Genomic DNA, 267,865 nt, shown 5'->3' with positions numbered 1-267,865 from the left:
GGCTATAGCTTCTTTAAAATTTTTAGGTTCTGTCTCAATCGAAATAGAAAGGACAAAAGCCTGGTAGGATGGTTTTATATTGGCATATGAAAGGAAAGAAGAAAGAGGATAGGGTGTAGTAATGACCTTTGGTGTAGAATTTGTATGAATGAGAGAACAATGGTAATCGGATAACCAGCCTGGAGCTTTAGCTGGTCGTTTAGGCCTGGCATTGTTCAATGAAACTGTAGTCGTCCCTGTAGTTAGAGCCTCAAGAGAAGTATTTGTGATACTAGGTCTTATTAATGATGATGATGATGATGCATTATGAGATGGATGTATATGATTTTCTTGAGAAACTGCAGGAACTTCTACATGCATATTGGAATCAAGAGTTACTGGTATAGGTAATGGTAAAATAGTATCATTAAAGAAATCATTATGATTTTTCTCAGTTTTAAAAGGAAATTCATTTTCATGAAACACTACATTGCGAGAAACAGATATTACATTTGTATCTAAATGCAAGACCTTATATCCCTTGTAACCAGAAGAATAACCCAAGAACACACACTTGTCAGCCCTTGGACTAAACTTATTCTTATTTTTCTGCAATGTTGAAACATAACAAAGGCATCCAAAAGATCTAAGAAAAAAATAATGTGGTTTTTTATTTGTAAGTTTCTCATAAGGACTCATATTATCAAGTAAAACAGAGGAAATGCGATTTATTAAAAACACAGATGTGAGAATGCAATCAGTCCAATAGACTAGAGGAACATTGGATTGAAAAAGAAGTGCTCTTGCAACATTTAATAAGTGCTGGTGTTTGCGTTCAACAACTGAGTTCTGTTGGGGTGTGTAAGGACATGAAAACTGATGAATCATGCCATGTTGTTTAATGATGTCATGAAAAGCTAATTCAGGGGCATTATCAGTTCTAATTGCTTTAATATTCAAGTTATATTGAGTTCTAACCAGATTAATGAAAGCAGGAAACTGAACAGAAACTTCACTTTTATTTCTCAAAAGATATATCCATGTTACACGAGTGAAATCATCTACAATGGTAAGAAAGTACCTAAACCCCTCAACAGACTCTATAGAAAATGGACCCCAAACATCCAAGTGAATAAGATCAAATGGCATAGAGGACCTATTATTATTTGACTCAAATGATAACCTTTTTTGTTTTGCTAAAGGACATACATCACAATGAGACTCAGAAATGTTATTCTTAGACAAAGAGAGTGTACCAGAAAGAACTTTTAACTTGTCAGAAGATGGGTGTCCTAGGCGTTGATGCCATAGATGTCCATCTACCGCCAAGGATCCAGAGAAATGTAATGATGTTGCAGGCATAAGTGGTGCAGGAGATGATGCATCAAGCTGTAAGATGTAAAGATTATGCAGAAGAACTCCTCTACCAATCATCAAGCCCTGAATAGACTCCTGAATGAAGCAAAAATCCGGATAAAAATGAGCTGACAATTGATTATGTTTTAACAAGCTACTAACATAAATAAGATTGAATTTAAATGAAGGAACATGTAAAACATCATGTAAAACCAATGATTCAGATAAATGCACTCTTCCACAATGCATGATGTCAACCCTAGTGTCATTAGGCAGTGAGACTGTAACACCAGACACTGTCACAGTTTCATTGAAGAATCCCAAATCTGAACAAACGTGACTAGTGGCTCCACTATCAATTATCCAACTACCATGAGGAAGGTGAGAATAAAGAGTAGAAAGACATTGGTGTTGAAAAGTAAGTTTATTGTTTTCATATCTAAGAGAAGTAGATGGAAATGAGACAGTACCAGATGAAGATTGAGGATCCATAGCCCATGTTCAATAATAGATGAAACTGATGAGGAAGGAGCTTGATGCTCTGAATCTTTGACATGAGTAGTAAGTTGCTGTAGTAAAGACTGTATCTGTTCATTGTTTATCTGCTGAAGATCCACATTATTCACTATATGAGTAACAGGTAAACTCTGTGAAATAAGAGGATTAGCAGAAACTGTTGAATTTTGCGGAATGATAGAAGTAGATACAGCTGCAGGTGTATTATACACACTTGGTGTAGTAAAAGGACCAGTCATAACATTTGCTACAGCATGTAGTGGAGGCATGGGACTAGAGAACTGCGCTCTAGGTTGAAAAGGCTGACCAAATGTTGGCCTTGTAGTAGGTGGTTGATAACCAGGGGAAGCTGGATTGCTCTTATAACCAGGAATATAGCCTGGTGGATATCCATGTAGTTTATAACACTTTTGTATCACATGACCACTGAGACCACAATGTGTACACAGAGGACGAGGTGCTCTTGGCCTGTAATGATTCTGCATTGCATAAGCACTGTTTTCAAGAGGACCACCATAAGAGTAGCTATTATAATTCCCCTGATTCTGAACATGATCCATAGTAGACTGAACATTATCTGAAGCTTGAAAAACCACATTCTCACTTTTAGCAATTGGCTTAATGTTCTTCTGACGTTCATCTTGAGTTACCATATTGAAAACCTCCTCAATAGAGGGAATAGGTTTTAGCATAAGGATATGTCTACGTGTAGCATCATAAGAGTCATTAAGACCCATCAAGAACTTTGTCACACGACTCCTAGCTTGCAACTTCTCCCATAAACCAGCTGCATTGCACTCACATTTCCCACAAGTGCACAAAGGCAACTCAACATAGTTACGATATTCTTCCCATAAGGTAACTAACTCTGTATAGTAAGCACTAACATCCATTGAACCCTGTTGAATAGCACTTAATCTCTGTTCTATCTCAAAGATCCTAGGTGCATCATCTTGCTTAAACCTTGACATTAAGCTATTCCAAATTCCTTCCGCAGTCGAGATAAACAACAAGCTTTGACCAATTTTCTTGCTAACAGAATTCATTAACCAAGTCGCTACCATATCGTTGCATCGCGACCAAGATCCATAATCTCTATGACTATCAGAAGGTTTAGTAATCGTACCATCAATGAATCCAAGCTTATTACGCACATTGAGTGCCATTCTCACAGAACGCCTCCATGAATGAAAATCTGCACCGTTATTAAGTCGATCAGAAACCAAAGCTAGACCCGCATGATCAGAGTTATGAAGATAATATGGATTATCGTATTGATCCGTCGATGTACGTGAAGATTCTCCAGTCGCAGCCATTTTTGAGATCAAGAAAGTGTGAAAAAACAAACGAATAACCAAATCCAGGTAAGTGAAAGATGAAATGATTGAAGCGGAATAAGATTCAATGTGAATCGATGAAGAAGATGAGAAAGAAGAAAGATCGATAGATTGATGTTGCGTATCGAATTGATGAGAAAATCAGCAATTTGAGCTGAGAAATGATGATGAATGAAGATATCGATTAACGAAATCGATATTGATAAAGAAGATCTGAAGATGGATGAAGAAAGAATCGAAGAAGATGATGGATGATGAATTTTCCTGGAAAATTTGGTTGTTACAACTTTCCCGAGAAAGTGAATGAGAAAATGAGCTTTCTTTGCTCTGATACCATATTAACACTTTACTATTGTAAAGTAGATTTCTCATTAAACCAAAATGTAATCTTACAACTCATATATATAGTAAGTAGAATTAAGCAAAAGGAAACTTAATTCTATACAATAATACTTATATCTCAATACTGAACTTGGTAATCTCGAGAAGTACGTACTTAAACCTATAATGACAATCTAAATAGTATATTTAATAATAATATGATAACAGTCCATTCTTTTATTCAATTTTAAATCCTAACATAAACCAAACAATCCTCAACGAGTAACTTGATAAAAAAAAAAAAAAAAAATTAGAATGTGCAGTTAAGTTTTAATCCGTATACGTGAAACCTCCCTGTCTACAAAATTATGTTCAATGAATCCAAATGAAAACTGAAAACCTTTAAAAAAGTAAAACGTGTTTCTATACCTAAAATGATTTTTTGGATTGACGACTGAGATGTATACGATGAAAGAAAAGTTTTTAAGTCATCCCTGTGATAAAACTAAAAACGTGTTTCTATAACTAAAATGATTTTTTTTGTTCATGCAATTACAAATAATTAAAGTGGGATCCTTTTACAAATTTTTTTTACTAAAACGTGTATGATGTAGGAAAATCTGTCAATGTCATACTTGGTATCCAATAATCTCTATGCTAATTGGCCAATAATTTTAGTAAGTTTTTAACGTATTTGTGGAACTAAATTTTCTATTTTTGTTTTTAGATGTAAGCATGGAAATAAATTAAAGTAAACTAAAAATGTAAGCGTTTTACAACTCAACAAGTTAAACTAAAGTCACAACGTTGGTAACAAACTCTGCTTTCTACAAAATATCACATCTGTGTTTTTGTCTCATACACATAATAATATCATTAGAGAAGAACGAAAATGCATTTGACTCGTAACACAAAACGTTTGCTAAAAGAAAGCTATAAGATACCCGATTGCTGGCAAGAGAGACTTCTGGTTAAGGAATCTCTCAAGTTAACCAGAAGTCGAGTCAGTGAGTTCCACGCGCGGGCGACTTCTCTCTCAAACCCAGTCAACTGCCAAACCCTATATCTGCTTTCCTCTGCCTCTCCGGCGTGCTTTTCCGGCGTCGGAGAGGGCTTTGCCTTTTGTTTTTTCTTCTGGTCTTTCTCCTCTGTCCGTTGTTTCCGTTCGTGGTGGGTGATGGCTCGCCGTATCCTTACCTTCTCGTCCTCCAGGTGGTGGTAAATCAAAGCTCAGGCTTCGCGTAGTGGCTAGGATAGACGCCGCGGCTTGTTGTTGCTTCGAATTGTGGCTCGAGGAGACCTCGTTTCGATGGCTTTCAGATGGTTGCTTTTAGTGGTCGTCCCTCTGTGCGTGTTAGATCTGAGAGTTTGGTTTGTGGTTGTGGCTTTGTGGAGACAGCGGAGGGGCTCCGGACTTCCTTCACGGTGGTTAGCTCCGGCGAATTTGTATTTTGGATGGTTCCGTGTCATCTGATTTCAGATTCTCGCCTCTTTGGTTTTGGGTTGGTGTCCGCTTCTCACCAGAAATCTCGGTTTGGGGAGTTTGGTGAAGCAGCATGTGGTGATTGGCTCGATTTCTTCTTCCTCGCCATGGAAAGGGCTTGGTCTGGTTCTTTGTCGACGGATCTAGAATTGGCCTTCTCTTTCTCGAGGCGCGGTACGGTGGTTTGGCGAGGCATCAAATCTGAGGTCGTCATGATGTCACCCAATGGCAGCGAGGACTTGAGGACTAGTCTGGGGTCATTGTGTGGCTGATCTTCTTCGGCTTTTAATGCTTTGCGAGGTAATTGCGTTCTCGGTGGTGTAAGGCTTTAGTTGTCGTCAAAGTCTGTTGCTCTTTTGTAGCAGCTTTAGCGGAGTTGCTTGGGGAAGTAGTGGCTGCCGGTGGTGGTCTTGCTTTCATCTCCAATTGCAATTGTCTCCGGTCGATTCTCGTATCGTTTTCTTTGTCTTTTCAAGGATTTTTTTGGGATCCTTATATGTTGTCTACGTGACTTAAGCTCTTGGTTTGGATTGCGTTTAGTTTGTCGTCTCGTTTTCCCTAGGTTATGGAGGAGCTAGTAAGATCATTGGGTCGTTTGGTGCTGTTTCGTATTGTAATATTTTCGCTCTGTGCTAGCCGACTACGAGGTTGTACTTGGTAGAGGGAGCTAGTGCTAAACGTGTACATTGGTTCGTGTGGCTCCATCCTGAGATCGCTCATGGTTTCGCCGTTGACAGCTCAGTCCTTGGGCTTCCAGTGAAAGGCTTCCACTACTTTGGCTTTCGTTTTTGCAATCTTTTCAATATTTCATTACCGTCTTTCGTCTTCTGTAGCTCATTTCGGAGGAACTTCAGAATCGTGTATCACTTCATCTGACACCGTTTGCTTCAAGGCTTACGTTGAGTCGATGGACTGATTGTTTTTGCTTCCATGTTTTTATCTTTTTTTTTTGCCATGGGACCAAATTTTTTAGGTTTAAAATCGATGATTGTAAACCTAAACATTTCATTTTAATGAATATTTACATTCTTAGCAAAAAAAAAAATCTCTCAAGTGTTCATCAACTAGTCTACTTGTAGTTAGAACTTCGACTTCCCGATCGGTTGCAAGAACTATAATGCAAGACTCATCTTACCAAACAATTTTGTTTACCAAAAAAAAAAAACTATATTGCAAGAACTATAATTCTTCCTCATACTCTACAATTGCTTTCTCTTAATGTTCCCAGAACGAACCATCTAAATTCGCACCATCAAGACCATGACTCACGACCTCAGCCTCAAAAACAAACCGGGTGGTCATAAGAGTTTCTTTTTTTTTTTTTTTTGGGCAACATAAGAGTTTCTTTTAAACAAGGTTTTGGAGAACATAAAATGATCGGTATAGCAGAAAACAGAGTGCGGCTAAAGATTCGGATTTGCAATTGCTACGTTGTTTTTAGTTGCGATCAATCTCTATTCTCTACTTTGGTTTATTGTTCTTTTACTGTTTGGCTAACTTTGTGAAGTACTTATAACCCCCGTTCTAAAAATCCCCGCCTAGTTCCGATTACTCCCCGCTTAATCGCTAGGCCCACCCTCTCCCCCTCGATTAATGACTAATCCCCTAAAAAATCAGTAACCCAATTATTCTCCGCCTAATCCGATTATTTTCCGCCTAATCCGATTATTTTCCGCCTAATCTTACATACCCCGATTATTTTTTAGATTGCAAGTATAAAAAAAACATTTTATTTTTGTTATTCAATCATTTGAATTGGGAGTTTGTGATGTTTTACATAACTTGTGTTCAAATTTTAATAAAAATCATAAAAATTTGTTTTTACTGTAATTTTGAAAACAATATTGAATTAATATATTTTAAAAATATTAAAATAACCCTAAAACTAATCCCCGATTAATCCCCGATTTTAATCCGATTTTCCGATTAATCGCTAGGCCCATGCCGAACGCCCGACTAGCGCCTAGCGATTTTTCAAACAAGGCTTATAACCAACAATAACACTTTTAATAGTATGATTAATAATAATAACATTACATCATTGTATTAAATTTTAAACCCTACCAATCTCCAACGAGTAACCTGATAAAAATTAAAGATATTTAAGAGAAGTGGCATGTAAGTTTTTTATGCGTGTATGTGAAACGTCCCTTTCCAAAGTTTTTATCATCTATATTTTGACTTATGATTCAATTGCATTCGAAGAATTAAACTACTAAACCGTGTACAATTGAAGCAAATCTTTAGTTATGCCAAATAATAATGTTGGGAGGCTGGGAGTGTTAGTTTTCATTTCTATTGTACTAAGCTAAATAAATAGACCGAGACACACTTAAGATAACTGTGTTCATAAGGCCCATATTTTGAGGTTTGAACTCGGCCCACATAAATTTTAGCTAGACCTGGCCTTAATTCAGGCTTGTGAAGCATTTATTTTGGTCCCTTGATTGCTAAAAACTTGTAGTTTTGTATTGTACACAAACAAGTTTTTTTTTTGTATTATTATTTTGTGACCTTTTGAAACATTCATTGATAAAAACATTTTATAACTCTCAGTTTTTCTAATAAATCATCTGTGATAAAAGTTAAAATGTTTTCACTTTTTTGTACGGATTTTTTTGGTTAAAAAATAATAATATAAAGTGGCATGGGATCAATCACATATATCCGCAATGATACATATCACATATATTCGCAATTATGAAAACACGGCCCAAAATATAAGACTTACACCATTATCGCCCACTACTAAAAAGTCTTTTGCATGAGTTAAACATTTTTTTATAATAAAATATATTAGAAGAAGAAAACATGATAATGAGATAAAGTTCTAAAAAAAAAAGTGGCAAGCCGATAGACTTGTGTGGTGGTATCCTACAACGAAAAAAAGAGAGTATTAAGGATTTGGAAGAACAGCGAGAGATCAAGTTAATTAGTTAATTAAGCCCATACCTATAAACACAAGATCACAAACTAAGAAACATAACAAACCACATTAATAATGGTGTACTATTTGATAATGATGCATCGACGTGACATCACCTTATTTACATTTCATTTTCATATACGTACGACATTACATACACATAATTGGCATTTTTTGTTTCTTAACATTTTCGGAAGCAACACGTTACTGTACAACATATCAATTACGACATGAACTCTTTCATGATATATTACCAAACAATGAAAAAATAAAGGCATTTTTCATGGTTCTTTAAAAAAAATGAAAATAAACTACTGGTATTTAATTAGGAACATTGATTTGTAAAACTAGAGATGCATAAAAAGAGAAGAAGAAGCTATCATGTTGTGAGGTAAAGAAAGCCTTTGGGTCAAAAACTCATTATAATACTTTGGGACAAACCACGTTTGCGATGGGGACCTTCATCATTTCATGTACAACTTCATACAAATTTTAATGTAATAAGGGACGTTATGATTATATTAGGCAGGTAATAATGTAAGAGACGATCATTTTTTATAGACAGGAGCATTCGAGTTCATTAGGCTTTCAAATTTAATTATATATTTGTTTTAATTGTATATATTGAGCTAGTAGAATTTTAATTTGAAATCTTGGTAATGCATTGTCTTTGAATTGTGTGTACTAACTACTAAGTCTTTTAATAATTTTTAAAAAAAAATCATTGTATTGTAGGGAAAAGAAAACTGTTTGTTTTTTTTTTTGGTTCAGCAAAACTAAGCTGAAATATTTTTTTCCTGCTTATTTTAGTTTGATTAATGCCTTAAAAAAAAACACTTCAGTTTTTTTAACTCTATATACTTGTTTTCCTCTATCTTTAACATCTGATACGGATCAAGCGAGCTTACAGCTTATATATATATTCTATTTGTTTTCATGACGACTTAGAGTTGTACGTTGCGACCGAGATCGATTAAATAGTTGGATCGCATGTGAACAGTTAATAATTAAGATATTTTTGTTCTTGGCAACTAATCACGATATACTCTCTTGTTTTGTTCTTATTGTTTTGTTTTGTCAATTACTCTGTTTTGAGTATTTTTTACAATTGCGGTTTCAACTTTACGTTTGTAACCATAGGTGGTGGGCTAGTGGTTCTAGTCTGGTGGAAGAGTCGCCATGTTGGTCTAGACCAGAAATCGATTCTTCTCAGACGCAGACTTGCTCAGATTTATCCCTTTGGCTACATAGGTATGGACCCATTGTTTACGGCCCATTTGAAAACCTAGGGGGGATTCTACCCGTAGAATATCCTCTCCCCAGAGATTAGTCTTAGGCCCCTCACCTAGGAATTTACTCTGAGTTAACAAAAAAAAAAACTTTACGTTTGTATATTTTAACCAAAATTCATTTTAATGTATAGTAAACCCTTAATAATTGATGTTTTGGTAAATAAATATTAAAGAAAAGTCCGCTATAAAAGAAGTATTATAGAAATGACAATGCTGAATCATTATTTATTAAAAATTATAACAAAGAGTTTAACTGATTATTCATTTCAGCTGTTAAAACTGTTTTATACGCGAAAGTTTTACACATATATATATATATATATATATATATATATATATATATATATATATTCAGCATTGAGGATTTGAGGTGGTGAACAGGCCCGGTCCTAGGATTTGTGTGGCCTAAAGCATAGTATAATTTTTTTAAAAAAAAATTGTTAATTTTGTCTAATCTTTTTCCAGTTTCCTGGATCATGAATATCCACATACTTGTGTTGATTTTGGGTGTCTCTCGAATCTTTATTCTCATGTTGTTCCATGTTCTCATCCATACAAACGTTTCCATGTCGGCCGTCAGTGTGAAACTCTTTTTCAACATCCTCAACATCTTCAAAAGCATGATTTTCATCGCCAACCTCGTTTATCTCATCTTCAACAATAACATCATCAGTTCTGGAATTTTTCGTTACCGTAACATACTTGAGCATGTCATTAGTTTGAGATTTAGTTGATTTTTCTTCCCTTTTTTTTTTTGTCTTTTTTCATAACCATGACATGAGCCTGTTTTCTGGTGCAAACTGGAGGCATCGTCTCCAAAAATAACAAAACATATAATTATAGTCACAACAAAGTTTTCAAATTCAATCCAAACACTTAAGTACAAAACTAAAATATAAAATTAAGTGAGAAAGTCACCGTCACCATCACGACATGATTTTGACTTTTGCAAATTGCAATCCCTAATCTCCAATTACATTCGTTACTTTCAAAAGTCAAAACATAACCTTTGATTTGATAATAATTCAAAACAATTGATGACAATATTAGAAGGATTAAGGACAAGAATTACCCAACAGCAGCAACAGTTTCTTACCTAACAGCGGCAATGATCGGAGACGGTGTTCTTCGTGAAAGATTTCTAAAAAAAATATTATACTAATACTTTTAACTTAGTTATAAAACAAAACAAAAACTGTAAGTCTGTAAAAAAAAAAAAAAAAAAAAAAAAAAACCTGTAGCAGACGGGATTCGAACCTGAAAAGCGACCCTAATATACTAAATACATAACCACCAGCCTAAAGAAATATTTTACAAATGTGGCTCTAAAACTTTTCTTTTATTGTGTGGCCTAAAGCAGAGCCCTAAAGCAGAGGCTTTGCCTGCTTTATGGGTGGACCGGGCCTGGTGGTGAAAAACAAATTTTAAGAAATTCACATAATCTAAATGATGCAGAACAATATTTGGATAATGTTTATCAGAAATCATAATTTACCAATAGTATATCTCAGTCAATTTACTATACATTTTTAGAGTGTATAAGTTTTTCAGAAATTCACTTTGTGCTATACAGTTTTAGACATTTAGTAACATTGATACTAAAAAAAATTTAGTACACGTTTGACGACGATTCAACGATCATAAAGGATCGGATTTAATATTAGAAACAAAATAATCATCACATTCTCTTGTTTTCTTTTCAATATTCTACCGAATTCAACAGATCCGAAAACTTTGTTAGTTTCCTAGCTATATAAAGAATATCTCATACACTTTCATCACTAAGGATTTCTAAAAAGAGAAGAAATCACATGAGTAATATGATTACGTACATATATATTACTGTTGCATCAACGGTGCCTTTTTCGTAAAATTGGGATGGAAAATCCCAAAATATGGAACATGTGAACGGGGACATAATACCCTAGATGTCGTGACCTTTTCCTCTGTTTTATTTGTTTATAAGATTATGTCATTACTAACAGGAATCTTTTGTGAAGAAGAATATGTAACTATTGGTCGACAAGTTGTTTATTTTAAACCTTAAAAAATAAATACTGACATCAAATAATGCATATTTTGGTCTATAAATTATAGACCAAAATATGCATGATGGATGATTATAATTATGCATAAGGATATAATTATAATTATAAGGATATTTTTGACAAAAAAATAAAAATAATTATAAGGATATACATTCGTCACATGATGGATGATTCAACACATGGTCTATCTAGTGTATGCAGCTTGTTAATTTGATTAGGATGTTGATTAATGGATAATTAATGAGTATGCTTCTTGTCTCATAAACTTTCTATATGTTGTAAGAGAAGGCAATCAATATTGGTCGGATGGTGCACTATGTCTTTTTAATTAAGGGCATGTTATTTTGGGTGTCGTGCGATTAGGTAGTGAGCGACTGCAATTTACAAAGGAAATGCGGAAATTAACTCCACCAAATTCCAGAATCTCACGATATGTGTCGCTGAACAAGGCTAATAAAGAGGAGACAACTGTCGCTATTTTTTTCAGCGTCACCGGCGACACCAACTTTCTTTGCTAATTTTCGTCGTTGTATTCTCCACCTCTCATACCGGCGACAATAAAGAAGATAAAGTATAGAAAAAACAATGAATTTGCTGTCGCTTACGTCGATCGAGCGACACACAAAAGAACACGCCCTAAATCATTGTAACTAACTATTTTCCTCATTTAAAACTAAATGTCGTTTATAGGTTTTTTAACATGCAGAAAGACATCTAATTTGAAATCGAAAGAGTATTAATATAGGTTAATTTCGGTAGATGTGCAATTCGAATTGTACATATGAAACAATGAATATGTGAGTGTTTGTGTGGATCTCGAATCCTCGATGCCTACGAGCTTATCCTTTCAAAAGTATGCCCGAATTATATGCTTTGGTATGAAATGGGTGATCAAAATCACACAACAATTAATGATGGAGCACAAACATTCTCTTTGATCTAAAACATCTCATGTTTGACTGTTTGGTTAATATACACACTAATTAAGTTTAGACTGTTTGGTGAATATAATAAATTGGATGCTCATTGATACTCACAACTCGAAGAAAAACCGAGACGTACCAATTTTTCAAGTCCTAACATAAATATTGCACTTGACTAAATTAATATTATATATATACTTATATTGGGTCAACCGTCTTCGTGAGGGTTTTTATGTTAAGGTATATTGAGTCAACCGTATGATAAATTGATGAGAGTAAATAACACAAAAGTGTTTAGGAAGAATTATAATAAACTCTCATAAACTTAAAGATATAAATTACATTCTCTTATATAGAGATGAGATTTCCTATTCTAAGATAAAGATAAATGTAAATAATATATTTAGAGATAATGTTAAACTTCCTAAACTTAAGATATAATAATTTCTAGATCCTTCTCGATCTTCATGATTTCCATAATCTTGGACGATCATCTCGACCGTCGATCTCCGGTTCTCCCAATACCCCCGGCAAGCTCATACGTGGTAACACTTATGAGATTGGACAAGTCTTCAAAATAGCGGCTTTATACCCGGCCGTCGGGTCATCATCGACGTTTATACCCGGTCGTAGGGTCAGAGTCGTGGTCACCATCATGTTCGTAGTTAATGGAGAACCACATGGAAAATACATCATCATCGTAGTTATGTATCTCCATCGGTTTTAAATCACAAGTCTTGGTCGCTCTTCGAACTTCTTGTTCATGAAGAAACTTGTGTAAGATTCAAATTCGTAACCGCCGGATCAGCATCGTATCCGTCGGACTCACCATAGATCATACTAGACGTATCTTCATCTTCCTTGCATGTGATGAAGAACGTAATCAACTTCATAAAGGCCACATAATGACCAGTTTCTTCTCTCACAAGAAAACACAATCACGTGCTTTAAAAATCATCTTCGTCCAAATTGCATTGATTGTCCATCTCACCTTTTGTAGTGGTGGTGATATCAACAAATCAATAACAAAATTTTGGAATCGATCAAGTCTTTTTTTTTTTTTTTTTTTTCTTTTGCGGAAGATAACGAAACTTTAACCCATAGGAGTAGGATCTTGGCTCTGATACCATGATAAATTGATGAGAGTAAAGAACACAAAAGTGTTTAGGAAGAATTATAATAAACTCTCATAAACTTAAAGATATAAATTACATTCTCTTATATAGAGATGAGATTTCCTATTCTAAGATAAAGATAAATGTAAATAATATATTTAAAGATAATGTTAAACTTCCTAAACTTAAGATATAATAATTTCTAGATCCTTCTCGATCTTCATGATTTCCATAATCTTGGACGATCATCTTGACCGTCGATCTCCGGTTCTCCCAATACCGTCTTCATGAAAATTTCTTTTTTTTTATAATTAGTTGTTCACCATCATTACTAAGATTCGGCAACTATAGTTTCCGCATCAACCCCGAAATATATGTATATATTTTGCGAACATGCATCTTGATCTCATCTTGCATGTATTATGTATATATACGAGAGCTCTCGAGTTAGCATGTGCATGTGCATGTGCATGTAATGTATGTATGTATGAATCACGACAGAGTATGTCTGTCGTATAGCATAGAATCTATATTTTCAACGAGTTCAAAATTTCAAAATTTGTCTTATTATACTCCTTATATATTGACATATTGTATTTATATGTGCTCTTATCTGAATCAATTTATTTTATTTTTATAAAAAGAGGAAATCAGGAAAGAGTTGTGGTCCAAAATTAAATTAAATTTCTATTACTAATGTCCGACTTTAATTTTTCTATATCGTTTATACACACTAAATGATATGCACTCTGATATGTAACTATAAAAAGAGGAAATCAGGAAGGAGTTGTGGTCCAAAATTAAATTAAATTTATATTACTAATGTCTGACTTTTTCTATCCATCGTCTATTCACACTAAATGATATGCACTCTGATATGTAACTATAATTTTACATATATCATAGATTTCAAATGGAACTCTAAAATCTGAGAATGAGGATTGAATTAAGAGATAATATCAAATAACCCACAAAAACATGGCGAGTTCACAAATATTTACACTCAATCATTTCTTCAAATTGAATTTTTAACATACTATTAAGAAGTTGTATATTTGAGAAGAAAATGGGTCTGTGGCATATTTTAAAATATGATTAATCTTTATTGCATACATTTATTGAAGTTTTTTTTCAATTAGAACAATTACTCTCTCTTTTTGTTTTAATTTTCTTGGTCAATAAAAAACAAAATCTTATACTTTACATTTTAACGTACATATATAATATTCGTGTCAGTAAATTTACCAACAAACATGCGCAGAGGAGCATAAAGATTACATGAGGCAGTGCCGACAAGGGCCACAAGAATGATTTATGAGTGCGAAAGGCTGTAAAATAACTCATTTGGTTCATATATAACCACCACGACTTAGAACGAGTGGAAATAAAACATGTTATAATAGTTAGATTCTTTTCTTATCATCATTTATTAGTTTTACTCATGGTATTATATTGGTTCGATGAAAGAATTTTTAACGACCAATGTATTATGATTAATAAATTATTTACACGAATTCATCAACCCTCAAAAAGTTATAATGTGGATCTTTTAAAGAGTTTGATCTTTAAGTGCTTTTATTTTGTTGTTGTCATTTACACATTGTGGAGCAATTGAATTCCATCGGCCCGCATCGCCCATGCACGAAAAGAAGAGAAAGCTCGGAAATAAAGCAAAAGGAGCATAAATAAAAGTAGACATCAAGACAGTGTACGACAGTACGAGTGACCACAACAAAGCCACGCGGTTTTGTATTTTAGATTCCCATGATACTATACTAAACAAGTATGGTAAAAAAGAAAGAAAAAAGTATGGTAATGTTGTTATGATTGTGACATTGTCCATCGTACTTGACTTGCAGTTTACAAAGAAAATGCACGATCAATCAATTCCATTATTAGATTACTACAAATGTTGGTCTCGTTGGTAATTTTTCTTATTATTATTGCTTTAATTAATTGAATATTAAAATTTAATAAGATCTATGAATGTGTGCTATATATATGTTATTAATTTATTGACATTGCTTGTAATTAATAAGATATTATTGCTGTAAACCATAAATATCCATGGCCATATTCATCGGACAAGGTGACAAAACTTACATCCGTGTAACTGCTGCTGCAAACTTGCACTTCCAAAAGCTTATCTGTACATGTCATCATCACGTCATGCATACACATTACATATATACACATCTATGTGGAATTGCATATATAATCAGACCACTTGTGGGTATTTAGTTGCATTGTGTATATAAGTGGCGTGACGCCTGTTTGACACTCAGAAAAAGAAAAGTGTTTTGGGGAAAAACTCTATAATTCGTAGTTTAATTGCATTCAAAAATAATAAGAATAATTAAAGTTAACCCCTCGTACTTTGGGAGACATTATACACAATAACACGGGGACCATTACTCATATTTCATGTGACTGATTTTACTTTTATAGTTTAAACTCTAATAGATATTATTGGTTTTAAAATCTTTATTAGAATCGGTACTGTCCAAGTCAAATCAAACTATTGACATGAGTTTCCCGCAAATTTATAAGCCGAAATGCAATAGTCTAAATGGCCACAAACACGCAAAAATTTTGTTCGAAATTGAATCAATTCTGAAACTTATGCGAGTAATTCATAAAACTCAGATCTTTAACCACCCTATCACTACGACGGGTTAATTCTATTATTGGTTTTTATATAACAAAAGTTATCTATTAAGCTTGTGGAAGCTTTTACTAATGGAATAAAAATACGAATTACCACAACACAACAACAAATCAATAAAGCTTTACAACAAAAAAATTTAGTCAAGAACGTGAACTCATGATGTCGAATACCAAAACGACCCCAATCATCTTCCACAGACCACAGTACTACTGATTTGCCACTCTCATGAGCTTTGTCAATTTCCTGCCGCAATCGGACAGAGATCGAGATAATGCTAAAAAGACAAAATTAACTATTTTAATCTTACATCATTTATGAAATAACACGGGTTTTGGGGTTCACTATTAACGAATCTTACTCAGTTTTCCTTCCACTTATTACATCTACAGGTACCATTTATCTTTTGGCTGGGGGCTAAAAACGCGTCTCGTTGCAACCATTTAGTCCATGACACGTAGTGTGATGTCAGACAAAAATTGTTTTGGCTTTTCAAAATCGAACTGGTCCGACCGAACCGTGCTTCCGATTATCGATCAAGAACATGCTTGACAGTGTATAGTGGATGAAATAAATGTAAAAAAATGCATTTTATTTTCAGAGGATATAACTTAAAATTAAGGCCCGACAAAAATAGTTACTCCAATAATGCAAGCTACTCTTTGTTATAGAGTCATGTAAAAACTAGTATGAAACTAACCGTTTAACAAACGTATGGTAAAAATTGTAGATAGAGTCTATCTATATGTATAATAAGTTAACAATGTCCAATTCACTTTAAACAGTGCGAGTACTTATTAGGGAAAAAGAGATTCGAGCCTAGAATTTATGTGGGTAATAGTCTTCTAACTTTCTAGTTACCAAAATTTGAATGTTTTAAAAAACGATCAAAGATTCGTCATCAGACAACCAACAACTTCTTCTACACAAATTACTATAAATGGATTTTACTGCAGTACTTTTATGGTTGTTGGTCATCAGTTACTATACATAGATTCACTCTACTCGTAGTAGTTGTTGGCCATCAATTGTTGTAGCCTTTTTTTTTTGGTCAAAGGTAATTTTGAGAATAGACAGTAAATAATTATAGCTTTTGACTATTGACACAAGTGCACTCAATTTACAACATTAATGCATTTTGCATGCATTCATATCGTCGTCCGTTCATGAGATTTCATAAACTAGTATTAATTCAGCATTTTAACATCTGTCGTCTAAAATTTATACTAGTTTATGAAATCTCATGAACGAACGACGATATGAATGCCATTGATTTTAACATCTGTCGTCTAAAATTTAATCTGTTGTTGCCATTGTTTTTCATTCTCACTTAATAAAAATGTCTGAGAGCGTGACCAAATTGTTAATATGTTACTTAAGATTTGTTAGCTTTTCACTATCTTGAAATCAAGGATACATGATCGTTAAACAGCTAAAATCCGTGTAAGTATACATGGATCAATCTCGTACTAAACATAAATAATTTTCCAAACCAAAATCAAAATAGAATGAAATGGACCAGTTTTGAGTCGTTAGACACAATGGTATATATTTTACTATCAATAATAGTAATTAACTTTGAAATGAAGAATTGCATAAAAGAGTTGATAAACATTTGGCATCTTCTAATGTGATTTCAGTTCCCTATGAAAGCAGAAACAAGATCTGAAGAACAGAGCAGCTAGGTCTTTCACAATGACTCAAAACTGCATTCTTATTTCTTAAATTGGTCATGAGTACATATCACCATATATATACTAAGACAGAGAAAACCCTAGAACAATAAGAATAATCTAGAACATGATGAGGTGTCTTAGCAGTTGTCAGTGACAGCTTACAGGTCAGTCAACAGAGAGAACGTTGAATCTATTGGCTAGCTGGATTTGGTGAGGTGGTGTTGCCGTACTCTTGTCACGAACACTCTGTGTTCTGCTTTTTACTGAAGTAGCCGTTGCAAGCTTCATGGGCTGGGCTTGCACTTCTGTGTTCTTCTCTTGGGCTTCATTTGTAGGCTTAGGCCTGATAACATCAGTACCCCCCCCCCCCCCCCGCAAACTCGAGGTGGGTGGATAATCCACACCAAGTTTGAACCTTAAGTCAAAGAAACTTTGTTGTGGTAACGACTTTGTGAAGATATCCGCTAGTTGGTGGCTTGAGGGAATATGTCTGACCACAAGATTACCAAGAGCCACTTGTTCTCTCGCATAATGGTAATGTGTAGCAAAGTGTTTAGACTTAGGATGCAGACCTGGATTTGCAGTGAGGTGAACTGCTTAAAGATTGTCACAGTAGACCTCTGCAGGCTGCATTTGCTTGAATCCTATCTCTGAGAGAAGTGAAGTTAACCAAGTCAACTCAGCTACAGTGTCAGACAGGGATCTATACTCGGCTTCTGTATATGACCTTGACACTGTTGGTTGACGTTTTGCAGACCAAGAAATAATGTTGGATCCCAAGAACGTGCATAAACCTCCTGTTGATCTCCTAGTCTCCTTACAACCAGCGTGATCACTGTCACAGTATGCACGCAACATTGAATCTGATTCTGATGTAAGGTAAACTCCCATTTGAACTGTTCCCTTTAAGTACCTTAGAATTCTTTTCAAGAGATGAAAGTCTGATAAGGTTGGCTTCTGCATCTTCTGACATACTAGATTGACAGCAAACTGTATGTCTGGTCTCGTTAAAGTCAAATACTGGAGCTTTCCTGCTAAACTCCTAAAATATGTAGGATCTTCAAAAATTTGATTCTGATGAGGACCTCGATCAAGCTGCAGAGGTAGAGGAGTAGGCATTGGTGCACAGTCTGACATACCTGCAGTTTGCAGTAGATCCATTGCATACTTTTCTTGATTCAAGAACAAACCAGTTGGTGTGAATTTCGCTTGAATGCCTAAGAAATAGCAGAGAGGTCCCATATCTTTCATTCTGAACTTCTCATTGAGGGCCTGGAGTAGCTTTGTTACCAAGCCTTGATCATTTCCTGTTAAAACCATATCATCAACATACAAGAGTAACAAGAGAATGCTGCTTCCTTGTTGATAATAAAAGAGAGAGGGATCTCCAGTGCAGCAGATAAACCCAAATTCAATGAGAAAGGAGCTGAATTTGTCAAACCAGGCCCTTGGTGCCTGTTTTAACCCATATATTGCTTTGTGCAGTTTGCAAACATACTCTGGATGTTCCTTGTCTTCAAATCCAGGTGGTTGTCTCATATACACTATCTCAAGTAAATCTCCATGTAAGAAAGCATTTTTCACATCAAGTTGTTTAATATCTCATCTTTCAACCACAGCTAAGTGAAGAACTGCTCTTACGATTGCTGTTCTGACAACTGGGCTGTAAGTCTCCAAGAAATCCACTCCTTCTTCTTGTTCATATCCTTTGGCAACAAGACGAGCTCTTAATTTGTCTAGAGTCCCATCTGCATTAAGCTTTGTTTTAAAGACCCATCTGCATCCAAGTAAATTGATGTCTACAAGAGGTGGTACTAAACTCCAGGTTTTTGTTTCATGACATGTCTCTATCTCATCTCCCATTGCAGCAGTCCAGCCAGGATGAGCAAGAGCTGCAGCTACTGTAGTTGGTTCTTCAGGAATCCCTTTAACAGCAACAAGAACATACCTGGGATTTGGTTTATGAATACCAGACTTTGCTCAAGTCACCATTGAATGATCATTCATGGGTTGTAGTACTGCTTCATCTTCAGAGTTAGAGGATTCTGAAGTAGAACTTGATGATGGACTGTTGTTGTTGTTCTGATTACTGACAGGTGACTCTGGTGGAGTTTCAGCTTGAGTTGGTGTTATAGTAGTAGTCTGAATAGGAGGGCTTATTATTTCAGGCTCAACCGGAGCAGACTGTTTTGGCTGTTGTTGATCTGATTCTGAAACTTGTTGTTGTGAGTACCAAGCCGATAACAGAGGAGTATTTGCAGGCTTAAGGAGACTTCTGTAACAGTCTTTATAGGGAAACCTGCTTTCATCAAAAAGAACATGACAATTTATATACACCTTACCTGTAGGCGGATGCAAGCATCTGTACCCCTTGTGATGTTCACTATAACCCAGAAACACACATACCAAAGACTTTGGATCAAACTTGTTCTTTGCATATGGCCTGAGGTAGGGATAACAAGCACAACCAAACACCCTGAGTGTCGTGTAGACAGGAGATTGACCACTTAATTTCTCAAAGGGACTGAGCAGCTTATCATGAACTGAAGTAGGTAACAAGTTAATGAGAAAATTAGCAGTGTATATTGCCTCAACCCAGAGATTTTGTGGTAGGTTACCTTGAAATAACATTGACATGCCTAATTCAATAACATGTCTATGCTTCCTCTCAGCAAGACCATTTTGCTAGGGTGTGTGTGGGCAAGACAGAAAATGTTTGATGCCATAGTCTACAAGATGCTTGAGAAATTGGTTGTTAACAAACTCTCCTCCACCATCACTCTGAAACACACTGATTTTCTGACCAAACTGATTCTCTGTCATTTGCTGAAAAAGCTTGAAAACTGAGAAAACATCTGACTTGAGTTTTATTGGATAAAGCCAACTGAACCTTGAATAATTATCAATGAATACAACATAGTAACGGAAACCCTGAACTGAAACAACAGGAGCAGGACCCCAAACATCATAATGTATTCGTTCTAAAGGCCTAGTTGACTGAAAACTTGAGCTAGAAAAGGGAAGTTTACATGTTTTCCCCAACTGACACGATTCACACATTGACTGAGTAGTCTTATTAAAAGAGATAGCTTTTATTGAAGAGAGATGCTGGAGAACTTGATGATGTGGATGTCCCAAGCGCCTGTGCCATATTTCATCACTTGTGGTCTGTTGTCTTGACGAGTAGAAAGCCAGGAACTGAGGATTATCCAACTGATAGAGCCCTTTATGTTTTCTGCCCTGACTGAGGATCTGATTTGTCTGTTTGTCCTCAACATAGACAGTATGAGAATCAAATGTGAATGAGCATGGATAATCATCAGTGAGTTTGGAGACAGATAGCAATGACTTAGCAATATCAGGACACACTAGAACATCATTAAGAGGAAGGTTACCTACAGCTGATGGAATGACAGTAGATCCCATATGTGTTATCGGCAGAAAACTACCATTACCAACCATTATCGAGTCCAAACCATCATAAGGCTGAGCAGACTGCAGGTTCTGAGCAGAGTTAGTGACATGATGCGTTGCTCCTGAGTCTGCAGTCCATGGATTATCTGAGTACCCCTGAGAATCAGAAATCTTCATCGCAGCAAGAGCTTGAAAAGCTTCATCAGTTTGGTAGTTCTGATCAAAACGTTTGTAACATTTAAAAGCAGCATGTCCATACTTTCCGCAGATCTGACATGTTGGACGATTGTCAGAGTATGATCCACGAGTATTGCCTTGACCAAACTGCTGAGGAAAGCCACGACCTTGTGTGGAGTAGGAGTTCCTTCCTCCACGAGATCCTCCTCTGTTGTTCTGTCCTCTGCCCCGACCAGAATAACCTCCTTTGTCAGTGTAAAACACTTGATGAGGATTGATTTCTGATGAGACTTGATATGCTTGCAGCTTATCCTCAAAATTTGTCAGCTTGTAAACAACATCTTCAAGACAAGGACCCGGAACCTTGTCCATTGATTCTTCAATGACAGTTGATATAGATTCATACTCTCTACCTAGACCACTTAAGACACCATAGATCTTTTCTTGTTCAGAGATTGGTGAGCCTATAGAGTCTAGTTGATCACAGAGAGTCTTGATTTCTGACACATACTGAGCTAAAGTTCTGTCTCCCTTAACAGTAGTTTGAATCCTTCTTTGTAAATCTAACCTCCTAGTTCCAGAGACACGGTTAAATTTCTTTGCAAGATAGAACCATACCTCTTGTGAGGAGCGAAGACCATAGATACTCTTTAAGACTTCCTCTGACAGTGAACCAAACAACCAAGCCATGATTAGCTGATCCGTACGAACCCATTTGATGAACTCCGGATTGCTTTCTTCATGAACTGTTTCTCCATTTCTTACAACCACCGTCGGAGAAGGTCTTGGAACAGCACCATTAACGTAACCAAGGAGCAGCTGGCTATTGAGAAACTGCTCAAACTGAAGCTTCCATGAGAGATAGTTCTTATCATCGAGTTTCAGAGTAACACATTGAGAAATAGTTAGTGTAGCAGGTGTATAGGGAGTTTGTTGAGCCTCCATGGCTCTGATACCATGAAAGCAGAAACAAGATCTGAAGAACAGAGCAGCTAGGTCTTTCACAATGACTCAAAACTGCATTCTTATTTCTTAAATTGGTCATGAGTACATATCACCATATATATACTAAGACAGGGAAAACCCTAGAACAATAAGAATAATCTAGAACATGATGAGGTGTCTTAGCAGTTGTCAGTGACAGCTCACAGGTCAGTCAACAGAGAGAACGTTGAATCTATTGGCTAGCTGGATTTGGTGAGGTGGTGTTGCCGTACTCTTGTCACGAACACTCTGTGTTCTGCTTTTTACTGAAGTAGCCGTTGCAAGCTTCATGGGCTGGGCTTGCAGTTCTTCTCTTGGGCTTCATTTGTAGGCTTAGGCCTGATAACATCAATACCCTATAGTATAAGCTCTATTAACAAATGGTGTTGAAAGTTGAAACAATTAGAGTAAAAGACAAAAAAAAAAATACAGTCTTTTCTTGAACATTACCCATTTAATTTTTGTTTTCTTGTATACACTAAAGAAAAATCTCCAAAAATAGGTACAGCTTTCATTACTCTTTTGTTTTTTAGACGGTTAAAAGAAGAAAAAAACTTATTAATAACCGTTAAATTAGATATTGGTCAGAAACACAAAACCGGTTTCGAAAACGCGTTACCAAACCGGATATTGCTAAAAAAAGTCCCACTTCAATTTGTTTTTTTCCTGCTTCTTCTAAACAAAAAACTCTACTCTTGTCACTCTCTTTCTGCTGTCCCTTTTTCCACTCCACTCTTTTTCATTTTTAGTCCTAACTTTAATTCTCCTCATTCATTATCCTTTATAATTTCTTCACAATTTTAAATACCAAATCTAAATGTCATCATCTATTTATTTATTCACAAAAGTATACCAACTATACATAAATAACTAGTATAAGTTTTAAAATTAAAAAGTCTATAATTAGATTTAAATTTAATTGTGTAGGGTTTAGTTATGGAAAAAAAAAACATAAATGTGTAAGCTTTTTGGCTTCTATATATATTACCACATATATATAATACACAATCCCCTCTCAAACCCAACCAAGCCCACCAATCTCTTCTTCTCTTTTCTCTCACTTGAAGAAGAAAGAACAAAAATGCTCAAACAGTTTCTTCTTCTCCAATCCTTCTCCTTCTTCCTCTTCAATGTAAGCAACTTCTTCAATCTCTCTATTACTCTTTATCGAATTTGAATTTGATTTTGAGTTGATTCTTATTTAGTGGAGTTTTGAATTTGCGGTTACTATTGTTGTTGTTGAATCAATTTTGATTTTGTTGGCAATGTAGGTTGTTATCGTCGGAGGAAAGTTAATCGGCGGCGGTTTCTCAGCGGAGGAGAATCCATTTACTCCAAAAGCATCTTTGGTTCGTTACTGGAACAAAGAGATCCGTGGAGAATCTCCCAGATCGGAGTTTTTAATCTCTAAAGCTTCACCACTCAACGCCGTAGACTCAGCAACTTTCTCAAAACTCGCCGCCGCGAACTCGCTCCCGACTCGGTTTCCTGATTTCTGCTCCGCCGCGAATCTCTTCTGTTTTCCTGATTTAGGAGCGAGTCTCGAGAAACACGACGACGACGTTAAATTCTCTGTCTATGACCAGAAGAACTTCACTAACTACGGCAATGCTCGTGCCGGAGGAGCAGATTCGTTCAAAAACTACTCAAGAGACGGTAATGTTGTAACCGATTCGTTCCGGAGATACAGTCGTAACGCGGCGGGTCACGACGATAAATTCACCGTCTACGGCGATAACAGTAACGTCGTGGAGGAAGGTTTCAATTCATACGGAACATTCGGAACCGGCGGCGCCGGAGTTTTCACTAACTACCAAAACAACGTCAACAATCCGACGAGTCGATTCACGGCGTATTCAGACGGAGGTAACGGAAGATCTCAATCATTCAAAACCTACACACACGACGCTAACGCCGGTAACGGCCAATCGTTCTCCAGCTACGGCAAAAACGGAAACGGAGCTCCGAACGAATTCGCTTCTTACGGCGTCTCCTCCAACGTTATCGGCTCCGGTTTCTCAAATTACGGCGAGAGTGGAAACGCCGCCAACGATACCTTCACAAGCTACGGAAGCGACGGAAATGTACCGCAGAACAATTTCAAAAACTACGGTGCCTCAGGTAACGCCGCCGTGGACACTTTCGCGAATTACAGAGACAAAGCCAACGTCGGCGACGATTCGTTCTCTTCCTATGCCAAAGATTCGAATTCGGAGAAGGTCAATTTCGTAAATTACGGTCAATCTTTCAATCCCGGTTCAGAAACGTTCACCGGTTATGGCAAAGGAGCTGAAGGAAACAAAATCAGTTTCAAAACCTATACTCCGAATTCAACCTTCAAAGACTACACCAAAAACGGCGTCGCTTTTGCTAAATACAACGCTTCAACCATCACCGCGAACACCGTCGGCGATGGCAAAACCGTAAATAAATGGATAGAACCGGGTAAATTCTTTAGAGAATCGTCGCTTAAAGAAGGTACAGTGATTCCTATGCCTGATATTAAAGATAAAATGCCTAAAAGGTCGTTTTTACCCCGGAGTATAATTACGAAACTACCCTTCTCCACTTCAAAACTCGGAGAGATTAAGAGAATCTTCCACGCCGGTGAGAACTCGACGATGGAGGGTATAATCACCGACGCCGTGACGGAGTGCGAGAGACCACCGAGCGTCGGAGAGACGAAACGGTGCGTAGGATCGGCGGAGGACATGATCGATTTCGCGACGTCGGTGTTAGGTCGTAGCGTGGTGCTCAGAACAACGGAGAACGTAGCCGGGTCAAAGCAAAAGGTAGTGATCGGGAAAGTCAACGGAATCAACGGTGGGAAATTAACGAAAGCTGTGTCGTGTCATCAGAGTTTGTACCCGTATCTATTGTATTACTGCCACTCCGTACCTAAGGTTCGGGTATACGAAGCTGATCTTCTAGAGTTGAATAGTAAGAAGAAGATTAACCACGGGATTGCCATCTGTCACATGGACACGTCATCATGGGGTCCGAGTCATGGAGCTTTCTTAGCTCTCGGGTCAAAACCGGGTCGGATCGAAGTTTGTCACTGGATATTTGAGAACGACATGAACTGGGCTATTGCTGATTAGACCAGACCGGGGTTATGGATTTATCAATATGATTATTATTATTGTCTTATCGCCGAGTTTTATTACATAGAGGAATGTTAATTTTCTACTATTATATATTTGAAGTTTTTTCAGTAACATGTAAAAAAACTTGTTACTGATTTGTGGCGGTACGAATAATTTTTATCATTAAAAATGAAGATTTTAGTGAATGTCTGTTTGGCGTTGACGCAATTTATGATTTCTGGTTGTATTGGTAGATATTTAAATTTTATCTATAAATGAAGAGGATTATGAAATTGAAATGGATATATTTGTTTACATAAAATAAGGTGAAAAAAAAATGTAAACGAAGATGTGGATAGTGATGGTGGTTTCAATTACATGTGCTAAGTTATGTCCACAGACCACAAGATGTTGTAGGAGTGTTAGAAAGATGAGGTGGATTTTATGTGCCACTCAATTTTTTATAAACATTTTATGGGAAAAAATAAGAGATATATAAGAGTCACGAGTTGTGGCTATATCAATGGGACAAATGCGTAATGAGGTTAACACACTTGGCGTTGTGGCTGTTGCGAAACATTTTTATATGAAAAATTTCTGTGTTTGTTTTTATTTTGTTTGGGAGTTTTCGTGAGCCGACATTAACGTATAAACTTTTCATTTCTTTGTCTTGTGAGACTAATTTGTTTGAGTACTTGGATTAGTCAATTGTGAGTCTTCTCTCTTTGGCAACTTCTGATAAGCAAAGTAGTTGTGTATCCTGACAAATTAGTTTGCTTTTCCGGGTGTGAAATGCAAAACGCAACTACTGAATGATTTTTGAATTATAATTGACATTGATTAGTTATTTTTTTCTTTTTCATAACTTAGAAGTTTTGGACTTTGTAACCTATAATTTTTATATAAGAACTAATTTATATACTTATAAATAGTTTATGCGTGAAAGGAATTTCTCTCATCCTCAAAAAAACGTATGAAGCCAAGATGGATGACTTGATGCTACGTAGGAATGTAACCTTGAATCCATCGTTACACTTTGAGCGATGATAATAGCTCCTCTATTTGAAGAAGCCCTTTCAACCTCCAATTTCCAATCTTTTATTTTCTAAACGCTCCAACCAAATAAAAAAGGGAAGTTATAAAGTCTGAAATATATTATATTTGTCTATTTTTTACACATTTTGGCATTTGAAATGACAATATTGGTAATGTTAGATATTCTATTAGAAGTGAATAATAGTATACGCGTTAACAAAAAGTAAAATAAGTACGTGTGTGGGTTGCCATCTTGCATTCTTGCTTATTGTCAATAGCTGGTTATTTCAAATTTGTGTAAACTATATGCCAAAAGTTTACAATTTTCCAAATATAGAACAGCTTGCCTTTAATAACATGAAACCCCGCAAAAACAAAACACACCAAAACTCTTGTTAGTATATATTGTAGAGACTATTCACTATGACACTATTGTCTCTAAAAATAAACATGTGTCATCAATTTGAGGTAGTATGAATCAGAATCATTGAACGTAATTTATCTACCGAACGAAGACAAATCAGCATGTGGGTCAACTCAATTTCCTCCCTTATCATCGCTCAAATAATGGGTTTTCTTAATCATTTTTAAAAACAACCTGCTCATAATTAACTTCAATATGTTGATTTTCTCTCTTTTTTCTTTTCTTTTTTGACTTACTTTGTTTGCTTTCTTTTATGATCTCTTTTGTTTCGGCTTTCTTTTTTGAAGACAAATGTTACCTAACTCATATTTTAAACATATCATATAATTCTTTATTTTAGTAATTAAACCTTATTTCTGGGTCAAACTAGTTATTGTGGGTTCATCTAGTGCATGAAGATGAAACAATCCATCACTTTCAATTACCGACTGAACTATTTGGTATATGCAACATAAAATTATAAAACATTTGTGGGTTCATATAGTGCATGAAAATGAAACAATCCATCACTTTCAATTACCGACTGAACTATTTGGCATGTTATGTTTGTTGCTTTTTCCCCTTAAAATTAGGACGATAGAAGGATTCTATATTTCTTTGATCAAAAAAAAAAAAAGAAGAAGGATTCTATATTTTCTTGTTGGTAAAACTATAGAAAGATTATATTGAATGTATTTACATCTATCACGTGGTTTTCATGACCAACAATAAGTGAATATAATCTTTCATCGTACGAATCAGAAACAAGAAACGAAGTTTTGCTATGGAATCACAAGGAACACAATAACTCTTGTTTGGTTAATGTGATATGTGTTTATAAGTTCACGGTTTTGTCCAAAGATGCTATGACAATGTAACAGAGAGAGTAATGGAGTTTTGACCTCTGTGTGTGATCAGAAAGACCCACCCATCTCTCTCTCTCCCCATTGAAGCTTTACCTATCTGGCTATCTCAACTAACTTGGTCCAAATCCATTATTGGATAGAGGAAATGTTGTTTTATGTCAATAATATTTTGTGAAATATCTATAAAGAGAGAGCCTATAAAGAGCATTAAGTGTTGTGAGACCAAATCAACTTCAATAGAGTTTCTGTGTGTTGTCCTTTGCAGAGTTTTCACTTCATTCAATTTGAATCCCTCTCTACTAAATGTGTTAAATCCGTTTGTGGTTGGTTGAGATAATCAAAGACTAAATGCCAATTCCATGTGAACTTCACTCTGTTTCAGCAACTCATCATTTCACTATTATAGTTTCCCTGCACTCAGTTCTACAAGACAAGAACTCCTTTTGCGAAATCCGATTCAATCTCATTCTTGAGTACTAGAAATAGAACAAGTATACTAAGTTTCAAATGCTCTTTACATCTCCCTTATACTAAAGTTACCTATTTGCAAGATTTGAACACAAACAACATTACAACATTCAGTCCACCTGATTTACCCGGGGCCTCATTTTATGATCTCCCAGCCTTTTAATAGTTTCTTTCTCCACGAACCCATGCTCCCGCAAAAAAAACCTTGAAGTGCCCTAAAACAAGGAAAAATGTCCCTTTTGCCTCCAATACGTAGCACCTTGATGGGCCCTAAATCCAAGGAGAAATGTCCCTTTTGCCTCCAATAAGTAGCAAACCTCTCCTTCCAGTTAACCACATCATCATTGGCTTCTGTCACAAGATATTGGCACTCTTCCAAGCACTTCTGCTTCCACAAGTCATTCTCTGAAGCCAGGTCTCGCAGTTCAGAAGAAACACAGGCCAATGTGGCAATGTCCACACCGGGAAGCGACTCTAGTATCTTGTGTTTTAGCTCTCGAGGTAGACAGATAAAGCAAGGTGGAAGTTCTAAGCCAGTTATCTCGCAAAGATCAACCAACAGAGGCGTAACAATACCATCTTTTATCATTCTCCACCACACAAGTACCTCACGGTGGATGCTCAAAGTATCTTCTTCTTTGTCAGATTTGGAAGTGTCCATAAGCAAATCAACAATGTGCACAGATCTACGTTTATCAATAGACACCATACCAACCAAACTACCCGCACTAAGAGACCCATAAACTACAACTTCGCCTCCTAAGTTCTCAAAATTCAAACTTACTATTCCTTTCACAGAAGCTAGAGTATAGTTAAGCGATACCAAAGTCTCCTCCGAGAAGCTAAAACGCATAGATGAATCAGGATCGAACAGCACAAATCCAGATTTTAACATAACAGCATGAACAGTCATGACCACAATCGTCAATTCACAAGTGTCACCAGATTCCTCCATCAATATCTTTTTCAAGAAGAGAGGCTCGCTTAACCTTTTTACACCGGAGAGATTCATGCCGCCACCGGACTCTACCGCTTCAATACTCATAGAATCGTGAACAATCTCCTGATGATTCGTTTCCGATTTCTGACCAATCGCATAACAATCAGACGAATCGAGAGAGTAATAGCCGCGAGGAGATCACCGTCGTTGTAATCAATCGACAAACGAACAGAGGAAGGTCGTCGATTCATTGATCTTTAGCCGGAGATCATGGAGGCTAGACTCATCGGAAAACTCGAAAGTTAGGGTTTCGTTCGTCTCCAGGTTTTCTCAAGTAAAAGCAACTGATAAAAGAGAAGGCACAGATGATAACCGGTTATTAATTCCCGGTTTAACCAGTTGCTAACCGGTTACCGGCCCAGTTTTTAATATCTATGGGCCGAATGAAGCTTGTACTGGGTCCTAATCGACCCGACCCGACCCGACCCGACCCGAATTTAAAACCCCACCTTGGTGAAATCACAAAAATGTCGTCGAAGTTTTTTGAGAGTTGAGAGAAAAGAGTAAACATGGCGGCCAACGGCGTGAGAAGAGCTCTTCAGGTATCGTCATCTTCCGGGAAGATACTATTCGGTCGTTCATCAACGGCAACTTCTGCTTCGAAGATCGGAAAATCAGCCGGAATTGCTTTTACGAATGGATCATCTTCTTCATCTCGTCCTTCACTTCGCAGACTCACATTCTCCAGGTTAGCTCTCGAATCATAGAACTGAGTGTATACAATCTTACTCGATAGTCTATAGATCTGATTTATATAGTTGATTATGCGGAAACAATGAATCTACCGTTAAGCTTAAGAATTAGGGTTTATCTCTGAAATGTAAAAATTAGGGTTTTGTGTTCAGGGTACCTGTGGAAATGAGTGCAGGGGTTTCACTTATACCATTACATAGTGTTACTGCTTCAGCTTTGCTCACTTCATTGCTATCTCTCAGCAATCAAAACTGGAGTTGCTTATCCGAAGGTATGCCTACTTGTGTTCATAATCTTTCTCTGCCAATGAATTTGAGTTACAAACTCGTTAATCTCGTTTATGATTGTGGGAACGTACGAGTCACCCGCTGATTTATATGTAGAATTGAAGCCGATTCGATTCTGTATTTTCTGTTTCTAGATAAGGAGTAAATGTAGTCTCAATTTGTTAATAGGATTCCTTTAACGATCTGCTTGACATGCTAATACTAGTACTCAGTTTTGTATAGTATATCAAGTGATCAGCTTTATAGAAAACGATCTTTTTCTTCGCATGTTTTATCACGAAAACGTAGCATTGTGAGGACCTATCACTGTCTATCTGTCTTTCCAGACTATCACCTTAAAGAGAGTAGAACCTTATCCAACGGTAGTAAAATGCTGTGTTGATTTAACATGTACTAAACGTTGAACCAGTGGATTAGATAGTTCAGAGTTGTGTTGGTCTATTTGCAGAGTGACTAATCTAAGTTTGGATTTTGATATTTGCAGGGTTTGCTTCAACACTATAACATGGCCTGCAAGTTTTGTTAGATTCCAAGAAAACTTGTTTTATTTCGTCGGTATTTTGCAGTTTTTCCTGAGAGATTCAAGATATCAAAAGTACCGAAAGAAACACAAACCCTTGCTTTCTTCTAAGGGCTAGTTTGTTCTGTTTATCTAATACAATTGTCATCTTCCATCAATGATTCCATTACTTTAACACTTCTGCCTGGAAATAAACTACTCATTTTGCTAAAGTTGTTCGTGCTCCCTTTCCAAAACCAATTAAGATATTTGTTATAGCGACCAAAAAGTGACTGAAACAGCTCCACTTTCTTGTAATTTTGTAGTCCGAATCATATTATGTCTATCGGTTACACCAACTATGCACTGTCAAGTGTCAACCACCAAATACATTATACTAGAGACATAAGCATTAGAATTTGGTTCTTCAAACCCATGTATATCCATAAACTGACCAAAAAGACTCAGCGTTGCTTTTAGTGAAAGTGTAAAACCAAATGATCACGGATATAATAAATCATATATATGAAAGGAGGCTATCTCTCTCCATCCTTCCGCCACGTCAGCATTTTTGGCTCTTCTGAAGATGACACATCAGCTTTTTATTCGTCCAATAAAAACATTTCATTAATACACATCAGCTTCTAATTATAAGTGTCAAATGGAGTAAACAAATAGCCCATGACGGATGGGCCATATGTGTTTTAGAATCTATTAGAGTGGAATATTAATGGGTCGAGCCCATTTCAGTGATGGCTTAATGCTTTTAAACCCAACAAATATTCTAATTCCCCACAAGATTTTAACAAAATAAATCTCTCTCACTCTCTGCTCGATCGTTCAATATGAAAGAAGAAGAATCTCAAGGCAAATTTCTCGACTTCGTAAATTCCATTCTTCATAGTCTCCCTTTTTGTACATCATATTTCTTTAGAACAAACGTTTTCTACCTTCTAACTGCCAGAATGGAGGCCACGTAGAAGTTACACAAAAACATATTCACACTCTCAGCTTACGGGATTACAAACTTTCACTACTATAAACTCTATAAATACTCAAACAGACATTGTTTATACCGGATTATATGTGTTTTAGACAGCATCAATAAATATTTACCAAGGTGCAAGGAACATAAAAACGATACAGAACCACCATCATGTACAACCTACACGGGAATTACAAAATGAAAACATCAGATACAACTCAAGTTGACAATATCGATATACACAACATTGAATAGCTACTCACCTGAATTATCACTGAGATGGTGCTATTTGGAACAACTGTCAAAACACAAATACTCTGTAACGTCCTTTTGAGTATCGTTTTATACTCCCTTTCAACTTTTCCTATCAATATTTAAAGCAAAAGTAATTCAGATCTAAAAACAAGAATCACCTGTACGACATACTCAAGCAACAAAACAAGCCTTCTTCTGAACAACGAAACGCATTTACGATTACCAATCTATCCGGCTTAAGGCTTCCATATGACTTCAAAACAAGCCTTCTCAGCATTTTCGTTCTTCTTCGTTCCTGCTTTAGGTCTGTATTCTGCAGCTAGAAATTTTGTATCCCTTGAAAATATAAATGAGAGAGTTCAATGAATCCCATTCAAAAAGGATAAAAAAACTATGTACCTATAATAGATATTGATAAAGCTGATAAAGTACCTTCTGACCAACTAGCAGAGCCATGAGGACGATGAAGGATATTACGGGAACAAGCAAGAGGTCTCAGCTGACAAGTAAGTCTTTTTTTTGGGTTATATTTCAAATCAGAAAATAGATCTAATCTTAAAAATTGTAACTACATAAGATAGTAGTTTTATTAACTACATAATAACAAATAAAAAATAAACATAAATTAGCAAGAACAATTAATAATTTTTTCTTCACAATTTTCAAAACAAATCCACGCGTAGCGTGGATATTCATCTAGTTAGAATAATTACGACACAGATCTACCAGTAGCAATTTCGACCGTTGCAACGTCCCTAAAACAAAGCCAAATGATTCAAAAAGTTTGCTTTTTTATCTTTCCCTTCTTCTTCTTCTACTACTAACCGTTGGCTAAAAGTGATCAGTCTCTTCATCAACCAATACCCAGTTCTTGAAATTTCTGAATTACTCGTTCTTGATCTTAAAAGCTCGATAAAAATGGCAGCTTTAGCACCTGGAATTCTTCAAAAGCTAATCCAAGGTATGAAAACAGGAATCAAACCAACTAGAGAGCACCGGAGCTCTATGTTACAGGTCACAGATATCGTCCCCATAGGTCTCGACGAGAAGTCTCTGGAGCCGAAACAAGGGTTTCTCATCAAAGTCTCTGATTCCTCTCACTCAATCTATGTCTCACTTCCTTCAGACCAAGACGACGTCGTTCTCAGCAATAAGATGCAGCTTGGTCAGTTTATCTACGTCGATCGGCTCGAACCTGGATCCCCTGTTCCTGTCATTAAAGGCGCAAAACCAATCCCTGGTCGGCACCCACTGCTTGGGACGCCGGAGCCATTGATGGGTCCGAAAGGAAGATCTGATCAAGAGATTGGGTCGAAGCCTAGAAGAGGATCTTGGGGACAAAACGTCGACGTTTCTTCGTCTCCGTTTGTTGTGAAACCAATGCCGTTGGAGTTTGATCATTCCACACCGGTGAAGAGGTCTGTTTCAGCTAGATTCGCAGCGTCTCCGATTAGAAGAGGTGGAGTGAGATGCTCTTTTGGTGGAGGGGTTTTGGGGAAAATGGAAGGAGAGAGTCCGGCGACGGCGATGCTGAGGAAGAGTTGTTTTGTTTCGTCGGCTTCGAAGTTTCCGAGAAGTAGAAGTGTTTGTGACAGAGAGGCTAAAAGGAACAATGCTTCTCTTTTTAGTCCCTTCAAATTCTCTATAGGTATAGTATTATTTTGCTTTTAACATTCTATTGATCATATAGTGAATACAATGATTCATTCAGGACAATGCTTGTTTCTTGATTGCAGAGGCTCAAGAAGATGTTGTTCCCTTGTCTACCTCGAAAACTAAGACGATAAAACCCGAGAAAGATACCAATTTACCAGGAAGGCTCAACACACTAAGCAAGGTGATTCAAACTCGATTTGTGTTCTTGATTGAAGTTTGATGCTTGGAATATTACATCTTTCTTGAAAGTGAAAAGAGTTGCTTAATCTTCTTTTTTGTTACTTTGGTGACAGGAAGCAATTCAGCTTCGGGAGGCAGCTCAGAAGGTTGCCCTTCAGGCATTGCGAGAAGCTACAATCACGGAAACTGTCGTCCGTCATCTCAAGTATATAAACCGAAATTCTTCTTTCGTACGCCTTTTTATTATTCGGATTTGAGTTGAAATGTGATGTGTTGATGTGGTTTTGTTGAAACAGGACGTTCACCAATCTGAATAAATCAGCAAAAGCTGATTGCCCTGGGGTGTGCTTTGAGAAGTTCATGGAGTTTCACCAGCAGATGGCACAAACCATTGGCGAACTCGCTTCCATTGAAGCAGCTGCTTCAGATGCTGAGAACAAGTCACAGAACATAAACACAAGAACCGAAAATCAGAAACCAAGAGAAGAAGAGCCTTCTTCGATCCTGCATGAAATCGCTTATAATTCTATTGATCAGGAGAAAAGGAGATCAAAGAGGCGGATTGTCCTGAAGCAGCAAGAAGGGAAGACATTGAGATCAAATGATGAGAACAAGAACCCAGTTTGTGGCGAAATAGGCAACACGATTAGGTTGGCTAAGGAGATCGAGGAAGAAGCTGCAAACTGGTTCATGGAGTTCGTCGAAATGGCTCTAGAGAAAGGTATGAAGAAATCTAGAGGCCCTGATGATGCAGACGTTAAGAAAGTTCCGCAATCTCTGATTCTCGGGGTTTTGAACTGGATTGAAGTGGAACAGTCTAATAGCAACAACAAGAGACGTACAGTCCATCCAAAAACATCAAAGATCACTCGAAAGCTCAGAATTAAATTGAAGAATCCTTGAACCACCTAAACTTACCTTAATGAGAAACACTGAATCAACGTTGTACCCTTTTACAGCTTATAAGTCTTTTGTGTTTATGGTGTAAAAAAAAAAAAGAATTTTCACATATTACTGAAGTAAAAATGAACGATTCACACAGGACAATTCACAGATTAATGAAGCTGAGTCTGTCGAAAGCTTAAAGAATACAACAAATACAGATAACAAGCTTTGGTAGAATCAAATGACCCAGAACCAAGCAATGACAGACCCAAAGGCCAAACCAACAACCAAGAACATCACAGTGACGATACCTGCAGTCTCTGATTGTTTCAATGGAACCGATTTTGGAGCCAGAATCATCAAGACGCTTGTCAAGTACCCGTTGGTAAGTCCCAATAAGCATGTCAGTATAGTTACAGGAATCTCAGTCCTGAGAAACATGGGACCGTGCAAGCAACCCCAGAAGAGAGGGTAAAACAAGAGCCTAGCAATGCAACCACCAACAGCGATTTTCTCATCCTTCAGCATGAAAACAGCGGTCAGACACTTCCCAACCAAGTCAAACACGTTGTACGCTGCAATGAGTAGCACAGGGTACCAGTCTTTAAGAAGCTCGGAATGAACATCCTCAGTAATGTATCCAGGGAATATTGACAATGTCACCATGTAAATGAGAATGATCCCGAAACCATGAGATTTAACTTTCATCACGATCTTCCAGAGTGTTTTCCTCCATGCTAGTCCGGTTAAAGAACCTTTCTCTTCACTCTTCTCTCTAATTAGTTCTTCATTCTTACGCGCTTCGTGGAACTTGATCACCGGAAGTTTATGCGCCACGTTGTAGAGCACAGCACAGATCACCATAACAACAATTCCCACAGCAAAGTATAGATTCGCACTGTTTCTCAACCCATCAGGATCTTGAGGATACACAGCTTTAGTCAAGATTCTCAACAGTGAAACAAGAACACCTACAAATCCAAAATTCCCAAAAAACCTTCTAAGTTAATCTAAACCAGAGCAACCAAATCATTCCACATTTGTGTTTTTTTTCAAATTCAGAGAGATGAATTATTTACCGGAGCCAGCAGTTCCGGCGACAACAGCTTGCATATACCTCGCAGGCATTTCACCGGCAACACCGATAAGACCTCCCTGCATAAGAGCATCACCGAGACCGGAAAGCGCAACGGCGGCGGAAGTAACATCGAATCCGGCGTATAAACCGACCTGTCCTTTAACATAAACCAGATCCAAAACAGGAACCACAAGCAAGGCGATTACGAAGAGTAAGAGGCCGAGATTGATTCTAAAGCTAGCGAGGCTCTTATGTGCATAGAAGACAACGATAACGGATAGACAAACAAGACCGACGAGCATGTAGATAACGGCGAAGATCCGATCAACGGCGGTGGAAGGGTAGAGGTAAGAGAAGTAATCGACGGCGGTGATGAAAGCGTTCCATGGAAGAAGAAAGCCAACACCAAGGGTGAAGTAGATGATGTAAGCGAAGTGGTAGGAATCATGAGGATCTTTTCTGGTGGATCCTTCGTGAGGATTGAGGAGAAGAGAATTCTCCGATCCTGGTTCCGAGTCAGTTACGATTCCGGCGGATTTATCGGCGGTGGTCATTTGAATTTGGTTAGCTTTTTTCAGTTTTGGGGATTTTTGGGAAATTCGTTGACTAATGGGGACTTAGTGGATAAAACGGTACGTTTTGTCTCTGTGTGGGATTACTAAAAACGGTGTCGTTTTGGTGGCCAATAATTTGGTATTGGTTGGGGATAGACCTTGTTTGAAAAATCGCTAAGCGCTAGTCGGACATTCGGGATGAGCTTAGCGATTAATCGGAAAATCGGATTAAAATCGGGGATTAGTTTTAGGGTTATTTTAATATTTTAAAAATATATTAATCTAATATTGTTTTCAAAATTGTAGTAAATACATAAAAATATATTTTAAGATAAATTTTTATGATTTTTTATTAAAAATTTAGGATTTATTAAAATTTGAACATAAATTATTGTAAAATATCACAAACTTTCAATTCAAATGTTTGAATAACAAAAAAAAAATTTGTTTTATACTTGCAATAAAAAAATAATCGGGATATGTAAGAATAGGCATAAAATAATCGGATTAGGCTGGAATTAATCGGATAAAGCGGAAAGTAATCGGGTGACTGATTTTTTTAAGGGATTAGTCATTAATTGAAGCGGAGAAAGTGGGTCTAGCGATTAAACGGAAATTAATCAGGGTAGGCGGGGATTTTTAGAACATGGGGGATAGACATAGATATGTAGCGTCGACGCATTAGTTGGAGTATTTTATTTATTTGTTTTTTGGCAATGACCATAAAACGTGCATTTTTTAAATATTATTCCATTTGTATATCTGTTTTAGATGATTTTTTTTTGAAGTAAAATCTAAGAAAGTAGTAACATTATATTGGGATCAGCTCAAAAATCATGGAGAACGGTTGAAACCAACTACAAGCATCGTGCTTTGAAGAAGAATTCTGGGAGATGCATCAATGGTGTTCTTTCTTATGGAGCCACCTTATCTTGATGATGATTTGGATATTTACATACAAATGAGTTTTGATGTCAGAACTAAAAAGTTCGATATGATAAGGTTACCATTCGATGATTTTTGGGGTACGCTGATAACTTATAAGGGAAGGTTAGGGTTAGCTTGTCTTGATAGTTATAATCTCATGGGCAACGATGATGGTATTACATTGTGGATTTTGGAGGATGCAGAGCAAAATCAATGGTCGTATAAACACTTTTTTACACCTTTTGCTCGAAATTTGAAAAATATTTACAAAATCTATAGTGTCACTGATGCTGGTGAGTGTATTTATGTACCATGCACGTTTCTTAAATCGTTTGTTATTTTATATTTTGATCCGGGGAGAAATAGCTTGAGACGAGTCGAGTTTAAAGGAATCGCGGATGGGGAATTTAGGTTTAGTAATGGACTTGTCTATACTTTCCCTAATCACATCGAGAGTCTCACGTCTCTGTTACAATCTATTGATTAATTTTTTTTTTCCTCCCTTAGAGTAACACTTAATTTTATTGAACTTTATGGTTAATTTTATATCTTTTTGAGTGCCTTTTATTTTGTGTGAGAGTTACGTTTATCCTTCTACTTGTAATAGACGGGCTTTCTCATAATTTTGGATGATTCTATCTTGTAACCAAAGTTCTTCTGTGATTTTTAAGTAAACAATAGCAAAAAAATAAATGCACAAGCGAACACAATGCATATATCTAATCTGAAGTCCAAGAGATCAATATGACCAGATGTGTGTCGAGAGTTGTTCAAATACAGGACTGGTTTTTTCCATTAACTTGACAAGCAAAAAAATCTTCTCGTTGATATTCAGCAAATGAAGAATCAGAGTGTGTGCATGGCATTGCTTCGAAAAATCCACACAGGGTCTTACTCGCCTTGTCCTTGACGTTCCACATTTGTCTCAAGCCACAACTATTGCTTCAAGAGTTGCTTTCCTCTACTCGGTGATTATTTCGCAAAAAAATGTTTGTAGGGAAGAAATTATCGTATGAGCTCTCTTTCTTTTCCTTGAATCTACATGAAGGTGGTCTGATTTTTTTTGGTGATATTTATTTCTTAATTCATTTTTCGATTGAAATTTTTAAAGAAAATGCTTTTTTTTTTAATTACCAAATCATTGGGGTAAGTTTGGGTTCTAGTTTGATTCTAGATTTAAGTGTAGGAATTAGGATGGTAGGAATGGAAAAGCATGGGAAGTTTTTCAAAAAAAGATAGTGAGTTTTTTTGTTCATTCTCTGTTTTCTTATTTAAATGTAAATCAAGAATTCGATCTCCTTGCTTCTTCACTTTCAAATTGAATAACACCCCCTAAAAGTTTTCCACGCAAATACATTACTTAATTAGTAATCAAAAATAACATAACAACGGATTTAAAGGCAAAAAACCTTTAATTATTACAAAAAAACTAGAAAGAAAAAACATCACATAGGAATTTTAACTTTTAAAATGAAAGACAACGAAATGCAAATGATTAAATTTTTCACTCGGAAAAATATTCTCTTAAGACTTAAGATTATTGGTGATGTTAGGAGCACAAACATCAACGACAGTGGTAGTGATAGTAGCGAGGTGATTAGTTTCGGATTGAGAGTGGCTGCCATCCATGGAAAAAGTGTCCACATCCTCTTCAACTTTATGATCTTGCTTCAAATCAAAACTCTTATTTTGGTTTGAAATCATATTCATATTAAAATCATGGATTTTTTGAGGAATCTAGACAAAATTCAATAAGAGCATGATTCTGGAGTTCAACCATCCTCTGTTGATTCCGAAATTGAACCAAACTCTGTTAATTCATATCCTGAATTTGAGAATGATACTTAGGATTATAAAATCTGATTGGGACAGCAACCACAGCCTCATCTGGAACAACAAGAGGGGGTAAAGAAGAAGAAGGCTCACCATTCTTCTTAAGGCTCTTAATCCTGCTAGTAACAGTATTGGGATAGTTTTCAATAACCGAACTCAAATCTTGAAGATCCTTTACGCCGAGTCGATGCACATCAATCTCCCCTTTAAGACAACCCCACATAATTGGCATGAAGATTGTTTATATAGTAAAAGAAAGGTGCTTTGATCCATTAGGGTTTTTATTTCCATGTTGGACTCATTACTTTCAAATTTTGTTGACTTTCGGATAGCGTATCCGCTCCACTCCTACGTGTACGCATGTGATTGAGTATAAAACGATAGTATTTCATTTTAAAGATAATTTGTAATTTAATACCTTTAGAAGATATGAAGACCAGAAATTTAGGGAATTAGAGGACCCAAGACCAGAAATTAAAGCACTTGAGACAAAATATGAGTTATCTTTTTTATTTAGGACTACATGAATATCCACGCTACGCGTGGGTTTGTTTTAAAAGTTGTTAATAACAAATTATTTTGATTGTTCTTGTTGCTAGTTAATCACCCGCTTTACGCCTCGGTTTTTCCGGTTTCTTTTTATTTTGATTTATTTGATGTTATATTTTGATAAATGTAATTTTTAATTATCTAATCATTTACTCATACAATGAACAACTACTCTTAGTATTAAAATACATTTTCAACCAACATACTCAACAATGCATCACTCACACAATCCGTAAACAATCTTTCCTAAACCAATTTTATAGATGGTAATGTTGGGATTATAGAACCTCCAAAATTTGATGAACTTACGTACTCTTCACCCTCAGTGTCATATATAGATAAAAAAAATAAGAGAAAAACTTACTCAAACCATTAGCTAATCCACTATACTATTATCCACTCATATTTTGAGTTAAGATTAAAAAAATTAGCGGTAAAAAACTTTGGAGTATATATAACTAATAAAATAATTTCATGGAAAAATAACATAAAATAACAAAATAAGTTAGTATTAGTAAAAATCAATATGTAAAAAAAATTAAATAATATATATAATTAAATAATAAATATATTATTAACTTGTGAAATAGATTTTCAAATTCATATGGGTCTTCCCTCATGGGCTATTGTGTTTTCCCCATTTGACATTTATAATTAAAAGCTGATGTGTAAAAAATAAAAGATGACTCATATTAATGAAATGTTTTAATTGGATGGAAAGAAAGCTGATGTGGCATCTCCAGAAGAGCCTAAAATGCTGACGTGGCGACCATACGGAGAGAGATAACCTCCTTTCATATATATGATGTCCCTAAAAAGGAAAAAAATTACACTAAAGTTAATTTATAATAATATTTATGCAGTCTTTATATCTATTGTTATTACTTTCCTAAAAATTTAGTTATTAAAAAAAACAGTACAATATTTTTTTTTTTGTCATCCTAAATTAATTAGAGCTCAAAATAGCCATTTCTAAGGAATGTTGTTTACATAAGTGATATGAAGCGGTTCTGTACGAATTTTTCGTGCCATATTATCCGCTTTAACATTAGCCCTACGAGAAATTAAAGATAAAGAAAAAGGTGAAAACTCCTCCTTGTCGCTCTGAAATTCCTCCAAGTATACTGAAAACGCCGGCTATTCGGTTGGAGAAGACACCATCTTCACCAGGTCTGCACAGTCTGTAAAGAACGCTACCTCTTGATTATCTGCACCAATCATACACTTCATCGCCCAGAGAAGGGTCTCGACTTCGGCATGTAGTGGAGATAGACTTCTACGGAGGTTCGCAGCTCCCATGGTTGGCGGTTCTCCATTTGACGATGTACAGAACCACTCTGTACCGGAGAACTTGTCACTTTCTTTCTATGATCCATCCACAAAACAACGGTATCCGGAATAATTCGATTCAAGTGAAACATCCCTCACTCGAATTCGATTTACCAAATCCACAAAACCATGATTTTCATTATGAAGCTCAATTTGAGCTTATTGCCACAATTGGGCCTCTTTTTCCGCTAATCGTAATACCTCTATCGATTCTATATCTATGTTTTCAAAGATTTTTTTGTTTCTGGCTTTCCAAATATACCAAATAATCCATGGAAACGCTGATGAATCAAATTCCGAAAGTATTCTCCATAATAAGTAATCCATATTCGTAAAATTAGATTCCGTGGGAAAAATTCCCATAGCCGTATGAATTTGTGAAAGTCCGTGGGAAAAATTCCCATAGCCGTATGAATTTGTGAAAGTGCCCAAATCTATCGTGCCAGGTGGCACTGAAAGAGGGTATGATTGATAGTTTCCTCTGGTGCGCCACATCTGGCACAGTCCGTGTCACAATCAATTCCTCTTTTTTGTAAATTTTCTGTAACCGGTACACAACCTGTTAAGATTTGCCACAAGAAATGGCGTATCTTAGGTGGACATTGCACTTTCCAAGAATGTGCTTTTAACGGATTGATATCAAAGCCAACAAAAGTTAAAGTGGTCTCCAATTTTTCTAACCGTGTGCTATGATAGCCCGATTTGACTGTATATTTTCCGGATTTTGTAAAATGCCAACCCAGAGAATCCTCCTTTGTTGGCGCACCCACGTGTATGGCGCTTATTAGCGCGACATCTTCTGGATCAAAGATCGCTTTTAAGAGATCAATATTCCAAAAGTTCGTCCGACTATCTATAAGGTCGTTAATTTTTAAAGATGGGTCAGCAACTGAACCATTACTTTTTGCTGGTCACGGGAATTGAGCTGGAATCCAGAGATCCTCCCAAACCGAGATGGATGTCCCAGATCCGACTCTTTTAATAAGTCCTTTATTAACCAGAGATCTAGCTGAACATATACTCCGCCATCCATATGATGGAAAATATGATTTTATATTTTCCAGAGGATTAAATTTCCTAAAATATCGTCCTTTAAACACCTTGGCGAAGAGAGAATCTGGAACCGTGATCAACCGCCATAATTTTTTTGCTAGTAAAGCTGAATTAAAATCGTTAACATTCCGAAATCCTAATCCCCCTTCTGCTTTGCTATTGCACAATTTATTCCAAGTCATCCAGTGCATTCCTCTGGAATCACCATTTTAGCTCCACCAAAAATTAGCAACTGCGCTAGTAAGCTTAGAAGTGATTGTTTTAGGTAGTCTGAAGCATGACATAACATAAGTTGGTAATGCTGCAACTACTGATTTAATCATCACTTCTTTTCCCCGTTTTGATAAAAAATTTGCCGACCATCCGTTAATCCTTGTTTGTAGCCTCTCTCTGACAAAAGAGAAGATTTTTGTCTTGGCTCCTCCTAAACTCTCCGGCAATCCAAGATAAGAACCCATACCACCGATATTAGTGATACCTAAGGTAGATTTGATTTCATCCTTGATATCATCATCTACCTTATGTCTAAACTGAATCGAGGATTTTAAAAAATTAATCTGCTGCCCCGAGACGGCTTCGTACTTCTTTAAAATTCCCAAAATTACCTCACACTGATCCTTGTTGGCCTTGCAAAAAAATAAGCTATCATCCGCAAATAACAGATGTGAAACCGAAGGGCTTGCATTTGCTACTTTGATATCCGTAATTAATTTTTCCCATTCAGCTTTCCGAATATTCGCAATTAGCACTTCTGTGCAAAGGATGAATAAATAAGGTGAGAGTATGTCTCCTTGTCGTAAACCCCTCTCTGGTACTATTAGTCCTCTAGGTTGTCCATTAAGGAGAACTCTATATTGGACAGTTGTAATACACCACATTATCCATTTAATCCATTTTTCACAGAACCCCAATTTTCTTAAAACCTTCTCTATGAAAATCCATTCCACCCTATCATAAGCCTTACTCATATCCGTTTTAATTGCCATGAATTTTCCTTTACAGGACGGGTTAGTTCTCAAACCATGGAACATCTCTTGTGCGATGAGAATATTATCTGAAATCAATCGTCCTTCTATTAAAGCCGATTGTGTTTCCAAAATCAGTTTTGGTAGCACCGTCTTAAGTCTTTGGCAAAGAATCTTCGATATAATTTTATACCCAACATTGCAAAGACTGATAGGCCGTAATTCCGTCATCCGTGTCGGTCTTTCCGTTTTTGGAATCAAGCAAATATTAGTCGTATTTAACCGTTTATCAAAAATTGCATCCTCTAAAAAAGAGTTGACCAGAAAAAGAAGGTCTGTTTTGATGGTAACTCAAGTCTTTTGAAAAAATAAAGCTGTCATACCATCAGGTCCTGACGCTTTTTCCGGATACATCATAAACAAAACTGTTCTCACCTCACATTCCGTTGCGGATGCCGTTAAAAAATTATTAATCTGTTCTGTAATCAGAGGTTGAACTTCTGCCAAAGATTCCTCAAAAGCCTCAGGCTTAGTTGTAGTAAACAGTTCCTTAAAATATGACACCGCTATATTTTGTATATCCTTATCCTCTGCAGACCAATTCCCATTCTCATCATGTAACCCCGTTATTCGATTCCTTGCCCGCCTTTGTTTTGTTAGTGCATGAAAATACTGTGAATTATTATCCCCTACTTGCATCGAGAAGCTCCTACTTTTCTGATGCCAATACAACTCATCATCTCGATAAGCCTCTTTCAACCGTAATGTTAACTCTGTAATATCCTCCCGTGGTCTCCTATCATCTCTTTGTGCCACGAGTAATTCCGATTTTAGTTTCTCTATTGTTTGCCGCCCATAGAGAGTTAAATTTTTCCTCCACTGTGAAATAGCCCGCCTACAATTAGTCAATTTTTCTACAAACTTTCCCTCTCCTAACTCAGAATCCGAATTCCAACCATTTGAAATTGCCTCGAGTAATCCTTCCTTCCCAATCCATCTTTTATCAAACCTAAAATTTCTTTTCCCACGTGGGACCTTATCCATGAGTGACGCTACCACCGGTGAATGGTCGGAAGCTACCATTGGTAAATATTCAACGAAAGAATTGCAGAATAATTCATGCCAATCTTCGTTTGCTAAAGCTCTATCCAAACGACACCGTATTGGTTTCTTGTCCCGCCAACCTCGCCAAGATAACCAATCTCCGATATATGGGAACTCCAAAAGACCGCAATTTTGAATCATTAAATTAAAAGGAAAAAAACAGTAAAATATATTTCTTTAAATGACTAACAAAAAAAACTTAAATGACAAAAAATGATTTTAAAAGAAATAAATTGGTTGTACTTCATAATTTAGATAACTAGATTTTAATATGCGGTACACCGTGGGATGATTTATTTCTTAAAGTTAGTATATATAAAATTTTGCAAATTGTATCTCCATTATTTTATAGTTTACAATTGTTATTAAATAACGGTATACCACGAATCCAGAGGACAATGTTAATAAACTGAGGTTTTAACCCGTATTAAAGCGGCATGTTAATGATATTTTAAATTTTATAAATATTGATTCAAACCCGCCCGCCGTATAAACTCTTTCCGAAATGTAACACGTTCCGTAATTTGTTAACTTGTCCCGTGATTTGTTTTTTAAAAGTAATAATTTTAAAATTTAAATCTTAATCAAATCTTCTAAATTTAATTATTAAATATGGAATATCCGGTGTATGAGTTGAGTTAAATTTAACCCGACCCAATAAACTTTTTATGACCAAAATTTGTAAACGGGTCGGATATTAATTATATTCAAATGTATTTTGTCGCCTCCGCTAAAAATGTACTTCAAAAATACTAGTATAGATGTAATAGTGTAGTATATGCATGTTATCAAAATTGTCACGACCAAACCATCTAGATGTTTTCGCTTAGACGGCTATACATTAATTGGCTTAGACGCTCAATTAATTTAGTTTTAATTATATTTTTGTAAAGATGATTTAAAGAAAAAATATCATATTTTAATAATAACATTAATTTAATAGATTAAATAATAATACGTATAAATGTTTTTTGTGACTAGCTAATTGCCTAGACGATTTAGTCAACGCCAAATGTTTAGTTAGTGCATAGCGACTTTTACACATTAGTAACAAAATTATATGACCATTACATATATATTATTGATAAAATATATAATATGATTTTTAATCAAAAATGTATTTTTAAATGACTATATTCATAATATTAGAATATGTTTATGGGGATTAGAGTGTAAAAAGATTTTAATAAGTATTATTAGTCAATTTATGTAAGTGTACTTTTAAAAAGGGACTAATCAAATTCATACATCATTTATTTATTAAACAGTCAGATTTGCAATATATTATGGGAACTATGAGTGGTTCTTTCTTATCATAAAGATAAAATGTACATTTAAGTGCTGTTAAAAAAAGTGTGCATTTAAGTAAAATAAAAACTGAAATACTACTACACTTAAAATGTTATTTTAGCCTATAAAATTTGTACAAATAAATAAAAAAAATATATACCATCACAGCTTGATAGTAATATTAGCTAACATAAATACTCTTTTGCCTTGCTTATCTAACAAACAAAAGAGAGGAAAATCGTCACTTTTGTTTGACGATTGATCTCGATAACTTCTGTCTCAATTTCTTAAGCTCTTTTACATTTATCTAGAATTCATATCTTTTGACTAAGGTGATCCATTTATATATATATATATATGTGTGTTATATGTATGTATTGTTCACAATCAAAGATTTGATAATTACTTCAATGTGTTCGTAGATGTAAGATGTGAACCTTTTCTCATTCATTGATTGTTTTTTCCATGATTCATATTTCTCCACCTATATGAAATTATTTCCCTTATATTATGTATTTTTTGTTTGATTAAAAATGTTCAATTTAGGCCACCTTTTGAAAATTTGGGTTTTGGGATTGTTCATCAGTTTTTGTTTAAAAAATCAGGTATCATTTGCTTATTAGTTATTAATATAGTTCAAACTCCTACAACATCAGTAAAAAAAAAAAAATCGACAACATGAGTTGGTACATAGTGTGGCAAAACCTGACGACTCGATCCGACTTGAGCCATGCGGTGTAAGCAAGATTTGGAGTTTCATTGTCAGTGGTGTGACCTGCAACGTTAGGAACAGCGAGGACCGGATCTGGTGGTTTTAGAGCACCATTGACGAATCCAAGCAAGCCATGACCGGTGAGGAACTACTCAAACTGAGATTTCCATAAGATGTAATTCCTTAACGTGAGTTTGACAGTCACACTCATAATGAAGAAGAAATTTCTTTCTTTTAATTATTGATTCTCTCTTAACGATTACATGAGACTGAGACTCTTATTTATACACAAACAAAGTTCTAGTTCTCTTGACACATGTCGTCATCAGGTAAGAGACAAAGAGAGTCAGAAATTATCTTATGAGTTCTCTTTCTTTTCCTTGTATCTACATTAGATGGTTGGAATTTTTTGGCTGAATTTTTGGCCAAATAATTGGGGTTTCTTTAGATGACTTAGGTTCTTGTTTGATTCTAGATTCAAATGCAGGAGCTTTCATAAAGATGGTGAGTTTTTGTTCATCATCTGTTTTCTTATTCAAATGTATATCAAGAATTTGATCTCCTTGTTTGCGTTAAATGTTTTAAGTTCCTCTGCCCCATTGATCTCAAAGTTGAAGAAGATTCCAAGATTGTAAAACCTTCTCATCATTCAGTCCCTTTCTCTATTTCAGCTCAAAGGTTTTTAAAAAAAAATTGGTGGCTAAAGATTTGTTAAAGGATTGTACGAAACTTTTAACAAAATCATCTTTCATTGGTAAAATCCTCCAATCCTCTTTTATTGGATTTGATATGTTTTGATTAAGAATAATCTTTGTTCCATGATATTTGATCATAATATTCTCGGAACTGTAGTTAATTTTTTTTTTTGGATTCAAAGTTACTGAATGGTTCTTACGGAGGCAAATAAGGTGGAGAGTGAAATAACCCAACAACACTCATCATAATCCTCTTAATTACTTGGGTGTTGTATTGGAAATTAACTCTAGATTTTTGAACTTGATGTGATTGGCGAATATTTTCCACGCAAATTCATTACCTAATAGGCTAGTAATGAAAAATAACATAACAGATTTAAAGGAAAAACCTTTAATTATTACAAAAACCAGAAAACAAAAGAAACATCACTTTGAAATTTTTTAAAATGAAAGACAATAGGAAATGCAAATGATTAAATTCTTCAATCAGATAAAAATCCCCTTCCCTTCGGACTAAGGATTATTGGTGGTGTTAGGAGCACAAGCATCAGCATCGGTGGTAGTGATGGTAGCGAGACGATTAGTTTTGGATTGGTGGTGGCTGCCATCTATGGAAGGAATAAAGAAGAAGAAGACTCACCATTCTTTTTAAGGTCCTCAATCCTGCTAGTAATGCTATTGAGATAGTTATCAATAACAAAACTCAAATCTTGACGATCTTTTTCACCGAGTTGATGCACATCAATATTTCCTTCGAGAACACCCCACATAATTTGCCGAGCTTTCAAATCTCGATTCTCATCACGCAATTTTTGCAATTCCATTTGTTCTTTTTCGATTCTCTGACGCAAAAAAGCCTCTTGATCCATCATACTTTTGGTATGGTCATTCCTCGAAACCTCCATAAACTCCTCCGACGATACTTCTTCAACACCTTCTCTTGATGGACAAGCCTCGGGGTTTGAGTTGTACGGACTATAGACTACCGCACATGCTTTGGCTTCGTAGGGAGTCACCGGCTCGGTGAGTTTCTTCATCAACCCTGGCTTCCTCTTATTGAATGATTTTTTCCTCGATGTTCCACCTTTCTTCATGTTAATATCTTTGTTATGTGTGTTTGTTTTGTTGGCATGAGGATTGTTTATATAGTAAAAGAGAGGTGCTTTGACCCATTAGGGTTTTTGTTGAATTTCGGATAGCGTATCTGTTCCATTCCTACGTGGACGCATGTGATTGAGTGTAAAACGATAATCTTTTCATTTTAGTGATAAGTAGTAATCTAATCTATATATTATACCTTTAAGAGATTCAAAGGCCAGAAATTGAGGAAATTAAAGGACACAAAGACCAAAGGCGAATAAGACAATAATATGAGTTATCTTATTATTTAGGTTGTCTTCTTAAAAGGAAAAAAATTACATAAGTTAATTTATAATATTTATCAATCTATATATTTATTGTTATTACTTTCATATTAATATAATTAATACAAAAAGAGTAAATCAGATTTCTTTTAAAAACAAGAAAAAGTTAGGTGACAAAAACAAAAAAGGATTTAACGAAAATAAAAAAAAGTTGGACAAAAAGTCATAATTTAGATAATGAAATGGTATAGTATATGTTACCAAAATCGTTACAACCAAACCATCATTATAATGCCCCGACCGCTATCTCTCTTAATGGACTCCACGTCCTCTTTCGGTATGTGGGCTCACCATCTTTCGACGTTTGGGAAGCTTTAAAGACTTGTTGTCGACCCTACAAATCATCACATGATCTTTTTCTGTGTTTTGTCCTCACTCACCCAGTTCTGACAATCACTTCCCGGAAGGTCACCCATCCTGAAACTGGTACAGCTCAAGCACGATTAACTGTGGAGTTCTCTCAGGATAGTTGACCGAAAAGATAAGTACACTTTGATGACATAGGTGACCAAATCAATTCTTTTAAACCTCTCCGCATGTACCACCATATTTCTGAAACCGGGATGTTATAATTCACCCGCACTTACAGATTGCAACGTCTTCGTTTCGTACCAAGACCATCACCCCCGATGGTGTGAGCCCTCTTGACTCTACACTATTTTGGGTTCGGCTCTGATACCACTTATAACGCCTCGACCGCCACCTCCCTTAATGGGCCCTATGTCATTTCTCGGCCCGTGGGCCCACCTGTGTCTAACGGCCAGTCCGCTATGTCGGGGAGGCTTTAAAAACATGTTTACCGACCTTAAAAATCACCACATGATCTTTCCATGTATTTTGTCCTCACTCACACAGTTCCGACAATCACTTTCCGGAAAGTCACCCATCCTGAAACTACTGCAGCCAAAGCACGGTTAACTATGGAGTTCTCTTAGGACAGTTGACTGAAAAGATAATTGCACTTTGGTGACATAGGTGGTCAAATCAATTCTTTTAAACATCTCCATATTACTGAAACCGGTGTTACAATCATCCATACTCTCCATTTTGGTTCAACGATTGTTTTAGCTTAGATATTTGATCAACTCGCCTATGCATCAATTGGCTTAAACGCCCGATTAATTTAGTTTTAATTATATTTTCATAGAATATCTCTGACTATTTAATTGCCTAGACGATTTAGTCGTCGCCCAATGTTTACTTAGCGTCTAGCTACTTTGAACATTAGTAATCTATACTAGTATCTTTGCAGTCACTTTTGAGTCGGGTGGGTAAAATTGTTCTCGGATACTTTGGATACCCGACCCGTTTATAAATTTTGGTCATAAAAAGTTTGTTGGGTCGGGTTATATTTAACCCAACTCATACACCGGACATTCCATATTTCATAATTTAGATATTTAGAAGATTTGATTAAGATATAAATTATGATTCTCCTATCATCTTTGTTTGATTTATTTTTAACTGTTTTGAATCATCATATAATACATAATGTAAAAAAAAAAGTCAATTTTTTTCTGCATATACTGTGATTCGAAATTTTAAAAACGGACATATATTATCCAATTGACGAAAATATGTGTTCAACGTTCAACATCGATTAAAATATTTATACAATGATTCAGAATCATATCATAAGTAAGATCAACATTAATAAAATAAATGAGTTCTTGGCCGGACGGGTTTGGCGGGACGGGTTTTTGAATCAACAACAATAAAAAGATTAAAATATTATTAATTCGCCGCTTCAATACGGATTAAATCCTTAATTTTTTTAATACCATCAGTATTAAATATATTAAATCAGTCTCATTTAGAAAAGATTGTATAAAACCAAAAATTGTCTTGTGGTATAATGTTACTTAATAACAATTATAAACTATAAAATATAAATATCTTAAAAATGATACAATTTGTAAACTTTTATATATAATAAATAACCGTTAAATTTTAAAAATTTCTACTTTTAGAAAACAAGTCACGGGATGGGTTATATTTCGGAACAAAATTATATGGTGGACGAGTTTGAATCAATATTTATAAAATTTTAAAATATCATTAAAATGCCGCTTTAATACAGATTAAATCTTCAGTTTATTAAAATATAAATGTCTTAGAGAATGATATGATTTGTAAACTTTTATATATAATAAATAATCATTAAATTTTAAAATAAAAATAAATCACGGGACGGGTTAAGAAACTACATAATGGGTTATATTCGGAACGGATTTATATGGTCGACGAATTTGAATCAATATTTATAAATATCATTAACATAACGCTTTAATACGGGTTAAATCCTCAGTTTATTAACAATTATCAAAAATATATATATATATATATATTTCTCCTTTAATTGTTCAAACTAGTAGTTCAATAATTAATTCAGAGATTGAAAATTATAAAACGTTTACAAGAATAATAAAATTATAAATTTATGTATGTAATAATATATATATATATATGTATGTATTCCGAAGGGAATCGGATATCCGCTAATTTGAATTATAGTATTTGATATTTGCTCCGATTTTTACGAATATCTATTTCTAATATTTGATTTGCTTCGAAAAGTTACGGATATCCGGATTTTTCAAATCGAATCGAATCGAATAACGGATCGAAGCGAATCTAACGGATATTTTGCCCAGCCCTATCCTGAAATACTCTTAGTCCACCTATCTTTTTCACTGTCTTTTTTTTTTTCTTTCTTATTATTCTCTGCAACTCAACGTAGAACTTAAAAATTTGAAAGATTTGGCCCAAATTGATATTTCAAAACTGAATGTTAATGAACATAGACATCGACCCACTCGATGTGAGTTTTTTCTCCAACGATTTCTTAAACGTGGAGTTCTCTTCGAGATTCGTCTTCAACAAACAATTCTCGATTGCTTGTCTATGATTTCCCATTTGAGTTTCTTGTTTGTATTTTCTCATATATCTTTGTTTATAGGGTTCTCAGCAAGCATAATAGCCACTTATAAAAACAGATTTAGCTCTCACAACCTCCTAAACTCGTTCACCACCGCCGTATTTGTTGTTTATGTGGTGGCCTTGTCGTATGGATGGTATGAGGCTTTTAATGAAAGTGGTACTGACGAAATTTTGATTTTGTAACTTGGACATATAGATTCCAATCCATTGTTGGACAACTTAAACCTATTACTATTTTATTTAATTAAAGTCTATATTATATAGTTTATTTTCCTCCAAGATTCAAGTGGAAAACTTCCCAAGATTTGAGACTCAATTATGTTTTCTCTTCTCCATCCTCGACCCTCACAATCACACATCCTCTCAATCTAGTTTTCATTTTCTTGAATCCATCACATTCACATCTATTCTTATCATTTCCCTTATTTCATTCTATTTATCAAGTCTATTTATGTTATTGGTGATATAGTATAAAATGATTTTAGTTTCACACACTATTCAGTTCTATAAGAAATACATAGCTGTTTTTCCAAATTCAAATCATGTTATGCATAGAAAATAAATCTAGTTTTTTTTTAAGTTATTGCAAGATTTAGAAAAATTACTTGAACGAAACTAATTCAGCATACAAAATTATTTGGGATATTGTTGATTTTGGCCATGTCATCATTACTCTCTCTCTTCTTTGACTCCTATCTCGCACACACGTCACTTTCTCAGTTTTTTCTCTATTTCCACATGATCTCTTCAGAAATCCAAATTGGTCTTTACACCAGGCTTTTGCGTTACTTTCTTTATTTTAATAGTTATGGTGCTATAAACTTAATTATATTAGTGAAATAGGTTATTCATGCAATTCATCCTAATGAAAAATGTTTATCTTTGACTATTTTCTAAAAAATTTTACATGCAATATAATTCAAATTCTAAAAAAAAATTATAGAAAGATTTTTCTATTTACAGCACAACATTTCTCCTCCATCAACCAAAAAGTGACTTTACATTTCTCGAAATAGGTGCTTCACAAGGTGACACATCTTTTTGGTATACACTGACACAGACATTCCACACGTAGAGCACTTTTTTTTTTTTTCATCCGAAATTAATTAGATTTCAAATAAACCATTCCGTTGTTTACATAAGTGATATGAAACGATTGTAAAAGAACGCTTCTTCATAACGCGTTTATAAAATCTTATTTTGCGTTTGCAATTTATTCGTTTACATTAACAAATAACAACAAAATCAACTTTTCAAATTATTTGAATACCTCTGATATTGATTTTTATAAAAAAAAAAAAAAAAAAAACGTATACACTAAACAGAATCCAAAAGTTTTATTATTAATTGGACCGTTTATGAAACTATGCATGCTCAAAAAAAAAAAAAAAAAGCTGTCATGATTGATTTCAATTATTCAGAGATATCATCATAACAAAATAATGAAAATTTCCTTATTCGCGTAATGAATTTAATAATAAATTTATTATTATTTGAAAATGATTTTATAACAGTCGAAATCGTACGGCAGATATTTGTTGGCCCCTCCTCTTATATCATCATCAACAACTCTCACAAGACAACAAAGCCCACAGAGATAGAGACACACACTAAAACCCTAATCTCTCACTCACTGTCTCTCTTAGCATCCATGTCTTCAACACAAGAAGCTTCCGTTACTGATTTACCCGTGAAGAGACCTAGAGAAGCAGAGGAGGACAATAACGGCGCCGCCATGGAAACAGAGAACGGTGGAGGAGAAATAAAGGAGCCTTCTTGTATGTCCTCTGTTATTCCTGGATGGTTCTCTGAGATCAGTCCTATGTGGCCAGGTTTTGAGAATCTGATTCTCCATTGTTTTCACTTTAACTCTATTCCTCTGTTTTTACCAATTGAGGTCTAATTTTAGGTTATTGTAGGAGAAGCGCATTCTCTGAAAGTAGAGAAGATTCTCTTCCAAGGAAAATCAGATTATCAAGATGTTATTGTTTTCCAGGTAACAAAGACAGTTTCTTGTTGGTTAGTTTAAAGTCTCATAGTCTCCAAGTTTGGTTCACTTGTATAAAGTTTTCAACTTTGTGTATTTCTCTTAGTCTGCAACATATGGAAAGGTTTTGGTTTTGGATGGAGTGATTCAACTCACTGAGAGAGATGAATGTGCGTATCAAGAAATGATCACTCACCTTCCCTTGTGCTCTATCTCTAACCCCAAAAAGGTAAATCCTTTTTGAACAATCTTAATCTCTTTATCAACCAAACTCTTTTTTTTGTGTGTGTGTGTGTGTACACCCTTTGTGATGGAGTGTATTGTTAAGGTAGCTTTGATAATCAAAGTCTCTTGCTTTTAACTCAATGAAAGGTGAGATTTCACATAGTTCATAGAACTTGTTTGAGCTAGAATACATCAAAATGATGATACTTTAAGGTATTATTGGGTGTGTGTTTGAGAGAGGTCTATGATTGAAGTGTTTGCAACTTTCTCCTGCTTTTGGTTTGTGGTTGAGGAGCTTAAAATGCTGCCTGCATTTTATGTTGCTATTGGATGTATATAACTTTAACCAAGTGGGTGGAATTGTTTCTTCTTATTCTACTTCAGGTCTTAGTTATTGGAGGAGGAGATGGAGGAGTCTTACGGGAAGTGGCACGTCATAGTTCTGTTGAGCAGATTGACATTTGTGAAATTGATAAAATGGTGGTTGATGTGAGTTGTCACATTCCTTTCATCTGTTCTGCATCTTGCAAGTACATTGAGATGAACTTTACTTAAGTTTAATATGTTTCCTTCAACTTTATGGGATCTTTCTTCAGGTGGCTAAGCAGTATTTCCCTAATGTAGCAGTTGGATATGAGGATCCTCGTGTCAACCTCATCATTGGCGATGGTACACAGTGCTCTGCTTGCATCTCTCTCTTTTGAGAACAGTTTTTATAAACAATGTTGTTGCCATTTTGCAGGTGTTGCTTTCTTGAAAAATGCTGCTGAAGGAACTTATGATGCAGTTATTGTTGATTCATCGGACCCGATTGGTCCAGCCAAAGAGCTATTTGAGAAACCTTTCTTTGAGTCAGTGAATAGAGCTCTTCGTCCTGGTGGAGTTGTGTGCACACAAGCAGAAAGCTTGTGGCTTCACATGGACATCATCGAAGACATTGTTTCGAATTGCCGTGAGATCTTTAAAGGATCTGTTAACTACGCTTGGACCAGCGTTCCAACTTACCCGAGGTCTTTGAATGGATCTTGAAAACATTTTGCTTTCTTTTTGCGTTGATTTCAAGAATTTGAATTCGTATGCGATTCATTTGCAGCGGAGTCATTGGATTCATGCTTTGTTCAACTGAAGGACCACATGTCGATTTCAAGAAGCCAGTGAATCCAATAGATGCTGATGAAAGCTCTAGCAAATCACATGGACCCTTGAAGTTTTACAACGCTGAGGTACAAAATAGTAACCATTTTACGCTTGTTTTTCAAAATGTATGTGAATCATCGTTAAATCGATTCGATCTTTTTCATTGCAGATTCACTCTGCCGCTTTCTGCTTACCCTCTTTTGCTAAGAAGGTGATTGATTCGAAAGCCAACTAGAAAGAGAAGAGAAATCGTTTACTTATGAAAAATTTCGCGTAGAGATGAATCATGATGATGTTGATGAATAAAAAGTTTCAGTTTTTATAATGTAATGTTTCTTCGTTGCTCAACAATGGTCTGTGACTGCACTGAGATGCAACTAGTAATTACTATCCATCTCTGTTTATTTGCCTTGAACAATTTTCATATAAATCTATAATACATATATGTATATGTTTGAATTTTGAAAATAAAAAAAAATTCTTACAAACATTTTGTGTAAAATATAAATTACAAATTGTAAATTCGTGTTAAAAAATAAACTCTAAATTGCAGAAAAGATTATTGTTAAGACTAATTTTAGTGTTTTGCATTCCAAAAATAGCAAAGAAAAAGAGGCAAAACTTTCTAATTTTTATTTTCTCTTTATCTTTAATTTCTCGTTGTGCAAATGCAAAAGCGGATAATCTGGCACGAAAAATTCGTACGGAACCGTTTCATATCACTTATGTAAACAACATTCCACAAGAATGGCTCTTTTGAGTATTATTTAATTACAGATGACAAAAAAAAAAAAAAAGAGGCAAAACTGTTTTCATGGGCCTTAGAAAAAAAACATTTTGGGCTTACATCATCAACCGTCCAAAACAGTAGGTTATCCAACAGAACTCGAACACGTGTCCACTGGTATTGTCGACGTAGGCGTTTTAACAAGACGTTGACTATCGTTATACACGTGTGTTCACAACTTCACATCGATCATGACATCACAATACCAATTAATCATCAATTATATTTGATTTTCTGTCGCTCTCCATTCCTAAGTGAAAGAGTTGGATTGCCACTTGAACCTTTTTTTTTTTTTTCTAAAAATGTAAATATTTTATAAAATAAAAAACGATTTAGGTTATAAACCTATACAAATGGTTATATGGCAAAAAAAATAAAAACATAGAAGCATAAATCATAAAAAAACAAATTTTAGTCTATCCACTCAATATAAACACAAAGGCTAATGGAGTTAGACGAAGTAATGACGATGTCGTTGTTTTTTACCAAATCCTTTGTTCGAGCTGAGAGTGCGAGAGTAAAGACGAAGAAGCCGAAATTACCAAAACTCCTAGCACTAGAAGCCTTTCACTGGAGGCCCAATAATGAGCCGTCAACGGTAAACTCCGCAAAGCCCTCCATCACATACTTCTCCCATGTCATGTGAGAGCGACTCATTGAACAATTCCATGAGCTATCACAAAAAGAAACCTCACAAACCAAATTATGCGAGCGGTGCAAACTCAATCTACCAAGTTCCTCTAAAAGTCGGCTAGCACAGAGCAAGATTTAACTACTCAAAACTACACCAAACGCCATTAGTCTTACTAGCTCCTCTAGAGCACAAAACTAAAGAAAACATAGCTAAAACGCTCAGCAACGCAAAGGCCTCAACTACACAACAACGTCAACGGCAAGACACAAACAACATCAGGGCTTGAAACCAATTATCAAGACTAGATATACAAGAGATGCAAACTCAAGGAGACGGAAGAAAGCCACCACTGGTAGCCACACCAACTCCAATTCTACATCACCGTAAGATTTGGAAAGCCACTTGAACCTTTAAGCAGCATTTAAAAATATACTTGAACCTTTAAGCAGTATATTTTTAAGTTTAACAAACAAAACCAAAACCTTTAAGCAGCATATTATAAGTAGAGTTCTTAATTAAGGCGAAGAAAAACTAATTATAGTATATGGTTTATTAGGTGAACATTTAATAGTGTTTGTGTACACAAGATGGTTGATTCAGCCCAGCCATGCGCGGATATAAACAATTATTAAGATTTTATTAAATTTAAAATCATGGTATATTTACGATTTAAATTAGGAAAAATTATAGTACTATATTATATTAAGAACTAAATTAGTATATCTTGAAAAATAGTTAATCCGGTCTATGTATGAATTGAGAATTAAAATAATTAAACCAACTTTATGTACACTTTTTAATTCAAGTTGTATATATTTAAACTAAACTGAAATATTTATGCTATAGTATCAAAGACTTTGAAATATAACGTATGTGTTGATTTTATAGCTTTATATTTTGAAGATGGGATTATAGATATGATATTTTATCATATATATTTTACAATATTTAAAACAATGGGTCTATACAATATTTTAATATACAATTTAATAGCGAAACAAATTTTGTTTGCTATTTTTTTTCTATATATTTACCTTTCAAATAAAATAGAGAAGATGTTGTCGGATGTAATTTCCTAATAAGATTTGTCGGCTTCGAGGATTGCAATATTATTATTTAAAGCCTTATTATTAGATGTGGGAGTGGGATCATTTTCGTGGCTCTAATTAAATGCTTCCCACCTCCCACGTCTTCTAAACTGAAAATTCAAAGGGAGTGTTGATAAAATGCTTTAGGGTCTGACTCGTGCTAGCAGGAAAAAACAAAGAAAGTAGGTTAGAAATAATTCTGATTATCGTAGAAAAGTAACCCTTCAAACAACAAATAAAAAAGAACATGTTTATACCGAAAAATTTATATTAATTATTATGTAAAAAAACAAGTTAAAAAATATAGAGTTCCACCAAACAATGACGCCATCGGTGGCTAAGTAAAGTCAATATATATATATATATATAACTAATTAAAGAGCAAAATAATAGTAGACGTTAACGTATTAATCATAGTCGTAATATGCTGTAATGACGCAAACCCGGGGATGCAGCGACAAAAGAACCATTACCTAACAAAAGTAGGAAACTCTCTTATAATTTGAACAATCTTCAAATAGTTTTATCCCATTATATTTGTTTTTTTTTTGTAATATTTTAATCAAGAATCGAAACACATAAATAGTTTATCTTATGATCAATACCATGGACCGGGTCTCAACATAATGAATCACATGCAGTATTATAACTCTTTAAAAATAGATTAGTAACTCTATTTTAACAATTTTTCAACCATATAGGTTATTTAGAAATTCATGTAATGGACAATTTTGGTGTCTTCAGATATTATGACCTATGAGTGAGGAGATAAGAAAGAATCGAATTTTGGGGACTTTAGATATAAATAACTCTATTTAAAGTTTTAAACTATTTTTCAACCATATATATATAGAGTGTGACTGGTTATACATTATAGAAGAAAAATAAAGGATAAACAAATAATTCTTCTGTATTCTACTAAAAATAAACCAATCAAGTAGAAAAGAGAAGATTTACTTTTCTTCTCAGTTCTTCCAAAAAGTGACGTAAAATGAAGAAACTTCTCAATTATAAAATACATGGTATACAAAATTCCTCCAGTTTATACTTTTATTTTCTTCTGTTTTCTTCTGATTATTTTTTTCTTTTTTCTTCTAACATTTTACCGGTCATAGCCATAGTTTACTTACAAATTCATACAAAGGGACACAGGGCCGGTCCATAGGTAAAGCCCATGAAGCAAGGGCTTTAGGCATCAAATAATTATAAGTAGTTTTAAGGGCATCAATTTTTAAAATGTTACTGTGGTCTAGTGGTTAGATTGAAGTCTTTTGTTGTACAGGTCATGGTTTCGAATCCCATACATGTTGAAATTTGTATTTTTTTTTTTATAACAGCTTTTGTTAATGGACCAAAATTTTTTTTGCTTTAGGCACTCAAATAGTTTGGGCCGGTCCTGAAGGGACAATTTTGGTGTCTTCAGATACGACCTATGAGGAGATAAGAAAGAATCGAATCATTGACAATTATTGTTTGTGATTCTGCAGAAATTGGAGAACACTTCACGTTCTTTGCACACGTGTATGTCCAATATCGCACGCCATATTAACCGGGGTTCCAATTGCTTCAGAATGTGTCCAGAGATGAACCACGTGGAAACCGGTTTGTAGAAAACCGGAATCTTCATAAACGCTTCTCGGTTTCTGTCATGATCTTAATAATCATGCACGCGTGGATCAAATATCTCTCTTTACTCACTAATTAATTTTTGATGATACTCCATCTGTTTTAAATTACTTATCGGTTAAAGTTTTTGCATAAGAATTAAAAAAACAATATAATTGTCTACTTTACCTTTGTTCAATATATTTTCCAAAAAATTTTACTTGTCAAAACATTAAAACTGTGAGGATAAAACTGAAATTTTTACAAAACATATACATTAAAAATCTTAAACAACAACTATTATGAGACAAAATTTAAGTGATAAAACAATAACTAAATTAAAATGGAGGGAGTAATATTTTGTATTATTTTTTTTGGCTTTCTTTGCTTTTGAAGAAACTCTCTAGAACTTCAAATTATCCACGAATAATCGAATATGTGGATCTCTGTGTAGACGCATAATTCTGCAACATTTATATGTCGTCAGCTTAATTTTGGCATTTTTCGTTACACGAAAATGGAACAAATGTAAAAGATCAAATAAGAGAGGACCCATAACCTCACATATGTGTCTACCCTTTTGATCACCCTCTCCATATAAAACCTCAAATGGCAATATATTTTCATTTTTTTCTTAAATTGAGTAAACCCATTACCCAAAAAGTGGTTACTAAAGGGAATTATTTTGTTATACATTCCACCACCGAAGCCAAAAAGCAAATAGATATATTATAATTGATAAAAATAGATGGCTGCTAGAATTAGAAAACGCATGGGTGTTTTGGATAATCCTATACTATATGTTTGGTAAATATAATATAACAGTATTCAATAACTTATTGTATTAAGTTGATTTATATAAAACCAACTCGTGCTACGAAACGAAAGTATAAATGCCGTGGAGCAAAATATTAGTAACTTGGTATATTAAATTATTACAAGGGTTGAGTGTTTGGTTAAGGGTTTTACATTTCTCATTTATAGAAATATCATAATATCATAAGATAAAACTAAACAAAAAATTATAGTTGTTGAGATTAAGTAGCTTGAATGTTAACTCAAGGTTTCATGCTCTTTCATTCGCTCTATTGCTTCGTTTTGAATGGAGCAATGAGACGGAAGAAAATAAGTTTAATTGTTAAAACAAGTCGCCAACAATTTTGAACCATTGAACAAAAAAAAAAAAAAAAGATACAAGAGCAAAAGTATATAATAAGATCATTTGAATGTAAAACATGAAAATGCTGCAAAATCTAGGGATCTTATCTTTATCTTATTATTGTTAAAAAAAGTTGGGTTCAAGCTATTAGAATTCGACAAATGTTTTGTAATATCCTTAATTACTTTTCAACATCCATGATTCAAAAATTGATTTGGTTGTTAAATGGTTCTTTTTTTTTCAATGGTTCAATTTTTTTTGCCAAATATATTAAGTTTATTATAGTATCACTTTAAACCACATATATTACACAATTTAATAACATTAAATTCAATCAATATTATGCCAAGTAAATGAATAAAGATGGGATGTAAAAAAAAGAGAGGGTAAAGTTGGGTTTGACTAAATAGAGCCAATAATAATTACTTTCCTTTACCTTTTTCTCTAGCTTTAGAATTTGTCCTTCTTACCAAAAAAAAAAAGCTTTAGAATTTGTCCTCAAATATGAACATAATTTTGAAGTAATTTGATAATCACTTTATAGAAAGCTTGAATTATATGAATCGACATCCCACTTATCAAGCGCCACACTTTTTCATTTCCTTTTTCACTCTCACTTTCACATTTTAACTCTCCTCATAATTACAAAAAATTTTGGTATTAAATAGAAATTACTAAAAATAAAATAAAAATCTTAACATAAGAAGTTTGACTAATCAATATGTTTCAGTAAACTTATATGTAAATTAAATTATGTTTCTGAAGTCTGAATTATTATTATAAATTAAAAACACAAAAAAACGTCTCTTTGTATCTCCTCAAAAGCCGAAACAAAATCTCTTTTTCACACAAGTAAGCAACTTCAAAATCTGGTTAACTCAAAAAAAAAAAAAAAAAAAAAAAAGTCGCTCTCTTTCTTCTTAAAAATCTCACCTTTGTCGACCAAATCCAGAAACCCATACGCAAATATCCTCTACGTGTTGCTCCTTTCACGAGTTTCTCGAATTTTCTCGCATTTACCCATCAAACGGATTCTAAAGTTTCAAACTTTTTCTTCTTCCTCAAACCATTCTCTGTTTCCCAACTCTTCACTTTCAAGTGGTAAATAAAATAAACACAGATTTGAATCATGGGTTTCTCAAATTCCTGAGTTTTCACAAAAACCCACCATGGAAATCGAATCTGGAAGTTATCAAAACATTGCCAAGGTGAGTCATCATCAGATTCGATCATAAAGTTGTTACCTTTATGAAAAATTCTCTTCTCTTTCCTCGTAATCATCGATTTCTGATATTTGATCACAGAAGGAATCGTGGAGAACAGTGTTGACATTAGCGTATCAAAGCTTAGGTGTTGTATATGGAGATTTGAGTATTTCTCCTTTATATGTCTACAAAAGCACATTCGCTGAAGACATTCATCACTCTGAGTCCAATGAAGAGATCTTTGGTGTTTTGTCTTTCATCTTTTGGACAATCACTCTTGTCCCTCTTCTTAAATACGTTTTCATAGTTCTTAGAGCAGATGATAATGGTGAAGGAGGCACTTTTGCTCTTTACTCTCTTCTATGTCGACACGCACGAGTCAACTCGTTACCGAGTTGTCAATTGGCTGATGAGCAGCTTATAGAGTATAAGACTGACTCGATTGGGTCGTCGTCGTCGATGCCTCAATCGGGTTTTGCAGCGAGTTTGAAATCTACCCTTGAGAAACATGGAGTGTTGCAGAAGATTTTGCTTGTTCTTGCTTTGATTGGGACTTGTATGGTGATTGGTGATGGTGTTCTTACGCCTGCGATTTCAGGTTTATGTCAAATAAAATATCGATTCTTTGACTTGTTCTTTGTTTCATGTCAATTACAAGATCATTGATTTGTTCATTTTACTGTTTTGTCTATTACAGTTTTTTCTGCAGTATCTGGTGTTGAGCTTTCAATGTCTAAGGAGCATCACAAGTGTGAGTTTTTTTTTTTCACTATTCTTGATTAGTTTTGTAGGCTGTCTTAATCTAAAGCCTAGGCCTATTTCATTGTGATTGTGGTGGATACTTTGGTTTAGTTCTTGGATGATTTGGTCACACATTGAGTCTAGTTTATTCAAAAGCTTGTTCCTAGAATCATCCTGAAGTCGTCGGTTTCTTTTCTTAACTGTGGAGCCCGTTGTGTTTATTTGATTGCTTGATAGAGTTTTGCACGTAACACGAATTAAATATCGTGGCGCCATCAAGATTTCGGGATTATCTATATCGCTTTCGGTTCCTTAATTTGATGGCCCACGCTATTGAATAGGAGTTTGGATTCTTCTCTGGACATCAAGTGGATAAACTAATTAGTTGATCTTCTTCCCTCATCTACCCAAAATTTTGGATCTTTGTGTAACATTCTACTTTATTATTGAGTTTCACATCGGCAACTGTCGTGTTCAACGAGTCTCACAGTTGTAAAAGTTGACCTTTGCTCAAAATAAGGTTATTGTCATTGTGTCTGAAACTTTTTCTTTGGTTTTTGTTTTGTTTATGCAGACATAGAACTCCCTGCTGCTTGTATAATTCTGATAGGGTTGTTTGCACTCCAGCACTACGGTACACATAGGGTCGGGTTCTTGTTCGCACCGGTGATTCTATTGTGGCTAATGTGCATCAGCGCCATCGGTGTTTACAACATTTTCCATTGGAATCCGCATGTCTATCAAGCACTTTCTCCCTATTACATGTACAAGTTCCTCAAGAAAACTCAAAGTAAAGGCTGGATGTCTCTTGGTGGGATCTTGCTCTGCATTACAGGTTCAACGAATAAAAACAAAATAATGTTTTCTTTACGAGCTGAGAAGAAGAAGAAAACTTTACTCACTTTCTTACTCTTATGCAGGTTCCGAAGCAATGTTTGCGGATCTAGGACATTTTTCTCAACTCTCAATCAAGGTTTTTAGAAATCTTCTCTTCTCTAATTTCCTTCAGTTTTGACTCTTGGAAGTTTATATATGACGATCAAACTCTTGCTGCAGATTGCTTTTACGTCACTTGTTTACCCGTCCTTGATACTCGCCTACATGGGACAAGCAGCTTATCTCTCTCAGCATCATGTTATCGAAAGCGAATACAATATCGGGTTTTATGTATCTGTACCAGAAAAACTAAGATGGCCAGTTCTTGTGATCGCCATACTTGCTGCTGTAGTTGGAAGTCAAGCCATTATAACTGGAACATTCTCTATCATCAAACAATGCTCTGCATTGGGATGCTTCCCCAAAGTGAAGATTGTTCATACGTCATCCAAAATTCACGGTCAGATTTACATCCCTGAGATCAATTGGATCTTGATGATCCTCTGTTTAGCTGTAACCATTGGCTTCAGAGACACCAAGCGGTTGGGTAATGCTTCAGGTATGTAACTCAAAATCATTTTACTTTAGTTTGGTTACTATTTTGTTAAAATGAAAAGAATTCAAATAAGCGAATAACCCGAACCTAAAGCATGATTGGACCCCGCTCTAGCTACCATTGTTAATTAACCGTTTATAATGTTGTTTCTTTAGGTTTGGCGGTTATAACCGTTATGCTTGTGACGACGTGCCTAATGTCACTAGTGATCGTACTCTGCTGGCACAAGAGCGTCCTCTTGGCAATCGCATTTGTTGTATTCTTTGGCACGATCGAAGCTCTCTACTTCTCAGCTTCCCTAATCAAATTTCTCGAAGGAGCATGGGTCCCAATCGCCCTCGCTTTTTGTTTCCTTCTTGCGATGTGCACTTGGCATTACGGAACCCTCAAGCGCTATGAGTACGATGTACAAAACAAAGTCTCGGTCAACTGGCTCCTCAGCCTCAGTCAAACCCTCGGGATCGCACGTGTCCGTGGCCTCGGACTCATCCACACTGAACTCGTCTCTGGCGTCCCTGCAATATTCTCTCATTTTGTCACCAACCTCCCTGCCTTCCACCAGGTTCTCGTCTTTCTCTGTGTCAAATCCGTCCCAGTTCCACACGTCCGACCCGAGGAACGGTTTCTAGTCGGACGCATCGGCCCAAAAGAGTTCCGAATCTACCGTTGCATTGTCAGGTTCGGGTACCGTGATGTCCACAAAGACGATTTCGAGTTTGAAGGCGATCTTGTATGTAGCATTGCAGAGTTTATCCGTACTGAAGCTGCAACCGCGACCGCTGCAGAGACCAACGGAGAGGATGATGATAGAATGTCGGTAGTCGGAACTTGTTCTACATACATGCAAGGAATCGAGGATCATTACGAAAGCGATCTTGACGACCCTAATAAGCCCGGGACGTCAGAGATCCGATCACCAAAACCAAAGAAGAAGAGTAAGAGTAAGATCAAAAAGAGAGTGAGGTTTGTTGTCCCGGAGACTCCAAAGATAGAGAAGGAAACTAGACAGGAGTTGATGGAGCTAACGGAGGCGCGTGAGGGAGGCGTGGCTTATATAATGGGAAACGCGTATATGAAAGCGAAGCAAGGATCAGGATTAGTAAAGAGACTCGCCATTAACATTGGTTACGAGTTTCTTAGGAGGAACACTAGAGGTCCGAGAAACATGCTTACCTCGCCAAATGCTTCTACTTTAGAAGTCGGTATGATTTACCATGTCTAAAGGGGTAGTTTGGTATTTTTGTAAATGCTTTTGTTGTGTTTTAATTTGCCAAGAAAAAGTGAATTAGATATAGATCAAGAAATTTTGTTTTGTCGAGGTTTTTCTAAAGGTTAATAGAGGTCAAATATACAGTTTTTTTTTTTTTTGTTTTTGACAGACTTTTGTACAAATGATATTATATGTAGCAGATTGTGATTACATTGTCCCTTATTGCTGGTATTTCCAAATTTTATTTATTTATATAAAGGGGCTTTTGCAAAAATGCTCATTTTTCAATGCCACTTTCAAAAATGCCCCTTCTTTAAAACCTTATAAAAAATGCTCTTAAAAATATAAAATTTACTCAAATATGTATGTAACATTATTAAAACATACACAAACTACATTTCTATGTATCTAAAATCTTATAAATACCTTATAAATGCATTTTAAATACCTTTAAAAACCTTTAAAATATCTTGTAAAACCTTTGAAAAACCTTAAAAATCCTCTAAAATAACTTGTAAAACCTTTAAAAACACCTTATAAAACCTTATAAATACTTGAATCGAGTCTTCAAGTAGTAGTTACAATCCATAAGTACCTTATAAACCTAATAAAACTTTATAAAAATTTCAGATTTAAAAAGGGGCATTTTTGAAAATGGACATCTAAAATGGGCATTTTTGAAAAAGGGCATTTTTAACAATTTCCCTTATATAAATTACATCGATGCTACTAATACAAACCACTAAGATATATGATGTACTCTCTTCGTTTCACAAAAAATAACATTATACCGGTTTTCACACATATTAGAAATACACTATTAAAATAACCAAAATGTATTATTAAAAGTCTTATACTATTAAAAATTCTTATATATCTTTTACTAATATACTAAATAAATTAATATCTTTTTTACATAACATTAAATAAATAGGGTTAAAATTGGATTTTGAAAATTCTACATTAAAAATACAAAACAACACTATTTATAAAACAAAAACAAAACTTTAAATCGACATTTTCATTGAAATGGATGGAGTATTATATAGTCAACACTATTTAGTCATTGTCTATTTTGTAGTCGTCAAGTCAGTTTCAACGTCGAATTCGAAATATATTAGAAGTAATGGCCGCAAACAAAATTAGACAAAAAGAGTCCAGGAAGTTCTTGGGCCTTGAAAAATAAGTGGGCTAATGGGCTATGAAGACTAAAATTCAAAAGTTAAACCGGTTTAGCTAGTCAGAATTAGTCAGACCAGACCAAATCCGAAGATGAGGATACATTCGTCGAGCTGTCAATGTCGGACTGGTATTATTTGTCTGAAAGCGATCTGACTTTGGATAATATTATTACTCAAAGAACAGCTCAATTTGTTTTAAAAATTAAAACCACGTGCTTCTCTAAATTTTGGTTATCCTTTCTCTATCGTTTAAATTTTTTTTTTTTCTGACTCAAATTCAGTCTTGCTTTTTCTTAATGAAACTATTCCAAGCAACCTCATTGGATGAGTTTTTGTATGATTTCTAATTACTAGTATATTCGTCTTTATGTGTCCCTAGTTATATTCTTTACGTCATGAATTTTCTTGTCGGGTATGAAATATTATAGTAGTAATTTTCAGACATTGTGTATTTGTGTTACTGTGTTAGTAACGTAAATTCATAGGGCTCAATATTGGAAGACAATAAATATAATATTTTTACTTATTACTTGTGGTTGTAACAAAAAACTGTTATGTATAAATATCCTTTCAATTTTGTTAATTTAAAATTTGAACCTGTACTCAAAAAGAAAAAAGGTTAGTTTAAGTATCCAGACTTAATACTTGATACAAATGTAGTCTAGTTGGTATAAGCATGTAATAATATATGTACGTTTGATGTCGTAGTCAATGTAGTTGATACCGTACAATTCGATCTAAGCTATTCCTAGAAAATTGATGTTCTAGTGTTTTGAGTTTGTTTCACAAAGATTAATTTTTTAGGTTTTTCTTTTATTTTTATTAATTGATATTAATAAATCGTAGATTTCAAGACGTAATCATATATTATTGGTTTAAATTTATTAAAAATATTTAATTTAAAAAAATAATTGATAAATAATTTAACAATGATTGTTTCTTAATATATGTGAAAACTCTAGAACATAAATCTTACAAGAACAGAGGGAGTAGTATTTTTGTCGTCCCACCAAAACTATATAAAACATCAATGCTTTGGTGGTTACAAATAACAAAACACAAATTTCAAGAGGGAAAAAAAAACTCTACCTCAATTTCATAGTATTACATTACACACTCAATGACAGCTAATTGTAACAAAAATACAAAACACAAAACAGTGTAATACAAAAGAACTATTTATTTTTGTTTAAAAGAGTTTGAATATGTCAGTTTCATAAAATTGTTAACTATCCAAAAATGAAAATGTACTTGGATGTTACAGCTATGAGACCTTTATTATGATAAAAGAAAAAAAGGGAAGCTTCTAACTTCTAAGGTGGGCTTTGGCTTTGATACAGACGTGCACAGATCCTTTCCCATGTTAGATAATTCTGACGTGTAATTTTTTCATTGGTTTAATATGTTTTGACTTTTACTTACGTAAGTGGAAACGCATTTTGCAAAAAAAAAAAATCATATCCCTCAAAAACACTTATCCATTCACAGAAACATTCTGATCCTCGTTTTTGGTTTAGTACGTGTCTAATTCTCATTGGTTCGTTTATCTACGAGCCCCACGTTTAGCCGACGTTGGTGTCTGTCTGGATAAAGAAAGAATAAATAAAACGTTTATTTTCTTTAAAAATGTTTTCTTAAGGGCTATTAAAAAACACATTCAAATAACAATTAACGAAAACAAGAGAAAATGTTTTTTTTTTTTGTGTGGCGGAAAGTATATATTCTTTTTCTTTCTTTTGGGGAATATTATCAAAGATTCAAGAATGTATTTATTTATGGAAATAAAGAAAGGTATATATATATATATATATATATATATATAGTAAAGAAAGCGTTTTGCTTTCTTTTTCTCTTTTTATTAAAGAAAGGCATCAATATTGGTTGGTACTTGGTTGGTATAAATACGCATGCGCGTGGCTTTTTCGAGTAGAGGAAGAGACTAGATAGAGTCGTGAGATTATTTTATTTATTGAAAAGAAGAAAGAGTCTATCGAATACGTCGGTTCCAATCTCCCAATCCGCATTGGCTGTCGAGACAACGTGGATGTAAAATAAGGCCTTAAAACCACTGAGTCTAAAGTGTAATATCGTAATACAAATGATTAGTGGACGTCCTAACGGCTAAAGCCTTACGGCCAATGGGTTCTTATGACATACTTAAAATCTTTTTTTTCCGTGGTCGAAAAAATTTAACACTAATATGGACTATGGAGTATATAAATGCATGATTCATTCACAAAATTTAACACTAATCTTTTTATGAGTGTATATGACTTTTTATTTTTATTTTCTAATTATATGGACTTGTCTTAATAAATAATGTAAGATACTATTCTTTATATATGGATAGAGTCTCTAGTTGATCGTGTGTAGGTGTTTCGTCTTTGACCAGTGGATAACGATCCGATTATTTAATTTTAAAACGTTGTTTCCACTTTCCACTTTGTAGAGCTTAGACTCTATGTGACTATGAAACGACTTGTCAACAAAGCATTTTGTTGTAGTTGTTTGTTTAATTAGTATCATCACGACTGATATATAAGTTTGTCGTGTATTATTGGTTGTAGGCCTAAGATTTATATTCGTAATCCGCGGATATCCGTATTTGTATTCAATTTTTTATCCGAAAAAATGGATATCCGGTAAAACGGATATGGATATGGATAGTAAAATGATAAATATCCCGGATACGGATACGGATACGAATAATCCAAAATTTTTGATCGGTTAACAAATATTCGGCAAAAAAAAAAAAAAATTATAAGTTAAAAGTCTTATGATTCCATTTTTCAAGTGTTAAAAGCCCAAAAAAACTTGTTAGCCCAACTTTTTTAATTGTTTTTATTTTATTTTCAATGTTAATAAATAAATCATATGACAAAAAATAAAAATAAATTTCTAAGAAAAATTTAGGATGTTGATTAATGTTTTTTTTTTAAGAACATCACTTGAATTTTTTTAACTTTCTGTTACTTTAATAATTTTTTTTATTTTTTTGTAATGTTTTATATATATAATCAATTTCTATCTATTTTATGAATTTTTTAAGCTTTTTATGTATGATATTAATGAATTTAGGATTTTAAAATACTATTTCCGGATATTCGCGGATATCCAGATATTTAGCGAATATTTGGATACCGGATATCCGAAATTTCCGGATCCGGATACGGATACTAAATTGGCGGTTAATGCGGATACGGATACAGATACGGATATCTTAAAAAAACTGGATATCCGCTCTGTTTAAAGGCATAATTGGTGGTGGTATTCATTTTTACGAGTATAATATAATGCTATATATTCTCCATTTGGCCACATGGATATGGGCCCTTGCTTTCGGCCCATTTGCATACCCGGAGAGAGAGTCTATCTGTAGGCTGCACCTCCCCCAGAGGATTAGTCTGAGTCCCTCAATAAGTCTAGGATTCCCCTGAATTAAAATATATATATATATATATAATGCTATATATTCGTGAATATTACTCATTACGAGTTTACGTATCTTTTTCAAAAAAATTTGGATGAAAAGAGGAGTTTACGATTATTACTATTTTCAAATACACAATACTTAATTAATATTTTTCAGATTTAGTTTTCAGTTGTGATCATTATCATTAACATTAGAAAACAACCATAAGAAAATGATTAATGAGAGATGTATGCAATATCAACTAATCATGTTAAAAGGGTTGTACTATGATTAGTGATGCTTATCTGCTTCATTAAGATAATAATTCATTTTCAGGAAAAGAAAAATCATGATTTGAATCATATTTCTTTCGCAAATAGTTTTTATATATCGATGAAATTAAATTGGCAATAATAACCAAATATCTATATATATATAGGATCGTATTTTGAAGGGGTTTACCTAGGCTTTAATGGACGCATGCGTCGTTTCGTCGCATCCGAAAGCATGTTCGAAGTTTTTTTAATGTCTTGTTTGCTGGATTATGAAGTTTTTGGTGCTTGGTTTCGAGAGATCAACTCTTATCATGATAGGATACGACATATGTTATCTTCGGATTGACCGCGATCATCTTTGATAAATCTTGGTCACAAGTGCTTATTGGTCTATTGCTTCTCTTATGATTTATGCCTTTTTTCTCTGTTCTTAGTTTACGGCATTGTCCTCTATCGATTCTGGTTTGAATTTTCTGTTTTGTATTAGTGATGTCTTTAGTTTCTGGAAAATTTCGTCTTCCCCCGACATTAGTTTCAGGGGACTTTTTTTTTGTCCACCAACTTTAGTTTCTCTTATTTGGGAGTTTGTATTTTTTTTGTTTCACAACAAGTTTAATTAATCAAATTTATGAAAAAAAAACCAAATATATACTTTAAAGTTTTAATTATAAATGTTAAAAAGGGGACCTCATTATATCCATAAAAACACCAGACAAATAGGTAAGATACAAGTTGCTAAATTTAATTAAAAAGCCAACAACAAGAAGATTATCTTTAAAATAAAATCCATCCTACAACAAAAAAATAGAAGATAAGAAGAAGAAAGGGCATTAACGTAATTCCCAAGAAACTATCCAAAACATTATCGCGATAAAACCGTACAGAGCAAAAGCTACTAATAATATTATTATTTAAAATAGATCGTTAGAAAAACGTGTATATGTGTGTATATTTGCTATATATCGAATTTTTTTCTCTTCGTTATCGCATTAATCTCTCTCTCTCTCTATCTTTCTCTGAGTGGAGCGAATATCCAAAAGAGAGTTCCGAGTTTCTTTCGTCCTTCTTTCACGAGCTTACTTTTTCTTCTCCATTCGTTCGTTTTAACGATCAAAAACGACGTCGAAAGGTGCGTCTCCGGCGATTTCTTCGTCGATATTTGACGACTTTTTTTTCCTCCACTTGTTTCTTAGATTAAACATTTATGTATTTAGATTTCTTTTTTATGTTAACTGTTTCATTGATCTTGGTGTTAAAAAAAAATAATTTGACGCACAAACGGTAAAAAAAAAAAAGGTTTTGATGTAATCTTGATCCGTTTCGTAATTTTTGGATTGATTTTTTTGGAGTTTCTCGAATCTGAAACAAGAATTTTTTTTTTTTTAAGGTAATTGATTTTTATTTTTTTTGTTGTTGTTATTACCATTTTTTAAGGTTCTGGAACCAGACAGAAGCTGTTAGTTCTGTTTCTTCATGGTGTCAAGATCTTGTGCTAATTTTCTAGACATATCATCTTGGGACCTTTTAGATTTTCCTCAAACTCCAAGAACTCTTCCACGCTTCATGACTGTCCCCGGAATCATCACCGACGTAGACGGAGGAGATATAACCTCCGAAGTAACTTCATCCTCCGGTGGCTCACGTGAGAGGAAGATCATTGTTGCTAATATGTTACCACTTCAATCCAAAAGAGATACAGAAACTGGTAAATGGTGTTTTCATTGGGACGAAGACTCTCTCCAGTTACAACTTAGAGATGGGTTTTCTTCAGAAACAGAGTTTCTCTACGTTGGATCACTTAACGTTGATATCGAAACGAGTGAGCAAGAAGAAGTTTCACAAAGGCTTTTAGAGGAATTTAACTGCGTTGCAACGTTTTTGTCTCAAGAGTTGCAAGAAATGTTCTATCTTGGTTTTTGTAAACATCAGTTATGGCCACTCTTTCATTACATGCTTCCAATGTTTCCTGATCATGGAGATCGTTTCGACCGACGTTTATGGCAAGCTTATGTGTCTGCTAACAAGATATTTTCAGACAGAGTTATGGAAGTTATCAACCCTGAGGATGATTATGTTTGGATTCAAGATTATCATCTCATGGTTCTTCCTACTTTCTTGAGGAAACGTTTTAATAGGATTAAACTCGGGTTTTTCCTTCATAGTCCGTTTCCTTCTTCAGAGATTTACCGCACATTGCCTGTTCGTGACGAGATTCTGAGAGGTTTGTTGAATTGTGATCTTATTGGATTCCATACGTTTGATTACGCGCGGCATTTCTTGTCATGTTGTAGTAGAATGCTTGGTCTTGATTATGAGTCTAAGCGCGGTCATATAGGGCTTGATTACTTTGGTAGGACTGTGTATATCAAAATTCTTCCTGTTGGTGTTCATATGGGTAGATTGGAATCTGTTTTGAATCTTGATTCTACTGCGGCGAAAACTAAAGAGATTCAAGAACAGTTTAAAGGGAAAAAACTGGTTCTTGGTATCGATGATATGGATATATTTAAAGGTATAAGCTTAAAGCTTATAGCAATGGAACATCTCTTCGAGACTTATTGGCATTTGAGAGGGAAAGTTGTTCTTGTTCAGATAGTGAATCCTGCAAGATCCTCTGGTAAAGATGTGGAAGAAGCGAAAAGAGAGACGTATGTGACTGCGAAAAGGATCAATGAGCGTTACGGTACTTCTGATTATAAGCCGATAGTCTTGATCGATCGTCTTGTTCCACGTTCTGAGAAAACCGCGTATTATGCTGCAGCAGATTGTTGCTTGGTGAATGCAGTGAGAGATGGTATGAACTTAGTTCCTTATAAGTATATAGTCTGCAGAGAAGGGACTCGAAACAAGGCCCTTGATGATTCATCACCCCGCACAAGCACGCTTGTTGTGTCTGAGTTTATTGGATGCTCGCCTTCTTTGAGTGGTGCCATTAGGGTGAATCCATGGGATGTGGATGCTGTGGCTGAGGCGGTAAACTCGGCTCTGAAAATGAGTGAGACAGAGAAGCAACTACGGCATGAGAAACATTACCACTATATTAGCACTCATGATGTGGGTTACTGGGCAAAGAGCTTTATGCAGGATCTTGAGAGAGCTTGCCGGGATCATTATAGTAAACGTTGTTGGGGGATTGGATTTGGATTGGGGTTCAGAGTTTTGTCGCTCTCTCCAAGTTTCAGGAAGCTATCCGTGGAAAACATTGTCCCGGTTTATAGAAAAACACAGAGAAGGGCGATATTTCTTGATTATGATGGCACTCTTGTTCCTGAAAGCTCCATTGTTCAAGATCCAAGCGCCGAGGTTGTCTCTGTTCTGAAAGCTCTCTGTGAAGATCCCAATAACACAGTGTTTATTGTTAGTGGAAGAGGAAAAGAGTCTCTGAGCAATTGGCTATCTCCTTGTGAAAATCTTGGAATAGCGGCTGAACATGGATACTTCATAAGGTATGTATATTATAAATGCAGTCTTGTCTTACTGTTCCATGGGGGTTCTCAATAAACTTAAAAAGATACTTTTGTGTTTTGTTTTATGGGTGTTAGGTGGAATAGCAAAGATGAGTGGGAGACTTGTTACTCGCCTTCGGATACAGAGTGGAGGTCATTGGTGGAACCGGTTATGAGATCGTATATGGAGGCAACGGATGGAACGAGTATAGAGTTTAAAGAAAGTGCTTTGGTGTGGCACCATCAAGACGCAGATCCGGACTTTGGATCATGTCAAGCTAAGGAGATGCTTGATCATCTAGAGAGTGTTCTCGCCAATGAGCCTGTCGTTGTAAAGAGAGGTCAACACATCGTTGAAGTCAAACCACAGGTGATTAAAAACCTATCTCTTTCACTTGCATATCCACACAAGTACTTTGCAAAACTTGTGAATTAGGATCACACATGGAAAGTTAGAGGAGATATTATAAAAAAGACATGGCCAATTGGCTTATTGCCAATTGGTTTTGCGTATGGAAGCCATACAAATTTAACATAGAATTTGCTTTGACATTACTCATTGTAATGAATTCAGGGTGTAAGCAAAGGTTTAGCTGCGGAAAAGGTAATCCGAGGAATGGTAGAACGCGGGGAGCCACCGGAAATGGTGATGTGCATAGGAGACGATAGATCAGACGAAGACATGTTTGAGAGCATATTAAGCACAGTGACAAATCCAGAGCTTCTTGTTCAGCCAGAGGTTTTTGCATGCACGGTTGGAAGAAAACCAAGCAAAGCTAAATACTTCTTAGACGATGAAGCCGACGTGCTTAAGCTCCTAAGAGGCCTTGGAGACTCATCATCAAGCTTAAAACCCACATCTTCTCACACACAAGTTTCATTTGAAAGCATCGTTTAAAGTGGGGAAGTGCCAAAAAATAACATAACAACATCAAAATGTAAAAAAACATGATATAGGCTTTTGAAGAATTTGTCTTTCTTCTTGCCTCTATTCACGGTTGTTTTTTGGGGTAAATTAGGAACTTTTGTCTTCTCTTGTACAGAAACTTTTTTCTTCTCTTCTATTTAAATTTATTAAATTCCATTATGGGCTCAACCACATTAGTCATTATCAGGAATTGAGAGGTTCATGTTGTTGTCGTTGAGGGACCAACTAGAGAAAGTTATTGGTGTTTGTAAATTTATGTCATGTCCATTTATTTCCCCAACGATCGATCGCTCTTCTTTCTTTATCATCCGACGGTCGTGGCCTTTTTTTTTTTAATGTTAAAAAAGTTTTTGTTTTCGCCAACTCAATGGATTGTTAAGGTTTAGCTCAACTTGCTTATTTCCAGCCCATGAGGTTCAAGCGTCACCAAACTATCAACTCATAATTATGTTGGAAATTCTTTTTTTTTGTTCCTTAAAAGAGTTTAACCTATATGGTGAAGAATGATTTACTAAAATAAATTTTATTATTTCTGCTTTTGAATAATTTTTATTTTATATATATATAATTCGTATAAAAACAAAAAGAGTTCCCTGTTGATGAATCTTCTTTTCTCTAAGTTAAAGTGTTTTTATCAATTAAAGATTAAAGCGACCATTTTTCACCTTCTTTCTCATTGGTCCTTTTCTTTTGTTGTTTGGCTTTTACACTTTTTCCATTGAAGCTAAAAAAAATATTTCTATTTTTTTCTCTCAACATATTACTATTGTTGACCAAAAAAAACATATCACTATTTTATGTTATGTTTTTCACTGTTTCCAAATTTTTAGTAGAATCAGCATCCGAAGTTGCGAGCACCTAATTATTCTCAGAACAAAAACAATTATTCACAAACGTTTAGTTTCACTTCTTTCTGTTTTCTATGGGTTTATTACGTTAATTATATATATACTATACTTATCCCCTATATATTAATTGAAAAGCATTTTAAATAAAAACATTACCTTCACGTGTGATTTACAAGACTGCCATGCCGACATATCGCAACCAGAAAAACTCTGAGCAAACTTAATAATTGTTCAATATTTACTAGACTAATTACATATAATGCTATTAGTGGTACTTATGCATATTTTTCTTCTATATTTAAGAGATTAACAATTAATAAAGGAAATTAATAAAACCTATATATATTAATTGAGAAGCATTTTAAATAAAAAAACCTTACCTTCACATGTGATTTACAAGACTGCCATGCTGACATGTCGCAACCAGAAAAACTCTGAGCAAACTTAATAATTGTCCAATATTTACTAGACTAATTACATATAATGCTATTAGTGGTACTTATGCATATTTATCCTCTATATTTAAGAGATTAACAATTAATAAAGGAAATTAATTAATAAAACCTATATATATTGACAAAACAAGTAAAAAGTATATAGCATAAATCATGATGAACAATATATAATATAAATTTTTATTATATGTTTTGTACTTATATTTTTTATATGTTTTATAAAAAACATTTAGAATTTTAACATATACGACATTCTATTTTTTGTTATAAATTACAAAACATCTAAATGTATATGTGAGCCCATATGTTTCTTAAATATATTTGGAACATAGTTTTACATAAATTAGTTAGTAACATTTCATTTATTACACATTCACTATGAACAATATTTAATATTAATCTATGTTAAAAATGTATCCGCTTACTCATTATTTTCAATATTATTTCTTTTCAAATTTTTACCTTATCAATTTATTAAAACTTTTACACGGTTCATTCAATTTAATTAGTCATTTACTCATTTTAGTTACAATTTATTTACAACCCAATACCTTATCGTAACAATATAAATTGATTCATAAAATGAGGGTTATGCAATAAATCAATCCTAACTACATAGAATTATCAAGAATAATAAAGGATAATAAAATTTTATTACGTTTAAAAAATAATTATTCATACTCTTTTCAGTTTTTATATTGAACTATTTCCAAAATAAAATCTTAATTAAAATACGAAAAATATTCGAATATATTTCAGAATTATAGGAATGATATTTCAAAAAAAAATTTTGGTCAATATTTTAATTTAAAATCTTATTCCAAATATGGAATATCCTAATTCCTAACTAATAAAATCTCCAAAATATATGAGTTACTAAATCATATTCAAATATTCACACTTATATATCAAGTGATAATATATAATCGGTTTGCAAAATTTTTTTTATTTATTTCATATAACTATTTCTTTCCGCACATAATGTGGGTAAATTATCTAGTACTACATTAATTATCGGGAAAAGGATGCTTCAGAAGACAAGTATGTCCACCGTTGTGCTCACATGAAAAGACCAATACATTTCATTTTCACATTTTTGGTTAGCATTTAGCAAATATCAGCAAATATTTTAAGAGAAATATTAATATAATATTTAAATATTAAAAGCAGAGTCCAAAGTCTTGTAAATCAGCTAGTAAAGGCTTTATTGTCGATAAATAAGATCTAGACAATGTTTGTTTTATGTATGATAAAATGTTTGAAACAAAGTTATTTCAGTAGATAAGATTCAATTGGGGGGAAATAAAACATATGGAGTCTTTAAATATGATAGCAGGGCCGGTCCTACGAGTTATGGGGCCACAAACAATTACAGTTTGGGGGTCTCATAATCTATATATAAATTTTTTTTTTTACTGTTTGGGGACCCCAAAATCTATACATATTACTCGTTAAAAATTTGGGGGCCCAACACGAATGTTTCACCCGGCTGTGCTCAGTTACGGCTCTGTATGATAGAAGAGGTAAAAAACAAAACAACAAGAAGAGAATATACAAAACAAATCAAAAGAGGTAGATTACGAGCTAAACAAAAAAAAAAAAAAAAAAAAAAAAAACAAGAAGTGAAAAGAGGTAAAAAAGAAACAAAGCGAACAAGAAGTGAATTTACAAAATAAATAGATAAGGGCAGCGCGAAACAAGGATATTGGTGCGAGAATATATGCACTGTTTGACTCTTAGTCGTAAACTCTGACTGTGTAAATGACTACTTTACCCATTCATTTAATCGTCGTAATAACAAAAAGATCAGAGTAAAATAATAGACAGACACGTTACCTTCGTACACGTGACGTACTCCAAATGGATCTTAAATGACACGTGCCCTTCCTTTATTGGATGCCTTTTTTGCTAGAGTTAGTGGCCATTCAAAGAAAGCCAGAGCAAAATCATAAAATTAATTAAAAAATCTCTCTTTTTTTTTAATATAATATACAACTTTGTTTTTTTTTTTGGTTCTAAACCTAAACTAATTTCCAAAATATATTTACTATTTTTGTTTTAATATATATATATATATATATTGTATTTACCATTTAATACAACCATGATAACCACAATTTATTAACCATAAATAAACTCGCATTTAATAAAACTTTTGTAATATGGGTATATTGGTTTGAAGACTTTTTGCATTTAAGAGTGATTTTTCAGTATTACAAAATTGTATGAATTCAACAAAAATATTCTTATAAACACTTAAGCAAACCAACATATCATCAATTATTTTTACATATGACAAAATTATCAGTATACTTTAAAATTTCTATACATTATTTTATAGGATTATAGAATAACTATATATAAAAGACATGTATGAGTTATGCTCTTAAAATATTATCTAAACCATAAAAAGATAAATAAAGTTCCATACTTCATACTAAAAAAGTTACAATTTTTACCAATAATCTAATTATAATAGAAAAATTTGTACTTATTCTGTGGTTATAGAATATATTCCATCACATAAATAATAAATTAGAAAAGCTGAACTTTCTTTTTAACCAGGTGCTTGTCTCCTGGTGGTATAAGAACCTCGGCTGAAGCACCCGCCACCCGTCTTCGAGTCCCGGCCACTATGCAATTTACCTACGGGGCGCAGCGTTCCAGACTACCAGATCCGAGGAGCCCTTAAGTGGAGGCTTAAAAATCCAAGGAACGCGGGCTTAGGTCCAGTGGGCTAGTCGGATCATAGTGTGGTCTGGACACTGAGTTATAAAAAAAAAAGCTGATCTTTTTATACATAAAAAACTTATTTAATCACCAAGTCCAGAGAATATAGTTCGGGCCTTATTCCACTAAACTCAAAAAGTTTAAATTTTGATATTGCTACTTAACAAACAATAAAATTAAATTAAACACCAACCCAGACAAAAACCTTCACTTATTTTTAATTAACAAACAAAAAAAGTAACGACGTTGATCGCATCACATGACTCTTCTCTCTCTCTTTCCCACTGAGACACTGTCTTCACTCTTTTTTGCTTATCAACAAAACTCTGCACAAATCTAACCTCTCTGTTTCCTTCTTCATCGAGAAACCTCAAATTTCAAATCTTCGCATTGTCCGCCATTCTTATTCTTCCCCCAGAGAAGCTTCTTACTTTTTTCCTCTGCCGCTCTAAAGTTTAAATCTTGTCTCTTCTTCAAAATCGAATCAATGGGTAGAGATTTTCTTGTTCTAAGTATTCTCATTCTACTCCTCTCTGGGTTTGTTTCTTCAGCTCCTTCAGCTAATTCTCCCGCAAGTAAGTGTAATCACATTTCTTAACCTTCGATTTCAGTTTCATCTTTGCTTAATTGTTTCAAATCTTACGTCTTTCACAGAGATTCTTAATGGGTTTATCTCAAATCATGGCTCTTCTCTAATGAAATGGTTATGGTCACTCAAAACCACAACCAAAACAAGTTCGAATCTTTCCCCTTTTCTGATCATAAAGTTTGCTTTTTTATCTTCTTCAAGATTAGGTTTTTATCAATAAAGCTTTCTCCTTTTTTTCTGAATCAGCTATTGCAACGAGATCGATGGTGAAATTTGAAAATGGGTATAGTGTAGAAACAGTGTTCGATGGAAGCAAACTTGGTATTGAACCGTATTCGATTGAAGTCTTACCAAACGGCGAGCTACTTATTCTTGATTCTGAGAACAGTAACATCTACAAGATCTCATCTTCTCTTTCATTATGTGAGTACAAATTGTGTGGTTGAGACCACGATTGTTCTTTTGTCATCACCTAAAACTGAATGCACATGGGAACTGTAGTACAAAGATGCTGCATATGGAAAAATTGATGGAATTTTTTGGTACTTCAATTGAAAATTCTAAGTCTGAAGCTTTATTACTATTTTATGGAGATTTTGCTGTATCTTTGTCGTTTCTGGAGTGAGTTTGTCGGGGATAATATCAGTTAGTAGTACTTAATTTGCGGAATTTGACTTTTCCAAGATGAGATCTAAAACAAAAAGTGTTTCTTTCAAATGGTTAAGAATAGAAACAAAAGCTTAAATTGGTTTGCAAAAGTGTTTCTTTCTGCATATAAGCTGCATTTTAATATTAACTGTTTGGTTGAGTTCTTGTTTTGAAATGCTTTCTCTATTTTGAGTTTTATTAATATGGAAACACTTGCAGATAGTAGGCCAAGACTGGTTACTGGCTCTCCTGAAGGATATCCGGGTCATGTGGACGGGAGATTACGTGATGCGAAGCTGAATCATCCTAAAGGGCTTACAGTTGATGACAGAGGAAACATATATGTGGCTGACACTGTGAATAATGCTATCCGGAAGATAAGTGAAGGAGGTAATTGTTTGTTACATAACTGCATTCATGGAAGGGTTTAAGGGAGTTTGGTTATATACACATTTGTTTCTTGTACTGAGTTTAAATGCCTATGATGTGAAGGAGTTACAACAATTGCTGGGGGCAAAACGGTTCGAAATGGAGGGCATGTGGATGGACCAAGTGAAGATGCAAAGTTTTCCAATGATTTTGATGTTGTTTATGTTGGAAGTAGTTGTTCTCTGCTCGTTATTGACCGAGGAAACAAAGCCATCAGAGAGATTCAACTCCATTTCGATGACTGTGCTTATCAGTATGGAAGCGGGTTTCCTCTTGGTAAACTTACAAAAACACCAATCCCTCTTCTGTTTGTCTTCTTTGCATTCTTTGAATAACCGTCTCTGAATTCAATGTATTGCAGGGATTGCGGTTCTTGTTGCTGCAGGTTTCTTTGGTTATATGCTAGCTCTGTTGCAACGAAGAGTCGGTTCTATCGTTTCTTCTCATAATGTAAGTGTTTTAAATCTTCTCTAATACATCTCAAACATTGCCCTGTCTTATTATTCTTCTGCTAAAACAATTCAAACATTTCTTACACAGGATCAAGAAATGTACGAAGCTGATCCTGATCAAAAGTCTATGAAACCATCCAGACCATCTCTTATTCCAACCGGAGATGAGCAACAAGAGAAACAAGAGGAAACCTTTGTGGTATCGCTAGGAAAACTCGTTTCAAATGCTTGGGATTCCGTTATGGAGATCCTCCGAAAAAAGCAGACAGGCACCAGCTATCAGCAGTACCATGGGACAACAAAGCAGTCTGCTGCATTTAGCACATCAACTCCATGGCCAATTCAAGAGAGCTTTGTGATTCGAGACGAAGACGAACCTCCTCCAGTTGAGCCCAGGAACCCAACTCCAAGAAAGATTTATGCTTTTATGTCCAAAGACGCTGAAAAAATGCAGCAGCTGCGTCAGAGCCGCGCATTCTACAGTAGCTGGGACGCTGAATTCCCCAATCAGCAACAGCAGCAAAAGCAGCACCAGAAGCATCAGCAGCAGCAGCAGCATCGAAGGCATTACTCATCGATCCCGCATACTTATTATGAGCAGGACAGTGAAAAAACTAATGAGATAGTCTTCGGAGCGGTCCAAGAACAGAGCAGCAAGCGAGCGGCTAAGCCTAAGCCAAAGCCTATAGAGTCTGGAGATCAGATGAATAATACTCAACAGAATCTTCACTACAGATCTCATTCTGTTAGTTACCCGTATGGATACTATCCGCATACATGAAAAGTATCCGGTTTTGTGAGTCTCTGGGATTCTCAGTCTTCCTTAATAAGATTATGCAGGAAGTGTAATATTTTTGGGTATAGGTGGGTTTGTATTGGGGAATTTTAAGATTATGCTCATACTTTGATTGTATTGGGTAATATATATATGGAAAAAAATGATTCTGTTCCTTTGCTTTAAATTAAAGAATCAAATGTTTTGAACTTGTTTACAACATTGTTAAACAAGTGTTCAACAACATCTTCAAAGTTTATAGAGTTCATTAGATTTATCCTGAGATTTCCATCGAAGGCTTTGTGTCGGTGGAACAAAGCACAAAGAACGAAAAGATGAATGCAACCATGGCTGATCCTATCATTTTAGAGATGCTACATATGTGGCATTGAAAGGAGGTTGGCTCAAGGGTCTAGCAAATGAGATTGGTTTCTCCCAAAAACTTGGAAAATCTCTATAGTTTTCATATATTACTTTTTTTAAAGAATTTAGTTCATGAGAAAACAAAGCAGATTTGATGTCATGTTACATTTTATTCTAAGACATGATAAGTGATGGCTTTATTCGAGTGGTCAAGATTACTATTTTACAAAAGGTTTGAAAGTGATCAAATTTTTTAGTGTGACGAAAAAGAGAGTAAGACTCTGCATGATGCAGAAGGTTACTCTTAAGGAAGCTTAAGTCGAAGACACATGATAGGCACGTGAGAGTACGTTTTTTGTATCTTCTTCTTTTGTTTTTTTTTTTTTATGGAAAAAAAAGAATTGTATATAGTCTTCTTCTTTTTTTTTTTTTTTTTTTTTTTTTTTTTTTTTTTTTTAATATATTTTATTAAATCCCAAAATTGGGCTTTGGCTGATGGGCCAAGAGAAATAAACGGGTTACAAAAAAGGAACGGTCCAAATCGGAAAAACACAGCGAAGTAAGATCTGAAGAAGGCAGAACACCGGAAAACACGATCCTCGCCTTCCAAGTCCGATGCTAACAAGAACGGTTCCTTTGCGGACAAGTCCTCGACATCGAGACATTGACCGGAGCTAGCAAATCCCGTCGCAACCTGTCGCCGAGAAACAAACCGAACCTAGAACTTTCCTTTCGGAAAAGGTAGAACCGCCACAACCGAGACGACCTCTTCTCCCCGACCTAGCAAGAAGAGAGACATCAAAACTAACCCTTACCTCCCTCGACGTTCACCCTTGAACCACTCCAGAAGCTGATCCAGTCTTCAGATCCGGCAAAGAGGAAGCCAAAAACGGTGGCAGATGAAGGACGCCGGCTCAAAACAAGCCATCAACCACCAAGATCCGGCCAAGGATCATCCGAAACTAGCCAAAGGATCCGGCCAAGGATCCACTGTTAACCTCTTCGCAAAGTGGCGAACCCACCGATCCATCACTCAACTTCCGCCGCCGCCGGAGCTACAACTCATCAGCCGCCGAGCCGTGAGAAACCAGATCCAATCCACCGGAGTCCTTTAACCAGTAGAACGCATGGACCGTTTCTCAGCTGCCGTGAAGGAGAGCCACCGTAAGCATCGAATGAAGGACCAAACCACACCTCACACCACCGGAGAAGAAAGTCGCTCACCACCGCTTCTTCTTATTTCAGATTTGAGAGTTAAAATTAAAAAAAAAAAAAGAAAAAAACAAGAGATTTGAGTGACAAAGCGTCCACACTTATAATGACGATTAGATGAAGTAGATCGCATCAAATTATTTTCCTATTTAACTCCAATTTGTACTGAAAGTCTGAAACTAGTTCATTTTCAGTAAACGAGACTAATTAACATTACAATTTAGTGAGATTTGTATCACTTGAAACACATATTTTTCTTAAAATAATCTATTAAAAAGTGGATCCTCCGTTGTACTTGGGGCGAATATGTTTCTTTTCTACTGAAACCACGTATTAGTTATTGACAAGTAATCTAAGCTTCTTTTCACACAAATTACCAAAAAAATAAAAAAAGTGACCTAAACTTCACTGAATTGTGAATATATGTATCAATTCAAAACTACATAATTTAACCATTAGTATATATATGAAGGATTGAAAATAGATAAAACCAAGAAGTTCACAAAGCATATTGTAGAATTTCAAATTTAGTCAGTTTTCTGACAAAACATATATATAAATATAGACAAACTATATACGTCACGACATATAAAGCAAACTACAAACGATATATTATCGATATATAGGAAAATTAAACTTCGACACCATAGCTATATAGTACCGATCGATGACAAGAAGAATACGAATCATACGATCTTCAAAGAGAGTACATATCGGAGAGTGCTTTAAGGAACCTAAGCTTCAACTTCAAATGCACAATATAATCAACGGTCTTTGATAAAAGCAGATCCGGGTGGTTGCATCTCTGCCCGCCCGGTATCAGTATTTGGAGCCTCCTCACCTTCATTTGTAGTAACCGGGATCGTGATCCAGACCCATGATTCGTGTTGTTGTTGTTTCTCTTCTTCTTATTCATCGTCTGCTTCACCATCCTCTTGTATTTCTTCGAGTCCTCCATTGTCTTTTTGTTGAGTGACAACACTTTAGAGTTGTGATACAAACGAACGTGCGGGTGGTCCATATTTATATTGATTCTATGCTTCTAAACCTGAGAAGCTTTTTTACATTATTATGTTTTGTCTTTTAATACGTGCAATTATGGAATTTGTTGTTTTTAAAATGCTCGCCACACGCTCGATCTTGTTTATCCTTTTTATTTGTGCTTTGAGAAAGCATTATCCAATACAAAAATAACGTCGGTCGCTTAATTTGTATTTATTTACTACACGGGTTCCTAAAACTCGAAAGCTTTATAATCACGTGCTGGATTCACTAGCTTTTGGTGTTTTGATTTTTCTGTAGCTGATTTGAACAACTGTCTAATCTTTTTGAATAAATAATATATGAATCTTATTAAAATTGGTTTACATATGTTTTTATTTTAAGATTACAATAAGCACACGGGATTATTGTCTAAAATGCCATTTTTGGGAAAAAACTTACGAAAATGTTATTTTTTGAATAGTTTACGGATTTCGCTCTTTTTAAACACTTAAAAATGTACGTATTTTGTGTGTTTTTTTTTGCAAAAATACGTACTTTATACCAAATACTAAACCCTAAGAACAAATAGTATCGACTAAACCCAAACATAACGAGTGAAACGCATATTAAATCATATTTTTGGAACCTGAAGGGCAAAATCTACAAACTATTCAAAAAATGGCAAAATCCACAAATACCACTATGAAAATGGGCAAAATCCGTAATTAATGCTAAACACTAATAAGTGAGTCTTGGACTAGTGGCGTTATACCTTAATACCTATGTCCTTAGTTCAATTCTTGTTCGGGAATAGCTAGCTATTGAAAGTTCTAATAGGGAAATATTATGTACGGGTTTTAGCTAATAACTCTTCATTTAAACATTATTTTTTTTTACATAAGCTCCTTAATTAGATTAGAAAAGTTACTATAAAATGTATGATTTTTGTTGTTCCTTACCATCTCTTGGAACTATGACATTAACAACAAAATAACACTGCTTGGTGACATCACATCCTGATAAAACTATACACTCTAGAGTTCATGACTCCATAGTCTTAATTAAAACATTTACCCGAACAACATTATATTTTCTTCTCAATCACAGGTTTAGGTTTTTCAGTAAAATGGTTCTCAACTTTTTTACTCTCCCTCGCTTTTGTCTATTTAATCTTATACGATAGTGACATTTATGAGGCTAATAATGCAATGTGTGTGTTTGTGTGTTCCTAAGAGTTGGGGGGTATTGTTAAATGTTTTTGGGCCGACACTATGCAATGTTTGCAAGTGCCAACTGGATACTATGCACGTGTTTTCGACAGCTTAGCTTTTGCAAACTCTCGTTGTAGCCATCGATACTCGACATTGACGCGATCTCTCATTTCTCTTTGTCTTTTTTCTCTTTAATGTACATGGACTAATTGGGACTACATGGTTACACAAGTCTTTTATTAGCTATATATGTTGAACTATAATACAAATAAAAAGAAGAAAAACCTATGTTCAATTTTACATATGCTTAATTGGCTACAAATTTGTTAAACATACCACCGGTTACAAGAAAATTAACATATATCTATACTACCACTAGATTTTTCTTCAATTTTTATACAGTCGGAACCTTTGTTATATCAGTTTATTTCAATCAACATTTTCAGCATTAAAAAAAAAGACACTAGAAGAGCCGATTAATCACCTTTTGGTAATGTGAACAATCACAAATTCTATACTACAGTCGAGATCGGGGCATAGTGATTTAATTTCACAAATGGACCACTCTACGAATCACATGCAATTGTATGTGTGATAATGAACAATGATGATTGATGAATTGGATTACAAGTGGGCTTTAGTTTCGAGTTTAGGGTTTTTGACAGCCTGACCAAGATGGCTATGTGTGTGGCTGTCTGAGTGACCAATGACCATTTGGGGTTACTGTTATTACCTTTCAGCAAATTAACGTGCCTGATAGGTCACTTTGGGTCCCATTCTACCATCATTTCTCACCGTCCGATCATTTCCCATACGTATCATTTCCACTACTGCATGGTTCTCTATTTTTTTTTTTTAATCTATTAATTTATACAATTTTTTTATATATTGAAGATTGTTCATGCATGGAAGAGGAGAGGCACCGCAGTCTACGGAAACAGCTCCCTACTTATTGTATGTTTTCATTTTTTAGGGGTTTTTTGGGGTAAATTTGGCGGGATTCCGGAACATCTATTGAAATATTATTTTTCAGTTTTTCCCCATAAAACTTAGTGATTCGAAAATATCTATATATACATTTTTGGATCATAATTAGCAAATAAATCCTGAAGTTGAGAAGTATTTACAATGACATGCCACTAGCATTAATTATTTAGATTTATTTTATTTAAGTAAAGATTTTTAATTGAAATTCATTTCTCATATATTTAGCAAAAGTCTCTACAAAATTTTTCCTTATCTATTTAAGTAAAGATTCTGAAATCAAATATGTTCTCAACAATTTACCAAAAATTTCTACACAATCTTTTTAAAAATCTCGACTTAGTTAACTTCTGATTTTTATCTGCAAAAAAAAAAATTAATTGTAACGAGTGATGTAAAAATCGGGAATGTTGATACTACAATTTCTTCTACTTCTTTTTTTTCATATAATAAAAATTATCTATATATACATTTTTGGATAAAACCTCTAAACAAAACAAAGGGTTTCAAAAGATAGCTTCTCTTTTGGCGGGTCGATCCGCAAACCCGCAGCTCTCTACGGGCTTATCCGCATGAACCTGCAACCCGTAGTGGATAAAAATATTATTCAAAAAAAATAACAAATGATGTTTAATTTTTCGGGACGGGGTTATATGGTGCAACGGGTTTAGATCAATATTAATATTAAACAATATATTATGGATGAAATCCTAGAATTAAAAATCAAAATTTAATTATAAAATCAGAAACACTAAACAAAATAAACAATATTAACAAAACAAATACAACTTAAAATTTTGCAAAATAATTTTTTAGTTATAAAAAAATTGATCCGCGGTGTACCACGGGGTAAAATCTAGATTTAGAAGTTTAAGGAGAATTTTTTTAAAAAAAAATAGCTCTGCTGTGTACCGCAAGAAAAATCTTTTTCCTAAACTGAGGCAAAAAGAAGAAGAAAGCCAAATGTCGTTTAAGTGTATATATAGATATACCATTTAAACCTAAAACACAATTAATATACTCAAAATTATTAATATAGATATATGGATGGTACATTTATAAAATAGGTCAAAATATTATATTATATACTCTCTATTAATAAACAAAACTAATTATATTTAGATTTTTTAAAAAAAATTATAGCCCCGCGGTGTATCGCGGGTTCAAATCTAGTATAATCTTATTTATGCATTCGCATAAAACTATTTCACTACAATTAAATGTTTTTCGATAACTGATATATACACGAAACATGTGACTTTCTTTTTAAAATAGTATAATGATCATACGGTGGCGCATTTTCCAATTTATCGGCTTCTTTAGATTTAAATTATTTGTACATGTGAATTGCACATGATGTGTTGAATATCAAAGTCTATGATCGCAACGATTCTTTCTTGATATATAAATTAAAGACATTGCATAATGTGATAGGTTTTCTTTAGGGTAGGACTATATATATCTTAATTCGTTCATGTGCTTTGCATAAATGTTAACATGATTGCATATAAAATATTGTTGATTAATTATTCCCTCAATTTATTTTTGCCAGCTTCACTTCCCATTTAGTCCATACGGATTTGCTATTAGTGTATGGATGAATAAAAGATACTCATGTATTTGTTGCAAGTGTTTGACTGGTTGGTTACATCAACATCCAAATTAACTCAATATACATATAACCATAATCAATGGCGGACCCAGAAATTTTTTTTACCCAGTGCAAAATTATAATCGTAAATAATTTGTTTTATCATATATACTTTACAAATAAAAATAACAGAAAAATCTCTTCAAAAATAAGAATAAATTTTGAGCAAAACAATTTGTATTTTTAATATTATTCAAAGTTAAACTATTATAATAATAAAATGAACAAATGTTGAAAATGATTAGTTTTTTTTGATGAATTGAAAATGATTAGTTTGAATAGAAGAAACACTTAACATATCTTTAAAATATCTAATGAAATTATTGGTATGCATTTAACAGAGATTGCAATTTCAGCAATTTTACCATAATAAAATTAAATATAAAACTGGGAATAGGATCTTTTGTAGGATTTTATGCTCATTTTGTATTAAATGTTATAAGTGTTCTTAAAACTTTAAGAAAGAAAACAAAAAATTGTATGTTTTTTTCCTTTTAAGTGAAAAAGGTGCAAACGGAAAAAATTAACATGTGTCAATCAATAATTTTTCTCAAAATTAAACCAGGTCACTTGACCTTCCTATTGTCTACGTGGGTCCTCCCATGACCATAATGCATGCAGCCCATGCTCTCGTGTGTTTTGGCCAACTCAACTACCAACCAGATGAGTGTACGTCGGTTGATGGTCACAAAATGCAAGATTCGAAAACGAATCTTTCTTAGCCGGCAAATATTAACGCATAACAAAAATTGATAATGAGATAACTATTTGTTATTTTATTACAAGTTTTGGATAGACTTTTTTTTTTTTTTGCTTTCTAGTCTATCTAAATTAGGTCTCAATATTATTTTAAGAATATATAGTTCTTCGAATAAAAAAATTAGGTAAAAGATCTTGATTTTTAAAACGTCAGTTTTTGGTTGTTTAACTTGAAAATAATTTTTTGATTCGAGGACGACTTTCTTCTTCTCGTCGAGAAAGAATGATGGACTCATAAAAGCTATCTAATGTTGGCTTGACTAGAATACATGTGCCCAAAAGATGCACTTTCAGCATTTGGCATGGTTGTCAAATTAGGTACCCTTACTGAAGCCAACAATAGTGGGTTGTTACTTGTTAGTCACTCTTAAGAACCAAAACCTAAACAGTAAAAGAGACTTGGAGGATGGAATGAGCTGGATAGAGTATTAAAATGTTTATGAAGCATTATAGAATTTACTTATTGCCAAAGGTAGTTGGAGGAATAACAGAGATGCATGACGTTAATGGTTTAATGTCCAAAGCATTACAATCGCTCCTAGAGATACCTAAAATCGATGATATCAAGATCATATCCTTCCTAAGTGGTTGCATAAGCTATGATGAGTATGAGGACATGATATCGGCCTCTTCGTGAAATATCTATAAAAAAAAAGAGTTGTGTACACAGTTAATGAAGTATTGGTGAAAACCCTTGTCTTTAGAGGTATTGGTGTGGACTTTGGTAAAAATGTTAAGATTACAAATAAGAAAGTTGGCTTAGCTGGACTTACCGAGTAAGTTTGTCTCTATGTATTTAATCTTTTGAGTTTTGTGGTCAATTGTTTTTAACAAGTTGTTTTTGGCTTTTTGCTGACTACAACATGCAACCAAAAATAGAAAATCTACGAAGAAAAATTGCAAGTGATGAAAGTCTGTTTCCCAAAATAATTATAAGCATATTATGAAAGTTAAAAGTCATTAAGAGGTTGAAAACTCATACACTCATTAAAAAGTCATCTCAGAATCATATCTTATAACTTATATAAATATGAGCAGGTTTACCCTTTAACTTTTTGACATTTGGCACTTCTAATATTTGACATGTATCATTTTCTTCTTTCATAATTATTACTTATGTTTTTAGTTTTTTTTTTTTTGTTTTTTTTTTTTGAACACTACTTATGTTTTTAGTTATTTCTCATTAATATACTGCACTTAATTTCTCCACTTTGTTGACCAAAAATAAATTAACAATGTTCTGGTTTTTATATTTAAATATATTTTTTAGTTTTTCCATATTTTCATACTTATTCAAACCAATATCATACAAAAATTATTTTTCTATATGACACTAATAATTCGGTTTTTTATATCAATAATGTGGAGACAAAATTAAGCTCTTACAAATTGATTAGTTTATTAGATCCAAAAAATAAATTGTTATAATTAAATTTAATTGGCATACTAATTATTATATGTATGATAACGTATAAATTTTTGTTATAAAACCAAATGTTCTACTATTAAACTCAAAATCACTAAACCATCTTCTTCTCTCCTAATTATTATCATTTTAAATATTATTAATATAAATTTACTGATATTAATTTCTCCACTTTATTGACCAAAAATAAATACATAAATTAAAAAAAATTTGATTTTTGAGTTTTTTTGGTAAGATTTTTCTAAATTCTTTAGTTTTCAATATTCTTTAATTTTTTCCATTTTTTCATATTTATTTAAATTAATATAATGTGTATTTTTTTGTTAATCCATGACACCAATATTTTTTTCTTATATACATCAATAATATGTAGAACAAAGTTAAGTTCTTACAAAAGAGAACTCAACAACTATCACATCTTCTATCCATAAATTCAGGATCAATAAAACAAAACCATTAAGAAAGTCTTGGTGTTAAACACAATATATGAGTTTTTAATCTTATTAATATTTTTATGGTTTTAAATGTATTTGTATGAAAATTTAGATGATTAGTCATCTATATTTAAGATATAGATTACTAAATACATATTTGTTTTATTGATAATATATTGACTTACTAAATCATCCATTTTTTTTTTTGGATTAAAAAACATCATTCCTAAGATATGGAATTAAGTTGTTGTCTTCACATAAGATTATCAGTAGCAAACTTAAGGAACCATAACCCACCAAGATGGCAAGTTCAGCAAAGATACATGAAAGTTGCAAACTTTTCTCTTATAAAGTCATCAACTAGCATAAACCTGGCGTAATACAAACCAAGTGATAGAACTGTCGTTCCTAGCTTTTTTCGTGTGGAGTTTTTCAATTTTACACCATTCGCAACCATGAAAGTAACAAGAATTGAGATATTTTCAAACTGTATGTTGTTGTAGATCAAAAAAATTTGTGATCATTTCTATTTTGTTTTGTTTACATTCTACCGAATATTTAATGACTTTGACATCTAACATCTATAACTTTTTCTAGAGTTTGCATATAGATCTATATATATTAATGAAAACCTATATTGAGGTTGAGTTGTTTTCCTTTAATTTACTTGATATTAACATATAGTTGACTATGTTGGTAAATATAGACATCTATATCAAACTTTTGACCAAAAAAAAAAAAAAAGACATCTATATCAAACTAATTTTAGTTAGTAAATATATTAAATATGTGTTTTGTAGTCATATTCAATTTGTAGGATGTGCACTTTTGAGATAATATTTTTGAACAAGTTAAGGATAATATAATATAAAGTATATGTGTGTTGTGTGTGTGTTGATAAAATAAAAAAAAGTTGTATATCCAGAATAAAAAAATAGTTCAACTATTTTGTTTATTTATTTTTTTTTATTACGAGTAAGTCACATTTTATAAGTTATGTATAAAAAAACTAAAGGTGCACAAATATATTAGACAATGCAGATATATATATAAAACCATTCAATTTTTTAATGTTCAACTGAAAACTAAAAATACAATGGCTTGAATATTATGCAATTTTTTCACCACTGAATACATATCATTCACAAAACTTTTTGCTGAAATGATAAAACATGAAAAAAAAAACAAATTTTAAATCTATATAAATTCAATTTAAAATTGTTGTCTTGCTAACTCTTCAACTATTTCATAATTCAATTATTCTGCTATTCAGCTATTAGTCTGACATATTAGCCAATTCTAATCTTCTACAATTAAGTCAACACCTTATAGTTAATGACATGAACGATAAATATTTAAATAACTAAGTTCTACATAAAAGTATATAAAAATATTGCAAATGATATTTTTTATTTTATCATGTTGAAGCATTTAAAATTTTTATTGGATCTAAAAACTCGCGCATTGTGCGAGTCATCTTCTAATAAATAAATAAAAAAGGGAATTTGAGTTTGAAAATCGATTGAGCAAAAATAATTGAATACATAGGCTTACTTCTTCTCGAGGAATATTGAATCTCTGTGCATTGATTTGGAAGTAGGGTTATCTGATGTTGGTATCCAGAGCTTTTCCACGAAAAATGGGTACCGGTAACGATCGTAGACATCATCAGCGTACCTGCCACGATCTTGTATGAGATCAAAATAGTACATCAACTAAGTTCAAGGTATATATCAAAATGTTTCTTTATGCATGTAATATGTTGAATTACTAAGTTAGAACCAGGACAACAACTAAAGTATGTTATGCTTTTTAGTACAATGGTCGAAACTCCAAGACATTTAAGTATGGTGTGCCTGAAACTATACCAAGTAGATGTATATGTACAAATTTGGATATGGTAAATAGGATCACCTCCTTAATTGTATCATTAGCATCCATCTATGTCCATATATTGGAGCCTAGGTAAAAGTCGAAGTTGGGATGACATTAACCCCATAATAGTTTCCGTATAAAATGTGGCTCTTATCAAATACTTTGTGTCTTGCGTGAAATTAAGTTTGTAGCAATTTCGTTCTCCCTCTGGAAAGAAATCTTAGGTTCCAACACGGCTTAAGGTATTCTGATTTGAATGTCCTTACTAAACTTGCCTGTATCGCACTGTACTTAATGTTTTTTACTTATCACATAAATGTGCATCGGCTCTTATCAGTTTTTTGTTTGGTACTGTTTTTACTTATTTTCTAGGTCGACCACTTAGTTTTTTTTTTCTTGTTTTCTATTCTTAACTCATAGTTTGTTTTGCTATTTCATATCGTTTTCTCAGTTTCCTAAATTAATTGCCTTCACAACCATTATTTTATTTTTTAGTTTACGTTTTTCCATTATTTTTTGTTAAACACTTTTCCATTATTTTTTGTTAAACACTTTTCCATTATGGTTAGTAGTGTTCACAACTAATTTCGGTTTCTGTAATTTGTCAAGTCATACTTTATATTAGGGTCTTTAAAATTTTATTTACTTTTAGCAGATACAAGAAAATCATGATTTTGGTTATTACTTATTTGACACACGTTTGGATTCGCTCTATGATTTTTTTGCTCGTGTTTAGGTGAAAAAAAAAACTCAGTTTATAGAGTTTAATTTTTGACTGGTTGTGTTTTATGTTCTTACGACTTTAAGCAGGCCGGCTCTCACCTAAAGCCCAACAAGCAAGGGCTTTAGGCGCCAAATATTATATAACAATTTAAGGGCATCAAAATATAAAACTTCCCTTTAGTCTAGTGGCTGGCTCCTTCTTTAATAGTGCTTCATATCACAAGTTCAAGTCTTTGTAGTAACATTTAGCCCTTATTTTTATATTTTTAAGGGCAAAAAAAAAAATTTTGCTTTAGGCACCCAACAGTGTCGGGCCGGCCCTGACTTTAAGTTACTCATACATATTTCAATCTACTCTGTTTTTTACACATCAAATTTTTGAATTCCATTGACTATTAGATCCAAACTTTTACTGTAATTGATGCATTTCTGTAGGTTTATATAAAAAAATGATCTTCTTACAAGTTACAACAAAGTGCTTAAATCAAACTATGCCACAGTGTCAACCAATCAAATCCTTTATTTTAGACATGGTGAATTAAAGAGGTTTTTACATTTGAGGAAATATTGGGCCTAAGTACAAAGCCCAACAAAGCAAGTAGAAATTGTATAAATCTAAATAAAAGAATAGGAAAGAAAAACTAAAAACTGATTTTTCTTACTAAATTCATACCAATACTTTTTTTTTTTTTGTGAGCGAAGTTATTCGTATAAATACTTGTTTGTTTTATTGTATTTGAATCATAATTCAAAGTTCAAACCTAACCAAGGGAATGCTCATAATTTGGTCCTAATACCCCAATGAAGAGTCACATTTATATTTATACTTAAAACAGAGTTTTTCAACCTAAAAATATATCCAATACAATTCATTAGTCATGACATGTTTTTTCTGTTGATATATTTATTGTTTTGGTTGCGTGGCCGAACAAATTAAACAATTTTTAATCCAAAGAAAAAAGTTACATAAATTGCTTTCATCATTTAAGATGTATGGTCACTCAGTTTGACTATGGTCAAAATTCGGAACCCATTTGGAGTTCAATTTATATCTAAGATTTACTTATTAATTGGGAATATTACAGCATTTACCCAAATTGGTATAGTAATTAACTCTTTCTTTCTATGAATTGGTATGATTCAAATCAATATATTGGTGTTGTTTTCTTATAATTATATAGTCTAAGCATCATCAGAAACTCACCGGCCTAGCGTCAGACCTAATATTAGGAATTAGGGAGACAATTTTAAAAAGCCTAAAGCCGTCATAACCTAACATTTTTGTTGGATGAATCTGAATCCACTAACCATTACAGTATCAAATACTTGGAGTCTAACGCAGAGTTGACAAGAAATGAAACCTTTCTTCAATTCTTATTACAAAAATATCAAGTCATCAATTTTACCATTATTCCATTTGGACCCCATCATCTTTATATTTTCCTAATGTGGGTCCTTAATTAAACTCAGCCAAGAGTAGACAAATCACCTGGCCCACTGTATAAAACTATAAATTAATGTGCTGATCGCAATTATAGGATTTTACGTTGCATATATCAGCAAAATGCCTTGTCGTATCTTTATTGTTTTTTGCGCTTAAAATATTACTTCACGTTCAATGGTCTTTTGAACAAAAATCTGTGCTCGCAATTGTAATTTTAAATTGGTTAGTGGAAGTTACGGTAGTATCTCACGATACGTTCAAAAATTAGGGACTTCGTTACAAAAGAAATATGTAGATGTTCAGTAAGATGTTACTAGCTAGTCCAATGTGTAACTACTACCATTAGAATATATAAATACATATTATTGGTTTAATTTTATGGCCTTGTGTTTAGTGATATGCCATGTTTGTGGCGGCGTGAACGGAATAACAGAATCCATAGAGTTTTTTTAAGGTTTGCTTCATTGTAAAAAAAAAAAATCTAGTTGATTTTACAAATGAAATTAGGTGAGAGTTCTGTTTTCGAATATAACAATAAGGTTTAAAATGAAGGTTTATCAAAAATAAAAACCTTTAAAATGACGTAGACATCCATAAAACATGAACGCAATTGTACTGTTGAGAGAAGTGAATCTTTAATTCACTCCAACTTCTCTAAATTTCTGAGCTGCTTGAGTCATTGAGTTTTGTAGCTGGTATATAACGGTACGCTTCGCATACCATAATTTAAGTAGTCATCAAATAAGGAATCAAGTATCATCATTTTCGAATGACTCTTCCGTCTAAAGATTCAAATTTGCTGTAGAATTGGTTTCAGAATGACTCCCATTCATGACATTGTCCTCGTAAAACTGTTGTCTTAAGACCAATTAACAAGGAACTGATCTAATAAGTTAGTTCAATTTTTTTGCTTTTTGTAAGGCCTCTATTTTTGATCGCAACAATATATATATCCGTTTATAAATTCTATAGAAAATTGTTAAAAAAAGTTTAGTATAAAATTTGAAGTAAATAACGTATGGTCTCCATTTAATCTCGCTGATTTAGTTGGCGTACGATCTTAAGTCTGACGATGTATTCGGAGAACCCACGTACGTTCCAAATCAGGCTCTCTAACTTATAATTATATACGTTATATAACTTATAAGACGAAACGCGACGTATAACTACATAAACAAAAGGAAATGATCTTTAAACAGCATCACACTATTTGGATTTATGTTTGATCACACACATTCTGATATGTAAAAAAAATAAAAATAAAAATATGACGTTAGCATCTCACCCTTAGTGCAATGGTGGAGTCACTCGTGTAGCTACATCACGCTTGTAAAGTAGCTTCACCGCTTCGTGAAAGGTTATATCTGAATAATAGATAATGATATATAAAAAAGAAATGTATGATAATTCCTCCATCCCTATATATGATTTAGAGAAATTAAACCAATAATATCATATCTTCTCCAATAGCATTGAAGATTTTTCTCCCTCCTTCTCTCTCTACTTATTTTTATTTTCCTAAATCTTTGGAGCTTGTAGACGTCGTGCCGTTTTTATTTGAAAATCTAGAGGGAGAGAGATGGAGGTGAAGGTTAGAAGAAATGAGTTGGTACCTTTTGTAGCAATGGCGATAATGGAAGCATGCACGATTGCTCTAACGATAATGGCCAAAACGGCGTTGACGGGAGGGATGAGTCCTTTTGTGTTCGTTGTGTACACAAACGCGTTTGGATCTATTCTTCTTCTTCCATTTTCTTTATTCTTCCACAGGAATGAGAGGTCGGTCCACGTTCATATTTTATATCATAGACTCATAGTATATATGATATATATCACTAATCAATCTTGGTTCTTTTCTGATATTCCTTGGTTTATATGATGATATTTTAAATTATACTTGCAGAACAGAACAATCTATCTTCTCTTGGCCACTCCTCGTTCGTGTTTTCTTTCTAGGTTTCACCGGGTGAGTACATCATCTCTCTTTATTAATTACTGTTTTCTTAGGAATCTATCCTATAGGTTATGAGTCGCAGACCAGATTCTTACGTACCAATATTATTTTGCAAGAACAATAACCAGGTGGTCCTAAAACCAAAAAAAAATATGAGGTCCATGTTTCGAAAATCTATACGTACATGTATCAACCACTAATTGGTTCGATGAATATTCTATGACATGGATTTGCAACGTCATGCATCTATTAAAAACATACAAAACTGCGTGCCGATTACTTGGTTATAAAAAAAACAACTAGGCCTAATGTTCTATTATTTTCCACATCGTGACGTTTCTTTGTGAGCGGCGTATACTACACACCATGTTTTATTTGTGTTCCTAAAATAAAAAACTTGTGTGACGTATGTTGGGTCATGATAATTTGCTCACTTGCGAGAACGTACACACGCATTTGCATGCATTTTGAACGTACTTAAAATGTTATTCATGCATACACATGCACTGATTATATTGCAACGTTTTCAATATGTGAAGGATATTTATGTTCCAAAACTTGGCATTTGTGGGACTAAGATTCAGCTCACCCATAGTCGTATGTGCAATGGGACTGCAAATCCCTTCCTTTTCCTTCTTGCTCTCTATTCTTCTCGGGTAAGCAATCTCTCATCACCATTTCAAAATATCCATGTACCCTTTCAAATATATAATAGATATCTATGCATATATAGAAAGAGCAAGTTGGATTGGAGAAACACGAGCACGAGGGCTAAACTGATGGGAACAATAATCTCATTAAGCGGAGCATTTGTTGAAGAGTTGTACAAAGGTCCTTTCATAAGACCAGCTTCGTCTGCTTCCCCAACTCGTTTTCTTAAATCGGTACCTAAACTTTTGGTCTACTACAACCTCCCCGACAATTGGTTTCTTGGCTGTATCTTTTTGGCGGCTGCGGTTTTCTCTGTCTCCCTCTTCAATGTTATTCAGGTACTCAACAATAATATAAACAATCCATTACTGAAATTAAACCATTGTTATGCTTATGCATGTTAATTAGTTTGAGATGAATATTTCTTTTGTCTATCTTTGGCAGACAGGGACGGTAAAACAGTATCCACATGTGATGAAAGTGGCTTCGTTTTACAGTATAGTCGGGACGATCCAATGTCTAATATTCTCGTTATTTATGGAGAGCGACCTAAGTGCATGGAAGATCCAACCTAACTTCGATCTTTATCTCATTATCGCCACGGTAATTAAATCTACTTTCTTTTTATAACAATGCATTTCACTAGGTTTGAATCCCAAGTAGTGATGTAACGATTACACTAGAACAAGACTACATGTTCAATTAAAAGATGAAATACATATAGTTATGGATCGTAATGAACGTGTTTTGGTCACTATGATGATGTGTAAAAAAACAGGGAACATTCGGAAGTGTGATACGAACAAGCGTACACGTAAAGTGCACTCAAATGAAAGGACCTTATTACGTGCCATTATTCAAACCCTTTGGTATCTTTTGGGCAACACTCTTTGGCACCAGCTTCTTCGTCAACAGTCTTCACTACGGCAGGTCCGTGAAAAGATTCATTAATCAATATCCTAAGTACTAATTAGCATATTATCACGCATGAGTATTAAGCTGTAATTGTTGGTGCATATGGGTGCAGTGTGTTAGGAGCAGCCATAGCTGGTGTGGGATATTACACAGTGTCTTGGGGACAACTGAAAGAAAGCGAAGAAAAACAAAATCCAAATGAAGAAAGAAAATCCATCAAAAATATTCATCATTGCCAAGAAGATGAACACAAAGTTCCATTGCTTATTAATCAGGAAGAAAGTCCTGTGTGAATTTTGTATTATATATTTTTCAGAAGAAAATGAGGGTCGCTTAAATATATTTTTGGCCCCTTTCTTCTTTTTATGGCGTGAATAAGGAAAAATGGGTGTGAGAGTGAGTTAATTGATCAGTGTCGTATGTGATATGGGAGATTGCTGAAGTAGGCTTTTTGGTCCGAAAAGCAAAACCTGCCCAATAATGTATATACATGTCTTTGAATATCTAGAGCTCGCTCTTATGTATCTATGTAATGAATAATCTCCAAAGCCATAGATCGACTATTGTATTCCTGCCATCAAATCTAATATAAATATCTTCTTTTTACAACATCTAGTGTAAATATCTACATTGTTGAAGTTATTCAATGCGAGAAATTTTCATTTGGCTACGAGAAAATTCACATAATTAAAGTCGCGTATGTTAAGTTGTATAGGTTTCTAACTCAAAATGAAATGATAAAAAAAATTGATTAGTCATTTTGTTTATAAATTATTTATGGTTCTATCTAAATTTATATGTAGATTCCTAACACACTTCTTCGATGGCTCTTACATAATACATAGTGCCACAGTGGTAGAGACTAAAGAGCATTATTTGAAATATTTTTTACGTAGTAAATGTAAAGCATAAAGAGGGTTAAGTCAATGTATATTTGAATTGAGAAGCCATATCGCCCCAGAGTTGTAGATAATGCCCATCCGCTTCAAAGGTCCACCGTCCTGTGAGACCAAGTTTAGTCACTGAAACAAACAGGTCTTAAGGATTAAATACAATCAGGGCGTGGAACTTAAACACTGAAACAAACAGACCCATTTCAGTGAACAACGATGTTGGATGTCTCATGTCTACATCTATCTCCTAATATAAGCATAGAATATTTTGGGTTTTCATTTCCACATGAATAATTAATGGTGACTACAGTAGCAAAATCTAATTTAGATTTCATCAGCAAACCGGTAAGATGATCTCAAAACCTTACCAACTTGTAAGAATAACACTCGTCTTTTGCTGGCCTTGGTTTAGGAAGATCTTGAGCTATCTTGATTCTCTTCTACAATATCTTGAACAACTTGTTCGGAATAATATGAAGTGTCTTGACTTGGTTTCAAGAAGCTTGAAGTCTCTTGAATGTCATCAACAGTTATTGGAATTGTTACCTCGGGTAAACATAAAAGAGGCTTCGGTGGAATCTGGAGAGCCTCTAGACTTCCCTCTAACATTTCAACAACTTTGCTCATTGGTGGACGATCATATGGATTGGTTTGAATACACCACAGACCCACCAATACCATTTTCTTTACTATCTTCTCACCTTCTTCTCCGGTAATTTGATCTGCCAAAAAACTCATGATTTCTCCTTTCTCAAGATCTTTATAGATCCAATCTGGAAATTACATTGAAGTGTTATTGGATCCAAAATTTTGAGCCCTTTCTATGTTCCTTGCTCCAATCATCTCAAGAACCACCATTCCATAACTATACACATCCGACTTATGAGAAACTCCTCCAAAACTCTGGGAAAACACTTCTGGGGCAATGTACCCAATCGTGCCTCTTGCATGTAGCATTGACATGATGCTTTCATTATTTTTGCATAGCTTAGCAAGACCAAAATCCGAAATCTTGGGGCAAAAATCTCCATCCATGAGTATGTTTTGTGGCTTTATATCGAAATGTACAATCCTTGATACACAATGGCTATGCAAGTATTCTAGGCCATGAGACACACCTACCGCAATGTTGTATAATGTTTTCCATTCCATCTTTGCCGACATCTTCTCAGAGATGAACTTGTCAAGGGATCCATTCGACATGAACTCATATATTATAGCTTTCTTTCTCCCTTCATAACAGAATCCAAGCAGAGAAACTATATTAGCATGAGATGTCCTACTCATGCTAGCTATTTCATTGATGAAGTCTTCCCCATCCCCGTTTGACTCCTTCAAGATCTTCACTGCAACATCTCGGCTGCCATCGGGTAACTTCCCTTTATATACAGTTCCAAATCCCCCTTTCCCAAGAACATTCGCAAATGAGTTTGTCATCTTCTTGACTTGTACATAACTGAAACGTTTCATCATTACAACTGCTTCCATGTTCTTCTCATTCCAATCACTCTTTCTCGTATTCTTTGCTCTAACCCTTACCACAATCACAATAATGATCATTGTAGCCAAAACAGATGAAACTCCTACAAGAGAACAAGCATCAAAACTTAGGTGTTATATACATCATAAATAAGTAAGATAGTTGAGAGTAGTTTCCCAGGTTGCTTCTAAAGTGTACCAAGTATGAGTTTTAACTTCAATGGAAAATTTCCTGCAAATGTATCAAAGAAATAATTTATGTTAACAAAAGAAAGAAAAATGATACATTCTCGTAGGTCAAAGAACAGAGAACTTACCTTTTGCTTCTGCTCGAATTTTCTTGGGGGAAGAACCGTCAACATTTCCTGCCCTTGGGACCGTTGAGCTAATGATGTTTCTTCAACAAGTAACTTAATTACATATATATCTTCAATATACATATAAGCATCAAACTCAAATGTTTGGATTACCCACAAACATGTTAGGAATCCAACATAAAAATAACGAGAGACATGTATAGAATTTTTTTTGAAAATGAAATAGAGGTGGAAGTTGCGGGAATTAACCTGGTTTTGTTGTGACTAGACGGGCAAAACGTGATGACAAAGTTGGAGAAGTATGGACAAGTGAAACTGCTGTTATCAAAGTCGTAGATGTAGCTATAAGCGCTTGGGCACGCGTGGTTGAAAGTCCGCGAGTAAATCGTCCGCTTGCATATTCCCGGTGGTACGACCATTCCAGAGGAGAGTCCGACACAGCAAAGCTCGGGCAACTGGTATCTCTGACAGGTGGTCATGCAGGCTATTGGATGGTGCGATCTGTTCACCATTAGCTCCGAGGGACACGTCTCGTTCATGTCAACAACGCATCCAGTGCTTCTGCAGTTTTTGTTCTCAGGGGTCACAAGCAAAGGGAGGTTGTAACCATCGATGACGTTGACGACATAATAGTCACCGTAAGAAGCGAGTTTAAAGTCGGCCACAGTTGTTGGATCTATGGGGTTACCGAGGCATTTGATTTTTCCGGAGGCGCAGTCTCCCGTGGCACATGAGAAAGCCCCTGTTGAGTTAGTGGAGCAGATCGTCCTACCCCAAAAACGACCTGTCCATGATGGTGGCGCTTTGATGGTCCGCGTCTCTCCTTTTTCGAGAACAAAACCGGTTGTTTCCAGTGATCTCTTGTAGCCGTAGGTTGCAGGCCAGATGATGTATTCGCATTTGTTTTCTATCTTAAAGCTCCTTGACATTGCTACATATAACAAAACAAAATCCGAGATATATTGCAGAGATTTTACACGTATAAGGAGTAGGTGAAGAGTTTGGTTTATACCTGGAGGTGGAGGGAGCATCTCAGCTGGCGATGGAGGTGACGAAGCTGATAATTAAACAAAACAATACTAATACTGAATATCAAATTGCAAATCTTGGATTCATAATTTCAACGAGAAAGATAGAAGTTGTAAGAGTTGACGGAAAAAAAAAAGAAACAGAAAAAAAGGAAAGGAAGATGTGCATTGGGTAGCCTAAGCTGAATCTTTCTTTTGTATTATTTATACTTCATGCAGAGTATAACGTTTGTATTTGATAAATAAACTCCCACCAATAAACTGAATAATTCAATAATACACAATGGAGTGAACGAGAACCACTTGAAATTCGATTCAAAATTGACAAACTAATACACTTAAAGAGTACGTAGGTGAAGAGTTTGGTTGATAATATACCTGGAGGTGGAAATATAATTTCAGGTGAAGGTGGAGGATGTGGTGGTGGTGGAGTTCCAGAACCTGTAAATTAAACGAAACACCTATCAAATTGCAAATCTTAGATTCATAATTTGCAACGCGTAAGATCTTATTTTATAAAATCGAAGATTTGAGAGAATTGAATTACCGAAACAAGCGGAGAGATCAGTGTTGACGCCACATCGACGATTGAGACTGAGAGCTTGATCAGTAGTGATGTTGAACTGAGCGAGTAAACCAGGAGTGTTGTAGATGGTGCAGAGACAGCTAAAATCTTTCTCCACCGCTTCCTTGATCGAGTTGCAACAATCCCTCGACGGCTTTGTTTTCGTGTCCATGAACCTGAAGCAGGGGACTATCTTGCTCACACACTCACTCTGTGCTTCAACCGCCGGCACCGTAACCAAAACCATCGCCGCCGTGAAGATCATCATCGCCGTTGTCATTCTTCTTTCTTGGAAATGGAGGTCGAGCGTTTTTTCCTTTGTGTGGCTTTTAGTTTTGCTTTAGAGGTTTTATAATAATGTATAATTCAACGGTCACAAATTAGTCCCGCCGTTAAAACAGATAAGAGAATCAAAACAAAACATATGAAGTCAAACAGATAAAGTAAAGCTACCGTGCCCTACAAGTTACGATCATAAGGAAGCCTAAATTGATGATGACTAAAACAGAATTAACACCCTCAATCTCAAAGCCCAATCACTAAAAGCCCATTTTCATACATCAATTACTCAAGACTTTTAATTAGCTCTTGTTACTTCAATTTGAAGTTAAAATCGTTTTTAATCTCACACAAAAAAAAAGTTTTTTCCCGTCTAATGTACTATCTGGGGGAAAGGGTAAACAAAATGAAGATTCTCTTAGAAAAAATAAAAATAAAAAGACAAAAAAAGTTGGGAAATAAAAGACAAAACACACATCTCTGGGTCTTACTCGTTATGCTCTGCACAAATTAATACAAAACCCAAAAAATACCTGCAAATTTGCATAGAACATCACAAATATCCTCTTATTCACGGTGCCCATCCTTTTCTTGCCAGTTGCCACTAGCTTCCACAAAGTCCGCTTAAAATTTACTCAAATCCAATACACCAATTAATAGGTCAAACGCTATTAAAATTTGTTTAACAATGTTTTTGGCCATGAACATCATTATTTCATTATTACTACAACTCTATTACACTATTTTCTTCTAGACCCGGTCCATTATACAACTGGAATTCTAATCATTATCACAGCTATCTACGCCCTAATTATAATATAATAGAACGGGCATGCTAGTGGCTATTGTAGTACGTGGACAGTTTAAGGCCAATAATTGAAGGATTCCAAATCAAGAACAAGGTACATGCCATGTAACTACTTAATTAATTTGAATATATTGCAAAATTAAATAAAACTTAAAAAAATTGTTCATATATATCTTTGGAAAAATCATTGCCAGCTACACGAATTATACGCCAACACATCACCACACATGCAGACTATTTTAATGTCTCGCTAACTACACGAACTATTGGTATTACATACGGACATCCCCGAACTATCATCGGTTATGTGTGCAACACCATAACCATCATTTTCAGATAATATAAATGTTTTGTTAACTACACGAAGTATTTCTTATTTTTTTTTCAACTACACGAAGTATTTTCCATCAAATTTTTTTTTAAAAAGTAATTAAAATATAAAAAATAACTAAAAAGTAAATATTACACTATTATAAATTATATATATATTATAACTTTTAATGCATTATACTTTTAAGTTAAATTAATTTAACTAATTTAATATTTATTATATTAAATTGTTAAAAATTTAAAATAGTCACTTAGTTAAATTATACATCACTATAAGTTAAATAAAACTATATAATATATCAATGTAAATTATATATACCATAACCATCATTTCCAGATAATATAAATGTATTGTTAACTACACAAAATATTTCCATCATTTTTTTAAAACTAAATTACAAAATGAAAAAATAACTAAAAGTAAATAATACACTATTGTTAATTATATATATGCATTATAACTTTTAAAGTTTAAATTCTACATATGCAGTATCCCTTATAATTTTAAGTTAAATTAATTAACTAATTTTTAATGCACACATATGTTTTATATGAAATTAATTTAACTAAATTTTTAAAAGTGTCACTTAATTAAATTAGGGGCTTTTGCAAAAATGTCACTTTTTCAATGCCACTTTTCAAAAATACCATTTTTTAAACCTTATAAAAAATGCTCTTAAAAAGGGATATTTTTAACAATTTCCCATTAAATTATACATGTTCATTAAATTTTTAACAATTTCCCATTAAATTATACATGTTCATTATAGGTTTAAGTTAATTAACAAATTTTTAATGAACACATATATTTTTTATGGAACTAGTTTAGTCTTTATTACATTAAAATTTTAAAGTTAGAATAGTTATAATGTACATATATAATTTACATTGATATATTATATAGTTTTATTTAACTTATTAGTTTAAAAAAAAATTGATGAAAATACTTCGTGTAGTTGACAAAAAAAAGAAATACTTCGTGTAGTTAACAAGACATGTATATTATTTGGAAATGATGGTTATGGTGTTGCACACATAACCGATGATAGTTCGGGGATGTCCGTATGTAATACCAATAGTTCGTGTAGTTAGCGAAACATTAAAATAATCTGCATGTGTGGTGATGTGTTGGCGTATAGTTTATGTAGCTGGCAATGATTTTTCCTATATCTTTTGTACCTTTCTCCATTGCTTGAATAACGTCAGAAATAACCAACCAAATAAGTATCATCCATGTATTTTTTTTTGGTATCTTATCCAAGACAAGAAACTAAAATACCTAGCTACGTTTTGAAATCCCAAAAAAATAAATGATTACACCTTTTGGCATATGCGTGTAAATGAATGATATCATAGGATCTTCAACAATCAATGTTCATCATTTAAACCTTCCATCGCCGCAACATCTCGATCATAATCTCGTTCCACGTGTCAACCGGACCAGGTAGACACCAATGCAAACAATCATTATGAACTCTCTGCGGTACACCGTTCTTGAACGGAAATGAGTACATGTATGGACCAGGATGTCCATCTGGTCTCAACACCGACATCGCCGTCACGTCCAACGCCGCTAACCTCACCTCCCCCGCCGCCGCTTTGGCCGCAGTAAATTCCTCCATCTCTATCTGCCGCATATCTAAGTCCAAACCTTCTAACACCTTCCCTTCGTATGGCTCGGTCATGTTACATGCGCCGAGACTGTCCCAAGGCCGGCCTTCGAAATGTGACGGCGAAAACGTTGTCAAAATCACCTCACGGCGGCCTCCTACCACTGCCTTCAACGTTGTTCTTATCGCTTTTCTAAACACATCGTAAAACCCTATCTCGGTACAGTTGCTTGCTTCACAAGAATGACATCCCAAAACCGAACCGTACTCGTAATAAACCGCCGGATGCAGAAACCAATGTCCCACGGAGACTACGACCGTATCAATACGTTCTAAATCATTGCCCCATCTCCCATCCACGCGGTCTAAGTTCAATACATTGTGGTCCAAGTTTCCCGATTTCTCTAAGCCGGCCACCAAAAATGGGGACCAGTAAACCGAGACCGTGACGTTGTGTGACTCGAAACGCCACTTTCTGAATTTATTGTCTTCTCCGTTTCTATACACGAGATCAGGGCTAGAGACGGTAGAGAGCAAGCAGATAAGAGACTCAAGCTGATTTCTAGCCATGGAATCACCGATAAAAGCTAGATGCTTGTCTTTCATAAGATCAAGAAACCGGTTCGCGTCAAATCTCGGTATATCGCATTGGTTCGGTTTCCATTTCCAATAAAGATAACCGGAATCAGGTCTACCATGGCGGAAACAGTTTTGACCATCCTTGATAGTTCCACATGTCGAACCATTGTAGAGTGGACCAATCTCGTCTCTGACCCATTTTCCTTGCGTATAATCGCATAAATTTTCCTCCTTTACACGATCATAACTCTCTTGAGTTTCTTCTTCTGCAGATTTAGACACCAACCCTAAAGTTAAATCCATAGAGTTTGCATATACACAATATTGAATAAGTTCAATATTACCTTGAGAAGAAGAAGAGTAGCTGGTGATCACAACGTGAGCTGCAGATTCTTGGAGAGAGGTGTCATCAATGGCGGAGAATGGATTAGTAAAACAGAGTCGAAACAGAGCTATTGGAATAAAAGCTGAGACTAAAAAAACTATAATCTTCCTCTGACTTAGACAATTTCGTTGCTCTTTCAATCCCATTTCAGGATCATAGAACAATGGTCTTATCTTCTTCTCTCTTTCTTTTTTTTTTTTTGGCCTTGTTGGTATTTGTTGTTTTGATTATTGATAATTATTAGTAAAGTATAGACGAGACGAGTGGGTTCAATGGTTTTGGTCCTTTTGGACCATGGAGGATTATTTTACTCAAAATATTTATTATTAGTCTGTGTCAATGCTGTTATTGTGCTTAATTTAACATATTTTCCACATCAAATTATAAATATTTTTTTTCGGACAGTGTAAATAGGTCTTTCTTTACTTTTTGCGTAGAGAAATTCTAACATATTTGTCTAAAGCATATGAATATATTCCCAATTTATTTTTTTATTATTTTTTTTTTACCTAAGACTCTATTCACTTTTCGTTAATGAGGTTTTAAAATTTTGCTAAATAGACTTATTAGTAAGTTTGGACTATCACCAATTATCATTGACTTATTAATAGGTTTAGAGTATATATTATCATTATATTAAAAATACAAGTTTATTAGTTTGTGGCTTGTCACTTGTGGTGGAGAAGCAAGTTGTCTTTGTTCAGTGAGTGGCCAGTCTGACATTGGACAGACTCGAATATGTTAAATGACGGAATAGCCCTTGATAAGGTGCGTCGATGACATTCTTTGTTGCTTTGCTCGTGTCCGGGTATAATTGTAAGTGAACACAGAAAAATGTTCTAAGTCAATAACGTGCCGCGATGTTAGTTTGATTAAAAGTTAACACTAATCATGGTGACACGTAAGCAATGTAGTTCAAAGACTTTTCTTAAGCGTTTTATTAGAAGTCTTAATCATTCGAATATTCCATGAGGAATAATTTAATCAATGTTATGGAGCTAGTAAAGTTTTTGACACTTGTACATATTTTTTTGTTTCTATTCGATGACGTTAGTGAAGTTTGACACTTTACACATTTTTAACTATTGTACGGCTTCAATGATTTCATGGCATATATAGTCAACGCAGAAATGATTTTACCCACCAACATGTAATGATTTTCAATCATTTTACTAGACGGTAAAATCTTTGAGAGCAATTAAAGATACTACATTTGTATTTGACCATCTGCAATTCAAAATAAGGTGTCTATCACAGATTCACAATGCATTTTGTACTGAATATTACATTTGACCAAATCATGATCAAGTATGGGTAAATAACATATATAAAATTGTGGATCAAAAACTTAGGACTTGATTGGTAAATAAAAGAGCGCAATAATAAAGAAAAAACATGTTAGATGGGCTAACTATACTAGCTTAAATTTTTACTCCAGTTCTATCTAGAGTAAACTTTAATGCTTAGAGTAAAAAAATTAAAAAAACATATGATCCTTACTTATAAAAAAAACCATCATTGCAAAGACTTATAGACAGTTTTATATCGAAGATTCTTTGCCAAAGACTTAAGACAGTTTTACCAAAACTGATTTCGGAAACACAATCGGCTTTTGTACAAGGACGATTGATTTCGGATAATATTCTCATTGCACAAGAGATGTTTTATGGGTTGAGAACTAACCCGTCCTGTAAAGGAAAATTCATGGCTATTAAAACGGACATGAGTAAGACTTATGATAGGGTGTAATGAATTTTCATTGAGAAAGTATTAAGAAAATTGGGTTTCTGTGAAAAATGGATTACCTGGATAATGTGGTGTATTAAAACTGTCCATTATAGAGTTCTCCTTAATTGACAACCTAGAGGACTAATAGTACCAGAAAGAGGATTACGACAAAGAGATCCGCTCTCGCCTTATCTATTCATCCTTTGCACAGAAGTGCTAATTGCGAATATTTGGAAAGCAGGAAGAGAAAAATTAATTACGGGTATCAAAGTAGCAAATGCAAGCCCTTCGGTTTCACATCTGTTGATGGTAGTTTATTTTTTTGCAAGGCTAACAAGGAACAATGTGGGATAATTTTGGAGATTTTAAAAAAGTATGAAGCGGTCTCGGGACAGCGGATTAATTTTTTAAAATTTTCGATTCAGTTTAAACATAAGGTAGATGATGATATCAAGGAAGAAATCAAATTAACCCGTAAATACGCGGACAAAACCCTCAAAAACCCGCAATCCGCCTGAGCTTGTCTGCGAAGCCCATTATTTTATGGACATGAAAAATGATGTCCGAGCCCCAGTGCCGGTCCAAACATTTTAAGTGTCTTAAGCGAAAAAGAAAAAAAATTATTTTTAATTTAAGTACTCCAAGCCAAAAAAATATATTTTCAAGTTTGACTATTAATTATGAGATATTAGCAGTATTAATAAACCACTAAGCTATATATTTAATCACTGTGAACTTAATTTAGATGATATGTATTAGTGTTTTTGTGGATTACACAAATAATTATAAGAATTTATAATTAATCTACCATTGTTTACACACTTGTTAAATTAATTCATACACCTATTAAAACTCTAAATACAAGAATCTTGAAGAAAAAAAAAACAACAAAACATATACATTAAAAAATAATAAACAAAAACATGTAATGGGATGAAAGACCTATGTTAATATAATGTAACCAAATCACGTGTGACCATTTTCTAATATTCAAGCGAGTGCCTTAAGCGGTCGCTTATGTTACTTACCCTCAAGACCGGCGCTGCCAAGCCCGCCCCGCCGTAGACTACTTGGACAAAACCCGCAGGCTGATAGCCCGCTTGACACCTCTATAGTAGAACGCATGTGCAAGATGGACTCAAACAACATGTGATCATCTCCGTTAACTTCGGTCCATTTCATTCTTCCATGTGCCCTCCTGTTTCCGACCATTTAAATTATTAACCAACCTAATCACCTTTGTCTGATAAAATTATCAGTCAAATTAAGGAAAACACTTTTTCACGGGTTACAACTCTTAAAAATGTTTTTACCAAAAAAAAACTCTTAAAAATGAACCCAATTTATAGTAATGAAGCTCAAGTGGTTGAAAAATTTATAATGAATTTGGAGAACCAAGATTCAAATCATACCATTGCGATTCAGTTAACTGTTGTTACTATGGTTTTTTAAAAGAAAAAAAAAATCGAATAGAAAATCTATAAATTAGTTTGAGTTTTAGGTCGAAATTTTTTGTATTAAAATATTTTCTGAAAATAATTAAAATATTAAAGACAAAAATCTAATCGATTTTACAAAGTTTACACTTTTTATGTGTAACAATTATTTGCTAAAGAAAGAACTTGTCTTTTAGGGAAACTCAATATAAATTTTTTTTATTAAAAATAAAATCTAGTAAAGATTTAGAATCTAATATTCAAGACTGACACTCAGGATTTGAAAAATCAAAAGTAGTGACAGGAGATAATGGGTGATGTAGTAGCTCACCAGCTTCCCATAATTTCTCTTTTGACAAAATAAAATGATTAGTTTAATTTATGCCAGCTCACCAGCTTCATTTTCCTCTTAATATTCTGCGAAAATAAAGAAATTTCAGTCAATTTCTTCAGTAAAACAAAAAACAAATAATATGCAAAACTAAATTTTGTAATTCATCTTAAACCAAATTCTAATTGGGCCATTTTAATAAATTAGGCCTGGTAATACCTTAATAGTAAAGACCAAGGATATATTTAAATGTATATATCTCTTGAGCCCATTGACGGTTACAGTTTGTTATATTGTCGACGCGAAGATATTTTTCAACCGTCATTTTTTCAAAACCGCGAATTAGAGAGTAAACCACCGGAGAGTTCGTTCGCCGCCATGAAACCAGCAAGTGCTACGGTGGCTAAACACGACGGTGAACGAGAAGACGAGAAATTCGCGGTGGGGACGGTATACGCTGTCAAGCTGATCACCGGAGATGAGTTCAATGGCATTGTCTTGGCATATGATTCTGCACCCAACTTCGCCATTTTCGATATCCTATTTCGAAATCAGTACTCGTAGCTTGTAGTTTACTTCGTCTTCTTGATTTCATCATCGTGTGATTGTTTTCGCACTTGGATTTTGCTGTTTCCTTGACGGATTAGTGATTTTACAAGAAGGAACGAAGCCTAAACCTCTGGATTCGAAGACCTTACGGAAGGTGAATGCGAAATACGTAACGGAGATGAAGAATATGGGGAATGTGAAGGATCCGCTCGCTAAAAAGACTTTGGTTAATCTTGATGGACTCATAGATAAAGAGAATCAAGCCATTAGGTGATAATTGTTGCAATTGGTTGTGAAATCGCTATTATTGTTTCGAGTTTTTCACTGATTTTGGTTAATGTATTACTCAGGAACGTCGAGAAAATTGGTTTTGGTGTTACCTCAGAAGCGCAGAAGATCTTTGACGCGATTTCTAAGACGTAAGGATCTTTTTGGTTCTTTATATTGAATGGATGATGATGGTTTTGTTGTACAATCGAATCTTGTTATGGTTTAGGCTAGTTCTTGTGTGAAGAATTTCTTGATTTAGCCTGGATTGGTTACTGTTTTATTGCTACTTTTGATTGTTTAACAGCTTTGTTTCTGGTGGCAATGAGGTCTGGATTCAGTTTAGCGTTTGTATTGTTCTTGGTTTCCAGAAGATGCTCTATGGTGGAATGTGTCTTAAGCCTTGCTTCACTTGTTTCTGCTATAAAAATGCCTCTAAATCAGCGTCAGAACTCAAATCTTTACTAGAGTTGTCATATTTGTCATGGCATTGCGTTTTTAGTGCTTGTGGTTTCAATAAGATGCAAGCTTTTTGGGACTATATACTTGTTCTATGGTCGAATTGTGTCTTTAGCCTGGGTTTAGTTGTTGCTGCTATCAAATCAAAGATTAACTAAATATACTATAATGGAGTAGAATTGTCAAAGAAAGCAAGTAGGTAGTTTTTGTTGCTACCTTTGGGTCAATTTGCTTTTATTGAATTCCACATTGTTGTAGGCTACTTATGTTGTGTAGCCGTATTGGTTGTATGCTTATGATGATGAATCATTCTATTGAATTTTAGCATTTTCTCATTTTGATTGAATGTTATGTGATGCTGCATTCTCCAGGCTTCCTATACGCTGGGATAGCAAAGACATGCTGGTAATGGGAGAAGTGATTGTTCGTAGCCCTTATCATTCTGATTGTGTCTTTGGAGGAACCCGTGCTGTCAATGATCGAGTCAAGACTGTGGTAAGTGTTGATACAAAGTAGCAAATGTAATATTTGCGTTTCATGTGATATGAATACAGTTTTGCTGTGTAACAGCTGGAGCAGGTGAGAAAGAAGTTGCAACTCAGTGACACATGAGATGAGGCCATTGATGGAGTTGTTCAATGAACATAGAGCAACAGCGTAAGTCTCTACTATCCCTAGTAGCAGTACCCTAGATCTGATGCCATGTGTAAATTCGCTTCACGATAAGAAGATTTAGAAATTTTTGAGTTGCAGAGATTGAATTTTGGTGTTGTTGACAAGAACACAGATAGTGTCAGCATTTTCCTCTGTATATCAAATCTGAATCCTGAAACTGAAAGCTTTAATGAATGGTGAATGGCTTGAACTAGTTAAGACTTAGATAGTGAAAATTTTTGTAGAAGTCCATGGACTCTACTAATGGGTCGTCGTAGCCCAATCACAACAATGCCCATAGTGAATCTTAGTTATATCATATAGTATTGATTATAGGAATGAATATTTTTCATTTATGAATGTGCATGGTTTCAATGTATTATCGATATGGCTCCTGCAAAGTCACATTCGCAAGCTTCTTTAATGTCAAATCTAAAAGAGTGTTACATTCCTTTTTGTCTTTCTTTAACCAAAACCAGCTTTCGCCTCTCTAATCCTCTTTTGCTTTCGCCCCCATAAAAAAAAATGCCTTTCGCTTTCTACTTTTTCATTCCTTTGCTGAAATCTCTGTAAAAAATTTTAATCTGAAAAAAACTTACTTTATAGCTTTCAGTCACTGTGTGCTCAATGCTCATTGCTTTTCTTTATGCTCATTTCCTTTCTCTGACATTCATACTCTTTTTCCCTTAACACTCTTTTCATTAAATCTGAACGAATCGAAACTATATTCTAACTGCGTTTAATTATATAGATGATATCTATACCGAGCTATTTGTCACAGGTGTGTGTGCGAGTGTCCTTGTAACAACATGAATAGGTTGGAGTAGGTAAAGAGTGCATGATTGATGATGAAACAAAGGACTTTGGTTAGGAGGAAATGTCATTGTCCGCTAGAGAAATGAAAGTGCAATAGTGACTAAATCTTGGTTTGTGACCATAAACAACAAAAAGCAAACCCACGAAATTTTTTCTAAAGTTAAAAAACACAAATAAGAGACGCTCCCTCGAGAAACTAAGTTCACTCACGCCCTACGGGTCGGGCCATGCCACCATTGTATTCTTCTCTCTTTCTTTTTTATTTTAATGATTCCTTCTCTAAATATCATCTCATATGTCACTTTATATTCTTTCTACTTTTCAAGCATCCAAAGTTTGATTATTTTAATGAATATATAGTGTATCTTCTTCTCTAAAGACTAAAGGCAAAGAAAGAATCCATGTGCAAACTTTGTTTCTACATGTTCTAGCATATATTCCCTCGCATTTCTTGTCTCTTTTGTTTCGCTTTAAGAACAAATAAAAATGCTTTCGTATTTTCTTAAATCTCATTACGTACTTGATTAGTACTCGGAGAGGTGAGTTTGATATAATAGATTGCATGTAATGGTAACATGTACGCAGAGAGCATAATGAAGAAATTATCAAAATAAGTTGATATGAAATATGAATAGAGAAATAGGCTGGTTGGTTATATCTATGCGTATTGTTCTGAAAAAATTACTCCTAGGATCCTTCACTTTTTAACACTAGTTGAGAATAAAGTGAAGTCTTTCTGATTTTATTCCTACTCACATCCACATGATCTACATGCGCCTATATACACAATACACACTCACCTACATGTGTATGTAATGTAATACTAATAAATCTCCTCATTTTCTATAAATTAAAATGAATGCAAATCATCATGTCATATAATTTCATCGTTTTGTCTCTACCCCATTCCCATTAGTTGTCATTATCCATTTTCCTAGCTATAAGAAAATTAATGTATATTCTGTTTGATAAACTAAGTACTGCTCGTGAACTGTATGATACCAAAAGGGGTTTAAATATTCATGCGAGAATTAAAAGGTATGCAATTAATGGCAAACGCGTGTACCAAATAACAGGACAAGGATCAATTAAGATAGTTATTAAAAGATGATTGTCTTTATACGCTGATATATAGGCAAGCTTAGGTCCCTTTGTGTCCCCGTGTGTCCTAATCAAAACCCGAAAGAGGATTAAAATAAATAAAAAGTTGATAAACAATGATAAAGGTAACCCCCCCATGATTAATATGTCCAAATGTGTGGGCTGGTCATTATTTATTTATAATTAGCATTTAGCAGTTGCTAATCACCTAACCATAGTCTCTCTTTACTTTTGCATCATGTTTAGATTAAATAGTAGTGGGTGAAGCTTCTATTCTTTCTCGTATAAAGATATTTTGTATTCATATTCCTGTAATAGTTATCTTGTACGTATTTATAAGTCCATCTGGTTCAGGGTCAGGTTGTCATGTCATATTGATGCTCTTTCAACATACCATTTATATTCATAATTCATGTCATGAATTTTACAAAATCGTGCCAACTTTTTTGTAAAAGAAAAGGAAAAGTTAATAAATAGTGACTACTAGTACGGGAGTAGAAGCAGTAACATATTTCCTTACGTACATTTGAGTGGAATGGTTTCAAAATCTGGTAAGTGGTAACAGTGCATTGTTGATATTTGGATTTAAAATATATTATGTCATATCAATGTATGGTTGAAAATTGGGAAAAGTGAAGTAAGCTAAAATAATAAATAAATAGAAGAGGAGCGTCATGAGGATATAGAAAGTATATTACGTTGTGACATCCGATAGATAAGTAAGGAAATAATGAGATTAGTGTAAAGCATATGAGACGTGGGATTAGTTCACTGGAGGGCGAGCAAATAATGTCGTTGATCGAAAATAAATAAATCTCATTACGTATATTAAAGTAATTAATTAGAATGAAGAGGATGGAGACATTTTCTCAACGTGGGGTTCACTTCTGTCGGCACAAACTCAAACTCAAACAAACCAACTTAGTTATAAGATTAAAATACAATAATGTAAAAATGTTTTGTTTTGCAGTAAGCTTTATTTTTTTCTTTTCATTTCTTATTTCCCCTTTTACTTGTAGAATCGTGTGCATACCTATATGTATATGGATAGTCAAAGATGGTATTTTTGTGTGGCTAATGTTTGAGGGGTTCGAGAGAGATAGAACGGTGTAACTACGTTATGGTTTCGTGGTGAGACCACTTTCTCTGACATGGAGACAGATCAACATCACATGTATGCTACTGCTCCTATTAATTGTTTCTCTTTACTAAAACCAAGATAGAAATTAAACACTATTTTTTACTTCTTTTGTATTATTTTTTACATATAAATTTTTTTTCTTTTGTATTTTTACTGTTGTTAAAATCGTTATATAAAAAATTACTTTGTAGAATTATGCGTTAGAGAACCCCTGATCAAGAAAGAAAATGTGTTTCGGAAATTAGGGCAAAATTGAGAGGGAGCTTACATTTTCAAACATTAAATACATCTTTTCTTCTTCTGGACTTAAAATTAAATATCCTCTCTGTTTCACAAAGAGTGTCATTTTAGAGTTTTGCACACAGATTAAGAAAACATTAAATTTTTTGTTTTTTCTAAACAAAAACATCAATAACTATATACCTAAACATACTCTACCCAATAGTAAAACAATATGCAGAATACTAATAGTCATAAAACATAAAAAGTTATTAAATTTTGCATTATAAACCTAAAACGACACTCTTTGTAAAACAAAAATAAAACCTTAAAACGACACTCTTTATGAAACGGAGGGAGTACATTTTTTCTTTTGTCTTTATACGTTCGTCGTTCAATAAAATACATAATCGATCCACACAACACACATGTTCACATGCTTTGTGCTCCCACAGGCCACACCAAAATCAAATCTCACCACTCATATTATCCTCTCACGTCTATTAACCTCCTTGTCCACGACCATTATTTAGTTCATGAATGTACTTTTTTCTTCATATAATCAAAAACGTTTATATATAAAATTTAACCTTTCAAGAAACCAAAAAAAAAAAATCATATATATACACATACGTGACACCTTACACGCATGCATACGTTACGAAAAACGCACCGTGACAAAACTCATTTTGGAGTCCACGAATACGTATATAAATCAAAAACACAAAAATTTCCCGCCAAAAATAAAAGATTTGAAGAGAAAGAAAAAACAAACACGTGAGATACACGTCTCCGACACGTGAAGTCACACACAAAGGAATCAAAAATCTTAAAAATCCAAAAAACAAATTATATATACTTCGCATTTCGCAACTTGATTTTGTTTTGATGAAGCTGAGGAAGGGTCCCATAAACTGCTGCGATCCATTAAGACAAAGAGCTCTCTGAAAAATCTCCACTCACAAATCTTTTGCAAACGCTCCCCTGTCTTATCCATCAGTACCTGTGAATGAGGACTCTAATGCAAATGCTCTTCTCTCTCTCTCACACACACACACACACTCACATGATCATATCTTTTCTCTAACACGTGTGTGTTACCACTCACTCACTCATTTTGCTTTCTTGGGAATCTGCAAAGCCATTAATGATGAGCTTTGTCTCTCCCAACCAACCAACCAACCCCAAAACCCAATTTTAACACTTTCCATAAAAGTTGTAACCAAAACTCTTATTCCTTCCCCTTGGTTGGAAAACTCTAATTTTAACTTAACTCACCCAATAACCACTTTTATCTTCTTTTCTTCATCACTCCCCTTATTATTATGTACTTGTTAAAAAATATACTCTACTTAAACAGAAGATGTTTTTTTTTTCCTAGATTTTGTTTCCTTGGTCCTCTAGTCTCACTCCCCACATTTTAATTAGAGGTAGACTTTTGATCACCTACCCACGAATAGCCACTTAGTTTCCTCCTTTTACAAGGAGATGATGATGAGAAAGAGGATTCATCACTTGGCCTTGTTAACATCGATGCTGCCCTTACGCTTACTCGAAGCTTTGCTATCACTTTTGGTGTATTTAACCGATTATTCTCTACCGCCATCGCTTTCATCAGTCTATAGCATCTCACTATCTTCTCCTGAAAGTCAAATATAACAAAAAGGCATTAATTAGCAATTTGTTACTCCCTTGTTCCATCTAAATGTGACATAACAATTCCTACTTTGCTCAATCCTTCACACCAAGTCTCAGGGCTCTCGTGGGGATTTACAACAGAGGACAGAGAAGGGAGCTCATTGGCAACACAGAGAATCGCAGCTGCAGCTATACTCGATGGCCAGTACTCAAGAAAGCTCGCTTCTGTACTAATTGGTCATGTGTTAGAACCATCCCAAATTATGTTACCTAATTGACATTATGGATCATACAATACAACATTACGTACCTTTTATGTTGGAGAGTATAATCTCTGTAGCATGGGAGATAAAGAACCCGAGAAACGTTCCCGAAGGATCGATCTTGTAAGCAAAGAAGCTAAGGAAATCAAACGGTGTAACGGATCTTAGTCTCCAATCTAACACACTTAGAACAAGAAGTTCCATTCTCTTTATCGTTTTTGCTTCAAATATATACTTCACTCCTGCAACCTACATTTACATATACAGAGAAATGAATTAAAATATACTTTAAAACAGAGCAACTTCAGATTCTTAAAGAAAGAAAAAAAAAATATCTACCTGAAAATCGAAAAGAGAAGGAACGAGAATTTCCTCCATCTTTGCAGCTAAAGACAAGCATGCCACTGCTAAAAGTTGCATTGGCCAACCACTCGTTTCCTATTTTTGCAGAAATTAAAGCTGATTAATATAATCATTTGATTAAATTACAAGAATTAACTCAAATATTATATCGTAGAGGAGCGTTTTAACACTATCATTATAAAGTTTTCAATAAAGAGGATATAAAGTTTACTGCAAAAGTATACTATTATTATGTAAACATCAATGTAAAATATAAATTTGTTTTCATATTTGATAATATAATAAAAAAAAACGAAATAAAATCCCCCATCCCGCTCCTGTTCTATCGTTTACGTACATTCCAAATATCAGATTAATTTCTACTAAATTAATCTCGTCTAATTGGTGTTCTATACCGATTATAATTTTTTGCTCCATTAAATTTTTTTTGAAAGAAAAGTCAATAAACATATCGATCCATAAAAAGAAAAGGTGAAATAAAACAAGGACTTTTTTTGGGTTGTTATTTGTCATATCAATATAATCAAAAACAGAGAACTAACGTTGACGTTTTTAAAAACTTACCGGTAATCGACGAGCGTAAAGAAACCGGTCCATATAGTTAACGGCGAGGTACGCCGTTAAAGGCTGAAAGTTATAATACTCTTGTACCTGTAACCAAACAAAACCACAATACTGTCAAATAAACCATCACAAAGAGACAAAGATTCAGACAATAAATATTCTCTGCATGTAAACGATTCGATCGGCGTATTTTAGCATCGGCACACTTTCCGGCGGCGTATTTTAGCTTAGTTTTTTTTTTTTTTTTTTTAAATGAGAGATAGAGAAAAAGTGAATAGCTCGCCTTGAGAATCCATGCGACGGAGTCTTCTCTAGCGGAAGCATCGAGAGATTGAGTTTGGAACCTAGAGAGATAATCATGTCCAGGAACAAAGTGACGCTCGTCTTCGATAAAACAAGCGATAGAATCATCCGGCCATGAATCAATCTCTGAAGACGAGAAATCAACCGTTGACTCACCGGAAAACACACCGGAATCTTCTCCGCATAACAAATCCATATCGTTAGAAAAATCGGAGGATGAAACTGACATGAGTACACAATCACTACTAAACCGGTAACTCCTCATTCTCTCCCCATAACCGGAGCTAGATAAACCGGTGAGATCTAAAAGAGAGAAGAAGAGAGAAGTGAAATGTGAATTTGTGTGGAGAGAAGAGTGAAGGTTTAAGACATTCATTTGTTTGGATATATAAACACGAAACAGAGATTTTAATATTTTTATTTATTTAAATGAGTAAAGAAAAAGAAAAAAAAAAAAGTGGTGTTGTTGCAAATGAAACAGAGAAGACCGAAGACGGTTACGGTTTCCGTTATGCCCGAGAAAACGGGACTGTTGTCACTGTTCCATGAATCAAGACGGGGATGGTCCGAATCCGATCATTGGGTTTTGAATTTTGAGTTTTTTTATTTGTTGGTTTATGTTTTTTACTAACATGCGCTAAAGTGAAACGCGTAGGTTAGGAACGAGAAGTGGTGTAATTACGTAATACGTGGCAGGTTAAGGCGTTGCATGAGTACATTACAGCTAATGTACGTTTGTTTGTACATTACCTCGTGAAGAAAGATGGCCGTATTTTTGAAATTAATGGTGACGTGGAGTTTATTAATTGGTGATTAGCTTAATGGGCCTGGGTAATGAAGCATTTTCTGTGATTTGGACCATTTTGTTGGTCGCTTAGAGAAACATTTTTACGTGTTTAATTTGGAATTTGTCGGTTAGCAGATAAAAGGGATTTTTGTCAATAATGGCATGAAAACGGGTTTTAGTTTTTCGAAGTGCTATTATGAAAAACTCCTTTTGCAAATAGGTCATTGTTGTACGTTGTGGCACATGTAAAATACATTCTTCCCCTTGTAGACAGCAAGGGATATGCGAGCCTTTATATAAAGAGGGTTACGATTTGCACAAGACTTCATCTCTTTCTCTACTGCACTCTTTTCCCTAGCCCACCAAATTCTCTCTTGTTTCCACCACCAGCAGCTCTTGTCCTCCACTTTCATTATTCACGTCCATAAGATTTTCCTCTAAACTTGTTTGTCTCTCATTTTCTTCCTCTTATGCTTTTTCGTCCACCAGTTTCTTATACGGATCCCAATCCACATGATATGTCCATTGGTCATAATCATATGATGGTTCCTCCTCTTTCTCTACTCCAACCTTATAATACTCATAACTCCCATTGTCGCCTCCCTAGTCCACCTCCTTCCCCTTGTCTACCATAACTGGTCCATCTCCTTAAGTATCTTCGTCTAATTTCATTAGTTTAGTCTGCAAGATATGGCAAAATGATGTTTTTAGAGGACAAATTTGGATAATCGATGGACAACAAGATTGATAGATCTAAGAACAATTTCGTGACCAAAACAAACTGACAAACAATTGCCAATGATCAAGAGTTACCTTTTGCTTGGATTTGTAAATCGTGGACGAATATTATGTTTAGAGAAAGAGATACATAAATTTGAATTAATTCCTTGGGTTACCAATGCAACTCCGGCAGAATTAAATGCTCAGCCGAGCAGTCAAACCATCGTTTCTAGGAGGGCATTTCCGTCTTTCTTTGTTGCAAAAATGGCCTTCCCCAATCCCCATAACAAGTTTTTTAAATGGTGTTCCGAAAAATAAAAGTCTAAAAAATGGCAGAATCGTTAAAAATCTCCAGATAAAAAGCTTCGAAAGATCGAATCAAAATTACCGATGTTATCAAATTCTGAATCATTATGGTTAATCTAATCATATTATCTCTTAATAAGAATAAGTATTTGATTTGCTTGAATGCGATGATTTTGTTATTGTTTTGATGTGATTAGATGTAACACCCCCAAACCATTTTAGGCACATGACGGTTGCTCAATAGATTTGAAGCACTTTTATGTTTCAAAAGCATTTTATTTTAAATGATGTTTTGCATTTTATTAAAATGCGAAAAGTTGACTATCCCTTATATATTAATTCAGAAAAATTCTTGAAGAAAACTTTACGTTTTATTAACAAAATTGTGACATATAGTTTTCATAGAGATTTTTAACCTATTTAAATATTTTTCCAATCTTTACTAGCATATTTACATATTTTGCTATTAGTGTTATATATATATATATATATATATATATCACACATATAAAAAAATGAAATTCAAATTAAGTAAAGCAAATTAGGAATCAAATAAACTACTCACAAAGATGTATATGATTGTTTTTATTGAAGTTAAAAAATAAATTATACTTTTCAATTATTTTACGGATAAACCGAATTTTAATACGAAAAATCGATGTTTTGAATAGAATAGAAAATATTTTAGATGTTTCGTAATTTATTCAGATTTTGGATAATAATACAATATATTTTAGGGGCTTTTGCAAAAATGCCACTTTTTCAATGCCACTTTTCAAAAATACCCCTTTTTTAAAATCTTATAAAAAATGCTCTTAAAAATATAAGATTTACCCAAATATGTATGTAATATTATTAAAACATACACAAACTACATTTATGTGTATCTAAAATCTTATAAATACTTTATAAATACCTTATAAATGCATTTTAAATACCTTTAAAAACCATTAAAATATCTTGTAAAACCTTTGAAAAACCTTTAAAATCCTTTAAAATAACTTGTAAAACCTTTAAAAACACCTTATAAAACCTTATAAATACTTGGATCGAGTCTTCAAGTAGTAGTTACAATCCATAAGTACCTTATAAACCTAATAAAACATTATAAAAATTTCAGATTTAAAAAGGGGCATTTTTGAAAATTGACATCTAAAAGGGGCATTTTTGAAAAGGGACACACCAAAAGGGGTATTTTTAACAATTTCCCTAGATTTTATAACTAAAACTACAATCTATTTACTTAATTATCATTTTAATCTGAACATAATGCGGATAAAGTCTTATAACTTTCTTTACTTAACGATACCATAAGTATTTGATTAATGTTTTAGGTTGCGATCCGGATGTCCCTGGTATTAGTCGAAAAACATTCCAAATTTAGGTTAGACAGTATGATAAATCTTTCGAAAAAATTCTACTTTATAGTCTTTTGGTGCATTTTTACCGGGACTAACGAGATTAATGATATAATATATATAAAAATAAGATAATTAGGAGTTTAAATAAGATTGGTTAATTAGAGGAAAGGGAAACAGTGGTCGGGAGCGTGTGGGAAAGAGTAGTGGAAGTCTTTTTCGCAGAACCGGAGATTTTCTTCACATTCCTTTTTGTATCAATATGTCATATATATGTGATCCCTTATTGGTTTAATTATGCCATAAAAGTGTTAAATCATTGGCCTGTTTTTATTAATCACTACTGTAGTTACTTTCTTTCACGTGTGCCTTACAAAATCTTTGATTTATACCATAAGTATTTTTGCTCTTTCGTCTTTAATTATACCATTGGGCATTGGGATAAGATCTCGGTTTATCGTAATTAATTAATGATTATAAATAATTCATCTCGATTTATAAAATGATACCAGTTCTATATCCAAATTTTCGCTTGCCGTATAATATCAGGTGTATTAGAACAAATGTTTCATATTTGTTTTGTGTGATTTGTCTATGCAAATTTGCATAACATTTCTAAATATGTTCATACTGACTAGAATTAAAACTTATGGAATAGCTAATATACATCAATCACACTTTTGTATACTATGTAACTAGTTGACTATACTAATTAAACAGTGATGAAGTAGATACTATAATTAAATTCTGCACAAAATGATTATGTTGGAGTCATTAAATAAAAACTGCCAAATATAACTCTCTATTGTTGACAAAGAAAAAATTTCTCTATTTTATTTTTTAAAAACACTCTTGGTATAAAAAAATCCATGGTGAAATTAGTTTGAAATTTTGTGTTTCTATCAAATTTCTGGTTATAAGAAAAAAACTAATTTAATTTTTCTAAAGCCTTGTCCAAAAAAAAAAAAAGTTATCATTTTTTAAAGCCAAAAAGGGCGGAAAAGCTACTAGGCTACTAGCAACGCAGGTAAAGAAAATAACGTCGAGAAAATAACCATTCAAAACTACATTGTACCATATAAATTAGAAACAAATAGGATACTTTTTGAATTAGAAATATTTTGTTGGTATCTTCGGCGGAAGACCTTCTTCATTATCTATTTGTTATGGCTATAGGTTGGTCTACTAATTCGTTTTCTCTGTTTAGGTAGACAATATTTAAAAAATATTACTTACATTCAGATTCTGCATTCACATTTACAGTTACATTAACATTTTTATCATGCATTTTATGTTTATTTATATTAACATTAATGAAGCCAAGAAATTGAAATCTGAAAGGAGGGAAAATATGCACCTCCCAACCTACAACAATTTATCAGACTGACACTACATTCTCGTGGTAGGGTTTGTCATTTTTGTTAATGTCTTATTTTCTTGAAGAAAATCAAGACGATTCATGGCTCATGGGAGCTCTTGCCTTATAGTCAAAGGTCATTGTTGAATGGTTATTTCAGATCTAATTATATCGTACATATGATATCACTAGACATGATCTTATACTATCATCGTCACATTAATTGATACTACTCATTAAGAAATGTTCTTTTTCTTTCTCCTGTACTGTAGCATAGTCAACTCAGACCCTATTGATATATCTCTTGGATATGTAATCATAATAATGCATATTTTTGTAATATACAATGATGATCATGAGTCCATGTTGAGTTACTAGAATTACAATGAATAGTTAACAAGTGGGTCTAGTCATTTTCAGCAATATATGTTTTTTTTTTTATAAACCCTATCGGCTGATCCGGTCAGCCCCGGTAGAAACGCACCGAAGTGCTTCAGAGTGAACTTCTCCCCGAAGGGCCGCCACACTGTCTGTCCCGAGTTTGAAATGCTTTCCGACTAATACCAAGGGGTAGCCAGATCGCCTGTTACTGGACTATCAAGTAAGCCCAGACTTTCTACACAAATGTGTTTTTGTTTCCAACGTGGATCGAACCTGGATTAGTTCCTTCAAACTTTCTCCAATTCTCAACAACCACTGGACCACAGGACATGTTCTTTTCTTTCTACATTGAATAAATTTTGGGAAGCATTTCCACAATATTCTTTTTAAAGGAGAACATGAAAATGAATAATCAAAACATTGAAAAATCGGTGAATTCAAATCATTGAAGCTACCAATTTCAATGGAATGATAATGACGCCTATATAACAACATGAATTTTAAAATTCGAGTTCCAGACTCCGATTTATTATATAACAACATGAATTTTAGTTTTTCACATTTTTTCTGTCTATAATCAAACTATCAAACATATCAACAACACTTGCAAGATGAGTGATGAATAGTGACATTTTCACATACACTGTACAACACAGTAACTAAAGATCATTGTTTCTCGTGTCCACTTTGTTCTTCTTCGTTGAAGTAAATTTATTTCGTTTCTTAAGGTTGAAGAAGTATTTAGTAAACAATATTTTTGAATCTTTACACTGCAAAAACTGGAGTTAATTTTGTTGAAAAATTAAGAATTACATGTACGAAGGGAGAAAATCATACTAATTAAGTTTTAGTTTTGTTGGTCTCCAAAAACAAGTTATTTTGTATACATTGAAAAAAGCATATAACCATAGCAAAATAGCTGTTAATATATAAATGTATAGTTTTGAGTTTCTTTTGACTATTATTTATAGCTAAGTTTTCAGTTTTTCACTATCTCCATATTATCACCATTTGAATACAATCAAACTTTTTATATTTAGAGTATATAGTTAAGCAAAATCCCAAAAATAAAAACCTAGCTAGCTAGGAAAATATTCCTCTATAAATTAAAAATACACTAAGCTATCTAATTCTAAACAATCTGGTACGAGTTGCCATCGAGATTTACACACAAAAAATGTTCATCAAAGGGACCCTTTTTCATCTTTAATCTTTTTGGACATTGGTCGGCGTTGGCCGATTATGACTCGCTATACCACGATTTATGTCCCTTGTTATATATATATATATATATATATATATATATATATTCCTATTTGTCTCGATCCTCTTTTTTCTTTTGTTCAAGTAACCTCTCTATCTTTCTTGTTTGTGGAATACAGGCTCCGATCAAATTCAATCACATGTCATCATTTCTCTAAGATATATGTTTCGACGTCAACAACTAATTTAATTTCAGTTAGTTTTTGTGTGTGTGTGTGTATATATATATTCTGTGATAATAAACATATAAACTATTTTCAACAACGTGCAGCGTATTTGAAAACCCAAGTAGATATCATTAAATTACAAATTTTAGTATTAATTTGGTTTCCTATACGTATATATATGTAGATATGCCAAAATTCAATCATCCTTTATATTATGGATGTTTATTTGCTTTAGAGTTGTAAGGAAATAGTTTTCGATGGTTCATGTATTTCTCAATGTATAACACATTATCACGTCGTCAAAACTATATAAATAGTTAAATGGTACTAAAATAATCCGTACTTAGATACATAATATTAGGACATACATCACATATCACCAAAAATAATAATAATAATGGGACATGCATAGAAGAATGAAAATTTTTTAAAAAAAAACTGAGGGCTGTTTTCAAGAAACAAAAAAAAAGCCTCAAATGGAATTCGTAGGATATTACAATGAAAAAAATATGACTGTAATATCACTTCAAACACTTAGTTAAAAACCGACTATAGTACATACTATTCTTTTACTTTATCTAGTTATATTTTACAATTGTATATATTTTATCTATTCTTTCATAATATATATACAATTGTGTATATATATATATATATATACAACATGTGAAACTAAGTTTAATGTGAGAGTGAAGATGTGGCCCCATTAATTAATGATCTCACATATGTTTTTCAACCTAATAAAAGTGAATTAGTTTCAACAATTTAGGGATACTGATTTTTTTTTTTTTTTAATTATGAAATCATATCTTATAAACACACCTTTTTTTTTTATTATGTACACAGTACACTCAAAAGCTTCGTGTAGCCTATTATCATTGTCATAGTGCCTAAGTTGCTGCTTATCTAACTACCCACTAAGTTTTTTTTAGTTTGGTCTATATCTTAGAGCTCTATTAACTTTAATCGAGATCAATTAACTACTATGGCGGCTTGACAGACTGAGTCTATTCTTTAATGAAAATCTCTATAATGTATAATCATTTTTCTAAGTTTTCGTAGTTATTAGATTTATGGATATCTATCGTGGTTTCAACTTTAAATCTATATAGTATATAGATGACATTATATAAACATGTTCATATCCTTAAAGTTCTAAAGTTACTAAACTTCCTAAAAGATGATAGAAATAGCAACCAGAAAAACTATATTGTATTGACTATTGACTGACTTTAAAACTCAATAGTGTAGGCCAACTCAACCTAACATTAAATATTTATGAAGACTAATTAACAACAATGATAGGGCGCCTCTTAAAATGAAAAAAGTCTTGTGCATGTTTGACTATATAATAACATATAGCTGCATTTATTTCTTTGATATAAATACTTGTATCTCCTTGAACTTAAGTAGTAGAGTGATTATTCGTTGGTGATATTTTAAGACCAAATCCTAAGACGACATATATATATGTAACCCAAAAAATCTAAAGTCATAACCCGTATCTTTAATTTTAAGTATAAGATACGTATTATACTACAGAAACACACACATGTGTAACGGACCAACATGTATGAAGAAATGGTCCCATTGAGAAGAGATCTAATGACTTCAAATCAAGAATGGTCCATTTTACAAAATAGACATGTAAATATATACAAAGCATAATCCCCATCCCTCCAATGGGTCTACACACAGCCTAGCATTTTTTGTATTTTCTGCTCTGTTTTTATTTTTTAATAACTTTACAAAATTACTTTTAATTCTTATTATCTTCAGCTTTTGTTCTGTCATTTTGTATTCTTAAGAAGTTCTCACAACTTCCATCCATGAATTGCAGTGGGTCCTTCAAATCAGCATTAGCACAAAAAAAGGTGTATATCAATGTGACCTTGAAGTTCATAAAAACATGGGGCCTTTGAAAGATGTTGTCTCACATATTCATACATATTTCAATAAATAATTATTGGTCAGTCATGCTAAATGATGTAAGCAAGCAAACATATCATTTATGGTGCTACATCAAGTTATGACAGAGTATGATTGAGGCCAGATATTAACATATGGGCCTAATGGATCAGATTCCAAAGTAATAGGCTTTTAATGAGGCCCAAATAGGCCCATTAACGAATTTTCTTGATGACGCTTTGTTTGCTCACTACGCAGTTTCTTCTCCGGCGAAAGACGAAGAAGAAGATAACGAAAACGAAAACACAAAGCTATGAACGGAGCTACGCTCTGCAATTCCGTTTTGCTCCATTCTCGTTTTCAGTCATCGTTTTCCTTTAAGTCTTCTTCTTCTTCTTCTTCTTCTGCATATCTGATTTCTCCTTCGCTTACTACATCTAAGTATACCTCAATTTCTCATAGAATTCGACAAAGCTTTCGAGCAGTTATCGAAAAAAGAAGTAATGGGTTTTGTTCATTCGCTGTCAAAAAGCGTAATTCCGAGCTGATGGACGATGATGGAGAAGAAGAAGAAGAAGAAGAAGATGATGAGGATTGGGGTGAATTTGATGAAGAAGATGAAGAAGAAGAAGATGAAGGAGAGTTTTTACCAATGGATAAGATGAAGAAATGGTTAGAGAAAAAGCCTCGTGGATTTGGGTTAGGTAAAAAGTACGAAACTTCTATTGAAGATAAGTTGCTCGACGAAATTCAGCAAAGTTGGAAAGCTCAAGCTGCTAATCTCAATAAGCTTAAGAATGATCCTCTCAAGTCTCAACAACTTAAGCGTGACAATAATCTCATCAAAGGTTTCAACTTTTCTTTGTCCCACTCTTTTGAATTCGTTTTAGTTATAATTTGGAATCTTATTTAGTTGTTGTGGATTGTTGGGTTGAAAAGGAACTGGAGAAACTGAAATAGGGTTTCGTGTTCGTGTGACTAATCTTCCTAAGAAGAAGAATGTTCATAGAGATCTTAAGGTTGCGTTTAAAGAAGTAAGTGGCATTTTGTGTATAACACCAGCTGTGTCTGGGAATAAAAAGACTAAGGATCCTGTGTGTAAGGGATTTGCTCATGTTGATTTCAAAAGTGAGATTGAAGCAAATAGGTATGAGAGTTGTGGTGTTTGTAAATTAGTGTTTCTATGATTCTATCTTTGGTGGTGAGGCAAAGTTTTGGTTTTTCTTAGGTTTGTGAAACAGTTCACTGGACAGAGCTTAGCATTTGGGAAGGTTATAAAGCAGATCAAATGTCAGGTTGTGGAGTTTACTTCAGATGAATCGGGGTCGAAGGAAGTGTACATAGATAACGGTTTCAAGGTGCAGAGGCTTCCGTATTCTGGTCTTGAAGGAGATTCTAATGCTGATGTTGTTGAAGAAGAGGCTTTCTTGAGTTCAGGGGAAGAATCAGATGATTCAGAAGAAGAGCTATATGAAACGGAAGTGGTAGAAGATGTGCAAAATCATATCTCTAGTAGCATTGAATCTCCTCCCGTTGAACTGAGACGTGATTCGGAAACCGAGTTAAAGTTTGAGAAACAAGTTGTGAAGGGAGAGATTAGAGAGCATGAGGAACTAGAGACACGTTTAGTTTCATTCCAGGCGAATAAATCCGAGGAAGCTGTAGCGGAAACACGCTTGGATGATGAACAATACGAGGAAGCTGTAGCAGAAACATTCTTGGATGATGAACTTGGTGGGGATGATGTAGAAGAAGTCGCTGAAGAGAATCTTGAACCTCTGAACAATTTATTGTCATCCTCAGAAGAAAATCGAGTAGATAGAATCCGCAGGCTGGAGCAAAAGCTTCTCGGTAAAGAAAAACTCTTGGGTGGAGGAGTTGGCTTTGATAAACCAGAAGCGAAACCCGCTAGAGTCGAAGGGAAGAAGAAGGAGAAAAAGAAGAAGACAAAGATTCTTGTGAAAGGGCAAGCGAAAAATAGCTCAAAGATAGAAATCCCTGGATCTTCAAAGAGGTAAAAAATGCATTATAGCAATCTTGCTAAGAAATAGTTACCAATGTAGAGTTTATACTTAAACTGATTGATTTCTACAATTATGATTCACAGATTAAAGGTGAAGGAGAAGGCTCTCTTAACCGGCGTCTTAGTCAAGTATGCGGCTAAAGTTGCTTCAACCTCAAACAATGAATGATCGATCATTAACAAGTGATCAGTTTTTCTTTTGATATAATCTTTATCAATTGCTGCTAGTAGTGAGCTATCTTCGTTTTGTTCTTGCAAAAGTGTTACATGAATAGGGTATTAAAGTTACGTGAGGATCTGTTAGTTTTTCCTTCTACTACTTCCTCAATTTGTGGAGACAACAACGTGCATAAACTTCACTTTCAAACTTAAAATTGAAACTTTGCAGGTAATATCTAATAGAACATAACCTCCTGCACGACTTCCTCCAAGTGGGTCGATATCTATCAAGTTCTTGCGTCTGTGGAAGCTTCAGCTTCCATGCCAGTTGCTTTGCTGGAAAAGCTTGCTAAGCCTATGCGTATGACTATGCCTTTTCGTGAGTCTAAGCATATGCCTAAGCGTATGACTATGCCTTTTCGTAAGCCTAAGCCAATGCCTAAGACAATGCCCAAGCCTAAGCCAATCCCAACGCCTAAGCCTAAGCCTGAGCCAATGCATAAGGCAAAGACTATCCCTAAGCCAATGCCTAAGACAATGCCCAAGCCTAAGCCAATGCCAATGCCTAACTCTAAGCCTAAGCAAAAACCTAACTTTTGATCGCTGTTTCTTCAAGTATTCCCTGCAAATCGTCTCACCATTTTAAGGGTCCTTTTTATCAAATGGTAGTAATTTGTTCGAATATATGCTGAACATTTCATACTCAAAGATCCTGATATCAACAAAATTGATTTCATGGAGCCAAAGAAACAAGCTTTCATTAGAAATGAACAAAGTTCTGAGTCAAGATCAAAGCCATGGAAAAATAATAACAAACTAAAACAAAGTCTACACTTGTATTATTCTGCAATACATCTTGAACTAGCAACGATTCATCTCTCAAAACCCAATTTAGCAATGAGAAAGAAAGAGCAAGTGTAACAACCTATGACCTTACAAAACCATAATCACCTTGTATCTTGACCTCATAGATGGAACAAAAGAAGAAAAAATCCAACCTTGAAACAAATTGATGATGATGATCACTCCAAAACAACTTTAGCACCAAGTGCTTTCAACTTCTCAAGAATCTTCTCACCTTCTTCTTTAGACAAACCAGCTTTCAAAATGGCAGGAGTCTTCTCCACCAAAGCTTTAGCTTCTTTCAAACCCAAATCAGTAAAACTCCTTAACTCTTTAATAATCTTAATCTTAGCAGATGCTTCAAAAGACTCCAACTTTATCTCAAACACTGTCTTCTCCACTTTAGCTTCTTCACTCACACCACCACCACCACCACTTTGACTCACCATCCCACCACCACCACCACCAGCTCCAGGTTTCATAACAGCGACTGTTGGTAACTCCGTCATACCTTTCTTCTTCATTATAATCTTACCAAGCTCGGAGATTTCTGATAATGTTAGAGATGAGATCTCGTCTACGAGTCTGAATACACGATCCGTTGGTGGACTTCGATGTTCTGTTGGATCAAACGTCGCTGGATCGTAATCTGTTGGGAGCTTTCTCTGATCGAATTCTTCTTCTTCTTCTTCATCTTCAATCTTCGCCGGTTGGGTATAACTCCGGTAACCGCCGATTCGAGAAATGAGTGATAATCTGGAGGAGGTTTGAGATAAATGCTGCCTGAATCTGAGAACTAAGCTCATCTTTAAGCACTGTTTCAGAGCTCTCTACTACTTCACCGATTACGGAAACAGAGGAATGGCAACGAAATGGGGTTATTGGTTCATGTGGAGAAGATGCCCTAAACAGAGACATTGGGAAGAGTCTATGATCAGATAAAAATGTCTAAAAGCCCACTAAAAATAGGCTAGGCCCAATTAGTACCCTTTTTGGCCCAATACTTTTTCTCAAAAACAATGTTTAATTTTGTTTAACTATGTTGTGTTTTCTATTTCTTTTTTTTAAATAACCTTATGTCATTAATTTTTATTTATGTATTTGCCAAGACTTTAAGGTTTAGAATCTATGTATTAAAAAATATTTTCAATAATCATAAAAATATTTTCATATTTCTAAATAAATCAAATATTAGAGGGTGTTGTGTTATTGGTTTGTGATTTAATTAGAGTTTCAGTTACTTAAAATGTTGTAGAATCTGTTGTTATTCAATCAAGATTTTTTAAATTTTGTTAAAGTTTGATGTTATTAGTTTAAGATTTGTAAAAAGTAATATAAAATCTTCATAAATCTAGAGTTATTGGATTCATACTTTTATAAAGTCAATAAAAGTTTTGTGTTATTCAATTAAAACAAAAAAAATCTATGATTGTTAATGAATTAAATTATTATGTTATTTTTTTTTGTCATCAAATTATTATTGTGGATGTCGGATTCACACACTCAAGTATTTTTATTAGTAGGAAAGATTATTCTTGAGAGACAAAAAATAAGAACGTAAAAGGCTTATGAATTGCTACAAAAATTGCTATCGTATTTCTTGCTCAAAAGAGAGATACTCTTTACATGGCCATTGGCCTCTATACTTATACATAGAAAAATGACATTTAAATGGCTAATTAAGTACAATTATTCTCTCTTAAATGTGTCCGTTTTGATTCCTTGACTTTAATGCTCAACGTTTGAATTTGAGTTGACTCTGGTCATTATGGGCCTCGCCTTTCGGCCCAAATGTCCTTGGACCGACTTAACCATGACCTCGTCTCCGGACTCGTGTCGAGGTGCAGTCACTTCGAATTCTCCTTATGGTGGTTACCACTTCGATTGTTCTTTTGACTCGTGGGTCTGATGGGCTTTATCCTTTATGGGCCGCTACCCTGACTACGTGGCAATCTTTGGTTGGTCCTGGACCTCTGGTGCGGGATCCGACGCCAACAATTATGTTATTGGTTTATGACTTTCTACACTTTTTTTTCTCAAAATAAAGTCATGAAAGTATCATTAAAATAGAGAGATTGTTTGGTAAACTTTACAAGATTATGAAAATCTAATCAACAAGATTATAGAAAACTCTTTAGCAATAGTTTAGAATCTTTCATTTGTTTACTTTCTCCGATTTTATAAAAGTTATCAAAACTCTTTGTAAAGTATGAACTTTTAAAAATTTGAACAATATATACAAATAATATGAGTTATAAGAAATTTCTATTGGTAATAACTAATAATTGTAAACAATAACAAACTAAGTATTTCTTATTCAAATAAATCTTGCCAATATATAAGATAAAATTGTCTAATATAATCGAAACTAAATTATCTTCAAGAGCTTATTGTGATTGATACAAATTAGAAAGTTAATCTAGAACTCATAAAATATAATAAAAAGCTAACACAACAAAATGTCGTTGAGATTATTAATAAATATCTGACTTTAGAAGGATCTATAACGAATAAATAAACCCAAATTTTCAACTTAAAAATTGTTGGGCCTACTCAAAAGTAGGACCCTCCAAAAATAAGCGTATGCCACTTAGCGTGGAGAATACACGGTATTCTTTAGTAAAAGGCGAAAGAATAGTTCGCTTTGTACTCACCACATGGCTGCGTGCTTCGAAACAACTGACCAAGGGCTTACTTTATATGCATCGCACACTACTAACAAACTCTCATCTTCCCGATGTGGGACTCTTTCAAACTACTTATTTTACTCTTACGCTTTCGTTACCTTCTGACTTTCTCTATTGTTTCGTCTTTCACGAAAACAAAAATATCCATTTCAGTTCTCTTTCTTCAAATTCTATTTGTCCCACTCTCAGTTTCATCTTCATCCTCACAAATCTTCTTCATCTCCAATTTTTTGCCCTCAGATTGAGATAGAGAGTTAATTTGAATTTGTGGCGTTATTCAAATATATTAAACTTCACGATTGATCCATCCTACTTAGTTTCCATTCCATCAGAAGCTTTTGAGATATGTATGATGAAAGAAATGAATCTGAGTATCTAAATTCATTGAAAATTATGAAGTGACTTTGAAACTGTCCCAAAGGGACCAAACTTCCATTACATTCACGTCCATATGAGCTGTTCCATCATCACAAGTCTGAGATCTTTTCATACGATATAGTCTAGTAGTAACTTTGATTGACCTTCTACACTTTATTGTACCCATTTTCTCAGATTGATCAAAAATACAAAACTATAGTTCAGTTGTTAAAAGGCTGCTAGCTTGTGAAAGCTCTTAAAACCAAAACAAGATGATTTGTTTTATAGGGTAGATGTAAGAACTTGAGCCCTAACACAGTAACACTTCTCCACCGAGACCGAGATAAGAAGGAGATAGAGAAATAAATTAACATCAAAGGCGACGCTATAAAAAGGAGCCTAACGCTTCTCATTGACATTACGGGTGCAAGAGGTTACATTGACATGGGGATCTCATCGAAGCAGAAACCACATGTCTGTACCAATGAACGAAATAAAAGAGGTGATCAGAAACTTAATCCGGGTGAGCAAGGCGATGATGTTTCACTTTGGAGAACAGGGGAGGACAAAATCTCAAAGAAGTTCAGCTCCAAGGGGAACTTAAGGGAAAGCAAGCCAAGGAAAGACTGACTGGTACAATGGCATTTGGTTCCAACACGCAACGCCAAAATACTCTTTTCTTACTTTGATTGCCATTCAAAATCGTCTGACAACAGGGGATGGAATGCGGAGATGGAACAGAGGGCTGAACTCGGACTGTGTGCTATATCGACACCAAGAGGAATCGAGGAATCTTCTATTCTTTGTTTGTCAATTTTCGGCTCAGGTTTGGGGAAACATTGGCTTCGACGTTGCTGAGAACTGCTTTCTCCAAGGAATGGGAAGAGCTTGTCATCGTGATAAGTGACAATGAGATTTCACAAAGCTAAGCTCTTTTATCCTCTGCAAAAAAATGGGACAAGCTAAGACAACAAATAGAACGATAAGAACTATATACAAGAATGAGAAAATGTTTAATAAGGCAAACATTTAACTATTGCTTAACTCAACTCATAATAGAGCCCAAAACTTTCAACTAAATAATTGTTGGGCCCACTCGAAAGTAGAACCCTCCAAAAATAGGCGTATGCCACTTAGCGTGGAGAGCACACGGTATTCTTTAGTAAAAGGCGAAAGAATAGTTCGCTTTGTGCTCACCACATGGCTGCGTGATTTGAAACTAAGGACCAAGGCCTTGTTTTATATGCATCTTTCCCTTGGAACAACCACTCAGCTTAGCGATGTGGGACTTTTCTCAAACTACTTCTTTTACTCTTACGCTGTCGTTTCTCTCTATTGTTTTGTTTTATTCCACAACAGGTAATATCCATTTCACTTCTAATTACAAATATTTCTGACTCAAGTTCTACTTCTGTTTTTCACACTCTCACAAATCTTCTTTATAATTCACTCTCACAAGTTCTAAATCTTCTTATTAGGAATCCTAATAGTCTACTACGAGAATCAATGGAGTTGGACATAAACGACAGATAAAAACCTATTTTACTTTCAGGGTGAGATTCACTGATTTATATACCAACCAAAAGAGTGTGTTTGGATTACACCAAAACACCGTCGCATTTCACAATTAGGCTGCTTGTTTAACAGATTGTATACCAGAAAAAAGAAAACAAAAATCCATAACAGAGAAGAATTACAAAAGAAAGTTCTGCTGCCTACAATTATCCGGAGAGAAAAGTTTCGGGTTGGATCTCAAAAAATTATCATAGTTGCGAGCCGCATAGACGCTAACAAGACCAAAAAAGAGTGAGAAGCAGCGAGAGGCCAAACCCGTCTTGTCATCGCTACCTTGTTGGAAGAGACGCTATAGCCTGAAGAATCTTCTTCCTTGGACCCTGCATTGCATCAATACAATGATACAAAGTTCAAGATATCTGCTAAAAGAACAGATCAATCTAAATTGTTTTTGATCGATAAGAAACAAAAGAAAAAGTACCATTGGTATGATGAGATCTTTTAGATCACTTTCTTTCATCTGCTTTATTGTGGTCATATCCACCTGTTGTCATATTAGTCAAGTTTGTTATTGAAGAACAATGACAAAACAGAGCTCAGACAACAAAGAACCCATACACTAGTACAATAGCCAAAATCACAAAGCTCTACGATAAGAAAATAATGGCACACTTACTTCCTCTCTCTTAAAGGCAAGGGAGTATTTTCCAAGTCCAATTGAATTTAGAAAGCCATCAACTGATAGAGGCTCTTCCACCTGTTGTTGCACCAAGCAGATATACATGCCATATTATAACATATGTATAAGAACAAGGCATAAAGTTTCGACTATCTGATTACAAAAGGTTTATGGGTCTAAGAATGACACGAGGTAAATATGAAGTACTCACCCAATGTTTAGAAAGAACAAGAAGAGAGTAAATTCATCCAAAAATTGAGAAGAAGAATAAAGATCTTACAGAGAAGGGACTGGTCTGCATCATACTTCCAAGTGGAGGAAGCTGGCTCAATGGAGGCAATGGATGTGGGTTTGGGACTGGAGGAGGTAACATTGGCCTGGCGAAAGGAGCACCACTTGCTGGCACTTGACCATTTAGTACACCTCTAACAGGATACGGGGATGCTCTCATATCATCAAGCATCCTGCTTCGTCCATGAAAATCTTCAATGTTACTACGTGGAGGAGAACCCCTAGAAGAACCCATGTAGCTTCCAGGATTCCTAGGAGGGGAAAAACCCCGAGAAGAACTCATGTAGCTTCCAATATTTCTAGCTGGGGACAGAGCCCTAGAATTACTACTGAAGCTTCTGGTGCTCCTTGGTGGTGATTGATCCCTTGGAGCGCCAAATCTCCTTCCAGCATTCCTTGGAGGTGATCTGTCTCTTGGAGAGCCAATTATCCTTCCAGCATTTCTTGGTGGGGATAAATCCCTTGGACTGGCGATGATCCTTCTACTATTTCTTGGCGCTGATAGATCCCTTGGAGTGCCAATTACCCTTCCAGCATTTCTTGGGGGGGATGGAGCCCTTGGAATGCCAATGATACGTCCAGTATTTCTTGGCGGCGATAGACCCCTGGAAGTATCCACAAATCTCTCTGGAGACCTTCGTCTTAAATCTTCCAAATCCCATGCAGAATGCGAACTACGTGATGAAATCATCTGAGAGGAACCACGAGCAGTTCTTGATGAAGGTAAAGGAAGATCCCTCGGCTCAGCCATACGAGGTCTAATATCAAGGCTACGAGGAGGCTGCTCACTCCTTGAGAGCTTTTCACGAAGATCCATAGTGCTGCCTTCATCGCTCTGAGCTCGCCTCTGGGCATTCTTTTGCATCAGTTTGAATCGGAGATCATTTTGACTGATCTGCAAATCTTAGTAACAAAGAGGGGTGGGTCAGAAATCAGCAAACATGTGCTAGTGTGTATCCAGTAATTCACATCTATACCATTTCCACTCAAACTTGCTTCCCCTCTCTGCCTGCATAAACAAAGAAAAGGGTCATTCATCAACAAGCAGCAACAAGCAAGCACAGAGCATAATCCATCAGTTCATTCATCCAGAGTTCTCAAATCTCAATTATTCCCAAGCACAAGGTCCTAGATTACATGACAATAAGAGCAACAACACAAATTAAGAAGCTCTTGACATTCAATATGCAGTAGCAGTACACATAAGAGGGATAAAGTTAACACCTTTTACTGACCACCTCTTCTCCACCATAAACAGAACTATCTAACTGCTTCCCTAATCTTTCTTTGACAGACCGCTTAGTCCCAATTCTAGGCAACTCATAACCATCATCTAAATCACTTGCAGCTCGATTCACCACCTGCAAAAGAAAACATCACCAAAATAAGCACTTTTCTAGACTCAAAAACTCATAAATCCTACACCAACTCATCTCCATAAATAAAACAATTCTAAAGATTTCATTTTCCAGATTCACCAAATCAAATTAGCTTACACAAAAACAGTGAGATGAACAAAAAAAAAACCTTCAACGTACCTGACCGCTACGCCCTAGAGTTATAGTAACCCTACTCCGTCTCGAAGCTTCCGACATTTGTGAAAACCCTAGGAATATCAACTGGAGCCAATTCTCTAACTTACAGTGAAACAAAACCACGAAGAACCAAAGACACCACAATCACCTCCTTCAAACCCTAATCATACGAAGCCGAATCTACTCAAAATCACAGAGAGTAAAAAGGTATAATCGACAGATACGATTATTCAGATATTCCGGGGAAAAATTTCCGATGAGATTTAAACGGAAAAGAGAAAACAAATCGGAAAAGTTTTAAAATACGTGAAGAATCGGTGGAGACGAAGACGACGTTCGTGACGGACTCTTGGCTTTGAAAGTGCTGCGCAGTGCGAAACCAAAGAGACCTGACTCATCTAGTGGCTTCACATGCTCTCATCAATCGGAACGAAAATTTTACGAGATAGGTTTGGATTTATACAGTATTTACACGTTTGACCCCATAGTTTATTTTTATAATCATCATGTCCTTTTTTATTTGGGAATCTATCAAAAACAATTAAGCAAATCCAAGCATAATAAAATCTTTTAAAACTAATAAAAATAAGATTGTGATATTTTATTAATCTATAAAGTTATTCATGTATAGATATATAAACTAATCCGAAAAATCGATTTTAGAACCGAGAAAATGTGTTGATTTATATATAGCATCTTAGAAAAGGGATCAATCTATCACAAACAAAGTTAAACGATTTCTTTGTCTCGATTTTCAACTTTTAATCCTTCACACTTTTTCGATCTAACTCATGTTCTAAAAATTTTAAATCCGGTCCACTTGGACACAACAAAATTCTCGAAACAAAGAACCCAGTGCAAGACTAAAACCACCAAATTACAAGACACATCAAGAGAGCTCTTTCTTGGATTTGCATCAAGGAACATCGAGGCTGACGAGATATGAGGCCAAGTTTAACAAACTCAAAATGTGTGATGGCTTTAAACTTAAGGAAAAAAAGAGAACAAGTATGTGGGTTTATGTGTCCTATCACCCCGATAGGTCCTATAACTTAACTAAGCATTCACTATCTGATAAGCTTCGTCCACCCATCTTTGCTTCCTCAAATTTTTTTGGTATTTACACTTACGGTTTGTGAACATTTATACTTTAGGTATGCCTTCCAGATTTGAGATTTTTAGTGCAAACACTACAACAATGGCTAATTACATTTGTTTATTGAAATTTGATTTTAACCGTCAATTTCAGAGTTAGTTACATTTGGTGGAAAAGAGATGAGCGTCACTGCAATAAGAAACTTGGGATTAATTTTTTTTTTTTTTTTTGTAAGACATTTAACTTTTGGTTTATTTAGTTTTAGTGGTAAGCATTAAATTTTTAATTTTAATTCATTTGCTTTAATTTTATTGGCCAACCTTACTTCTCGACAATAAATGATTCTCCAGCCAGAGACTTAATTGGTTAGTATTTATGTTTAAATTTAGCTAATTCCTTAAGAAATTTATTCAAAAAACAAATGAAAGTGTCACAAACAAAACTATATATAGACACTTTGATGCCTTTATAGATTAATATTACACCAACAATTAGATTCAAAAAATCAACTCATTGTTTTTATGTTAGTCATTTTGATGTATTTTTGTTTGAATGAAGGGGTACCAAGTTATAATAAATTACAACTTAAAAATGAACTCTATCTTGGGAGTATTCTCAAAGTTAATTGCACATCCAAAAGCGACACTACGGGTGTTCACGATGTGACATTCAATAGTTATGCTGAATGGAGTTTCGGTGAGCATAAAATGTCAAGAACAATATGGCGTTGTCTCTTGAGACAAGGTCCTAAAATGGAGTTTCATCATATTTTGTGGAGACTGGAGAGCATATAGAGGAGCCAGGTTCAGACGTCATAGTCAGATACGCTTATGGATTGCCAAAGTTGATGGCATCTACTTAGAAAAAAACAATGGGCCGCGTAAGCGCATGTATGATTGGTACAAAACATAATATGTTTTTCTTCAAACTAACTTTATTTAGGAGGATTAAATTTTAATATATAGTTTTCTCTTATGAGGTAAATCATTTATCTATTTTGGTGTTGGAATATACAACAAAAATGTAATAAAATATGGGTTCATTTAATATCTATGTATTTTGTGCTAATCTTTCAGATTATATAATATTCTCCTTCTCTTTTGTATACAAGTTTTTTCAAGATTTTCTTTTTCAATTGTTAGTCTTTAATAAAAGCATATATGCAGTAAAAATGTTTTTAACGTGTTGGATAATTGTTCGAAGAATTTCGTTAGTATTTTCTACGAAATTATATTACCGAAAACTGGTAGAAATTTCATGAGAAAAACTGTTAAGTTAGCTTAACAAGTTTCCTACATAGATACATTCCAACTAATATCCAACAAAGGTGTTGGTTGGAAATTAGTCGGAAAAGTGTAGTCGTTACATGTAGGATATATTTCGACGAATTTTTGACAAAACGGATAGGCAATTATCGAAAATAGATTTCGTCAAAAATCTTTTTATTTAAAATTTATTCTGTAATAAATGATCCCGACAAATTTTTAATGATTTATGTCCTCAGAAAAGATTATTATATATATCTACCTCTGCTTCCTGATGCTTAATAAGAAATTTGAATTAAAAAAAATATATATATATATTATATATATCTACCTCTGCTTCATAATAACACCACTTGTATAGTTAGGAAGTGGATGTACAAACATGAGGATGAAGCGACGTGAAATATTATTAGTAACGAGTATATAACAGAGTTCATGAGATTCATATATTTCTATTACGTTTTTAATTACTTACAATACAAATTTAAATATTTTCAGGAAGTGGTAATCAAGAAGGGACGATGATTAGGAGTGGGATCCATCCCGTTTGTCCAAGAAAAGAGTCAAAGTTCTAATTTGCAATCATACGAGGAAAAATAAAATTAAAAAAATCCAAGAGAAGTATCTCCAATACAAAACAAAGTTTTCTCAGACGATAATAGAGGTGATAGATCCTAAAGTGATGAACGATGGTTAACTTGTTGCTGCACAGAAATCACTCTCAACAGACTCAAGCACACGGGTGATGGAATAGAGTTAAATCGATGGAGACTCTTCAACTGGACTAAGGTCATTCTTTGAAGTTTCTAGGGGATGATTGATGAGTAGAACGTAACAATGGATCGAGAGACGCCACACAAAAGATGGAAGATCTGTGATAAGTTTAGGACACCCAAGCTTCAAGGATTCACACACAAGAACGCTGAAACGTTTTGGGTATAGGACATAAGGTAATCTATATAATAAACAAAGCTAAGAAAATGTAAAACACGAGATCAAACATTGGTATATAGGACATAAAGTAATTTATATACAAGTAGTATATGTGAAATCGAAAACTATAGAAATTAAAGGAACCAATGTCTGAATATGTGTGTATATATATCCTCATCCTTCAATAAAAAAAGAATAAGATATGAGGTAAATTAAATCAAACTAAAAGAATTCAAGTAAGTAAAAAAACTTTATCTACGGTAAGAACCACAAGACCAATCCGACGGTTGACATCAAGAGACTGACAATTGTCGATCTCGATGAACCGTCGATTCTCCAGGCGGCACTGAAGCCACCAGTGTCTCGCTGGTGTCTAGTACTCGACGGTGGAGATGTTGTGCCGTTGAAGTTAGGGTTCGCGCCGTACAAGTATTGGATTCCTTCCACGTCATCATTGGTTAAGTCAACCTTACGTTTCCCCGTCGTGATCGTTGGATACATGATGGATTCCTCAACTGACGAATGTCCTAAACCGAGAAGATGACCGATCTCGTGAACCGCTACCGATTCAAGATCAACCGCAGCAGTTACGGAGAGGAAACTGTCTAGGTCTCCGGAGACCACCCAGTTCTCGTCTGCGTCTAGGTGGAATTTCCCGCTAGGAGGAGAGAAAGCGTGAGCTAAGGTTCCCAAAACGCCGTCGAAAGGCTCGCCGTCACCGTGATCGCCGGTGTAGAATCCGATTGTGATGTCGGACGTCGAGAAAGAGTCGGAAAGCGTGAAGTTCAACGCGGTGACGTCCGACCAACGGCCGAAAGCGCGTGAGAACACGCTCTTGACCTCTTCTGTCAAGGGGTTTTTCGGGTCGAACGCGTAGGTCAAGTCACGGCGGTTTCTTGGCCACCGTGGCTCGCCTGGGAACAACGTGTAGCGTTTAACCGCGTGCAAATGCGTGCGGGAGAAGTTGACCTCGAAGGTCTTTCTTCTCCCGCCATGCATCAAAGAAGTACCGTTGACCACGTCGGGATTACCACAACGCGGGATCACGATGTGTTTAATGGTCATAGCATCGAGCTCTCCCGTAACGTTAAGCTTGAAATTCCTCTGATACAATTCAACAGCTGTTTTGAGGATATCATCAAAATCATCGGTGAAATTTCCTGAAAACGTTTCAGGGATGTAACCAAAACGTTGGAAGTATTTTTTGATGCGGTAGAGACCTTCAACGTTTTGGCCGTGGTGACAACCGGTAAAATTGGAGAAAGCGTCCCAGAAAACACGTGTAGTGTTACGTAGAGACGGTGGTGTCGCGGTGGAGTTAGGGAAGAACCAGGCGGAGGCAGGAGAAACAATCAAGAAAAGCGATAAAAACCCGAAAACACAAAACCTCATGGTGGTTTTCGGATTATAGGTAGCCACCCAAAAAAGAAGAAAAGAAACAAATGGAGAAGGTAATATTTAGGATTTTAGGAGAGAATTTGAGAGAGAGAGAGAGAGAAGAGAGATTAAAGCTAAAAACAGGTAAATCCGTTTAGAAGATGTTATTTAAATATAAGATATATAAATTGAGGTCAGCTACTACGTTTGCGTTTTGTGTTGGCGGGTGAGAGGTCGTTGGGAATCGTTTGCGTGTTTTGTCAATTTTCTAGTGTTTTTTTATAAGAATAAAAATGGTGAATGATTCCAATGGAAACATCTATTGGTCTTAGTCACGTTCAAACTTTAGCAGAGGTCATCAAAAGAGAAGAAGACTTGTGCCACAGAAAGACTTGGATCCGGTTTACTATGTTAACCGGTTTGATGGAACTGAAGGTGGCGCAGTCAAACAAAGGCGTTGAACTAAGTTTTGTGTTTTTTAGTTTTCAAGTGGGAGTTAGTTTGGTCGGAAAAGTCATCAACGAATCTTCGACTTACACGTTTTTAACGACGTCATAAGTTGATAGCTTCCTGGTAATTAATACATAATCATAGGTAAGGTAACGTTGGTCCATTTAAATACATTGTTTCCAAAGATTTTGTTGACAAATTCTTACAATTGTACCAACGAAGAGACTAAGGAGATAACATTGAATATGATTAGAGCATCATATAATATATTCACATTCACACAAGATTGTACTTAAAACGTGGATTACTTTCCCTCTAACTAAAAGGGTAAACTTAAATAATAAACCAAAAGTATACAAACACAAACAGACAGAGAGAGAGACATACATGTTAATTAATAATTTTGCTAACACTTAGAAGGCCTCTCATAATTAGGAGGCAAAGAAGGGCAATTCTGGTTCATGTTTGGATATGGGTCAATGGTGTTATAACCAGGTAACTCCATTCTGTATTCACCTAGAATCTGACAGAAGTCAAGCTTCTCTTCCTCTGTGTTGCACCAACTCGGTAGCCGAGTCTGGTTAGACTCAAATAACTTCAGAGTGTACGCATCTCGGATCTGAGAATACCAAAGAAGATAAACGCTCAAGAGTAATGTTAAATGGAAAGACTTGATATTGGAAAGGACAAAAAGAAACGCACAGTGAATTCAGTGACTTGAATGTGATCAGCGAGAGGGCCGAATACACCAGCGGCTTTGTACATTGCAAGGATGAAAGCAACACATGTTGTTGATTTCCCATCGCTATAAACCCACTCATCCTGTTCAGGGATGGTGAGTAATTCATCAAATGACATTCCACGCCTCGCTGTTTCTTCAAGTATCCCATACAAATCCAGATCCTGTACAACAGAAACTTATTAGTTAGCCTGTATTTCCTAATCCAGTAGAAACTGGTTTTTGTAATGTATAGATATGTACCTCAGTACCGAGTCGTTTATTCAGTGCCTCGTTCCACATATTTGCAGCATATGCGGGTTGTACACGAGTCCACATAGACATGACAGAAATAACCTGAAAGTTCAATGTCACTTATGAATTATAATGAATTAATGACGATATATCTTTAAGAATATCAGAGATTAAAAAGTACCAAGTGAGCATCAAGGGGAGGTGGGTAGTTATCGCCTAGAGTGTCGATCCAGCTGAATATCATGTTGTGATATCCATACGGTTTGCCCAACATGCTACGGGCATATTCCCACGCAGCAGTATTGTTGAACTTTGCCCGGATATCAGGATGTAGAGGAAGCAACGCAACTTGAGGATTTGAATTATCCTTCAACGTCAGATCCCACCATTCATCCCAAGGAATCACAACAATGATTTCTTCACCCTATGAGAAAACACAGAGAGAGAGAGAGAGTTAATATATCTGTCTCTCTATCGAAAAACCACAACATGTTTAGGAAATTTCTCCAAAGATAAGTCTACCTTTTCGTTCTCATGTCCCGATTCACCAACCCAAAGATTCCCCAAATCATCCTTCAAACAAACAGCAGTATGACCAGCAAAAGCCCCAGTCACCCATTTCTCTAACGTCTCAAAACCACCCCATCTACCTCGAATCTTTGACACCGCCAAGAAATCGCCAGAATTCACATCTTCCGGATTAATCATTGACCGCCAAGGTTGAGACCGTTTCTCAAACGTAGCACCCATATGTTTCGTCAAGAACGCTAAATTCGCACTCTGTCCCCAAGCAGTATTGGAGAAAAGAGGTAACACATCAATCAACGAAAGCAACGTCCCAAGCATTCCTGATGGCATTAGAAACACTGAAACTCCATGCTCCTTCACCTACTCATCGAAGTACCACATAATAAATCACCACGAAAACAAACACCACAAACCCTCTAAAGACGATATAAAGAACATTAACTAAAACAAAAACCTACATATTCCAGTTCAGCTTTCTCTTCCCAAGAATCAAAGTTCAAAGTATGATCTCGAGCAGAGAAATAGTAGTCCCAAGTGATCCTATATGGCGTTGCAAACACATAAAGATCCATACATGTCAAGCTATGTGCCTTGGACGTCTGCAAAAAAGTTCCCAAATATCATCAAAACAACTCAATTTCAAACAGCAACTACACAACATTCTCCCAATTTTGAATTTTCACTAGTTACCAAAAAAAGGCAAAAACTTTACGAAATCTGAGCATAGAAGATTTGAAAGTACAACACTTTAGACTCAAGAAGACAAATCATAGTATTAGGGAGCAAAAACAAGAACAAATTGAAGAAGAAGAAAGTGAAATTAACCAACTTTGAGATGAAGAACACCACCACCGAGTCCAGGGACGTCACGATCACTACCGGTGATATCGAGACGAGCTTCATTACCATTAAAGCAAGCACCTTTCCACTCAATAGACACATTATTAGGAGTAACAGACCCGATAAAGACCGGCAACAAATCCACAGCGTTGTGGAAACTGTTCAAAACAGGCCACGAGACTTGACGAGGTAGCATCGGAAGAACATCGTTAACGCTGAAAGGAACCTTTAAGGATTGACCTAGGTCAACGCAAAAACCTAAACCTAGAAGAAGACATAAGAGGAAGAAGAAGGTATGAGACTGATGTGATGATGAGTTTTGAGACATTCGTGATCGGATGATTTTGAGACTTTGTTTCGAGATTTTGGGGATTTTGGAGAAGAGGGTTTCGTGTTGTTATGGTTGAAGATGATCCATTTGGGATGTTTCAGTTCTTTTTTTTTCTCCCTCTCTGTGTATTGGATTTTTTTTGGAAAATTGGACTTTGTGGGAGATAAAATATTTAGTTTTGGATGTGGAAGAAATAGACTAACTGGTTTAGACTTTTCTTAGAAACAAAAGTTTGAAGATTCTTTGCTTTGGTTTCATCTTCCACGTAGACACGAACTTGGCATGATCCATAACCGGATTTGTAATTCAAGGTTCGGTACTCATGTTCAATTGCTTTTCATGTTCGGTATCTGACAAAAATAATTGCAAAGTTTCACTAGAAATGAATAATGCGACTACATGATGGGATAAAAATATTGACCTAAGATTTATAAGACTACAATGATTGTATGTATGCACTTGATGGTCCTATCCACATAAATAACTACAACAACCAAAAACCAAATGATGTGACATTTTCTACATTCATTGTATAGATAATGTTGGTCCATAGACCGGTCCGATCCCTCCCAGCACATAACACCAAACCACAGAGTCGATCAATAAGTTTGGAGAGTTTTACATTGCGAAGATGAAGCAGTTTGAGTAGCAAGGAATAAACAGAGGACTCTCCTCCACTGCCATTGGCTGTCTAAATGGATTCAACTGAATCTGCATTTCAAAGATAAATATGAATATGAATATATAAGAAAAAGTATATAGTTTCTCTGCAAAAACATCATTTTCCAACAAAGGTTCATTGGAGAACTGGACATTATAGTGTCTGTTTCTGTGGCCCCAAAGATGATGAAAAAAAGAGATGTTTTTGTCTCCTTCAACTTTATTATATAGTGTATGTGACGAATCTCTATTATACATAAAACAGTTTTGATGAGACATAAGCCTGACTATATGCAGGAGGAACCCACACAACAAAAAACATAGGTTTGAATAAGTTAAATAGGATAATAATAAACCTATAATCTAGACTTACAGGTAATGATATAGGTTGTCCTGTGATGGTTTTAATGCAACAAGCCGCCAGATGACAAGCTTCTTCACAGTAATCAGAGAATACTGCTGGCACTTTTATCTCCTTTATCAGTTCCTGAAATTATTAACACCAATTGATGAATGAATAACAAATCTAGAAATGACGAATGTGATCATCAGCTACTCGAAAAACATACAATAGTTGGCAACCAACTTGGATATGCAGCGACGCCAGCATTTGGAGCAATCACTATGTGAGGAGGAGGTGAATTCTGCCCACACAAGATGGTCAATCAGAAATCAAAACAACTCAAAGGTCCAATAAAATGGATATGATATTTGAGAACAGTATTGTAGATTACTGTTTTCCCCTAGACGAGTAGAAAGTAATACCTTTGTTATGTCGGTGTAACGATCATGGTAAAATCCTCTATGGAGCTGTAACGACACAGCTGGAGAGCAGGCAGATTCGCTACCGGAAATTTCGCTTGAATAATTACATTCGCATTCTTCTTCCGTGCAAGGGGAATATTTGCTAAGTGAGATCATCTCTCCATCCCTGTTCACCAAGAGAGCAAAAAGAGAACGGTCCATCAGATTTATGCCAGCACATACAAAGAAAAACAGCTACAACATTGCCGTTGAACAGATTTAAGAACTCTAATGAATAGTGGTATAAAAGCAAAACACATCATGTGATGTAATTTATTTTGCGTAACTAAAATATAACGAGTGTTATACAAAACAATCAAATAGATTGTGGAATTCAGGACTGACATATGTTGTGGAACGTCAGGTCCAACAAGCTCTACGTGTATGCGCAGACCAGGGAAGAGGGCTTGCAGCTCAGTGAAGACACCAAGTTGGCCAAGCTCTTTCTGAGGGCCTTCAGAAGCTCAAAACTATCAGCAAACGATATATCAGAAATTATACCATAGTTTCTCTGGTGCATCTTTTGAAATATCTATATAGTTTCCATATCCCAGTTCCTAAAAATGCGGAAGAGTTACAGAATGAAACTTACCAAGATAATGTATACGAAGTTCATTACTTATTTGGGGAGTTAAATTTCCCAACCCAATGGCTTGAATTGCATGATATATCGTAAGTGGCTGAAATAACAGCAAGCTCTACGACTCAATAAAAATAAAACCTCAAGCATTCTAGTCATACTTGCAATCACAATAATCATCAGAAGAAATGTTACCCAGTGGAGAAGTAGAGCCACAGGAGAATCAAGAGGTATCTTTCTCCATTCGGAATAATCAGTCCAACTACATAGCTGTTTTGTTACTGGAGATAAAGGACCTGTGTGATCCCAAATCAGAATTCTATAGGAAAAACTCTTATCACTAATACCATAAACTTATAAGTACAATGAAGCATACCGCGACATGGACAAGAAGAGCTCGGCAGATGCCAACCGTCATTATTAAAGCTGTAAGAAAAAAGATAGTAATCAGCACAATCTAACATGGCTTCAAAACAAAACATGATTCTCATTATATAAAGAGAAAAGATAAGCGATGAAACCTATCGAAAGCCGAAAAACGGGCAGAAGCTCCACAGTTACACTCATACATCCACATTCCAACACGATGTAACTCCCGTTTACAGAGAAACGAGCACCTAGTCTCATGTTTTTGACTAACCTGAGAACGAATAGACGAAAAAAACTAAAACTTTGAGCTGAATTTGCATGAACTATATTCCTCCTTATCATTCAAAGTGATCATAAACCTGAATTGTAGCTTCTTCTGTAAATGTAAATGGAAAATCATTTAACAGATCAACACGACGCATTTGCTCTTCTAATCTCTCACATTCTTCCTTGTGATAGCTCCAATGTGAACTCTACAAACAAATCAATATCCACTAAATTCAACACGGAAACTATTCAATGCTTCCTCAATTTCATGGCTCGTAACATCCTAATTTGCTACAAGAGATCGATCAAATTATCACAGAAGAAGAAGTCTTAAGAGAGTAAGCACAGAAGTTAAAACCTGATGCGAGACGGAGCAATACGCTACAGAACCACACTGGCCACACCTCCGCGTCGGTGGACCAACGCACCGCGTTGCAAACCCACGCGCGGCACACTCCATCCGCCGTCGGCGACCAAGACAACCGCCGTTTCTTCCCGGGACGAAAAAAGTAGTACTATTAAAGAATCTCCACAAACACTTTACACTTAAAGGCCCATTTTGTTGTAATCGTAAGGCCCATTTGGTTCTTATCGTAAGACCCAGTTTTGTTCTAATCGTAAGGCCCATTTTGTTTTAGCCTTGAGACTCTCTGTATTGTTTGTTTCTCATTGATGGATGAAGATGATATAAGATGAAGAACGTGAAAATGACATATGATGGTTGATATGTATATAATTCTAAACCCCCAATATTAGAATGATGATTTAGTAATACAAGAAAGACAAAATAATAAATAAAGCACTTATGATTTAAGCCATACAAATTGATGCCCCTTTGGTTCAGCATTTCTCACCAAGTAAATACCATCAACTTTGGCAACCCATGTACGTATTTGAGCACATCTTTTCTTAGCGGCTCCTCTGTATGCTCTCCATATGCTCTGATAATACTCACCTTTGGGACCATGCCTCAAGTGACAAGCCCATACTATTCTTTTGGCATGAACCTCTTCAAAGCTAAAAGCATATGACTCATTGAATTTCACAACTTGTGGACCTGTTTTTTTGTTTTGGTTGGATGTGCAATCGACTTTGAGAATATTACCCCGACCGAGTTCGTTTCGTAATTCTAAAGTGTTTAGGCGGCAACCCGCACCTCCACATCGTGGATTCTGGTTATTAGGATCACTACACACAATACCTTCATTCAAACCAAAACACATAGTAATAACTAGTACAAAAATAATAAGATGATTCATTTTTGGATATAAAGTATCTTTTGGAATAATGTAAAACTAAAAGGCGTCGAAGTGTAGCATTTATAGGGCTTTTTTTTTGTTTTGTTAAAAATTTATAGGGGTTTTTTTTGTGTGTGTGGGGTGAAAAGCTTCAATGATTAAAGTAGTAACTAAATTTACACATAAATATGAACCAGCTAAATCTATGATCGAAGGAGCATTTAGTGTCGAAAATGAAGGTCAATCAATAAGATTATGAATTATAACTTTGAAGATTAATGCTGACCACTAAAACTAAAATTAACTAAAATTCTTAATAAATTTATTCATTAAACAAATGAAAGTGTCACCAATAAAACTATATATACACACTATGATGCCTTTAGATTCATATTACACCAAAAATTAGATTCCAAAAATGAATCAACTCATTATTTTTCTGTTAATCAGTTTGATGTGTTTTTGTTTGAATGAAGGGGCAGTACCAAATGATAACATTTTACGAATTCGAAATGAACTCAATCCTGGAAGTATTCTCAAAGTTAATTGCATCCAAAGGCGACAATACAGAAGTTAAAGATGTGACATTAAATTATAGCGTTGAATGGAGTTTTGGAGAGAGTTCATTTTCAAGAACAATATGGAAATGTCTTTTGAGACAAGGTGAGTATCATCATATTTTATGGAGAGCATATAGAGGAGCCAATGTCCGACGATTTCATCAGATACGCTTATGGATTGCCAAAAACGATGACATTTACTTAGAAAAAAACAATGGACTGCGAGAGCCCATGTATGATTGGTATAAAAATTAATGTTTTTCGTAAACCTAACTAGGTATATGAAGATAAGCCTTTAATATATTCCCTCCGTTCTTTTATAAGTGATGTTTTAGGAGAATGCACATAAATTAAGAAATCATTTATTTTTTGTTTAATTCTAAACTAAAACATCATTTATTATTTAATCAACCAATAAAAAACCAATCTACAGAATATAAATCGTCAAAACTAATAAAAACGTAATTAATATTGCATTGAAAATTAAAAACATCATCTATTTGAAAACAAAATTAGAAGCTTAAAACATCACTTATTAAAGAACGGAGGGAGTAAATTTTTTCTTATGAAGTAATTCATCATTCTACTTTGATGTTGGAATATACAACAAATATGTAATAAGGAAAATCACCACGCGCGACGAAAAAAGCTCTCCCTCCCTCCGTCGCGACAAAACAAACTCCGATTCAAAATCTCCGGCGAACCGCATCCTTTGCGGAATCGTCGTCGTCGACTCTTCATTCCAGACATCGGCGAGTGTTCTATTGGTCGATTTAGCACACAAGAAGCTGGATGAAGTCGGTCTCTGGTTCTCACGGGAAGAAGGAAGCGGGTTCTCCAGGTGACGCGGTCGTCGCCGGCGATCCAGATCCGCGGTGGCCTCTCCTCAATCGTTGGAGCAGGTCCGGTTCTTTGACGATAACTCCATCTCAAGCTCTGGTTTGCCCTATCGCAACTCCATCTTCACCGGCGGCTGTTCCGCGACTAACAACCCCCTTGGTTGGCTCGGAAGAGATGAAGAACCCTGAGTTTGTTCCGAAATCGAAGTCAATAGCTCCTGTTGCGAATGTTTCAGGTTCCTCTCACGGCACTCCCGTTGAAGCTGATGTCGCAGTTGGAGCTCCTGGTCCTCGATGGGCGATGCAGAATCAGTGGACCCAGTCTCCTCCATCGCTGCAACCTCCTCAGCAGGCCACAGGTAGTCCGCTGGTTGGTGAACCTTCACCGGCGGAGTCAACAAGAACCAATCCCTCGCCTGTTTTGGTTGGTTCTTCTCCACGGAAGATTACTGATTTCTTCTGTTTGAAATCAAAATCTCCAGTAACAGCAGAGTCTCCAATATCTTCGACAGCTCCGATAAGTCCAATCATAGCCGAGCCACAAACTAGTTTGGTTGTGAAGGCTCCGGAGGAACCCACGTCACAGTTACCTCATGGCTCTTCTTTCCCAGTTTCTAGTATGATTCCCGAAATACCTTCTGTTTCGGGTCCACATGTTCAGCCACCTCTTAAAGGAGCTTGGGCAAAGAAGCTGAGAATCACCAATTCTTCGGTTTCTCAACAAGATGGGAGAAGAGCTCCTCTTCCTAAAAACTATCCTCCTGACTCCTCAGAGGAGGATAATTTAAGATTTCCTTGGGCGGCTAAAATGGACCCAGCAGCGAGAAATCTCTACAGAGCTACTTCACCGGAATACTTGGAAGACGGAACTCCAAAGGTAACGATCCCAAGTCATGTCATGATGCAAGGTCTAGAGAACCAAAAGGAATATGTCATAGGTCAGTTCTATAGATGTAGTCCTCCTCCTGGTGGGTTGGTTCATGCGGTAGTCAATAGAATTTGGGGAAGGAAGTGTAGAATCTTTTCCCGGAAACTAAGTGATTCAAGTTTCCTCTTTCACATCCCGGATGCTTCGACAAGAGCTTGGGTTCTTCAAAGAGGATTATGGCATGTTGATGATTGTCTCATGTTTGTAGCTCCTTGGTCTACTGCAGAGACTTTTGATATTCCTGCGATATCGACTATTCCTGTCTGGGTTACTCTGAAAAATATCCCTCACAGGTTGTATTCCATTTCTGGAATTAGCCATATTGCGTCGGGTCTGGGGGCTCCTATGGCTACTTACAAACCAAGACTTGATCCTTCTCTCATGGGTGAGGCAAAGATTCTGGTGGAAGTGGAACTAAGTAAAGCATTTCCTCCTAGGATTGCTGCCGCAGATAAAAAGGGTAACATTTTTATGATTAACGTGGAATACTCTTGGATTCCAACGAAATGTGGAAATTGTGGACAGTTAGGGCATAAGGCTTCCCGTTGTATGAACCCAATTATGTCACAGGAAGGTGTTACCAATTTGTGTACCATCATCACTCCGGTAATTGTGGTTTCAGAAGTCATTGCTGATCCAACCATAGACCCTGAAGTTGCGCCAATTCAAGAAGTTGAAATTTGTAACAGCGTGGCAGAGTGCCATACAAATGTTGAAGCTGAACTTGTTACTGACACTATTTCCATTGCTGAAATACGTATGGATACTGAAGAAGCACAAGATAATGTAAGACTATTTGAACGTGAGGAATCTATTATGCTTCCTGGAAACAGGTTTAGCCGCTTGGGCTCCTCGTTCTCGGATGGGCATCGAACTCATTCTGATGGAGACTCTAGTGTCTCAGATGATTCAGACAACGAGTTTGATCTGCTGGTTTCTATGACTCCTTCTGGGCAAAGGATACTGCGTGAAAGACCGGTTCAACCATCCATCAAAGCAATGGAGGTACAAGCTTCCTCCATTGCTCGCGGAAGAGGTAACCGCGGACGTGGACATCGTGGTCGGAGAGGACGCGGGAACGGTGGTTGTGGCTAGTTGTCCACTTAATATCTTAAATTTCAACCGAAGCGGATGATTCGGTTTTCAACTTTATTTACTTTAAATGATCTTGTATCCTTCAATTTTCTGATTGCCGTTTCGGTAATCTTTAATAAAAAAAAAAAAAAAAAAAACAAATATGTAATAAAATATGGATTCATTTAATATCTCTGTATTTTGTGCTAATCTTTCAAATAATATCATCCTTTTATTTTGTACACAAGTTTTTTTTGACGAATTTTTTTTCCCTTTAATACAAGAACACATAGCATATATAACGTCAATTTTTTTTTTGACGTTTTTTCGAATAATTTCCGTTAAAATTCAGAGGGACAAAACTATGGTCGAAAATTTTATAACGGAAAATTGATTGAAAAAATTCGTCGGAATTCTGTTGAAAATTTCCAACGAAATTATATTAGTCGGAAACTGGTAGAAAGTTCATTGGAAAACCGTCAAAAATGTGTTGATTTTACACGTGTCCTACATAGATACATTTCGACTAGTTTCCAACAAAGATGTTGGTTAGAAATTAGTCGGAGTTACTTAATAAAAGTATGTATGTAGTCTAGCAATGGTGATGATCCACTATCATTGATGGATTTCATTCCTTATTCCTTTGACCGACTGAGATTACGTTGGAAATTATATATTCAGATAAAGATACAATATACTAAAGTTTAGGAAACCCGTATATTTATTTACTCAGAAAAATAAGATGTCAAGTTATTCATAATATACATGAATTCAATTGAGTTTATCCATTCGTTTGGTATTCGGTATTAGTTAGTTCTAAGGAATTGAATTTCCCAAGTATACATTATTGCATTGAATGAAATATGTGAATCCAATCCATTATAACGTTCCCAAGTTCCAAACTTGCAAACCCACATTTTGTCGATTTCATCAAATGTGAATTCATTTAATTTCCCATAGAAAACAGAAATTTGAACTTTCTTCTAAGTTAATAATAAATGAAATCGTATCTAAATGGGAATGTTTTTGGCTTTTAGTTTAGACTTCCGAGACGTCAAAATATTTCTAGAAAGAACACAAAAAATAAGCAACGCCACTACTTTTGGACAATGTCAACGATAACACATCAACCGCACCAGCTCCATAGAAGTCAATCTCACGAAAACGATTGTAGTCAAACTACCTAAAACACCCTTATATTTACGTACAAACCAATCCCACTAACAAGGGTACTTTCGTCATATCACAAAATTTATCACCGACCCGGGAAGATGAAGATTGAAGTTCGAAGAACAGATCAACTAATCTCTGCTTTCAACTCCACATTAAAACCAAAACCTACCAAAAACGAATATTTATTTACAGTATTTAAAATTATCCTTAAAACGTATTTGTTATTTGAAGAGAAACAAAGACGTAACTATAATTTTCATTTTTTTTGCTTCCTTAATGATCTCTATATCTCTCTAAATGAGCTAGATCGTTAATGGCTGCCATGTTTAATCATCCATGGCCTCATTATTTAACCCTAATTTTCTTCTTCTTCATAGTCGTTTTACCATTCCATTCATTTTCTCAATCTGATTCTCCTCAAAATATCGAAACTTTCTTCCCCATCTCCTCACTCTCCCCTGTTCCACCACCGCTGCTTCCACCGTCGTCAAACCCGTCTCCGCCGTCAAATAATTCATCTTCTGATAGAAAAACAATCACAAAAGCTGTTCTCATAACAGCAGCAAGCACTATACTTGTAGCTGGAGTTTTCTTCTTCTGTCTCCAAAAATGCATATCGCACGACGGAGGAGAGACAGAGTCGGGCCAGTCAGCGTGGAGAACAATTTACCACCGTATCCTCCTCCTCCGATGACGTCCGCGGCGGTTACGACGACGACTTTAGCTAGAGAAGGTTTCACGCGGTTTGGTGGTGTGAAAGGTTTGATCCTTGACGAGAACGGTCTTGATGTGTTGTATTGGAGAAAGCTACAGAGTCAGAGAGACAGAAGTGGGAGTTTCAAGAAACAGATCATCACCGGAGAAGAAGATGACAAAGAGGTGATTTATTACAAGAACAAGAAGAAAACAGAACCTGTTACAGAGATTCCTCTTCTTAGAGGAAGATCATCTACTTCTCACAGTGTAATCCATAACGAAGATCATCACCCGCCTCCACCGCCAATTCCGGTGAAACAGAGTGAACCAACACCACCACCGCCACCACCGTCAATTCCGGTGAAACAGAGTGCACCAACGCCACCGCCACCTCCTCCGATGAAGAAGGGTTCTTCACCATCGCCACCACCACCTCCACCGGTGAAAAAGGTCGGAGCTTTATCATCATCAGCTTCGAAACCACCTCCTGCGCCGGTTAAAGGAGAGAGTTCGAAACAAGTAAAGCTAAAGCCTTTACATTGGGATAAAGTAAACCCTGATTCTGATCATTCAATGGTTTGGGACAAAATCGATCGTGGATCATTCAGGTATGTATACACTTACACAAATCGATTTCAAAAGTTAGGGTTTTTAATTTTTTTTGGTTTCTTCTCAGTTTCGATGGCGATTTAATGGAAGCTCTGTTTGGATACGTTGCCGTGGGGAAGAAATCACCAGAACACGGCGATGATAAAAACCCTAAATCAACGCAAATATTCATACTTGATCCGAGAAAGTCTCAAAACACAGCGATTGTGCTTAAATCGTTAGGTATGACACGAGAAGAGCTTGTTGAAGCACTCGTAGAAGGAAACGATTTCGTGCCAGACACGCTTGAGAGGTTAGCTAGAATAGCTCCGACTAAAGAAGAACAATCAGCGATTCTTGAATTCGAAGGCGACACGGCAAAACTCGCTGATGCGGAATTGTTTTTGTTTCATCTTCTTAAATCCGTGCCAACCGCGTTTACTAGACTAAACGCGTTTCTCTTTAGAGCTAATTATTATCCAGAGATGTCTCATCATGGAAAATGTCTACAAACGTTGGATTTGGCTTGTAAAGAGCTGAGGTCTCGTGGCTTGTTTGTGAAGCTTTTGGAGGCTATACTTAAAGCTGGAAACAGAATGAATGCGGGTACCGCGAGAGGAAATGCTCAAGCGTTCAATCTAATCGCGCTTTTGAAACTTTCGGATGTTAAAAGTGTTGATGGGAAGACTACTTTGCTTAACTTTGTAGTGGAGGAAGTTGTTAGATCGGAAGGAAAACGTTGTGTTTTGAATAGAAGAAGCCATAGCTTAACACGAAGCGGTAGTAGTAACAACAATGGTGGTAATAGTCCTCAGGTTATGTCGAAAGAAGAGCAAGAGAAAGAGTATTTGAAGCTTGGTTTACCAATTGTTGGAGGATTGAGCTCTGAGTTTTCAAACGTCAAGAAAGCTGCTAGTGTAGACTATGACACGGTTGTTGCAACTTGCTCTGCTCTTGCGGTTAGAGCGAAAGACGCGAAAACTGTGATTGCAGAATGTGAAGATGGAGGAGGGAGGTTTGTAAAGAAGATGATGTTGTTTCTTGATTCAGTAGAGGAAGAGGTAAAAATGTCGAAAGATGAAGAGAGGAAAGTAATGGAGCTTGTGAAACGTACAACGGATTATTATCAAGCAGGAGCTGTTACAAAGGGGAAGAATCCACTTCATTTATTTGTTATTGTTAGAGATTTTCTTGCCATGGTTGATAAAGTATGCTTAGAGATTATGCGGAATATGCAGAGGAGAAAGATTGGGAGTCCGGTATCGCCTTCTTCGCAGCGGAATGCCGTGAAATTCCCAGTTTTGCCTCCGAATTTCATGTCGGTCAGAGCCTGGAATGATTCAGGTGGGTCGGATTCCGATATGTGAGAGTCCAGATTTGTTATTTGTAAATACTAAATAGTAGAATCATTTTGGGTATTGATTTTCATTGAAAGATATTGAATTGTTGATAGATTTAACAGTCCAAGGCATTGGACTTGAGTATAATTTGTTCCTTTTACATAAACAATTATGCTTTAAGACCTTTCCATGTTTATGAACATGTCTTCTTTAACTTTCACATAGTACATATATATCCCACCTAACATAGCTCTTTTTTGTTTATCAAATAACTAATATTAAATTGTTTGATAATTGTAAATTCAATTGTAAATGTGAAAGTGAACATTATACACTATATATAGTGTGAATTTTAGCTTTATTGAATTTTTGATTTTTCTCAAAGCTTTAGAAGAAGTAGGAGTTAGTATTTCACCTAACATAGCTCTTTTTTTTTGTTTATCTATCAACTAATACTAAATTTATGGATAAAGCAAGAAACTTTCAAATCTCTATGGACTAACACTAAACAATTTGATGATGCTTGTAAATATGAAACTTAAGACGTTATAAAGACTATATGGTGTGAACTTTTTATCCATCTTTATTGACTTTTAAAATTTCTCAATTTGGGTAAACAAAAACAGAAGCTTTTTTAAAGGAAGTAGGAGTTGATTTTTGTATATGAACAAAAACATATACTTAGAGGAAGTTGGAGCTATCATTATTTGTTTCCAACTTTTTAATAATTTTAGCTTTAAAGCAAAATGGTAACTTTATATTAATTACTAGTTCACAACACTTTCTCTGCCTTTTCCTCAATAGCAACGCGTAGCCAAGAAGAGGAACGTGTTTAACATGGACCAATCTTTATTAAGATAATAGTATTATCAAAGTTTACGTTAATGCTTATAAATAACACACTAAAAGTAATCAAATTAACCATTCCACATATTTCCAACACAATTTAATCAATCATGTCTCTGTTTCTGAAGAAGTTGTTGTTATTCTTTCTCTTCTTCTTCTACATGGCTTCAATTTCTCAAGGCTTAGATCCAACCGGTGGACAGTTTAGCTTCAACGGTTACTTATATACCGATGGAGTTGCAGATCTAAACCCGGACGGTTTGTTCAAACTTATAACTTCAAAGACACAAGGTGGAGCTGGCCAAGTTCTTTACCAGTTCCCACTCCAGTTCAAGAACTCAGCAACAGGCGCAGTTTCGTCCTTTTCCACCACTTTTGTCTTCGCCATCGTTGCAGTCCGTAAAACAATCGCGGGTTGTGGACTTTCCTTCAACATCTCTCCTACAAAAGGCTTAAATTCTGTTCCAAACATCGACCCCTCCTCTTCCTCTAACCGTTCTGTTTCGGTTGAATTCCATACCGCTAAAAGCGAGAAAACGGATGGTGAAGATGTAAACGTCGTTGGTATCAATGTCGATAGGACGGAAACGGGTAGAAATTGTTCGGCTGGTTATTACAAAGATGATGGTAGATTTGTAAATCTAGATATTGCAAGTGGGAAGCCAATACAGGTATGGATTGAGTATAACAACTCAACTAAAAAGCTTGATGTTACAATGCATTCTATTCAGATTTCTAAGCCTAAGACTCCTCTGTTTTCGTTGCGGAAAGATCTTTCTTCGTATCTACGTGAGTATATGTACATTGGCTTCACTTCAGTAGGAAGTCCAACTTCTTCTCACTACATTCTTGGCTGGAATTTCAACAACACTGGAACAGTTTCAGATATAAATCTCTCTCGTCTCCCTAAAGTACCCGATGAAGATCAAGATCGAGCGTTGAGTTCCAAGATCTTGGCGATTAGTTTAAGTATTTCAGGAGTTACACTTGTTATCGTCTTGGTTCTTGGATTTATGTTCTTCTTGAAGAGGAAGAAGTTCTTGGAAGTGATTGAGGACTGGGAGGTACAGTTTGGTCCTCATAAATTCACTTACAAAGATCTCTTCATCGCCACTAAAGGTTTCAAGAACAGCGAGCTTCTTGGAAGAGGAGGTTTTGGAAAAGTCTTCAAGGGAATCTTACCGTTGTCTAGTATACCGATCGCGGTAAAGAAGATTTCTCATGATTCAAGACAAGGAATGAGAGAGTTTTTGGCTGAGATTGCTACTATTGGTAGACTTAGACATCCAGATTTAGTTCGTCTTCTCGGGTACTGCAGACGCAAAGGAGAACTCTACTTGGTCTATGACTTCATGCCCAAAGGAAGTCTTGATAAGTTTCTTTATAATCAACCAAATCAAATTCTTGATTGGTCACAGAGATTCAAGATCATCAAAGACGTTGCCTCGGGACTCTGCTACTTGCATCAGCAGTGGGTTCAGGTGATTATCCACAGGGATATAAAGCCAGCAAATATTCTTCTTGATGAAAATATGAACGCGAAGCTCGGTGATTTTGGACTTGCGAAGCTATGTGACCACGGGATTGATTCTCAAACCTCTAATGTCGCAGGTAAGTTTGCGGTTTTGTGCAGATTATAGTCAATCAATCAAGATCTTTGGAAATATTGAAGGTTTTGTGTTGTTATTTTGGACGCAAGGTACATTCGGATATATATCACCAGAGCTCTCAAGAACAGGGAAGTCAAGCACAAGTTCTGATGTTTTTGCATTTGGAGTGTTCATGTTGGAGATTACTTGCGGAAGAAGACCCATTGAGCCGCGAGGATCACCGAGCGAGATGGTTTTGACTGATTGGGTACTAGACTGTTGGGGCAGTGGAGATATATTGCAGGTAGTTGATGAGAAACTAGGGCACATGTATCTTGCGGAACAAGTAACTTTGGTTTTGAAACTGGGTTTGCTTTGCTCGCATCCAGTGGCAGCCACTAGACCAAGCATGTCAAGCGTAATCCAATTCTTAGACGGTGTAGCCACGCTTCCTCATAACTTGCTAGACCTTGCGAATGCTCGGATAATCGATGGAGGATTCGATGCATTAGGTGAAACAACTGAGTCTATGGAGGCGAGTAGTAACGTTTCCGTGGTCATGACGGAATCGTTTCTCTCTAGTGGACGTTAACTAATGATCATTTATATTGTAGAGTTGAGATTGTATAATGAGAATGGAAATGGTTGTTTCTCTGTTTCCATTAATAGTAACAATCGAAAACTATTATATTAAATCTGTTTAAAATACCTAAACGAATAATGATTCAATGGAAAATCGAATTGATGATCAGAAAGTATATTCTTTTGATCCTTCCAGAGTAGAGAAATTAGAATTAACTACTATGTATTAAGAGAAAACACCAAAATTTTATATGATTTCATAAGTTATTTGATGATTTATTTTACGTTTTTTTTTTTTTTAAAAAATACTAGGAGGTTCTGGGCCAAAGCCCGTAATTCCCCCAGATCCGAAACCACGGCATGTAATTTTTCACAAAACAAGAATAAAGTAAATCGAATCTTTGCACAACTAACCGGAATAACTAATCAAATATTAGTGCAGGTAGGGTTGTTTCCAAACTTAGTCGCCTTGGTCTCCAAATCTGGCTCGAACCGCAACGTGGTGTCATCACAAACATAGCTCAAAACTCCTGTCATCCCTTTTCTACAATCCGTAAGAAACAACTGCGATCCGAACTTCACTTTCCTCTTCTCTTTGATATCCTTAATAATGTTTTCGCCAGTTAAACCACCGATATCTAGTTTATGATTTTTTTTTTTTTGCTTATGCGTTCACATAAATGATGTAAGGTGTACACGTATATGAGATTTTGTAATATATAAAAGTTTGAAAACTCTCTCGGGCGTCGTCATCGAGGCATCTTTTCTTCTTGGTGTTTCCGGCGCCGGTAGAGCCGTGGCTCACCGGCGTCGGATTGTGTGTGCTGGTTTCTCTTCTTTCTCTTCTTTCTTCCATCTTGAGCTTGTTTCTCCTTTGTGTTCGTCTCTGGTTCGTGTTTGCTTCTCCGTCCTCCCCACGGGTCCTCCGTGGTCAGATCTGGCCGATATGGGTCTTGTTTCTGCTTCTGGTGGGATTCGGCTTGCGGGTTGCTCGGAATCTGGCTTTGTCATCGCCCTACTCGTGGCTAGGTCTAAGTCCTTCTCTTTGTTCCGCCGAAGAACTTTGGTCTCCCGCACCACCTCCCTCCACCACCTGAAGTGTCACTCTTCAGCCTCGCTCTTCCACCTCCTCTCTGTTTCCTCTCCGGATCTCTGCTCCGTCGTCTTCTCCTCCGCCAGCCGCCGCGCCGTTTCACCTGCGTCAGATCTAGGTCAATTTCTCCAAAGTGATTTGCTGAGGCTGAGTCCTTGGTGGGCCTGGTCCATTAAGATTTCTTTTTGGGGCAGTTTTGGGCTCTACAACTTTGTGGGCTTCTTTGGCATGTGGCCCAATGGAAGTGTGTTTTCGGCCTACCCTAATTGGCCCCCCGTGAGAACCACATTGTTGGTTGTTGTTGAATCCAATCACGGGGCTTTTGTTCGTCGCCTTCCGCTTTGCTTCCAAACCACCTTCGGCCACCGCTTTACCGGTTTCTCCTCCGGATACTTCTCCGGCATCTCTTTCGGATACTTCTCCGGCATCTCTTTCGGATACTTCTCCGGCGTCTCCATCGAATACTCCTCGGATCTCTTCACCGGATACTTCTCCGGCTGCTCCTTGCTTGAGTTTGAGACAGAGTCAATTTGCGTCCAATCTAAAACTACTTCTGCTAGTTCGGATTCGAACCTTTTCCAAAGAAGACTACTCACCGGATACTTCTCCGGTTTCCTCATGCCTGCGTTTGAGGTAGCTTCTGGTTGCTCCCAGCCTAGAACCACATTTGTTGGTTCGATTTTTGTCTTAACGTCACAATGTATGGTGACTATCTCTTCACCGGTTGATGATTATGTGTGGAATACGTTTTCTCTCATGGGCATGCTCGTGATAGTTTGTTTCGACATTTCTCCTGGTACCCTATCAAGCTCTGTCGTGCTTGTGTCTCTATGTTCGTTTTATGTTTGCTCCGGTGTTTTTACTCCCAAGCTGGCTTCTCGGGTTTGTCCGATTAAGCTCCTCCTTCCGTTTGTATCTTTCTAGCTTTAATGAAAGAGTTTGGTGCACAAAAAAAAAAACCACCGATATCTTTTTCAGATATAGCTGCTGAAACCCTAAGTTGTTGAGGTGAGCCATATCTAAGATCGTTGTACCTATATATATGCAAGTGTTTTCAATCAAAATAATAAATAATCTTAAATAATACTAGAAGATTGAACTATAAATTTATATAACCTTTGTCCGGACGAAGTAACAAGAGTAAAATTTTTGTAAAACAATGAAGCTTGAATGTCTCCTTGGAGACATATATAGGCATTAGGAAGGTCACTGGGGACCCTTATCAATAAATCCCAATTTGCACTGAGACGAGTTTGTGTAATATTATGCACCGTGAAATCCATAGAAGTTATTTCAATATTCGGCACAGAAGTTTCTTGGTTCGTAGCAATAAGTATATATACACAACCCACTACCACCATATATACACAACCCACTACCACCATATGACATCCGCAGGGGAGAGTGTCACCACCCATTGTGTACTGCAACTATTGATTGATTGAAGACATGAAAACGATGGAGAAGATTCGATTTGTACACTACAAGAAAAACTGTCCAAAGCCACAAAATAGTCACAAAAAATTTGTAGCTAGTTTATATTAGCCACAAATCAGACACAAAACTATGTCGTGGCCAGTTCGTAGCCATGTTGTGGCTAAACCGTAGCTATTTAGCCACAAAAAAAAAATCGTGGCTAAATTGTAGCTATTAATGCCACGAATTACATTTGTGGCTAAGTCGTGGCTTGATAGCTACGGATAATACACAAATTTGTAGTGGCTATTTCATTTTTTTTTTATTAAGATAGCCACAAATTTACCACAGATTTATCCATGGCTATACGAAACTCTAAACCCAAAGACAAGCCCTAAAACCCTAAACTCACAAAAAATAAATTAATTACTATGGTGTATAGTAATGTACCCTAAAACTAAGATGTAATAATTATGAAAAATCTTATTTTCAAAACGTAACCATATATAACCTTAAACTCTAAACCCTATACCACAAACATAACCTAACTCCAAACTCTAAACTTTAAACCTTAAATTTTTTATCATAGAAATTAAATCATAAACCATAAAATGAAATTATAACCATTATATATATGCATAAAAATAATATTTAAAATTATTTACATAGGTACTTTACATAAAATACTTCTAGAAATTATTTCCTTTTAAATTTAAATCTCTAAACCAACAATTCTATTATTACATATATTCAAAATTAAAATTCCAATTCCAAATTACTAAAACTTAAGTTTGAAACCTTGTATTATAAAGTCAAAACCTTTAACTTAATAATACACATACTTAAAAAATAAATCAAAACTGTAAAACCAAAATTGACCAAAACAAAGAAGTGAAGGCTTCTTATTGGGTAATCCATAGGAACAAGGATTAGACTTTGTCTTATTATCTACCATTGATTAGATTAAATCCAAAGGATGAAATCTTTTCTTTCTTTTCTCTTTTGTTGGTCAAAAGTTCTCCTCTTTTTTCTCCTTCTCCTTCTCCTTCTCCTTCGTTCACTTCATTAGATCCCAGCAGCGACAAGCGAGACCATTGCAGCAAGCGACGAATAAGATTTTCTAGTGTGTTTTTGGAGAAGCTGAGAACTCACTTCAAAAACATCAAAGAGAAGTATCAAACAAACATTATGATTACAAGATCTACGGTAAGATGTTATTCAAAGATTTTTTTTCCTACAATCTAACTCGTAGATAAGTAAACTAACCTATTGCTTCTTCTTCTTAGGCCGTATGGGCAGTTTTTAAGGCTGGATCTGGGCTGAGCTTCTGTTTCAGGGCGGCGGAAGTCTTAGGAGAAGGTTAGATGAAAAGCCATTGTAGCTATCTAAAGTCTAGATCCGTGGGGGAAATCGTCTGGCGGTTCGGTGAGTAGTGCCGCTAGTGGAGTGCCAGTTCTTCCCTTCCACAGGTTGACGCTGACGTCGATGCTTGTCGGCGAACAGATTCTGGTTGCGGCGGCGAGGACCTCCTTTGTTGTGATTAGTTTTTTTTTTTGTTGATTTTAGCTTCCGGTTGAACCGGCATATTGTTACCGGTTCAATTCTGTAACTCTTAACCAATTAATACAAATATTCATTTTTAATTAATTAAAAATATTTTGTTTTTTTTTGTTTTTCTTTTTTTAGTAGCCACGGAAAACCACCATATAAATTAGCTACAAATCTATATAGATACAAATTTTGTGTGTGGTTATTCGTGGCAATCCATAGTTATTAGACACAACAAAGTTTCTGGCATTTCGTGTCTATAATAGACACAAATTTGATTGTGGTAAGTTAGTGGCTATTAGCCACAAAGTTTATTGTGACTAATTTGTGGCTACGAGTCCACGAATAGCAACGAAGAAAAATAGCTACAACGCTATAGACACAAGTTTTTTTTGTGGCTTTCCGAAGCTATAATCAAAATAGCTACGGAATTTGGGGCATAGATACAAAAAATTTTGTAGCTATAGACAGTTTTTCTTGTAGTGGTATTGTCTTTTGTAGTAGTGATAGAGAATCAGAGATCATAACGAATTCGTCCTATCTTCTTATATAGAGTTGGTTTCTTAGCGTTAGTAATTAATAATTTAATATCAAGATACGCGATTTAAAGTTAGTAACCTTAGTTAGTAAGTAGTAATTAAAGTTACTAGTGAAATCTGTCGATCATAGATTTTGCCATTTGCAATAATCTATATATAAAGATGGATTAAAGTATCAACACTTTCTCTATTAATAGATTCAAAATTTAAGAATATGCTTTTATCCATTGATTTTTTTTTTTAAATAATGAAATCTTCATATAATTATTTTTATAAAAAGTTTTAGCTTTTTTTATCCTTTGAAATGAAGTATGTAGAATTAAAATCATATGGTTAAAAGGATATACTTTATATATATATATATATATATATATATATATATATATATATATATATATATATATATATATATATATATATATGCTTCAAAGTGTAGGAGAATCCAAAGCTAGTAGGTTTCAAGCTCAAATGACCTTATTAAGCTAGATAGAAATAATAGAAAATGAGATTGAAATGAAAACCTTATTAAATCTTTTATTTTGATGCAAGTTAAGGAAAAGAAATATATCTTATAGGTTGTCACCAAAAACAAAATGATAAGAGATTTGATTTTATTAAATGGGAAAGAGTAAAATTATTCAAAATGGCATCTCTCTAGATTACATCTCTTAGACTATTACACATATTTATATAGAAACATATCTTGCTTAGGAACCCTAATTACATGGGCTTTTTGGACTAGTCGTGGATTATACTAATGGGCTTAGCTTTCTCTAATAAAAAGTTTACTAAAAAAAAGGTTTTCTGCTTATTATCTACTAAACCTGAAAAGAAAATAATTATTCATTATAGAATCAGTAAACATGTTGCTCTCATGCTCTGGAAAAACAAACTCAAAGATTTGCAAGTGAAATGTCAGCATATCCCCAGATATTTAGATTGATATATCATTCTTGATATCTTCATACTACATTTGTACGATTTCGTTATCTAATGTAACTCGAGTCATACTCATATGTTATTGGCTTATTTATTACACACTAACGAGACATCATCTCCAGGACTCTGATCGATTCAATTGCTGATATGATTTATGTCTAATACTCTATATTGATCATGTCTCCCCTAAGAAATTATCATTATTTTGCAATTGTCATGAACATTTGGTTCTATTTGTTTCTTTGCAAATGTAAAGGATCCTTTATTTGTTTCTATTAATAATACATGTCCTGTCCCTTGTTCTAAAAATCCCCGCCTAGACCCGATTACTCCCCGCTTAATCGCTAGGCCCACCCTATCCGCCTCGATTAATGACTAATCCTCTAAAGAAATCAGTCACCCGATTACTCTCCGCCTAATCCGATTACTTCCCGCCTAATCCGATTATTCTCCGCCTAATCTTACATACCCCGATTATTTTTAGATTGCTAGTATAAAAAAACTTTTAATTTTTGTTATTCAATCATTTGAATTGGGACTTTGTAATGTTTTACAATAACTTATGTTCAAATTTTAATAAAAATCATAAATTTGTAATAAAAATCATAAAAATTTGTCTCAAAAATACATTTTTATGTATTTACTGCAATTTTGAAAATAATATTGGATTGATATGTTTTAAGAATATTAAAATAACCCTAAAACTAATCCCCGATTAATCCTCGATTTTAATCCGATTTTCCGATTAATCGCTAGGTCCATGCCGAGCGCCCGACTAGCGCCTAGCGATTTTTCAAACAAAGGTCCTGTCTAATAACATATTATATTAAATTCTAGGAGATATGTTAGCAAAGTATAGCGGCGGACGTTCTAAAACAAAATGAAATATCAATTAACTTTAGAACTCATAAACTTTGGTGAAAACCATTTCGATGCTCTAAATACCATCCCGTAAAAAACAAAAAATCCTTGCAGCGTTAACAAAAAAAAAAAGACAACAAACTAGTCAAAATTTAGTGCATGTAGGGTTGTTCCCGAACTTAGTCGCCTTGGTCTCAGAACCTGGCTCGAACCGCAAAGTGGTTTCATCACACACATAGCTCAAAACTCCTGTTGTCCCTTTTCTACAATCCGTAAGAAACAACTGCGATCCGAACTTCACTTCTCTCTTCTCGTTGATGTCTTTGATAATGTTTTTACCAATCAAACCACCGATATCTTCTTCAGATATAGAAGCTGAAACCCTAAGTTGTTGAGGAGAGCAGGATTTGAGATCGTTGTACCTATATATGCAAGCGATTTCAATCAGAATAATAAACAGTCTAAAATAATACTAGAAGATTGAATAGTAAATTTATATAATCAACCTTTGTCCGGACGAAGTAACAAGATTAATGTTTTTGTAAAACACTGAAGCTTGAATGTCTCCTTGAAGACATATGAAGACATTAGGAAGGTCACTGGGAACCCTAATCAATAAATCCCAATTTGCACTGAGACGAGTTTGTGTAATATTAAGTACAGTGAAATCCATAGAAGCTATTTCTATATTTGGCACAGGAGTTTCTTGGTTCGCTAGATAAATAATAGAAAATAACCAGTGGACAGTCTGTTTTTTACCGCAAGCCATGTCAGGAAAGAGTGTTTCGGGATAGAATCCGAGAACCAAACACTCTCGTTGATATCTTTGATAACGTTTTTGCCAATCAACCCACCGATATCTTCTTCGAAAATAGCTGCTGAAACCCTAAGTTGTTGAGGCGAGCCGGATTTGAGATCGTTGTACCTATAATATTATATGCAACCGATTTTAATCAGAATAATAATAATAAACAACTTTAAACATTACTAGATGATTGAATAATAAATTTCTACAAACCTTTGTCTCGAAGAGGTAGCGAGGGTAATATTTTTGTAAAACAATGAAGCTTGAATGTCTCCTTGAAGACATATAAAGTGATCAGGAAGGGTTTTAGGGATCCTTATCAATAAATCCCAGTTTGCACTGAGACGAGTTTGTGTTAGATTATGCACAGTGAAATCCATAGAGGCTATTTCAATTTTCGGCACAGAAGTTCCAACTGGTTTCCATAATACATAATTAATAATACAATAGACCATGACACCAACACCACATAACAACACCTTGTCACCTTTTTCTGTGCGTCCCATTATGTAACACGATTGATTGAAGAGAGGGAAATAAGATGGAGAAGGATTAATTTGTATTGTAGTAGTGATTGAGATAATAATGAATGCGATATACATACAAGAGACTTGGTAGAATCCTAAATAGGATTTGGATAATACTAAGAGAAAAAAAAAAGAAAAAAAAAAAAACACTAACTCCTCTTATGTTTGGGACCTTTTTCATTCTAATAAGGTAAGATAACCAGATGTTTTGATTTCGAGGAATTTAAATGCTTAATGGGCTTAGACCGGTAATAGAATAAGAATTAGAAGATTTCGAGGCTTGGAATAAGAAATAAGTCCGGTTCGGTAAAATTATTCACAATTTGTCTTCGTCTTCTTCCTCTCGCACCGACTAATTTCGCACCCTGCTGTTTCTTCTGAATTTTTTCTATTCAACGGTAATTTCAAATCGAATCGGCGCTAACCGGACTTACTTTACCGAACCGGAACCACCACAACGCATAACACTGCAAACAGAGTCGCTTGATTCTCAAAGAATTGGGAAGTCTCTCTGCTTCTTGTGTATAACTAATCAAGAAAGGAAGAGACTTTATGCCTGAAAATTCCCAGAGACTATGTTGGATTCTTTTTTTTTTTAGAAAGAATGATTCCCATAGGCTAATCGAATTTTTAGAGTTTTCATAAAGCATATCACTGACTCTTGCAGAGATGAAAATGGGACTATATAATAATTACTTCACTCTCTATCAGTGTTGCAGGCTCAATGATACTAAATAGAACGATTTGATTATTCCATGTTTCAGCACTCTTTATGAAAATGAGTCTCTGTGTTATCTTATCAAGAAGATTTTATCAAATCATGTTTCAGCTAATTATTATGATGATGTTGTTGTTTTTGCTGTTGCTCTTCTTCCCCAAGAACAGTGAGGTCTGTTTCACGCTCACACCAAATAGAGTTGGCCAGGTTTTGTATAATTATCCACTTCGATTCCAAAAATCATCTAGTAGCGATTGAGCTCGATACTGTCTTTGACCAACCCATTCGATGACAATCATGACATAAACACCTTAGTTTCAGATATATGTTTATTGGTACATCAGAACTTATATGTGTTGAAGACTTATCATCCCCTGAGCTCTCAAGAACAGGAAAGGCAAGCGCTGATGTATTCACCCTCAGAGTGGTAATGCTAGAGATTACCTGTGGACGCAAACCCATCTTGCGACAAGTGGTTTCTATCTACCATTACTGTGGAATAAAGTTGAGTACATGCTTCTTGTTGTTGTGATTGTGAGTCTTGGTTAATTGTGATACGTTTGTAAGCTTGCAAACAAGAATGAAATAGTAGAAGAAAACACAACTCTGGAGGAATAAATTATTTATTTAATTCAATTGTGTTGTCAGGAAATAAAGAAGGAATCAGACTCTGCTCTATTGGCAGAGAGACAAGAAAGCATCGGTAAATCTATGCAAACGTTTTAAATTTTCCTTCTCACTTATAGACCTTATGGACAAGAATCAATAAAGTAATAAATTCTCTTCATATTCAAAGAATGGTTCAATGGCAAATGGAATTGATTATTTCAGGAAGTATTGACCTTGACTCTTCTGGAGTGAAAAATATAATTAACTCACTATCAGTGCTGGTTCAAATGTATTTAATAGCACTCAAAAGGATTTGATCATTCCTTTTAGCACTCTTCATTGATCTATTCTATGTGTTGACTTCCCCTAGAGTCTCTTCTTTCTTGGCATGAACATTTGGTTTGTATTATCAAGATCGATCAATCATGTTTCAGCCAACTGTACTGTTGTTGTTGCTGTTGTTCTTCCACAAGAACGTAGTATGTCAGGGTTCAGACCCAACTGGTGGAGAGTTCGACTTCAACGGATTCCTATACGCTGCTGGATCAGCCAATCTAAACAACAACGGCCTGTTCAGACTTACGAATTCTACAACACAAACAGCTGGTCAAGTTTTCTACAATTTCCCAGTTCGATTCAAGGACTCTGTAAATGGTACCGTCTACTCTTTCTCCACCACTTTCGTATTTGCTATTGTTTCACATTATGGAGCAATGAAGGGCCATGGATTGGCCTTTGTCATTTGTCCTACGAGAGGTTTGTCCAATGCTGATCCCCCCAATACCTTGGGCTCTTCAACAGAAGCAACGATGGAGATCCCAAAAATCATATAATAGCGGTTGAGCTCGATACCGTACAAGGCCCTGAAGTTTATGACATGAATGCCAACCATGTTGGTATTGACATAAATACCATAGTTTCAGAAATAGCTGCTTCAGCAGGTTATTACAAGGATGATGGTAGATTTATAGATCTCTTGCTTGCCAGTGGAGACCCTATGCAAGTGTGGATTGAATATGATAGCAAACAGAGACAGCTTAACGTCACACTTCATCCTATTCGTGTCCCTAAGCCAAAGATTCCACTCCTTTCTCTGCAAAAAGATCTTTCTCCCTATTTGCTTGAGTTTATGTACCTTGGATTTTCCTCATCCACGGGTACATTAACTGCATCTCACTATATATTGGGTTGGACGTTCAAGATTAATGGGACGGCTCCAGCTATAGACCCCTCTCGACTTCCAAACGTTCCCCGTTTTAATCAGCCATGGATCCGGAGTCTGAAGGGGGTTTTAACGATCAGTTTGACTATATCAGGCGTCGCCATACTCATCATCTTGGGTCTCAGCATATGGTTTTTTCTGAAGAGGAAGAAGCTACTGGAAGTTCTTGAGGACTGGGAGGTGCAGTTTGGTCCTCATAGGTTTGCTTTCAAAGATCTACACACTGCAACAAAGGGTTTCAAGAATACAGAGCTTCTTGGTAAAGGAGGATTTGGGAAAGTCTATAAGGGTACTTTACCAGTGTCCAACGTAGAGATCGCTGTGAAGAGAGTTTCTCATGATTCAAGGCAGGGCATGAGAGGGTTCATTGCTGAGATCGCAACCATTGGGCGTATCAGACATCCCAACTTAGTTCGGCTCCAAGGTTACTGCAGACACAAAGGTGAACTCTACTTGGTATATGATTGTATGCCCAAAGGCAGCCTTGATAAGTTCCTTTACGACCAACAGACTGGTAATCTTGATTGGTCACAGAGATTTAAGATCATCAAAGACGTAGCTTCTGGGCTTTGTTTTTTGCACCAACAATGGGTGCAGGTGATTATCCACAGGGATATTAAACCAGCCAACATCCTTCTTAACGCTAATATGAATGCTAAACTTGGTGATTTTGGTCTCGCGAAGCTCTGGATCATGGGATTGATCCTCAGACCTCTCATGTGGCAGGTAGCTTATTTGTTTTGAATCCCTAAAAAGATCTTTTCACTCACAATGTTTTTACTGTGAAGGTACACTTGGTTATATTTCACCTGAGCTCTCAAGAACAGGAAAGGCAAGTACAAGCTCAGATGTATTTGCATTCGGAGTGGTTATGCTAGAGATCGCATGTGGACGAAAGCCCATATTGCCACGAGCACCGCAAAGCGAGATGGTACTGACTGATTGGGTGCTAGAGTGTTAGGAGAACGGAGATATAATGCAGGTTCTTGATCATAAGATTGGGCAGGACTATGTCGAGGAGCAAGTGGCATTTGTTCTAAAACTCGGCTTACTCTGTTCTCATCCAGTACCAGCCATCAGACCAAACATGTCTAGCGTCATTCAATTCTTGGACAGTGTGGCTCAGCTTCCTGATAACTTACTTGACATTGTGCAAACTCGAGAAATTCATCGAGGTACTGAAATCTCAGGTGGAGCAGCTGATTCTCCCGAGTCCAGTTCCGTTGCTCCCTTGACCTTCACTGAATCCTTTGTTTCTCATGGTCGCTAAAAGATGCAGACCCATATGGTCTCGCAGGTTCTTGATTTCTATTGAAAATGTAAGTCTGAAGCTGATTCTAATAAATTTGCAAGTGTGTAAGAAGAATGTATATAAAATAAAACAGTACTTCCAGGAGAAATAATAGCATTGATATTCAAGTATGTTAATAACATCATCCTCATTTTAGTCTATAGACTCTATACACATACATTGACACAAGACTGTATAATACTTACTTGTCCACAAACGTGGTGACTTCTCTATATCACAAACATCATTGACTCTTGAGTCTTGAGTCTTGAGTGTTGCCTGAAAGATTGGAGATATTTGATATTTTTGCTGAAAAATGTTGGTGGAGCCATTAGCCTTGTACTTCAGCCTCAATACCATGGAATCATCCAGAAGATCAGACAAAAACAATGCTCATCGGTTACATAACAAAGTTCTTGAAATGAGGACTGCTACATCATAGTACTTTGTCTGAATAGCTTTTTGGCAGAGGTCCTTGAATGGATTTTTCTTTTGGATTTAGACTTTGCCTCCGAGTTTTGGGATTTGTTGCTTCTGCCTGATGATATTAGACAACAATGCTCAGAGATCATACAGTAATGAAAGGTATGCAACACGGTTTTCTTCTGCGTAATACCTTCGGTATCGCCTGTATCCTCTCCATAGCTCTTGCGCCAGGCCTGGAAGGCTGAATTTGAAGAAGAAATATTAGCCATCGAGGAATTGTTAAACTTATCATATCAGAGGATAAGATGAACACAGTTTGGTTTAATCATAAAATACGTTACCTCCTTCTGTTTCTCAGCTGTCCCGTTGCTTTTTGATACAAAAGACGAAGAACCGTGAGAGTAAGAACCTTTTCTCTCCGTGCCTTCTGATTTTGCAAGCCTGTTACAGGACAAAAACACAAATTTAGGACTCAAAGAAGACATGCTAAGTTATAGAAAACTCTAGGTGGTGATGCATGAACAAAAGAGAGAGCATAAGTCCTAGTTATACCTGCTATTTTTCTGACCAGTAGTACCTAACCTCGAAACAGCAGTTGCCTTTGCAGGAACCTGGTGTAAAACATTGGCAGTATTAATTGATGTTTAGTTATTAACCAGCACAATCTTTATCACTTGGTGAAATACTAAAAGACTATACCTGCTTAGGAGCTGTATCTTGCTCTTGCTCATCACCAGAAGGTTTAATTTGGTCGAAACTCTTCTGAAAAGTCTTAAAAGCACGTCTAACGATGTCTTTATCTCCCATTCGTTCCATGATCAAGGATTTTCTTGTTGTTGGAACAGCAGTAGGATCGGAGCAAGACTGATCCACATTGAGAGGAACTTGCAATGACTTTGGAGCGGTTTGTTTCTTTCTCGGTAAAGCCGAGACATTTTCTTTCTTTACTGAAGAGCGAGAAGTAGACATTGAGCTGATTGTTGAAGCTGGCTTAGACACTCTTGGAGTTGTAAACATGGAGGTTTTAAGACAGGTGATGCTGCTTTATTTGTTGCCTTTGTCATGCTTCTCTCCTTTCTTGATTGAGTTTTTGTACTTGTTACAATCTTGCTCGCTACTGGTTTCTTGGTAGCCTGATTAGACTGTAAGACCAGGACACAGTCATTTAAAGACATTACACATAAAACTATATGAGGAAGGTTATGGTGTTTTACCTTGGGAGAGGCTCTCATATGGTTCGTTCGCACGTTTTTATCTGTCTTCTCGGTCTCTTTCTTCGTCTCCTTTATTAGCGCTTCATTCATTTCTCCAATATCCTTTGATGGAACATCTTCTTTTACTTCTTCCTTCATACAAACAACCTCTTCTAGTTTCTCTTTATCCTCCACTTGAACAATCTCTTCAAGTTTCTCCTCCAACTTCAGGGTACTCAGATCATCCCCGGCATCAACCGAGCTTCGACATTCCACGAAATCCATAGTTTCTTCAAGAGGCTTTTGGTTACATGTCTCAGTAGCAATGCCAGTCACAAGCTTATCTTCTTCTGAAGTACTTTCACCGTTAGATCCATAACCGGCACTAAACTCGATCATCATTGACTCGTCATTGTCACTATTGTCTGTTTTTTCCCTGTTCTGAACACTTGGCCTGAAAGATGCATTTCTCTTCAATAGTTTCTCCTGCTCCATTATAATATCAGCTCTCCTCTCAGCGATCTTCTTGTAGTGTGATTCGAAATAAGCCTTCTTCTGAGCTACTGATCCAGCAGTTGCACACTTCTCCACTTCCTCTAAGTACTTGTTTGGAGAAAAAGATGAAAACTTCTCCCATGACAGTGAATCATTCTCAAACTTACCAAAAGAAACAGAAACTTGCAGTTCTTGATTCGATGAAGTTGCGGTCATTATCTGTTTATCAATCCACAAACAAGTCATTTAAACAACTAACCATGACAATCCAAGAATCACCAATATACAAAACAGATCACAGGACATTGACAGTAATGTCAATAATTAGGCACAAATTAAGCATTAACTCTAAAACAAACACATCAAATGAAGTTGGAGTAGACAAATGGGTATTACCTTATCTTCACCATTGGCGGTGCCAACTTCCATATCTACCATTAATGCTCACCAGAAAGAATCCTAATCCACACAAAACCAAAGTAAACTCTTATCACTTTCAAACTTTGAACAAAACTAGAATCAACTTGTTGAATAAGCAAAGTATAGAGCCAAACCCTCATCAATGATTGACACTAAGAAAAGTTATCATTTCAAATCCAAAAAGAAAAACAAAGAAAAAGAGAGAAAGAATCTAGTGGCAAATCTTATAAGCTTACCTGAAAAAGTGAAGATAGCCCACAAAATTTGTGTTAATTCCAAAACAGATTTTGGGAGAGAGAAGAGAAGAAGAAGAGATTAGATCAGACACAAGGATGAGGCAATGAAGACAAGAGGCGGTGGGACCTTTGTCGGGAAGCTAGTAAAGTAAGAAGTGTTTACAAGTGATAACTTAACTTAAGCGGAGACAAAAGAGATTATTAGTAACTATGTTAACTGATTAATTTTGGTGGTAGTTGGTAATAATCCAAGTCAAATGTACTTTCTACTTCTATAGTACATTTTAGTTTTCACATTCTTTTTTACTTACTTGTGAATACAACCATGAACCAACCAAGAACAAAATTATAAATGAAGGGTTCTGCAACTTGAAACTACTTGTTACTATGCCAATGGGTATAAGATAGTTTTTCACATTTTAGAATGTGATTGATTCCACAGTTTAATAATCTCGTTTGTAGTAGAAAAATCATTTTATTTCAATATCACAAAACATTACAAAAGCCTAGTTAAAGAACTGTTAGTTGTTAGTCGATCATAATCAATATACCGATTAATTTTCGGCTTAATCAATCAATGTCATGCCTACCTAACGGTGATGACCGAACGGAGTAAGTGGTCCGGAGTAGTGGAAACTCTTTTCAAAAGGCATTGAGAGGACGAATAGTCGAATATATTGTATTACTTCACAGCCCATACTAGCCCACTAATAGCCCCAAGTCTTTCATTGTTTAAGATGAATTCCTCTATTTTGACCCAAAAAAAAAAGTTTTGATATGAGCTTGTAACTTGTAACTTGTAAGTAGGCCTGGGCATGTGAGTATTCGGGTCGGGTTCGGTTCGGGTTTTTCGGGTTTAGAAATTTTGGACCCGTTGGGTTATATGTACAATTTCGGGTCGGGTTCGGTTCGGGTTCACTTCGGGTCCGAGTAATTCGGGTATTGGTTAAAGAACCCATAAATAACCAAAACTATTTTGGGTTTGAGTACTACTTACCCAAACTTTGTCCAAATATACCCAAATATATCCATAAAACCCGAAAAATCTGAAATTATAACAAGTTGTTCCTTATAACAATAATATAAAACAAGAAGTAAACCTTGTTTTGAGTTTTTTTCATAACATATATCATTAAACAAGTCACAAATTCAAGTTATTAGTACATATATGTCCTCATATGTGTATATATGTTCGGGTAATAAAAAGTACTCACGGGTATCGGGTTCGGTTTGGGTAATACCCGATACCCACAGTTATTTGAAAACAGAACCCGATCGGGTAATTAGCCGGAACCGAAGTAGAACGGGTTCGGGTATTTCGGGTCGGGTTCGGTTCGGTTCTTCGGGTTCGGGTATTATGCCCAGGCCTACTTGTAAGTATGACAAATGTTGACTATTATGGAGTAAGACTCAAAATATGAACGGTTACACTTTACAATTGTGTGTACAGTTTGAAAACTTATCTTTCCGAGGAGCCTAACCTTCTTCATTTATTTCAACTCTGCTTCATTATTGATGCGCACTGCGTAGAGAGCCTCATATGAAATCACAATGACAAAGTTTACCAAATTTGGGTTTTATTTCATGCTAACAAACACTTGCTACATATACTCTTGAAAAGTCTCTCAACATAGACAAATGAGATCAAACGAACCATTAAGGGTAAAGAACACAACAAAATACAATTCCAAACAAAAAATTCTCTTAACAAGTCCTCATCAATAGCTTCTACAAACTCTTTCTCTCACAAGTCAATTTTTACACCACCAAGTCACCAACAGTAAAACAAAAAAAAAAAAAAAACAGTCAAAAAAACAATATCTCTCAACAACTCAACAATGTATTTGTAATAACCCAAACTACAAAAAACAAGTAAAAGAATGTTGTTTGACTTACACACTCTCTTCACAAGAAGCTTGAATCTTCTGTTAACTCAGACAAAGAAGAAAACCCAAACAAAGACAGGTCTTTAGCTCTTTCAATCTTATGCTCATATAAATCATACGGTTCCCATAAATGATCCAACGGACATGGTCTCTTCTCATCAAGCCTAACCCATGGCTTACCTTTACCACTCCAATGCAACAAACTCACTGGACCTTTATGCAAAGACCTACAACTTCCACGTACATTGTCTCCTCCTAAACCATGTTGGTTCCATCTATGATCAATTGCTTCAACGTTACCCGCGAAGACAAGAAGAAACGGAGGCAAAGAACCCAAGTCGTAGATTCTCTTCTTCTTCTGTATCTGCATCCAAGTTTCAAGCTTTTCTCTGTAATGACCTTCTCTCCATCTAACAAGATCCATCACCATCACACCCGTGTTGAAATAACAAGGCTTTCGACCCGAGAAGAATCCGGGTAAAGCCGGGTCGGACCAGAAACCTGAAGTGAAGTACTTTGTGAAGTTAGCGTGACAATACTCCGGAGCTCCGATGATTCGTGACTCTGTTAAACTCGTGTTCCAAAGCTTTGTAATGTCATCGACGACGATGATGTCTGAGTCAAGGTAAATGACTCTGTCTACGCATGGATCAAGAATGTCTCCGAGGTAGTTCCGAGCATAGTTCAATGGATTCTCTAAGGCTTGTCTGATTGAAGAAGAGATAAGGTTGATCACCGTATCTTCCCGGAAAATGTAGACTTTGAAGTTTAGCGACGGGAAAGTGGATCGGACGAGTTGACTCAGAACGCGTGGACTCGCTGGGTCAAACTCGGCAGCGATGAGATGGAAGAAGACGTTTTCTGGACACGACGCGTGGCGGAGCATAGAATGAACGGCTGCGATTGAGCCACGTAAGTACTCTGAGTCAAGCGTCATAGCTACATGAACTAACGAAGCGTCGCAAGACGACACGAAGTTTTCTCTGTTTGACGATTGAGACACGCACTCCTTGCCGTTTCTGTAATCCGGAGCTTCCACGAACGACCCGAGATCAAATACATTTCCCACAGTAACGGATACGGCGGCGATTCTTCCCGGAATCATCCGTATTCCGACGGAGAACTGTGGAATAAACACCAAGAAGACAACAAACGCTAAAACCGCAGATTTCATCGGAAAACGCAACCGCATTATCAGAAAACGCGGTTTCTCTAAAGATCTGCTTTTTATTCCGCTACTGGTCTAGCATTTTCCAGAAACTATGAAGCTTCTGGAAATAATTACTCAAAGAGTTCAAGAATGTTGAAACTTGAAAGCAAGAAGATGAAGAAGAAGAAGAACAAGTCTCTCTTTATTTGGCTTAAGAGAGAGATTTGGTTTACACGCGCTTAGCGCGTGAATAGTTATGTGTGTTTTAAGTCGTTTTAATGATCAATCCCAACGTAATTACCTATTCTAACTGATGGGATTTAATCAAAGATTTCGGTAATTAATTAAACTTTATTGTCTGTGGGTTGGTGTACCGTATTAATGGTGGCTTTTGGAACTTGTGATCGGTTTTTGCCAGCTGTGAACTCGATGGAAACAGCTGGAGGAGGATTTGTCTTAAAAGTTTGTATGGGCTCGATAAAGGAGATCGACGGCTGAGATTTAACGATGAGAAGACTTTTGATTGGTTTGATCAAAACCCAGTTCTCACGTGCGCCGCACGCTTGTTTTCGGATCAGTAAATACTAGATTTTGGATACGTAATCAAAGTTTATCTAAGATATCGGGAAAAACTGGATCTAATAAGTATTTTACTTTAACGTTGATCTTTCATCTTTTATCGAAAAAGTAAAAAGAAAAGTATTTTATGTTACGTTTTTGTTGTTGGAATAACAAGTAAGGAGCGTGTCTCACTACGAAGATTCTCGTTTTGTGGTGCCACTTAATTAATGTTTTTTTTTTTTCGTATTTGTCAACGTTTTCTAGTGTTGAGTGTGTGACTAGTGCCACTCAATAAAATTATCAGAATGTATTCATTTGCTCTAAAGACTAAATAAAACTCATTTCGTTAGTGCTGCCGCGTGCACTGTATAATCGTTTGATGCGAATAAAAAACGATATAATCTTTTTTTTTATATAGGATCTAAATGGTATCTGAGAAATCTGGCTGAATTGTTGAATCTGGCTGAATTGTTAGTGATTTTTAGCTGAATCTGGCTGAATTTTAATATTTTCAAATGGTAACCACTGAATCTAGCTGAATTTTTTGTATTTTTCAGCTGAATCTGTCAAAATAATTAAGACTTTAACTGAAATATCGTCAAATAATTACGAATATCAATAGAATAACTAAGGAAAAATATCTAAATAAAATAGATAAAATTATCTAATAGTCTAATTAACTCTTATACCAATAAATAAATACTAGAATTAATATATTTTTAGCAAAATTGAGTTGTTCTTTCAAATCTAATTTTTGAACTATTAAAAAGATATAATTAATTAATAGAAAGCTTTGTCAAAGTTTTATTGAAAAATTAATTTAAAAATAAACATGATAATATAGTATAGATTATCTTATTGATTTTTCATTGTTCTCTAGTAGTTTAAATCCTTAATATGATTATGATGATTAACATATTTTTTTAATTTGATATTTTAAATATTATTTTAGCATAAGTATGAGTTATTTTTGCAAAAATTTGGAAAATTATATTTAAGTATCTAAAATTTATTAAAATTATCTATAGATATCTGAACATAAATATGTCTCTTGTTTATTCTGATAATGATTTTATGTGTATGAATTATTCATATATCGTATTTGTATGATCTAACTTATTTTAAAATATAAATTTGATGTGTAATTTTTAATAATCAAAAGTATTTTAATTCGAGTTGTGAATCGCTATAATCCAAATTTTATCTGAAATGAACATACTATGTATCTGTTGATGTTGGAAAAACTGTTGAATCTAGCTGAATTCAGCTGAATTTAGTTTTATGCAAATAGTAACTTCGGAATTGCTGAATCTAGCTGAATCTGGCTGAATATTTTTTTCATGTTACCATTTACACTCATAATCTACTTAACTAAATTGGTATATATATATATTTTTATACCGAACATATTCTTTTTTTTGTTTGTGTGTGTGATGGAAGATATTCTTTATTAAGATACCGTCGACATGTTTAGTGTGAGTTAACTAATGTTAGGTTTCAACTGGTCTATCGGCTACCAAATAGGCAAATACTAGTGTTGTGGTCACAAAGAAATAAAGAACCAACCTTCTTATAAAGATTACTTGAGTTCTTTTTTTCTAACTATTAGCACTACAATTTGTCTGTAATAAAGAAGATATTGGTAAGTAATAGAAAGCAAAGTAAATTGAGGTTAGGTGGTGGAACAAATACAATGATGTCGTTTAGGATACGGACGGAGAAGGTAAGATAGAGATGCTTTTCTCTTTATTTTTTGGTGTTGTAAAAGTGTTGTTTGTTGTGTGAAGATTTTATGATTTACGAATTTCAAAACTATGCTTTGCGTGGCGAGTACAACACGGGTTTATTGAGTTTTGTCTTCACCTCTCCACTTGCTTTAGATTTACTACATTCCGACAGCTAAGTTAGAAGACAAACAAAGCCAATAGTAAGTAGTAAGCAGAGCTCTTTGCCTTTTCTTCTTGTTTCTGCTGTTATCCTAACTCCAAGGCAAACTAAATTTATGCTTCATTTTGTTCTAAAATTAAGACTTTTACTAAGACAAATACATTTTCATTTCCAGAGGACCAAAAACGTCCTCATTTTATACGTTTGTTGTCTGTGATTTGTGTAGAGAAATAGTATGTTGCTAGACAACAACATTTGGAGACAATAATTGTCCCTTCAAATAAAAGAATTAACGTTTTGATAACAATCCCAAAGAGTTGTTAAAATGGGAACAAAAGAGCTCTACACTTGAATTGAGTAAAGAAAACCAAAATGATTGGAGCAAGTTTTTGTTGCATTGTCTTGAATTTATTGAAACCGGATTCTCCTCCAGGAGTTTGCGGTTAGGATATATGTAAGTAAGAGACGAGATATGTGACGGGAATAACACGACTAAAGTTTATGGAAATGGAAGTGTTGCTCTCAGTTCCTTTCTATCTGCTCCAAAAGACTGCAAATTGCAAAGAGGAAATGCATATATCAGGAGTTGAGTGGAAGAACATATCCAAGTGTTGTCCAAAGGATATGAAGATATGTAAAGTTACCTCAGCTCCGAAACCTTTTAAATATATATTTGTGAAAAGCTCAGATGAATCCGGTACAGGGCTCTCCTGAAACAAATCATTAACGCAAATAATAAGTTTTGGTGGTGATTGCTACCGCTGCATCGACTCCTTTCCTCACTTCTTTCTCCATGTCCTAAAGTAAGTAGGACATTGGCTGAGGACCAATAATCCTTTGTTTTCTAGTCAGAAAATGAGAGGATTTTATTTATGACTGAGTGATTACCTTGAGCTCTTTCTCAGTAGCTATGTCATGAGATATGATCAACTTTCTCACTCTATCTTTGGGATCTCGCACCTAAAGGCACGAGATACATATGTACAGATTAAAAAGTCGAAATTCTAATGATTGAGCAGTATATTTAAGAAAGAAGAGATTCACTAACCTGCCTCACGCCTGAGATCTCATCACATGTACGGTAAGTGCTTCCTGGGTCAGACATTGAGTGACCGTGGTACCTATAAGTGTCCATCTCAAGGATCTGCTCAAACAAAGGTAACGTATGATGGTCATTCCCCTTAAACGAAGATGTGTTGATAAGAACAGAACAAGTAGAACTTCATAAACAGCTACATGCCAGAAAACTGTTTAGAGGAATCTAGATTCTTATTGGAGTTATTCCGATTTGAAAGAAAAGAGACTTCGAAGAAACTGTAATGTGACTGAACGAAAAAATGATAGTGCAAACTTACAATAGGTCCATTCTTGGAGTGCGTATTCTTTGGCAAACTTGCACGCTTGCTTCACAGCTAGTGCATCCATACCATCCACCTAGTACACAACAACAGAAGATGATCACAACTTAGCTGACTTAGCTTAATGTCACACTCTCCAAACTACAAAGACAGATACTTTGAACAAAATTCTGTCTATTCCCATCCATGACCTAGACCATTCTTATTGCATAACATAATATAAAAAGATTTGTCCTTTCCTTTTCAAATTGTGTGGAAAAACTGATCCTAAACTCCATTTCCTACCCCCATATCTTACTTTTCGGTAGAATCCTAAATTGCACTAGTCTACTGTACAACAACAATCAGAGACATAAGCTATATTGCATCGTTCCAAGATCAAGATAAAAGACAATCAATCACACCTTCAAGCCAGGAACATAGTCTCCACGCTTGAAATAAGCCGTAGACTTCGCCGACATCCACTCAGCCGTTCCCATCCCATCTGCATTTACACCATTCAATCAACCAAAACTAATCCAGTACTACCAACACATCATTTCACAAAGTTAACAAAAAAAACACACTAACAATGATTATTCTCACAAACCATCTTAAAAAAAAAAAGTCTAATTTTTTTTTATTTTCAAGCCATCTTAAAAAAAAAGAGTCTTAATTTTTTTCGGAAAAAAACAATAATTAATTGGGTGTAATATCCAAAAGCCAAAAAAAAAAAAATCAAATCTTGAAATGCTCTGAAAACATGAACACTCTTCCCGTCGTCTCTCTCACACCTTGTTCTTCCTTCTTCAAATTCTTCCATTTTCCTTCTCTGCACCTTTCTCTCTCTCATTCCCCAAACTTCTGTTTCACCAAATCCCTAATCCTCAATCCAAACCAACTCTCCTTCAAATCCTCCTTAAATTCTCTCTCACCGTCGCAGTCTCAGCTCTCCGAGGAGTACGAGGAAGACGACGACGACGAAGAAGAAGAAGAAGAAGAAGAAGAAGACGAAGATGACGATGACGACGAAGCTGCAGACGAATACGAGAATATATCCGATGAAATTGGTAATAGCGACGACGATGAAGAAACCGAGTTCTCGGTGGATTTACCAACGGAGGAATCAGCTCGGGAACGAGTCGAGTTCCGGTGGCAGAGAGTTGAGAAGCTTCGTAGTCTTGTTCGAGATTTTGGTGTTGAGATGATTGATATCGATGAACTCATTTCCATCTACGATTTTCGAATCGACAAGTTTCAGGTTTTTTTTTTGCTTAAAGTTCCAGTTTTTAACATCACTCTTTGAAATTGAAAAATCTGAATTTTTGGTGACAGAGATTGGCTATTGAAGCTTTTCTTAGAGGTTCTTCTGTTGTGGTTTCTGCTCCAACGAGTAGTGGGAAGACTTTGATTGCTGAAGCAGCTGCTGTTGCTACGGTGGCTAAAGGTCGTCGGTTGTTCTATACTACACCGCTTAAAGCACTCTCTAATCAGAAGTTTCGTGAGTTTAGGGAGACATTTGGCGACGATAATGTTGGTCTACTCACAGGTGACTCTGCTATCAATAAGGATGCTCAGATTGTGATCATGACTACAGAGATTCTTCGGAATATGTTGTATCAAAGGTATTTCAAACTGTAGCTCTCTCTGTGTATTTATTATTTATCTGGTTTGTTCAGGAGCTACTGTTAACCTTGATTTTTGTGTTGAAATCTTTTAGTGTTGGAATGGCTTCTTCAGGGACTGGACTTTTTCATGTTGATGCTATTGTTTTGGATGAGGTTCATTATTTGAGTGACATTTCTAGGGGAACTGTGTGGGAGGAGACTGTGAGTTCTTCTTCCACTGTTTCTTTTCTTTCCTTCAAAGGCTTTATCAGTTGAGTTGAGTGTCTCAGTCGGTTTCTGTGTGAATATGATCAGGTCATTTATTGCCCAAAGGAGGTTCAACTTATATGCTTATCAGCTACAGTTGCAAATCCAGATGAATTAGCTGGTTGGATTGGTGAGGTGAGTTTGTGGACATTTTCCCTATAACAATGTACCTAACATCGTCTCATTTATCTTCTATTGTTGAGCAACATAAATATTGTTTTGCTGATGAAGTACCGCAATTTCTCGTAAACGACTAGTATTGCAACGGTAGCAATCCTTAGATTCTTTAGCCACTGGTTATCTAAGATGTGCTAGCCGCTTCCGTCTTTTGTCCTCAGATACACGGTAAAACTGAGTTGGTAACATCTACAAGACGCCCAGTTCCATTAACTTGGTTCTTCTCAACAAAACATTCTTTATTACCTCTGCTTGATGAGAAAGGGACAAATGTTAATAGGTAACTTGTTAAACTCTGTACTTTATCATCAACAGGTATTGTAGAATATTACTCTTTGATAATGATTGGAGGAGGCTTTATTTAATTGGAGCAGGAAGCTGTCTCTCAATTATTTGCAACTGTCTGCCTCAGAAGCTAGATTCCGTGATGATGATGACGGGTACAGGAAAAGGAGGTCAAAAAAGAGAGTAGGTGATACCAGCTACAACAGCCTTGTGAACATTACTGATTATCCTCTTTCAAAGAATGAGATAAACAAGATTCGCCGATCACAGGTCTTAACATTACCTAACAAACTAGGCATTTGCCGTTTCTTATATACTCGAATATGATTTTTAACTTCTCATGATAAATTAATGACTGTGCTGAGTCTTGCCTTCTAGGTACCTCAAATTAGCGACACATTATGGCATCTCCAGGGGAAAGATATGTTACCAGCTATATGGTTCATTTTCAACCGTAGAGGATGTGATGCAGCTGTACAGTATGTTGAAAACTTTCAGCTTTTAGATGATTGCGAGAAGAGTGAGGTTGAGTTGGCATTGAAGAAGTTTCGCGTTCTTTATCCAGATGCAGTGAGAGAGAGTGCAGAGAAAGGACTGCTTAGGGGAATTGCTGCTCATCATGCAGGTTGTCTACCTCTTTGGAAATCTTTCATTGAGGAACTGTTTCAGCGAGGACTTGTTAAGGTTGTCTTTGCTACTGAGACACTTGCTGCTGGAATAAACATGCCGGCTAGAACGGCTGTTATCTCGTCTCTAACAAAAAAGGCTGGTAATGAACGAATACAGTTGGGTCCTAACGAATTGTTCCAGATGGCTGGACGTGCTGGACGCAGAGGCATTGATGAAAAGGGCTACACTGTGCTGGTTCAGACTGCTTTTGAAGGTGCCGAAGAGTGCTGCAAACTTGTCTTTGCTGGAGTTAAACCTCTCGTGTCACAATTTACTGCTTCATATGGCATGGTACTGAATCTGGTAGCTGGTTCAAAAGTTACTCGTAAATCAAGTGGAACTGAGGCCGGGAAAGTCTTACAAGCAGGGAGAAGTCTGGAAGAAGCCAAGAAATTAGTTGAGAAGAGTTTTGGAAACTATGTGAGCAGCAATGTGACGGTTGCTGCGAAGGAGGAACTTGCTGAAATCGACAAGAAGATCGAGATTCTGTCATCTGAAATAAGCGATGAAGCAATAGATAAGAAGAGTAGGAAACTTCTATCAGCGAGGGACTACAAGGAGATCACTGAACTTAAAGAAGAGCTACGGGAAGAGAAACGCAAGCGTGCTGAAGTACGAAGAAGAATGGAACTCGCAAGGTTCTCAGCTCTAAAACCGCTCTTAAAAGGGATGGAAGAGGGGAACTTACCATTTATTTGTTTGGAGTTCAAGGATTCTGAAGAGAGGCAGCAGTCAGTCCCTGCTATTTACTTGGGACATATTGATTCATTTCAGGGTTCCAAACTTCAGAAGATGATGTCTTTGGATGAGTCGTTTGCATTAAACGTAATCGAGGATGAGCCGGCGGCTGATGAACCTGGAAAGCCTAATGTTAAACCGTCTTACTATGTGGCCCTTGGCTCTGATAACTCATGGTATCTCTTTACTGAGAAGTGGGTTAGGACTGTCTACAGAACTGGTTTTCCTAACATTTCTCTAGCGCTTGGAGATGCTTTGCCTCGAGAAATCATGAAAACTCTCCTGGATAAAGCAGATATGCAGTGGGATAAACTAGCTGAATCTGAACTTGGAAGTTTGTGGAGATTGGAAGGATCTCTAGAGACATGGTCCTGGAGTTTAAACGTACCTGTCCTAAGCAGCCTTTCTGACGAAGATGAGGTGTTACATATGTCCGAAGAGTATGATAACGCGACGGAACAATACAAGGAACAAAGGAGAAAAGTGTTTCGTTTGAAGAAGAAGATGTCCCGGTCAGCAGGGTTCAGAGAATATAAGAAAATTCTAGAGAATGCTAACTTGACGGTTGAGAAGATGAAACGGCTCAAGGCAAGATCGAGACGTCTTATAAACCGTTTGGAGCAGATCGAACCGTCTGGTTGGAAAGATTTCATGCGCATAAGCAACGTGATTCACGAAAGCAGAGCATTGGACATTAACACACACTTGATATTTCCTCTGGGAGAAACCGCTGCTGCAATTCGAGGAGAAAACGAGCTTTGGCTTGCAATGGTGCTGCGGAACAAAGCCCTGGTGGATCTCAAGCCTCCTGAACTAGCTGGTGTATGTGCAAGTTTAGTTTCGGAAGGCATAAAAGTTCGACCTTGGAGAGACAACAACTATATATACGAGCCATCTGATACCGTAGTAGACATGGTTAATTTCTTAGAAGACCAAAGAATCTCTCTTATAAAGCTTCAAGAGAAGCACGAGGTTATGATTCCATGTTGTTTGGACGTTCAGTTCTCTGGTATGGTTGAAGCTTGGGCTTCTGGATTAAGTTGGAAAGAAATGATGATGGAATGTGCAATGGACGAAGGCGATCTTGCTCGTCTGTTACGACGCACAATTGATCTCTTAGCTCAGATTCCTAAGTTGCCTGATATTGACCCGGTCCTGCAACGTAGTGCAGCAGCTGCAGCAGATATCATGGACCGTCCACCAATCAGTGAGCTTGCCGGTTAAAGAAACTACACATTAGCTCTGTCTTTAGTGACAACCCAAAGGCAAAAAAACATTAGAGCCTGGAATGTGCAAGACGTGCATATGTAAGAATTTGGGATACAAGAAAAAAATTTCATTAAGGATTGATGTTGGAAAGAATAGGAGAACAAAAAAATACATAATTAAAGTTTGCAAACTTAACAATGAATTGGTGAAAGAAACAAGAAAACACTAAACAATGAATTGGTGATGAAGTGGACTTTGGTCAAAAATTGAAACATGTTGGGTGGTTCCCAAACATAGTCGCTTTCATCTCTGATCCAGGTTCGAACCGCAAGGTGACTTCATGGCATCCAAAACGCATATTTTCTGCCATATTTCTTCTGCAATCCGTAATTAAAACCCGCGACCCGAAACGCACTTTCTTCTTCTCTTTGACATCTTCCATTATGTCTTTCCCAATCAATCCACTGATATCTTTTTCGGAAACAACAACTGAAACCTTAAGAAGCTGAGCCGAACGGTATCGGAGATTGTTGTATCTATTAACACAGAGGATTCATTTAGTTCTAAAACATATTATGAATTATGAAAAAAGAAGTATTTTGCTTACTTTTGTATGGATGAGGTAGCAATAATGACATTCTTGTAACGCAAGGAAGCTTGAATATCTCCATTAAGACATATATAGCTATCAGGAAGATAGTAAGGGATCCTTATCGACAAGTCCCACTTTGCACTAAGACGTGTCTGTGTAATATAAAGCACCGTGAAATCCATACAAGTTAATTCTATTTCCGGTCTCACTGGTGACGACGGTGGCAATGGGTCCAGATATCCGCGACCACTATGTTTGGCTAGATAAACCATAAGGCCAATAAAAGCGGAGATCAAGGCTATCGTAAAAACAGCCTTGATCACGGAACAACAACAGACCTCGGAACAACAATCGTCCGATATTTAGCTTGTTTATTGTGCGGTTCTTCGTCGTGTTCCATTGTATGCGCAATATATTTTTCGAGTGCAAAAAAAATATGAGAGAGCTTGATAATGTTAAAGATCGTAACTAATGTCTTCTATAAACATATGTGTGTGTGTATATATAATATTTAATACCATCTCTAAGAGTATGATTAGGAAAAATCTAAAGAAAAAAAAAGAGTTATTAATGTAGGGTTTATCCAACTCTTGTATCAAATATTTGTTTATTTAAATAATTCAGGTGAAAATATAAATTTGAATAATACATACTCCCTCCGTTTTAATTTAGTTGTCGTTTTATGATTTAAATTTTGTTTCATAATAGTTGTCGTTTTAGGTTTTCAATGCATATGTTTGGTGAAAATTCCAGTTTTATCCATATTATTTTAATGTTTTGGCCAATGATATTTTTTATAAAAAATATTAATAAAGGGTAAAACAGAAAATTTAATGTTTTTCTTAATTTGTGTGAAAAAACCTTAAACGACAGCTAAAACGAAACGGAGGGAGTATTAACTAATCAAATATTTGTTTATTTGAAGAATTCATTTAAGAATTAACGTATATTTGAATGAGTTATGATATAGTCAGTCTCGTATGAATTGAAAACTTCTTGGGATAATTGTTGGAAAAGTAATTCTAAGATATGTAACGTATTTGTTTTTTTTAATACAAAATACGTTAACTGAAAATCTTTTTAAAAAAGAATTTAAAAATCTAAAAATTGGATTTTAATAGCTCTAAAAAACTAGAAAAAAAATTCACTAAAAAACTTCAAACACTATTAAAAATCTAACAAAATCTAGATAACTAAATAAAATCCAAATTTATGATTCAAACAAAGCCTCTTGTTTTGCAAACTTAACAATGAACTGTTGATTGTTGAATAACAGAAAAAAGAAAAAATCAATGAATTAGTGGTGACATGGGCTTTGGTCAAATATTGATGCAGTTGGGATAGTTCCCAAACACAGTAGTCGCCTTCATCTCTGATCCAGGTTCGAACCTCAAGGTGACTTCATCGCACACATAACTCATAACTCCTGTTGTATTTTTTCTACAATCAGTTAGAGAAAACCGCGATACAAACTGCACTTCCTTCTTCTTTTTTATATCTTCTATAATCTCTTTTCCAATCGAACTGCTAATATCTTCATCGGAAAGAAGAGCTGAAACCGTAAGAAGTTGCGGATTTCGGTATCTGAGATTGTAGTATCTGATCATATAGAAGATTCAATTAGTTCCGAAAATACAAACAGATTAAAGAATTTAAAACCGGTTTAGGTAATAAAAAATAGTAGGAAATAAATTGCTTACTTTTGAGGGGATGAGGTAGCAAGAGTAACATTCTTGTAAAGAAAGGAAGCTTGAAGGTCTCCTTGAAGACATATATACTGACCAGGAAGATCATCAGGGATTCTTATGGACAAATCCCAATTTGCACTAAGACGAGTTTGTGTAATATTGTGCACCGTGAAATCCATAGAAGCTAATTCTATTTTCGGCACAGGGATCTCGTGAGAACCTTGTATGATTGTAATAACCATAGAAGCTGGAAGACCAATAATAGTAACAATAGCCAACATGATGATATAAGCGAGAAAGAACAGGAAGGTGATCTGATCGCAGAACGAATCTTGTCCCATACTGTTACGCGTGCGACTGATTTTTGAGGAAGATAAGTTTGATAAATGTTTTGAGACTGTATATTATGATTAGGAACGAGTTTTTTTTTTTTGGTAAATGATTAGGAACGAGTTTTATATATAGAACATATAATACATATTATTTTGGATAATTTACTTTTTTATAAGTGTTTTCTATTTCTTGATTTTGGAAGCTATCTAGTATTTCCATTTTTCTATATTCTTTTTCCTTAAGAGTACTTTCCTTTCTATTTCGAATTTTTTATATGAATGTGCCATGTCATAGAATATATATAGAGATTAAAAAAATAATAATAATAAATTAAGAAATAAATCATTAACAAAAAGATTGATTTAGTTAACGGCGTCGTCGTTTGTGTTAGCATTGATACGTTAGGGTTTCGATTTTATTCCATGGCCATTGATACGTTAGCATGAACTTCTTTACTCTCTTCTATTGTATTAGAACCTCCATGATCTTGGAACGGTTCTAGCTGCAACGTCGAAACTTTCTCCTCTTCGCCTGAGTCACAATTGATATTCCTCTAGACTATGGAAAGGTATATTCTACATCGTGAGAAATCTAAGTACCAAATATATCTCAGAATTATATCAAAGACAATTTTATGATTCCCATTTTCTAGGAACACAATTCTCTAAATGACTTAATTTAGGGCTCTCTCAAGAGCTTATATGTGGGTTCTTAATTCTTGTATACTCCAGTCAGATCTTTTTGGTGAAAAGTTAATAAATTTGCTCTCTTCATTACAACACAAAAGCATCCCCTTTTGAAATTCTGAAAATGTTGTTAAGAAAATTGCAAACCAGAGGTATATGAAGCTGATTAATCCTCGAAACGGCAATCAAGAAGAGCAGCTAGATGAGCTTGCCGGTTAAAGAGACTACACATTAGCTGTCTTTAGTGACGACCCAAAGGCTAAAAAACATAAGAGCCTGGAATGTGCATATGTAAGAATTGGGGATACCAGAACAAATTTTTCATTCAGGTGCATGATTAATGTTGGAAAGAATAGGAGTTAACAAAGAAGAAATTTGAGTTAATAATGTTACAACAACATACAAAAAGTTTATGTACACAATTATGGGAAACAAGACTTGAAGGCTTGCGCAGTTAATCCTTCGATCTTCCCCTCCCTCCCTTTTTATTTTCTGTGAGAATACAACAGGGACCAGAGGCAGCAACACAAGTAATTAAGAGCCATCTTACATTTCTTCTCTTCTGACAAAGCTCAACGCTGAGTATAACAAGCAAAGAATGGCAACCTTTTTGTCTCCAAAAGAGTGCGACGTTGCTCTATTCCCGAGTGTTTGCTGGTGGTAGGTGAGATGTTATTGGCCAGTGAGAAGTTTTTGGTATCTTTGTATTCTCCTTTGCCTGATTAAAGAACCACTGCAAACAGAATCCTGTCTGAGTGGTAAACCGCTTTGGTTCAAAAATTTCCTCCTCTTAGAACGATGTAACACATCCTCTGTGTCTAATACATAGGAGACCTGAAGGAGATACCAGACAATTCTTTTTAAAAGACAAGTTTAAGGTTGCTATTATGGAAAATCAGAGTGGTAAGCGGGAAAAAAGGCACTGTACCTTTGAAGAACTGCAGGTTATCTTACATTCCAAACCGTTAATAATCTTAACTCCATCTGTGGTGCAGAGTTCATCGTCACCACCATTTTTACGCTTATTCCTGGGAAAAGAAAAAGAGAGAGCATCTGATTAGTTCCCTTTATAAAGTTTATAAAAATGGGATACTCCTTAGTTAATCTTCTTGATTTACCGTTTCAAATAGATTCGGGGATTCTCTTTCGCATTAGGTGGATAGGAAAGGAATACATTGTGGAGGTAAGCTGCAAAAGTTGGGTCCATGGATATGGATGTCACATCAGGCTTATCATGTCCATAGTCCAGAAGCTGAATAGAGAGTTTGCTTGGTGTAGATAGTTCCTGCAGAATAAAAGCACAAAGATACATATCTTAAGAAGTTCCTTGGTCATGAGCTTGCTTGGTCCAAAACTGTGCAATCGTAAATATTTCTTACACATTCAATGCGGTATATATCCTCATCGGGAAGAAGCACACGAGCATTTTCGTAATAAACAGCATCGAGAAACTTTTCAGGCTTTCTAGATTTCTCATAAGCATATAACTGTTGTAATTTGTTGTACATCTCATCAGCTGCTACACCTTGGAGCTGGAGGATCACATTGGTCAGTTGAATCATAAGTGACGAATAAAAAAGAGATGAAGAATGTAACAAAACATCAAAAGGAAACCTACATGCTTGATGAGCTTATAGATCAGTTTGTCTAATGTGAAGAGCACATATGACTGGGTCCCAATAATTGCTCGGCAGTCATCTTCAAACTTCGAATTATCGGATGTACCATCGAGCAAACTGTAGAGAGCATCCATAAATCTGTTCCAACACAGAAACTTCATGTATAAGCAACAACACAGATAGATGTGTCCTGTGGTTAACTGGTATAAAGAACCGCAAGGGAAAATCACCTGGCATACGAATCAGCGGGGTTTGTTGGATTTGAGGTCTTCCACTTTCTATCTGGAGATGATGAATTGACTTTTGCTGATAATATTCTGTCATACAAAATCTGTATACAGAGTAACCACAAAAAGTTAGCCTCACGAAAGATTCCAGCCTCAATGATTTGCAGACCGAAAAGTGATATGTTTACCTGATGAAGCCTGAAAAGAACATAGAAAGAATCATTCCCATAAAAGACTTGAGAGTTCTTCCGAGAATCATCTTTGTCCTTATCGCGCAAAGCTGGAGGAACATACTTTGCAAGAGGTTTCACATGTAGCAGGTTTTTTACTGAAATGGACAACACAGGCCTATCTCCTTCAGTATCATCATGGGCATCCGACATACCTTCTTCAGCCTCACCTTCGCTTTCTGCCTTATTATGGTCCAAATCATCTTCGCGATAACAATCTTCACCATCACCAGAGTCAGTTCCAGAAACATCACCGTTCTGAGATGTGTTTCCACTGCCATCTGATGATCTTGGAGCACTTGCATCACCTTCATCATCTGCAGTAGCATCATTCTCCTTACTTTTGCTGAGAGCCTCCATGTCATTCTCTCCATGAACTGCAAAATTATCTTCCTCAAACTCTCCTGTTGGAGAAAGTTCACCCTCCTCTCTTTCGACTTTGGTTTCCCCAGCGAACCCTTCGTTAGATGTTTGCTTATTCGATGTTTCTGCCAATGTCCCATTTGGAATTACTCGGTTGTCGCCAATCTGTTGGATAAGTAAGTAGTATATCATTTTCATTTCTTGATAAACTCAGGACAAAGGATGTTATCATTTAAAGAATTGCAAACTCTAAGAACTAGTGTAAAGAGTAGGGAAGATTGTTTCAGATCAATATTTCAATATATGCAAGATGCACAATACCTCTACGCGTGGCCCATTTACGTGATTTGGCTTCAACTCCTCCGTTCCACTGGTTAATGCACTAGGTTTTGGATTGCTATTGCTAAGCCCTGGCGAGTATAAAAGGAAAGGATACAACTCATCATCGAAAAACAAGAAAAAAAAATCCATGAGAACTACCAAACAAGAGTTAAAATTCTTACCGGCAATGGATAAATTGCTGATTTTTCCATTCCTTTGAGGTAACAATCCATCCACAGGCAGTGCATTTGAGTTGTGGGCACATTCAATAGAAACAGCTTGTTTGGTTTCCGGTCTTTCGTCAGGTGTGGTCAGATTCTTCGGCATTTTATCATTCTGAGTGTTGTTGTCACATGATAATAAGACATCTGAGGTTTTACTAGAAGTGACATCTTTATCCAACTCACTAGCTTGCCGCACTTGATTATTTTCATTTCCTTTTCGAGGGCCATTTGAACGCATAGAGTTGGCAATACTAGCTCCATTTTGAGGACTGACAGCATCTTCTCGGTCTTGGTTCGTAGACTTGACAGCATCTTCTCGGTCTTCGGCACCTTGAGGGCGAGAAGGAACACCAAATATTGGTTCCAAAAATTCTGTCCATACCTTCATTACCTTATCTAACTGTTCTGTTGAACACATTTCTCCACATGAATACTTGATCAGCTGATACAAATCTTCGTGAAGATCAGGATCCGGATAATCAAAACTCATATTGGAAGAAATGGTTCGTCTATTTCCAGCCGCAAGAGCAAGAAGTGCATCATCTTCGCCTCGCTTCTTTTCAGAGATCTCTTTTATCTCTGCCAGCAATGCTGCAGTGAAAGATAGTATTAGTATACATAAGAACTTCAAAAACACTTTGAAAGTAGATTTTACGAGAAATGGGTAACGAGAAAAACCTTTTGTACTCAGATTCTTTGAATCCTGCTGTTTGAAATAAAAACTGCGATGATCAAGCGATCTGTGGTAGTTCTTTGTATATATGTCAGCCCATACTTTGTTAAACTCAGTACGACACCTTGCCCACTCTTCTTGCTTTTGTTTCAAACGGGTTAGTATTACTGGTAAAGCAAGATATGCATTCTTCTTTAACAAATCCAACACATCGAGCCCGTGGTCACCATATAACCGTTCTATGCATCTTAGGTTTAGAGCTACAAGATAATAACAAAACAATATGCATTAGTCAGAAGGAAAAGAATTCAGAATATCAGCTCTGCTATAAGAGAAGAGCTCAATATACCTGTGAGGTGATCCTCGATGCAGATGGGAGTGTCGGTTTTCAATTCATTACTGTTAATCTTTGCCAATAACTCTTCCACTCTATTCGTAGCAGAGATCACAGACTCTAATAACATGTCTAGCTCAAACCTAAAGCTCAGCAACAAACAAATATTTACCAAATCAAAACTATTCCAAGAAAGCACATAACAAATAAATACACATTAATCACTAACCTGTCATCTTCACATTTGAATAGGCTCTCTTCATACTGGTTCTTACGCATGTGTTTAAATGAATAATCTTCGCTTCCTGAGGTGACGGAGACCCAATGATCATTAAGCACTTGGCTACCAATCTCCATTTTTTGGCTTGCTATAGGAATTGGATACTGCAAGAAAACAAAATATGTACATTTAACTAATGAAGCAAAAAAGATAAACAAAGAGGTGAAGATTTGTTAGTGATTAGCACCATACATTCTTTGGAAGTCGCCGATAACTAGGTGTGCACTGTTCACAGTTCGAGAGATCTAGCTCACTGATAGGTTTAGCCCATTTCTGACTCGCTGCCGCCTTTTCAAGCCTCTCCTTCTCGCGGTCTCTTTCTCTATACCTTTCAATCTTCTCACGTTCTCGGTCTGTATCTTTGTCCTGTGACTTAGTAGGTTGAGGACATTTGCCTTCGCTCCACAAGGATTCTATAGTCACAGCAATCCAATGGTTAGAGTCAATTGAATACGTCTGGAGAGCAACATCACAAAAATAGCTAGACTTACTCTTAGAAACGATACCAGAGAGTAATCCATCTGCAGAAATAAAAACAAAAAAGGGTCAAATCTTTAACTGGCGAGCGTAAGAAGAGAAAGCACAAGTTTGCCTCAAAATTACCATTCTTGTCACACTGAGCCAAAAAGACTCTGAAGGCGTCCATAAGGTCTGGATATACTCCAATTAAATCGCTCACCTAATACAAGAATATATATGTTCATGAGTCATTGACAGGTAAAGTCATAAGATTTTTCATAATCAAAGCATACCAAAGATTGCAATTCCGGTTGGCTGATTATCTCCTTTGAATAGAGATTAAGACATCGTAAGAACTCCTGGTTTTCCGCGGTATCAAGCTTTGCCTTCACTCTATCAACAAAAGCAAGTTCTTGGCTATGACCTGTCATCACATAAAGACAATTCAAGAACACAACAAATAGCAGACAAGGCTGCATGAACTCACTCTTAACTATTCATAAGAGTGATCTGCTTTTCGTAGCACCTTTTTCATCATAAGTAGATGAACTGGGAATGGCTCCATAAAACTTGTCTCCTTCCCTAGCTTGATTTGACATTTCAGCAGAATCATCATCCTTTAGTATCAATTTCTTTTTGTTGTTGAAGAAATGCTCTTTATGGCTATCATGTTCAAGACCTCTGTAATCTTTCCTATCTCTGTCATCCATGTAATCATTCTTTTTGTCAATGCGTCTCACATCTTCTTTACTATCTTTCAACAAAGATCTCTCATGGTCTACGTCCATATGTTCGGTTTTGAGGGCACGGTCAGGAAGCGAAGTAATAATCCGGTCCTTCTGTAACAATATCCAAAGAAGTGATGCCTCTAAGAATCGAATTTTCGATTGCATAGTGAACAACGATTTAAAGAAAAACAGAAAGAAACCTTATCAAGATCTATTTGACGCATGTTGGGAAGAGACTTAATGCCTCTATCACGTACTGGCATTTTTAGAGAATCATTAGTAGACGCAGTTGCTGAAGTATCAGGGAGAAAGTGAGTGAATTCCACAAGCAAATCGTGATGGTCCCGGAAAAGGATAGCCACCTACAAGTTAAACATATCAAACTACGACAAAAATGACAACCACAAAAATGAATAAACACTGTACCACAAATGGGCACAAACACACACCTCTTGGTAAACCTCAGTAATGGACTTGTTTTCCTTTCTATACATGTTCAAAATGTCTAAAAACGATTTGTATACACGATCATCGCCTTGAAACCTTGTCTGCAGATAAAATGATAGTTAGCAAAGAGGAAAAAAGGTGAAATGCACCATATAAAATCTTCTACCTTAATCTTGTTGACAAAACTAATAGCTTCCTCAAACTCAACAGGCTTCTTTGGCGCAGCAGGTTGGTCATCCTCGGGTCGGAGAGTTATCTCGAAACCCTTTGGCAAGAAAGTATTGAACCCCAAAATCAGTTCCCTGTTCCCTTTGAAGAGTTCTTTCACCCTTAAGATAACACCAGTAGTATCAACTCTACAATGACAAAAATAACATCAGATTCAAAATTGAACTAAAGAGAGCAAAAAAAACCAAGCATTATTAACAAGAAGCAGCAAAAAAAAAAAAAAACTATACCTCTGAGCTTTAAAATCTTTCATAACCTCAAGAAACTCATCGTATTTATCACGTTTATCTTGAAATTTATCTTTGACAGCCTTGAGATACGCAAGTGCATCATTAGTAGTTAGCTTCTGCACACTACTTCCTCCAACCATTGTTTATAATTTGCCTGAGCTTCATTAACCAAAGAACCCAAAAAAAAATTTAGCAGCAAAATAGATCACTGTACATCTCGAAGCAAACTCAATTCACCAAACTAAAGACTTTGAATTTGAGCAATTCGATTGAAAATTTAGCATCAATAAGATAACAACAAGTCTTCGAATTTGAGGATTCATGTAAAATTCAATCTCTAAACTTCAGCTACAGAGCAAAAAAATAAAAATCAATCCTTTTGATCTTTTAATCAAGAAACCACATCTTGAAGAACAATCCAAATAAATCGAACTCTACAAAACAATCTCAAACTAAAGCAGTAGATCTAGCAAGTAGAGAACAATCAAAGCAAAATCGAGAAAAGAGTTAAAAAACAATGAAGCTGAAAAATTCGATCTTAAAACTTAATTCACATTACGGCGCTTCAAGATAAGAATGAGAAGAGAAGAAAAAAAAAAACGCTTCGAAAGATAAAAAGAGAACGATGATCGTAGAGTTACCGAATTTTGCAGAGACACAAGTCTACAAGCACAAGCTTCCTCCTTACCGCACACGGAAACAAACCCACAAAGACAAGACTTTAAACCAAATTTTTGCAGACAGAACTAAAAAGAAATAAGACACAAGTTAAAATTCTTTATGGTGAAGATGAGAGAAGAGACTTCTCAACGTTTTTATCTTTTTTAATTTTTTACTTCTTCTTAAATGTAATGTAATTTATTTTTCGTTATTATATGATGTTGCGTAATAATTATTGTAATATTAATTAAGACCATTTGTTTTTTTACTTAATTACCCAAAAGAAAAAACATTTTTCCTCTTATTGTTTCCTTTTCCTTCACCATATATTATTATTATGAAATATAATTTTTATTTTAAAAGGAAACTTATGTAGACATATATTGTATCGATGATAGAAAATAAAGAATTAAAAAAAAATATGAAATACAACTTAGAGACAGCCGTTGCTAGGTTGCTTATAGGTAGAGTAACCGGTTATAGCCGGTGAGGTTAATTGGGGGATTAGGGCGCAGGAGCTAGAGGATTGGATTTTGGTTATTTTGGGACCTTGCAATTCGGGTTTTGTGTAGTGGTAATTTTGTTATTTTTGGGTGATGGTGAGGGTATAATAGGAAGGTTAGGAAAATTTAACTATCAATGTCATGTGCTAGAATTAGTAAATTCGAGGCTATTTATGATCTAGAAAAGAATTTTGCCAGTTTTGCCCAAAAAAAAAAGAAAAGAATTTTGCCAGTTTTTTTTTTTTAACTTTTATTAAAAAATTTCTCCCAAATGGGCTTGGGCCGAATCTACAAAAGTCCAATCCAGTTACAAAAAAGGAAATCGGCAATTCACCGGAAAAACAAAAGAGGTTCGCCGTTTGTTGATAGATGCCCGCAGAGCAACCGGAACCTGAAATCCGGCGGGCTCAAGACCCACAGTTTTGTGGCTACAACCGAAGACCGTGAAATTTCGGCGAAAGAGACCGGTTTCCGCCATCCATTACATGCCTCCGACGAACCAGCCCACCACAAGTCTCCCGGAAAGCTAGTCACTCCGACTAAGCACATCGACGGCATCAGATCCTGAAGAAGCAATCCGACACACTGGACGGAAACCCCTCTCTTCCAGACCGGAAAAACAAACCAAGATCCCTGAGCTTTGACGAATCAATCCGGCTCGATGGATACTAAGTTGTGGCGGATCTAAAGGATGGTGGCTCAAATCCAAAACCCTTACACCCGACATCCACAACCGCCCTCTAAGATCCTACGGATCTGCAGCTAACCACCGAGCAAACAACGAACCCACCTTAATCCCCCCAACTTCCGCCGTGAACGCAACTTGAGACTGACGGTTGAGCCGGAGGAACTGAAGCCACCCACGACGTCCCAACCATGAGAGATCCGCTGCAGTAGCCCTCCTCCATCAGACCCGTGTCACCTCCCACTACAAAAAAAGGTCATTTTACATCATTTATTTTATATATTTACATCAGTTATGAATGAAGTATTTACATCATTAAATAAGTGACTCTGAAAGTGGTGATGCAAATAATTTGTATCGATTTATTACTAAACGATGTTAATATCCAAAATATTTACATCGATTATTGTAATCGATGTTAATATGTATCAATTGCAAAAATTGATGTTAACTTTTACATCAGTTTATTTAAGTGATGTTAGGATTTGTTTCAGTTGAAAAAAATGATGTTAACCTTTACATCGGTTTATTTAAGTGATGTTGATAAGGTTTAAAATTTAAATAATTTCCAAATTATTAAAAGATTAATAATCTTAAATATTTCCCATAATTACTATTTTTTTAATTATTAATTTTTTGTAAATGAAATCGTTTTCAATAATATCTACTAAAATCTTGATAAGATTTTAATTTTTACTAATAATCATTAAAAAAACAAATTTTCATTTACGAAAAATGAAAAAAAAATCATGAATACAAATCAATCAATGCAGACTCGATCATTAGTACTTCGTGAAGATCATTAGCTATTTTACAAAAGAAAAAAAAAATTATATGAACTTAGATCATGACCAAGCTATGAGTTCTTCATGTTAAAGTGGTATATGAAACAGATTTTTCTTCATTCCATGCTCTTTCTTTTCCATTGTCTTGAGGATATTGATCACTGCTCCTTCCTTTCCATTGTCTTAATTTGATCCTTCATCTTCAGATTTTCTAAGTATGAAAACAAAAATAACAGAGAAAAATAAGAATCACACCTAAGAAAATCAACAATGTAAATTATAGAAGAAAAATAATATTTGCCTTGGAATGATTTAGAAGACTAAGTGAGGAATATGACTATGTGTTGGACATAACTTGATTCACCAAAAGTGCATTGTTGGCATCGTTCAAACAAAATTTCACGTGGACTTAGAGAAGAAAGAGTATTATGTTCTGGTGACTCCAAACATTTTTTTGTTGTTTCTGTCGATTTAGGAAAAGAATTTTGACAAAATTAAGATTTATACTAAACGAAAAAGCTCTTTAATTATATTTAAAATCACATAAGATATTATTTTTATTTAAGAAGTTACAGAAATCGTGGGTTGGTTAAGGAGTAGATTGAGTAGTGGAAACAAAGTTTTTTTTTCACAAAACAGGTTTAAATACAAAATTGAAAGTAAAAAAAAACAATTGTTACGAAAATAAAGAAAAAGAAATGGATACTAACTAAAAGCCTACGTTTGTGAATATAAAACCCAAATGTAACTGTTTATTTATGGATAAGATTTTTGAGATATAGATTAGTTATTTTTAAAAATATTTGAGCGTTTTTTAAACTTGCTATTTAAAAAAAAAACCTTTGTTGTGAATATTCCCAACATGCTTAATTCTTTCAAATCTTCTTTTGTTTTTAAATAAACTAACTAATCTAAATATCAAAAATTAAGATTAAGTAGCATCAAAATTTGCAACGGAGACAAAGTAAAACTACATGCTAATTGTCGAATCTGTGTATTATTGATATCAATTTTCTATCGTTTATATAATTAATGTTAATTTTGTATCATTTTTAAGTGATGTGAACAAAAATGATAAATACATCAATTATTTAACTGATATGAATTAATATCTTTGTATCAATTTTTTTGATGTGATGCAAACTACTATAAATTTGTGTCATTTTCTAATTGATATTAAATATGTATCAATTGTAAGTGATATAAATAAAATTTATAAATACATCAAGTATTTAATTGATATAAATTCATAATTTTGTATCAATATTTTTGAAGTGATGCAAAGTAATATAAATTTGTATCATTTTAATTGAAGCGATGTTAAACAATTCAATTTTAACATCAATTATAATAATTGATGTTAACCCACATATTTTTTTTTTATCATTTATTAATAAATGATTTAATTTAAAATCACTTATTTTTCTGATACTATTTAAGTGATACAATCCACTTCTTTTTTTGTAGTGTCCACATCGAAGGGAAAACGCCACACCACCGTTGACGGAGATACGCCTCGACTCTCTCCTGAATCGTCCAAGAGTAGATTCGGCTGGTTATTGAAACGCTACAAGGATCTGCGATCTAGATCTAGGAAAAGAAAATCGTCTTCAAGGCGAGAGAAAAGCGCGGATTTCAAGGCAACGATTGTGCTTCTCTTATAATTCTTCAGTTTCGAACCGAATTTTGCCAGTTTCTTTAAGGTGGTTTTATGTTTTTTTTTTAAGGTTAAATAAAGTTTTCAACTTCCAAAGAATCTAATAAAATCGAGATGTTAGATATTCCAGTGAAAACTATTATTGAATCTCGTGTCGGTTCAAAATTTAATTTGATGATCGGACTTTGCTAATAGTCTAGTTAGGTGAACAAAACAGATGTATGTGGATAATTAATTAGTGGTGCACATCATGTTTGTACATTATGTTTATATAATCAACAAAATCAGTGAGGCTTTTGTCAAAATTGGGCATTTGGTCTAGTGGTATGATTCTCGCTTAGGGTGCGAGAGGTCCCGAGTTCAATTCTCGGAATGCCCCATTTGCTTTTGCTAAAAGTTCTTTATCTTCTCCTATCCCAGTTTCCTTAATTTTGGGCCAAAGTATTAAAATTTTCACAGATTTAGATTAACTAATTTGTTCGTTAACGGCCCATATTATACCTTCAAAAAGGCCTTATACATCTCTCTTAACTTAACCTTAAAGAAGCTTTATATATTAGCTTACTCTTTCGTCTCTAGTTGGTGGGATTTGTCTACAAGTGAAACCTTGTGTTAGAATTTCGAAATGATTTATAACAACAAATACGTAATATACTTTTTGTGACCTAAAGTTTATATATCCGAGTGTTACATTTTATTTAATATCACATATTGTGCTAGTTAATCTTGGGTGAATGTATTTTCTGTCACTCTTCTGTATTATGTATCTTATGTAATTATAACTTTTATTAATTCAAGGTCGAATTTGGGAAAACATGATGTGAGATTAGTTAAGAATCAATATTTCATAAACCTATCACTTCGAGGTTAAAAAAATTATAATTAGAATCGAAATCTAGAAAATCAATGTAAAAAATATAACCGCATTTATTAATAGTGGCATTGTTATATTGGTAAAGAAAACCTTAGTAAAGTTGTAACCAAACAAAAACAGAAAAAGAAAAATACACAAGTAAAGTTTGCAAACTTAACAATGAATTGGTAAAAGAAACAAGAAAACATTAAACAATGAACTGGTGATGAAGTGGACTTTGGTCAAAAATTGAAGCATGTTGAGTGGTTCCCAAAACATAGTCGCCTTCATCTCGGATCCAGGTTCGAACCGCAATGTAGCTTCATGGCACCCAAAACCCATAACTTCTGCCATATTTTTTCTGGAATCCGTAAGAAAAACCCGCGATCCGATAAGCACTTCCTTCTTCTCTTTAATATCTTCCATAATGTCTTTCCCAATCAATCCACCGGTATCTTCTTCGGAAATAACCGATGAAACCTTAAGAAACTGAGCCGAACGGTATCGGAGATCGTTGTATCTGATTTTAGAGATGATTCAATTAGTTCTAAAACATGAAGGTAAAAACCGTATAAATAAAAATAATAAATATTAGAAAGTATTATATATTATAAAAAAAAAAAAAGTAAAAGATTTGTAACTTGGGAAAGGAATCGAGCTCCAAGGAAATTTGTATATTTAGGCGACAGATATTCTTCGACTTTGATTCTTATTTCATTCTCTTCACACAACTAAAGTTTCATGGTTTTACTTTACCATATGTTCTAACCGAAACATAACTGTTTTGACGTGCTCGGTGCTTCCCAAGCTACTATTTTGTTTACTTACCATGAGAGACTAAATATGGTTAATTTCCAAAGAAATTTAAACACAGTATTTGAAAACTTTACAATGAACGAAACATATGCAAAAAAATAATTCAAAATCAATGAACTGGTGATGGTTACGTAGACTCGGTTCAAAAGTTGATGCACTTTGGATGGTCGCCAAACACAGTAGCCTTCATCTCTAATCCAGGTTCGAACCTCAAGGTGACTTCATCGCACGCATAGCTCATAATTCCTGTTGTCTTTTCTCTGCAATCAGTAAGAGAAAACCGCGATCCGAATTGTACTTCCTTCTTCTCTTTGATATCTTCCATAATGTCTTTTCCAATCAAACCGCCGACATCTTCTTCGGAAACAACCGCTGAAACCTTAAGAAGCTGAGGATTGTTGCGTTTGAGATTGTAGTATCTAATAAAGAAGATTCAATTAGTACCGAAAATACGAATATAATAAACAATATAAAAGCGGCTTAAAAAATCATAAAACGTCCTTACTTTTGTGGTGATGAGGTAGCGAGAGTAGCATTTTTGTAAAGAAATGAAGCTTGAAGTTCTCCTTGAAGGCATATATACTGACCAGGAAGATTATTAGGGATCCTTATGGACAAATCCCACTTTGCACTAAGACGAGTTTGTGTAATATTATGCACCGTGAAATCCATAGAAGCTAATTCTATTTTTGGCACCGGGATTTTGCGAGAACCCTCTTTGATTGCAAACGCGAGGATAGTAATATATAAACCAACGATCATCACACAAATGATAAAGCACACGGTTCAGCGATTGCATTCCATACTGTGCGATTGATTATAGAGAGACAAGAAGATTTTTTGGATTGTCTTCCCTAAATCTTATAATGTTTACTATATAGTTTAAAGAATTAGAGATATATTATAATTAAAATTCAGAAAACAAAAATAAAATAATTTAGTAAATAGTTTTTACAAATATTATTTTAAAAGTAAATTAAACTTTTCATATTATAAAAAAAATTATATACTCAAAAATATTTTTGAGATTTTTATTTTGTCCAGATGTTAGATTATAAATTATAAATTATAAACTTTAATTATATAGTAAATGTTATCTAGATTTTGGGTTGATTTAGTAAATATTTTGGATAGGGATGCAATTAAGCTTGTTTGTGAGACTCATCCAAAAAAGAGCTTTTGTAGATTTCATCGGGTTAGCTAGGTCGAGGGACACAACTTGTGCAGTTTTTCATTCAACACTTCATCCGATGTTGTTTAACTAAACCTCGAGTCAAACCGAAGAACAAAGTAAACAATTATCCATTTTCCTCGTAGTTCTGGCCTGACTTTACGACTGTTTCATAGAGATCTCCGGAAGTTGCAGGTTTTGACTTCTTTCGACTATCTAACCACAGAAGCACATTCAATAAATTCAAACAGGCATCTTTCGAATTTGTTTCTAGCTAGGTAAGGGTTACGTTACGTACTTACGTTCATGTTTTTTTTTTTTTTTGATAAATATGTGTATTTTCATTAGATGAAAAGGATCATAGAAGCTACAATATTCTCTACACAAAACATTTTTCCTTTCCAAAAAAGAGATAAAAACAAGGAAGAATCTAAAAGAAGGAAATATGAGTAGAAATGAATCTAGCTAGTCATAATTTAGCCATGACTCGCATAAGGTTTTTTAATGTCTTGCATTTTCTCTTTGCAAGAATTGCATCGTGAATCTATCTGTCTAGAATTACTCTCATAAGGGTTACGTTCATGAATCATAATGAATGCTATTTTTCTATAAACGTTTGATAAACATATATATAGAACCACTCTCTGAGTCACATTAACATTAACTATCATTTACTATACAGAACAGATTCCTTTCAACCATATCGATATATCGTCTCCTTAAAAAAATCAGTATCAGCGTACGAAGTAAGATTCACCTCAACCAACTTTTAGTAGAACATGCTTCCTAAAAACAAATATCAAAGAGATCGAATTCTAGAGTTTGACTCGTTTTCTTGATTAATATTCAAAAGGAAAATTAATGAATAGCCATAAAAATTAGGTCACACGCCAAAAATAAAACAATGAACTGGTACGGTGATCATGACATGGACTTTGGTCAAATATTAATGCAGTTTGGATGGTTCCCAAACATTGTCGCCTTCATCTCAGAGCCTGGCTCGAACCTCAAGGTGGCTTCATTACACTCATAACTCATAACTCCTGTCGTTTTCTTTCTGCAATCCGTGAGAGAAAACCGCGATCCGAACTGTACTTCTTTCCTCTCTTTGACATCGTTAATAATATCTTTACCAATCAAACCGCCAATATCTTCGTCGGAAACAATCGCTGAAACCTTAAGAAGCTGAGGATTATCGTATTTGAGATTGTAGTATCTAATCATATAGAAGATTCAGTTAGTTCCAAAATTACGAACAAAATAAAGAATTTAAAACCGTTTAAAGTAATAAAAAATAGTAGGAAATAAATTGCTTACTTTTGTTGGGATGAGGTAGCAAGAGTGACATTCTTGTAAAGCAAGGAAGCTTGAAGGTCTCCTTGAAGACATATATACTGACCAGGAAGACCATCAGGGATCCTTATAGACAAATCCCACTTTGCACTGAGACGAGTCATTGTAATATTTTGCACCGTGAAATCCATAGAAGCTAATTCTATTTTCGGCACCGGGATTTTGCGAGAATTGTCTATTGTCATCATAAAAACCAAACCACAAATACCAAAGGCTATGACAAAAGAAAAGAAGACCCTCTCTCCTATATTTTGTTCTTCATCTGCCATTCTGAGTGATTGATTTAAGAGAGACGAGGAGATTTTTTTTTAGTTCAAAAAAAAGATGAGAGAGTTTCATAAAAATATAAATCTATTGTACAACAAAAGATAATTTTTTTAAGAAAATGAACTTTAACCTATACTTAATTATATGATATGTCATTAAAATATAGTTAAAGATAGACTTGTTTTTAATTAATTAAGGATTTTTCTCATTTTATCTCTATTTTTTCCCTCTCTATTTCTTTTTTGGAACTAGATTTTCTAATAAATTTATCCTCCATCTTTTATTATGTAAAGTTTGGTTTATCAAAACTGTTAACTCACGTGATTGCGACTAGTGTTAATTAAATCATTAGATATCACCACATATCAAATTTAAATTTATTGATATATTTAAGGATATAATAGAAAAGTTCATAATTATATTAGACAAGAAAGTTTAGACATAAATAAAATAAAAAAATTATAAAAAGTTATGTAAAAATTCTTTATACTATAAAAAAAATGTTATACAAAACATCTATATATAACAATATTTGAGAAGTGTTTTTGCTGACGTGTCGGACTCTCGGCTCTTGTTGAGTCCTTGATTTTACGTAATTACTTAATTACCCTTAATGAAATCTAATTAATTTTGGAAAAATTAAATTGAATTTCGGAATTAACCAGGAAAAAATAATTTTGGAAACAATAACATGATAATAACAATATTTGAGAAGTGTTTTTGCTGACGTGTCGGACTCTCGGCTCTTGTTGAGTCCTTGATTTTACGTAATTACTTAATTACCCTTAATGAAATCTAATTAATTTTGGAAAAATTAAATTGAATTTCGGAATTAACCAGGAAAAAATAATTTTGGAAACAATAACATGATAATTAACCAAAAAAAAAAAAAGGAACAACGAAGTACCAGTTAGGAAGCTTTAATCGAATTCATCGTGTTCTTCGTCGTGTGAATATAATTCTTCTAAACGAAGGCAAAACTTGAAATCCTAACATAAACCATATATTCATAGCAATAACAGAGATCTAATAATTTAGTGATAGAATTTCACCTGTTGATCTGTCGAAACAGAATAGTCAAGCGTCTCATAGTATCTTGCCCATGTTATGTCTTTAAGACGTCAATACTATCTTGCACCCTATAATTCTAACCAATGAAAAGAACAAATATTTATTACCTTGGATACAGAGTTGACGAAGAAACCTTGGATAAAAACTCGACGAAGAAACTTGTAAGTGTTAATGTATGATGAAGCTTCCATGAACGTGAATTCGTAATCATAATGAAGAAACGTGTGAATGGAGACGGTTGATGGGTTTGTTTTTTTTTTTTTTTTTCTTTTTTACCTTTTGTGTAAACAGATCCGTTTCATAATTTATCGGAAAATGAATTATATCAAAAAAAAAATCGGAAAAGGAAAATATTTATTATAATATTGATATATTTAAGATGATAATGTCAAATATCCGAAAATTATTAATCGGAGCATTAATATAAACATAAAAATTACTATTCTAACCTTACTCAAATTAATAAGATTTAGATATCCGAAATTAATCATAAACGGCTATTAATTGTTAAACTAATTAAAATAAAGATCAAACGTACCAGAATAGATGAAATTTTTTGGTTTGATCGTCGTGTTCGTCGTCGTTTCAATCTAAATATTTGAAAAAAAAACAAAAAAAAATAATATGTAGATCAATGAAAGAGAACCCACCAATTTAGAAACGGTTATCACGCCATCGTATTGTTCGTCGGATGATTATAAGTCTCTAATCCGGAGATTGACTTGAACCCTAACAAAAACATATATTCATAGCATAAAATCGTAAATAGAAGGTAGAAGACCACCTATTAATCGATTGTAACCTTGTGCAAACTCGATTTAATTTTGACGAATGAAATGTTGGTGTGGTGTCAAAACTTTCTTGGGGAGACTCGAAGATGAGAGAGCTGAAGTCAGAGATAGGCAGAGAGGTTTACGTGTGAATTAAGGTATGGAGTGCTAACGTGAACATGAACGTGAACGGCGGTGATTTTTGCACATAATAGCAATTAGATCGAGTTTTGGAAAAAAATATGGATCAGCGTGACATGACGCATATGGATACCATGCATGTCTATCTATTGTAAATCAAAAATTATATTATTGTTCCGCCTTATTTTTGAAACAGAAAGGAATTTTCCCTTAAATTTTAATATATTTTATAAGATAGTATCAGATATAGTAGTAAATCTAAAATAGTTGTTATTATTCCATATTTTTACGGAAAAAAGTAAATATTATTTTAAATAAACATGGATAACAATGAATAAATGGCAGTTTTACAAATATTTATTATTATGATAGTGATTTGCTTATTAAAATATGTAAATTTTCTTTTCTTTTTTTGTATTTATCGTCGAAAAATTTAGAAACCCTAAATCATGCACAGCCTCCTATTCAATATAAATACCTTGCTCATGGTATTCAATTTCAGATCATAACTAACCCTTGTTTTTTTTGTTCTTTTTTTTCAAACTTTTTTTTGCTTCTACCTAATTTTAATTTTTCTTTTTATTGTAGGGTAGATGTATGGAGGGGACGATGTGAATTGGTGTATGGAAAATTTGGACCTAATTCAATGAATAAACAGGTGATCTTATAGTTTATATGTACAAATTTGATTTTTTTTTTTGTATTTATCGTTTCACTATTTTCACCACTAATCAATTTTTATAATCAAAAAGTTTGGTTTCAACTTTTGAGAAGGTAATCATCGATGGTTTGATATGTTTCTTTTTGTTGTAAAAAGATGAGGTACCTCCCGATTTTGTTGAGGTACATGTTCTTATTATTTTCAAATATGTCTTTTTCAGAAGAAATACACTCAACTTTTGATAACACAGTTGCCACAAAGTCAGAAAGATGACTTATTTCAGGGATGAATCTTCAGAGGAGGCTAATTTTTGTCGTTAATACAATTTAAGTATTCCTCTCTTTAGATTCGGGATAACAAACTTGGCTGTTAAATTCAGGAATTACTCTTCGTTGCCAATCTCTCTCCCCAAACTAAAATATTACATATATGGAAGTAGTAACTTAAAGTTTTTGGTATCGAGGTCATTCTAAGGCACTGAGATTCGGACTTTGGTATGTATAGGATTCGTTTTCCATGCACTAAGATTTAATTATTGTTTAATTTATTGGTTTTTAAGTTTCTTTCCATGCTCTGATGCATTTTCGGGTGTGCCAATGGAAGCTTGCATCACTCTTTACTCCAAGCGTAAGTATGCTCTGCATTAGCTTCTTCTGTTCCATTGGTTATTATGGGTTTTGACTTTTGAGAAATATACAACAATTTAAAACCAGGTTTTGTTGTTGATTGGTTCGGTTTGTATACCATATTTTGCTAAATACATATGACCATAAATAAGACCAAAGGAGCTGGGTTAGCTCCTTTGCCAGCTAGGTTGACTTTGTCTCCTCCCCGTCTTGCGGATTTCCGTTATTCAACGGGTATATTTGAGAAGTGTACGGTACTAAAACCACAACCATTGATCTTAGCTTGATCGGTTCTTCCCTAGGATTTATACATAAAAGTAAATTGTTTTGTTTAATAATTTTCCATTGCATGAACTTTCGAGACAACAAGTGGACAGGAGTGTAATGTCATCAAAAGTCAACAACACTCTCTTCTTCTTTATTTGTCAACATTCAAACGTTGTTTAAAATAAATAAAAATGTTTAACCTTAATCATCTTTCTAGATCTTTAAATGCCCAAAGCTTCAACTTAATCAGTCAGCAATCCGTCACGTTAATGATTTTGAAAGGAAGACTTTTGTTTTGTTTCGGTTAGTTTTGTTTGTTTAGTATTTTAATCACAAGATAACTCTAATTTCCCATTAGAGTTGTGTTAATTGTGTTGATTATGATTTGGCGTTCCAATTCTGATATTGTTTTTATGTTGTAAATCTTAAACTGTTACGTTATTGTTCTATCTTCCTATGTGAGAAAAAAGTAAAATGTTTTAAAATTTTGACATGGATAATAATATAATTGTAAATCTATAATAATTATATTATCATTTTATTTATATTTTTCAAAAAGAAATATATTTATCTTAATAGATTTAATAAGATAATGTCAAATATAGTTATAAATCTAAAAGAGTTATGTTATTATTCCATCCTTTTATGAGAAAAAAGTAGATATTCTCTTAAACTTTTAAATTAACGTGGATAATAATAAATAAATGATAATTTTACTAATATGATAATGATTCGGTTTTAATCTTACCAAAAAACAAATAATGATTCTGTTTTAAAAATATATAAATTTTCTTTGTTTAGTTGTAGATATTGTCATATAAGAAATTCTTAGATCCTCTACTGCCTTAATTTTATGTAAATACCTTGCTTGATATTTAATTTTGATTTGATATCATAACTAATCCTTGCTTTTTTTTTCGGCACTAACCATTGAATTTTTTATACTGCCATTTAATTCTTGCATAAAAAATATTAATTAATAGTAGTGTTTATTATGAATGCAGGTTTGTTTTCCATAAAAACTAGATTGGATTTATGGAAGCACGTCATTGTTTCCAGTGTGAGGAAACAAATGTCGTATCACTGCTGTTGTGGCTCTTTAGTACTTTCGTTTCTGTTTATGGCTTTGCTTCGGTTGTATGGTTAGTCATCAATCATTGATCTTCTCATTGTTTGAATATTGTTGCATAGGAAAAATCTTCCTTTTTTTATGAATCTTTCAAAAGTTGGGTCCATGCTATTCTCAGTGATTGATTACGTTTATTGAATATTTGTGTGCTTCCTCTGCTGATATTCTAATTCATGCTTTATTCGCCGTCTTTGATACACTCCGATTAACCATTGTGGACCTCTAGAGTCTAATTTGCAATATTAATGCAAGTCTCTTTAACTTACGGATTATGAAGAGCATCCTAAGATCGTTTAATTTGATTCAGGCTTTATGTGGCGGCTAATGTTTGGTCTTGGATGTGAATTAGTCTATCATGTTTCTTGGAAGGTAGGAAGCAATCTTGATGTTTACCAAAATCCAATGTGCTCTTTTGTAGCTCAGTTTTGTAATATGTACTAATTATTGTAGAGGGAACCCGAAACAAAGAGACCATATATATGATTTTATATGCGAAGAGAAGTTCCGAATTTGAAATCGTCTCCACTCCGGTGATATGTGGCCATGGTGTGAAGGAGTCTGGAGCCATGGTTATTTCGCATTCGGACATAACCGTAATTGTTAAACTAATAAAAATAAGATCAAACGTACCGGATTGATGAGAATTTTTGGTGTTCTTCGTCATGTTCTTCGTCGTATGGATCTAACAAAACAAAAAAAAAATATATACCCCAGAAATTTTTTTTGTTTGTTAATAGAGAGAACCCACCAATTTTGTAGCGTTGATTGTGACATCGAATTGTTTGTCGGATGAATATAAGTCTCTAATCCGGAGACTGAAGTTGAACCCTAACAAAAACATATATTCATAGCATAAAATTCATAAATAAAAGGTAGAGCATCACATAGCTTTTTCTTCAAAGCCAACACATCTCTCTTTGTAGCCGAATTACTCTCCAGTTTGGTATATACTCAAATTTTCCAATGACTTCCTTCTCGAACCTGGAGCGTTTTTGCTTTGCCGGATATTTTTAGGATATGGCTCTTATGTATCTCTTGTGAGTCACTTGATATGTTGTTTAGGTAAAACTTTTGGTTTGAAAGAGAATGATCTACGACAAGCATAATCGGTTATTTGTTATATATGTGGCCATGTTCATATTGCTTTCTCCACAAGCAATTTTCCAGTTTTGTAGCATTCGATATTTAAATTTAAAAGTTTCAATACGTTGTATACATGTGTATGTATGTACATATATGAATTATTCTCAGTTGCACATAGTGGTTTCTAAGGGATAGATACTTGCTCTCTGTAACCCTCTCATTTTTAGTACCTATCTTCAGTGTTTACTTTGCTAAGAGCTTCTTGATAGGCATACATCTTTGCAATCTCAGATCAATATACTACAAATACATATACGATACAGTTAAGAAAATGATATTTCTCTTACAACTTTTTATATGGGTTTTATAAACAAGAGATCAACTGAAAGGTTACGCAGCGACCAATGGCGAAGGTAGAGACAAAGATACTACAATAGGGACGATAAATATGACACGATATATACAAAGGAGATGCCTGTTTCTATACCATTGAAATTTTACGTACATAACTACTTCAGAGAGCAAGATGACTTACTTGATAGGTAAGAGATATGGTAAGAGATTATATTTTTCAATTATTTATTTCCAACTACGAAAAACTCCAGTGACATACAATCTAAAAGCATGAATATGTCATAAAATCAAGAATACAACAAAAACCAGGAAGATGGGCCCAAATTAAAGATCGAAACTGGACGTGGGGAACCCACGGACAGTGGCAGTCGGAGCGTTACAAATATGAAAGAAACGAGGAAGCGTGAATATGTCATAAAACCAAGAGTACTACAAAACCAAGAAGATGTGCTCAAAGAACGAAACTGGACGTGGGAACCCACGGACAGTGGCGGTCGTGGCATTACAAATATGAAAGAAACGAGTAAGCATGAATATATCATAAAATCAAGAGTACGACAAAACAAAGAAGATGGGCCTAAAGACCGAAACTGGACGTGGGGAGCCCACGGACAGTGGCGGTCGGGGCGTTGCTAATATGAAAGAAACGAGTAAGCATGAATATGTCATAAAATCAAGAGTACGACAAAACAAAGAAGATGGGCCTAAAGACCGAGACTGGACGTGGGAACCCATGGACAGTGGCGGCTGTCGGGGCGTTGCTAATATATTGTTGGTTTAAATATATAGATTTTTTATATTTAATTCTATTATATATATCAAGATATAAACACTAATAATTGTTTGTGATTCAAAAACACTATTAATTGTTGATTACTAATAATATATATCAAAAGTTATAGGGTTTTACCATAATTCTATATTAATGTCGTTATAAAAATTAGACTCTTGACAAAATTAAATCAATAATATCCCTAACTTGATAACCCTAAATATTGATTATTAATTCTGGTCTTAATCAACATACAACCCCGCGCTGGGCGCGGGGACCTCCCCTAGTGGTTTATAAAACAACTAACTCACAATTTAAGATGAACGTAATTTAAGTGTAATTATGTTCAAATAAGACGTTTAGACAATCTATAAACAAATTAATTTAATTATTTTTAATATTAACTAAGATATATATTTGTTATGATGCACATATCATCTTTCATATAAAAGCTTTAGTTGTTACATATTAAGATGAGGTGCATCGAGTTAAAATTTGAGTTATTATAATGGAAGTATGGAACATATATTTAAATTGTATCACAAGAAGAGCAACAGAAAGACCAAAAACAAAGCTTACAACATGCATGAGATCTCACGACTCTCTCTTCATCTTATTCTGGAACCAAAACCAGACTTGGAACGTAAACAAAGTTGGAAACACAAGATTTATGTTCATCTTCACCTAAAGGAGTAAAGGGTTGTCCTGTCTCAACTTGTTTGTTGATCACACCTAGACCAATTTCGTAAAAACTGGTATTAGCAATCTAGCATAACCCTCTCTTACAACTTTATCGCACCATAACATGATAGAATCGGTCTTGTGGATGAAGAATGTCGGAATATATATACGTGTATCTGATGAAAAGGGGATTAAAGATGAGGAGATCAGGGTGAGTCACATTAAAATACTTACTCCATGAGACAACCACATCAGTCACCTTGTTTGTGACCCACACCTCCATCTCCTTTGTTTCCTCTCCAACGTGTTGGAAAAACAAAGAAAGCCTAACTCCTCTGAAACCTGAAAAGGCTACTCTATATATCAATAATCAAACGTCCGGCAGCACTAATCTTCTTCTCAAAGGGAGGAAACAAACATATGGGCTTGAATGTCTCCATGGAAAATCGAAACTCTGGATGAAGGTTTCCTGAATCCTATCACCCCTCGTTTCAGCAATCCAATGCATAGTTCCATTCATAGGGAAATCTTGTTGGGGCGTATATACATACCAATCAGAAAAGGCTCTCCAGAGAGTTTAGACTTAAAGTCATATATCTCAAATTCCTTACGTCTACAACCAATCCTCAAAATCTTGTAGCTGCCACAGGATACGTTAATTTAAGTTGGTCCAAAACCAGATTCCATACTGCAACGTTGATTTTGGTTTAGGATTGACTATAATCGGTCCAAATACAATTTGGTTATAAGACGTACCTAATCAAATTATACATGGTCAACATCTTGTTGTGAGTGTTTATTGATCAGCGTTTACCACAAATGATAAAAGACTTGATGGGTTCACTCGCAACTGTAGGGTTTGCGTGCGGTTGTAATTGCTAGCGTTTGACATCAATCACACAAATCATCACTTTGTACCGAGACTTCTAGCTAGCCAAAGTCGGGCTGGTTCATAGATCGTTGGGCTTCAGGATTGATTACTCCTTGATTTTGACATCAAAGTATGATTCGCGTATTGTAAACATGATCGACGTTGAGTATATAGGGTTTTCAAACTTAGTTTAAAAGTCCAAAATTTAAAAGAGTAAATCAGAAAATTTAAAAGAAACCGCTGTTTTCTTGGGTTTACCGGCCATGTCTTCATGTCACAAACTCGCTGTTGATCTCAAAGATATTAGGGACTGATCATAAATCTCTCGATGTAGCTTAAAGATAGAATGATTAAATGTATTCGTTTGGATTTCCATGCATTCGACTTCTCTCTTTGGTTTGTTTGGTTTGGTTGCCAGAGAACCCATCGACGTACGGCAGAACCACCTCAACACCTACCAGGCTAAATGGCAATCTTTTGTTTGTTTGGTTTGGTTCAAATTATCTTCTTTTGCCGTTTCGAGCTTGTTGTCGTTTTTTTTCAGAATTTGTAATTCGCAGCTTTTCTTAAATTAATGCATCAACCTTTAACCAAAAAAAAAAAAAAGTTTGGTGCATTCTCACTAAGTTCATTGTATGGAACTTGTGTTAAGCATAATTGTCTAAGTAAATTGATATATAAGTTGTGGAGTATCCATATTATTCATTTTGAATAGTATAAAACAACTTGAAACATAGAGTACTAGTTTTACCAGTTCAGCAACAAACTAAGGATAATGCCCATTGAGTCAAGATGGAAGCAGATAAAGTGGCTTGAACCACAACTTTCATGACTTCATTTGTATACATAATGCATCATTCTTCATCCATAATGAGGAAGAAACTGATGAAATTCCTCAAGCAAGTCCTGATGGCCTTGAAAAAGGATAGCCACCTACAAAATAATGCATTTCATTAAATCCAATACAAGAAAAATGGAAAAAGAAAAGGTAGTGAAACATATATATATATATATATATATATATATATACCTCCTGGTAGAGCTCAGCAAAGCTCTTGTTTTCCTTTTTATACGTTTTTAAAACGTCTAAAAATGACTTGAATACATCATTGTTCTGAAATCTTGTCTACAGAAAAATTGATATTTAAGAGTGTACAGAAAAGATTTCTAGTAGGGCTGCAAAATAAAGAGCAATAGAGAAAATCTAAATGATGTAAACTGAAATGTTTACACCGGAACTAAACCTTCAACGATAAATCTAATACCATAGTAACTTAAAATTTTAACACTAAAATATAAACAAGTTGATTCATTTCTCTAAATTTAAATGAATAAACCTGTTTTTTAATTTAGATTTTAGATCTTTTGGATCAAAATAATCATAATCAAACTCTAATTCCTCTTTACTATTCTGATTTTGCGCAACTACCTTGACCTTGTTGACAAATTCATATGCATCGTCAAAGTGAGCAGACTTCAAATTTGATGGACGTTGGTCATCTTCGAGTGTTATCTCGAAACCCATTGGCAAGAATGTGTTGAAACCTAAGAGAAGCTCTGGTTGCCCTTTGAAGAGTTCTTTCACTCTAGATATGACATCACATGTATGAGCTCTACAATTAATAAAAAAAAAAAAAAAAAATCAAATTCAGTTTGCCAAAATCATATATAATTACGAGCTGAAACTAATGAAAGAGCAAAACTAATCATTATGATTTATGAGGGAGGAAGAAGAAAAAAAATACCTTTGAGCTTTGAAGTCCTTCATGACCGTAAGAAATCTCTCATATATTTCACGATTATCTTGATATTTATCTTTTACAGCCTTGAGGAAATCAAGTGCATCATTTGTAGTTAGCTTCTTATTTGCAACCATGGTTTTGAAACTGACAACTGGCAAGTGCTAGCTTCATTATTTAGAGAAAGAGAAAATACATCAATGTTCAGATCACTCCCAATTAAACAACTTTGAAAATCAATCGCAAGTCTTAAATCTCACTAAACGAATTATAAGTTCAAAGAAACATACTCGAAATTATCCTAAATACAAACAATCAGCAGATCTAATTTCATAGAAAACATTGCAAGGGAATTTACAGCTATCCACTGGAAGATTTGAATCTAACTTACTCCTACACTATATTTTGATCTAAGAATTACACAATAGAAACAAGATAGGATCAAAGTGAAGTGGATCGATCAAAGTTCGCCAAGACACAAGTATAGATGGACACATTACCTCACACGTAACAGGCTTACAGGCAGATACAAAAGACTTGTTCATTGACACAAAGAAAGTCGTAAGGTTTTAGGTTTATAAATAACTACATGATGCATATTAAGAGACTTAATATTACGTATGTTAAGCACAAATCTTTTTGTTAACATAACGATTCGATTTTCTCCCATTACATGGATTTTTTCCTCTTTTCATTAATATACCAAAAAATGAAAAAACTACTCGTTTATCCATTTTACCAACAAAAAAAAAACTACTCTTTTATGAGTTTTATCCACTATTCACAAAATCAATTTGTCCGAACCGAAGTTTGGATATCTGGGTTCTTGTTTGGTTATTAGATACAAACCAATCAGAAGATTTAATTAAGAGATATGATTATCGCTTTGGTATGCTAAACGGACTAATTAGCCAGAATTAAAAAAAAAAGAATTGTTTCCGCCGTCACCGTCTATTTCGTTTCAATCTACTTTGTTTCGGCCATTTCCGTCTTTGTTTCAAATACCATTCAACTTCGTCTCAACGTCGTCTTTGCTTCACCCGTGACACCTAGACGACCACTTCGGTCACTGAAAATTGTATAGATTTTGGTTTAATGTGTTTCTCTAATTTCCAACTACATAAATTTAAATTATAAGTTTTAGCTCCATGTATATTGTTTGTTATAAATTAAATAAATAATTTTTTCTAATTTTTGTTTATGATTTAATAATTTTATATTTCTAATATGTAGTTTTATATGATTTTAAGTTATAATATCATATTTATAATTGGGAATGTGTCTTTAGTCAGATAGTTAAGTCTACTTTTTCGACTCCACTAAGTCGTGTTACTCCGCATAGTAAGGATTGGCTATGGATTGGGCATTGTCGATCCAAAGATGTCTATATATATATATATATCATATTTATATTGTGTTATGTTTGTCCACGTCTAAACCGCCTGATATCGTGTAGGCTCCGATTAAACTTTCTCGACGCTAAGCGTTAGGTCACCGTCCAGCAATCCTTGTTAGTTTCTTTTCCTCCGCTTATTGATATGCTTAAACTCAGCGGGTAATCCCGCCTGACCTGGGGTCGATAAAATTTGAAGATTATAACAATTTCTTTTCTTTTACTTTTTAAGCTGAAAAATAAACTTAGGATTTCAGTTTTAATATTAAAAAGGCTGTTGGGATTTTTGATGTATCCAATGCATTGATGATACAAGAATGAAAATGTAACGTTGGATGTCAATGTGCTAAATTTTTCTTTTTTTTTTGAGATCGAAAATTAAGAATACTTTATAAGAACCAAGTGTTCTTTGGTCTAGTGGTTGTCACTTGTGGAGGAGTTGCCCTGTTGGTCTAGGCCAGGGATCGATTCCCCGCAAGCGCGCAATTGCTAGATCTCCACTTGGCCACATGGATATGGGTCTTTGCTTTCGGCCCATTTGCATACCCGGAGAGAGAGTCTATCTATGGGCTGCACCTCCCCCAGGGGATTAGTCTGGACCCCTCCATAGATCTGGGATTCCCCTGAATTATCAAAAAAAAAAAAAAAAAAAAAAAAAAAAAAAAGAATACTTTATAAGATCAGTCCATATATCAAAACACAAAAGAAGAAGATCCAACATTTGCAAACCAAACAACAAATATTTCATTAAAAGTAACTAGCGAACATAGTGACAAATGGGTGCGTCGTTTCCAAACGCATTTGCCTTCCTTTGAGTGCCAGGCTCGAACCGCAACATGGATTCATCACATGTATAGTTCATCGTCCTCCCAGATCTGCAATCCGGAAGAAGCAACCGCGATCCGAACCGCATGTCTCTTCTTTCCTTAATATCCTCCATAATGTCTTTCAAAACCACACTATCCATATCTCCCTCGGAAGCAATTGATGAAACATTAAGCAACTGCGCCCAATCTAGTATCAGATTGTAACTGATCGAACATGAAAAAAAAAAACAAAAATATGTGAGCAAAGAAGTTAAATCGTTTAAAGAAAAAAGAGTATAGAAATTAAAAAGTGTAACCTCTCTAAGGATGAATTAGCGATGGTAACACCTTTGTAAAGTATGAATGTCTGAAAATATCCTTTGTTTGCTTACTACAGACCCTTCATTACCACTTTATCGATAAAGGGATTGACTGCTCTAGCTACAACGGTCTCGCTCCTACTACTTTTACCTCTTATTACATAGGATAAACCGAGAAGACTACCGACAAACAGCAGGAATGAATGTGACCCACGGCTACAAACGAATGAATAGAGGGGTTTGGAACTAGAACCGTATCCCAACTCAAGGCCCTAGAAAGGTAGGGCGATGCAGTAGGAACAGATTACTTGCTGCTTGATACTGAAGGAACTTAGTGTACTCATCCTCACATACAGATAGAGTTTTATGCTCAGTAGTGGTAGAAGGATTAGGAGGGGGAACATAGTCAGAAGTAGCTACATTCGCAAGGTCTACCAAATCTCAACTAAGACACATAAAGTAACCAGGAAGGTCTGGAGGGATCCTGATGACTAAATCCCATTTAACACTAAGAAGAGTCTCTGTAAAATTAAGCACCGTGAAATCCATAGATGGTAATATAATATCCGGGACATAGTTTTGTATACGCTGATGGTCTTCACGGGATTTTTTTTCTGTTGCATAGAAGACATAAACGATGGTTCCCACAACTATAATCAGCATAAAGAAACAGAAGAGAGACGTCTTCACTTTCTGTTTTTGTTTTGGTGTAAGTCTATTCCATAAAGAGGGCGATTTGGGAGCTAATTCTTCGTTCCCATGATTCATTGTAACTCAGAGGAGGAAGAGAGAGACGTGTATATGTTATATATATAACACACCAGATTTATTTCTCCTTTTTGTTAAGGTTAATATAGACATGATTTGGTATATAATATTAATTTGTACAAAATTAATTCTCTAAAACGATTTTGGTAAGTACATATAGATTTTCTATCTTTCGTCTTGGAATACACCATATTTTCGTCTTGGAATACACCATATTTGGTACACATTGTAAATAACTTTTCTTCTCTAAGAAGTTTTTAATTAAAAAAGTTGTAATCTTACCTTTATGTTATTAATTCAAAATACATAAAACAGAATCAAATATCGTATGATAATAATGAAAATATACATTAAAAAATGTATATTCCAAAAAAGAAAAATGTATATTCCATTGAAGCCAAAGAAAAAAACAAAATTTGTAATCTCCTAATATATCAGTGTTATTACTTATTCCAAATGGACCAGATCCAAGATTTGCAATTAATTACGTGGGAAACTGAATTTTAGTTGAATTTATTTTTTACTAGGATTTTTTCCTAAAAAAAGGTTCGCTTATAATATATTATTTATATATGCACTTTAATATTTTCTCGATTTTAATTCTTATGGAAATCTTCTCCATATATCGTGTGGAGAAAGATGAAACTTAACATATGGTTCTTCTAATGTAAATCTCAAAATTACCACAATATATGTTTATTAATCCAAAATTATCAACTATAATCCAAAAATATATTACAAAATTTAGATTTAGAGTGAAAATGTAAAACTGGATGTCCGGAATAAAAATAAAACTTGGATGTCCGATGAGCTATAAAAAATTTCCGGGTCGAAAATAAAGTATTATAATTTATATAACAAAATAAAAACTAACTATCGCAGTTGCAGATGAATTATTAATTAAGCTGTCAGTCTGATATATCAAAATGCAAAAGAAGAAGATCCAACATTTGCAAACTAAAAAAAGAAGGAATCAATATTGATGAAAATTTACTTAAGGGTGATTATAGTGGCATATAGGAGAGGCTTTTTCAAACTCAGTTGCCTTCCTTTGAGAGCCAGGCTCAAACCGTAACGCGGTTTCATCACACGTATAGTTCATCTTCCTCCCAGATCTACAATCCGGAAGAAGAAATCGTGATCCGAACCGCATGTCTCTTCTTTCCTTAATATCCTCCATAATGTCATGCACAACCACATTGTCCATATCTCTCTCGGAAGCAACCAATGAGGAGGTATTAAGCAGCTGAGGCCAATTTGGTATCAAACTGTAACTGATAAAACATGAAAAAAAAGAGTTAAAATTAAACAAAAACATGTGAAAAAAAGTTAAATCGTTTAAGAAAAAAAAAATAAGAGTATAGAATTTAAAAAAATATATGTAACCTGTCTAAAGACGAATTAGCAATGGTAACACCTTTGTAGAGTATGAAAGTCTGAAGATCTCCTTTGAGACACATATAGTAACCAGGAAGGTCTGAAGGAAGTCTGATCACTAAATCCCATTTAACACTAAGACTAGTCTCTGTTAAATTAAGCACCGTGAAATCCATAGATGGTATTATAATATCCGGTGCATAATTTCTTATACGTTGTTCTTCACGCCGTTTTTCACGTCGGATTTGTGCTTCATAAAAGCAGACATAAGTGATGAATACCGCGACGAAGATAGCGATGCAACATAGGACGATAATTTTCTGTACTCTGTCTTTTTGTTGTGGTGTAAGCCTAGCACATAAAGAGGTGGGGTTGGGAGCTAATTCTCCGTTTCCATAATCCATTGTAATACAGAGAAAGAGAGAGAACGGAGAAAGAGATGTGTATGAAGTATGATATATGTACAAGATCTACGTATCTTTTTTTAGGGTTAGCTAGAATATTTTCTAAGAAGATTTTGATAAGTGCATCTTTTTTACATATATTTATATAATTGTTTTACATATTAATAAATATTTTTTTCCCTAAGAAGATTTTGATTACCTTATTTTTTTTGTAATCTTACCTTTAATATTATTAATTCAAAATACATAAAAAATGCGAGAGTCAAATATGATCAGTGCTGAAAAATTATCACATTATATAAAATTAGGTTTTGAACCCACGCTACGCGTGGGTTATTTTAGGAAAAAATCCTAAAAAAAATTTATATATTTTTTATTTGGATGTTTAATATCCAATATTTTTTGGTTGAAAAAAATATTTTATGTATATTTAGTCTAAAATACCTTAACTTTAAATTATTGGTAGATTCGAATCCATGAGTTAACGGGTGTTAAAGAATTATTTTAGATATTTTGGTGAAAATTATATTGAATTAATGATTTATTGAAGTATTATCTTTTCTATATTGTTGTTGATAATAATATAAATTTAACTAAAAGGAAAAATTATAGTGTTTTAATCTCTAACAGTTTAAATTACAAAAGCAAAACTTTTTTTATTACAAATGTACAATTTAGAAAACTACAACATAAGTCTAAAATATAAATCGATTAGCAATTGTCAATAATTATGTGAATTCTCTCTGTACTTGTCATCTTCTTCTAGACTACTCTTCTAAGCTAGTAAGCTTATTATATTTCCTCTTAGATTATCTATAAAAAAAAATATATTTATGGTATAGTCAACATTTTCTTATCACTTCATTAATATTTCGTTAGTCTATGATTCGTCTTACTACACTATGGCCAAAATCTCAACCATCCAATCAATATCTTATCTTTCGCAATCTCCAGTTCTCGCAATTTACTTTTCTAAAATCTTCATCTTCAATCCCCAATTAGATATCTACCTCACAGTCACAGTAGTATTTTTACATTTTCTTTAATATTAATTTTTGAACCTCAAACTCTTAATTCTGTTTCCGGGCTACATTTAAGATCATCGGTTGAACTATTTTAGATTTTAAGATCTCATGGAGATTGTGAATTTCGCCTTGGATTTTTTGTGAGTATTAACTCATTTTCGATTGTAATTTGTTGATAAATCTCTTGTGAACCGTCATATCGCAATCGCATGCACAAATTAATTATGGACAACTCTTAACTACATATGCATTTGATTTTTTTTACTATTAGATTCTCGGTATCGATTCAAAAGTTTGATGAAATTAGCGAACATAAATAAATCAGTTAGGGAGTGTTCATACAGGTGAATTACCTTCTCTATCACAATCAAAATGTATTGTTGTAGCTCATATTTTGTTAGATGTAGTTTTTGAGAATTGAAAGTGTCTTTTTTTTTTTCTTTTTCTTTTTTTGATCAACAAAAGTGTCTTACAAATCTCTCTTCACCAAGTGATTTTGAACAACGTTTAATGATTTAAGAGGACTGCTCACTTCAAATTATATCAGCAATAAGACAAATAGTTGTCCAAGTTGATAAGGTGTAACCCATTGTTTAGCTTCATCCATTACATGATGCCATTCAAAATTATAATCTAGTAAATCTCTAGCATATCATTATGATTTGAAATCTACATATATTTTACCATTAACTGTTATAATTTTATCAAAACTTCTTGTCCTATTAGCTTGTTGATTAATAACCTTAGATAGTATAATAACCTTAGATAGCTTGTTGAGGATGAGTGGTAACTAACATTTTTTTTTTGAATGTAAATTTATGCAACCAAAAGCTTTGTTATAAATGAATGCATCGGATTTTTTTGAATGTTTAGAAAACAAAGAGAAATTGCAAAGAGATTACAAATAAATTTTTTTGAAGCTAGTCAAAGGTGTGCTTGTTCATGGCGGTGGTCGAGTGGAGAACCATAACGTTAGACAATCGTCGTACCAATGGTCCCCCTTGTCTCTAATCGAGTTAATTCTGTTTCACACATTTTGTCGATGAGCTTGATGAGTCGGGTGTGAGGAAATTGAATTTCTCCATGACGTCTCGCATTTCTCTCTCGTCAAATGTGGTAAAAGAATCCTGGAAAATGTAACAGAACAGAAAGAGATTGTGTCGGGAGAGGGTTGGTGGGTTACATATATATATATTTTTCCTTTTTTATTAATAATTTTAGTATTTTCATAGAAAATATTAGAGTTTAAAAATTTTAATTAATGTAATTGTAAAAATGCTAACTAATGAGATGGCTAATTTCGATTGGTCGTTTAAATCCTAGGTGGACGGCCTCAAAAGCTTATAGCCTCGACTTTTATATAGTATAGATTATATTTGTTGATGGTGTGTTGTTACCTGCATGCAGTTTCTTCATAAGTTTCTCCAAATATATCAGTTTTAATTATTCCAAATCCTAGATTTTTCCAATTTTTGAGGGAAATTGAATTTTCAATTAAATTTTTGTTTATTACGAATTTTTTAAAAATTTTATTTTATATTTATTGATATAGATATCAAAGGTATTGACGGAGAAAAAGTTACATACAAAATAATTGATGTGGGAGAGAGTTTTGAGGAACAAATTAATTAGATTCTATCAACAATAACAAAAAAATACAGAAGGAACTTGAAAAGTTTCAAACTAAAAAAAATACTAAAATTGCAATTAATTGTGGCGAAATTTCTTAGTGATTTATTTATAAAGGAATTTAATAATTGATAATTTATAATACGTTGGTAGGTTCTTTATGTTGGGCTTTTGATTATCTGGATGTTAATGGGCTATGATGTGGCCTACTAATATCCATAACGTACAACTGTACAACCATAGTCTCTTCCAATAATGAGTACCAAAACGTAGGACTCGATCCAACTTATTTGGCTACGAATCAAAGAAGCACAAGGAAACAGTCTCGAATGTACCAACGGTGCGTTGGGCTAGTAGTTTTAGGGGTTGGATCCATGTGCTTCTTAATTCGATTTTCGATGGGAGGGATGCTTTACGCCATGTTATAAAGTATTAGCAAAGGCTAGTCTTGGATAAAAGGAGGGGGAGGGATTAAAGCCTAGGCCCAAACTTTTGTCTTGAATGCTATAAATGCCTATAATTAAATTTTTTAAATACACACATTAATTTGTTGAATTGTTTACCTACCGCCGCATCTCAAATCAAAAGTAACCAGTTGTGTATACCAAAGTATGTTCTCGTCATGAAGATAACGACAATTAGAAGCAACTAATCAACACACTAATCTTTTCTCGTACTCGATCTCGTATCCCAATAATAATCTTATTTCCCTCACACATCATACGTACATGTGTATGTATATATTAATGAATGGTGCCAATAATCTAATACTAATTTATGTGGAACTAAACTCCAAGAAAATATATAGTTTGTGGGACGCCTTTGTCCTTAGGAAATGTAGTTTCGAATTATCCGTATAAATTAAAAAAATAAAGTTATGGTTCTAAGAAATGTTCTTGATATCGATGATTTATACACGCTCTATGATTCGTTCTTGAGATCTTTAACAAAAAAAATGAGATCCATTATCTCTAATGTACGTTCAGTTACGGATGATAGTTTTTACTTTTTACCGATGTTTTGTTGGTGTACAATATCACACAAGTACGAATTGAGTCTTTGAAAAAAGTAAAGAATAATCACTCTTGTTATCGATGAGCCCGAACTTAAGCAAAATAGTTTAGTCGCAAAGAGTTATCTCGTCCAAATAGCTAATTAAGGTCGAATCCGAACAAAAGATAAAATAATACGAACTGAAAAGCTTTAGACGATCTAAAAAGCTTAGACGAACTCGAGTGTAATTTTTTTTGAGTCAGCTTGAATTGTTCCGTCCCCTGTCAATTTCCGAGAATACCCCCGCTTGACCTAATGACGTAGTTTCATCGCTGGACCATTTCTCGATATGGGCCACAATTCGGATCGGATCCGTTCTCATCCTCGGGCTGTTTCAGATTAGGCTTTTCTTGAAGCCCAAATTGGATAGGATCAGATCCATTCTCTTAACAATTTTTGTCAACATAATATATATACATATATTATAACAGTACAAATATAACATTTCATATATATTCGAAATTTTGTTAGTTTGGAGAATGACATTCATTTATCCTAGATCTAGTTTATTGCTCTAGCTGATGCTACGATATACATTAAACGAAATGGCATTCATTTATCCTAGATCTAGTTTATTACTCTAGCTGATGCTGCAATATACCTTTAAATGTCAATCTGCATTTAGTTCCAGATCTATTTTATGAATAGTGGTCTGCCTTATCAGCCGGAAAATCTTTCAAAATAATGAACTAGTCATTGGTCGAAGAACTCGTAAACAAATGTGAGACTCATGGTCATGGATGAAGTCGATCAAGCATTATCAGGTAAAAACGTATTCTTTTTACGTCCAAAATAAATTATTTTTGCGATCTATATGTTTTCTCTTTATGTCATCTACCCATTTGATTTTAATTCTTTGTCTTGATTGTTATTAGAGAATATGCACAAAATAGCCAAATTTTTTAGGATAATTAAGAAAATAGCCATATGCTATAGTAATTTGTCTGTATCATGTCGGAAAGCACATGTAATTACGTATATGTCCTTTATAACATGTTTTTTTCTCGAATTACATGTGATAGAATAATATATCTCTTTTTATCATATTATTTTCTCGTATTACACGTTATTTATAAAGAGCACATGGTATTTCTTGAAAAAAAACTCTCTATTCAGTTTAATATCTCTCTCTATCATGTTATTTTGTAGTAATACACGTTTTTTTATTATGATCAAATGTGATTTCTTTAAAAAAAGATTCTTATTTTCTAGTAATTTGCGGTTTTTATTAAAATCACATGTTATTTCTTTAAAAAAAAGATTTTATTCAAGTTTAATTTTTCCATAACAATGTTTTTTTTTTTTTGAACACTACGTAACAATGTTTTTTCTTAAAAATTCACTACGTTTTTTGAAATAGCATGTCTTTTAGTTAAATATAACATGTGAAATTTAGATCTTACGTGCTATTTTGAAAAATCTCACGAAACAATCTCGCTTACTGTTGATCTCAAAACAAACGGATGATGGTTTTGTTATTTCACATCCTTTGACAACATGGATCCATCGCTGTTTTCCGACAAAAACCTTTCTCTATGTTAGTTTCCTAATTTATGTGTTTTATTTGGCTATTCCCTTATATTACCCTTGTTATTACTCTTAATTATTAACGTCAAAATAGTCAGATAATAGTTGATGCATGCGTTATCAATTCGATTTAATGTGTGTGAATTGTTGGAAGAAGAACATGCATGTTGGAATTCATCTTTATGAAAAGGAGAAGAATAAGTAAAAGAAACCAAATGCTGTCAAAAAAAAAAAAAAAAAAAAACAAATTTGATTGAATTTTTATATGGTCAAGAAGATGATACATGGGTCCATGTTGCGTTATCTTCGCCCAACATCACTTGTCCGCACACCACAAATAATCTCTTCGTTTTTATATTTTATTATTTCCAAATATAGATTGGAAAACTATGCATATAATTGTAAACTACAAATATCTTTACCATCCAATATGGTAGCATGATGTTTTCGAATCTTTATTTTCTTAGTTGCCACCCAAATTTCAAACTGTAGTTGTATCTACTATACATTTTTGCAACAGTTTTTGGGGTCCCCAATCGGGTCGGGTATTTTTAAAATTTTGACCCGGAATTGGTTTTTTGACCCGACTCAATGACCAATCAAAACTCTCGGATCCTGATAAATGAGACTTGCCAAAAAAAAATGCAAGGAATTCGGCCAAATATTCTCTTCCTATACTTCTCCTAAACTACCAAATTCTATTATTACCGGATTCAATATCTTTCCTATATATGCTAACAGATTTGTTAGATATACTTCTTATTATTATTATGCTAACAATTGCTACATTCAATATCTTTCCTATTATTATGGGTCACAATCAATAATACATATTCTGATAATAAAACAGATTTGTTAATCACATCCAATAAACTATTTAAGGTACTTGCCAAAATCTTCACTCATTATCTTAAAACGACATTTTTAGTTCCCTAAATCTTTCCATATTAACTTGACAATTAAATCAATTCGGGTATTTTGAATTGATATATTCAAAAATTATTGTTTTCATTTAAACCCTCCACATTCAATTGTGTACAATTCTTTCTTCCAATACCATTAAAAACCAATTATGGAAACATATTAAAAATAAAATAAACGCACAAAATCATAGCATATTCCAATCAAATCATAATATCAAGATTTACTCCCTAAAATCTTGCGGCTATAAATATTTTTTTTCAACTTGCTATGAATTACCGAAACCTACTTAGCTTTGCTATAAATACTATGCTCCTAAACCCCATTTATCATCACCAAACACAACAGCTACCAATCATTTTACAATATTTAACAGTCAAGGTTGAAAAGGAGTGATCCGTGTCTGTGTGTGAGGGGATTAGATTGGAGTTTTGTTTTGTTTTTTTTTGTTTTTCCATTCTCTATCTGAAACTAAGGATAGTTTTCTATTACTTTTGGTTTTTTCTCATGGTTGTTTTAAATAAGTGCTCCTTTGTGGCACATCTATTTCATGATTCAGTTACTTCAGAAAGTCTTAATCTTTTTCATTACTAACTATCTTATATAAGATAAATGGAGTTTAGTAATCATACCTGGTGGTCTCACATTTGAATGGTCCATGTGTGATGATATAAAAGAATAATCCGGAATTTTTGTGCATTTCACTCTGCAAATTCCATGAGGATAAAATTGCGTCAGTTTAAATTCATAGTGATTGACCTTTTTAATTTAACTTAAACAGTCTGACATTACTTTAAAAATATTCATACACATGAGACTATAAGATCCGGTTAAATTAATCACTATTGCAACCACTACATAATGCAATTACATTTTCTTTTTAGAAGGAACATTATATAGTTCCTTTTCATTGTTTAAATTAATGAATAATTCAGTTTCACAACTCTGATAATAGATTGGGATAAAATTATGTAAATTTGGACAGTCCATCTTATATTCAGTTGAGTAATAATACTTAACATATAACCGTCAATAGTTAAAACTCATATTATTTGTACTCCCATTCTACCTAACTATATCTTTATAAGGGCTTGAATTTAACAAACCTGGTGGTAACACAAATGGTGGTAACACTTAGAACACGGTTTTTCACACAAAGAAGCTTGCCTTTCTTTTCCTGATTACATGGGTAACTGCTGGGGTTGACAAAATGTCTTCCCTACAATTATTTGGTTATAATTTTGATAAGTAAAAAAAGTCGAGAATCCCAATGGCATTAAAAACAGAAACCAGAAAGAGGAACTGACAAACTAGATCTACAACTCCATTGTAGTTTAAAATTGAATTGATGCAGAAAGTTTCATACGTAAACCAAAAGCTAGGAAGACTAATCTTAGAGCATTGTATTTTATCCAAGAAACTTTAAATGGCTAAAGAAACTTACTTTCCAACTAAAATTTGCCCAACTCCATTCCCAGCAGCAATTTTGATAATGATCTATGAAAAAGAAAAAAATCAATTCAAAAATATACATGAGTTGAGTAAGCTAACTTTTGAACATACAAAACACTGAGAAAATAACCTATGAAGCTTTTTAAGAGTAATGAAAAAATGATGCATAAACTCCTGATATTAAACACCTCTATAGCATTAGTTTCTGCAATCTGCAAAAAAACAAATTCAACCAGTTTAAATTCTTCTATTCAATCTACAAAAAAACTCGGTTGGAATACCTCGGATCTATTCGAAGTATTGGTAGGATCTAGAGATATGGCGTACGTCGTGATGCAATCTTTAATTCATAGCTACAATCTAATATATAATTATAAGAATCAGGCAAATAATTACATGGATTCGTCGATAAAAGAGGAAGATTTAAGAAAGGTATTACTTACTTTGGCTCTCATCAAGTGAACAATTGAAACTGTAGAATTATGGAACAGTCGAAGGAAGTAATGTAATTTGAATTCCTCGGATCTATTTGAAGTAATTTGTGCAATCGGATTGTGAAATCAATTGAACCATCATCTCGAAAGCAAAAAAAGTTGAGATTGGAGAAAACGAGAAGACACGAAAAAGATGAGATTTTTTTTTCTCTGGTTATAAAAACTGTGTTGGTTCCGACCAAAAAAATAATTTACAGTCTTTTTCTTTTTTCTTTTTTCCTTCACTTCTTTTAAATACAAAATCAAATAAGGACATACTCATACCTTTTTGTTTTGTTATTTGTTTTTGGTGCACAGGATTGTTTTATTCATTTATATCCTTTTATATACATTTAAATTAGGTCCATTTTTATAATCAAAGTTTCTAAAAATATTTAAATAAATTTTTTAATACTCTTACATAACAAAATAATAACACCTAACCGGTCAAAATTTTTATTGCAAATTAATAATCAAAATTTTCATCACATAACAATAAGACATAAGAGTTTGTTCTTGGTTATGGTTCAGTTGTACTCAGAGATCAATTGTAATAATAATCACGGGACGAAATTATATGACGGGACGAGTTTGGATCGATATTAATATATGACAGTATACTACGGGTGAAATCCTATAATTAACAATCAAAATATAATTATACAATATTAAACACAAAATATAACAAACAATTAACAGAACAAATACAAAAATTTAAATTTTTAGTTACACAATGAAACCCCGAGGTGTACCGCAAGGTAAAATCACCCTATAAAAACCAAATACTATTACACTTAAAATATCACAGAGTTATATCTTATTAAAATCCGTACAAAATCAAATTTACGTTACGGTACCAATAAAACAGAAAAAAATTAATACATCAAATTCATCGGTTTATAACAAAATTATAAAACAAAAAAATTAATCCGCGGTGTACCGCGGGTCATATCCTAGTACAAGAAAAAATTAATATCTTTTCGGACTAAAAATATTATTTTATAGAAAATAGAAGTTATTCTAGATAGCAACGATTTTAAAAATAAATTATGTTTTGATGGACTACAAGATGCATCATTCTGTCGCTGAGTATCATCTATGATATTTCTATCAATTCATGCCAGAGACCAAAAACAAAATAAATTAAGCCAACAAGAATGAAATTCAAACTCAATAGTCAATACAATAGTTTAAAACTAAACGAAATGTATTGTATTTTGGTACAAAATTTTCACACTAATAAAGTTTTGTTTTAAACTACAACAACAATATTATAGAGTTTTATAAAATTATATTGTGATGGCGCATGTTTAACACCACCTATTATGTAATGACTTTGCAAATCAAAATGTATCATATTATATATTTTCTAGAATCGTTTTCTGACTATCACTTTCTACATGCATGTTAGACAAAGTAGCAAAATTGTGTTCACATAACTTTAGGGAAAAAGTTAATCAAATAATACATTAAAATACATGTCTCAATTGAGATTTTAATTGAAACCATACAAAAATATATATACAATAATTGTGAAATGATGATATTGGGATTAAATATTATAGTTGGGAACAAGTGAATATTGGGTGAGGGTAATGGCCCATGACAAGAATGAATGAAGTAAGTGACAAGTAAATCTTTTTCAACAAAGAAAAGGAAGCGACCGAATATGCCTCCTTCACCGTCCATTCACTCTTTGTTCCCTCCACCACTCTTTAATTTTCTCAATCCATTTGTTATCTTCTTACTTAATTCTAATACACTGATTACAACTTTGGGTTTGACCATAAATTTAAAAAATTTAAGAATCAATCATTCGTATATGGACAATTTGTTAATTTGGATTACCGTCCATTCACTCTTTCTTTCCTCCACCACTCTTTAATTTTCTCAATCCATTTGTTGTTTTCTTACTTAATTCTAATACACTGATTACAACTTTGGGTCTGACCATAAATTTAAAATTTTTAAGAATCAATCATTCGTATATGGACAATCTGTTAATTTGGATTACACTGCTGGAAATTTTGTCTAGTGATATATTTATTAGTAGATAGATTTGCATATATTGTTCGATAGCTTCACAGTCAACGATTATTTTGACTTAAAAAAATCGATATCGAAAATTGATGTTAACTAAATAAAAAGAAAGATAATATAAAAGGAGATCTATGGAATTTTTTTTTTTTTTTTGTCTCCATGTTCATCATACGAAAATTGTTAAAGCGTTGAACTCTCTATCCGATCTAGAGCAAAAGCAAATAAAGCTTCAAAAGTCGTTAGCTCGTGGGAACTTGGTTTGTATGTTAGTATGATTTTTCTAAGATAATAATATAAACATAAATTTTGCAGTAACTTGTAAGAATTTTTAAAACCTAGCTGAAATGAATGATCAGTTTGCTTATGTATCATATTTATGGCATGGGATTATATGTATGCAACATAGATAACCCTTACGTGTTTTTTTTTTGCAACCCATAATATATTTTTAATCATATGCTAATGAATTATGTATCATGTATGCCATTGAAAAAACAATTACATATTTTATAACACTAAACAAAATGCTAATACAAACTTTCACCTAAGAAAATAGCTTTAAATCGAGAGAAATTTGTTACTATGGATATGTTTTTGTTAATTTGGTAAAAAGTATATTATTTTGTGTATGGTGTCTATTGATTGATTTATACTTAAGTATAGGCATTTTCTGTTATTGGTAACTAAGAAAGAAAAGACATTTTCCACTAGTTATGTAATGCATCTTCGAAATACCCAACGGACCAAAACTGTTCATCCTTTCCGTTTTTGATATTATGAAAAGAAATATTTTATATGTTTTAATCGCTAAAAACGAATATTATATAAATGTGATTGGATGTCAAAAAAAAAATATGAATGGAGGCTTTTCATATGATATATCACTATCAAGTATCAACCAATCACAGAACATCTTTGGTAGAAGGTTACTGATGCACGTACACTAGACTTCACATACGACGTTCTTTATTTATTTCTTTGCTTATAGTTTATGATTATCGATGGTAATTAAACACTGTGAGAACTAAGTACAGTTAATGCCAATATAAATTTTAAGTTAAATTACTGAATATCAGAACGAACAAAAAAAAAAAAAATTAATTAGATAGGCTGCCTTTAAACACTTATAATTTAATTAACCATAGTTGCTTATGAAACAGAAAAAAAAAAAAAAAGTTTGGCGTAATGCTCCTATACCATGGGTTAGTGCTCTCAAGCAGGTCATGTGTACACCAACCATAGCAATTTTTGGGTGTTTGCTTTTAACCCAAAAAGTAAACGCATCGAATCTTTTTTATGATTTCGATTAATAATGATAAAATTTGGGACAAGTTCAATTCAAGTGAGGAAAACGTGTCTGTGCCTTCTTGGTAAAACTAACATTGAAATTTGACACGCAGTTGCTTACACAATCAGTAATTTCATTAAAGTATCTAATTTGCATTTGAATATTTAACTATACTCGTCTCTATCAATAATTGTCAGTTTGTCGCTTTAAAAAAACAGTAAATAAGAAACATCTAATGAAAATTGAATGGTCATAGCTTTATATCGTAGTTGGAACCAAAGATTCTTTAATCTATCAATAAGTCCCAGGCCTATCTATCATCCACTCAGAGCTACGTGGACGGTCGATAAATTGGATTATAAAAACAAAAAACTTTGCCCCAAAAAAAAAACAACAAAAAATTGTACTATATATATGACAATTGAAAACAGTATTAAAATAAATGAATAACAAGATAATTTCTTCTCCCAACGGATAAAATAAAATTTTATTTATTTTTGGTAACATGTTATTTTCTGTATATACATATAATTTGGAAAATAAAATTTTTATACGAGTTTACTCATAATAATATAACCATAGTATTTTTATATGTAGATATCCAGATAATCAAAGCGATTTGGATTATATTTTATTTGAGTTTTATATCGTTACTTATTGCGATAAAAAAATATAAAATACCAAATTTCTATTTTAAAAGTGCATTACAAAAAAAAAATTCAAAATTTTAGTAGTTTGCTATATACCCTAAGTATATTTTTATAATAGAGTGGTGGAAAATAACAGAGTATATATTTTTTTTTTTGACATTTTTGGATCGACAAGGCCCGATCCATAGCCAATCCCTACTACGCGGGGTAACGCGACTTAGTGGAGTCGAATTCCGGTGGAAAAGACGGAGTCAAATGGACTTAACCACTTGACTAAAATCACATCCCCAAATATCAGAGTACATCGAACGGTCCAGCTTTCCTCTTTTTTGCTTATTGTTTTGATGCAAAGTTGTTTGTTTATCTTGAAAATTACAAAGCTGAGTAATCTTCTCTGAAACTTCATACACTCGCCGACAAAATAAAACTTCATCCACTCGGATTTCTCGTAACTTGCACTATTTCATCAAACTATTCACAAAAGTCCACGAACCTTGCAATTGGTCACAAAATTTAAAATACTTATGTACGTAACGACAACGTATCCATAATTTTCTTTAACGATCAAAAACTGGCCACGCTTAACACTTGGACTCGATGGTGAAATTAACTAGGGAAATGGAGAATGGCAAAGATAATAGTAACAAGTTTTGCTATTATAATTTTTTTTATCTTACGAATTTAGGAAAATAGTACTAAATGAAACTCCTATAGTTTGCATTGATTTTGGCACGTTTCACTTACAACAAATATATTCGATTTATCTTTTGTTTGGTTGGATATTCCAGTGTTGGTTTTTTTGAGATTGAGCGTTACTAAAGTTGGTTCGACATCTACTTCACTAGGCGAGTCTAGTAGAAGAGTAACTTTGTTATGAATAAGATAGAGAGAGTCATATTAGGTTGAAGAGAACATTTTCTTATTAACATGTGTGAAAAAATGATAAAAATTAATATTTTTGGTGAAATAGCTGGAGTACAAAATATTGTAAGCCTTTTAGAGAAATCCGATCTCTTTGCACTGTAAATGAGAAGAAAACTCTAAAAATTACCACCAAAAGCACACAAAAAAATATGAAAGCCAAAAAAAAGTGATTAGAAGTGGTAAATACAAAGAATAACCGTCGATTATTTTCTTCTAACCGCTATTTTCAATTGCTTCATTCCATCTACCCGTTACATTCGTCTTATCGTTTCATGTGAATGTTTGCTTAATTTTTAAGGCGGTTGAATTCCAATTCTAACCACCGCAATTTGAGGTTACAATTGAAAGAAAAATTGAATAAACAAGGTCAATGAAAAGGGACATTTTCTTTTCTTTGGGCCTATGAAAAAATAAATTAAGGTGGAGAAAAGAAAATAAAAGAATAGGACAAAACAGAGTAATTTGATTAAAACAGAGAAGTAAGGGTCAAATGTTTTTGTGGTGAGCTCTCAAAAGCAGACATAAAAGAATCATTCCCATTTATAAACAAACCTAAACCTCTCTTTTCTTCTTCTTCTTCTCTTTACCTTTTTCATTCCAAAATATCTCTCTCTCTCTCTCTCCCTATCTCCGATCAAAGTGTTGCTCTCTTTGCGAGCAGCTTCCATGTCGCGTAGTTGCTCACAGTGTGGAAACAACGCCCACAACTCTCGCACATGTCCAACAGAGATAACCACCACCGGCGACAACAACGGCGGCAGCGGCGGCGGAGAGAAAGCCATCATGCTTTTTGGCGTCCGCGTCACGGAAGCTTCATCATCTTGTTTTAGAAAAAGTCTTAGTATGAACAATCTCTCTCAATTCGATCAAACTCCTGATCCCAATCCCGCCGATGACGGTGGTTACGCTTCAGACGACGTCGTTCACGCCTCCGGTAGAAACCGCGAACGCAAACGAGGTTAATAAAAAATCTTTCTTAGCAAAAAAACATAAAAAATCTCATCTCTGTTTTTTCTTGTTTTTGAAATTTTCTTGAAATTTTGGATTTAGGAACTCCATGGACAGAGGAAGAACATAGATTGTTTCTTACTGGATTGCATAAAGTTGGAAAAGGTGATTGGAGAGGCATTTCAAGAAACTTTGTTAAAACTCGAACACCGACTCAGGTAGCGAGTCATGCTCAGAAATATTTTCTCCGGCGGACTAATCAGAATCGCCGTCGTCGTAGATCAAGCCTCTTCGACATCACTCCCGATTCGGTAAAATAACGATTCATTCTCAAAATCTTGAATTAAAAAAATCAAGAATCTGTGAGAGCAACTAACACATACGGTTCAATTGTCAACAGTTTACAGGATCTCCAAAAGAAGAGAATCTTTTGCATACTCCATTGGATGGATCAAAACTAATCCGTCCGGTTCCGATTCCGATTCCGATTCCTCCGTCGCGGAAAATGGCAGATTTGAATCTTAATCAGAAAACTCAGCCGACAACGGAGATGTTTCCGTTGCCGGCATCATCCAATGAACAGAAGGCACGTGCCTCGGGGTTCAAGGCGATGTCGAGTAATGGAGATAGTATAATGGGAGTGGCTTGATGAAGAAGATAATGTTTTAATTAATTTATATTGTATAAGATAAGATTTGAATGATGGTTAATGTGAAATTTGAGAATTAGGCTAATTAGATACTTTGATGATCAGACTTCAGTGAGGTTTTTAAGGTTTGAATTAGTGTGTACATGTTTTTTGCTCTTTTTGGGGGAAGGGAGAAGGAAACTACTTGTCGTTTTTGTTGTTGTATGATTATATGGAAGATGCTGTAAAACAACAGGTAGTCTCTGGGTTGTTTTGGTCAAGACTTCATCAGATTCAGAAGTGAAGACTACTTCAAGCTTAAAATAGTTATATGGAATTTAATTTAATTGTGTCAGTCTCTTGAAAAGTTAAAATAGAATGGTTATTGCCTTATTGAGTTAAGGTTAAGTGTATCTGAATGCTTTTTTTATTGTAAGACTTTTTCCTGTTCTTTGCCGTTTCTATCGGGGTGTGTGTTGTTGATAAAATGTCACATTCATGAACCAAACACAGTTATATTACTATAGTAACAGACTAACAGTACGTATTTTTGTTTTATGTTTGACGTCATTCGATTTTATTTATGTGTATGTTTTTTTGTTAAATTATTTATGCTGTACCTTCACCTTCAAATGAAAAAAAAACTTCAAATGAAGCCGAAAATTTCATCAAACTTTATGATACTATGAGTAGTGATAGGTTTTCGACAATATGGGAGGTGATTGGTAAACACTTTTAAGGCTTTAGAAAAGTTTTAAAGTTTTTAAAACTTTTGTTTTACCAATCAAATTTTTTTGGCTTTAAATAAGTTTAAAACCTTCAAAATCCTTCTTTTTTTCTTTACTCTTTATATTCAATTTTTTTTTTCCAAAAATTAATAGTTTTTCTTATTTTCTTTTTCCCATTATATGAAAACCTCTAATAAAATTCATTGATAAATTAATCTTAAAAAAATATTAACTAATTTACAATTGATTTTTTTTCTGTTCTTTTAAGATCCATTTATGTATATTAAAAAAAAAATCAGATATTACATTTGATACAAAAATAGAGAAATATCAATGTATAAAAACTTTTCATAAAGTTCTTTGTATGAAATTCGCTGTTATATCACAATTTGGGTTTATATTCACTATAATTTATTTTATTTACAATCATAATTTTTATAACCATAGTTTCTACAGATTTGTTGTTACCAATCACATTTTAACATTTAAAGTCTCTAAAGTTAAAGTCTCTGCAGTCAAAGTTTACACAGTCAAAGTCTTTACAACGAAAGTATCTACAGCCGAAAGTAACAGTCGTTACGAATCGCCCCATGGTTTACAAAACAAAACTAAAGTCTTGTAGAATGGTCCATGTCTATCGCATGATCTTTAGTCTAGAATTCTTTCTTCATGATAATTTTTTCAAAACAAAAGTTTGTGTAAGTTCTTTCTAGAGCCCAATGCGATAACAGTTCTATTCTATCGATGAATGCCCATTACATACATTTAGTAAAGTAATAATGGGCCTAGATAAGGTGTAACCCATGGACTCAATCGGTGAGTTACGAAGGCTTATTGTAATTTAGTGTATTCCCCTTAAAGACCAAAAATGCCACTGAATTTCTCCACACAAAAACACAACAAAATTCAACTATAGTCAGATATTCTCGGATTACTACTTCCAAATTCCAATATCCAAAACATTTCAAGGTTCCTACCAAAAAAAAAAAACATTTCAAGGTTAGATAGAAGTAGAACATGTTTTAACAAAGAATATTCCAAAAATGCAATCATATCAAAAGGTTAGATAGAAAACATTTTCAACAATTATGAATGTCCTTTCAAACACGTTTTTTATTTGTTTGGTCAAATTAAAAATAACGTTGGTACACCATTGTAAATTATTGATCTTAGCCAATAACTAAAGTTTCTAAATAATCTATACTTTCACAAAACAAGAAATAAAAATTGATTCTTGCGCAGAAAGTGCTTTGGTACCTACTTTTACTAAAATCTTCCAACTCTAAAACTGCTCTGAAACGACACCGTTTAGTTACATATAACTTTACTTGTTTTTAAAGTCACCAAAAGTTTGAATTTTTATTTGTGCCATCCACAAAGCTTTAAGCTTAACACAGTCAATGGCCGTCCTTCCGCCATAGAAGCAACAAAAAAAAAAGCTTCGCTCTTTTCATGAAACCCTAAGAAAAAATCAAACCCATCATGAAAACGATCTCAATCTTCTTCTTCATCATCTTAATCTCATCTTCTTACTCCGAAGACGACATACTCTGTCTCAAAGGCTTAAAATCTTCACTCAAAGATCCTTCAAATCAACTCAACACTTGGTCTTTCCCTAACTCATCATCATCATCGCCGATTTGCAAACTCACCGGAGTTTCTTGCTGGAACGCTAAAGAGAATCGGATTCTCTCTCTTCAGCTTCAATCAATGCAACTCTCTGGTCAAATTCCTGAATCTCTTAAGTTATGTCGGAGTTTACAATCTTTAGATCTTTCCGATAACGATTTCTCCGGTTTGATTCCTTCACAAATCTGTTCATGGCTTCCTTATCTTGTTAGTTTAGATCTCTCCGGTAACAAACTTTCCGGTTCGATACCGTCTCAGATCGTTGACTGTAAATTCTTAAACAGTTTAGTTCTTAATGACAACAAATTAACCGGTTCGATTCCTTCTGAATTAACCGGTTTAAACCGTCTCGGGCGACTTTCTCTAGCTGATAATGATCTCTCTGGTTCGATTCCCTCCGAGCTATCTCATTTCGGAGAAGACGGTTTTCGCGGTAATGGCGGACTTTGCGGTAAGCCGTTACAGAATTGCGGTTCGTTGAACGGTAAAAACTTAACGATCATTGTAATTGCTGGAGTTATTGGGGCTGTTGGGTCGTTGTGTATTGGATTTGGGATGTTTTGGTGGTTTTTTATCAGAGACAGGAGGAAGAAGAGTGGTTACGGTTACGGTTATGGCGCCGGAAAATCTAGGGATGATAGTGATTGGATTGGTTTGTTGAGATCACATAAGCTTGTTCAGGTTACTCTGTTTCAGAAGCCAATTGTGAAGATTAAGTTGGCTGATCTAATTGTAGCTACGAACAATTTCGATTCAGATAATATTGTTGTTTCGTCGAGGACTGGGGTTTCTTACAAAGCTGATTTACCTGATGGGTCTACATTGGAGGTTAAGAGGCTTAGTAGTGGTTGTGAGCTTAGTGAGAAACAGTTCAGGTCTGAGATTAACAAGTTAGGTCAGATCAGGCATCCGAATTTGGTTCCGCTTCTCGGGTTTTGCGTTGTGGAAGACGAGATATTGTTGGTGTATAAGCATATGGCTAATGGGACATTGTATTCTCAGCTTCAGCAACGGGACATTGATTGGCCAACTCGTGTTAGAATCGCTGTTGGAGCGGCTAGAGGGCTAGCTTGGTTGCACCATGGATGTCAACCATCGTATATGCATCAATACATTAGCTCAAATGTGATTCTTCTTGACGAAGATTTCGATGCTCGTGTTATTGATTACGGTTTGGGGAAGCTAGTGAGTTCTCGGGATTCTAAAGATAGCTCGTTTAGTAACGGCGAGTTAGGGGAGTTGGGTTACGTTGCGCCTGAGTATTCAAGCACTATGGTTGCGTCTTTGAGTGGAGATATGTATGGGTTTGGGATTGTACTTCTTGAGATTGTTACAGGACAAAAGCCTGTTTCGATTAACATCGGCGAAGAAGGGTTTAAGGAGAGTTTAGTGGAGTGGGTGAGTAAGCATTTGAGTAATGGTAGAAGCAAAGATGCAATTGATAGAAGGATTTGTGGTAAAGGATATGATGATGAGATAGTGCAAGTTTTGAGAATCGCGTGTAGCTGCGTTGTATCGAGGCCTAAAGAAAGACCGTTGATGATCCAAGTTTATGAATCTTTAAAGAATTTGGGAGATCAACATGGTTTCTTCTCTGAGTATAGCGATGAGTTTCCACTCATCTTTAACAAACAAGAACACTTAAAATGAATGAATAAGGTTTTTCTTTTTTTACTTTCTTACTCCAATTCGTTACGACTTAATTATTTCCCGTTCTCACTTTTAACCGCGCTTTTTTTTGGTTTTCTGTTTTGTTTTCGTGTGCTGTATAATTCTGTACATCATGTGGTGCATCGTGGTACTCTAAGAGTGTTGTAACATTAACATAACATCCGATGAAAATGAGAAGAATTGTTTTGTATAGATCAAACATTGAAGATTCTGATCCAAAAGTTTATCAAGTGATTCTTTGAGCTTGTTAGTTGCAGATTATTGGTGTTTAACGATTTGAAATTCGATTTCAAGCTCATCCTGGAAAGCATTATAACACGTTGTTTCTGTTTTTCTGATGATCATATGGAAAATTACAGACTACAGTAGAACCTCTATAAATCAATACTCGGTAAACTAATAGTCTAATAGACACTATAAAATAATAAATTTTCTTCAGTTCCAAGTCGGGGCAGTTTAAAATTAGCAAAAATCGATAAGATAATAAAATAATAATTTTTTTGGAATCCCTATATAAATATATGGTTCTATTAATATCATAAAATAATAATCATATAAATTTATATATAAGTTGATATAATAATGTATGTTTTTAGTGTTTTTAAGAAAATTAAATTTTCGCTAGAATTCATCTCTAACTTTTATTATATAAGACTATTGTTATGTTGTGTTGTCAAACTATAGTGTTGTAGTATATTTTATAAAAATAGCTAAATTTTCAGTAGGTTTTCAAATTTTTAATATGTATCATTTTCATTTTGATAGTTTTATAGATGATAAAATACGATATCGCGCTGGTTATTACTAATAAATAGTGTGATACCCTGATAGGTGTTTAAAATACAACAATTTGAGTCATTAATCTACAGTTTTTTTTTTTTTTTTGAATATCTGGAAGTTCAAGCCCGAATGCCCTACATCTCCAAGAGACAGAACTCACACCAGATTAAATTCAACTCTTTTGGAGAATAAATCCCTTCCAACGGGCGTCGAACCCAGTACCTCCACTTGGGAGATTTACCACTGGGCCAACACAACGTTGATGCCATTAATCTATAGTTTTTTTTTCTTAACCATTAATCTATCGTTTGTATAAGTGAATTCATCTAATTTTTTGTAATTTGCTGTTAAAAGAGCTTTTTTTCTTCTAACTATTAAAATTTCAAGTCCAAAACTACAAAATTATAATATCCAAAACACTAATTTTATTTAGATAAAATTCTCTCAAGTTATTTTATAAAATTTATAAATATTAATTACTTTTATAAATTAATAAATATTAATTAATTTTATAAATGAATAAATATTAATCTATAGATAAATTAATATTATTATTAATTAATTAAATATCATGGTTCCAACATTATTAATCTATATAGGTTTTACTGTATAATTTTTTCTGATAGGATCATAGGAGAAAAAATAATTAGTGTTTTTGCTGGGAATTAGATTTATGTTTACCATCTTAATCATTCTTACAGGAAACTTTCCAATTTAAAAAATATGAACTATATGGAAATCAAAAGGTAAAATATTAGTAGAAAATTTGGAAAATGATACAAAGTAGAAAAACTGGAAACTGTATATATGTATATCAAAATTTTGGCATGCATGAAGTTACATTAATTATTTCATGTTTATAAACACAATATTTTATTTCCAATCCTCCATAAAGTAAATTTTCCGTAAATCTCAATAATTTTTATTTCTATGTATCTAGTTATATATACGCTCTCTTTTTTTTCTTTTTTTTTTTTTTTTTTTTTGTCTCTGTCAATGGTAAAAACACACAGGACAAGAAGCTAAGTTTGGATCTTTAAATATTTAAAAAACAAAACAATGTCGAAGATTTTGGTCCTCATAGTATCTGCTCTCCTTTTAATCCTTGCAATTGCTGTTATGGGCTACTTATTTATGAAGCACGGTCAAGAAGAGAAGCCGGATGTTTAATATAAAGGTCAAAAAAAAAGGTTATATAGTTTTTTTTTCTGTCTTATTAGAGTGTTGCGATGAAACTATATAAACCTTTTTGATATACTAATTGTGTTTGCTCCATATTATTATGAGGTCATCTCTCTTTTTTTTTTTTTTTTTATATATATGTTAGGTATGAGGTCATTCATATTTTTTTCATTTAATTTATTCAAGAGCGTTTATGCTCAGCATGATGTGGATGATTACATGACAATTCTGATTACATTTTATTTTTTTGTGGGCAAAGACAATTCTGATTACATTACTAAAGTTTCTGCTTGTTATATTATTCACACAAAGAAAGGAGATTCAAAACTCTGATTAAAAGTTGAACGTGTTCAAAGAAACAATTAAAAGTAAATTCTTGATTTGGAAGCAACTCGAGATAGTTTTTTTTTTGTTTTTTTTGGTTAAAAATGTAAATATTTCATAAAAATAAAAACGATTTGAAGTTTACAATCGATGATTATACACTATAGTCCCATGACAAAAAAATAAAAACATGGAAGTATAAACCATAACTAAAATTTGGTCTATCCACTCAACAATATAAAGATTTCTTAGATTATAAATCTATTCCAAAATATGAAGATTTCACCCCATCGAAATTTCGGTATAGACATCGAATACTTAACCACGTCACAATTGTAGTTTTTACAATATGATTTTGAGTTATTTAGAATTAGTGAAAAACTGATCACATCATAATAGTTGGTAAATCACAATGTTATGAAATCACTTTAATTGGTAGACCGATCACCGTAACTAAATCGGCCACATTGCTTATGTGGGTTTCGTTAGTATCAATTGAAACTATCGGGTTCAATTTATAATTCTATTAAGTGAAAGGTTTAACTGATAAATAGTAAGTAATATCAGGGCGTTTCTGTAAGTAATCATATTCTCTTCGGCGAGTTATTTTTGTTTGTACGGAGACGGCGAAACACGAAGAAGAAGAAACAGCAAAAATGGCTTCTCAGAGTTCTTCACTATTTCTGGTCACCTTCTTCATCTTCATCTACGCTTCTTCAATTTCATCCTCTCTTCTCGCCAGAGCACATGAACAGTTTCGTACTTAACAATTTCCTTCCAAGTTAATTTGAATCTGACGATGATCGATCTCGCTTATTGATCTGACTCGTTTTTGATTTATCGATCTTGACAGTGACGGAGATGAAGAGATCAGAAGCGTTGGACGGAGATTACTTCTAAGTTTCAAAGAAACTCCAAAAGGAAGTAATATCACCTTCGCTTGTTCTCCTTCAGGTCCTTGTGTTTCTTGCAATTCCTCCGAAAAGGTTTCTCAAATTTCCTCTCTAATTGGTGATCAAATTCAATCGATTTTGCTATGTTATGCTATCGGATCTATATGATTTAGATGGATTTTGGTGATTTAGGGTTTCAGAACTAGCTTAATCATTGATTTATCAGCCTAATTGATTTGGATTAGGAATTACGAATCTGAAGAACATTTTATATGATCTCTTCTCTTGTGAAGTCTCATTGTTTTGTGTTGGTGTGGTTTCTTTTGTAGAGAAAAGAGAAGTATCGTTGTAGTGAAACTGGTTATCGTATTCCATTTAAATGTAAAGAGATGAGAGAAGAAGTGGATCCACACAAGAAAAATGGAGAAGAAGAAACAAAAAATGATCAATCGAACAATGACGAAGAGGCAAAAACAAGGAATCTGTTGGATGATTCACCGGCAACGAAAGTGAAGTCTCAGTCTTACAAAACTTATCGAAGCTGTGTGCCTTCTGCAGATGAAGAGAAGTTATCAGTTCTTGGTTTTGAGGTACAGAGAAACACTTAAATTTTCAACAAGTCGTTTCTTGTAGAATTTGGGCTAACGTAGATCATTTGAATGAATCAACAGTCGATTATGCTAGGACTGTTTTTTATAAGCGGAGCTGCTATATACATCAGAAAGAGACAGACAGTACCGATGTTTGGGGTGTCAAGTGGAAGATCAAAAAGCAATTCTCGGTTTTAAAAGAACCCTTTCTCGGTATGTAAAGCTTTCATCTACTCACTCAGAAACAGATTTAACACTTGCCATTGTCTGTTGAAAAGACGAGAATATGCTTGAGTGTATAGAATAGCTTTAGGGGCTTTCATATAATTGGGTGGGACTACTTGTTTCATATTTGACAAACATCTTTGTCTTGATAGTATAAATTTGCTTACCGTCTTTAGAGAAAACATATCGATTACAATGAAATGAGGTCCTCACTTACCTTTAGATTTTTGCCATATAGTATGATTGTTTGGTCTTGAACCTCGGTGATGAGCTTGTTGGTAGGAAGAGGTTAGTGTAATTGTGCAATATATTAGTTAAAGTAAGTAATATATCATCCTTGAGGCCAACAGGATTTGCACAAAGTATTAGCATCAAGAAATAAACCAGGGTTTGCAAACTTTAATGACATGATTTTACAAAATTTGCGTATATGACGCGCCATATTTGTTCAAACACTAAAACTAATCCCAAGGAAAATTTTGAAATCTTTGTTTATGTCGGACTAATGTTAAAACCACGCATACAGAAACAATTAGATTGATGTTAAAACCCTTTACGGTTACACGTCAAGTGATAGTCCTGAATGATATGGTTGATGATATGGTTAATGAGCGTGGTCAAGTGATGGCGCCTACAAAAATCTCCAGATCTTGGAGTGAAAGGACAACACTCGTTTGCTACGTCAATGTGATCTTGTGCATTTGTTCAGTACATAAAACTTACCAAGTAGCCCTGGGCATTCGGTTTGATAAGTTTGACTTTGTGGATTGTTGACTTGTCCACGATCATTAGAGCTAAAAGTTGTATATGGTTCGGGTCCTCATGACATCCTCAATCAGTCGCCCCACGAACAGTTTCATGGTTTTTCTTAAGATTTGTTCATGGCTTCTCATCATTAGCTGATTAGGTACAACCGTACAAAAGGTTAAACTCGGTAATTCCCGGTTCCCAGTCTGTCCGCATGACCGGAACTTGGGGTCGTAGAACCAAAATGCCTAAATACATTGAATTTGCACCGAGGAAAACTTACACTTATCAATGTGCCGAAGAAATGTGGAGTCACGGTCAACGACAAACAAAGTTGAACAATTCTTGGGTTCACCCCTAGGGGTGAACCCTTGTATTCACCTCCTTTGGTTTTAGCCAATGATTATGCCATGTCATTTAACATTTAACTAAAAATTAAAAATTAAAAAAATTAATAAAATAAATTAAGAAATAAAAATCACCTTCTTAAAAACGTCGTTGGTGTTAGGGTTTCGATTTTTTTTTCCATGGCCATTGATACTTAGCATTACTAATTCACGCACTTCTATTGTATTAGAACTTTCATAATCTTGGAATTGTTTCTGCTACAACGTCAAAGTTTTCTCCTCTTTCAATCTTCTGTGATCACAATTCTCCAAATGTTTTTAATTTTGCATGAAGCTACAATTATTAGTTTTCATCTAATTGCTTATCAGTTTGAAGTAGTATATGGGTGAAAGCTTAGTTTTTAGTCTGTCACACTGCTCTTGTATCACGCCTAGCTTATTAGCTAACAAAGAAGCAACGAGATTTCCAATCCATCACTCTAGTTGCCAATGATGAGATTTGATACACCCTGCAACTCTGCAGAATTTTCATTTGATGCATCCTAGTCACATAGAAGTAACGTATTAGCCAATACATAAAAGAAAAAGGCATGATACACACAAGTATATTCTTTAATTCACCGTATCCAAATGAAGAAGCCCTCTCTCGTCATGTGTATACATCATTTATTAACAAATCATAAAATCATAAAATTTCATTAGAAGATGGAAATCATAAAATTGCCAAGGAAAACCGTCATCGTCGTCTTTCCCATGTCTTCACGTTTCTTCGAACGATGACGACGTATCAATGGCTGTAGAATAAATTGAAACCCTAACGTATAATACTAACACCAACGACGTATCCGTTAACTAACATAATCTTTTGGTTAATGATTTTTATTTCTTAATTTATTTTATTAATTTTTTAATTTTTAATTTTTAGTTAAATGCTAGATGACATGTCATAATCATTGGTTAAAACCAAAGGAGGTGAATACTTGGGTTCACCCCTAAGGGTGAACCCAAGAATTGTTCAACAAAGTTTAACAAAGTCATATCAGAACTAAACTTAGACGATACTATGAAGGGTAGTGTCGCACCGTCAAGAATTGATTTGCTGTGAGTGGGAATATTTAAACAAAACAAATGATGTTGCATGCAAAAAAGTTTTTTTAAAAATTGATATGATTTGATGAAAACGTATCTTAATTATATTTAGTTTATCGTGAAATTTAAAAGTAAGTATATGTAAATTGTGAGCGACGATAAAAATAAAATATATACCGTATATTACTCAACAATGCTTCTAAATTCTTCGAACGAATTTTTTCGTTGGACAATGTTGAAGTCCGCATACAAGTAGAGACTGTAGAGAACCGAAGGATATAGAATCCTATAGACGGAAGTGGTCACCACGTTAGCAATGGAGCTTGTTTATAAATTACCTTTTTAGTATTTTAATATGGTTTATATATGAAAAAATGAATATGTAAGTGCCATTTTCCAGGTTACTTCGACTAGAAGCTAGTAAGTAACACAAAGGCATAAGATTCTCGGACAAATATACATAAACTCTTTTAGGAAAGGTAATTTGTTTTGAAGTGGGATTCATGTAAAATCGTAGCAAATCTGATCGATGAGATGAATTATGTACCATATGCTTCATTGGCCCTATATTTATATAAAACTATGGGATCAATTATGGCTGCTATGTGACAGTGCTATAAAATATATTCGCAAGGAACAATTTTTAATCATGGGTCTAGTCAATCTTGTCACTCTCATCTTTATTTCAGAAACCTTTAAAGTATGCAAATCTTAAGATACATAAAGAATGGTTAAGGTGATTAACGCATAATTAATATGTTTTGTTAGTGTAGAATATTGCTAATATCTCGACAGATCAACATATATTATTCGATGTTTTGCATAGGGGAACTCTTATAACGATATTATTGTATTCAAAATGGTAGTAGACAACTAGATACATAAAAATAAAAATAAAAATACGGTGAGGAATATAATAAGCTAGCTTGATCGGAACTAGGTAGCTAGATACTATATATTATGTATTGTGCAAATTCGACATATGGACACATGCGTATACAATAAATTATTATAGAAACTGAATTTTGTGAAATGAATAATATATACCTGCCAATAACTGTTACATGTTTATAAAATATGGTTACAAATTAGGTATCCATGGCATGGTTATGTCATATGTGTATATGTGCTTAGCTTTACTTTTTGGATACGAAAGAGATGAATTGTACGTGAGGAAAGTACGAGGGAACCCTTTGTCACGTGTACTACGTACTAATATCATATGAGTATATTAATTTGAGTGATTAAGAAAATAAAACTGCATGAAGAATTAAAATACTCATTTGATATATATAAAGCGAAGGCTGGTAAATAAATTCCCTTCATGTCACGTTTTGGACCAGCTGTTCTATATTTCATTCTTTCTTTTTTGGTCGTATTTTTGGTCCTTCAAAAAAAAAAGAATATTGCGTTTAATAGATATAATTATCTCCACTGGTATATATATTTAGATTATTGGGACGAAAAGAGACGACATAAAAATACGGATTCATGCTTAAAGATAACACTATTTATGTATCTCACAGAAATATACAAAGATTCATAGCAGAAATTATTTTTCTCTCTCTATCCTAATGTTTCGAGTAAAGTTTGCAAAATATATTGAACAGAATAAAAGCCATCGAACATATAAAGAACACCAACCATCCTAACTCATCAATGTGATAAGACTCTCTCTGTCTTTCTCTCTTTCTCTCTCTCTCTCTCTCTTTCTCTTGCTTTTGTTGTCACTAGCTCATCTTTGTTCTCTATTATAGTTTCAATTCAAGAAAATCGAATATAAACCCTATTTTACTTCGATCGATGTTAATATCTGTTTTTATATCAACCAACCAACGAAGATAGGATAAAAATTAAATCCACAAAGGCCTGAAACCATGCGAAATCACCACTCCCTTCGTCTCCAATTGTTGTTCCGTACACTATTTACGGTTGGTTTAGTCAGTACTCTACTTATGATCGATGCGTTTGTATTACAAAACAACAAGGAGGGCGACAAAACAAAAGAGATTACTACAGCTGTGAACATGAAAAACTCCGATACCAAGGATATACAACAAGAGCTTGAAGATGGTTCAGGAAACGGCGATCTTAGCTACGTAGCGGGCAAAAGAAAAGTGCCTCGTGGGCCTGATCCTATACACAACAGGTTCTTACTAATTTCTTGTTTTATTTTTCACTTTCAAGAAATCATCACCCCTACATATATGTGTCTTGCATGTTTCTGTATGATTTTTCATTATAATAATATATGGCCTATAAACCCGTGTGTGGTAACATCCACATTCATATTAACTTTTTTTTTCGTTTAAGCGTATTGTATTCCTCTTAAGATTCATATTAACTAGGTCTAGGGTCAAGGGCTAAAACTCGCAACAACCCCATATTATTCCGTTGTGTTGTGTTCAAACTATACGAGTGGACCACTTGGTCACTTGCATTTTCGACTGATGTGTTTAACATGTGGTGAGTTTGAGTTAAAATCCTTACCAAGGGCATGATCATCCCCGTGATTAGTCGGATGCTTCCACAAACCGGGATATGGTCTAGATTTAAAGTCGATGTTGAGACTATATTAGAAGAAATCAAGCAAGCTAACTCGTTGATATATCTATATGCATATTAAATTAAGTTTTTATTTGGTCACCATATATATACTTCTAGCACAATTTTACTATAAAAACAAACACTTTGTTTCTTTTAACTAACTCAGATTCGGTGAGACATATCACAGAAGCTCGCAAAAGGCTGTCTGCTAGCTTTATTCAGTCTTTACGTTAACAATCTGTTTTTAATTATTCACTATAAGATGGCTTCTTTTTAAAACTTTTTTTTTTCCTTTATGGAAGCTTTAGCCCTTTGAACACTCTCTTTTCCTCTATTTTTTTTTCTTTGTTATATAGGTAACCCACTTATGATCGCAATTGATTATTTTTTTAAAACGAAGTACTCATGATGTAGATTGTATTAAAGTAGTCAATTGACTAAAATATCAATCAATGTTGTTATTGGGTTTTATAAGCCCATTCCAACAACTCCATTAATATGATATTGTCTGCTTTGGGCATACATGCTCAAGTCCGCACGAATTTGTTATTGGGTTCCTTCCAAAAAAACTTCATACTAATTGGAGTTGGACTTTACTTATATATTAGAATCTTCTTTTCCAAACTTCCTATGTGGGACGTTGGTTTGTACCCAACAGTTGTTTTATTTGTTAGATCGTTTATACGAAAGTAAAGAAAATCAATAAAAAACGAATTGGATTAATTAAGTAATTCTATGTTCTGTCTTAATACAGGAGAGCAGGGAATTCAAGAAGACCACCGGGGAGAGCATAAGTACGGTGAAAACTTAGGGAAGAAGCAGAGAGAGAGAGAGAGAGAAGTATAATTGTTGGCAAATTAATATAGGTCTTGTAATGCTGCTAGATTCTCTTTTCCTTTCATTTGGGATCGAATCTCTTAAATATGCTCAAAATATTTGTGACCCTACACTTCTATTTTTTTAATGTTTGTTTTGTTCCTAGTAAAGAAATTTATATTGAGCTAGTTAGGGGAGCTAGGTTTTAAAAATGAAAAAAAAAAAACTGATTATTAAAAGGATTTCAAGATAGAAAAGAAGAAGTATACGTACGTACATGCAATGCAATCCTGTTTTCTCACACATTGCACGACTTTTATTGGATTGTTTCTAATTTGATCCATGCATCATCAAATAACGTTTAGATGCTTTATTTCCTTACTCACATTGTATATTGGGTACTTGCACTAAATGATCGTGAACATTGATTAACTTAATTAGGTAAATAATTATAGACTTTTTTTATGAGCAAAAACACAAAAATGAGTACTATATATTTTTCTAACTAACATGCTTTCTTATGTTTAATATAGTACCCTATATATGTTGTTCTAAATAACATGCTAAGTTGATAGACAAAATGACATGGTATTTTTTCGTTTTTTCTGATAAAGAATGACATGGTATTTTAGAGATAGCACAAGTTTTTTAAATAACAAATAAAAACATCATAATTTTGTACCTGATTGACCCTTGTATATTCACGATTAGAAATCGTAGATTACAATAACACGAACAAAATGGTTCTATAGACAAAATATGATTCTTATCACATGTTTTGAACGAACAAAAAATGAAGATGGATTTTTTTTTGTGTAAAGAACAATTGTACTTTGAAAGAGTCTTATCCAATCATTAAAAAAATATATGTCGAATCCATTATTATTGATGTATTCTGAAAGCATATATTCTTGCAAAGGGGGGAAATTAAAGCGATGTCGACAAGGATTGTATACATAAGATATTAATAATTTATAAATGCATTGGCATATATACATACATTTTAAAAATTATTATGAGCTCCAAATGCCGAAATTTAAAAGGAGAATGTGTGTAATGGTTCTTCTAAATAAAGGAGACCACATTGCTTCTTTGTGTTATGCTTTTCCCCATCTTTTATTCTTTTGTTCTTTTGTGGGGTTAACTCTACCACTACTCTTTCTCTCTCTCTCTTTTTTTTTTTCATTTCTTTTCCATAGATATATATCTAAATTAATTTTAGTAATCTTGAAATATAAAAAACTAGTATGCATACTTAGCTTACTAATTTACTACATCACCAACGTACACAACATATGTATTAAAATGAAAACATAATATTTTCCATTAGGTATTTCCATTTATCGTAGTGTGTGACTAGTTATTATGAGATGAGAAGGTTCTTGAAAAAAGAATTACTAAAATAACAAAACCGGTAGATTAATTATTTGCAAATAAAGAAAAGCAGGAATATATAGCAAAATATTGAGTTTCTGGCTCGGCTCTATAAAATCTTCTACTACTTTTAAACATCCACGATACATTTTGATATATGATTATATGAAATGTCTTCTTCCATGGAAACATGAGTTCCAACTTATAACATGGTTTACAAGTAACTCTCGAACACATGCGCATGGTCAAGCAAAATATCATCACTTTTTTTTCTGAATTAATTGAGCAAAAATAAACATATACATGATCTCTAAATTTTCATTTCAAAAGTTCACAATTTAAAGAGTTTGAATATCTTTAATTTGAATTGTTACCAAACGCATTAGACAGACTTAACAGACACAATAATCAATCAACTTCTTTTTGTCCTTTTTTTTTTTTTGGCTTCCAGTCTTCAAGAATCAAAAGTAACTGAAGACCAGTCTTAAAGCAGGAACATTTGAACTATACATATATATGACGGCTCCTATCGTTCTAGAAAATTTAAATGCAACAACAATTATTCATAGTTACTTAATTAGAAAGACAACAAAAAAAGTGAAAGAATAAAGGAAAATTTTAACTATGATAGTTAGAGAGCCATATTAGATCTAAGGGAAATGATAAGAAAGAAAACTATTGATAAGAAGTAACCTGGTTTGGAGAGAACACATGTTACTATGCTAGAACCGTAGTTTTAGCCTTTTAGGGTGTTAGTAGTATAGAGGCTAACTTTTCCGACAAGGTTAACAAATAATTCTCTTTACATTTTTCTCTTGCCACATATTTTTTGAGCGAACACTTTCGCATGTACGACAAGGGTGAAAAGAAGTCGGGATAAGGTTCGGCAGTGTGAGCTTCGACTAGGTTAAAATGGCGATTAAGGTTTCGGAATTTGGAATTAGGATTTAAATTCACGGTTAAAGGTTTATGAGTTTGGACGAAGCTTTAAACGATGGTTAGAGATGAAAATTTGGACCATTCATATGAGGAACTAAATTGTTGTTCTTTCCATTTTGTTGGGCCACATGGGCTAATTTGAAGAAAACCCACCTATGAATGGGCCAGAAAAAATGAAAGCCACGTGTCATACCCCTGGACTTTGACTCGGTGCTAGGAGTGTCAAAATCGGTTAATATCCATGGGTTACCCGAACCCGCCCATGATTTTAGTGGGTTTGGGTAGAATTTTTTTACCCATATATATATATGGATTTCAGTGGGTTACCCTATTAGGGTTATGGGTTTAATGGGTAAAACCCATTAGGGTCATGGGTTACCTATGAGTTTCATAACCAAAACTAAAAAGTAAAATTTATATATATCTATATTAATATATTATGTAAAATTTATATAAATATATGTAAAATATCTTCTTTTCTTTACAACTATCTTTTTTATTTGGTTTTATGGTTCTTTGGATTTGTGGTTTTAAGATTTTAGGATGTTTTTCTACTTTAATATCTAGATTTTTTTAATTTATTATTTAAAAACTTTTGTTGGTTTACAATTTTATGTTATTTTTTTGGATTTTTATTATTTATATATTTTATTATACATATATATGGGTACCCATATAACCCATTAAGCCAATAAATTTCTACAATAATGGGTTTGGGTATGTAAATTCAACCCATATAAATATATGGGTCGGGTCAAACCCGTCCATTAAACACTCGAATCCATGTAGATTTGGGTCGGGTCGGATCGGGTTACCCATTTTGACACCCCTACTCGGTGCGGCTGCCGGAGAAAATAATTAATAATCAATTCCGATGAAATTTAAAAATAAATAAAAATAATCAATTCCAACAAAATTCATCAACGACAAGAAAACAAAATACAAAGTTCCAACGAAAATCGAAATTCACAATTTCTCTTCTTCTTCTTCTTCTTCTTCTTCTTCTTCTAAATCCATGGAGTGATGATGATAGATAGAGTGAATCCAATCACGAACCGGATCAAAGGTTAAAGAGGAATCCGGATTGTTTAGATCGGAGAAAGATGCCGCCGGCGACCGGAGATATCGATCGTCAGATCGAGCAACTTATGGAGTGTAAACCGTTATCTGAAACGGAGGTGAAGATGTTATGTGAGCAAGCGAAGACGATTCTTGTGGAGGAGTATAATGTTCAACCGGTTAAATGTCCGGTTACCGTCTGCGGCGATATCCATGGCCAATTTTACGATCTGATTGAGCTTTTTCGGATCGGTGGTTCTGCTCCTGATACTAATTATCTTTTCATGGGCGATTATGTTGGTGAGTCTCTCTTTACCTTATAGCTTTTTTAGGGTTTCTACATTTTTCACATCTCTTGATTTTTCCATAATTTGATTTTATTGACCATTTGGATTAATGAAAACTTATTTGGAAGTGTTTACCAAAAATGGATAGATTATTGTTATGGTTTTGTTTATTTATCAAAAAGTTTTGGTTTTGGAAAATTTTGTCATTGAAAAGGCCAAGCTTTTGTTTTAGCAGTTAACTATTCTCAGGGATCATACAATGGAGTAACCTGAACATTCTATGTAATTTGTGAAGCTCCATGTTCGAGTAGTCAGATTTAAGTGTCTATTGCCAGTTTTTCGCTGCTTAAGTTGCTCAACTAGCTAACTGATGGATAATTGTTAAACTTGTGAAGATCGAGGGTATTATTCTGTGGAGACGGTTTCGCTTTTGGTAGCGCTGAAAGTTCGCTACAGAGATAGACTTACTATCCTAAGAGGGAATCATGAAAGCCGTCAAATTACTCAAGTGTATGAAGTTTCTTTACTAAGTTTTGTATTCACAGCTTCTGTGAGTTCTTGGTAAGCTTCTTGCTGATTGCTTACCTTTTCTCAGGTATGGATTTTATGATGAGTGCTTGAGGAAATATGGGAATGCGAATGTGTGGAAGCACTTCACTGATCTTTTTGATTATCTTCCTCTTACAGCACTCATTGAGAGTCAGGTATTTAAACTAATGAGCTTTTTTCACTTACTTTAGACAATCTCTTCTCTGCTTCTGCCGTTTTTTAAACTTAACTACAAGATTCGTTTTTTCTAGGTTTTCTGTTTACATGGAGGACTTTCACCTTCTTTAGATACACTTGACAACATCCGATCTTTAGATCGAATTCAAGAGGTGAGTTCCAGAATCCAAACCAACAAAAGGCTGCACCTTACTTGATGTTTACATAACGAGACTAAAATCCATGTGTTCCCTCTAGGTTCCACATGAAGGACCAATGTGTGATCTCTTATGGTCTGATCCAGATGATCGATGCGGTTGGGGAATATCTCCTCGTGGTGCAGGCTACACTTTTGGACAAGATATCGCTACTCAGTTTAACCACACCAATGGACTCTCTCTGATTTCAAGAGCACACCAACTTGTCATGGAAGGTTATAATTGGTGTCAAGAAAAGAATGTTGTGACTGTATTTAGTGCCCCAAACTATTGCTACCGTTGTGGCAATATGGCTGCGATTCTAGAGATCGGTGAGAACATGGATCAGAATTTCCTTCAGTTTGATCCAGCCCCACGTCAAGTCGAACCTGAAACCACTCGCAAGACTCCAGATTATTTTTTGTAAGTACCAAAAGAACTAAAGTTGCAGTTCCACACACTAGCACTTTGTCTCTTTTGCTTCTATTCTTAACCACTTTTTGTAATTTCATATTCCTTATGTCTATTTCTGTTTGCGAAACTCTCCATTGTCTTTAAAAATCAGTAATTTTTTTGTGCATCTGATATGAGTTACAAAGATTCTGGTTCAAGTAATTGAAACCGCTCTATCACCGAACCTTATTGAAGCCAACTTTGTACAGAGAAATGATGATCATGTTACACATCAAAAGCCCTAGCTAGGTAGATATAAAAATGACTAAAACAACTGTTGTGGAGAGGTACAGACAAACAAACAAGCTGAAGCTTAGATCTAATCTATATAAAAAAACTCAGATCAAAATAAGATGAATCGAGAGTTTCAAGAGCTTTCCAATTCGCTTTGGATCCAATCTTGTGCACACATCAAGGCCTGCACGGTACTTGGTCTAAGCGAACGCCAGGTTTCACTAACCTGTCTCCTTTGACAAGTTTCAAAGGCGTCTTCTGATGATGATACATTCGACATTGGAACCGCTAACACGTTACGAGCCATCATGGAGAGAATTGGGTACTTCGGTGTGTGAACTTTCCACCAGTTCAGGATGTCGAAATCTGAATTCCGGGGGAAAAGCGGCTCTTCTAGATACTTTTCTAGATCCGATTTAGAGTCTTGACCCGGTGTAGTAGTTGTATTGTTAATGTACCTATCGAATTCTATGAGTCTATCGTCAGGCTCTTTCCCATGGGCAACACCGTTTGACCGATGATGATGATTCTGCCAACCAAGGGCTTGATCTGACGATGCTAATAGCGATCCTACAGAATGCTCATCGTACAGCGCTTTGATGCACTCAGAAATATCTTCAATGAGCTCTGAAGCACTAGTACCATAAAACAGAGGGTAATAGTATTCAACCAGCTTCATTTTGAACCGCGGGTCTAATATGGTAGCAATGGCTAGAACCAGGTAGTTTTTTTCCCAGAAATCGTCGAATTTCTTTCTCATGTTTACAGCTAGAGAGCTAATGAAATCATCCGGATTCTTGTTCCATTCAATTAACCGGAGGTGTACGTCGCATACCTCTGGGAAGTACATATTGGCGGGTAAACAACTGCTCTTTGTGAATGCATTTATCACTTCAACAAAGACTTTCAAGAACTCAACAATTGTTCCTAATCTCTCCCATTCCAAATCAGATGGACATAACACGGAATCAGGATCATGTTCATTCATGAGTGAAAACGCGCTCTTTTGCTCCAAGGCAATCTCCAGCATGGTACATGTTGAGTCCCACCTCGTTGGGTCATCGATGCATAGGTTCCTTTCACTTTCAGCTTCAGTTTCAACTATCCACTGATTGAATCTATCTTGAATAGATTCTGAGCTTTTAACATACCTAATGCTCTCTCGAATCATGTTTATTGTGTCACAACAAGTTTGCAGGGAATCTTGAGCCATCTGGTTAATGACATTAACTCCACAGCTCACATCAAACAATTGCCCGTAACAGTAGAGGAACTTGTTCTGCGATAACCGGTCTCTGATTTTGTTAGCTACGTTTTCACCAAACGGAGGAGAATGACTCGACGCCATAGAAAATAACTTCCGGTCAATATCCCACTCCATTAAACATGTCATTATAACTTCAGCAAGCATTTCACCAGTATGAGATGGATCAACCATGAAGAAGTTCAAAACTCTCTTTTTCAGTTCCCATGTTTCATCAATATAATGCGCTACCAAACACAAGAACTCATCAAAATCATCCGAACCACTCCACACATCGACACTAATACTAATCTTTCCAGGTAACTTATCCAACGCTTCGAAAATCTTGTGCTTCTCTTTTGCATAAATCTCCATACAATCAGATTCAACTCTTTCAAACGCAACAAGCTCAAACAAAGGTTGTAAATTCCCAATAAACATTCTGAATCCAACATCTTCAACCATACTCAACGGATAACCATGTAAGATAATCATCCTTGCTAAATCAAACCGACACCGCCTCTGATCCAAACCAGTACTCACAACATTAACATCATCAAGTTCTTCTTTCTCATGTTCATATCTAACATTCACTACACTAAGCACTTCTTCATCTTTTCTCCGCTCATTCGCTAGCTCTTTCTTCTTCCCCCTAACGAAATACTGTGCAACACCGTTGTTACTACCATTACTTCTCCTCCTACATCTAATCAAATGGTTCCTTAAATGCGAAGTCCCGCTCGCGCTCGAGCCGCTAAGTCTCTTCTTACAATGCCTACAGATTGCAATGTATGTCTCACCTTTTCTCACTCTATCAAAATCATTCCACACAACTGATTTCAATCTCCCTGATTTCACAATCACTGCATCTGACAAATCCAACTCATTGTTTATCGTCAGTTTCTTCTGTCTCCTACACATAAACAAATAGCAGAATTTCACAGCGAAACCTAAAATCTCAAGAATATGTTCATTTGCGTGAAGCTTTTAAGAAACCATCGAATTGTCAAAAAAGTTAGAATCTGAGCTCTAAAGAACATTTACCTCTTCATTCAAGTCGCTTCGATAAGCTCTTCTCACTGGTGGTTAAACGGCGGCGAAGTCTCTCGCTGTCGGTGGTCGCGGCGGTAGGGTTTTACGAAGAGGAAGAAAAAAAGCTGAAAGCTTTTCTGTGAGTGAAAGATATTTTTTTGAAACGGCGAAGAAAAAAGTAAATTTACGAAATGGGACCTTATATTTATGTAACTTTACAAACATATCCCAAATCTATTTAATTATCAAAAAGGTCCATTTTTATTTACAATCACTCACTGAAATTGTTTCTGGTGTTAGTCTCTCTGCTCACCAATGGCCGCAGCTACAACAACAACCTTATCATCATCTTCATCATCGCTAACTCTCATCAATGCCTCACACAGATTTGTCTCTGCAACTCCTTTCTCTTCGAACTCTATCTTCCTCCGCCGTCGGATCCGCCGCCTGAATCGCTCACTCGCTTCGTATAGCTCTCATGTACGTCTAATTATCTCCTACTAATAGAATTGTGTAATCCGAATCCGAATTTACTCAGTCTCTTTATTTTTAGTCGCGTAGGCGATACGAAGCAGACGATCGATTCTTCGGCGGTGGTGACAAGTACGATGTTGTTCCTGATGACGACGGATTTAGCGACGATGATGATGAAGACGACGAAAGAGAAAGCAGTGTCGATCTTTTGATTAGATTCTTGAGAAGTATGTTCAAGAAAGTCTCAAAACGAGCTAAGAAAGCATCGCGACGGATTTTGCCAGCAGCCATGTCTCCTCGACTCGTGAGTCTCTTCTTCTTCTTCTTCAGAATTTCTTTGTTTCTTTATCCTCAATTTTCTACTTTTGTAGCTTTTTAATGGTTTTTTAGAGTTTCATAAGTCTCATTTTGTGATGCACATTGTTTGTTGATTCCTCTGTTTTTTTTATTTGCAGGTGTCTTTTGCGGTAGATGGGATATTGTTATTGGGTTCACTTTCCATAACAAGAGCATTCCTTGAGGTAATCCTTACCATTTGATTACTCGGAGTCACTCGTATCGAATTGTATATGGTTTGATTGGTTTTGGGGTTCCTTGTTGAAGTTAGTTTGATCAGATAGAAATATTACAAGACAGATCTGAATAATTGCATGTGTAGCACATCGTTACCGTTGTTTCTGTTGGTTAAAGTTTCTAAAATGTTGAAGAATTAGGGTTTATGAGCGTTGTTGTAAGCGACTAAGTTATAAAAGTTTGTGAATTAGACTGTCTTGAAGTAGTTAAGTGTGATCTCATGGACGTGTTGCTAACTTTTCTCGCAGGTAATATGCAATCTAGGAGGAACTGTGTTTACGGTGATTCTGCTGATCCGGTTGTTCTGGGCGGCAGCTTCGTTCTTCCAGACTTATGGGAACTCTTTTGGACCAAACCCGGTAACTTAAAACCTTGTTTTACTTTCATTAATTTGGGTGTTAGATGTTGTAACTCATGTCTTGTTGACTCGATTTGTAAAGGAAAATGTAAGATAATTGTGTACATATGGGGAGAGTAATCTAGTTATTAAGAGTACGAAGATTTAACTATGAAGATAAAAGACTATGAAGATAAAAGAATGTTTTCGGTAATTCACCGATAAATGGGAAACAGTAAACCGAGGATTAAATTTGCAAATTGAGAATATATGTATATTGACAATATAGTATGCTCTTCCAATTGAACTGCTCTTCCATCCCCCTCTTTCCCCGGGCAATATAAATCGATCCTTTGTTTTGTTTGTTTTCATATTAACCAAAGAGAATGTATTATGCTTGAATAAAGATAAACCATAATTCATAAATGCAATGACAGATCTTCTTCTTTTTTTTTTTTGATAAAATGCAACATATCTTTTTGTAAGACGTAAATATGTAATGTGTCTCTCTTGATAATGTTAATTTCAGCAAAACCTCGTGAATATTGATAAAATAGTGAGATATTGGATACAATCTTTGTGTAGTTTATGAAATAAATGACCCGGGAACTAGAAAAGACTTTCATTATCTGCTAATAACATGCATATACCTAATGTCTTATTTGATTTTTTTTTCCTAATTCTATAAAATGGTAAAATGATTGACCTAAACTTTGTATAGGGCAAGTAAACTGAAGAGTAAAAAAGGAAGAAAAGACGCCTTTATTTACCAACAATTTGTCGGAAAACACTTTTTTGTTCATAAACGGAAAATAAATAATACAATTATCCAACAAGAGTATATGCAACCAAGAAAGGGTTGGGCATGTCTTTTGTCCTCGTACCTCGTATCATTTATCTGATTTTGTAAGAAAAGACGAGCCGTCCACAACAGTGAATCTCAATGGTAGAAAAACAAAATTACCCTTAATGAAGGTTGATTTCGGGTGATAAAGGTTAAATACAATTAAATCGGTAAGTGTTCAACGAAAAACACAATAGCTCAGTGGTTGCGAGCTCCATGCGCACGCGCGCGCCCCCATGGTTCGAATCCTTTTATACGGGTTGTAACTGGTACAACTAGGGAATATTCAGGTACAACTAAGTTGTGGTATAACTAGGAGGTGGTACAACTAGGTTGTGGTACAACTAGGTGGTACAACTAGGAGGTCCTACAACTAGGATACCAGTTGTACCAGGTATACCTAGTAAATGGGTAGTTTCGTCCTTTCATTAAAAAGAAGAGAATATGTGGATTAGAGGAGAGTATGTAGATTAATTCTTTGACTCTAAGGAGCAATTGAGATTAGTCTCCTGAATAGAGGCGTTGATCAGCCGTAGCCATTGGGCCATGCATGTGGGTCAACTCATTTAATACCTTTCTTTCACATTGTAGTCAGTTCGTCGTAGTATTTGTGGCCATACGACAGACACGCGACACGGATACGAGAGGTCGACACCACCACACACTAGAACATCTTGGAGTCACTATAGCTACATCTTTGACTTTCATTGTTCTTTGCACGCAACTTATCCAAATCAAAACATGTTATACTTATCAGCAAACGCGGATTCTATATTTATCATGTGTTACTAAAGCGAAAAATATATTTTGAAAATTTCAGCTTATACCAATTTGCCATCAAACAATTTAATAAATTGGTGAATAATTTAATATTCATTCTATAATGATGCCGCAGTTGAAAGGGGGAAATAAAAGACAATCTTTAAAGTTTTAACTCTTTTTGAGCAATTTTTTTTTATCCGGATATGATTTTGGGATATCCCTGTATATCGGTTTGTTTGAATTTGAAGTTATTTAGTTTTGGATTTATTCGGTTTAAACATGGATAAACTGTAATTACGGTTTTTTTTTTTGTTAAAACTGCAATTAAGATCTATTTGGTTTTAAATTGTATAAGTTTTGGTTTTGTTTCGAGAAAGAAAGTTATCAGTAGTTAAAAGAAAAATATAGCAACACACACAAAACCTGTAAGTTGAAAAAGTTTCAAATATATTTACTTTCCGGAAAATTTGACGCTACAAAAAGTGAGAAACAAGATGAGTTGTCGTCACTCTGAGTTGGTAGCAAAGACGCGGAAGTTAGAACACACAAGCTTTTATTTATCTAGGGTTTATTAAGTCATTCATAAAGTAAGTTAAATGTCTTAATTGAGATTTTGTTTAATTATTTACTTTTTCCACAACTCTCGGTACATTGTATTGTTATCTTCCAAGTCTTGGGGATCAGAGCCACATTGTTTTTTTTTTCTTTTCATAATAGTACTATAATAGTATTTTCTCTGTGGAAAATAAAAAGTAGCAGTACACTATAGACCATGAAATTCAACCTCATTCATCCCGTCAAGGGCTCAACTAATTAAGTAATAATTACCCTCCAAATTTATAGTAAGTACTAGATTTTGTAACAACTCCTAAATTACACATACGACTTTATGGATTAAATATCTATGAATACGAAACCATGGAAACATTTCACAACAAACTTTTGATTTCAATTAAAATATCAAATTGGTATACGGGATGTATGTATATTTGTTAATATACGTCACGTATATCTCATACGTACCAAATTAAATAGTTTCGGGAAATCATATTAGAAATTGTAAATGCTAACTTTGATTTGGATCTGAGCATAATCTTATTGCAAAGATTTTTGTCGTCTTTGCTCGACGATCATTGACTTACAAAAAAAGAAATTGGCAACCATCGAGATTCCGAAAAGCTTCCCTAGGTTACGGTCCAAACTCAAGTTAGGACGTGGAACATTACAGATGTGTAATGATTTACCCATGACTGCTAAGTGCTAATAGATAGATATATACATAGACATTGAAAGGGATAACATGAACTTGCGACTTAATTTCACAATAAGTTAAAGCATAGACTGACATTTTGATGCTTATAATAGTCAAATCAAAGACCTATGTATCCATAGATATAATACATTTAACCTGTTAGTCAAGATTAACCTTTGAAAAATAATTATTTATGAGTTTTTAGGAATGTATATATGTTGATATTGTCAAACGTTAAAGTACATATGTGCTGATGTGCAAATATCTTTTGACCCACACGCAACTATAATGAACACGAACCGGGTAAGTTAGTCTGTACGTGTATTATTAGTGTGTATCCAAAATCACAACTACTTCCCATTTTATTTAATGCATGTACAATCGTATATCATAGACTTGGCTCTCATTCTCTCACATCAGATAGAGTTTGTTTCCAAAGTATCTAATAAAACTAAGATTAAGGCACAATTAGAGCACAAAATTTTGTGGGCAATTCTCTAAAATACCATATTTTTAATTTTGTGCAGTGTTTTAAAAATACCATCACTACTTTATTTCTTCCAATAATTAATATTAAAATGAATTAACATTACTTTTAAATGGTGAATTATTAATAATGAATTGTAGATTTAAAAAAGAGTAATTGAATACTATTGGTTTAAATTTTTGAAAAATTGTTAAGCACAAACAATAATGCATCTATAATTAATTATAATATATTTTCTTAATATGAGTAATATTTAAAAATTAGATCAGTAAAGAATATAGAATTTTGGAAATTTTAAAATTTTATAGAACTTGAAGTCTAAAATTTTTTAAGGGGATGTTATTGGTTCCTCTTTTATAAGGAATTTTGATGACTTTAATAAAATCATAGAAATTAAAAATGAAAAATTCTAAACTATTGGTAGAGAGTTTTCTATAATCTTGTTGATTAGTTTTTCACAATCTTATAAAGTTTCCCAAACAATCTCTCTCTTTTGATGATACTTTTCATGACTTTATTTTGTGAAAAAAAGTAGAAGGTCATAAACCAATAACATAATAATTTAATTCATTAACAATCATAGATTTTTTTTTTAAGAGTACATTTGGAAAAATGCCTTGTTTATGTTTACACTTTGGAAAATACCCTTTTTTAAAAAATTAATTTAAAAATATGTTAAACTAGGTGATTGCCCGCGCGCATGCGCGGGAAGAATGCTGCATAAATGGTAAAATCATGTGAAATAAGGGATTGTTTAGGTGATACTTGGTAGTGTAAGAAAAATATGGTAAATTGTTTAGGATTTAGTGTGATAAAATTATGGAAAATGATGAAATTTAAAAAATTCAATAATATTATAAATGCTAAAAAATAATAATAAATCATCTTTTAAAATCATTCACCAACAAAATAAGAAATCAACGAACATCATCACTCCATGGCATTCTCCTTCCGTGTTATGATCGGTACTTGGTCATTTTCAGGATTCCTAACATCCGATTAAGAACACCATAAACAGTGAATGTCCAGTCGCCAACTTTAGAGTTTTGATTGTAAACGGAAAAAAAAATACTTACCAACAAAGCATCTCGTCGGTAATACTGAGATCCGGATTCAACATAATCCTCGTACTTCCGGTAACATTGGTACATCTCCACCTATGTTCCTGTGATAGCTCTAATTTCACAAACTTGATAATACATATCACTGTGTTACGTGAACGTTGCTTCCATAAGTCATAGAACTCGACTGCAAGGTCACATGTTAAACGACATTCTAGATGGATACACTTAATTTTAAGATTTGAAGAAGTCATAAGACATTATATTCTGGTTTAAATCTTTAAAAGAATAGTGACTTACTCAGTATCACGTAAACCAAAGCACAGCTCAAAATATCCTCCTTGAGAATGTTCCATGGAAGGAACAAAAACCAACTCTCTCACGTTGAGAATTTTGCCAATAACATATATGAAACACACACATGAATAATACAGTCAGAACATGAATCGCAAATAAACTCCAAAAGCACAAATAAATTCATAAATTAGGCTTACCAACGCAAATATTCGGGTTAACAATACCACTCAATATACTCACAAACTCAGTTAGATTGAAATAGGTTCTACTGGAGCACATATTAATACTTTGCACTAAAGTGTCCGAACGAAACACAATCTTGAATCTATGCGGTACTGGTCTCAAGATGCTGTTAACCCGGGATACATCAAAAAATTTAATGCTCACCCACTCATCGATTATCAATCTTGAAAAATAATTATCAATTAATTCATCACGAACAACGGCTTAAATTTGGGTGAACTGCAAATGAAATGTTAAAGAAAAAACCAATTCAATTTAATATCGAAAACATGTATAGAAGGTAAGTTATTAAAATACTAACATGCTCGTCACCCAAAATCATATTGAGCTCTCTACCCGAGCCACGCGAAATAGACCAACAATTCAAATCTTCACCAAAACAGACCACTCACCCATGTTAGGGTTAAGAGACGCAATATGAAAATAACCACCATCACATGAATCAGAGGTAAAAGGTATCATTGTAGAACCCATATCAAAAGATTACTCGGCTAAACAATCCAATGAGGTATAAACGCGCGATACGTATATGTAGACCTAACGATTATTTGGAAAGAACATAACAATGGAAAATATATATTAAAAACTAAATCAGAAAATTAACAAAAACGAATATTGATTAAACGATATAGAATTTATCCATAAGATTAATAAATTAAGTTTAGAAAAAAAAAAACTAAATCTCAACAGTTAAACTGAAATATATACTAACGAAATTTAAGGATAAAAATATATCACTCTATTATCAACACCATAGTAATAATATATACAAATGGTGTAAGTTATCGTGCATAAACGGTAAAATCATGAGAGATAAAAGAATATTATAAATGGTAAGAAAATAAGATGCCAATCATAAAAAAAAAAAACAAAAAACAAAAATTTCAAGACAATAAGAAAACAACGAACGTCATCATTTTATAGCATTCTCTTTGCATGTGACGATAGGTACTTCGTCGTTTTCAGGATTCCTGACACCCGGTTTATAACATCAGAATCAGTTAACGTTCCGTCGAAAATTTTAGAGTTTTGATTGTGGACGACAAAAAAAATAAAAAAGTAATTACCAACAAAGCATCTCAATGGTAATACTGAGATCCGGATTCAACATAATTATCAAAAACTCATCAATCAACAAATGATTTCTACATTTATCAAAAGCTCTTTCATTAGACTCCAGAAAATCGTTATTTTACTCATGTTTTTTTGTTATCTTTGTTATAGCCAAACTCATCTTCAGTAAATGATTTATACGTTTATCAAGAACTCTTTCATCAGACTTCAGAAAACCATCAACTTTGCTCCTTTTGTTTTTTTTTTCTAATTATAGTTATAGCCAAAATCATAAATCAGAAAGTGATTATTACGTTTAATAACAATTCTTTCATATGGCTCCAAGAAACAGTCAATTTTGCTCACTTTTTTGTTATCATGGTTATAGCCAAACACATAAATCAACAAATAATTTCTACATTTATCAAGAAATCTTTCATTAGGTTATAGAAAAGTATCTATTTTGTTCTTTTTTATTGTTACAATTGTTATAGCCAGAAGAAAACCGTCAATTTTTTTTTTTTGTTATCATGGCTATTGCCACAAACTCATCAATTAGCAAATGATTTCTCTGCGAATCAATAACTTTAACATCAGGCTGCAAAAAATCTTCTATTTTGATCATTTTTCGTTATAAAAGTCATACTAAAACTTTTTAATCAGCAAATTATTTTTACGTTTACCAAAAGCTCTTTCATTAGACTGCAGAAAACCGTCAATTTTTTCTTTTTTTTGTTATCATGGTAATAGCCAAACTCATCATCTGCAAAAGATTTATACGTTTATCAAAAGCTTTTTCATGAACCTGCAGAAAACTATCACTTTTGCTCATTTTTTTTTTTTATCATTGTTGTAACCAAACCCATCAATCAACAAATGATATCTAGGTTTATCAAGATGTCATTCATCGGACTACAGAAAGTTGTCGATTTGTCTCTCTTGTTTTTTATTATGGTTATAGCCAAAATCATCAATGAACAAATCATTTTTATATTTACCAAGAGCTCTTTCATTACGTTACAAAAAACGTCAATTTCGCTTCTTTTTTTTTGTTATCATGGTTATAGCCAAAGTCATCAATCAGTAAATTATTTTTACCTTTATTGAAAACTCTTTCATCAGGACGTAAAAAATCGTTATTTTTCTCCTGTTTTTTGGTTATCATTGTTATAGCCAAACTCATCAATCGGCAAATAATTTATACATTTATCAATAGCTCTTTCATCATGCCGTAGAAAACTGTCTATTTTGCTCTCTTTTATTGTTATCATTGTTATAACCAAACTCATCAATCAGCAAATAATTTATACGTTTACCAAAACCTCTTACATTAGACAGTAGAAAACCGTCAATTTTGCTCATATTTTTTTTTATGGCTATAGCAAAACCATCAACCAACAAATTTCTAAGTTAATCAATAGCTCTTTCGTTAGGCTGCAGAAAACTTTCATGCTTTTTTTTTTAATCATGGATATAGCCAAAATCATCATCAATAAATGATTTCTACGTTTATCAAGAGTTTTTTCATGAGCTCGCATAAAACTGTCAATTTGCTCATTTTTTTTGTTATCATTTTTATAGCCAAACTCATCAATCAACATATGATTTGTACGTTAATCAAGATATCATTAATCGGACTTCAGAAGGCCGGTTAATTTTATCTCTCTTGTTTGTAATCATGGTTATAGCTAAACTCATTAATGAGCAAATAATTTTTACGTTTATCAAGACCTTTTTCATTACGTTACAAAAAACCGTCACTTTGTTCCTTTTTTTTTTATTATCATGGTTAGCCAAACTCATCAATCAGCAAAAAATTTCTACATTTATTAAGATCTCTTTGATCGAATTGCAGAAACCATCAATTATGCCCATTTTTCCGTTATAATGGTTATAACAAAGCTCTTTAATCTGCAAACGATTTCTACGTTTACCAAGAGCTCTTTCATTAGACTACAGAAAACTGTCTATTTTTTTTTTTTTATCATGGTAATAGCCAAACTCATCATCTGCAAAAGATTTATACATTTATCAAAAGCTTTTTCATGAACCTGGAGAAAACTGTCGCTTTTGCTCATTTTTTTCTTTATCATTGTTGTAACCAAACTCATCAATCAACAAATGATATCTACGTTTATCAAGATCTCTTCCATCGACTATAGAAAGTCGTCAATTTTGTCTCTCTTGTTTTTGTTTTTATTATGGTTATAGCCAAACTCATCAATAAACAAATAATTATTACGTTTACCAAGAGCTCTTTCATTACGTTGAAAAAACGTCTATTTTGCTATCTTTTTTTTGTTATCATGGTTATAGCAAAAGTCATCAATCAGCAAATTATTTCTACATTTATTGAAAGCTATTTCATCAGGACATAAAAAATCGTTATTTTTCTCCTGTTTTTTTGGTTATCAATGTTATAGCTAAACTCATCAATCAACAAACAATTTCTACGTTTATCAAGAGCTTTTTCATGAAGCTGAAGAAAACCGTCAATTTTGCTCATCTTGTTATTTTTAATCATGATTATAGCCAAACACATATATCGGAAAATAATTTTTATGCTTATCAACATTTCTTCATGAGGCTGAAAGAAACCGTCAATTTTGTTCTCTTATTTAGTTATCATGGTTATAGTCAGACTCATCAATCAGCAAATGATTTCTAAATTTATCAATAACTCTTTCATAAGGCTGTAGAAAACTGTCTATTTTGCTCTCTTTTATTGTAATCATTGTTATAACCAAACTCATCAATCAGCAAATAATTTATACGTTTACCAAAACCTCTTACATTAGACAGTAGAAAACCGTCAATTTTGCTCCAATTTTTTTTTATGGCTATAGCCAAACCATCAACCAGAAAACTTCTAAGTTAATCAATAGCTCTTTTGTTAGGCTGCAGAAAACTTTTGAGTTTGCTAATTTACCGTTATAATGGTTATTGTAAAACTCTTCAATCAGCCAATAATTTTTACGTTTATCCAGAGCTCTTTCATCAGACTGTCAAATATCGTCAACTTTGCTCATTTTTTGTTAAAATGGTTATAGCTAAACTCTTCAATCATCAAATGATTTTTACGATTATCAAAGATCTCTTTCATCAGACTGCGAAAAGCCGTTAATTTTGCTTTTTTTTAATCATGGATATAGCCAAAATCATCATCAATAAATGATTTCTACGTTTATCAAGAGTTTTTAATGAGCTCGCATAAAACTGTCAATTTTACTCATTTTTTTTGTTATCATTTTATAGCCAAACTCATAAATCAACATATGATTTGTACGTTAATCAAGATATCATTAATCGGACTTCAGAAGGCCGGTTAATTTTATCTCACTTTTTTGTAATCATGGTTATAGCTAAACTCATTAATGAGCAAATAATTTTTACGTTTATCAAGACCTCTTTCATTACGTTACAAAAAACCGTCACTTTGTTCCTTTTTTTTTTATTATCATGGTTAGCCAAACTCATTAATCAGCAAAAAAATTTTATATTTATTAAGATCTCTTTGATCGGATTGCAGAAACCATCAATTATGCCCATTTTTCCGTTATAATGGTTATAACAAAGCTCTTTAATCTGCAAACGATTTCTACATTTATCAAGAGCTCTTTCATTAGACTACAGAAAACTGTCTATTTTTTTTTTGTTATCATGGTAATAGCCAAACTCATCATCTGCAAAAGATTTATACATTTATCAAAAGCTTTTTCATGAACCTCGAGAAAACTGTCACTTTTGCTCATTTTTTTCATTATTATTGTTGTAACCAAATTCATCAATCAACAAATAATATCTACGTTTATCAAGATCTCTTTCATCGACTACAGAAAGTCGTCAATTTTGTCTCTCTTGCTTTTTTTATTATGGTTATAGCCAAACTCATCAATGAACAAATAATTATTACGTTTACCAAGAGCTCATTCATTACGTTGCAAAAAACGTCAATTTCGCTATTTTTTTTGTTATCATAGTTATAGTCAAACTCATCAATTAGCAAATTATTTCTACATTTATCGAAAGCTCTTTCATCAGGACGCAGAAATTCGTTATTTTCTCCTGTTTAATTGCTTATCATTGTTTTAGCCAAACTCATCAATCAACACACGATTTCTACGTTTATCAAGAGCTTTTTCATGAAGTTGAAAAAAACAGTCAACTTTGCTCATCTTGTTCTTTTAATCATGATTATAGCCAAACACATAAATCAGAAAATAATTTCTACTTTTATCAACATTTCTTCATGAGGCTGAAATAAACCGTCAATTATATTCTTTTATTTTGTTATCATTGTTATAGTCAAACTCATCAATCGACAAATGATTTCTACATTTATCAATATCTATTTCATCAGGCTGCAGAAAACTGTCTATTTTGCTCTCTTTTATTGTTATCATTGTAACCAAACTCATCAATCAGCAAATGATTTATACGTTTACCAAAACCTCTTATATTAGACAGTAGAAAATCGTCAACTTTGCTCCTATTTTTTTTTTTGTATGGCTACAGCCAAACTCATCAATCAGCAAATTTCTAAGTTAATCAAGAGCTCTTTCGTTAGGCTGCAGAAAACCTTCAATTTTGTTCATTTACCGTTATAATGGTTATTGCAAAACTCTTCAATCAGTCAATGATTTTTACATTTATCGAGATCTCTTTCATCAGACTGCTAAAAATTGTCAACTTTGCTCTTTTTCTGTTAGAATGGTTATAGCTAAACTCTTCTATCGGTAAATGATTTTTATGTTTATCAAAGATCTCTTTCATCAAACTGCGGAAAGCTGTCAGTTTTGCTTTTTTTTTTTTTTTTTTATCATGGATATAGCCAAACTCATCATCAACAAATGATTTCTACGTTTAGCAAGAGCTTTTTCATGAGCCTGCAAAAAACTGTCAATTTTGCTCATTTTTTTTTTATCATTGTTATCCTTTTTTTTTTTTTTTTTGTCAAACTGTTATCATTGTTATCCAAACTCATCAATCAGCATATGATTTCTACGCTACGTTGATCAAGATATCTTTAATCGGACTGCATAAAGACGTAAATTTTATCTCTCTTGTTTGTAATCATTGTTATAGCCAAATTCATTAATGAGCAAATAATTTTTACGTTTATCAAGACCTCTTTCATTACGTTGCAAAAAACAGTCACTTTTGCTCCTTTTTTATTATCATGGTTATAGCCAAACTCATCATTCAACAAATTATTTCTACGTGTATTAAGATCTTTTTCACCGGATTGCAGAAACCATCAATTATGCCCCTTTTTCCGTTATCATGGTTATAGCCAAACTCATCATTCAACAAATTATTTCTACGTGTATTAAGATCTTTTTCACCGGATTGCAGAAACCATCAATTATGCCCCTTTTTCCGTTATAATGGTTATAGCAAAACTCTTTAATCTGCAAACGATTTCTACGTTTATCAAGAGCTCTTTCATTAGACTGCAGAAAACCGTCAATTTTTTTTTTGTTATCATATTAATAGCCAAACTCATCATCTGCAAAAGATTTATACATTTATCATAAACTTTTTCATGAACCTGCAGAAAATTGTCACTTTTGCTCATTTTTTTCTTTATCATTGTTGTAGCCAAATTCAGCAATCAACAAATGATATCTACGTTTATCAAGATCTCTTTCATCGACTAAAGAAAATCGTCAATGTTGTCTCTCTTGTTTTATTGTTAATGGTTGCAGCCAAACTCATCAATGAACAGATAATTTTTACGTTTACCAAGAGCTTTTTCATTACGTTGAAAAAAATGTCAATTTCGCTCTCTTTTTTTTGTTACCATGGTTATAACCAAACTCATCAATCAGCAAAATATTTCTACACTTATCGAAAGCTCTTTCATCATGACGCAGAAATTCGTTATTTTTCTCCTGTTTTTTCGTTAACATTGTTATAGTCAAACTCATCAATCACCAAACGATTTCTACGTTTATCAAGAGCTTTTTCATGAAGTTGAAGAAAACCGTCAACTTTGCTCATCTTATTCTTTATAATCATGATTATAGCCAAACACATATATCAGAAAATAATTTCTATGTTTATCAATATTTCTTCATGAGACTGAAAGAAACCGTCAATTTTGTTTATTTTATTTTGTTATTATTATTATAGAAAAACTCATCAATCAGCAAATACTTTCTGCATTTATCAATAGCTCTTTCATCAGACTGCAGAAAACTGTCGATTTTGCTCTCTTTTATTGTTATCATTGTTATAACCAAACTCGTTATCATTGTTATAACCAAACTCATCAATCAACAAATGATTTCTACGTTTCTCAAAACCTCTTTCTTTAGGCAATAGAAAACTGTCTATTTTGCTCTTTTTTTTATCAATGTTATAGCCAAACTCATCAATCAGTAAATGTTTTATACATTTATCAAGAGCTATTTCATTAGACAGCAGAAAACTGTCAATTTTACTCTTCTTTTTTTGTTATCATGGCTATTGCCAAACTCATCAATCATCAAATGATTTCTATGTTAATCAAGAGCTCTTTCATTAAGCTGCAGAAAATCTTCAATTTGGAGAGATAAGAGAATGTTATAAATGGTAAAAATAAGATGATAATCATTAAAAAAAAACAAAAAAAAAATTCCAAGACAATAAGAAAACAACGAACGTCATCATTCCTCCATGGCATTCTCTTTGCGTGTGACGATAGGTACTTCGTCGTTTTCAGGATTCGTGACATCCGGTTTATAACATCATAATCAGTTAACGTTCCGTCAAAAATTTTAGAGTTTCGATTATGGACGACAAAAAAAAAAAGTAACTACCAACAAAGCATCTCGTCGGCAATACTGAGATCTATATTCAACATAATTATCAAAAACTCATCAATCATCAAATTATTTATACATTTATCAAAAACTCTTTCATCAGGCTGCAGAAAATCGCTATTTTACTCATTTTTTGTTATCTTTGTTATAGCCAAACTCATCTTCAGTAAATGATTTATACGCTTATCAAGAGCTCTTTCATCAGACTTCAGAAAACAGTCAACTTTGCTCCACTTGTTTTTTTTTCTAATTATGGTTATAGCCAAAATCATAAATCAGAAAGTGATTATTATGTTTATTAACAATTTTTTCATGAGGCTGCAAAAAACCGTCAATTTTGCTCATTCTTTTGTTATCAAGTTATAGCCAAACTCATAAATCAGCAAATGATTTCTACGTTTACTAAGAGCTCTTTCATTAGGCTATAGAAAACTATCAATTTTGCTCTCTTTTATGGGTATCATTGTTATAGCCAAACTCATCAATCAGCAAAGGTTTTCTACTTTTATCAAGAGCTCTTTCATTAGACAGCAGAAAACCGTCAAATTTCTTTTTTTTTTTGTTATCATGGCTATTGCCAAACTCATCAATTAGCAAATAATTTCTCTGCGAATCAAGAGCCCTTTCATCAGGCTGCAAAAAACTTCACTTTTGCTCATTTTTCGTTATAATGATCATGCTAAAACTTTTCAATCAGCAAATTATTTTTACGTTTATCAAGTGCTCTTTCATTAGAATGGAGAAAACCGTCAGTTTTTTTTTGTTTTGTTATCATGGTAATAGCTAAACTCATCATCTACAAAAGATTTATACGTTTATCAAAAGCTTTGTCATGAACCTGTAATAAACTGTCACTTTAGCTCATTTTTTCTTTATCATTTTTGTAGCCAAACTCATCAATCAACAAATGATATCTATGTTTATCAAGATCTCTTTCATCGGATTACAGAAAGTCGCCAATTTTGTCTCTCTTGTTT

At 34.4% G+C, this 267,865-nt stretch overlaps 48 protein-coding genes, 3 long non-coding RNA genes, 1 other non-coding gene and 2 pseudogenes across 62 annotated transcripts; 25 read left to right on the top strand and 29 right to left on the bottom strand.

Moving 5' to 3' along the window:
• The first annotated feature begins 4,426 nt into the window (after positions 1–4,426).
• On the top strand, positions 4,427–6,037 carry LOC110231136. The gene is made up of 2 exons (XR_002334237.1): positions 4,427–5,292; positions 5,555–6,037. It is a non-coding gene; the product is annotated as an uncharacterized LOC110231136 (long non-coding RNA).
• Positions 6,038–23,047: 17,010 nt separating this feature from the next.
• LOC9323360 (polygalacturonase 1 beta-like protein 3) lies at positions 23,048–25,528 on the top strand. The gene is made up of 2 exons (XM_002888725.2): positions 23,048–23,344; positions 23,484–25,528. Exons 1-2 carry the CDS (start codon positions 23,168–23,170, stop codon positions 25,311–25,313), a joined length of 2,007 nt encoding a protein of 668 aa, XP_002888771.2. The 5' UTR covers positions 23,048–23,167; the 3' UTR covers positions 25,314–25,528.
• A 2,450-nt stretch (positions 25,529–27,978) lies between these two features.
• Positions 27,979–29,376, bottom strand: LOC9324834 (F-box protein At1g70360). Its single transcript, XM_021035933.1, has one exon. It carries the CDS (start codon positions 29,113–29,115, stop codon positions 28,207–28,209), a length of 909 nt encoding a protein of 302 aa, XP_020891592.1. The 5' UTR covers positions 29,116–29,376; the 3' UTR covers positions 27,979–28,206.
• Positions 29,377–29,493: 117 nt separating this feature from the next.
• On the top strand, positions 29,494–30,782 carry LOC9323359 (protein NUCLEAR FUSION DEFECTIVE 6, chloroplastic/mitochondrial). Its single transcript, XM_002888724.2, has 3 exons — positions 29,494–29,758; positions 29,916–30,034; positions 30,535–30,782. Exons 1-3 carry the CDS (start codon positions 29,580–29,582, stop codon positions 30,552–30,554), a joined length of 318 nt encoding a protein of 105 aa, XP_002888770.1. The 5' UTR covers positions 29,494–29,579; the 3' UTR covers positions 30,555–30,782.
• A 753-nt stretch (positions 30,783–31,535) lies between these two features.
• Positions 31,536–32,643, bottom strand: LOC9324833 (exosome complex exonuclease RRP46 homolog). Its single transcript, XM_021010081.1, is given in 6 exon segments — positions 31,536–31,714; positions 31,798–31,898; positions 32,013–32,126; positions 32,222–32,349; positions 32,503–32,544; positions 32,615–32,643. Coding segments are annotated over 6 exon segments (534 nt in total). The 3' UTR covers positions 31,536–31,594.
• LOC9323358 lies at positions 32,394–34,688 on the top strand. Its single transcript, XM_002888723.2, has 4 exons — positions 32,394–33,437; positions 33,526–33,626; positions 33,739–33,830; positions 33,922–34,688. The coding sequence occupies exons 1-4, from the start codon at positions 32,708–32,710 to the stop codon at positions 34,526–34,528; spliced, it is 1,530 nt and encodes a 509-aa protein (XP_002888769.1). The 5' UTR covers positions 32,394–32,707; the 3' UTR covers positions 34,529–34,688.
• Positions 34,613–36,217, bottom strand: LOC9324832 (equilibrative nucleotide transporter 1). Its single transcript, XM_002887247.2, has 2 exons — positions 35,590–36,217; positions 34,613–35,481 (listed from the first exon to the last, which is right to left on the bottom strand). The coding sequence occupies exons 1-2, from the start codon at positions 36,140–36,142 to the stop codon at positions 34,748–34,750; spliced, it is 1,287 nt and encodes a 428-aa protein (XP_002887293.1). The 5' UTR covers positions 36,143–36,217; the 3' UTR covers positions 34,613–34,747.
• Positions 36,218–38,406: 2,189 nt separating this feature from the next.
• LOC110231092 lies at positions 38,407–39,373 on the bottom strand. Its single transcript, XR_002334190.1, has 2 exons — positions 38,996–39,373; positions 38,407–38,894 (listed from the first exon to the last, which is right to left on the bottom strand). It is a non-coding gene; the product is annotated as an uncharacterized LOC110231092 (long non-coding RNA).
• A 7,533-nt stretch (positions 39,374–46,906) lies between these two features.
• LOC9324831 lies at positions 46,907–47,724 on the bottom strand (annotated as a pseudogene).
• Positions 47,725–52,345: 4,621 nt separating this feature from the next.
• On the top strand, positions 52,346–54,780 carry LOC9324830 (spermidine synthase 2). Its single transcript, XM_021009949.1, has 8 exons — positions 52,346–52,795; positions 52,883–52,959; positions 53,057–53,179; positions 53,560–53,664; positions 53,772–53,844; positions 53,918–54,185; positions 54,269–54,398; positions 54,482–54,780. Exons 1-8 carry the CDS (start codon positions 52,429–52,431, stop codon positions 54,545–54,547), a joined length of 1,209 nt encoding a protein of 402 aa, XP_020865608.1. The 5' UTR covers positions 52,346–52,428; the 3' UTR covers positions 54,548–54,780.
• Positions 54,781–60,369: 5,589 nt separating this feature from the next.
• LOC9324828 (potassium transporter 6) lies at positions 60,370–64,332 on the top strand. Its single transcript, XM_002888719.2, has 7 exons — positions 60,370–60,793; positions 60,890–61,388; positions 61,488–61,541; positions 62,106–62,366; positions 62,452–62,504; positions 62,588–62,966; positions 63,119–64,332. The coding sequence occupies exons 1-7, from the start codon at positions 60,755–60,757 to the stop codon at positions 64,183–64,185; spliced, it is 2,352 nt and encodes a 783-aa protein (XP_002888765.1). The 5' UTR covers positions 60,370–60,754; the 3' UTR covers positions 64,186–64,332.
• Positions 64,333–70,000: 5,668 nt separating this feature from the next.
• LOC9324827 (probable alpha,alpha-trehalose-phosphate synthase [UDP-forming] 8) lies at positions 70,001–73,583 on the top strand. 2 transcript variants are annotated; one of them, XM_021034972.1, is made up of 4 exons: positions 70,001–70,170; positions 70,570–72,487; positions 72,584–72,857; positions 73,062–73,583. In XM_021034972.1, exons 2-4 carry the CDS (start codon positions 70,605–70,607, stop codon positions 73,383–73,385), a joined length of 2,481 nt encoding a protein of 826 aa, XP_020890631.1. In that variant the 5' UTR covers positions 70,001–70,170; positions 70,570–70,604; the 3' UTR covers positions 73,386–73,583. The 2 variants fall into 2 exon arrangements, with proteins under 2 accessions (XP_020890631.1, XP_002888764.1); XM_002888718.2 differs by having other exon boundaries at positions 70,476–72,487.
• Positions 73,584–77,675: 4,092 nt separating this feature from the next.
• Positions 77,676–80,528, top strand: LOC9323355. The gene is made up of 7 exons (XM_002888717.2): positions 77,676–78,023; positions 78,103–78,183; positions 78,284–78,460; positions 78,905–79,075; positions 79,178–79,390; positions 79,476–79,564; positions 79,655–80,528. The coding sequence occupies exons 1-7, from the start codon at positions 77,936–77,938 to the stop codon at positions 80,345–80,347; spliced, it is 1,512 nt and encodes a 503-aa protein (XP_002888763.1). The 5' UTR covers positions 77,676–77,935; the 3' UTR covers positions 80,348–80,528.
• Positions 80,529–82,399: 1,871 nt separating this feature from the next.
• LOC9324826 (transcription factor IBH1-like 1) lies at positions 82,400–83,061 on the bottom strand. Its single transcript, XM_021010317.1, has one exon. It carries the CDS (start codon positions 82,935–82,937, stop codon positions 82,614–82,616), a length of 324 nt encoding a protein of 107 aa, XP_020865976.1. The 5' UTR covers positions 82,938–83,061; the 3' UTR covers positions 82,400–82,613.
• Positions 83,062–94,765: 11,704 nt separating this feature from the next.
• On the top strand, positions 94,766–97,536 carry LOC9323354 (WAT1-related protein At1g70260). Its single transcript, XM_002888716.2, has 7 exons — positions 94,766–95,186; positions 95,311–95,373; positions 95,901–96,017; positions 96,095–96,350; positions 96,457–96,615; positions 96,791–96,942; positions 97,040–97,536. The coding sequence occupies exons 1-7, from the start codon at positions 94,987–94,989 to the stop codon at positions 97,218–97,220; spliced, it is 1,128 nt and encodes a 375-aa protein (XP_002888762.1). The 5' UTR covers positions 94,766–94,986; the 3' UTR covers positions 97,221–97,536.
• A 425-nt stretch (positions 97,537–97,961) lies between these two features.
• Positions 97,962–102,197, bottom strand: LOC9323353 (L-type lectin-domain containing receptor kinase VIII.2). Its single transcript, XM_021035715.1, is given in 7 exon segments — positions 97,962–99,403; positions 99,499–99,531; positions 99,617–99,696; positions 99,866–100,547; positions 100,629–100,673; positions 101,023–101,085; positions 101,192–102,197. Coding segments are annotated over 7 exon segments (2,376 nt in total). The 5' UTR covers positions 101,490–102,197; the 3' UTR covers positions 97,962–98,228.
• Positions 102,198–103,784: 1,587 nt separating this feature from the next.
• On the bottom strand, positions 103,785–105,585 carry LOC9324825 (protein ALTERED XYLOGLUCAN 4). Its single transcript, XM_002887242.2, has 2 exons — positions 105,160–105,585; positions 103,785–105,081 (listed from the first exon to the last, which is right to left on the bottom strand). Exons 1-2 carry the CDS (start codon positions 105,344–105,346, stop codon positions 104,009–104,011), a joined length of 1,260 nt encoding a protein of 419 aa, XP_002887288.1. The 5' UTR covers positions 105,347–105,585; the 3' UTR covers positions 103,785–104,008.
• A 3,393-nt stretch (positions 105,586–108,978) lies between these two features.
• Positions 108,979–110,838, top strand: LOC9323352. Its single transcript, XM_021034088.1, has 5 exons — positions 108,979–109,230; positions 109,352–109,514; positions 109,595–109,663; positions 110,342–110,465; positions 110,541–110,838. Exons 1-5 carry the CDS (start codon positions 109,074–109,076, stop codon positions 110,580–110,582), a joined length of 555 nt encoding a protein of 184 aa, XP_020889747.1. The 5' UTR covers positions 108,979–109,073; the 3' UTR covers positions 110,583–110,838.
• Positions 110,839–114,460: 3,622 nt separating this feature from the next.
• LOC9324824 (cyclin-D1-1) lies at positions 114,461–117,729 on the bottom strand. Its single transcript, XM_002887241.2, has 6 exons — positions 117,013–117,729; positions 116,730–116,816; positions 116,142–116,240; positions 115,850–116,051; positions 115,628–115,764; positions 114,461–115,543 (listed from the first exon to the last, which is right to left on the bottom strand). The coding sequence occupies exons 1-6, from the start codon at positions 117,406–117,408 to the stop codon at positions 115,322–115,324; spliced, it is 1,143 nt and encodes a 380-aa protein (XP_002887287.2). The 5' UTR covers positions 117,409–117,729; the 3' UTR covers positions 114,461–115,321.
• On the top strand, positions 117,487–117,629 carry LOC110224217 (the record flags this gene model as incomplete). The annotated part of the gene is given in 2 exon segments (XM_021010080.1): positions 117,487–117,522; positions 117,525–117,629. Coding segments are annotated over 2 exon segments (141 nt in total), but the record flags the coding sequence as incomplete, so codon positions are not given.
• A 7,681-nt stretch (positions 117,730–125,410) lies between the features above and the next one.
• On the top strand, positions 125,411–127,618 carry LOC9324823 (ESF1 homolog). Its single transcript, XM_002888714.2, has 4 exons — positions 125,411–126,127; positions 126,219–126,426; positions 126,508–127,293; positions 127,387–127,618. Exons 1-4 carry the CDS (start codon positions 125,593–125,595, stop codon positions 127,469–127,471), a joined length of 1,614 nt encoding a protein of 537 aa, XP_002888760.1. The 5' UTR covers positions 125,411–125,592; the 3' UTR covers positions 127,472–127,618.
• A 574-nt stretch (positions 127,619–128,192) lies between these two features.
• On the bottom strand, positions 128,193–129,219 carry LOC9324822 (50S ribosomal protein L7/L12). The gene has a single exon (XM_021010202.1). It carries the CDS (start codon positions 129,108–129,110, stop codon positions 128,484–128,486), a length of 627 nt encoding a protein of 208 aa, XP_020865861.1. The 5' UTR covers positions 129,111–129,219; the 3' UTR covers positions 128,193–128,483.
• Positions 129,220–132,899: 3,680 nt separating this feature from the next.
• On the bottom strand, positions 132,900–135,806 carry LOC9323349 (serine/arginine repetitive matrix protein 1). Of its 2 annotated transcripts, none has more exons than XM_021035659.1 (8): positions 135,675–135,806; positions 135,372–135,548; positions 135,058–135,194; positions 134,811–134,842; positions 133,823–134,736; positions 133,540–133,620; positions 133,345–133,407; positions 132,900–133,243 (listed from the first exon to the last, which is right to left on the bottom strand). In XM_021035659.1, exons 2-8 carry the CDS (start codon positions 135,426–135,428, stop codon positions 133,193–133,195), a joined length of 1,335 nt encoding a protein of 444 aa, XP_020891318.1. In that variant the 5' UTR covers positions 135,429–135,548; positions 135,675–135,806; the 3' UTR covers positions 132,900–133,192. The 2 variants fall into 2 exon arrangements, with proteins under 2 accessions (XP_020891318.1, XP_020891317.1); XM_021035658.1 differs by having other exon boundaries at positions 135,372–135,528.
• Positions 135,807–138,704: 2,898 nt separating this feature from the next.
• Positions 138,705–140,483, bottom strand: LOC9323348 (metalloendoproteinase 2-MMP). The gene has a single exon (XM_002887238.2). It carries the CDS (start codon positions 140,052–140,054, stop codon positions 138,918–138,920), a length of 1,137 nt encoding a protein of 378 aa, XP_002887284.1. The 5' UTR covers positions 140,055–140,483; the 3' UTR covers positions 138,705–138,917.
• Positions 140,484–140,711: 228 nt separating this feature from the next.
• Positions 140,712–143,410, bottom strand: LOC9323347. The gene is made up of 7 exons (XM_021034606.1): positions 142,820–143,410; positions 142,449–142,589; positions 141,985–142,350; positions 141,644–141,886; positions 141,472–141,564; positions 141,192–141,392; positions 140,712–141,108 (listed from the first exon to the last, which is right to left on the bottom strand). Exons 1-7 carry the CDS (start codon positions 143,156–143,158, stop codon positions 140,896–140,898), a joined length of 1,596 nt encoding a protein of 531 aa, XP_020890265.1. The 5' UTR covers positions 143,159–143,410; the 3' UTR covers positions 140,712–140,895.
• A 102-nt stretch (positions 143,411–143,512) lies between these two features.
• LOC9323346 (zinc finger MYND domain-containing protein 15) lies at positions 143,513–146,368 on the bottom strand. 2 transcript variants are annotated; one of them, XM_002887236.2, is made up of 11 exons: positions 146,200–146,368; positions 145,934–146,047; positions 145,727–145,845; positions 145,582–145,631; positions 145,401–145,501; positions 145,218–145,323; positions 144,971–145,079; positions 144,587–144,752; positions 144,391–144,465; positions 144,195–144,308; positions 143,513–143,872 (listed from the first exon to the last, which is right to left on the bottom strand). In XM_002887236.2, the coding sequence occupies exons 1-11, from the start codon at positions 146,299–146,301 to the stop codon at positions 143,780–143,782; spliced, it is 1,149 nt and encodes a 382-aa protein (XP_002887282.2). In that variant the 5' UTR covers positions 146,302–146,368; the 3' UTR covers positions 143,513–143,779. The 2 variants fall into 2 exon arrangements, with proteins under 2 accessions (XP_002887282.2, XP_020890266.1); XM_021034607.1 differs by having other exon boundaries at positions 145,218–145,305; positions 146,200–146,366.
• Positions 146,369–148,296: 1,928 nt separating this feature from the next.
• On the top strand, positions 148,297–150,622 carry LOC110230641. Its single transcript, XM_021034087.1, has one exon. It carries the CDS (start codon positions 148,432–148,434, stop codon positions 150,499–150,501), a length of 2,070 nt encoding a protein of 689 aa, XP_020889746.1. The 5' UTR covers positions 148,297–148,431; the 3' UTR covers positions 150,502–150,622.
• A 1,008-nt stretch (positions 150,623–151,630) lies between these two features.
• On the top strand, positions 151,631–154,461 carry LOC9324820 (formin-like protein 8). Its single transcript, XM_021010213.1, is given in 3 exon segments — positions 151,631–152,264; positions 152,267–152,957; positions 153,026–154,461. Coding segments are annotated over 3 exon segments (2,268 nt in total). The 5' UTR covers positions 151,631–151,966; the 3' UTR covers positions 154,305–154,461.
• A 747-nt stretch (positions 154,462–155,208) lies between these two features.
• Positions 155,209–157,410, top strand: LOC9323345 (putative L-type lectin-domain containing receptor kinase V.2). Its single transcript, XM_002888710.2, has 2 exons — positions 155,209–156,734; positions 156,823–157,410. Exons 1-2 carry the CDS (start codon positions 155,234–155,236, stop codon positions 157,302–157,304), a joined length of 1,983 nt encoding a protein of 660 aa, XP_002888756.1. The 5' UTR covers positions 155,209–155,233; the 3' UTR covers positions 157,305–157,410.
• A 310-nt stretch (positions 157,411–157,720) lies between these two features.
• On the bottom strand, positions 157,721–159,805 carry LOC9324819. Its single transcript, XM_021010079.1, has 3 exons — positions 159,504–159,805; positions 159,351–159,421; positions 157,721–157,932 (listed from the first exon to the last, which is right to left on the bottom strand). Exons 1-3 carry the CDS (start codon positions 159,803–159,805, stop codon positions 157,721–157,723), a joined length of 585 nt encoding a protein of 194 aa, XP_020865738.1.
• A 976-nt stretch (positions 159,806–160,781) lies between these two features.
• LOC110231030 lies at positions 160,782–161,457 on the top strand. Its single transcript, XR_002334119.1, has 2 exons — positions 160,782–161,009; positions 161,090–161,457. It is a non-coding gene; the product is annotated as an uncharacterized LOC110231030 (long non-coding RNA).
• A 2,364-nt stretch (positions 161,458–163,821) lies between these two features.
• On the bottom strand, positions 163,822–164,531 carry LOC9324818. Its single transcript, XM_002887232.2, has 2 exons — positions 164,197–164,531; positions 163,822–164,112 (listed from the first exon to the last, which is right to left on the bottom strand). The coding sequence occupies exons 1-2, from the start codon at positions 164,457–164,459 to the stop codon at positions 163,836–163,838; spliced, it is 540 nt and encodes a 179-aa protein (XP_002887278.1). The 5' UTR covers positions 164,460–164,531; the 3' UTR covers positions 163,822–163,835.
• Positions 164,532–166,640: 2,109 nt separating this feature from the next.
• On the top strand, positions 166,641–168,858 carry LOC9323342 (putative L-type lectin-domain containing receptor kinase V.1). The gene is given in 4 exon segments (XM_021035790.1): positions 166,641–167,123; positions 167,126–168,256; positions 168,259–168,297; positions 168,360–168,858. Coding segments are annotated over 4 exon segments (2,001 nt in total). The 5' UTR covers positions 166,641–166,774; the 3' UTR covers positions 168,842–168,858.
• A 101-nt stretch (positions 168,859–168,959) lies between these two features.
• LOC9323341 (protein WVD2-like 7) lies at positions 168,960–172,218 on the bottom strand. The gene is given in 9 exon segments (XM_021035792.1): positions 168,960–169,400; positions 169,479–169,529; positions 169,630–169,729; positions 169,841–169,899; positions 169,988–170,304; positions 170,307–170,430; positions 170,503–171,195; positions 171,373–171,435; positions 171,633–172,218. Coding segments are annotated over 8 exon segments (1,488 nt in total). The 5' UTR covers positions 171,415–171,435; positions 171,633–172,218; the 3' UTR covers positions 168,960–169,298.
• A 974-nt stretch (positions 172,219–173,192) lies between these two features.
• LOC9323340 (probable galacturonosyltransferase-like 9) lies at positions 173,193–174,891 on the bottom strand. Its single transcript, XM_021035540.1, has one exon. It carries the CDS (start codon positions 174,708–174,710, stop codon positions 173,538–173,540), a length of 1,173 nt encoding a protein of 390 aa, XP_020891199.1. The 5' UTR covers positions 174,711–174,891; the 3' UTR covers positions 173,193–173,537.
• A 2,479-nt stretch (positions 174,892–177,370) lies between these two features.
• LOC9324817 (pyruvate dehydrogenase E1 component subunit alpha-1, mitochondrial) lies at positions 177,371–179,127 on the bottom strand. Of its 2 annotated transcripts, XM_021034680.1 has the most exons (5): positions 178,472–179,127; positions 178,165–178,260; positions 178,005–178,076; positions 177,761–177,826; positions 177,371–177,666 (listed from the first exon to the last, which is right to left on the bottom strand). In XM_021034680.1, the coding sequence occupies exons 2-5, from the start codon at positions 178,249–178,251 to the stop codon at positions 177,616–177,618; spliced, it is 276 nt and encodes a 91-aa protein (XP_020890339.1). In that variant the 5' UTR covers positions 178,252–178,260; positions 178,472–179,127; the 3' UTR covers positions 177,371–177,615. The 2 variants fall into 2 exon arrangements, with proteins under 2 accessions (XP_020890339.1, XP_020890338.1); XM_021034679.1 differs by having other exon boundaries at positions 177,371–177,826.
• A 40-nt stretch (positions 179,128–179,167) lies between these two features.
• On the top strand, positions 179,168–183,576 carry LOC9323339 (DExH-box ATP-dependent RNA helicase DExH15 chloroplastic). The gene is made up of 7 exons (XM_002888707.2): positions 179,168–179,714; positions 179,789–180,078; positions 180,174–180,282; positions 180,376–180,462; positions 180,666–180,784; positions 180,879–181,059; positions 181,168–183,576. The coding sequence occupies exons 1-7, from the start codon at positions 179,217–179,219 to the stop codon at positions 183,418–183,420; spliced, it is 3,537 nt and encodes a 1,178-aa protein (XP_002888753.1). The 5' UTR covers positions 179,168–179,216; the 3' UTR covers positions 183,421–183,576.
• Positions 183,577–185,181: 1,605 nt separating this feature from the next.
• Positions 185,182–186,116, bottom strand: LOC9323337. The gene is made up of 2 exons (XM_002887227.2): positions 185,698–186,116; positions 185,182–185,596 (listed from the first exon to the last, which is right to left on the bottom strand). Exons 1-2 carry the CDS (start codon positions 186,024–186,026, stop codon positions 185,317–185,319), a joined length of 609 nt encoding a protein of 202 aa, XP_002887273.1. The 5' UTR covers positions 186,027–186,116; the 3' UTR covers positions 185,182–185,316.
• Positions 186,117–187,002: 886 nt separating this feature from the next.
• On the bottom strand, positions 187,003–193,842 carry LOC9324816 (paired amphipathic helix protein Sin3-like 4). 2 transcript variants are annotated; one of them, XM_021034686.1, is made up of 22 exons: positions 193,709–193,842; positions 193,068–193,226; positions 192,776–192,965; positions 192,612–192,710; positions 192,363–192,524; positions 191,961–192,273; positions 191,728–191,858; positions 191,579–191,654; positions 191,467–191,496; positions 191,168–191,388; positions 190,925–191,079; positions 190,711–190,838; positions 190,367–190,621; positions 189,647–190,279; positions 189,465–189,553; positions 188,739–189,308; positions 188,554–188,654; positions 188,323–188,461; positions 188,084–188,236; positions 187,823–187,989; positions 187,633–187,732; positions 187,003–187,538 (listed from the first exon to the last, which is right to left on the bottom strand). In XM_021034686.1, exons 2-22 carry the CDS (start codon positions 193,205–193,207, stop codon positions 187,377–187,379), a joined length of 4,014 nt encoding a protein of 1,337 aa, XP_020890345.1. In that variant the 5' UTR covers positions 193,208–193,226; positions 193,709–193,842; the 3' UTR covers positions 187,003–187,376. The 2 variants fall into 2 exon arrangements, with proteins under 2 accessions (XP_020890345.1, XP_020890346.1); XM_021034687.1 differs by having other exon boundaries at positions 193,068–193,221.
• Positions 193,843–194,497: 655 nt separating this feature from the next.
• LOC110224243 lies at positions 194,498–195,129 on the bottom strand. The gene has a single exon (XM_021010153.1). The coding sequence runs from the start codon at positions 194,955–194,957 to the stop codon at positions 194,757–194,759; it is 201 nt and encodes a 66-aa protein (XP_020865812.1). The 5' UTR covers positions 194,958–195,129; the 3' UTR covers positions 194,498–194,756.
• Positions 195,130–197,664: 2,535 nt separating this feature from the next.
• On the top strand, positions 197,665–197,736 carry TRNAP-AGG. The gene has a single exon. It is a non-coding gene; the product is annotated as a tRNA-Pro (tRNA).
• A 563-nt stretch (positions 197,737–198,299) lies between these two features.
• On the bottom strand, positions 198,300–199,863 carry LOC9323334. The gene is made up of 2 exons (XM_002887224.2): positions 199,532–199,863; positions 198,300–199,445 (listed from the first exon to the last, which is right to left on the bottom strand). The coding sequence occupies exons 1-2, from the start codon at positions 199,786–199,788 to the stop codon at positions 199,169–199,171; spliced, it is 534 nt and encodes a 177-aa protein (XP_002887270.1). The 5' UTR covers positions 199,789–199,863; the 3' UTR covers positions 198,300–199,168.
• Positions 199,864–201,001: 1,138 nt separating this feature from the next.
• On the bottom strand, positions 201,002–201,862 carry LOC9324815. Its single transcript, XM_002887223.2, has 2 exons — positions 201,515–201,862; positions 201,002–201,413 (listed from the first exon to the last, which is right to left on the bottom strand). The coding sequence occupies exons 1-2, from the start codon at positions 201,817–201,819 to the stop codon at positions 201,137–201,139; spliced, it is 582 nt and encodes a 193-aa protein (XP_002887269.1). The 5' UTR covers positions 201,820–201,862; the 3' UTR covers positions 201,002–201,136.
• Positions 201,863–209,304: 7,442 nt separating this feature from the next.
• Positions 209,305–210,145, bottom strand: LOC110224216 (annotated as a pseudogene).
• A 152-nt stretch (positions 210,146–210,297) lies between these two features.
• On the bottom strand, positions 210,298–212,728 carry LOC9323331 (paired amphipathic helix protein Sin3-like 4). 2 transcript variants are annotated; one of them, XM_021035950.1, is made up of 4 exons: positions 211,989–212,381; positions 211,673–211,856; positions 211,274–211,369; positions 210,298–211,176 (listed from the first exon to the last, which is right to left on the bottom strand). In XM_021035950.1, exons 1-4 carry the CDS (start codon positions 212,117–212,119, stop codon positions 211,105–211,107), a joined length of 483 nt encoding a protein of 160 aa, XP_020891609.1. In that variant the 5' UTR covers positions 212,120–212,381; the 3' UTR covers positions 210,298–211,104. The 2 variants fall into 2 exon arrangements, with proteins under 2 accessions (XP_020891609.1, XP_020891608.1); XM_021035949.1 differs by lacking the exon at positions 210,298–211,176 and adding an exon at positions 212,483–212,728 and having other exon boundaries at positions 211,283–211,856; positions 211,989–212,150.
• A 3,421-nt stretch (positions 212,729–216,149) lies between these two features.
• LOC9324814 lies at positions 216,150–217,075 on the bottom strand. The gene is made up of 2 exons (XM_002887219.2): positions 216,656–217,075; positions 216,150–216,543 (listed from the first exon to the last, which is right to left on the bottom strand). The coding sequence occupies exons 1-2, from the start codon at positions 217,048–217,050 to the stop codon at positions 216,264–216,266; spliced, it is 675 nt and encodes a 224-aa protein (XP_002887265.1). The 5' UTR covers positions 217,051–217,075; the 3' UTR covers positions 216,150–216,263.
• A 3,695-nt stretch (positions 217,076–220,770) lies between these two features.
• LOC110230716 lies at positions 220,771–225,319 on the bottom strand. Of its 5 annotated transcripts, none has more exons than XR_002333892.1 (7): positions 225,101–225,319; positions 224,939–225,017; positions 224,788–224,869; positions 224,650–224,702; positions 224,312–224,424; positions 223,838–223,911; positions 220,771–221,106 (listed from the first exon to the last, which is right to left on the bottom strand). XR_002333892.1 is itself a non-coding variant. In XM_021034303.1 (6 exons), the coding sequence occupies exons 1-6, from the start codon at positions 225,110–225,112 to the stop codon at positions 221,024–221,026; spliced, it is 417 nt and encodes a 138-aa protein (XP_020889962.1). In that variant the 5' UTR covers positions 225,113–225,319; the 3' UTR covers positions 220,771–221,023. The 5 variants fall into 5 exon arrangements, 2 of the variants coding, with proteins under 2 accessions (XP_020889962.1, XP_020889963.1); XR_002333894.1 differs by having other exon boundaries at positions 224,985–225,017; XR_002333893.1 differs by lacking the exon at positions 224,788–224,869.
• Positions 225,320–230,507: 5,188 nt separating this feature from the next.
• On the top strand, positions 230,508–232,059 carry LOC9324813 (transcription factor KUA1). Its single transcript, XM_021036112.1, has 3 exons — positions 230,508–230,990; positions 231,083–231,291; positions 231,381–232,059. Exons 1-3 carry the CDS (start codon positions 230,699–230,701, stop codon positions 231,627–231,629), a joined length of 750 nt encoding a protein of 249 aa, XP_020891771.1. The 5' UTR covers positions 230,508–230,698; the 3' UTR covers positions 231,630–232,059.
• Positions 232,060–233,524: 1,465 nt separating this feature from the next.
• Positions 233,525–236,087, top strand: LOC9324812 (probable LRR receptor-like serine/threonine-protein kinase At1g69990). Its single transcript, XM_002888703.2, has one exon. The coding sequence runs from the start codon at positions 233,819–233,821 to the stop codon at positions 235,613–235,615; it is 1,797 nt and encodes a 598-aa protein (XP_002888749.1). The 5' UTR covers positions 233,525–233,818; the 3' UTR covers positions 235,616–236,087.
• A 2,433-nt stretch (positions 236,088–238,520) lies between these two features.
• On the top strand, positions 238,521–239,852 carry LOC9324811. Its single transcript, XM_002888702.2, has 4 exons — positions 238,521–238,676; positions 238,776–238,908; positions 239,145–239,405; positions 239,487–239,852. Exons 1-4 carry the CDS (start codon positions 238,579–238,581, stop codon positions 239,601–239,603), a joined length of 609 nt encoding a protein of 202 aa, XP_002888748.1. The 5' UTR covers positions 238,521–238,578; the 3' UTR covers positions 239,604–239,852.
• A 3,446-nt stretch (positions 239,853–243,298) lies between these two features.
• Positions 243,299–245,341, top strand: LOC9324810 (CLAVATA3/ESR (CLE)-related protein 26). The gene is made up of 2 exons (XM_021034500.1): positions 243,299–243,962; positions 245,115–245,341. Exons 1-2 carry the CDS (start codon positions 243,691–243,693, stop codon positions 245,152–245,154), a joined length of 312 nt encoding a protein of 103 aa, XP_020890159.1. The 5' UTR covers positions 243,299–243,690; the 3' UTR covers positions 245,155–245,341.
• Positions 245,342–248,408: 3,067 nt separating this feature from the next.
• Positions 248,409–250,317, top strand: LOC9324809 (serine/threonine-protein phosphatase PP2A-5 catalytic subunit). The gene is made up of 5 exons (XM_021034499.1): positions 248,409–248,848; positions 249,231–249,345; positions 249,431–249,539; positions 249,636–249,713; positions 249,799–250,317. Exons 1-5 carry the CDS (start codon positions 248,593–248,595, stop codon positions 250,162–250,164), a joined length of 924 nt encoding a protein of 307 aa, XP_020890158.1. The 5' UTR covers positions 248,409–248,592; the 3' UTR covers positions 250,165–250,317.
• Positions 250,318–250,366: 49 nt separating this feature from the next.
• Positions 250,367–252,825, bottom strand: LOC110230754 (zinc finger BED domain-containing protein RICESLEEPER 1-like). Its single transcript, XM_021034498.1, has 2 exons — positions 252,712–252,825; positions 250,367–252,580 (listed from the first exon to the last, which is right to left on the bottom strand). Exons 1-2 carry the CDS (start codon positions 252,717–252,719, stop codon positions 250,558–250,560), a joined length of 2,031 nt encoding a protein of 676 aa, XP_020890157.1. The 5' UTR covers positions 252,720–252,825; the 3' UTR covers positions 250,367–250,557.
• Positions 252,826–252,868: 43 nt separating this feature from the next.
• On the top strand, positions 252,869–254,255 carry LOC9323329 (protein SHORT HYPOCOTYL IN WHITE LIGHT 1). Its single transcript, XM_002888699.2, has 4 exons — positions 252,869–253,179; positions 253,253–253,477; positions 253,629–253,694; positions 253,995–254,255. The coding sequence occupies exons 1-4, from the start codon at positions 253,015–253,017 to the stop codon at positions 254,112–254,114; spliced, it is 576 nt and encodes a 191-aa protein (XP_002888745.1). The 5' UTR covers positions 252,869–253,014; the 3' UTR covers positions 254,115–254,255.
• Positions 254,256–267,865: the final 13,610 nt, after the last annotated feature.

Source organism: Arabidopsis lyrata, assembly GCF_000004255.2.
Source record: "Arabidopsis lyrata subsp. lyrata unplaced genomic scaffold ARALYscaffold_2, whole genome shotgun sequence".
Lineage (NCBI taxonomy): Eukaryota > Viridiplantae > Streptophyta > Magnoliopsida > Brassicales > Brassicaceae > Arabidopsis > Arabidopsis lyrata.
The sequence above is the reverse complement of the archived record's forward strand: the minus strand, read 5'-3'. Positions and strand labels throughout refer to the sequence as shown.

What these genes read in the sequence shown, in the direction of transcription:
- LOC9323360 (XM_002888725.2), top strand. Translation starts at nt 23,168, where the DNA reads ATGTGTAAGCTTTTTGGCTTCTATATATATTACCACATATATATAATA. An exon ending in TCTCCTTCTTCCTCTTCAAT is followed by an intron (nt 23,345 to 23,483) that starts GTAAGCAACTTC and finishes TTGGCAATGTAG; the next exon opens with GTTGTTATCGTCGGAGGAAA.
- LOC9324834 (XM_021035933.1), bottom strand. Translation starts at nt 29,115, where the DNA reads ATGAGTATTGAAGCGGTAGAGTCCGGTGGCGGCATGAATCTCTCCGGT.
- LOC9323359 (XM_002888724.2), top strand. Translation starts at nt 29,580, where the DNA reads ATGGCGGCCAACGGCGTGAGAAGAGCTCTTCAGGTATCGTCATCTTCC. An exon ending in CGCAGACTCACATTCTCCAG is followed by an intron (nt 29,759 to 29,915) that starts GTTAGCTCTCGA and finishes TTTTGTGTTCAG; the next exon opens with GGTACCTGTGGAAATGAGTG. An exon ending in CTGGAGTTGCTTATCCGAAG is followed by an intron (nt 30,035 to 30,534) that starts GTATGCCTACTT and finishes TGATATTTGCAG; the next exon opens with GGTTTGCTTCAACACTATAA.
- LOC9323358 (XM_002888723.2), top strand. Translation starts at nt 32,708, where the DNA reads ATGGCAGCTTTAGCACCTGGAATTCTTCAAAAGCTAATCCAAGGTATG. An exon ending in TCCCTTCAAATTCTCTATAG is followed by an intron (nt 33,438 to 33,525) that starts GTATAGTATTAT and finishes TCTTGATTGCAG; the next exon opens with AGGCTCAAGAAGATGTTGTT. An exon ending in ACTGTCGTCCGTCATCTCAA is followed by an intron (nt 33,831 to 33,921) that starts GTATATAAACCG and finishes TTGTTGAAACAG; the next exon opens with GACGTTCACCAATCTGAATA.
- LOC9324832 (XM_002887247.2), bottom strand. Translation starts at nt 36,142, where the DNA reads ATGACCACCGCCGATAAATCCGCCGGAATCGTAACTGACTCGGAACCA. An exon ending in CGCCGGAACTGCTGGCTCCG is followed by an intron (nt 35,482 to 35,589) that starts GTAAATAATTCA and finishes TTGGATTTGTAG; the next exon opens with GTGTTCTTGTTTCACTGTTG.
- LOC9324830 (XM_021009949.1), top strand. Translation starts at nt 52,429, where the DNA reads ATGAATTTAATAATAAATTTATTATTATTTGAAAATGATTTTATAACA. An exon ending in GATCAGTCCTATGTGGCCAG is followed by an intron (nt 52,796 to 52,882) that starts GTTTTGAGAATC and finishes AGGTTATTGTAG; the next exon opens with GAGAAGCGCATTCTCTGAAA. An exon ending in TGAAGTTTTACAACGCTGAG is followed by an intron (nt 54,399 to 54,481) that starts GTACAAAATAGT and finishes TTTTCATTGCAG; the next exon opens with ATTCACTCTGCCGCTTTCTG.
- LOC9324828 (XM_002888719.2), top strand. Translation starts at nt 60,755, where the DNA reads ATGGAAATCGAATCTGGAAGTTATCAAAACATTGCCAAG. An exon ending in GTTATCAAAACATTGCCAAG is followed by an intron (nt 60,794 to 60,889) that starts GTGAGTCATCAT and finishes ATTTGATCACAG; the next exon opens with AAGGAATCGTGGAGAACAGT. An exon ending in GCGGTTGGGTAATGCTTCAG is followed by an intron (nt 62,967 to 63,118) that starts GTATGTAACTCA and finishes TTGTTTCTTTAG; the next exon opens with GTTTGGCGGTTATAACCGTT.
- LOC9324827 (XM_002888718.2), top strand. Translation starts at nt 70,515, where the DNA reads ATGGTGTCAAGATCTTGTGCTAATTTTCTAGACATATCATCTTGGGAC. An exon ending in GAACATGGATACTTCATAAG is followed by an intron (nt 72,488 to 72,583) that starts GTATGTATATTA and finishes TATGGGTGTTAG; the next exon opens with GTGGAATAGCAAAGATGAGT. An exon ending in TCGTTGAAGTCAAACCACAG is followed by an intron (nt 72,858 to 73,061) that starts GTGATTAAAAAC and finishes TAATGAATTCAG; the next exon opens with GGTGTAAGCAAAGGTTTAGC.
- LOC9323355 (XM_002888717.2), top strand. Translation starts at nt 77,936, where the DNA reads ATGGGTAGAGATTTTCTTGTTCTAAGTATTCTCATTCTACTCCTCTCT. An exon ending in TGGAAGCGGGTTTCCTCTTG is followed by an intron (nt 79,391 to 79,475) that starts GTAAACTTACAA and finishes AATGTATTGCAG; the next exon opens with GGATTGCGGTTCTTGTTGCT. An exon ending in CTATCGTTTCTTCTCATAAT is followed by an intron (nt 79,565 to 79,654) that starts GTAAGTGTTTTA and finishes TTTCTTACACAG; the next exon opens with GATCAAGAAATGTACGAAGC.
- LOC9324826 (XM_021010317.1), bottom strand. Translation starts at nt 82,937, where the DNA reads ATGGACCACCCGCACGTTCGTTTGTATCACAACTCTAAAGTGTTGTCA.
- LOC9323354 (XM_002888716.2), top strand. Translation starts at nt 94,987, where the DNA reads ATGGAGGTGAAGGTTAGAAGAAATGAGTTGGTACCTTTTGTAGCAATG. An exon ending in TTGCTCTCTATTCTTCTCGG is followed by an intron (nt 96,018 to 96,094) that starts GTAAGCAATCTC and finishes ATGCATATATAG; the next exon opens with AAAGAGCAAGTTGGATTGGA. An exon ending in AACAGTCTTCACTACGGCAG is followed by an intron (nt 96,943 to 97,039) that starts GTCCGTGAAAAG and finishes ATATGGGTGCAG; the next exon opens with TGTGTTAGGAGCAGCCATAG.
- LOC9324825 (XM_002887242.2), bottom strand. Translation starts at nt 105,346, where the DNA reads ATGGGATTGAAAGAGCAACGAAATTGTCTAAGTCAGAGGAAGATTATA. An exon ending in CTACTCTTCTTCTTCTCAAG is followed by an intron (nt 105,082 to 105,159) that starts GTAATATTGAAC and finishes CTAAATCTGCAG; the next exon opens with AAGAAGAAACTCAAGAGAGT.
- LOC9323352 (XM_021034088.1), top strand. Translation starts at nt 109,074, where the DNA reads ATGAAACCAGCAAGTGCTACGGTGGCTAAACACGACGGTGAACGAGAA. An exon ending in ACCCAACTTCGCCATTTTCG is followed by an intron (nt 109,231 to 109,351) that starts ATATCCTATTTC and finishes TAGTGATTTTAC; the next exon opens with AAGAAGGAACGAAGCCTAAA. An exon ending in AAAGAGAATCAAGCCATTAG is followed by an intron (nt 109,515 to 109,594) that starts GTGATAATTGTT and finishes TGTATTACTCAG; the next exon opens with GAACGTCGAGAAAATTGGTT.
- LOC9324824 (XM_002887241.2), bottom strand. Translation starts at nt 117,408, where the DNA reads ATGAATGTCTTAAACCTTCACTCTTCTCTCCACACAAATTCACATTTC. An exon ending in CCGTCGCATGGATTCTCAAG is followed by an intron (nt 116,817 to 117,012) that starts GCGAGCTATTCA and finishes GTTTGGTTACAG; the next exon opens with GTACAAGAGTATTATAACTT. An exon ending in TATACTCTCCAACATAAAAG is followed by an intron (nt 115,765 to 115,849) that starts GTACGTAATGTT and finishes CAATTAGTACAG; the next exon opens with AAGCGAGCTTTCTTGAGTAC.
- LOC9324823 (XM_002888714.2), top strand. Translation starts at nt 125,593, where the DNA reads ATGAACGGAGCTACGCTCTGCAATTCCGTTTTGCTCCATTCTCGTTTT. An exon ending in TGACAATAATCTCATCAAAG is followed by an intron (nt 126,128 to 126,218) that starts GTTTCAACTTTT and finishes TGGGTTGAAAAG; the next exon opens with GAACTGGAGAAACTGAAATA. An exon ending in AGTGAGATTGAAGCAAATAG is followed by an intron (nt 126,427 to 126,507) that starts GTATGAGAGTTG and finishes GGTTTTTCTTAG; the next exon opens with GTTTGTGAAACAGTTCACTG.
- LOC9324822 (XM_021010202.1), bottom strand. Translation starts at nt 129,110, where the DNA reads ATGAGCTTAGTTCTCAGATTCAGGCAGCATTTATCTCAAACCTCCTCC.
- LOC9323349 (XM_021035659.1), bottom strand. Translation starts at nt 135,428, where the DNA reads ATGTCGGAAGCTTCGAGACGGAGTAGGGTTACTATAACTCTAGGGCGT. An exon ending in AGCAAGTTTGAGTGGAAATG is followed by an intron (nt 134,737 to 134,810) that starts GTATAGATGTGA and finishes TTTGTTACTAAG; the next exon opens with ATTTGCAGATCAGTCAAAAT. An exon ending in TGCAGACCAGTCCCTTCTCT is followed by an intron (nt 133,621 to 133,822) that starts GTAAGATCTTTA and finishes GTGCAACAACAG; the next exon opens with GTGGAAGAGCCTCTATCAGT.
- LOC9323348 (XM_002887238.2), bottom strand. Translation starts at nt 140,054, where the DNA reads ATGAGGTTTTGTGTTTTCGGGTTTTTATCGCTTTTCTTGATTGTTTCT.
- LOC9323347 (XM_021034606.1), bottom strand. Translation starts at nt 143,158, where the DNA reads ATGTCTCAAAACTCATCATCACATCAGTCTCATACCTTCTTCTTCCTC. An exon ending in CGGGACATGAGAACGAAAAG is followed by an intron (nt 141,887 to 141,984) that starts GTAGACTTATCT and finishes GTTTTCTCATAG; the next exon opens with GGTGAAGAAATCATTGTTGT. An exon ending in CTCCCCTTGATGCTCACTTG is followed by an intron (nt 141,565 to 141,643) that starts GTACTTTTTAAT and finishes TTGAACTTTCAG; the next exon opens with GTTATTTCTGTCATGTCTAT.
- LOC9323346 (XM_002887236.2), bottom strand. Translation starts at nt 146,301, where the DNA reads ATGGAGTGTGCCGCGCGTGGGTTTGCAACGCGGTGCGTTGGTCCACCG. An exon ending in CGTTTTTCGGCTTTCGATAG is followed by an intron (nt 145,632 to 145,726) that starts GTTTCATCGCTT and finishes TTTTTCTTACAG; the next exon opens with CTTTAATAATGACGGTTGGC. An exon ending in GACAACCTATATCATTACCT is followed by an intron (nt 143,873 to 144,194) that starts GTAAGTCTAGAT and finishes TTTGAAATGCAG; the next exon opens with ATTCAGTTGAATCCATTTAG.
- LOC110230641 (XM_021034087.1), top strand. Translation starts at nt 148,432, where the DNA reads ATGAAGTCGGTCTCTGGTTCTCACGGGAAGAAGGAAGCGGGTTCTCCA.
- LOC9323345 (XM_002888710.2), top strand. Translation starts at nt 155,234, where the DNA reads ATGTCTCTGTTTCTGAAGAAGTTGTTGTTATTCTTTCTCTTCTTCTTC. An exon ending in TCAAACCTCTAATGTCGCAG is followed by an intron (nt 156,735 to 156,822) that starts GTAAGTTTGCGG and finishes TTTGGACGCAAG; the next exon opens with GTACATTCGGATATATATCA.
- LOC9324819 (XM_021010079.1), bottom strand. Translation starts at nt 159,805, where the DNA reads ATGGGTGGTGACACTCTCCCCTGCGGATGTCATATGGTGGTAGTGGGT. An exon ending in GTTACTTCGTCCGGACAAAG is followed by an intron (nt 159,422 to 159,503) that starts GTTATATAAATT and finishes GCATATATATAG; the next exon opens with GTACAACGATCTTAGATATG. An exon ending in TATATCTGAAAAAGATATCG is followed by an intron (nt 157,933 to 159,350) that starts GTGGTTTTTTTT and finishes ATCATAAACTAG; the next exon opens with ATATCGGTGGTTTAACTGGC.
- LOC9324818 (XM_002887232.2), bottom strand. Translation starts at nt 164,459, where the DNA reads ATGGCTTGCGGTAAAAAACAGACTGTCCACTGGTTATTTTCTATTATT. An exon ending in GTTACTTCGTCCGGACAAAG is followed by an intron (nt 164,113 to 164,196) that starts GTTGATTATATA and finishes TTGCATATATAG; the next exon opens with GTACAACGATCTCAAATCCT.
- LOC9323340 (XM_021035540.1), bottom strand. Translation starts at nt 174,710, where the DNA reads ATGCGGTTGCGTTTTCCGATGAAATCTGCGGTTTTAGCGTTTGTTGTC.
- LOC9324817 (XM_021034679.1), bottom strand. Translation starts at nt 178,251, where the DNA reads ATGGACACTTATAGGTACCACGGTCACTCAATGTCTGACCCAGGAAGC. An exon ending in AGATCTCAGGCGTGAGGCAG is followed by an intron (nt 178,077 to 178,164) that starts GTTAGTGAATCT and finishes TCGTGCCTTTAG; the next exon opens with GTGCGAGATCCCAAAGATAG. An exon ending in CTACTGAGAAAGAGCTCAAG is followed by an intron (nt 177,827 to 178,004) that starts GTAATCACTCAG and finishes GATTTGTTTCAG; the next exon opens with GAGAGCCCTGTACCGGATTC.
- LOC9323339 (XM_002888707.2), top strand. Translation starts at nt 179,217, where the DNA reads ATGAACACTCTTCCCGTCGTCTCTCTCACACCTTGTTCTTCCTTCTTC. An exon ending in GAACTGTGTGGGAGGAGACT is followed by an intron (nt 180,283 to 180,375) that starts GTGAGTTCTTCT and finishes GAATATGATCAG; the next exon opens with GTCATTTATTGCCCAAAGGA. An exon ending in ACAAGATTCGCCGATCACAG is followed by an intron (nt 181,060 to 181,167) that starts GTCTTAACATTA and finishes CTTGCCTTCTAG; the next exon opens with GTACCTCAAATTAGCGACAC.
- LOC9323337 (XM_002887227.2), bottom strand. Translation starts at nt 186,026, where the DNA reads ATGGGACAAGATTCGTTCTGCGATCAGATCACCTTCCTGTTCTTTCTC. An exon ending in GCTACCTCATCCCCTCAAAA is followed by an intron (nt 185,597 to 185,697) that starts GTAAGCAATTTA and finishes CTATATGATCAG; the next exon opens with ATACTACAATCTCAGATACC.
- LOC9324816 (XM_021034686.1), bottom strand. Translation starts at nt 193,207, where the DNA reads ATGGTTGGAGGAAGTAGTGTGCAGAAGCTAACTACTAATGATGCACTT. An exon ending in GTTTTGTCAACAAGATTAAG is followed by an intron (nt 192,711 to 192,775) that starts GTAGAAGATTTT and finishes TTTTATCTGCAG; the next exon opens with ACAAGGTTTCAAGGCGATGA. An exon ending in TTCAAATGTGAAGATGACAG is followed by an intron (nt 190,839 to 190,924) that starts GTTAGTGATTAA and finishes GCTGAGCTTTAG; the next exon opens with GTTTGAGCTAGACATGTTAT.
- LOC110224243 (XM_021010153.1), bottom strand. Translation starts at nt 194,957, where the DNA reads ATGTCGGGTGTAAGGGTTTTGGATTTGAGCCACCATCCTTTAGATCCG.
- LOC9323334 (XM_002887224.2), bottom strand. Translation starts at nt 199,788, where the DNA reads ATGATCGTTGGTTTATATATTACTATCCTCGCGTTTGCAATCAAAGAG. An exon ending in GCTACCTCATCACCACAAAA is followed by an intron (nt 199,446 to 199,531) that starts GTAAGGACGTTT and finishes CTTCTTTATTAG; the next exon opens with ATACTACAATCTCAAACGCA.
- LOC9324815 (XM_002887223.2), bottom strand. Translation starts at nt 201,819, where the DNA reads ATGGCAGATGAAGAACAAAATATAGGAGAGAGGGTCTTCTTTTCTTTT. An exon ending in GCTACCTCATCCCAACAAAA is followed by an intron (nt 201,414 to 201,514) that starts GTAAGCAATTTA and finishes CTATATGATTAG; the next exon opens with ATACTACAATCTCAAATACG.
- LOC9323331 (XM_021035950.1), bottom strand. Translation starts at nt 212,119, where the DNA reads ATGGTTGCAAATAAGAAGCTAACTACAAATGATGCACTTGATTTCCTC. An exon ending in AAGGACTTCAAAGCTCAAAG is followed by an intron (nt 211,857 to 211,988) that starts GTATTTTTTTTC and finishes TATTAATTGTAG; the next exon opens with AGCTCATACATGTGATGTCA. An exon ending in AATTTGTCAACAAGGTCAAG is followed by an intron (nt 211,370 to 211,672) that starts GTAGTTGCGCAA and finishes ATTTTTCTGTAG; the next exon opens with ACAAGATTTCAGAACAATGA.
- LOC9324814 (XM_002887219.2), bottom strand. Translation starts at nt 217,050, where the DNA reads ATGGATTATGGAAACGGAGAATTAGCTCCCAACCCCACCTCTTTATGT. An exon ending in GCTAATTCGTCTTTAGACAG is followed by an intron (nt 216,544 to 216,655) that starts GTTACATATATT and finishes ATGTTTTATCAG; the next exon opens with TTACAGTTTGATACCAAATT.
- LOC110230716 (XM_021034303.1), bottom strand. An exon ending in GGGCAAATTTTAGTTGGAAA is followed by an intron (nt 224,425 to 224,649) that starts GTAAGTTTCTTT and finishes AAATAATTGTAG; the next exon opens with GGAAGACATTTTGTCAACCC. An exon ending in TTCAAATGTGAGACCACCAG is followed by an intron (nt 221,107 to 223,837) that starts GTATGATTACTA and finishes TTGGGCTTCAAG; the next exon opens with AAAAGCCTAATCTGAAACAG.
- LOC9324813 (XM_021036112.1), top strand. Translation starts at nt 230,699, where the DNA reads ATGTCGCGTAGTTGCTCACAGTGTGGAAACAACGCCCACAACTCTCGC. An exon ending in AAACCGCGAACGCAAACGAG is followed by an intron (nt 230,991 to 231,082) that starts GTTAATAAAAAA and finishes TTTTGGATTTAG; the next exon opens with GAACTCCATGGACAGAGGAA. An exon ending in TCGACATCACTCCCGATTCG is followed by an intron (nt 231,292 to 231,380) that starts GTAAAATAACGA and finishes AATTGTCAACAG; the next exon opens with TTTACAGGATCTCCAAAAGA.
- LOC9324812 (XM_002888703.2), top strand. Translation starts at nt 233,819, where the DNA reads ATGAAAACGATCTCAATCTTCTTCTTCATCATCTTAATCTCATCTTCT.
- LOC9324811 (XM_002888702.2), top strand. Translation starts at nt 238,579, where the DNA reads ATGGCTTCTCAGAGTTCTTCACTATTTCTGGTCACCTTCTTCATCTTC. An exon ending in CTCGCCAGAGCACATGAACA is followed by an intron (nt 238,677 to 238,775) that starts GTTTCGTACTTA and finishes CGATCTTGACAG; the next exon opens with TGACGGAGATGAAGAGATCA. An exon ending in TATCAGTTCTTGGTTTTGAG is followed by an intron (nt 239,406 to 239,486) that starts GTACAGAGAAAC and finishes ATGAATCAACAG; the next exon opens with TCGATTATGCTAGGACTGTT.
- LOC9324810 (XM_021034500.1), top strand. Translation starts at nt 243,691, where the DNA reads ATGCGAAATCACCACTCCCTTCGTCTCCAATTGTTGTTCCGTACACTA. An exon ending in CCTGATCCTATACACAACAG is followed by an intron (nt 243,963 to 245,114) that starts GTTCTTACTAAT and finishes GTCTTAATACAG; the next exon opens with GAGAGCAGGGAATTCAAGAA.
- LOC9324809 (XM_021034499.1), top strand. Translation starts at nt 248,593, where the DNA reads ATGCCGCCGGCGACCGGAGATATCGATCGTCAGATCGAGCAACTTATG. An exon ending in TTTCATGGGCGATTATGTTG is followed by an intron (nt 248,849 to 249,230) that starts GTGAGTCTCTCT and finishes AAACTTGTGAAG; the next exon opens with ATCGAGGGTATTATTCTGTG. An exon ending in AGCCGTCAAATTACTCAAGT is followed by an intron (nt 249,346 to 249,430) that starts GTATGAAGTTTC and finishes ACCTTTTCTCAG; the next exon opens with GTATGGATTTTATGATGAGT.
- LOC9323329 (XM_002888699.2), top strand. Translation starts at nt 253,015, where the DNA reads ATGGCCGCAGCTACAACAACAACCTTATCATCATCTTCATCATCGCTA. An exon ending in TCGCTTCGTATAGCTCTCAT is followed by an intron (nt 253,180 to 253,252) that starts GTACGTCTAATT and finishes CTTTATTTTTAG; the next exon opens with TCGCGTAGGCGATACGAAGC. An exon ending in TAACAAGAGCATTCCTTGAG is followed by an intron (nt 253,695 to 253,994) that starts GTAATCCTTACC and finishes CTTTTCTCGCAG; the next exon opens with GTAATATGCAATCTAGGAGG.